This window comes from Natator depressus, chromosome 7, assembly GCF_965152275.1.
Source record: "Natator depressus isolate rNatDep1 chromosome 7, rNatDep2.hap1, whole genome shotgun sequence".
NCBI lineage: Eukaryota > Metazoa > Chordata > Testudines > Cheloniidae > Natator > Natator depressus.
In genome coordinates this window covers 67,069,987-67,310,152 of record NC_134240.1, presented here as the reverse complement: position 1 = coordinate 67,310,152, position 240,166 = coordinate 67,069,987, and the positions used below count along the sequence as shown (strand labels likewise).

Genomic DNA, 240,166 nt, shown 5'->3' with positions numbered 1-240,166 from the left:
TATTGCACCATAGAGAAATCCAGCGCATTGCAATGTGTGGGGTCTTGGTTGCACCGTTGGACAAACTGAAGAAAGAGAGTGACAGTTCATATTGCAACAGGTTGTTCTCTTGACCTGCACAGATCTTCACTGGGCTTCTGCGTGGCCACAGAGACCAGCCTCTAGGCTTTGAGATACCCATATCAAGTAGAGGTTTAAACATTGTTCTGATGTATTGCCAAAGCCCAGAGAAGTCAAAAATCATAAAGGAAGAACCCCAAAATCTCATAAATAATAATGCATATTGGTGTTTGGGCTGCCTATTGATTTTGAAACTTTAGTGGTGAATACAATAACGGAAGGCTGAAACCTGATGTGAAACCCAGAAAACAGCAGAGATGCTCTGCTAGAAGGGAGACCCCACTTTCTTGGTTATTGGCATACTTAATAAAGTGCTAAATAACCATAATTAAGTATGCCATCTAGCATTTAAAGCCATTCATTTATGGCTTGTCTGTCCAGGGTCTTTACCCACCAACCTAGTTCTATCACAAGGCTTTAGACTATATATTTAGTTTGTCCCTGTTCTCTGACTACTGGATAAGAGCCAAGAAGCTGAACTTGAATAAAAAACAACGAGGAGTCTGGTGGCACCTTAAAGACTAACAAATTTATTTGAGCCTAAGCAGAAGTGGGTTTTTTACCGATGAAAGCTTATGCCCAATAAATCTGTTAGTCTTTAAGGTGCCACTGGACTCCTTGTTGTTTTTGTGGATACAGACTAACATGGCTACCCCTCTGAAACTTGAATCAGTGCAACCAGCCTCAGCATACCTTAGCACAGATGACATATCCATCCACCCAATCACAATATACTTCTCCTAATGCTTGCAGGAAGCATGTGAAGCTTCCTGGTAATTATAACAGTAGACCCAAAACACCTGGAAAAGGCTGCATTGTTGAGGACTATGTAGCACTTTGTTTGCTCTATACTCTTTTGTATCGGCTCTATCCTCTGGACTGTAGAGGTATTAATTCAAGGCAGAGATTTATTATGCTTTGGCATAACGCACCTGTTCTATATGCCATACGCTCAGGGTGCTACATAACCAATAGCGATCACAGCCAGTGTATAAACCAGAAAAGGCCCAACTTCATCCAAGCACAAGTATGTTCTTTTGTTAAACATTAAATCAATAGCATTCTGATTTATCTGTTATGATCCGATAAATGTTATTTGCATTTCTATAAAAGCACTTATATATTGTTTCTAATCTTTTCTACATTTAGCGCTTGTTTTGTTTTGTTCAATATCTTCATAAATGATCTGGAGGATGGTGTGGATTGCACTCTCAGCAAATTTGCGGATGATACTAAACTGGGAGGAGTGGTAGATACGTTGGAGGGCAGAGATAGGATACAGAGGGACCTAGACAAATTGGAGGATTGGGCCAAAAGAAACCTGATGAGGTTCAATAAGGATAAGTGCAGGGTCCTGCACTTAGGACGGAAGAACCCAATGCACAGCTACAGACTAGGGACCGAATGGCTAGGCAGCAGTTCTGTGGAAAAGGACCTAGGGGTTACAGTGGACGAGAAGCTGGATATGAGTCAGCAGTGTGCCCTTGTTGCCAAGAAGGCCAATGGCATTTTGGGATGTATAAGTAGGGGCATAGCGAGCAGATCGAGGGACGTGATCGTTCCCCTCTATTCGACATTGGTGAGGCCTCATCTGGAGTACTGTGTCCAGTTTTGGGCCCCACACTACAAGAAGGATGTGGATAAATTGGAGAGAGTCCAGCGAAGGGCAACAAAAATGATTAGGGGTCTGGAACACATGACTTATGAGGAGAGGCTGAGGGAACTGGGATTGTTTAGTCTGCAGAAGAGGAGAATGAGGGGGGATTTGATAGCTGCTTTCAACTACCTGAGAGGTGGTTCCAAAGAGGATGGTTCCAGACTATTCTCAGTGGTAGAAGATGACAGGACAAGGAGTAATGGTCTCAAGTTGCAGTGGGGGAGGTTTAGGTTGGATATTAGGAAAAACTTTTTCACTAGGAGGGTGGTGAAACACTGGAATGCGTTACCTAGGGAGGTGGTAGAATCTCCTTCCTTAGAAGTTTTTAAGGTCAGGCTTGACAAAGCCCTGGCTGGGATGATTTAATTGGGGATTGGTCCTGCTTTGAGCAGGGGGTTGGACTAGATGACCTCCTGAGGTCCCTTCCAACCCTGATATTCTATGATTCTATGATTCTTGATCCAGGATGTGTTGTGGGCTCTCAACTCCCACTGACTTCAGTAGGAACTCAGGGATCTGGCCCACATAACAGCCCTACAGTTGCAAGCAATAGGCGCACTCCAACATGGAGCTCATTGAAGGATCAAGGCCACTGCATATAAAACGTTAAAGCACTACTCCCAGCATTTCCTCCCAATGCCACTTGGCAGATGGAGAGATTATAGAATTGTGCTGCTTTACTGCATTTATGACAATTTACAAATGTCAATTATTTCTGAACCTGTTCATCAAAAAGTGACAAAAATAACCAAGGCCCCAATCCTACAGACTTGCACACCTGCTTAACTTAACACGAGTAGTCCCATTGACTTCAGCATGTAATCAATATTGAAACAGGGCTTGTCATAAATATAAAGGGAAGGCTAACCACCTTTAAATGCCTCCTGGCCAGAGGAAAAAACCCTTTCACGTGTAAAGGGTTAAGAAGCTAGGATAACCTCACTGGCACCTGACCAAAATGACCAATGAGGAGACAAGATACTTTCAAAAGCTGGGAAGAGGGAGAACATCGAAGGGTCTGTGTCTGTCTGGGTGAGGCTTTTGCCGGGGACAGAACAGGAATGGAGTCTTAGAATTTAGTAAGTAATCTAGCTAGATATGTGTCAGATTATGATTTCTTTAAATGGCTGAGAAAATAAGTTGTGCTGAATAGAATGAATATTCCTGTCTGTGTGTTTTTTTGTAACCTAAGGTTTGCCTAGAGGGATTCTCTATGTTTTGAATCTATTTACCCTGTAAGGTATTTACCATCCTGATCTTACAGGGGTGATCCTTTTCTTTTTACTGTTTCTTCTATTAAAATGTTTCTTTTCAAGAACTGAATGCTTTTTTTCATTGTTCTAAGGTCCAAGGGCTTGGGTCTGTGGTCACCTATGCAAATTGGTGAGGATTTTTACCAAATCTTCCCCAAGAAGTAGGGTGAAAGGGTTGGGAGGATTTTTGGGGGGAAAGATGTTTCCAAACAATGCTTTCTCAAGAACCCAGAGAAATGTTTGGTGGTGGCAGTGGAAAACCAAGGGAAAAGGGTAAAATAGTTTGTACCTTGGGAAAGTTTTAACCTAAGCTGGTAAAAGTAAGCTTAGGAGGTTTTCATGCAGGTCCTCACATTTGTACCCTAGAGTTCAAAGTGGGGAAGGAACCTTTAGGCTATTGCTTCACACTTACTGCAGTGGGACTGCTCAGCCGCATAAAGCAAAGGATGCATGTAAGGCTTGTATAGACTACATAGTTTTGTCGACAAAAGTCAGCTTTCATCACTAAAACAGTGTAGGTATGCACACTGAAAAGCTCCTCCCACCCGTGTAACTGCCCTGCTATGCCAACATAATAAAACCACCTCAACGAGAGGCATAGGACATATGTCGGTATAGTTAGGGCAATGCAGAGTCTGTAGATACCGCATTCCTTACATCAGCTGTTGGCTGTCATTCTTGTCAATTTCACCAGCTCTGGTGTCCTGGGGCAAACTAACTCCTAACCACCACCACCACACAGTCTGAGATTGCTCTACAGGCAGCTTACCCCATTTTCCACCTTCAAGGGAACTCCTTCCTTAAATAAACTCCACACAGGAACTTTTCATCCAACACCACCCCACGGGTTTCCTTAGATCCTCATTTAGCCCCGGAACAAGTCACTCCTAGGCATTTTTTCTGCCTATCCTCTCACTCCCCAAGTTCTAGGGTTATGCACGGAAATCTTCTCATACCCAGCAGCTTCCATATTCCAGCCAACCTCTTTCTGCAGTGTCCTGCTACTTTTTATAGGGGAATCGGGTGTGTCTCCTTAATAACTGGGGTGGCCTCAGACCTCTAGCCCAGCAAGGGGCAATCTAGTCAGTTACAATCTCCATGTGTACTGATAACTCCTTCGCTTCTCCTTGTCTGTTTTAATCTTTGCTCTCCCTTCTAGTCTGCTGCTCTGTTCCATTAGCATCTGGTTAGCTAAAGATGAGAGGCAGCATGTAGGGAAAATATACAAGATGTAGGTTTTTCCTGCTCAAGGAGAAAGGCTTGACAGATAGGATTTAGGTAACTGAGATGGGTGCCCTTTTGACTTACAATGGTTTTTTCCTTGTGATGAGACTTAATCCTATCAAGTTAGAGAATTTCCTACCTACCCCGCCACCCCCACCCCACACACACACACACAATTACAATATACTAAGAGTAAACAAGTATATAGAGGAAAGAGCCATCTGCTTTCAGAGAAAGTATGTGTTTTTGATTTAGATTAAAGGCAGGTTTCTAAATGTTTTCTTTGGAAGACTCCCCTGAGACTTGGTAGGTGTAGGTACTACTTCCCTTGAAAATAATATATGATTTTTCTACGATATACGGTAAGAGGAGGAATGCCTTCTCCCCCCCCCCCCATGCTCTTTACTAGCATTCTGTTTGGCTCTCCACTTTAAGAGTACAGTACAAGTCTGTTCTCTGCAGTAATACATAGATAGGAGTTACTGTTGACCCACATGTGTGCTTTTATTTGTGTAAGTTCTCTAGATAGAACATTATATGTATGTGCAAGGCGGTACGGTGGTGGTAATAAGTGCTGCTGCACCAGAGTCATTGCCCATAACGAATGCAATGATGTAGCGCAGCAGCAGCAGTTCTCAACAGTCCACGCACGTGGATCTAGAGAGAGCTAGTTAGTCACACTGTGCTGTCTCGTTGTGTTACTTTCCACACAGAGGTTACACAAGTTCTTTTCTAGGGACGCTGTAGCTGCCACACAGAGGTTACACAATTCTGGATGTGTGAGGAAATGGTCGATGCAGTCACGACTGGCAGTAAAGATGGTCTTTGATACAGTGTCTCCATTAAGATGTGATCCACCCGAAACAAAAATTAAGATTCCCCCCTACTGTGAAAATATCCTTCTGGCTTCTACAGGATTTTGACTTGTTTTTCTTCTATCCTTTCTTATTAGGCAGACAAGCCACATTACTCTCTGTGTGTCTATTTCCTCCGTTTCTGTTTCTAAGGATACTCCCAATCTCTAAGGAGCTTTTCTCTCCAAATTGGGAGAAGGAGAAAAAGTTACTGATTCTTCAAAAAACAAGAGTTTATGTATCTTAGTCTTTACAACTGAGAGAAGAGCTGGTGTTTTGTTTAACCAATTTATTTGAGCATAAGCTTTCGTGAGTTACAGCTCACTTCATCGGATGCATACTGTGGAAAGTATAGAAGATCTTTTTATACACACAAAGCATGAAAAAATGGGTGTTTACCACTACAAAGGTTTTCTCTCCCCCCATCCCAGTCTCCTGCTGGTAAATAGCTTAAAGATAAGATAAAGATAAGCTATTACCAGCAGGAGAGTGGGGTGGGGGGAGAGAAAACCTTTTGTAGTGGTAAACACCCATTTTTTCATGCTTTGTGTGTATAAAAAGATCTTCTATACTTTCCACAGTATGCATCCGATGAAGTGAGCTGTAACTCACGAAAGCTTATGCTCAAATAAATTGGTTAGTCTCTAAGGTGCCACAAGTACTCCTTTTCTTTTTGCGAATACAGACTAACACGGCTGTTACTCTGAAACCGGTGTTTTGTTTGTAAAGACATAATGGAGTAAGAGATTCAGGAAACTTACTCATCTGGAGGTATAATTTATTTCATCCTGAACATTTTTCTTAAAGAGATAGTTGCACTCCTTCCAACATCTGAAAGCTATAAATCTGGTGAAGAAATAGGGACACACCTTTAAAATCCATTAAAAAAAATGGTGTAGAAGAGCTATTTTAGAGACAGGAAAAATAAGATATTTTGCTATAGGCATTTCTCTTCCTAACTCAGTACAGTTGTGGGACAGGATGTGGCCAGTGATGGCTGGAATCTAAAGAAAAGAAGAATTTCCCAGAACAGCATTAGCTGTGGCCTCTTTTTTTTTTTTTTTTTTTTTTGGTTGGTTTGGTTTTTTTGTTCAGCGCATGTGTGGGATGGTGGCAGTGAAGCAGTGGCTGAAGTGGGGAAAATAAAACTGACATAAAAGCAGGACTCAGGCCTGATAGAGTAATTTGAATTAGATCACAGAACAGAGAGGAAAAAGCAACCTTTCAGAACCCAAATATGTTTTTTTTTAGCCTCTCAGGCCAGGATAAAATAAAAGTGTGTGAAAAACAAAAATTATATCTGGTGAGGTTTATTTTTTTCTTAGCTTTCAAAAATGAAACTCACAAACAATAGTCAGTTTGTCTAGATAAGGGACTTTTTGTGAAGTGCTACAGTTGTCTAATGATGACATAATTCCAACGAGTCCATATAAAGCTGCCCTCCTTCCCAGTTTTTATGGTTATAAATTATTTATATTGGAGATATTGAACCACGCAACTAAGATACAGACAATTTTAAACAACCTAAAGGAAACTTTCCCACAACATTGTAGATTTCCTGCCCTCTATTTTTTTCCTTAAGTCCCTCATTTTGGCTTTTTATTCCACATTATATTGTATAACCCCTTTGTTACTGCTCCTGTTCCGATGTCTTGCTTGCATGGGCTATTAAATATTTCATTGAAATCTGCATATGAGGTCACAGGAATAGTAGTATGTTATAGTAGAATCCACATACATGTCTGGCCTATGGGAAAGCCTGAATTCTAGTTCTGACTCTGTGTGAGCTTTGACGAAGTCATGGAAAGGGTAACTTCACTTGTTCTCCATGTTGCTGTTTCCCCATCTGTAAACAGCAGGTAATAAATACTACTTATCTTCCTCAGGAGGCTATTGTGAAGATTCTTCATGCTTTAAAGCATTTTGTAGTATTGCAAACTTTATCTGACATCCATGGAGACTTCAGTCCTTTTTTTAACCACAAAACAGATACAGCGCAAGCAGCGGCTGTGTAAGATAGTCTGCGCCGCTCCATTGCTGTACCTAATCACACATGTTTTAAGCTTCCTACACTTAAAGGCAGATTAGATAATCACAGTGGTCCCTTCTGGCCCTGGTATCTATTAAATGTATCGTGCCCATCATTTTGCTTTTGTCCCACATTTGGATCGTGGCAGGTAGATAGCTATGCAAAAGCAGCAGCCTTTTTATTGGTCTCAAAAACTTTTGAAATATGAATCTGTTGTTAACGTAAGCTCTTCACGTCAGTGACTGTCTTTGTGTCCATTGTACAGGGCCATGCATAACTCTTGCTGCCAAACACATACATACATATTAATAGCCTGGTAAAATTAGCACACTATACTGGCAAATTATGCTTATTCCTTTGTACAGCATTTGGCAATTAAAAGAGCTACATACCTGCCAAGTATTATTATTTGGTCACTGCTCTTGAGCTTTCTTGATTTGGCTTGAGTGTGAAATTGAGAAATGTAAGGAAAAAGTAACGATTACCCGGTCCTTTTCACTTGTGTAGATCCCACCTTGTTAGAGCTCTCTGAGGCTGAGAGAATCTTCCTTTTTTTAAAGCGGCACAGCCCGTCATGAAAGAAGGTGGGATGAATATCAAAGAAAATTAACTTATCCTAGATGATAACAACTGTTTGTGAATGTTTGAGCAAGCTTCAGGGATGCAGCTGGGGAGGGTTGGTGGGGGGGAGAGGAAAGGTAAAGAGAAAAGCACAGCCATCTGCACAACTAGATGATGAAAGAGAAAAACACTTAGGGGAAAATGGAGGCATTGAGGGGAGGGGGAGGGGGAAGAAGAATTTTTTCCAATCTATTTTATCATTATTCTTTCATTAAGCCTACCTTTATGTTAAGAGCATGTAATGAGTCAAATTCATCCCAGCTGAAGTTTCATTAGAATTAGTGGACTTGTATTAGGGACGCCCTTGACTATACTGTGTGGGCTTGATTTTGATCTCACTGCTAGTTTGACATTGGTGTAGCATCCACAGACATTTAATGGAGTTACTCCTTATTTCTACTGACATAACAGAACAGAATCAATCCACGTGCCGTTAAAGGTCTGGTCTACACTACAGCCCTATACTGGTATAACTTCATTGCTCAGGGGGGTGAAAAATCCTGCTGACATAGCTATCACCTCTCGGGAAGGTGGATTAACTCCATGCACGGGAGAGCTCTATCCTGGCAATTTAGAGCATTTTCATTAAAGTCTTACAGTGGTGCAGCTGCACCGATGCAGCAGTTTAAGTGTAGATGTGCCCTTTAGGTAGAATGCCAACTCACTCTGCACTGCTATCATTCAAGCTTTATTGACTCCAACTGTTTTTTTAATTAGGGTGTGGTCAACTCTTTCAACACGATTTCACTGATTGACACAAAAACTAATTCCTGAAAGAGTAATAATCTATGGCAGGGTACATGTCTTCGGACTCTCAGAGTCCCATGTCTCTTGGGACTTTGAATACGTCGGCACAATTTTCTATGGTTCTGGTTGTCTAATTTTAGTTTATTGCCCGTATGAGAGGTGCAGTGTTACTTCGATGCTTTTCTGACTGCTTTTTGTGAACCCTATGCTTGGCATGCAGGACATTAGTAGAAGCATTCTTCCTTTTGTAACTGAACATAATACATTATAAGTACTGAATTAAATAGGTTTTTCACAATTTTTACTGTGGGTGGGGATGGATTCTCCCCATTTGCCAAAGCAATTTCTTCCTCTGCCCCTAATATTATTGCAGGGAATTGATAAATGTACTCACAGCCAGGGCATGGTCCTGGATGCCACTATCTCAGTGGGAGTAGAGTGTGAAACTCAGGAATCACTCAGGATCTTGCAAGATCTAGCATTTAGGGCTTTATTGCAAGTCCTGAGTAAAGGGCCACGCATACAGTTGTGCTAACCCAGGAGCAGAGCAGGGCCCTAATCAACACTTAGAGTCACAGCCTGGTCCTTGGCTTCCTCCCTTGCTTCAGAGGAAAGTAATTTGCTACTAGTTTGCACCAGTAGCAGATGACTTCTCCTGGCATGAGTTTATCTGTATTGGCCGGTGTAATGGGACACAGAGCCCTGGCTACTTCCCACTCATTCCCCATTTTGTATAACAGTCTGATAAGACAAACCATCAATCCTGTCCAGTTATTCAGTGCTAGAGTAGTACAGTGGCTTGTTTCTAAACTATTTCTAAGTCTAACTATTTCTTGTCACCTTACCCAGATGGACTAGGCACCTGTCACAACAGAGAGAAGGTACAATCCCTGCCATGAATATACAGATTAAGGGTTTAATTCTCCAAGGAGCTTCTTGTGAGAAGATCCTTGTACTGGGCGTTTACAAATTGAGTAAGGTATTAAGTAATATGAAAGACATAGTGAAAACTTCCTCAGCCTAAAAAGAGTCAGGGTAATCAAATCTCAGACTTCATACGAAATTCTGGTTAGCCTGAATACATCATTGCAGAAATGACTGAGTGCACTACTTTTCCTTTCTTTTAAAATACACTTTCTTATGAAGCAATATTAGCCACTTCTGGAGCGAGGCAGCATACCATGCTAGCTGGATTTGCTGATTTCATCCATTATGATGGATTCTACATAGGTCTCAAAACTTATCTTATAACAAAAAAATTAAGTACCAAACCTTAAGTATTTGGAGAAAAAATAAGCTTCTATACCATACACCCAGTAGCTCTAGCACAGGGGATACTACATGGTGTTTTAACCAAGTAGCTTTGTGGTTTAATACAAAACAACGGACATCAGCATTTAATAGATTTTATTGCATAATCAGCATTGTGCTCATTACATCTGCCCAACAGACACAGAAAAAATAGCTTTATGAAAAAAAAAACCTACAAAAATGTACAATATACAGGAGACCAGATCCAAGCTGATATAATTAACAGCTTGTACATGACATTGTTCCTTTTTTTATATATAATACAGATTTATTTATAAATGGGCAGGCACAAAGACAAAAAGCTTCTTAATCTGTTCACTGAAATGGAATAGTAAGGCCACACAATGATTTCTATGCTATTGAGTTTCTGAAAGTAAACATGTAATCCATGGCAATGTTGTTGGAACCGTTAACTGTGAGGCAGGGGGTTAAACTGCCCACAAAACTTCTGCAGTTTGACTCCAAACTTCAATTACTTCATTTACAAACTAAGTTTTGTGTCTGAGGAGTTCAAGTAATAAAAGAACAATGTTACCTATAGGCCAATTGTTAAAAAATATTATATGTTAAATACATTTAGTTTTAGTATTCTTCAGGTAACATTTCCATAATCTAATATCGTGGCATTGTTTTTATTACCAAGGATATTTGTGTTTTAAAATTAGTAGAGATGGGCCCAAATTGGAACACCAGAGCCAAATGTCCCTGCACTTTGGGGAAGTTTGGATCTGCATACCTGCAGCACAGGGCATGCTCTAATTATCGGTTTGCAGTCATTGTTTCAAAAAAGGCTTTTCTGATGAAGGGACAAAGAATAAAATATGGTCCATGATCTGAGCCCATGAATTTCTTGACTCCTTGCTTGTATGGTTAAAAAAGAATTTCCCAATCAGATTAGTCTAAAGCAAGACTTTACATTTCAAAAAATTAATTTGGGGCTAATCAGAAGATGTGGACCAGAAGTATAGAACTCTCAGCTTTGGAAGCATCTCAATTTCCTCCCCACCACATTCTATTTTTGGAGGTAAAATTACAGAGAGGCCAATGTGACAGCCTGTTAAGTAAAGTCAGGCCTTTCTGACTTCTGAAGTGTTCTGATAACAGGTTTTGGATGATTTTTAAATGACAATTTCTTGGTCCATGGCTGTGAAAAATCATTTTTCTTTCTTTATGCAGCGGAGACTTCAAGGCTACACCAGTTACCAGGAGATTGCTTGTTTCAGTAGTTAAAGTGCTGAGGACATAGCTGTATTGGCAGTGATAACAAGTCACATTTAAAACACGATGATGATGCAACTAACAAGGTTTTTCATTACAGGAAACTTCAAACTGATTTAGAATCTTGAAAGTACACTTCCTAAAAATAGCACTATGGTAAAGAGGATTATAGCTATGCAAAATATAAAGAGCTCAATAAGAACTCCTGCTTTAGGATGTACATTAAGCTGTTGCCCTATTGATATCCGGGAGATATTTGACCCCATATGGAGAACTGCACAATTGGCAAGGTGCACTAGAGGGTACTTTCCCCCTCTTTTCCTTTCTCTTGAAACATAAATTATTGACCACTGCCAGTGGCAGGTTACGGGCCTACATGAGCCATGTTCTGATCTTGTATGGCAATAGTTACATTCCTATAGTACTTTAAAAACATACTACAGCAATAAGATTTATCTGTAGCTATTCTTCTGAGTGGCACTTCAGAGTCAAAGGGCAGTAAAAATAACATTTTTAATGTTATATTCGTAATGTAAAAAAATTGTAATGGTAAAACACTCTACAAATAACTGTCCTAATTATACATTTAAAACAGACACATTTTTCTAAGTTTTCAAAGACAGAGGCAATTGTTTTGTAAAACTTAAAGCAAAGTCAGTTGAGCTAATCCAAATGATTTAATAAAAAATTTCATTTCAGTTAATTATCTGTTAATCAAATAATTAACTGCTGTAAAATTAATCCATGAAATTTTTGACAGCAAGAATGAATTTTTATAGGCTTGAAATGTAATTTATTACATACATATTTGTTTATAAGTGTGAAAAATGGTCTCTCTGTGTTATGAAAATGTGCTTAGTAGTGTTTGTACAAGACCTGCATTATCCTTATTTGCTCAAGATTTAACAAATTTGCCACAATTCAGTCTAACAAATGGTACTGGGAAGGCAGGTTTATATTTTTCATAGCAGAATTGGATGAGATTTTCAGGTCTCATACTTGATAACAATTGTAAGTATAAACTAATTTCAATTATCTTTGTCATCCGTGAATTAGGCCCCAGAATCTCTATTCAGGGAAGCATTTATGCAAGTGCTTAAGTGATTTCCTGAATCAAGATCCAAATCCCGAAAAATTACAGAGCAGAGCAGAATCTCTTCCTTGTGAAATTGTCGTTGGCACTGTTACTGAAAGGCCCCTCAAGACAGCATTGAAATATTTACTTGTGTCTTTTTGGTTGGTTCTCTGAATCCTTAAAATCTATTTAATTTTAAAACAAAACAATTATTTTAATTTCTTAGATATATTTCCAGTGTGTTTAAACTTCCTGCTTCTTATACCTCTCTCTCAGGGATTGATACAAAGCCCACTGGAGTCAATGGGGACTATTTCCACTGACTTTAGAGCATCCCTTTACTTACTCTTTGAAGGTTCACTATGATCCACCTTCAGTGGAGTCAGAATCCTTACTGGCGACAGACAGTCTGCCAGCAACATACACCAAATCATTTTGTACCTAATCCCACTGACTTCAAAGGGAATCTTTTCCCTGAACTTTGATGGCCCTAAGGCTTTTTGTGAGATCACTCCAAATCTCTTACCTCCTCCTATATTGCTAGTATACTGTATTAAAGTGTGTATGATTATTGGCAGTGAATTGATGAACACCTAGAGCCATATATTGAAATCTTACTGCCCTAAGTAATCTTTTCTTGAACCTGTAGTTTCACTGATTTCAATGAGTCCTTAGGTATGTAAGGATTTTACAATCAGACCCTTAATATTTATCTTTTAAAAAGGGGGGACAATTTTTCCCTTCCTCCCAAATAACTTTTTAAAAATTATTCCAAAGTTCAGGTGGAGCATCAAGATGTTCGGTAAAGCAAACAATTGTACGTAATTATTCAATCAGTTCTGTTTATCAGTTAAAAATATTTCAGGTGTAGTAAATTGTATGCAGTGAATGAGAAGAGAACTGTGAAACTGGCACTTGTTAAATATGACTGTTAGGAATAAAAAACATAGCAGTGCTAGCCCCATCCTCTTTCAGAGGAGGTGTAATGTCAAGGGGAAAGCCACATTTTTTCAATGTCTACATTAAAATCACTATAGTGGCACAGTTGCAGCACTGCAGCTATGCCACTGTAGCATAGCCACTTACGACAGTGACTTAGAGGATTTTTCTGTCAATGTAGTTAATCCACCTCTCCAAGAGGCAGTAGCTAGATTGATGGAAGAATTCTTCCATTGACCTACCTTCGTTACAGTGTGGGAGTTGGGAACCTAACTCTGTCACACGAGGCATGAAGTTTTTCACAGCCCTGAGTGATGAAGTGAGGTCAGCCTAAGTTTTAGGTGTAAACCAGGCCTGAAATGTAAATGTCTCCTTTATAGTGGCCCCAAAAACCACAGGTAGAATATAAAATCTTGCCAGACAGTGAAAAGAGGGAAGGACCAAAGAAGTGGTATTTGGATCTATAGTAGGTTTAGACTGGGATTAAATTTCATAGCCAAATCAGGGCTAAGATCATGGGCTTGAGTATGACAGTCCAAAGTTTCATAAGTTGTTCTAATGAGATCTCTACCAACCTGAGCCAAAATCTTTGAGAATACATATTCATCGCATCCAAATGCAAAACCGGGTCTCTTCTAGTTGCAGATCCAAGCCAGAATTACAACAACAGGTTCAGATCTGGGGAAGCTCTCCTAAAATTCAGAGGGTTTCTTTTGGTCTATCAAGAACGTTGCACAGGACCCAAGACAGCTGTGATTTTACAGAGGTCTATTTCATAAATTGAGATTGGTATGCAGTGAGGACCAAGTCCTATGATGAGCTAAGCGCTCTTAACTCATATTGAGATCACTGGGAGGGCACAATGATCTGCCACTTCACAGGAACAGGTCCTTGATGTACACAATATGTCAGCTGTTTACTTTGTAGAAACACTTTCGGGATGCGTAGAGCTGCTCATCTTATGCAAGTGTTTTGGGCCGTTGTCTCTGTGTAAGTGCGCATCTGATGGCCCCTTCCCTACCCCTAGTGTTCCATTCTGCTCTGCCTACTTGAGGCTCAGACAGCATTACCCCCTTGTTGCACATTAGGGGTGAAATCAGAACCTCAGACTTAAAGCAGTGCCCAGGCCTCATGCTTGCCCTCTGCATGGGGGTGAATTGTACCATGGGTGAAGAGGTCTCCCTATTTGGCTGGTGTGACTGCATTCACCCATATGGCTTAAAGGGTGCAGAAGGCCCTGCCTATGGCCTCCTTTAGTGGGTATATTTTACCCATAAGGCATTACTGAGTCAGGGCTCTATCGCAGTAGGAGTATCCTTCAGAATTGGGCCCGAAGGGCATCTACTGGCAATATGAGCAATTAAGCTTTCCTCTAGGGCCCTTACCACATGCTGCCAGAAAGCTCCTACTTAAAACTCCATCCTTATGATATCTTTATTTTGGGAAGGATTTTCAACAGCACTCAGCATTTCTACCCATCGAAGTCAATGATCAAACTTTCACTGATTTCAATGGGAGCAGAGTTAGGCCAACACTGAGGGCTTTTGAAAATACCATCCATATATTTCGGTCTTTTATATTTGGGAGCCAACAAACACCAGAGACAGATAGAGTTAGCATCATTATTTGTATTCAAAGTATGTACATCACTCACTCTCACTATTTGTTTAAGCTTCTACACATTTCCCAGTGAGGCAGAGTACTTTTGAAGACATTTTCCTGTAGTATAGAATAAGGAAATAATTTTAAAATATTTATTGTTTGATCCTTCTCTTAACACACTGATGTATGTTTCACCAATTATTTTGGAAAATCAGCTACTAGCTATGAATCCATTTCAGCGTGGACAGGGTCAAGCACTTAGTTTGATACAATAATTGTAACATTAGGTGATATCACTCCTTTTAAAGGTTTTTATGACTACTCGAGACACACATTTAATGGAAAAACTTTGAAAATTATTTTCCCAACATCAAAAATACACCTAAAGAATATTTTAAAATGTTCTTACCATTTGTGACTAGCACATCATTCAAACATGACAGCTGGTAAATCATACAAGCAGGCTGGATTTTTTTAAAGAAATGTGCTGTATTAGCCCACTAAGGAGTGAAGTACTTCAGGTAAATCTAAGGCAAACTTAATTGTCTTAACGCAGCTGATGGATGTGACTCTGCTTAATTGCAGAAGGTCATTAGTAAATGGAAATGCCACAGCTTGTGCCCACACACACATCTCTTAGTATGAAAAGGTGTTAAATTAGAAAAATCATGTCACTCTACAAAAATAAACAAAGGAATCATGGCCACTGTTAGAAAAATATTCTTTCAAAAACATATTTGCTGTTATTGAAAGTCATAGTTTGGACTTCCTTCCCACAAAATTAGTAAATAAGAAATATGCATAAGAAACAATTTATGTAATGGATACTGTATTTGTGAATGATCCAGCTTTACTCAAGCAGTTCTTGATAAACATTCCTTTCACTTTTGTACATGTACAGTACATTTATCTATGCTCTGTCTGTGTATGTCAACTGATAGGGATTTGTTTTGGGGGGGATAGCAAAATATTTTAGGGCTAGAGATACCTAGATCAAAGCTACTGTTTCATAAGTTACCTTTCCTAGCCATATTTTTCATACCCTTTCCAGGGGAATAAAACTCATTATTAGGGCCCGATCCTGCAAACATTATTCATGTATCTTTACTCACATGAGTAGTCCCATTGACTTCAATGAGACTGCTTGCATTAGGTAAAGCTATTCACATTGTATTGGCAGGATTGGGCCCTTAGGTTTATTTATTTGAGCACTGTTCTGTGCTTTTAAGTGAAAGTGAAGTTAAGGGGAGTTTTCTGGAAGGGAAGTTTATGATAAAACAGTCATTTTGTGCATCCACTACACATGGCACTTTGTTTTTGTGGAGTCTTGCCTGGTTTTTGAAGTATGGCTAAATGATTAATCCTCTAATTAATTGTGAAAACAGAGACAATTAATTTTAAAATGCACACACATGTATATGCACGCTGTGTGAAACTACACTGTTCAGGTTTTGATTTTTTGGATGAAAATGTTTACTAGTGGTAAGAAGCCTAAAACCTGGTGAATGTAAATAATGAACCTCCTACTAAGTTCATTTGAACTTTGAAAACGTGCTAATATGATAAGCATGTGTCTAATCTTTGCAGTTCCAGTTGTAAAGCAGAGTGAGAGATTAATAATTAGCAAAATACCATCCAATTTAGAACTCATGAGAACGGCCATACTGGATCAGACCAGTGGTCCATCCAGCCCAGTCTTCCAACAGTGACCAGTGCTAGATGCTTCAGAGAGTGAACAGAACAGGGCAATATATCTAGTGATCCATCCCGTCATCCATCCCCAGCTTCTAGACGTAAGAGGTTAATGGACACCCAGAACATGGGGTTGCATCCCTGACCATCTTGGCTAATAGCCATTGATGGACCTGTCCTCCATGAACTTATCTAGTTCTTTTTTTGAACCCGGTTGTACTTTTGGCCTTCTCTACACCACCTGGCAACAAGTTCCAAAGGTTGACTTTGTGAATAAGTACTTCCTTATTTTTGTTTTAAACCTGCTGATTATTAAGTTCATTGGGTGACCCCTGGTTCATATGTTATGTGAAGGGGTAGATAACACTTCCCTATGCACTTTCCACATACCATTCATGATTTTATTAATCACATCCGCCCCGCCATTCCTCTCTTTTCTAAGCAGACCAGTCCCAGTCTTTTAAATCTCCCCTCACATGGAATCTGTTCCATACCCTTAATCATTTTTGTTGCCCTTCTCTGTGCTTTTTCCAATTCTAATGTATTTTTCTGAGATGGAGCAACCAGAACTGCACACAGTATTCAAGATGTGGCTGTATCATGGATTTAATATAGTGGCATTATGATTATTTATTTATTATCTATCCCTTTCCTAATGCTTTCCAACATTCTGTTTGCTTTTTTGACTGCCATTGCACATTGAGCAGATGTTTTCAGAGAACTATCCACAATGACTCCAAGATCTCTTTCTTGAATGGGAACAGCTAATTTAGACCCCACTGTTTTGTATGGCTAGTTGGAATCACGTTTTCCAGTGTGCATTACTTTGCATTTATCAACACTGAATTTCATCTGCCATTTTGTTGCCCAGTTTGTGAGACCTCTTTTTGTAACTTTTCAGTTTGTTTTGGACTTAACGATCTTGAGTAATTTTCTATCATCTGCAAACTTTGCCACCTCACTGTTTGCCCCTTTTTCCTGATCATTTATGAATATGTTGAACAGCTCTGGTGCCAGTGCAGATCCTTGTGGATTAATTAATTTACCAATTCTCTTTTCTCAAAAAATATATACATTTTAAAATGTCTATAAACATTTTCATACATAGAAAACATCCTTACACATAAAATCTATTGTATTTTCATTAACACCTAATCTTTGCAGCATTTCTAACCTTACTGATACATTTTAGCCTCGCAAAATGATCATTAAAAGAGTACAACCAGTATTTGCAGATAAAAGTAACTTTACAGTGGGTTTTTTTTTTTTTTTTGCAATATCCCTATCTTTGCATTATGGAATATCACAAATACTATTGTAATTGTCAAGGCTTTTTATGGTGACTACTGTAATGGACTGTTGGCTGGATCTATCATGCAATGCTTACACAGACACAACCTCTTGACTAAATTCAGTAGGAGTTTGGCCTGAACAGAATCAGGACTAAACATTTGGAGAGTACAGAAGCTATGTATAAGACACCAGTTGTGTGTATGTGCTTATAATATCTGTATTTAAGTATATTTATACCCAGGCCCATTGTATATATGTACTCATTTTATATGATATATTGTATTTATCTCTATATAGGTATAAAATAATGTAGAAAGGATTATATAGAGAATATCACGTGCACACATATACATGCACACTTTCCTACACACTTATTTGGCTGGCAATATGGAAAACACAATTTAGGGTGGATTAAGGTCAGTCAGACTAGATTCACAACTATTTCATGCATCTCCAGTAGAATTTTGAAAAAAAAATTTCAGACAGGTACACTGTATTTTTTTTAAACAGATCAAACCTAGTATTATGTGACTGGCTAAGGCACCAGGAAGATGGTGATACTATATCAGGGCCTGCTTGCTGGTGTACAATTAGGAGTTTCATAGTGTTTTCATTATAAACCCTGTAATAGATTTAAGAATTGTGTGGGCTGTAATTTTGCATACAAGATTTTAGAATGTGGGATTTTTTTTAATGAAGAAGGCAAATTAGCTTGATCATTTTGAAATCATATACTTTTTTAAATAAAACAATGGTCTATTTTGGAATATTTGAGTGCTTGTATTATTCAAATGTGACTGATTTAAAATTTTAAATATAGTAAGCAATTAGTACAAAAATGGTCTTATTGTATGTACTTGAATACTATTTTTAAAAGGACAAACCCATAAGCTGTATGTATAGACTTTATATTTCCAATTTAATATTATTTTACCACATACAATGAATAAAACAGGATGCCCATCTTGGACCCTTCATGATTTAATGGTAAGAATGCATATTTGTAAAGTTGTCTAAAATATGTGACAGGCTGCAGTCTACTGTATCAGCTGCCATACATTTACATGAGGGATTTTGAGGATCACAGCTAAGAAAAACATTTGCACATAGAAAAGAAATGTACATTTAAATCATTTCCTGGTGTGTTTATAAAGAGAAAAATGCTTTTGGATTCACCCATTTCTACAGCTGGCCACATCTTACAGAACCCCAAGTGTACAATGTTTATGTGGTGTGGTTTTTGTTGACATGTTGGTAGAGCTGGAAGAATATTCTGTCACTATTCCCTCAAATATATAAATGAGTTCATGCTGGCTTTTCTCATGCTCCTTTTTCTGAGAGAAAGCAAGGAAATACAAGTTATTGGGCTCAGTACTGGGGGAACTGGGGGAAATTTCGTAGCCTGCTAGATCATGTATTCACACCTCTGTATAAGACCCCTTCTGGTCTTAAAAATAAAAATCTAAGAAGTTATGAAGTAATTGAGTTTTACTGTCCCGAACATTGGCGGGAACTAAAACTAGAATTTTCATGTGTGAGTATTCATTCCAGAAGTGCATCCGTTTTCATCCAATCAAAGAATTGAAATACCTTGTGACTTTAACCACAACTAACCAATACAGAACAAATATCAAATGCTCCACATGAACCATTCACAATGAACCTACAGTGTGGAAATAAGAAATGTTAAATAATGAAAGTATGCAAGGAAGTCACAAGCTGCTTCTTACAGGTATTCTGAGAACAATAAGGAAGGCTAAATTAGTTGGATTATAAATTGTTCATTGTGAATCATTCATTCAGCTCTGCTTGAGAAAGTGGGCCGGCATGTAATTATGGCATAAATGTAATTACTTTTTGCTGTTCTGTGTTCTATACAGCGCCTATATCAGATGTGTGCATAAGGAAATTAATGATAAATGTGACTGGGAACCCCAGTTTTCATAGGGGTGAACTGAACTAACCAGGGGATGATGCTCAGAGTTTGAAATATGATGATACTCAATGCTTTCTCCATCAGTTGGTTATTTCAATACCACTTGTCATCTCACTCACCTGTCTTAGAATGACACTGTTGTCACAGGTTCTGTCTGATTAGAAACTGGAGTAAAGTACCTCTGCCTGGGGGACTTTTGTTCTAGTTCAGGAATTTCTGTCACATGCTTCCGCTGATGAAAAAATCTCTCTGATGCTTCCGGATTGCTCATGACAAATGAAGAATTCGGATTTCTCACTGATGAACTGAAATAGTGGGAAAACAGTGTATGGCCAGACTTAATGAGTAACACTGAAAGCTACCACAGCAGCTGTCACTGATTGTAGACCTCCCTTATGTTGTTACGGCATTTATACTTAGTTTCTTTCTCTCAGTGACAGTGAAGAAAAAGCCCATTTAATGGGGGTTTAATTTTCCATTTCATTTATTTTATGCTTATTTGACGTGCATTGTTACAGTGTATTCAGGGCTGTGCCACACCTCCAGAATCATTTGAGAGGCCACTGTTGTATCACAACTAAACTCATTACATCTTCTCTTCCTATGCATGTCTGTATCTTTATGCTGTGCACAGAGTACCTAGTGCAGTAGTTAGCTTACACAAAGAAAAATTCACACTGCTACTGCTCGTCTGAAAACAAGTTATAATAAAATACAATATTCCTTTATAAAATAGTGTTTAAATACTAACACAGTGCTTTACATCTGTACTTCCGTTGTATGTATGAAGACCTGTGTTAAGTTTTTGGCAATCTGACTCATTTACTTCTGAAATCACAGACTTTAATGGAAACACATTGTGCTGACACACAAAACAAACACATGAAGACAGCTAAACTGGAATTTAAGAGACAGGAACAAGCTTTGGTAGAATTGGATTATTTAAGAATAGCCATTACACATGTAACAACATGTTAGTCTGGGTTTATGGTCCAACATTTTTAGAACACAAAAAATATTCTCTTCAACAATATTAAATTACAAATAAAAGACAGAAAAGTACTGCCAACCTATTTATCCCCTTCCATATAAGCTCTATAAGAGTCAGATCATTCTCCTAAATACCATGTCAATACTGTTGCACATCATTTGAATTAAATTTACCCTTAACAAAATCAGGTGATTTTTTTCTTGCTTGTACGGAATAATTAACTAACTAATGATAAAATCATCAGATAAGCTATGCTAAGTAAAAGAGTTGTTTACTTGTGACTTGCAAGACAGAAGATTTATTTGGAATGGTGTCAATGTGATATCCTATGTTAGCAGTGTATTGGACTGTAGAATCAGATTTTGAACTTAGAGGAAGACTCCAACTCATTGAACATGACTGCAAACAAAAATCTCTTTGCTTTAATTTAGTTCAAAATATCCTGTACAGTCTACACTGAACTCAAACAGAATTATGATTGTACAACAGACATTGTAACATGAGTAAAATGGATGTGATGGAAAATAAGTTGTGCCAGGTGAGCACTCTTGATTGACATCAGTCTATATAGCATATCTGGTATCAAATTTATCTCCATTGTGCTAAAGGTAAGAATAGTTTAAACATAATAAAACAAACTCTTTTCTCATTAAGACAAGACAAGACATTTTTACAGCTTTTCAAGACTTCAAATGTTGAATCTCAAGTTCCCTACTGAGCTACTTAATGTTTGCTTCGAAACCAAAATATAGGCTTCATTAGTGCCAACATCATGGTAACACTTTGGATTCTATAGTAAGCTCAGTTATTTTGAGCCAAATGTTTTTTCCCCCGACATATACTGTTTGTGCTTCATGCTTAGATCAAGTGGCCTTTTGTTAATAACCAGAAAAGTAGCAGTTCAAGTACAACAACATTTTCCCACCCAAGAAAGCTGTAATGCAAGACAGCTGACCTAAAAAATTGTAAGCATGAAGTGCACAGCCATTTGCAATAAACAGTTACCAAATTGGACTATGTGCAGAATGGTGGACTAAAAAAATAAGTACTGGAACCACAACTTTTATCCAGTTTGATATGTTTCCTGAAAGGGGAAATAATCAATTATAGTCTTGATCATGCGTAAAACCACTCGAGAAACTACCAAAAAAGAGTTTGCCATTTGAGAAATTAACGTTGGTTTAACCAGTTTTAATTGTACAAAGAACGAGCCAATGGACTTTCCATTCTTTGCATGTTTGCTCCCCTCATGGGTCCATTACCTTTCACAAAGAAATTTTTAACTATCAAACTTGTCCATAAATTTTGCCGCTGAGGGTGAAACCATCCAGTTAGCATATACACTATCATTTGCATATCTTGAAAACACAGAGTTAGTGCCATCGAATCTTGTGAGTGGAACGGGGCTCTCCTCAGGCCAGTTCGGGTATGACATGCCTAAAAATGAAAACAGATAATTTTTTCTGCACTGAAGAACCATAACTTCATGTGCAGACAGTAAGGCCCTTGGCAAAACTCCGTTCAATACTTTAAGCCAGACCACTGGTTTTTGTCCCCAATCAATTGATATAAACTGTGTTTCAAAGCCCCAAAGCACAAATTCTGCTGAAGGCAAACACCCTGAACAAATAAAGTGCTGTCTTGATAAAAAAAAGTGTGTATATCATATAATCCAATAAAAGTTGTTAATTTTTCTTCTGATAGCCTCCAACTTTTTGCAATTTTATAGTTTCATGACAACATAATTACAAATTGCTTTGCCAGAGAATTTATTGCAACTGGAAGTTCTTGCTGTACATACAATGCTCCAAGCAGTAATACGCCCATTTAAGGCAGGACCCAATGTCCATTCTAGTCAATGAAAGTATTTCCTTTGACATTAATGGGTGTCTTTCCATTGGCTTCAATAGGTTTAGGATGAGACTCATATCACCCATCATGATCTCCCAGTAGTACAATGGGCTGCAAGGTTCTGAGCACTCTGGCTCTGATCCAGCTATATATTTAAATACAGGTTTAAAGTTAAGCATATAAGTAGTCCTACTGACATCAGTGTGCTACTCATAAATGTAGAGTTAAGGTCATGCTTACATATTTTGCTGGACTGGGCCCAGAGTGCTCAGCATCTTGCAGATCCAGCACTACATGCAAAAACATACCAAGGCCAACATTTTCAAAAATAGAAGCCTAATTTTATTGCCTATTTTGGCACCTAAATAAGTGCCGAGATTTTCAAAAGCATTCAGCAATGGGAACTTCACTGGGAACTGTTGAATTGGAACCTTTTGAAAAGCTGACCACTTATTTAAAATCTCAAATATGTATTTAGGAACCTAACTTTGGGCACCTAGTTTTGAAAGTCATGTCCGGTGAGCAGAGGAAAAAAAGACCCAAAGGTATTTACTAATTACAAATACATAGAGTAATGGAAAAGCTTCAGGTTTTAAAAAAGTTTTACTGCTTGAAGAATGAAAAAAAAATTATCTTTGAAGTTAGTAAACAGCCAAAAACATGTAGAATATTTAATCAGGAAACAAAATATAGGAGTTTTGGCAAGAACCATTTTTACTGTCCATCTCACCACCACAATATGAAAGCACATGTTCCTTTTCAAAACACTTGCTACATCATTCAATCAGGGCTTAGTGCTGACATTTGCATGATAAACCAAAGGATGTGAAAACAGTTAAAAGTATTTTTACAGTGGCTATCACCAATTCAATTTCCAAAAGACTGTATAGATGCCCTCAGTCTCCCGTCTTCTGTAAATTGTAACCTGATCCCATCCCATGTCATGTTAAGCAGAAATTTCTGGCCAAGCAGCAGCTGACATTCAGAAATCCGTCTGGATAAACATAAAACTGTAACAAATTGGGCCTCACTATTCAACTGAGCCCCCCCCCCCCAAAATGTTTAGCAAATGTTTTTTTTAAATCTATTACTTAAATTAGAGATGTAGAATCTAACATATTTCCCAACTCCACCCCCCAACACAAAAGACTATTTTAATTGGATATTCGGTTCTTAGCCTTTTAAAATTTCCCCTGAGAGTACTTCCCTGATCTATTTATTTCTCTTTATCATATGATATATAGATATAGATATATATGGTGATTTTACTTATTTTCACATCCTTTTTTAATCTTTTTTTAAACACAGCTGCAAGACGCCTAAAGTATAATCCTGATGCAAAGTTTGACATTTACAAATAAAAAAAGCTTTCCAAGCAAATTTTGATTGGCTTCATTCACACAAGAAACACTCTAATGGGGTTACAGAGTCTGAAGATAGTGCAGAAGAAAAAATTCACTTTTTGTGTGTGTTGCTAGAATCTAGTAAATGCATGTGAAATTCTACCATAGAGTTTGTTTTCAATCCATGTGGAGGGAAGGGTTCGAGGGAGGGGAGCATTATTACAGTCCACGAGTGGTGTCTCCTCTTCTGAGAGCCCGTCATCATAAAGTAAGGAGTCAGCAGGTGTGGAAGCTGCAAGATCTAAGTAGTCCTACCAAATAAATAAATAAAAGGCTAGGTTACAATAAGCAACAAAGTCATTCCTCAGTTACAGTTGCTAACAAATTTCTGGGCTCCCTAAACTGGGCAACTGCAAACTCAAAGTGGGCCCTTCTATAGAGAATACCAGCTGCTTAATCTCCTGTTTTCTGCAAGAGTAGTGTCCTTGGCAATGCACTTGTTTGCAGAAACACTAGACATGGTTCAATAGAAACATGCTCAGTTAGTGCTTCTCCTGTTGAATGCTGCTTGCCAACGAGTCAACACAGCACTCAAAAATCTATATATGATAGATATGCTTTAACTTCAGCTTTCCTCTAAGCCTACGATTCAATGGGAGGACAGGGTGCTTAACAATGCCTGGAAGGTGTTCTCACCATTTTGCAGCATTTGGCCCACAGTTCTGTTCAGGATGCTGGTGGTTTTGTTTTTAACTATGATAACCATTTCAGACAACACTGCCCAGTTCAGTGTTACTGTCCAGTCACTAGATTATCCCAGATATTCTGTCTGTATGCGGCATACAAAGCAGACAACTTTTGGGGTTGGAAATCTACTTTTAGTTCAATATATTGCTCTTGTAATAGCCTTTTGGAACCTCAAAAAATAAAACTTTGCTCTTACTTTGCCTTTCACCACCATTGATTTAACTTTGATTTTTTAATTTTCCTATAGGCGCATAATGGCTCCCTTCTGTTCACTTCTTAATCTGTGCCCAGGAACACATGCCCAAGCGCAGAATGGGCTAGTTCATATGTTCTCCCTCTGCTGGATTTGTAACAGAGAACAACATTACCTAGAGAGTAACTATTGCTGGAGATTTCTAATGTTTTTGTAAAACAAGGATTTTATAAATATATAAGTACATACACACACTTATTTTTAGTCACCAGCCTCTACTTCTGTGTGCACATGTACTCTTATGTGTGCTCATTCAGCTACACATGCCCTCTTCCAGCACACATAGATCACCGGATTTTTCCATGAAAAACTTCCATTTGCACTGACAGAATTTGCATGCCTAAGCCGTATCAAATAAGTGCACGTACAAGTATGAATACTGGAAAATGTCCACTAAGGTGGACATATATTTGCAGTGTGTACTAGGGACTCGATCCTGCAAGGTACTGACGGAGATTCTCATGGGCTTTAAATTAAGCGCATGCATAGGTGTTCTCCTGGATCAGGACGACACTGCTCAGCAGTGTGCAAGACGAAGTCCTAGATGAGGATGTGTAAAGGCTCCACACTGACAATAAGGTCCTTTGAAATCCCAAGAAAATCTCTTATCAGATTATGCATTTTAAAGTAGACAGATTTGGAACCAAACCACTTTAATATTTTGTTGCTGTTATCACATCTTTAAGACATCCCAAGTCAGAAATGATACAATACATTGCAATATTTTAGTCATTTAATTTGAGGCTTCCTATTGCTTAATTATTGAGTAATGCAAATTAAAATTAACTCTGCAACAATACATTTGGAAACAATACTAAGGAAACTAAGTGGTAAAATAATCAAGCACACAACATTTCTAGGTCTGAAATCTTCAAAATCACCATACAAAAAAAAAAAAAGATGGAACTGCTTTTGGAAAGCTTTCTGCCATCTGGAGGAAATAAGGTTTTTGGATGCCTTTAATCCTGATCAAAATCAGAACTTTTCTTATCAGAAACTTATTTCCCTGTGCTACACCCAAGCTCTTTGGATTGTTAACATTCCCTACTAGTTTTCATTAACTGTGCAAAACTCAGCTTGCAGCAGACTTACCCTACTCTTCACCATCATTTTCTCCAGTTCTTTGCTGATGTCAGCAAAGGTTGGCCTCTTATCTGGTTCCTGTTTCCAGCATCGCAGCATCAAGTTATACCTATGAACCAAAGTAACACATAATAAGCTCCTGCATTCACAAATGGTTTGGTTTTCCTTTCTGCTCAAATAAATCTACATACAGTACAGTGATCTGGACACTTTTGTGAATGCCACTCAAAGAAATATCTCAATCTTTCCTTTTTCTTATTTATGTAGCTAAACAATTTCTCCATGGGACGAGGCCCTAATACTGCACTGAGAGTCACAGGAGTGAACCTTTACTCCCAGGAGATGCCGCGTGTAAATAAAGGCCCAGGCATGTGGATCTCTTTGCAAAATTGGTGTCAAAGAATAAGTCTACACTGCTGCTGGAAGGTGGGATTCCCAGCGTGGGTAGACTCTCGCCCTCGCTCAACTCGAGCTCTTGTTCTAAAAAAGGCAGTGTGAACTTTGTGGCACTGGTGGTGGCGTGGGCTAGCCCCTCAACCCCAAGCCTGCCCAGCTTCAGTGCCGCAACCTCCACACGGCTATTTTTAACACACTAGTTTGAGCTGAGGTATGGCGAGTGCCTACTTACGCTGGTAATCACACCTCCCTGCTGACACCCTTACACTTCTCCTATGACTTCTGTTTTCTCAGATGGTCACCTGGAAGAACAACAAAACAACCAGTACAGGGGGAGTTGATAGTGATACCAATGTTTAGGCTGCCTAACACTTCCCACCTACAAGATTCTTGCAACCTTTCCTTTGAGAAACTTTCACATCTCCATTGTTTGCCTTTGGTATTTGGCAGGGGAAAGTTCCTCTGGCTACAGAAGTACTTTTCTCTTTGTTGTATGAAATTCCATTCAGCTTTTGCTGAGATATAAGCTTTCAAAATAATTTCCTTTCTCCTGCTCTCCTTCCTCAGGAAAATGTTGGCAGCCTGCTAAAATAGTAACTGAACACATGAATATTCTAAGCCCAAGCTCCACTGCCACCAAATCAGCAGCATCACCACATTGTTCTGGGAATAGCTGGGAGCAGCCGTAGTTGCGGGGAGGAGAAAAACCTAGACTGGGCTTCCCTCCTCTTGATCCAGCACCTGGACCGAGTGGCCCATTCTTCCCTCTGCGGACACCAAATAGGGCAGAAGCTCCCCCAGCTCCCAGAAGGGAAGAGAAAGAAAGAATGAACTGGGCCAGGCTGAGTTCCCCCATGACCACTCTTTCTGGACTCAGCAGCCCACCCAGATAACGTAGTTAGATCTATAGCTTAAATGACTTCTGCTGCAGTGCTGATGGTTCAGGATTCAAACCCTGATCGTGCTCAGCTGTTCACAGAAGAAAGTGGTTTTACTTTTTTCCTTAAAAACAAAAACAAAAAAACCTTTTGAAATTATATTAAAGAACCCTAAATTATAAGAATGCTGTTTAGGTTGCAAATTCAAGCACTTGAAAGTTAAAAAATGCCAGATATATGATTGGCTGTACAACCTTAATTCACACCCTCCCCCTTGGGCATATGCATTATGATACTATGTGATCATGTCATTAAAGACTGTCTCAAAAACACATGTGCATAGGCTGGCTGAATTAAGGCTGCCCAGGAAACCATAAATCTGGCATTTCCTAACTTTTTAGCACTTGACTTTACAACCTAAATAAGATTCTTCTAATCTCACTTTTTTGGGAATTATTATATTAAAGATGGAGTGAACTGCGTCAGAAAAGTTTGCATACCTATATAAAAAAAAAAGGGTATGGTTATGCATCGCCCCCTCATTGCTAGACTGGATCATTTGGAGCAGGCATAGAAAAAAGGGTCTTAAGTGGTTCATCTTAATGCAGTCTTTAATGTCCTAGGATAAACGTCTACCCAGGTTGTCCATCTGAGAGCGACAACAGCAATAAAGCCATCAACCCTTCCTCCCCCGCAAACTTATGCAACGGGAGTAACTCAAAAAAGTATAAACAATGGAACATAATTGGGGGTGGGAAAGGGGACCTTAGAAGTGAATGCTTGAGGAAGGGAAGACAGGTGAAAATTTAAAATATTTAATTTTGCTGGGGCAAGTTTCCTTATTTTCAGGAAAGTGGGTTCCCAGTATTTGGATGTGCTTCAACACATCTTGAAGAGGTCAATCATCACTATGTTAGATGCATTTCCCCTCCCCAGCCACAAGTTCCGAATATTCAACTGACACTTTTTCATTAGCCTGATGAGTACTTTATCCAATTTTCAGCAGGTATTTTGGCAATAGCTGCAGGCACTTGGGGACTGCATTTCTTTTTGTGCATATTTAACACAGATTGTCACCACAGCTTTCTGCCACTTTATGATGTCAGAGTTCTTTACTTTTATTAGATTGTTCTCAGACTTCTCTAAAAGTCATGCTGGAGATGGCTGTTATTTACACTGTTTCCTCCCTTTGTTCAAGGATATTTCTATTAATCCAAACAAAGCAAGAAATACTTACATTTCTTCACTGCAGTTTTCAGGTCTCTCCATTCTATAGCCGGTTTTCAGGAGGTTAAAGAGTCTTTCAGGAGCAATTCCAGGATAAGGGTTACCTCCCAGGGTTACAATCTCCCACAGCAGAACTCCAAATGACCAGCTGAAAAAGGAAGGAAGGAAGGAAGGAAGGAAGGAAGGAAACATTCACTTGAATTGCTAGGATTTAAGAGCTTAACATGGCCCCTATCCAGCAAATAGTTCAGTAGCACTTAAAGGTTCCAAGATCAAGTTTCCATTATGCTAGGTGTTGTATGCACAAATAGTAAGACACAATCCCTGCCCCCATCTATTACATTCTAAATAGACAAGACAGACCAAGGCATCAACCACAAATCCATCCGTCTTTGCATGCAGGTGTCTAATTTTACCTAAATGACCCCCTTTATTTTAATAGGCTTATTTGTGCTCGTTTAATGAATCAGGGCCTTAATTTTGTTCTTGGCCGAATACAGAAAGCAGCACTGGTCAATTCTATTTGGAAATTTGAAATGCACAAAAAAAAAAATGGTGACATTTTGATTTTTTTTTTCAAAAGGGAAAAAAATTGAGTCAATTTTTCTATCCACTTTTGGACCAGCTCTAGTAGAAAGGCCTTGACTCAAAGGCCAAAAAAAAAAAAAGGTTCCTTTCTTGAGTGGAAGCCCTCTTTCAGAGAGAGAGGCTTGAGCAACCAAAATCTAATCCAGAACCCCATTTCAACCCCCCCAGGATTTCAGTGTTCACAATGCGGGGTGAAGGAAAGCAGGCAACAGTGCATTTTTCCACTCAGGTTTGATGGGATATCTCTGAGAATAGAGTTATGTACAAAGTGTAATAAACATTCACTTTTGCCGTCTGATTTTTATGCAAGAGCTCCACCTTTAAAAAGAGACCTAGAGGAATTAGGCCCCTAAAGTCCACTGAAAGTCAATGAAAGTGAGGTGCCTAATTCCCTGAGGTTCCCTTGAAAATCCCACCTCAAAATTTTAGTCACAGAAATTGCTCTCCTCCTGACTAGGCTTCGCTTGTCTCCTTGTAGTTCTTTAAATTATTTTTATTTTAAACAAGAGAAAAGGCATTCCCAGGCCAGGACATATTCAGCTCCAAAATGGCTGTGCACAGGGGAAAAAAAAAAAAAAAGAAAGCAACTGCTAGTCTCACACAGCCTTACATGAAACTTTCAAACAGCTTTTTCCTGCTGATATTCTGTAAGTTCATTTTTAACCAGTCTATATCTTCCTCAAAGCTAATGCATATTTATAACGTTCCATTGCTCTTGATTAAGTCTTTTATTCTTCCTCATGCCCTTTATTGAGCCAATCATTCCATGCAGCCCATTAGGTTATAATTTGACCTGTAAATAATCCAGAAAAAGTGTGTGGCATTGTGGGTTTTTATTTTTAAGATTCTTTAAGTGAATTTTTTGGGGGCTCTGTAAGAGGGTGTAGCGTGTTGGTAATTTCTCAATTAGCTGCAGCTGTTTGTCAGATTTGTATGTTAGGATATTGTACCTTAGTTTTGTAAACATAATGAAAATTAACTAAGTGTGTGTGTGTGGGGAGAATATTTTCCATTTTACGGTCTTTGTGGATGAATAAAAATGCCATCAGAGAGAGGGGGACAGGAAGACTGTGGGCTGGCACCGGGACAATGTGTGTCTAGGTTCCAACATAAAAAGCAAAGGTTTTCGCAGCAGGGTTGGAAAAAAGAAATTACAGAAGCTGGCAACTTATACGACTGCTAGATCACTGCCAACTACTGACTATATACAAGGGTCTTAAAAGGAAGCAGCTGGAAAAAAAGAGATATAGAATTTATGAGGAAAATCCAGCATTCTGGAATGGATTTTAAGTATAGTAATAGATGGTCACTAAAACCATAATTGCATCACCCCAAACAGCATTGAATATTTGTAGATTATATTTGTGAACATGTTAATTTTTAAAAATCAATTTTCCAATAAAGTAACCCTTTAATTCTTAAGTGTTACACTGTTGGAGTCATAGTCTGGAGCATGGGGGCTGTTTATAAGAGGCTGCAGGAGACTAAGCCTCCCCAAATAAGGCTGGCCCTGCAGGGGGTGCAAATGCTGCAGATGCAGTGCCGGTCACCTCCCTTTGGAGATGCGCCTTTCGAGCGCTGGAAGCGAAGCTCCCTAGAAGTAGGGAGGCCCACCAAGGCTCAGACCAGGGCACCACCCACACTCTACCCTGAGGCCCCACCCATGCTTTACCCTGAGGCCCTGCCCTTGCCCAGCCTATTCCCCCGAGGACTCCCTAGCCCGGCACTCGCTCCTCTCCTGCTGCTCTACCGGCCTGGATGAGGAAGGAAGTAGTCATGTGAGAAGGGAAGTGGAAAGCAAATCTGCCCATGCAATCACTCTCCAACAACCGGCACATGTATGTGCATCATGTGGCTGCAACTTGGTTGCTCATTAAGAGTCTGATCCTATTCCCATTGAAGTCATTTGGAGATTTGTCACCGGGAGGCGACAATGGGAGGCGACTCAGGCTCTAAATCCTTAGTCTTTTTGCTGGGTCTGCCAACAAGAGTGGGTTCTGTGGTGTGCACACTAAGAACGGGGCTGAGACCATCAAATCTCATTCCACACAGGCCACTGAAGGACAATCAGATTGGAACACCATACAGTCACTCATGATTTAGGTTTTAATTTAATGTAATGGGTCACCTACAATTTTAAAGTTCCATATTTATCCCACCATTACTAAGAGACCGAGTCATCTGGGGTCTCTGATTTTTGTTATCTTCCAACTTAAAAGCTGTGGCTGTTAAATATGTTACCATGTTCTTTGTTAAACTGTATACAACAGACATATAAATTGTAAGACACATCACAATTTAGACTTACACATCACTTTGTGTTGTATAGATATGATCAAATAGGGATTCGATTGCCATCCATTTAACAGGTATTCGACCCTAAGAGAAAAAACAGCAGCAAAATTACTAAGTTAAAAGGGTAAATTTAATGTTGGTGTGTTTGCTTTCACAATAAGATTATTTACACTGCACTGTGCCTCTCTGATACGCTTCAGTGGAATGACTGAAGTGACATTTCATCCAATAAAAGGGAACAGTATAGGTTAGGGGGCACAGCTATAACCTCTCTTTAATCACCACTGAACTTTACAATTCATTCTAACCTAACCCACTTAGGAGGACCCAGTTTTGAAAGGACCTGCACTCAATTAACGGTGATTTTCAGACATATTACATGGCAAACTCAGGCCATAGACCCCGCCTACCACACTAAACCTATACTTATCAACATGAATTGCTTGCCATCCATGAGATACACTTTCAGAGCCTAGTGGGGGTTGTGCAGGTGCAAAAGGAGATGGAGAATGAAGCTATAGGAGTAAGATCCATCCCAAATGAAAGATGTATGCTGATTCGCAACTTCAAAACTCAGGTTTAGGACAGCTTTGGCTTCTGAACTCAGGTTTCACTCAGGCAGTTACACTTGTTCAATGGCTGCTTAACAAGCTGTGCAAGCCGCTGCCTTCTGCATGCTGAAATTCACATGGTAAAATCTCAGATCTATACCAGCTATTCACAAAGATTGTGGCTGTGCAAAATGCCAATGTGATTTCCAGGATGCTTCACAACATCCACAGTGATTTGTATTTTCATAAATTTTCAGGCAATGCACATGTATTTGGAAAAAATTTCTGGATATATTCCATTCTTTCTCCCATTCTTTCCTCCTGCTCCCTCTCTACCCAAGTTATTTTTGATAGCAAACAATTGTTTCTGTTGGAAAATTGAATATGCACTCGGAGATACTATGGTGAGGAGGGCTATATCAGTATCTGTTAACTTTATGGGGGAAAATCTATATATTAGAATAAATTGTTCTCAAATACTTTTTGCAGAGAAATAGGTACAAAGAGCTAGCATTCCTTCAGTGTAAAGCATACATAATAGAACTGAGTGCATATTGCACAGTCTTTCCTAATATACTATCTAGTTATATTTTTAATTGTCTTTGTCCATGGTCACTTTTGTATTTGCCTCCAGAAAACATCATGCAATTGAGCATTATTGGCTGGAATTGTACTGGAAAACAAACATCAAAAAGTCACAGTATTTGTGGAAGCCAATATTTGAAATTCTCCATGTGCGTGAATTTGTGCTGACAGCACTTTCACACTAACCCCCACAGGGAACTGAAGCAGTAGCACAGAAGACTGAATGGTCAACATAAAATAGTATGACTGAAGTTCACAAACTGAGCTAGGATACTGGCCTCATTGACATGCAAAAGGCCCACTGATTTCAGTAAGAGTTGCATGCATACAGGCTGATGGCAGAATTCGGCTCAGTGCGTTATGACGATATCTGCTATGATAATAAATAATGACAAGTCTGAACTTGTTTCATAATCTTGAGTTATCATAATAGTTCTTTTTAGGGAAAGCCATGATATGGCTAAACAATGAGAGGAGTTCTCCTAATACCACAGGAGAGGCTTTCCATCAAATTTCCTTTGCACAATCCTACAGATTAAATGTAACCATATGCTGAGTTCTGCAATGAGCATTGTGAGCAGACAGAACTATTTCTAGACAGCTGATAATAATATACTGTAACAGGAAAATATAATTGCTTTAAAGAAAGGCATTCCAAACTGGCAGATGGGTATCTCTACTATCTATAGCAGAGATGGGCCCAAGCTCTGGCATTTGTATCTGGATTTTGAACCTTGTATATTTCAGAGCTGTTTGGAGCTGGGTTTTGGTTCAGATTATCATAGCTATAGTAGAAGCAGTCATGAAACTAGGATCTGGATTTAGATTCCAAGTATGAAGTTTTCAGACAGAACTAGTTCTGATTTAAATGATTGCCAGCTCTTTCTGCCTACTTTTTCTTCAATCCCTTCTTTTGTGAGCTTGGCAGTTATGAAAAGAGAGGGAGAGAGATATTAATGGCTTTTTTATATAAAGTAGCAAGATGAGGCCCTAGACTTTGTACCCTAAGTAACTTACATACTAACAGCTATAAAAAAAATTACGACCTGAAAAATACTTGAAAGGAAATAGGATTATATTTGAATATATTTGTCTTTATTATTGATAGAGCACCCATTATTTTTAAGGCCCCTGCCCATACGATAGCTATAACACAAACACAGGAGAAATCGTGGTTATAAGATGCATGGATACATGCTTTCCAAAAATAGTCCAGGGTTTTAACTTACTTACAAGGACACAGGTGGTCCTGCTGAATCTATATTGTCACCATGTCCTGTGACTGGGTTGTAGATGTTGTGTTGGTGGGTCATTAGAGTAAAATACAAAGATTATTGCACACAGGCAGAAGAAAGAGCGGACTGGAATTAATGTTTTCTGCTGATGATATACCGGTAAATAGTGTAATCTAGTGACTTATAGTGGCCCCAATGATGAAATTAATTGTTTTGTTTAATCTTTACTTTTTGTTCCCTATTTCCTTATCAGAATTAGCTGTTGTATTTATTTTCCTGTGTTCAAGTGCTTCAGTGTAAACCCATTCCCTTGATTAAGCAAGGATTCCAGCCCTGGTTTTAACATGCACTGTACCTTGCTTCTCTTGACATAGGAATCTTCTTCATAAACATCTCGGGACAAGCCAAAATCAGAAATCTTCATTTTGCGTCCTTCTGCCACCAATACGTTTCTGGCTGCTAAATCACGATGAACAAGCTTTTAAAATAAACCAACAATCATGGTTATTATTCTTATGGGTTAAGATGCATGGAGAAACCTCCAGATATATTTATGTCTATCAGAGAGATATGGTCAGTACACTGGTGTAGCACTGTACCTTCATTTCTGCCAGGTACTGCATCCCCCGAGATATCTGCCATGCAAATGAGATCAGATCTCCCATTGTTAAGGCTCTCTCATCTGGGTTGTCCAAGTAGCTTGAATTTCTGTTGGCATCACTGCCCACATAGCTAGGTCCTACTTTCCGACTTTCCCTGAGAAAACTGCGCAAGGAACCATACTTCGCATATTCCACAATTAAATACAAAGGTCCTGAGGAAAAGAAAGAAAAATACAAATCAGTCAGGTTGTTCTGCTCTACTTTGCAAAAAGATTTTTCTAGTTAACATCACGGACTGGTTTGTAACAATTACAGGCCCCAATCCTGTAAACATCCTTCCCTGGGCACTGCAACTTGATGTGGTAGAATGATGTGTGCTTTCAAATAACCCTAAGAGCTATGCTGGTGGGGATTTTAGCTCCCATCAGGGCCATCAAAGCCAGTCAGGGAACACATGAAAAGCAGTCCATTGGCCCCTTAGGTTGGCATTTGAGAGAGAGGCCAACAACCTATCCTTGTAAAAAAGTTAAATTATAGAAAAACAATAAGTAGCAATTCCGGCAAACAGTATTATAGACAAGGGTGGCAGAGCCTTCTTCATGCCCTAGCAACGTCTGATGGCATGGGAAGGATTCAGAATCTTGCAAACATGCACTTAAGTGGATGTCCTATGGGAATTCGCTCATGCTACAATCGCAGGATAATTGCTCAGAGCTATAAAGGGCACCTACCAAAGCTAAAGTTGCAAAACAGTTTCTATGCTAGCCTTGTGTTTTCATGTCAGAACCTTAAGGTGTGTACCCTGTAGGGCTCTCTACATACCCAAGCAGTGCCTGTTTTTAGGGAAACAATGAGAAAGTACTGGTCAGCATGGCAGGCAGTGGTCTCAGCCCACCAGATGCCTCTCTTTTGTAAGGTTGTTTTGTAGGCATCATGGCACAGAGCTTTAAACAGTGTCTTTGCTTGGATATGGGGAGCATGTTTACAAGGAAAAAGGTTTCATTGAACGAAAAATATTTGTGATATCTATATACAAAATTAGACTGAGCTAGTTTTTATTCTTTCTAGCCACACACTAAATTTTGGTGCCGGCAACAATTATTAAACAATAGATTGGAAAAAAAATTTAATCCAGTGCATGACGCATGCCATCTTAAATTTGTGGGGTGAAATCCTGGTCCCACTGAAGTCAATGGCAAAACTCAAATTCTCCATGATTTGCCTCATTTTGATTTGCCTCATTTTGTGTAGGTTTTGGAATACATATGGTATTTTTTATCATTAGCTGTAAATTCACGTGTATGGCTAGTGACAGGCTTATTTAATGCTCTTTTGGTTCTATTGATGGAGTCATGCACACACAATGTTATACCAAATACCAGGCCAGATCTTGCTTGCCTGACGCAGGTGAATAGTCTCATTGACTGCGAGAAGATAAAACCTTAATTAGGTCAGGAGGATTCAAGAAAGCAAATAGAATACAATCCATTCATGCAATAAGCAGCTGCACAAAGGTGTTGGATCAAAATCTGTTCTTCTCATTCATCTGAGTTTCAATTCAGAATAAATCCACTGAAGTCACTAGAATGACTCCAGGTTCACACTGATGAAGAAATACTGGCCTAATGAATAGAGCTCCTTAGCTTTCACTTTTTAATTTTCTTTTAAACCTAGCTGAAAATCAAGCCTGTATAAGGAATTGCTTAAGAAACTTGATTTTTAAAAAAAATCACAATTACTTTCTGGAGTGTATGACATTTAGCTCACAAAGCATCTTCTCCTTCCAGCACTTCATTTTCAAAGCACTCAAGTATAGGTTCTCAACAAAAATCCTAACACACTTCAATCCATTAGCAAGCTTCTCCTCCCCACCACCCACATGAATAATATCCACTCTGTGCTACAATGCTGAGTACATTTGTCAGCTGTATCAAAGCCTTCCCACACCTATGCATTAATGAATTACCTTCATATTTATGAGAAGCGTTCGACTCAGAAACAGTTCACAGCACAATGATTTTATCCCCTCCACAAGGTTCATAAAAAAAACACCCTGATTTTTTTTTTAAATCTCACTGCGTCTCCCAGATGCATAATCCTGAATTCTACGTGCCCCCAGAACGGACAGTTATATCATCAGGAGTTCTGGGGATGCAGGACTGAGCCTTAAGAATTTGTGGCCATGTAAATCACTCACACTCCGTAACAACTGAAAGTTCAACTTACAGCAGATATTTTATGGCAGAAGATGTTGCCATGCAACTCCATTTAACATTAATGGGAATTGTTTAGATAAATCCCCATGAACTGCACTGAAAGTTTGCCCCATTGGCTGTTTATAATACATCTTTTTGAAAATTATTTCCCCCATGTATTTGCAGCTAAGTACAGTGTACACTTCAGTGAAACCAATTTTTGACAAATGTAAGCATTCATGTAAGCACCACACAACAGAATCATGCTAGTGCAGAAAAACTCTGGGGCAGAAAAACTGAAAGCGAAACTAACTAGCAACCTAGTCAGGGGTTAGGTAGTGGCTTGTCCCTTAACTACTTGTTCACACAGCACCTGGCAAAATGGTGCCCCAATCCCTGACTTGGGCCTTTCGGTGCTACGAGAATACAAAATAATGATCATATGGAAAATCCAGTCGAGCCAAATTAGAAGAGGCTCACTGAGAACCAAGTTAGTGTTAAAAAATAGAAGCAGAAAAAGAAACTGGCCAGGAAATATTTTAAAATAGCTTTAGAATCAAAACATGTTTGTCTCTGACTATATAGGTGGTATCCATAAAATCTATGGCTAGTTTATCTGAAATTAGGATTTCTATTTCTCTCACTCATTCTTAACATCACCATTTTTAACCAACAGCAAATTTATAAAAGTGTTTTGCATTTTAAATAGTGCTCCAACCCCAGGCTAGATCCATTCTTTGTTTCTCTCTTACTAACTAGCTGCTGACACTTACCATCCTGACTGCATGCTCCATACAGTTTGATGACATGAGGGTGGTTGACCTGTTTCAAGAGGTTGAACTCTGAGAGTAGATCTCGCAGCTCACTCTGGGAAGCGTTTTCTATAGAAGGCATCAAAACCAGACATCTGGTTAATAAAACACTGCAAAAGGAATGCACCACCTATAGACTAAGCTGTAAATTAGCATACTGCTACCTATTTGAGGTATTAAGATGCACTGGCCAAGTGATTAAGGTGCTCAACTGCAATTCCAGAGGTCATGGATTCACTTCTCGCTCCATCTCATACTGAAGGCTAATTCACCCAGTAGCAAAATGGGCACCTGATCCATAGTGTTAGGGCTGTGAAAGGAAGTCAGCATGATGCTAGTCACATCACTCCCTTGTGTACTGTTGGCTATGGAAACTGACGTGCGTTAGCCTGATGAGCCATCTGTGGCTCGGGGCAGACTTTGACTTATTTTAGGTACTTGCAGGGGACTAATCACTGTAGTATAAAACAGGTACAATCTAAGAACAAGAATTTCAGAATGCTCTTGAAATGAGCATGGAGATGAAAAGCTTCAAGTGCTATCAGCTTTGTAACAGTTTTCAGAGAAGAGACAGGGCCTTAGTCTTCACTGATGTTCAGTCATTCACATCTTTGCCAAGTAGAGATGGGTGAAATTTTTCAGCTAGTGGTTTAACTCACTGAAAAATGCAGTTTTGGATGACCCCAAACTATTCAGGAATTTGACACATTTGCCTAATAGTTTTGGCCAAAAAAATATATTTTCAGGACTTAGATGGCATTCACAAAACAGCAGGAGGAACTGGAGGTCATCATGGGCCCTCTTTATAAATTTTAGTCCAGTGGTTAGCATTCCCATTCTCCATATCAGGCAGAGGGGTATTTGAATTTGGGTCTCCCACCTCTCAGCCCTAACCACCAGGCTATAGAGTCATTCTCACGCACACTCTTCTCTTTCCCAGTGACTATTCAAGTATTTCATCGAAAGTGGAATAGCTTCAATAGGAGATATTGAAAGATCCTCACACCAGAATATCCCATAGCCCAATGGCTAATGTGCTTTCCTGCCATGTGGGAGGACCACGTTCTCCACATTAGGCAGAGGGGGTATTGAACCAGTGTCTTGTGAGTGCTCTACTACTGGGCTAAAAGCTACAAAGGAGACAGGTGACATGACCCCCTCCCCCTATTTTGTAAATCTAGCCTTTTCAAAATATCCGAAACAGCATGTTTCAGGTCAGACAAAATGTTTTGTTCAATGCAAAATAATTTTTTTTCAATTCACTGAATTTTGTTTGCAAATTTTGGGAACTGCCGTTGAACCACAAAATCAGTTACTGTCCAACTCTAAAGCCAGGTGAGAGTACAGCACTGCCATCTAACTAGGTAGCATTTTATACCCACTCTGCACTGGTGTAATTGACTAGATAAGCTGCAAGGCACTGAAGAATCAAACCCAGAGCCTTTTGTGCCATATAACTGCATTGAAATTACTGCATCCCTTTTCCACGCTACATACAGTAGACAAGTTTTAGAGGGCTCAGCACCTGATACAGCAGGAGATCTCCAGTAGGCCTAAAGCTAATTTATGTGATGAACCCAATGAGGGTGGTCTGAGCTTTGGGAGGCTACATAAGCCAAGCACTTCTCTTGACCAGAGCTTCCCTTGTTCAAACCAAGCTTACAGAAACATCCATGGCTCGCCTCAACCCTCTTTCCCCCAAATATTTAATTAAAGCTAAAATGCCGTTCTACTCTTGTTAATCTTGCAGTACATATCCAGAATTCTAAACTTGGAGCTGGGTAGAGAGTTTGTATTGACATCAGTAGACGATACCTATCCAGACTTCTTTGCTGATGTTTGTGGGAAAACTGTGCGCATCCAGGATAGTATATGGCTTTTAGAGGCTCCGCCAGTCTTTTGTTTTTGCAGGGCCTCCTGTCTTCCTCTTTGAACACATTTGGGCTCCCCGGAGTTCTATGGCCCTAACACTAGATTTCAGCAAGAAAATTCTGTGTGCTGTCCATCCTGAATCTCCTTGACACAAAGGGCTTTGACAGTTGCTTTTACAGCCAATATTTTTATTAGGAGGCTGATAAATAAACAATCACTGTTACCAGAGGCTCATAGAAACCAAGTTCAAACTTTGGTCTCTGTGAATATTCATACTGCCGACCATTTGGTATTCCATTTGTTAGCAGATGAACCGAAGTGTCATGATCCTTTGTAGATGAACCAACATGTTTTGTACTCAGGCTAGATCTCGGTGTGTTGTCAAGTGATGGATTGCGTAAGACCTCTTGCTCTGACCCAATGACCCTTAGAAAATGTCCAGGAAATCAAAAAAGGGAGTATTTGTTATTAAAGATGTCTTCTGTGATTGGGAAGATAACAACTTGTTGCACAGATGTCTTTTGCTTATCAATTATGTAAGTTGGGATGCCATGAAGGGAACTCCAATGGTCAATAGGTCAAGAGAACAGAATTTTTTTGTCCCTTTTTTGTGAACACGTATCATATATAAAGGCATGAATTTCTGAATGATATTTGGAATGGATTGGGCTGCAGGACTGCTTGCCTGGATCGATAATGTATTTGCCTTTCTGTGTCAGGATGATTAATCTTTCACTAATAATCTTTGATTAATAAACTGATTGAGTCTTGGTTATCGGTCCTCTCATTAATAATCTACATTGAACCCTAACACATAATACATTTTTACATGGCATACTAAACCCAAAAGACAGTCTATACTATTTATTTTAGCACCCAATTAAAATATTTGTTTGCTAATAGTTTGCCCTGATAATAACATTTTAATATGGTATCATTGTTTCTTTGTACTCCCCCATCTGCCTGACTGTATCCACCTTAAATTGTATGCTTTTGGGGGCAAGGTCTATGTTATTGTTCTGTGTTTGTATAGAGCCAGGCACAATGGAGTCCTAGACCATGACTGGTTCTTCGAGGTGCTGCTGTGAGCTGGAGGCTTCTCTACACATCTGCTCTGCCAGTGTCCCAACCTGGAGATTAAAAGGCACAAACGGCCTTGTTCTTTGCACTAGGATGAATTTGACCCTGGATATGTTCTCATTTATATTGTGCCTAATCCAATATCCACAGAAGCCAACAGGAATCTTTCTAATGACTTTAAAGAGCAGAGGATGGGTACTGATTCAGTTATACTATCCCTTGGCTGTCTGCCTGCAGAAAACTTTTTAGAGAACATTCTGGGGTAGTGATTTTTTTGTTATGGTTTTATTTTCATTTCTATTTGTTAACAAAGTAAAAACAACAGCAACACACAAATGTTTACCCAAGTAATGGGCAAATGTTTTCCACCATCCAGGTCTCATGGAACATTTGGGGGAGCTATCTGAGAGAGAAATATGCATTGCAAAAGGAATTCATTAGAGTTTGTGCTATTACTATAAATGCCATATGAATTTATTAGAGCAGGGTGCTTAAAATAAAGGGTTACTCCTGCTGCTATCAATTCTGCTCCAGATAATAGCTAGGGAAAGTCAAATGGTAAGTCAACTGGAATTAAGAATGTCACTTTTTAACAGCATATTTCAGAATTTTAGCTCATATTATTGATGTAAAACCTGCTAAAAAGTCACAAGTACTTGTAAATGTATAAATAAAGTTGGCACGGTGTAAAAATTATGGATATTCCATTTATAATACCATGTAAAAGGTTATTTTAGTGTTACATGTAGAGCTATACTCATCTGTGTTTCTGCAAGACTAAGTTCCAGGGCTCCATCTGCATGCTCTGTCTTTGATTTCATCTCCATTGAACCCTCATTATAAGGAAGCCTTTTTATAAATGTAGACATGCATTTCATAACTCATTTATTTCATTGGTAAATTGATATAATATGCAATTTCCTTGCACTCAGTAAGAGGATGATGGACTTTTTTTTAAGCTTGCACATAATGAAAATGCTAATAAGAAGCCCATTATCCTATTATAATTGTGTTTTCTTATTCACAGCAGCAATTAACGACTAAGGTCATCCAGCCAGTGCTTGCTCCCCTCCAAAAGAAAGAAACTCTTCCACCCAGAAACATTTCTGAATACTTTTTTTGTGTCTTTCATATTCCTAGGGTGCTTATCTCCTTGGTATATAGGGACAACACACCATTATAAAGTAGTATCAAATTCTATCACAAAGCAGGGTTATTTCTCTCTGTTCTTTTCATTTCTACATCATCCTTCAGGACAATGCAGTTGAAATTACCTTCTGTCAAAACAATAGGGTTAGTCCTAGGTTCTGTGGGGCCTTATGTGATCTAAAGGCCTCCATTTGCCTTCTTTGACCTGTGACCAAGGCCTCCCATCTCACTGATATGGTCCAGATGATGTAGCCATTAGGTGCGAAAGGTTGCATAAACCAAAGCCTACCACTAACTTCACTTGGGGAATATGGTGGTACTTGATCTGGTCTACAGAAAGTGACAACTCATTATTTCATTACTTTGCTCTCCTTTTAAAGGTGGCAAATGTAGGAGAAAGGTAGGTATAGCTGGGTTTGAAAAGAAGGACATATGGGTCAGTTTCCTTAATGAAAGAAAATACAATAGGTAGAGATAGGTGGATACAGACGCATCCTTCTTATCAACCAGAGTTTGTCTAGTGTAGGTCTTCTTCCAACTCTGTAGCCTCAGTTTCTGTACGTTTAAAACTCAACTGGACAAAACAATAGTCTTAAATTTATAATTCTTAACACTTATGTAGGGCTTTTCAGGTGAGGTTTTCAAAAGTGCTCAGCATCAGCCTAGCTTTGCTTCCACTGACTTCAAATGAGAGTTTTTCCATGGACTTTAATAGTAGCATAATTAGAGCAAGGCTGAAAGCTTTCCAAAATCTCACCCTGTGCATACAAAGTGCTTGACAAACTGCCTATTTGCTTTTTCTATAGCCATATTAGCTGGGTAAGTATTATTACCCACTATTACACAGATTGGAAAATTTAAGTAGAGAGATGAAGTGAATTGATCATGGCCAGCCTACAATTAGAGCTGAAGGCTTCCTGGATTTCCTGCCCCTTGCCCAAAACCACTAGACCACACCTCTGTCGAGTAAATACATCAGATCAGTCTGACACGGGCAGGGAAGTAGATGGATAGCTTAATAGGTCTGTTCTGTCTCTAGACTCTATGTATCTAGCACAAATGGTCTACTTAAAAATATTTGAAGAAAAATTGAGATAGATTAATACAAAAAGCTGTGCAGAGTTTTAAAAAGCCCCTGTGATACCTCAATCATTGACAACTTAAATGAGATACATTTGCCACAGTAAATCACATTGCCCTTGCACAGCACAAGCTAGGGCCTTTGGAAATTACTTTGTTTGCATCAATGTGGCACTCTCCCTTTCGACAGGAATATGTCAGTACACAAATAGAATGCTAGAGGAAATGCTGCCAGGATGCTGGCAGGGCCTGCCCCCACATGGCCTCCTGCGTGCACACTAGACTCTTGTGAAATAGATTCAAAGGTTCCCAGATAGCTTTCAAATCATTTCAGGGAAATGTACCTTTTAGCATTTTCACTGCCACCGTGGTGTAGCCTGCTTTCCCCTTAAGTCTGAATGCTGTTGCCTTGACAACCTTTCCAAATTCTCCTTCTCCTAGTGTCTTGCCTAGAACCAGGTTCTTCCGGGGGAATTCCCATTTGGGGTCCTCCTGTATGAGGGGAAAAAAAGGAATCCTATCAGATAAAAATGAGATGGAAGGGGTTATCTTATGAGACAGAAGGGGCCAGCTGCTGACTGGTAGCTCAAATCACAAAGGTTTAATACAGTATTATATTTCAGGGAAGACGTTAGGCTCAGTTATCTGATTAATTTTTGTTTTTGTTCTGTTATCAGACAAAAGACCATGACTTTGCTCTTCTACAACACCCTCTAAAAGCTCTTTGCATGCATTTTTCAATTAGCTACTGGTTTCCTCTAGATAAAAAGGCACTATCAATATCGATGATGTTTACAGGCCTACCTGAGATTTTCTGTATAAATGAAACACTAACTGAATAAATGCTCACCTTCAAAATAAAGTATGCATTTTTGATCTTGCATTTCTGTTTAACTTGTGGGAGGAGGTTTTCCTTTAAGAATTCATCACAGACAACAATCCATCTGTTATGAAATGCTATTGAGCCTTACAGTTACAGAAGAGTGATAAAATGTATAAACCAACCAAGAAATAAAAGCAAATAGAGTACAAGCTACTATGAAGGCATCCATATCTAACATCCAAATGTATCAGACGCTGCCATATGGGTCAGACAAGAGAACAGTGTTTCACTGCACAGGACTTTTCCAGACACCATCCTATTTGGCCCAGGTAGAAAATAAATAAAAAATGCACAAACTGGCAGGCATCCTACATACAGTATAATCAAACAACAGAAACTGCATCAAAGGGCTGGTGGGAGGGCAGGGGGGAGAAGCCTTCCAAAGTATGCAGATAAACCCACCCTAAACTAAGCTTTATAAGTGAAATTAAGATAATCGGGTTTTAGTGTGGTGCTGTAGGTCGATGTCCAAGGAAAATCCTGTGTTGGAGATTAGCTGATACCAGATGTTATGGAGCTGTTAACCTCGGTTAATGTAATGTTAGTTGGATGAATTTTTTTAACCCATTGATTGTTTGCATTTTTACACAAGTTCTGGCCATCTACAATTAGCCCATGAAATAAAATACTGCCAGGATATTGACATTCCCCCCCTTAACTAGAATCCTACCATATAAATTAAAATTTAGTCAATGCACTAAAATGAAGTCCTGTGATCGAGCTCCACAGTGCAGCATGTGCAATCCAACTGAATACTGGAAGATATTACGAAAACAACGACATAATGTTTACAATGAAAGTGCAAATAGTACAGCTAGCTGCAAACGGGAGTAGCCAATAATGACAGTACTAGGGAACAAAAGTAATTAGCCGCAAACTTTCCAGGGAACTAGTTGAATTTGAATTCAATTGTTTGTTTTAGTCGACCACTATTTAGTTCCACACCCCAGGACAGTTAGCTCACAATCAAACTATTGCGCTACAAGAAGTGTTATACAAATGAATGGTACAATAATAGCCCATGCAAAGCTGATATCAGGCTACTGCTCAGTATTTGATAAATAATTAAATACTTTCCATTTGCAGTACATGACAATTTTCATCGAGAATTTTAAATCCTTCAGAAAGTTACCATTGTCTCTCAGATGGGGAAACTGACATAGAGTGATGATGTGACTTGCCCAAGAAAAGACTTCAAGTCAGTAGTTGAGTTAGCAATAGAGCTCAGGTCTTCTCACTCCCAGGTCTGTGCTTAAATCACTAGACAGTGTTACCTTACATTCAAGGGAGACAGTGTTTCCTAGTGGATAGCAATGGACTAAGATTCAAGAGACTTGAGTTCTATACCCCACTCTGCCAATGACCTCCTGTGTGACCCTGTGCACGTCACTTTGCCTCTCTGTGCCTCAGTTTCCCCACCTGTAAAATGAGGATAACGCTACTGGCCTCCTTTGAAAAAGTGATTTGAAATCTACCAGCAAAGAGTGTTTTGAGAGATAGATGCTACTATTATTTATCCTTACAATAGAGATATTGGTCAGCAAATAGATTTCAAACATTGACAAATCAGTTTAACCTCAGTTAGCTTAACCCTGTACTGAAGTCAATGGCAAAAGAAATAAGGGATTAGATTGTGCCTAGAGTGTTACATTTCTTTAGACACTAACAGTAAGAGAGAATGCAGTGGGCTTGCGCAGGAAGTTATGATCTGTTTAATTACCATGCATTCATTAGATATCTTTGTCTTATTCCCTCCATGTGGGTGATTTTTGTTTAAATTTCATTTGAATCTTAGACTGCAATCTCTTTGGAGAAAGGCCTCTCTCTTACTAATACTGAAATTCTAGGCCTGCTGAAGTGCATAGGGCCAGAATTTCACCTTAAATGTTTGTCCAGCACAATGCATCCTCAAATCAAAATGGGGGTTTGGGGCACTACCACAACATATTCAGTAGACGACACACAACTTTCCTTAGAAAGCCCAATTCGTGGCAAAACAAAAAAGCCAAGACAAATCAGTACACAATTTAAAAGCATAAAATATAAAAGCTTACAGGTATTTTAAAGGTGTCGACAGGCACCTGGTTCTCCATAGAGTCCAGAGATGGCCGACGGACATTTGTAGAAGAGTAACTGATGGGGTAGGACTGGGCTGGGCGCCGAAAGGTCATCTCTGCTGAGGCAATCGGTGGTTTCGGAGAATTCTTGTGGTAACGGTGGATGAAATAAGAAGAGAGCAGCACTGAGATAATGAAGGAGAGCAGAACTGCCCCTGCAATCACGGTCTTGCACACGTCATCACACAGCGGCTCTGTGGGCAGAGGGGGAATTGATTACAGTTCTGCTGGTTTCGTTTTCAATTTTTTCCCATGTCATCTCTTTCCACGCCCCCCCTTTGGTAGCTAGTTACCATTCACAACAGCATCTACTTCGAGGTTTTGAATTAAATTTACCTTATAACAGTAATTTCATAAGCGACACTAAAACCCTGGATCTAATTCTCAAAGAAAGGTAGAAGTGATGCATTTGCAAATATACCCAGTGCAGCTGCAAAATCCTACATTTCCCCCAAGTTCTGTGGGCAACTGCAAGCCTAAATGCCTGTTAAACTGTAACTAGATTTAGTTAGAGTCTTACAGCCCTTAGTAGTGCAGGTACTGACTTAATCTGAGACCTCTTCCTTGAGACTTATCCTATCACATAGTCACTTGCCAACACCACCGCAGACCCTAGGAACACAATCCCTTGATATCCTTGTCAGATCCACTTCCCTACCAACTAACATTTCCCCTAGAAGTGTATATTATTATAGAATCATAGAAATGTAGGGCTGGATTGGACTTCGAAAGGCCATCTAGTCTATCCTCTTGCACGGAGGCGGGACCATGTATAACTATGTTATGAGTATTCTCAAGTCTCCCTTTTTCCTGCATGGGAACCCCTCTCTAACTTCAGAAGGGTCGAGGTGGGGGGGGGTCCTTAGTTGTATTATTGCTTTCATTTTGTTTTTTGCTTTTCACTTAATAATATATTGTCCAGTGCTACAAGTCCTTCACGGAGAAGGCTTATTAGAAAACAAATCATTACTCCCCTTTTGCAAGTACTCCCATTCTGCCTTCCTTGGAAAACAGGGCAAGAGGTGGAGCTAGGTAGCAATCTACTCCCCGGAGAATGGATAAGGTGATTCCAGCACCTTCCACAACTGTCTTTTCTATCTCTGAGTTCTGTAGTTGAGATTTTTAACTCAAGTCCAGTGAAAAGCAATCCCCTAACCACCTTTGAAGATTTCAGACCACAAGTCCATGCTACCCTTCCACTGAAATGCAGCCACCTCTGGGGATTGTGGGGCAGCCAACCAGTGTATTGTGCAACATTGGATGGGAGGGGACACTATGCCAAAAACACAGGGACAAAATCCATGGGGAATCCTTCATGTCCAAATCCAGGAGCTCCCTTCTTAATGCTTTGTACACTGGCAGGCCATGAACGTGAACATTACCTATCACCATGTAAATGAGTTTAGATGGTTCTATATATCAAAGACAGGAGTATTGTATATAGTAGGAAAGGTTAGTGTCACAAGAGCAAGATAAATGTAAAACCAGCTAAATAATATTTAGACTTACCTTTAATATCATCTTGCTCACAGTAACAGTTTTGTCTTGGGAAGCAGTAACAAATCCCATGTCCTGATTTAATTCCATGAGCGCCTCTCTCATGACCACCAATGATGTTTCCATCTAATCAAATACAAACGCAAGCTCAGATTCTCACGCTGTAGTTAAAAGGCAAACCTCAACAGCTCATTCCACTAAAGGGTTTTTGTGGGCTTACTCTACTAAGTATTTGAAATTTGACAGTGCAGCTCAGATTAAGCAGTAAAAATGAAGATAGGTGAAAAAAATGGACAAAAGGTCTCTGGGGGTTAATGTAAAGAGATTAGGGAACTCAGACTACTTGAATACTAGGTCTGGGCTCACTGGTCTGATTAGCAATTACTGCTGTTATAGAAGATCCTGGTTTATAGACTTACAAATGATAGACAAGGTGGGTATAGAATACATAGAGTTTATTTTGGATTATGTCTTTACTTTGTATGTGTACAACGGGTGGATACCGCCTTTATTTAAAATGGCCTTTAAAACATTGAATATGTATATCTATTATTTAATGTTGATTCCCAACTCCCAACTCATCTGACATCTGACCTCTCTCTGCCTTGTCAGCTCTCCAAAATCTTCCCTCAAAATCTTCTCTTATTTAGTTTAATTTTTCTCTCCCACTGCTGCTCTGTGACTGTTGTGTGCCTTATATATGTAGGAGACAGCAGTCTAGTTGTTACAGCAGGCCAGGAACTGGTGGTCAAGAGACGGGTTTTATTCCTGGTTCTGACAGCCACTTGCTCTGATCTTGGACCAATCAGTTAAGCACTATGCACCTCAGTTTTCCCATCTTCAAATGGAGATGATGATGATGATACCTACTTTTGCAAAGTGTTTTGCAATATTCTGGCGAGAGGCACGATATGAAAGCACTAAAAACTCTGTAAATGAATGTTTTATTGTCTAGGATAATCTATTATTTAGCACAAGGACACACTGTATGTAACCACCCTATGTACAGAGCTAGCCTGATTTCCAATTGGCAAAGTTCCTGCAGAATCAGGCACTTTTGAAACCATCATATGAAAATCTGTAAAACATACTTCCATACAGAAACTATTAGTAGTAATAATTTTTTTTATCTACATAGTGCCTTACATCCCTAAGATTTAATAGGATGAAATCAACTGTGTTCTATAGAAATGTAATCAGGTTCTATAGAGATTACAGGTATTAAAATGGAGAAAGAGATCTTTTCTATAGTTATATTTTTAAACCATCCTATAGAATTCTATACCAGGGATATAACTTTTTATTAAATTTTGCAGGAGGATAAAAAAAATCCTCTAGAAAGGTTATGATTTTCTACTAAATCCTACATGGATTTTCCAAAAGGGAATGCAGCTGTCTCTGTGACAGAGGACGGGTGGATAAAGCAATGTGCTCCAAAATTGGGGAACAGGACATTTTGGCCAATGACATGAGAGCAACCCTCTAATTTGTGTGGGGAAAGTGCAATGGGAATTCAGCATCCTTGCAGAGTATATAGGACCTCAGTCTTAGAGATCTTTCCTCAGGGGTCCACACGTACTAAACTGCGTGCGATTTAAGGAGACTATGCTGGGTCAACCCCGTCAGAGCTAGGACCTGTTCCAGAAAACAGAGGTGTTTCCAGACCTGTCATTTGGTCCCCTATGGGACCTAAATTAATTCCCCTAATTATTCCTCTGTCTTGGAGAGGTGAGCACTGATTGCTTCCCGGCTTGCAAGCTCATGGCAGTGGGTGACGATAACGTCAGATAAGTACAACTGCTTCTACTCCAAAAGTTCTTTGTGAGAGCGGGGGAAGTGTCTCCTTGCATAGGACAGCAAGAGAAAAAACACTTCCACTCTGGATATAAATGGGGCTTCCCCCATTGGGTCCAATGGAGCTTACTCGAGTTAGAGCACAGTTACTAGGGAAACTCCAGCAGTTCTACAGATTACCAGTGGTGCTACAGATTACATTGTGTCTCTATGCCCATCCTTTCAGTCAATCAGCAGCTGTTTACACTGCCTGATGGAGGGCAGGGACTTTCTGCCCTACCTTCAGATCCTATAAACTGGGGCCCTTACCAAGAAACCCTCCCCAAAGCTGAAAGATATGGGAGTGACCATCTGGTGGCTCCAGAAGATCAGAAAACAAACACTGCAGTTTAGCTAGGAGCAGAGAATGCTGGATGGTCACACTACCACTGAACACTAAAGTAAACAAACAAAATTGAACCCAGCACCCATATTTTCTTTGAAGTTCAGGTTCTGTAGAACCTAATCTCACAGATGAACCTGCAATGGTTGGTCCAGTGAAAATCGTTCAAAACCTCTTAGCGGGGTTCACATGGCACAGCCAGCCCTGACCAAAAACCCACCACCATTTAGAATTCTCTCTACTATTATATTTAAAGTAATTACATATTATGCTGAGGCATCTACAGAAAGGATGTGGACAAATTGGAGAGCGTCCAGTGGTGGGCAATGAAAATGATTAGGGGGCTGGGGCACATGACTTACGAGGAGAGGCTGAGAGAACTGGGCTTATTTAGTCTGCAGAAGAGAAGAGTGAGGGAGGATTTGATAGCAGCCTTCAACTACCTGAAAGGGGGTTCCAAAGAGGATGGAGCTCAGCTGTTCTCAGTGGTGGCTGATGACAGAACAAGAAGCAATGGTCTCAAGTTGCAGTGGGGGAGATCTAGGTTGGATAACTGGAGGGTGGTGAAGCACTGGAATGGGTTACCCAGGGAGGTTGTGGAATCTCCATCCTTAGAGGTTTTTAAGGCCTGGCTTGACAAAGTCCTGGCTGAGATGATTTAGTTGGGGTTGGTCCTGCTTTGAGCAGGGGGCTGGACTAGATGGCCTCCTGAGGTCTCTTCCAACCCTAAGCTTCTATGATTCTATGACTTTATTTAGTACGTAAATAGGTTTCCTGTGCTTGATGGTGACAACAGTAGAACCAATTGTTTTAGCTTGTTTGTAGGGTCCCATTGCAAGTGGCATATGTAATATGTGCATATGGGTGTGCACGTATGTATAAAAGCTTATGCTCAAATAAATTGGTTAGTCTCTAAGGTGCCACAAGTACTCCTTTTCTTTTTGCGAATACAGACTAACACGGCTGTTACTCTGAAACCTGTATAATTCTGGGATTTAAGCACCAAGTGCCTATCCATCAAAATGATAGATGAATGATAAAAATAAATATTTTAGCAGCGATCTTATATAAACACAACATACTTGGCATTACAACATCCAGGATTTTATAATACGTTGTTTGCTTTTGCCAAAGAAATGCCTTCTGCCGATAAAAGCGGAGATAATGGTACTTGTCAGCACATTTGAACTCCTAAAATGCACTAATTTCTCCATCTGTGAACATATTGGCTATGACCACCAACCCCGTGTCCTGAACTGCTAAGTCAGAACAACATTCTCAATTTATGCATTAACAAGATAGCAAACATAACATCTAGAAAGCTTGTGTTACTTGCCTGTTTCTATTGTCTAATAAGATTCCATTTCTTTCAGTTTTCTGTCAAGCAAACCATCTGCCACTACATATGTTGAACATTACAGATTTTAGGGAGGCGGCCTCTAGCACATCATTTGCTGCTTGTAAAGTGACAGCTGATTCCTCTTATAACCAGTGAAGATTTTTTCAGATGATAGTAAAATATCTATGATCACTTTAAGCATTTCTACCACTTTAAAGTTTATGTTTTGTTCACAAGCAGAATTAGATTTACCAAAGTCTTTTCTACACTGTGACTTAGCCTGCATCAACTGGGGTGTAAATTCTAATATGCACCAGCATGTTGTGCACTAACTGGCCCATGTGGACCGTGCTGGCGTGCACTACAGTTCCCTAGTGAATGCCAGCAGGGTCCACATGCACCAGTTAGTGTGCAACATGAGGGTGCACATTAGAAGTTGCCCCCCAGCTGATGCAGGCAAAAGCACAGTGTAGACAAACACAATCTTGCTCTGAGTGAATTCAGTCAGAGTTTGGCTATTGACTCTAAAGGGCGGAAGACTGGGCTCATAACTCTGAACTTTGCACAACTCAAACATTAGCTATAAGACTGTAAATAGATATTTGTGTTTAATATATGCAAAGGATCTGGAAACAAGAGAGCAGAACTTGGACTAATATACACAGCTTTAACATATCAATTATTATTTTATATATTATATTTTATATTAACGTTAAAACACTCCATACTTGTGCAATCTTGGGGGCACACTGATGGATCTTTGCTCTCTATAACGTCACAGGTGCCATCTGGACAAGTCCTGATGCTTGGGGTGCAGGTAGAATAATTTGTGGTGATTCCTATGAACACACAAGCACACAACAGTCAAAATACCACAATGATTTGAAGAGAAGTTCATTGCACTCTCTTAGTCATGTTGACACACAGACTCAGGGGACGCTGTCAGTTTAAAAAAAAAAAATCACACTCTGTTTACAAATTCTTTACCTGCTGTTTTTACAACTAACATGCAAGATGATGATAACTGAAAGCGATCAAAAAGAGTGTGTTTTTCACTGAGCGCAAGCTTTCGTGAGCTAAGGTGCCACAAGTACTCCTTTTCTTTTTGTGAATACAGACTAACATGGCTGCTACTCTGAAACCTGTTTTTCACTGGGTTTTCAGTTTATCTACTTGGTGCATTTGACAGCCCTTTGTGCGCTGTCAGTTTCAGTTATGGTGATCTTCGGTGTTATTTGCAACAAAGGTAGGTGAAACATCCTGAGTACAAAATTTGCTTTTTAAAACTGATGATCGCTCTTTAAATGTATTTTCACAAGCCTGTGATTGAACAAAAGGTTTACAAATAGTTGGAGGGAAATTGTGATATTAATGGAAGGGCAAGAGTAAAACATCAAGTTTGCTATGGAATATTTAAGAATACCATAATTTGTCACATAAGCAATGTGTCGTAAGTGTTACAGAGCACACATTCTCTAGTTTTGGATAATGGTTTCAAACTGAGACCTCTGTTGTACAGCCAGTATCTGCTGGTGGGATTTTGTAGAATTTGAGCTGTTCCAAACTCAGGTCATGATTGCAAGGGGTTATGTTGCATCCAACAGGCCATATTCTTCTCTTCATTCCCAGTGATTGCTAATTTGATACCTGCAGGTGCTGTGATGGGTGGGCCCCAGGGATTGGATTAATGACGTCTTCCCCGTAACTCTGCTCTCCTCCCTCCTGCAGGTTTAATTTGTGTATTTATACCATAAGTTCTGGATGGTTTAATACCCTGGGGTATCTCTTCAGCTGGAACTGATGAGCACAGTTACACCATAGTCAATGGAGCTGTGCCAATTTAACATCAGCTGACAATCTGGCCAATTACGCAGCAGAAGTGTGTACCTTTTCCACTTCCCTGTCTCCACTCGCATTTTCCTGTTAGCACTCCTACACCACCACACTCTTCACATTCAGCACGGTGCTTATTAACAGCGCAAGATTCAGGACAGTCCTCTTCTTTCTTAATAACTGCATGGAACGGAAGCAAGACAACGTGAGGTGTCACTAGCTGGATCGATAGAGGTGAATACACATTCAAGGCAGCTGGGCTCTAAAAAGGAGAAATTCCTTTTTCTAGATTAAAAATGAGAGAACACAGTTAACTTTGAGGACCTATCCCTCAATACATTTAGAATAAAGACTGAAGGGACCAGGGCTGTGTATCTTCTTCCTATTTAGTATCAAAGGGGTGGTGGCAGTAGCATTGCCCTCTCTGATTGCTGGGCATAATGCTTGGAATTACAGAAAGGCAGCACGATGCACTAACATACCAATTATAATACAAACAATGGATTTAGAAAAAGACAGCTGATGAAGGCATGACCCTTGTTGTTTGGGCTGGTGTGACACTGGGCCAGCAAACAGCAGGTGGCACGGAGAAGTTCTGATTGCAACTAGCACAAAACTCTGGCGGGAGGAATAGCACGACTGATCCCCTGTGTCCATTTCCCCAATCTGCCCCAAAACTTAACATCTGAGGTCACGTTATTTACATAATTCAAAGGAATAGGAGCAATCAACTGCTGGGAGTTAACTGTTCTGCACGGACAATTCTCTTAGAGAGTACTTAATGGTTTGGTAGATTGAAGTATAGTCCCAATCTGTTCTTGTGATCCAGAGAGGTGTTATACGGTTTTACTTACACAGATCTTCCCTTTTCTGTGAAGTTTGAACCCTGACACTTTTGCTACATTGAACCAAGTGTGGTACCATATTAAGTACTAGGCAAAGGCTGGGTAAAATGACTAAACCAGCAAAAAATAGATACAATACAAATGGTTGTTGGTGGTAAACAAGCCCATTGGAATTCACACTGACATCTTTGTGCAGCAGAGTCATGGGTTACTTATTCGGAGGCTACCATAAGGACATATAAAATTAAATAAGTGGAAAGTACAGAAAAAGAAACAAATGGAAGAGAACTGACCCCTAATACAGACCACACGTGCTACCATGCTGTCTAGTCCCGTTTCTGTAATGTTCCCTTGCCTGTTTTTAAGCAGCCTGACAATGATTATAGTATGAACAACAAAATGAGAAGCATCTAACATAACTTCAGTGCCTCCCGTGCACATTTTCTAACATTTTGTTGTTTTAAACTTCAGTCCAGGAGAGTGAAGGACTGCAGTGTTTATTGCTACATATGCACTACACTGAATATTACGAGGCTGCTAAATGGCTAATTTACTGCCCTTTTCCAGAGCACGTGTTCAATTCTATGCACAAGCCTAAATTTTTATACCTCATGTTCTGCATGAGTATTAAGAGGAGGAACAAACAAGGAGAAAGGTGTGTGTGACAAGGAAGTGCTTTGCAATGACAAAACTGAAGCGGGATACATGTATATGAAACAAACACACACAAAAAGTAGATTCTTACAAAGCTAATCATGGTTTATAATATAAGGAATTGCATTTGATGAAACTCCTTTTATATCTAACACAATATCTATCTTCACATATCCTCTAGAAATGCGAATTTGAAAGGAGTCTGAACCAAAACACCTAATCCAAACACCCAAACTTCGGGATCTGATCTGAACTCGGTGGCTCAGGCTCATTTCTATTGTTAATTTCACCAGTGTATGAACTGCTCTAACAAGGCACTTGCCTAAAAATTAACACTGAAAGAGACAAGCCCAGCTAAAACAAGTTGTGACGCTCTCCTCAGGGAGCTCAGAACCATAAGCCACTGTGTTAACCTCAGTGAGAGAGAGCTTTGCTGGAGCTTACACTGTGTGACGGCTCCCTGCTACAGCAGTAAACTCCTTGCACTCTGCCAGTCTAAACCTTGTCTTGCCAGTAACAATGAGTGTACCCCAGTTCCCGAATTCCCCAGAGACGTCTCCCTTTGCAGTGTCCAGTTCCTCTGACTCCCAGAAATTACCAAATCTGCTGTCTCCAAAGAGACAGAACATACACCATCCTGTTGGATCAACTGAGGGAGCACACCTTTACTGTAGTATAACAGAGCAGAGGTGGCTTATAGGAAAAGTAAGCATAAGTTTATTAACACAAAACATAGATTTAAGTGATTCTAAGCAAGAGAAACAGAGACAAATCTGGTAACAAATAAAACACAAAGCACACGCTTTTTAGTGACCAAACTTAATTTAAGAAAGCTACAGCCTTTTACCTAAGTGGCTTCCTCACTTACATCAAGCTATCAGCATCCCCAGCCGCTCAGGCTGGAGGATCCACCACTCACAGAATCAGAGGGTGCTGGTCCCTTTATGTCCCACTACCCCCAAGTGATGGGTGCCCAAATAACTTTTTGCTTCTCTTTATATTTCCTAAAACTCATTGTTTTGTCCCCAGAGTCAAGAAGACCTCCTGGTTTTCTTCCCATCCTTTGCCTTCCCATCCTCCTGTTGATTGTATGTCAAGAGGCTTCCATTGTTTTGGTTCCACAATGCTTAATTGACAGTAGAGACAGGGAGATAGCTGCCTTCCCTCCTGTCTGGAAGAAAACCTGTTTCTTCCCTTGTTTGGTCACAGACTTTAAAGCGTAATATCAGTGAGTATCCATAATTCCTCATACAGTGTTAATATCAACATTTCCCAACCTTTCTCCCCCATCCATCTCAAGTACTTACCTGTTCCTTCCAGCGTAATAGTGAGCTGGGTTTTGGCATGCTTCTTACTCTGCTTGTCTGAGGCTACAATGGTGTATTGAATTTCTTTGCATTCGGGTCTGAGTAGCACAGAGGAGTCATTCACATAGAGGCTTCCATACTTGTCCTCTCGGCCCTGAAGTATCCCTACAGCATAGCAGCTGGCACTGGGAGACAGCAACCTGTAGGTGATGTTTACTCCACAGAACTTCATGCAGTTTTCGATGCAGATTTTACCTATCTAGGCTCAAACAACAACAAAGAGATCACGATACTTTGCGCTCACGACAAATCTTTCTCAGTGATTAAAGCTAGTTAAATACATGCAACATTCAGCATCTCTCTGTCTACTGTTCTTACATAGCCCCCATTACAATAGTATCTGAGAGTGTCAAAGCACCCCTGTGAGGTAGGGAAGTAGCATTATCCCAACTTTACAAACATGAAACTAACTGACCTGCCCAAGGCAGAGCAGGGATTTGAACCCAAGTCTCCCAAATCCAAGGCTAGTGGCCCATCCACCAGACCATCATTCTTCATCCTATCCAGTTCCATGCAGCCAAAATATGTTTCTTTCAAAGATCCTCTGCAAGGAATTCACTAGAAAATACTGGGATACTAGTTATAATGACGCTATCATAAATGTCACACATTTCATCTACACACAACTCCCATTGACAACAGCAGGACTTTTAAGTGGAAAACGATGGCAGCCTCAGGCCCCAATATCTATTTCTTTTCTGAGAACCAACAAAACCATGTTATTCAATTCAAAATAGGTACGTTATTTCTACAGATGAACAGAAGCATACTGCATGTGCTAGAGTTTTTGGACCAGGTCCTGCTCTCAGTTTTGCTGATGAAGTCAATGGGCACACTCAGAGCGAGCAAGAGGAGAATCAGGCCTGTCTGTGTTAGAAGCATGATGTGGAAACTAGAATTGATGAAATTTTTCTAATCTTGACATTTGAAAATTTTTGTAAAGTTTTCCCATTTTTTTTGCGCAAGCTATAGAGCCGGTAGAAATATTTCAGGTTCCAAAACTCTGACATTTTTATTTTCCTAACTTGGAAATAAACTAACAAAACACGTAATCAAAACTGTTTTTGAAAATATCAAAAACAATTCCCCTTTTCCTTCTCTTTATTGCCCAGCCCTAGTGGAAACTTCATGGAGACTTTTTTCATCACTCTACTAAACTGCGATGACTTTATGGATGACTTAAGAACTGAAAGTCTCTCTCTCTCTCACACACACACACACCCACACAATGAAGCAGAATCAGCATAATTATTATTATATTTTCCAGATGACTTAGTTTTGGTTTAAAAAATTGCAGTGTTGCCAAAAAGCAATTTTTTATTCCTTTTCTATTGGGCTTTTTAGAATGGAGCAAAATAAACCAATCAGAGCTCCCAGGAGATATAATGAAGTTGCTATTTCAAAGCTAGACTTGAAAAGTGTCCCTGCTGTATATCTGAGCAAATAAGTGCATGTGAAAACCCTACACCGGCATGAGGAAACTGTGTAATTTGGTGTAGTGTGCACAAATTGGAGACTCTTTCAAACAGGGCTGTGTGGTCCACTGGACGGGGTATTGGAATGGGACTCAAAAGACCTGGATTTATTCCCAACTCTGCCACTAACTTGCTGCATGACTAGAGTCAAGTCACTTCACTGCTCTGTTTCCCCTCCCACCTTTTGTCTGCCTATTGCAAGCTTTTTGTCTCAGGGGCTGTACGTGTTTGTAAGGATGCCTTAGAAGAAAGGAGCCCTGATCTCAGTAGGAGTCTCTAGGAACAACTTTAAATAAATAAATAATGAAGGTAGGAAGAAAGAGCTAAAAAAGCCACATTTCCTACCACTCAGGAGAAAGATTATACCGGAAATAAATTATCTGACCTCATGGCAATATATTCATTGGCAGAATTTTTTTTTGAAATTCTAAGAAAACACAAAAGTTTCCGAAAGTTGTATAACCTCAAACTCCATTCTCCAGAGGTTGAAACTTCAAATTAGACAGAGTAAAACATTTTTGTGCCATAAAGACAATGTAGTAATTAGTCCAAAAACTGAAGAGATGACATTCTTAATGAAGGAAGACAGAAAGTTAATGGAAAGCAATTACACAAGCACTATTCTAACGTTCTAATTATTCGCTGCTTAGATATGAGTGGCACAATATTATGGTCAGAAGTTTCTGGCCAACAGAAGCATCCAAAAGTCTCTAAAGAAAGAAGGACCTCATCTTTTTCAATTTGCTGGTGGCAGTTAAGCACTGTCATTTAAAATGAAACCAGGGAGAGGATTATTGCTGTAGGAGTTTCTGCCTGGAGTAGTATATACACTAGACCACGCTACATTCTGAAACTATTTATCTAAGCAGCACAGGAATGTAAATCCTTATATCCTGTCTAATTCATATAGTACCTGATCCAAAACCCATCTAAGTCTTTCCATTGATTTTAATGAGATTTGAATCAGGACCAATACAGCATTTGCTTTGTTTATGGGGAGAACTGTAATGGTAAGGGTGCAGGGAGATTTGTGGTGGGTCATTTTAAATTTAAAACACTTAAGATATGCTTTAAAGTTATGCCAGGTGGGCCTAGCACACACAGATAAATGCTGCTTCTAGCATTTTTAAAATAAATCTAAGTAAATCCATTTCCTGAAGTGAAACCGTCATTCTTGGATTCAGACTAATGAGAAATCTTATTATAGGAAGGTCCCATTTAACTGCTTTTACATTTCTTTATTTCCATTCCACTCAGGGCCATGTGTTTCTTTTTGGCAGAAGAATGCAGGGAGAGGAATAAAACATTCCAAAAGCTAGGCTGCTTATGATGTGGGCTGCCTTCTCTCTTCTGCGCCATGGAACTGGCAAGTAAACAAGCAGCGGGTGGAGGTAAAAAGAGTTAAGGCTGAGATTGCTCTCAAATCCCTGGCTGGACACAAGGTAGCTTTAGGTCCCTCCAGTCCCCTTCTAGAACCAAGTCTCTTGGCAATGACAGCACGGTAGATGTCGTATTGTACTGCCACTGACCAAGCTCTGCAATCCCTACCACAGTGGTTCCAGAACGCAGCAGGGGAAAATGAAGGCCGCTCCAAGCAGCATTAACCACAGTTATTATATGGACTCTAGCCTGTGTAGGAGGAGACACTGGGTGTTCCCTGTCTGTTCCTCTCCCATCAAGCCATTCTCACCTTCTCCACATAGCCTGTCAGCCATAGAGATTTCCTGTGAAGGGGATGGGAAAGGCTGCGCAGATCATTAGGGGATGGAGAAGCATCCTTCACAGCCAGGTTTCCCTCAGTGCAGCCCCACAACAGCTCTGCTCTCCTCTGTTCTATACAGAGGGGAAGCAACAGAGGGGATCCCGAGGTACTTTGTCAAAGAAAAGAAGCCGTTTCTATCTGGATGGTTCTTTCCCAGGCCTTACTGCCCCAGGATTACACGACTATAAGTCGTCGTCTAATGGAAACTTTGGTGACCTTAAACATACCGCAGTGCAGCCTCACTGGACTCAGGCAGAAACAGGCAGACAGCGCTTCCGACTTATTAAGAGGAATGCTGCTACCTCCTCAGAAAATACTTCAGTAATCAGCAGTAATGTGATCCAATATCAGGGCAGGATTCAGGCAAGGAGCAGGATGGTATTAAAAGAGAGGCCATCAGTGAAAACACAAATATCTTGGTTTTCAGAAATGATGGGAAGGGGGAAATTAATTTAGAGAGGTACAAGACAGGTAATCTTAGGAAGGTTTGGATAACGGATTATGGTGCCCCCTTCCATTGAATTTCAGTGGGATTTGGGTACCCAACTGCCAGAAGTAAATTGAAAATTTCGGCCTATATTTTTCATCAATGGTTGGAGTAAATAAGGACAGGGCTCTAAGTCCTTTGAAGAGCTAAATGAGTTGCACAGGGTTCTGTCAGGCCATGATCCTGTTACTCCATTCATTTGGCTGCTAAAACGGACAAATGGCATTGGCCGGAAGGTTAACTAATGCACACTCATGTTTTCCTTCGAGTGAGAGCTGTTTCAGCCTTCATATTCATTTGGCTCTATACTTTTCCTCACTGCACAGGCTAATTATAGTTAATTATGCATAATGCTTCGATGACATGGAATGCCATTCTCTAGGAACTAAGCTGCTAGCATCTTAGTTGGGCTGATTTCAGATCACACTGAACCTTCAAATCCACCTCTCAGAAGTGACTTCTGACTGAGAAAGCCATTCCCATTCTGGCTTTAATTCCGTGCCCCCCTAGTTAAACCTCAGAACAGAATCTCTTTGGTAATTTGAATTCAGCAAGCACAGACAGACACAGCTTCCACAGACACAGAGCTCTTTATCTCAGGAACATTTCCCTCTTACTACAGCCATCCAGTGAAATGAGACCGAGACCGTTACATGTCAGGAAATGAAGCTGCTGAGATTAGAAAGGGGAATTCCATTGAAAATGCAGAATGTTCAATGGTCCCAACACAATGAAAAGTCTGCGGCTTCCACACATTGCCTTTCTGTACTGATTTGTTATGCTTGGGAACAATGATTTTTAACGGAGATAAGCCCAAGCTAGAGCCACACAAAATAACGTTGCTGGATTTAGGAGTAGCTTGGATCAATATTCAGATACATATGGCTCAGGTTCATCTCTAAGTATTAAGGGCCCGATTGAGAACACCTTATTCACATGACTAAGCAGTTACTCCCCTGAATAATCCCATTGCTTTCAACGGAGCTGCTAGTGAGAGTAAATGCACACCATTGAGAGTAAGAGGTTCACAATCTGGCACTACAAAAGCCAATGTAACACTAAAAGGATTGTGCTTCTTTACAAAAAGCACCAGAAGGGCAACAGCATTTGCATGCAAGTTTCTCCCGGATCGGAGTCTGCAAGACTAAACAGGAAAACCCCAAGCACCAAACAAAAAGGAACAATCACCACAAATAAAGACAACTGCCATAGTCTGGACCCTGGTTGGCACTCTTTATAAAGAGCCCAGTGACTGAAGTAGCCTCTACTTGTTAAGGATGGTAACTGCAGACCCTGCCTTATGCCCATTGATTGGGAAGTCATCATTACTATTATCTGTGTGGAGCCTGTTCTGCAGTCTCAAAGGCTGCCAATCCAGCAGCACCTTCCGTGAGCATTAAATTGGTATCAAAATTAAATGTGAAGCCAGATAATCATAGGTCTTGAAGGGACCTTGAGAGGTCATCTAGTCCAGTCCCCTGCACTCACGGCAGGGCTTAGTATTATCTAGACCATAATATATCTTGCTTTCCTCTTTTATTCTTCTCCTTGACTAACCAGAAGCTTAAAGATAAGTAAGGCATCTGATTATTAAGTTTCCTTCACAATGGGGGGGGGGGGGGAAACAGGTTAGTCTCAACACTGCTCTGTGTTACAACTATACAGGACTTCTTACGTCTCTATTTGTCACAAGGTTTTAGAATACGGAAACATTTCATCTTTCCACAACATTCATTATATTCATTATAATGAGCTAGTTTAGTATTAACATGCATGTTCTGCAGGAATTTCACTGTAATTTACCACTGATTAATGTCAATCTGTTGGAAATGTTACTAGAAGGTATTATTAATGGCGATGATGGTGATTAAACTGAAATGAGGGTTAAATTAGGAAGCACATTAATTAATGAGTAGCCATTATCTAGGGAAAATCCATGAACATATTGCAGTAGGAGTATCTTCTCCACTTGATTTTTTTACCTTTTCCATTGTCATTCTTTCCTACAATTCACTTTAATTAGGGTCCAAAAGGCTTTGTCCAGTGAACAACCTAAGGAACTATTTGTTTGCTCTATTTATGTTAATATAGGGCCTTTAACAGAAGCGGAGTTGCTACGTAATAATCTATAATAATGTCACAAATACTGACATGTAACAATTTTATGAACACTGTATGTGACATTCCTGCATGAATGCACTGATCTAGCTTAATAGGGGACTCTGGGAACAACAAGCAGGGAAGCAACAAAATGGCTTCCCAGATAAAAACATACAGGCATAATCAAGAAATACAAAGGGTCTGTTTGCTAGCTTCAAACACCTTCTCTCCAGTTGTAAATCTTGCTTTGCCACTGCTAGGAGTTGCCAAAGGGTTATAATCAGTTTAAAAGTAAACTGATTCCTGTGAAGGGGGGTGAGTTGCTAGGGGGTGTCCAGTGAGCATCAGTGAGCTCTGACAGGCTCAGAAAGAGAGCGGCCCTGTGGAAGAGAGTCTATAGAGAACAATGCTCCTAGAATGCCCATGTGGAAGATGGTTAAACACCTGGTAAGCTAGAGTGGTGGGTTTAGTGGTTTTAAGATCTGTTTTCTCTTAAATGCTCTGATTCTAAATAAATAATTATTTGCTTTAAGGAGCTGTTTGGTCACTGGTTACTATTGTCATTGACCTGGAGGGAAGACAACTGCAGGATATGAGCCTAAATCAGCCCTGCTAGAAATTCATGAATAGTACCAGGGGACTGCATCCCAGGGTATGGGAGAATCGGGGGATTCCACCCTGAGCCAGGTGATGGCTAGAGACTGCAACCTGGAAGTGGGTGACCTCCACAAGACTAGGAGACATCAGAGATGTAGTTCACCTCGTAACTGTGACAAGGTCATATTTACTTTATGCATTACAATAGCTCACTTCTGTTTAATGTCTGACAAGGCTTCGGTTGGAGCTATGTGTATATTGGAAAACACATGCTGACATCTCTCTCTGACTTCTCAAGCCTCCCTTATCCCAGGTGCTAGGGCCATTCACCAAGGACAAGCGCTTGGCCTGTCAGCTGGAAATCTGTCCTATCAGAGCTAGGCAGACCAGGAGAAGCCCACCTAGAAGTGGGTGGCAATGTCCACCTGACGGGTAGAATCCACCTTTTTGTTTCTGTGCAAAGAAGTGGGAATGCTGACACTATCTTCTGCAAACTTTGGGAGGGAACACATGCAGTGAGGATGAACCCAAGCTTGGAAGCATTTTTTAAGACACTGCTCACTTTCAGAAGTACCATGCTTCATTTCAAAGACTCAGATTTGATGATCATATCAGAGTACAGCCATCTAAAAATTCTCTGCTTCCAGATTAGCTGGTGCTAGTTTCTAGAGCCACACAGACTGGATGTTGGCAAAGCAGTAATCACATATAAGTGTGATAGTGATCTGGAGGGTCACAATGCTTTGTTATTTAGATCATAACTCTTTGCGGCAGGGACTGTCCCTTATTATGTATTTGTACAGCACCTTGCAAAATGAGGCTCTGTAATACACACATCATTTTATACACGGGTGAAAATGAGGCAAAGAGAAGCAAAGTGACTTGCAGGCCAGTAGCAGAATCAATATGACAACTTAGGTTTCCTGAATCCCAGTCCAGGGTTCTAACTACTAGGTAACATTGCCTCAGGGTCAGAACAGATTTGCAATGTCATCTGGTATTTATGGACCTTTCTGAAATCCTGGAGGGTTGTTTTTTTGGTTTTTTTATGTACACATTTCCCTCCAAGCTGTCTCACTTTTACAAGGTTTATCTTCAACAATGCCAAAATCAAAAGCAATTAAGACAGTCCTTACCTGTGCAAAACGTTCAGCATTTCTGTTCACCGCGAACTGGTAAGTCACATTAGGGAACTGAATGCTGACGGGAAGAATGGAGACATTGAAGTGGAGCATCACAGATCTTTCAGGGCCATGAAACTCTGTGTCATTCACCAAAACATCCAACTGGAAGGAACGGTTCTCTGTGACTGAAATATTTTTATTCAGCATCAGTTCTGCAAAAGAGAAGATTGGCTTTTCACATGCCGATGCATTTTTAGGCAGCACAAAATCCCAACTATAAATATCAAATCTATTCTTCAAGCACAGGCTCATGGCATGTTACTAGTGTGACAGGGTCGGGCCAGATGGCTATAGGAGAGTAATAGAAGGCAGATATATTAGCCCCAGGCTAAGTAGGTCCCTTTTCCCTGGGTAGGGTAAGAGGGAAGGTTCCAGAACAATCAGGAACCTTCTGGAGACAATTAAGACAGGCTGATTAGAACACCTGCAGCCAATCAAGAAGCTGCTAGAATCAATTAAGGCAGGCTAATCAGGGCACCTGGGTTTTGAAAAGGAGCTCACTTCAGTTTGTGGTGTGCGTGTGAGGAGCTGGGAGCAAGAGGTGCTAGGAGCTGAGAGTGAGAACGTGTACTGTTGGAGGACTGAGGTGTACAAGCATTATCAGACACCAGGAGGAAGGTCCTATGGTGAGGATAAAGAAGGTGTTGGGAGAAGGCCATGGGGAAGTAGCCCAGGGAGTTGTAGCTGTCACACAGCTGTTCCAGGAGGCACTCTAGACAGCTGCATTCCACAGGGCCCTGGGCTGGAACCCGGAGTAGAGGGCGGGCCCGGGTTCCCCCCAAATCCTCCCAACTCCTGGTCAGACACAGGAGTCGTCGACCTGGACTGTGGGTTCAGAAAAACGGCCAAGCTGAGGGCTGCCGTGAAGCTCCAAGATGAGCAAATCTGCCAATAAGCGCAAGACCCACCAAGGTAGAGCAGGAACTTTGTCACACTAGGTAAAGGGAGAGGTTGAATTAAAACTAGAAATATAGATATTCTCCCATTCCATTCAACAAAAAGTGCCTAAAGATATGTCACAACTAGAGCTGGTTGGGAATGTTTTGATGAAACGGTGCTTAGTAGGAAAATGTGGATTCAACAAAATCAACATTTTTCACAGGAACGTTTCACATATCTTCTGGTCAATATGAGAGATACCCACCACAGAATAGCCAATAGCCTGGTGGTTAGGACTATCACCTGGGATGTGGCGATATGTTTACGCAGCAAAAAAAAAAAAAAAAGACCAGCAGCAGTGACTTTCAGAGCCCAGGTCAATGGGCTTGAGCTGAAGAGCTAAAAATAGTGTAGACTTTCAGGCTGAGGCTGGAGCCTGGGCTCTGAGACCCTCCAGCCTTCCTGGGTTTCCGCACCCTGGCTCCAGCCTGAGCCCGAACATCTACACTGCTATTTTAGCCCAGCAATGTGAGCCTGAGTCAGCTGACCCACTGTGTTGTGGGTTTTGGCTTTTTTTTTTGGCTGGGTAGATGTATACTGGGGGACCCAAGTGAGTGCCCTCCCCATCCGGCTATTAGCTATTTTGGAGCAAGCGGATGGGCCTCTCTCTGTTTTTTCATGATTTTTTTTCAAAATGTCTCCGTTTCTCCCCAATGTGAAACTGGAAAATCTTAAAAATCTCAAAAATGTGTGTGGTAGAGGAAAAATGTTTGCCATCCAGCTGTAGTCATTAGCTCAGAATCACATTCTGAAATGCAATACAATCAGAACTTCTCTTGGCTAGTCAACACATAATGCAACTGTCATATTCCTATACAGACACTGTGTTATATATAGGAGGAAAGACTGTAATATCAGAATCCCCTCTTTCAGTCCCAAATATCTGTTCTGATACTGGGATTTTCTGTCTCATTTTCCATCGGCTTGGTATTTTCCAGATGCATAGAAAAGTAAAATACAATTTTGGTCAATTATAAGCAAAGCAATTCCACTCTTTGTTAGAAGGAAGAGACCTTACTGTATTCATGCAGCGTTCCCCTCACTTGGCTGCCATTGGGGCTGAAATAGATCTCGTGGAAGATGTGATCCACCCGAAATGTTTCGCTAATCCACGGATCAGTTGTACTGATGGTGCCTGTGTACTTCTTTCTGCTGCTTTCAATGGGGAAAATGGGTGTGGTGTCTGCATCACACACAGTCAGTGTGGCTAGGACAGTTCCCTACAAGAAAATCATAGACAATATGGAGAAAAATCAATGACTGCCACACTATTTTTTTTCCAGATTTGCTTTCTGGTTTACTGTCTGAATAAGTGATACAATCTGGAGACCAAAGTCCTGTCCATATAAAGCTCCCTGACATTCTGTACAAATCCACTTCCATTCAAAGTCTTTGTAGGTCTTTAACAGAAAGGGCAAAGATTGATGATCCTACCGCTTACCACCTATTTGGAGACAGATGAGCACTGTAACAGCATTTCATAAAGCCAGTGAATTGCAAAATTACTGTAGCAACAGTCAGTTTTGAGATCTATGTAAAGACAGCATATCTGATTCCAGCAATCCCCAACTAGTGGTCTCAATGACCCCAGAGACTTTGTAGCTAGGATGATCTTTGGGGGAATTTTGCAACTCGCGTATATCACTGAATAAACATGAGGTGATGCACAGAATGACAAGCCAAGTGAAAAATATGGGACTGCCAATATTGGTTCAGGTCAGCAAGGTGAGGAGGAGCGGGGCGGGGGGAGTCCTCAGGGAACCAGTTACTGATCCTCATTCTCTGGCTGGCTCTGCACCAACTCAACCTCACAGAGTTTAGGGTGGCTTGAATTCTCAGCTGTGTCAATGGCAAGAAGGGTTGGAACACACAAGAGGATGTGTCCCATGTAGTGCAGTCTCCACTCCCTGAGACCTGTAGTTCACTCTCTGTTATGTGCTGTGGGATTTTTAAAAAATTTTAATCCCCAATTTACAGAGAATGGCTGGGATAGCAGAGATTTTTCTCCCTTAGCCCCCGGGAGAGACTAATTAAGCGGCTGTGCTCAAATGTAATACTGGACGTTTGAAGGCAGAAGTAACAGGATCATACCTTGCTTTCACTCATCAAAATAAAAAAATAATCCTCAATATTCTTGTTGCAGGTGAGCAACAAATCCACATTTAAAAGTCAGGGAAGAAGAAATAGAGGCCGCATGACATAACTAAGGCCCCACAGAGAATTAGTAACAGAAGGATGATCAGAAATCAGATGTTCTAGGCTCCCAGTCTTGTGCTCATTCCACTAGATTGCTCTTTATTGACTCTACACTAGATTTCTGATTACCTGGCAGTAGGCCTCAAACTCATTTTGTACAGTTATAATTCCATTGGCCACTGAGATTCCCATACAAATCCTTTCTCCTTTTAAGTTTGAATATACAAATTATCAGAGGTATTTTGGAAGTTTTCCAGCAACAGATTTTTCTGCTGGAAAACACTGAATTAATTAAATCAAAATGTTTCATGAGAATAAATGGATTTTGTCAAGGTTTGTTTCAACTATATTATACATCATATTAAAGTCAAAAATATTTCATTGCATGACAAATACTGAGATTTCTGCTTTTCATCCTGATTTGAGAAGAAACAAAATTTCAGAGTCAGAATTTTCCATGGGATGGGAATTCCATTTTTCAAGCAGCTCTACTAGTTATGCCCATCGGTGTGTGGCACTGATATGTCAAGCCTGTAGGTGGCAGCAAACATCCAAAATTGTATGCTCTCTTTCCAGAACAGATATGCAAAATCCAGTTTACTTCCAAGGGAAAGAAATACAGCTATTAGAGAAATATTATTACACAGAAATCCCTGGAGGGAAGTGACTGAGTACTTGCTGGAATTTTATGCATGGCTTATGATGAATGCACATCGAAATGGCTCAAGCATAACAACCATCTATTAAAGCTTTTATGAGTGTTTCTTCTCCCAGAGTAAGTCCCAGCAGAATGTTATTCTACTAGTTTTATAATATGTATCTTGGGTTTCACCTATAAAGCCATACGAGAAATGGGCTGTGCCTACTTTCAAGCTGGACTCTATTCACTGTAACAGGAGGGGTGCCATGGAGTACAGAGGGGGTGGAGGTGGTAAAGGGTTGTCAATGAGCAACCTTCAGCTACAGAACAAGATCCTACCCTTGGCCCTGAATACTCTGGCATTGTTGACTTTCAGTGGACACTGCAAGAACCATAATTTTGCCTAGATATCTGAGGAAGGTTTATGTAGGATGGGAGTGTTGGTGGGGAAAGTTGGTTAGCGTTTGAGGTGGAGTTTTCCAGGAAGTTGCTGCTGGTTTTGTTCTGTTTGTATTTGTTTTTTATAAGTAACACCAAAAGATGTCCAAGGCAGCAGACAGGTGCCTGTTTAAATCCCATTGTAAATAAATAAATAAAAGAAATATCAATTGATATTCACAAATATACATTATATAAGGAGCTGGTAGCAACCCCAATATTTAGATTCCCTAAGACCTTCCATAACAAAAGATTCCTGAAACCCTTTTATTGGAGAAGCTCTCACCTCTTCTTTGTTTGCAGCAGGCCTTTGACATGATGCCTCTTTGTGTGCATGCATTATGGTACAGTCTTTAATTACACACGCTATTGTTTTCCACAGAACCGAGGCCTCAGTCAGTGTACTTGCACAAAGAAGAATCATGGTTGCATGGACAGCTATAAATCTTGCATTTGTTAACTTCTCAGTGATTGACTTTCCCACCTAAATTATATTTTAACATAGCTTTTTGTATGTAATATAAAGGCGGATATACACACACAGGGAAATCTGTCAAATGACCACTCAGATAGTCACTCAGTGGAGGTGGTCATCACATTCCTCATATTACTACTATTATTAGGCAGTCAGAGCTCTCTGGACTGTAGCGTAAATTAGGGCATATGATGCTGGGAGCTAACATACAAGGTCTGAAGTTTCCATGTAGACATGCCTAACCCACAGCATTTCCACTGAACATCTCAGAGTCCAAGCAGAAGAGAACTCTACCTCTTTTCTGTTGAATTCCACAACTGCATCCGTCGTGCTAGTGCCATTGGGAAGGAAGGGGGCAGAGTCATCTTCATCTAACACATTGACCAGGAAGGGCACCTCGACCTGCATCTCCTTGGAGCCCTCTCTCACTGTACACTTGGCGATCAGCTCATACCTCTCTCTTTCTTCCCGATCCAAACGCTGCACAACACTCACGCCTGTGGTGTTCTCATTGTAGCGAAAAGGCAGCCCATCAACTGAAACAACACATGCAGAGCATAAACTGGAATAATCCTTTCCTATTAGTGGTGTGTGATTATTCTCCTCTTTAACATATTGGTGTGATCCCAATGAATCCATTTGGGTTGCATCCATGTAGAGGGAAGAATTTCACTCTGTATTATGAAAATCAGTCTAGGAAGAGATATGGAGGAAGGTGGAGGAGCTATATCAGGGGCACAGGAGGAAGTCTACAGGACTTGTGTGGAAGCAGAGTAGAATAACCAACAGAAGAGAGATCTGCTCTATTAAAAATCTCATTAATATGACCATGACTGAATGGTTTACCTCCAGTTTTACCTGCTAGTAATTTGTAGGAAATGCTGACATTCTGGCACAGGTGATGTATTGGGGGTAACTGAAGCTGATGAAATGTACCAGGTGGTTTATTCTCCTTGATGTGAAAGGAGAGATCCATTTCTGAGAAACAAAGCTCCCTTGATGTCAGAGCATTGCAAGCTGGTACAGTGGCATTGAGGATGGAGAGATGCACCAGGGCAGAAATGGGCGTCTCACATTCCTTCCCTTGGAAGGGCTGGGATGAAAGGTAGACATGAAATGTCACCTTTGGTAATGACACCCAATTTCTTCCAACTGCAAGAACAGAAACAAAGAAACAGTTGACAAAGAAACAAGCAAATATTCCTCTTAATATTTTCCTTCCATCAGCCATTATTCTACAGTGAACCAAGTAGTTCAGTGACAATACCTGATGTTTGGCACCTCTGAAAATAAGGCCCTACATGTTTGAAGTTGGGCCAAGCCACCCAAAATTACAGGCTAATGTGGAAAACATGGTTCTTACAGGTTCTCCTATTCCTTCAGCTTATCACACTACCCCACAGTGAAACCCTACTGATCTCTGAAACTGATCCAGAAGTAAAGGCCTTTTCAGCAGCCTTTACTTCTGGATCTTACTTTACACTACTTTCTCCTCCCTCATCTAATGCTACCTAATTTCCTCAGGGATCAAAACCACCAAGATATAGGTTCTGTCTATTGAATGCAAGAGGAGAATGGAAACAATTCATTTCTATGGTTCAATGGTATGCGGTTCTTACAAAAAAAACCTCACTTCAATCCCAAGCAATATAAATAGGCATCACTTAACCCCTTCAGCAGAGGTTCATTTACTACCCCATAAAAAAAGTGCTCCAGGTAGCGGGGTCTTTGTAATTAAAGGTTTTGCTTATATTAGAAAAGTTGCACCAATTTAACTAAAATCAGTCTATCTGAACTGATGCAGAAATAAAATTTTAACCAACACATAAATGGATATAACTTGTTGGTAAATTACTAAATAAGAATAAACTTGCAAGGATTAAAAATGGTTTAAGTGTGTCTTCTTTGGGGTCTAGTCTAGGTTCATTACATTGGTTTAGTTAAACTGGTGAAACTTTCCTGATGAAACTCCACCATTTGACAACTAATGCAATTTCTTCTTGGCCTTAGTGTTCATTTTGGCTTTAATACCATTGTGTCTATCTGAGGGTTCTTTTCAATCCCAAAATTCATTTAAAGTAAACAAACAGTTCTTCCAATCTGATCCCTAAGTATTGGTTTGCTATTCATATGCTGCTGGATAAATCCCATTAGATGTAAGTGTTTAGCTTCAACTCTGGACATTATCGCAACTGCAGCTACTCCTCTCAGACTTACACAGGATATCGAAGTCTCCTCTATCCAGACTCTTATTGAGGTAGAGAAGCCCTGTTTTTTCTTTGATTTGAAACCAATGATTTTCATAGGCTCCAACGCGATAGATAAAGAGATGCTGGCACAGCTGAAAGTGGGCCACCTCCCCATGTGAATCCCTCAAGGCACGGATGTGCAGTAGTGGCGTACCGGCTGGTTGATCAATGTAGACAGTCTCAGAATAATCTTTCCTAGGGAAGTAGAGACCAAAGGAAACTGCAAAGGAACACAAACAACAGGAGAACTGTTAAAGCTGAATGAACTCTGGGTAGACATTGTCGTAAGAGGTGCATTTCTAAAGAATTGGAAGCTCCATTTAGTAAGTGCATAGGAAGATATAACAGCAGACCCAGATCCTGAGCTGGTGTAAATTGGTATAGCTCTACTGAGTTCAATCGCACTACCTCAATGTTTATCAGTTGAGGATTTGACCCATAATTTATGTACAAGCTATGAGAATTCCCCCTAGAAGCCAAATTGCTTAGTTGTAAACAAGACCATAGCCACAGCAGAGAGCCTAATGGAGCATTTCTTGTCAAACTTCAGATAAATTCACATCAGCAATTCCCAGCTGCTTTTCCATTCTCACACAAATTGTTTTCTTCTCTGAATAATATCATTTATGGTGAAATCTTATTGAGGAAATAAATACAGTTAGATGAAAAAACATTAGGAGGTACTGCTGTAAAATGAATCTCACCCTTTCAAGTCACACAGTCCAAACACTCAATTTCTATCCAGAGGAAAAACGTGCAAGTACATCAGGGGCTTTCAAACTTTTCCCTAGTGTGGACTTCTTTTTAAGTAGTGATTTTTCTTGTGGACATCTCCCTTCCCATACAAACCAACCAACCCACCCTACACCTTTCCTAAAGTAAGTGGTACTCCACTCAACTAAATAAATCCATAGATTATCAGGCCAGAAGGTACCAGTCTGACTTTCCCACATAACACAGGTCATGGGATTTCCCTCAATTAACTCCTGTTTGAGCTGGAACATATCTTTTTAGAATAACATCCAATCTTGTTTTTAAAATGTTCAGTAATGGAAAAATCTACCCCAGCCTTTCATAAAATTCTTCCAGTGATTAATTACCCTCACTGTTGAAAATTTGCACCTTATTTCTAGGCTAAATTTATCTAGCTTCAACTTTCAACCATTGGATCTTGTTATACCTTTCGCCAGTAGATTGAAGAGCCCTCTATTATCAATGTTCTGTTCCCCATGGAGGTGCTTAAGTAATATTACAACTCATACAAAGATATAGGTCTCAGAGATATAAAAACTCAGGATTGATAACACCAAATAAGGTTAGAGAAATTTAATCTCTCTCTAATGCAATGGGTGCGACTGACGCATTGTGCCTCTGTACTGTTTATTTCCTCTCCCTGGTTGTAGACATTTACTTTAATTTGGATGCATTCACCCTGTGTGAATTCATTTGAGAGCGTAGTAATTGTCTGGTTTCAGCCCACATAGTTGCTATTAGGGCATTTAGTGCACTGGATGAGCTACAATACATGTTGTGATAGGCATGTGTAGGACCCCTAGATCTTGAAAGGTGTGTTGTGGTGGGAGGTGGGGGTGGGTGTTGATCATTGGTACAGCTTTGATTTGGCCTGTCCTGGTCTGTGGGGAGCTTGCTTCTGACTATGAGCTTGGGGAGGCTGGGGGGCTGTTTGCATGCCAGAAGAAGGGGCTCAGGAAAGATATCTTTCAGGATGGGGTTCTCACTGAGTATGGGTTGTAGTCAGGGGTAAAAGTAAGTCTAGGGACTTACGGGTACAGGGCTGGGCTGGGGGGGTCAGAGCCAGCCCCGGACCACCCTGTACCGGTAAGTGCCTCCTTCCCCCTCCCCTTCCTCCTCCCCCCGCCCAGGTAACAGCGGCAGCTGGGGGCTCTGGCAGCAGTTTAAACGGCCCAGGGCAGTAGCGGGGGCCAGAACCCTGGGCCCTTTAAATCATCCCCGGAGCCCCACCACCGCTTCTCCATGGCTCCGGCAGCAGGGCTCCAGGGACGGGACTCCGACCGCCACTACTGCCCTGGGCCCTTTAAATCATCCCCAGAGCCTGCCAGAGCCCTGGGGAAGTGGTGGCAGAGCTCTGGGGACGATTTAAAGGGCCCAGGGCTCAGCCACCGCTACCACCCCGGGCCTCTTAAATCACCGCCCCAGCCCTGCCGCCGCTACCCATGGCTCCGGCAGCAATTTAAAGGGCCGGGGGCTCCAGCCGCTTCTGGGAGCCGCAGACAGTTTAAATTGCGCCTGGGGAAGCTGATCCACCCCGGTACAGCGCACCAGGGCGTACCGGCTTACTTTCACCTCTGGTTGTAGTTGTTGGATACTAAGGGTTCCCTGTAGGGGCAGGTGACAACTAGGGGTGTGTGGTTAGAAGGGGTTTTATTTCTGTATTGAAGCAGGTTCTCTTGAGGTATTTCGGTGGGCCACGCCATGATGTGATGTGATCTATTTTTGTGGTGGAGTGTCCTTGTTTGGTGAAGGCAGTTTTGAGTGTGTTCAGGTGTATATCCTGGACTTTCTCCTCGCAGCATATTCTGTGGTATCTGAGTACCTGACAATCACTATGCTCTCAAATGAACTCACACAGGAAAATGATAAAAGACAAAAACACCACACCACCTGTGGGTGAACATTTTTCACAAAGCGATCACTCTATATCTGACCTATAAGTCCTCATAGGAAACCTACACAACACTTTCAAAAGACGAGCCTGGGAGCTTAAATTCATAACTTTTCTGGACACTAAAAATCATGGCCTGAACAGACACACTGAATTTATGGCTTATTACCACAATCTGTAACCCACTTACAACAGTTGCCCCCTAGCTGCTCCCCTCCCCTTCTTTTCCTCCCTGTGACTGGAGGGATGTTAACGGCCCTCTTGACCTTGAATGCTAAACAATCTGTTCCACCTTATATTTAGCTGTGACACTCTGAATTAGTTTCCTAGACTCGAAGAAGAGCTCAGCATAAGCTCAAAAAGCTTGTCTCTCTCACCAGCAGAAGTTGGGCCAATAAAAAGATATCACCCCATCCATTTTATTGGTGCAAAGCCCTTTTTGCTCAAAACTGGGCCCACTTTTACTGGACATTTTTCCATGATGACGCATTTCCGCCCCAGCAGAAATGGGAAGTAAGCTGCCAAAGCATCTCCAGAATAGCAATGGGCTAACATTTCCTCATTACTGAAGGATTACTGAAGGATCCATTTTAAAGAAAGAAAAGGAAGATGGCAAACCCACTGTGAATTAAAGGCCTATGATGGAACTTGGAAACACTACACAAGCCACAGTATTCTCTCTCGTGATTACATCAGCAGCATTGCTGCATGGAATTACATCCTCAGGTTTTACAGTTGGCTGTTATTTAGCTACATGTAGTTTGCATTAAATAAATTAATAAAGCAGGCAAAAACTTACCAAAATAATGTTGAATTAAGAAGGCAGCCAGCTGTAATCTTTTAAAAAGAGCATACAATAAATTTTTGGCAGCCGGTGGGTAGCGGGGAGCTAAAAACCAATGACTCCTGAGTTAAAGTCCCCCTCCAACTTCTTTTCTTTGAGAGGAAAATATTATTTTCCTTCTGCTATATTTCCTTTTAGCATGTATCTAGTTCATAAACTAGATTCATGAGCATTCTTCCTAAATTTTCCAAGCATCTCTTTCAGTCTCCTACTTTTGTAATTGCAAGAAACCTTTTCTAATTTTTTTTAAAAGAGCGTTTTCTGCAAAACAATTTCCATTTGATATTCAGCACTGAGATTTTGTCAGCAACATGCACTGTTTAATAAAGGTACCTTCAAAGATATACTTTTGGCCCATTCAATCTACTGTTGCTTCTAACTGAAGGCTATGCAAACATTGTGCCCACACATCATTGCAACTCAATATTTTCAGGAATACAAGCATTAAATATGTATAACATACCTTAGGAGAGATATACTTCTATCAGAAAGATGCAAAGAGGAGTGAAAAAAATTATTTAAGGTGGTACAAGATGTAACAAAATAGAGATAAATTAAGGAAGGTAAGACTATACAAACCAAAAAGGAGGCAAGGTCCCTGCCTGTGGTCTAAATTTAACCGGAATATTAGGGGAAACTCCTCTTGGTGAGATCCAAATAAATTATCCAGTAGTAGGAGGGAAGACTACATGAGCTAATAGAACTTTTCCATCACTAACTCCTATGATTCAATTCAAACACAGGTTTGCTTTATGTACCTTTTAATACTGTACTGAATTGATTATTGATTAAAAATTAAAACATTAAAATACACCACTGTGCATTTTCAATGGAGACACTATTCCTACTCATTTAGGCCAGTAAAGTTTGTAACAAACAACTGAGCCAAATCTCATTCACCTTACAAGGAGTCATCCAATCACAAGAAGAAAGCAAACCAGGCTTGTCAAAAAATGTTAGCAATTACGATTTCTGTGTTTCAGCATGAGAATTTTACTTAATTGGAACCCTGAGGTCTAGAACACTGAAGTGCTTTTCAGAACACCTCCATTCCATTTAAGTAATTGAGATCCTTGCAAAAACTAATGAACATGTTTAACTTTATGCATCTGAGCAGTTTCACTGTAAAGTGGCTACTCCGATGCTCGAATTTCATCATCAGCCAGACTTTCAAAAGAGCTCAGAATTTTGGGTGCTGAGCGCTTTTGAGGATCTGGTCCCTTGAAAATCTGGCTCCAAATTCTGCCCCTAAGTGTTTACAAGATCACAGCTTTAAATAGTACAGAGACTAGTAATTCATTGTATATTTAACCTTCCTCTTTTTAAAACAAACAAACCCAAATTGTCATGGATAGTAGCTCACAGTAGGAACTCACTTACTAGACAGGCCAGTCCTTGCTTACAGACAGCCCCCCAACCTGAAGCAAATACTCACCAGCAACCACACACCACACAACAAAAACACTAACCCAGGAACCTATCTTTGCAACAAAGCCTGTTGCCAACTCTGTCCACATATCTATTCAAGGTACGCCATTGTAGGACCTAATCACATCAGCCACACCATCAGGGGCTCATTCACCTGCACATCTACCAATATGATATATGCCATCATGTGCTAGCAATGCCCCTCTGCCACGTACATTGGCCAAACCGGACAGTCTCTACACAAAAGAATAAATAGACACAAATCAGACATCAAGAATTATAACATTCAAAAACCAGTCAGAGAACACTTCAACCTCCCTGGACACTCAATTTCAGATCTAAAAGTAGCAATTCTTCCATAAAAAAACTTCAAAAACAGACTCCAGCGAGAAACTGCAGAATTGGAATTAATTTGCAAACTGGACACCGTTAAATTAGGCTTGAATAAAGACTGGGAGTGCATGTGTCATTACACAAAGTAAAAACTATTTCCCCATGCTAATTTTCCCCCCTACTGTTACTCATACCTTCTTGTCAACTGTTTGAAATGGGCCATCCTGATGATCACAACAAAAATTTTTTTCCTCCTGCTGATAACAGCCCACCTTAATTGATTACTCTCATTAGAGTTGGTATGGCAACCCCCATTTTTTCATGTTCTCTGTATTTTATATATATATATCTATCTTCCTACTGTATTTTCCACTGCATGTATCTGATGCAGTGGGTTTAGCCCACGAAAGCTTATGCCCAAATAAATTTGTTAGTCTCCAAGGTGCCACAAGTACTCCTTGTTCTTTTTAGAAAAAGGCTGCAATCCAAAATTTCATCTGGCATGGGGTAATGTGGAAAATAAAGCTTAGAATTTTGAAAAGGATATTTAGGACTCAGATATAAAGCAGCATGATCAACTATTGTGAAATGTGTTAAATATATAAATTCACTTGTAAGCTGAACATGATACATTCTTGCTAGTAGGAAAGGGTGATTTTTCTTCCCCTCTTCAAAACTAAAAACCTTGGAATAGAATGTTGGCAGTGTAATTAGCAGCTTTATTGGGTCTTGGCTTTGATTGTGATTCAGGAACACATCCCTGTTCGGGACAGCATTTAAGAATATTCTGAACTTGAAATATATGCTTACCTCTCATTGGAACTTAAACATATGCGTCAGTGCTTTCCTCATTTGGGAACATAATTACATCACCTCAGCTGTGGCAAAGCTAGCTACCATTTAAAACAATAAAGCTTTTCTACACATTAAGGTCTCATGGAGATTAGAATGTTTGGAACATTACGGTACTTTATTTAGCTATTTTTCACAGTTATTTCTGAATTGTTGACCCAATACGACATTGAGACTTGTTAATGGTGCAGCTATCACAAAATTACACAATGCTGTTGCCATTAATTACTGAGATTGGAAGCCACCGTTTGTGTATTGCTTCTGCTTAATTTAACCCATTGAAAGAGTTGTAGCTGCAACAGGTAGTTCAGGTCACAACTATACTGTAATGATTATAAATACACACACACACACACACACACACACACACACACACACACCTCACCCTATATTTATATGCACAGTCCGTTATATAGAAGGAGAGCTTTCTTCTCATTTCTTCTGATAGGTTACGTTCATTCCTTAAATTCTGATAAATTCAAACCCAACTCAATAAACTATCCATCTGCCATCTATGCTGCAGGAGGAAGAGGCTTCTAACCCTGGCTAAAATTCCTCATCAAGATAATTTTTTGCTGTGTTCCAGTTCCAGCACCTTTATTACTAGCTATAATGAGCAAGAGCAGAATTTGACTTTCTGATCCCCAAGTTGAGTTGACAGTGTACCAGAAGAAACATCTTTTTTATTAATAAAGTGAGCAAATTTGGTAGGAAATCTCTGAGACAAATAAACAAGGAATCCCATACAACATTCACAGTCAACTTTCAGAGTATAACTGTTGTCCTTTGGCTTCAGAGTGGTAGCCATGTTAGTCTGTTTCAGCAAAAAAAACCAAGGAGTACTCGTGGCACCTTAGAGACTAACAAATTTATTTGGGCATAAACTTTCATGGGCTAAAACCCACTTCATCAGATACATGTAGTGGAAAATATAATAGGAAGATATATATATACACACACACATATATATATATACACACACACACACACACACACACACACACACACACACACACACAGAGAACATGAAAAAATGGGTGTTGCCATACCAACTGTAACGAGACCAAACCAATCAATTAAGGCGAGCTATTATCAGCAGGAGAAAAAAAACTTTTGTAGTGATAATCAGGATGGCCCATTTCAAACAGTTGATGTGAGTAACAGTAGGGGGAAAAATTAGCATGGGGAAATAGTTTTTACTTTGTGTAATGACCCATCCACTTCAACCTCCCTGGTCACTCAATTTCAGACCTAAAAGTCGCAATTCTCCAACAAAAAAATTTCAAAAACCAGACTCCAATGAGAAACTGCAGAATTGGAATTAATTTGCAAACTGGACACCATTAAATTAGGCTTGAATAAAGACTGGGAGTGGATGAGTCATTACACAAACTAAAAACTATTTTCCCATGCTATTTCCCCCTACTGTTACTCACACCTTCTTGTCAACTGTTTGAAATGGGCCATCCTGATTATCACTACAAACGTTTTTTTTCTCCTGCTGATAACAGCTCACCTTAATTGATTGGTTTGGTCTCGTTACAGTTGGTATGGCAACACCCATTTTTTCATGTTCTCTCTGTGTGTGTGTGTATATATATATATATATATATATATATATATATATATATATATCTTCCTACTGTATTTTCCACTGCATGCATCTGATGAAGTGGGTTTTAGCCCACAAAAGCTTATGCCCAAATAAATTTGTTAGTCTCTAAGGTGCCACAAGTACTCCTCATTTTTTTTGGTTGTCCTTTGAATAACAGTTAATTGGAAGAGATATGCTTGAAGATTAATTAACCAAGACAACTGATATCTAGACATGTTCAAAAATATTTGGCAAATCATCACCACCACTGAAAATTCAGGTACATTGCACCTGCTACTCTTCTTCCTTTGCCAATGGCATTGTGTCTTGCAAGTAGGGTTGGGAGAATCAGTTTCAACAAAGTTAGAAATCCACTTAAAACTTTGAAGTTCATTTCTAAAAAGGAATAAAACAAAACTTATCTAAGGTCTAATAATTCTGCTAGGCACTTCTAGGTTTTGGCCAGGAACAGAAGTGAGAATATTATACATTACCACCTATTTTTGTGTTTTTTCTGAGTCCTGACCTGAACAAGAAGCAGTTCAATCATCAAAAGAAAAAATGTAATCTCCAAGGAACCGGATTTTTAAAAACATGAGTTTTGCAGATTCAAATTGTTCAGGTCAGATTCAGCTAAGCATTCAAACATACAATGGCATATCTGAACCAAAGCCAAATTCCAACGTCTTCCTGCCCTACTCACAGGGTGCACAGGAACGCACTTCATACAGTTACTTATATAACATGTATTCAACATACTTGTTTTCTCATTTTGGTTGAAAAATCTGCAACTTGGAAAATTTCAACCAGTTCTATTTTCTCAGGTTCTGCCTTAGCTTGGAACGCTGTGTATTTGTTGTTTTCCATTTGTGACAAAGTTCCTCCTCTGCCTTGGTGAATCCTGCACTTTCTGGCAGATTTGCTCACCTCAGAGGTTCACGGCAGCCCTCAGTTTGGCTCCTTTTGTCAGTGGCACAAACCGTTCACTCAGCTAACTTCATCACTGGCCAGCATAGGGAAAGGGAGGAGAACAATCCCCTCGGTCTCTGCTGATCCACCAAGTGGGTCGGGGGACAGGCCAGAGACCTTCCCCTCTGGTGGGACTCACAGTCCAGGTCAACTCTTCCTGTATCCAATAGGGAGTTGCGGGGATGTGGGGAACCCAGGCCTGCCCTCTAATCCGGATTCCAGCCAAGGGCCCTGGGGATATCAGCTAGCTACAACATCTCCTGTAACAGTTGTGTGACAGCTACAACTCCCTGGGCTACTTCCCCATGGTCTCCCGCCAGCACCTTCTTTATCCTCACCACAGGACCTTCCTCCTGATTCCAGATAGCATTTGTACTCCTCAGTCCTCCAGCAGCATGCCCTCTCACTTCCCACTCCTTGCATGCCCCTCACTAACTGAAGTGATGTCCCTTTTAAACCAGGTGCCCTGATTAGTCTGCCTGTCTTAATTGATTTTAGCAAGTTCCTGATTGTTCTAGAACCGCCCCTGTTACTTTACCCAGGGGAAAGGGACCTGCTTAATCTGGGGTTAATATATCTACCGTCTAGTACTTTCCTGTAGCCATCTGGCCCGACCCTGTCACACATTATAATCAGAGCTAGCCAAAATATTTAGCATTTTAACTTTATTTTTAAACATACATTACATATTTTTCTTGAAAAAATTATCCATCTTCAGATGGATGATAAAATTTTCAAAAGCACTTAAGCAACTGAGGAGTTTATGCCCTCTTTTCAGTAGGGCACTTAGGAAATTAAGTCTCGTGGAAAGTTAGATTCCTAGTGCCTAAGTCACTTTTTGAAAATGGAACTTCGGTGCTTTTGACATTGTGAAAGCAATTCAAATTAGATTTGAATACAACCTTACACTTACAGCGGGGATTTCCATCAGAGAATTTCACATAACTATACAATTAATATTCAAAATTTCTCTGGAAGGTGCTATCAGCCCCATTTTATTGAAGGGGAAACTGAGGCACAGACTACATTCATTGATCCAAGTTACAAAACAAATCAGTCGTAGAGCTAGGAACAGAACCCAGATCTCCCGAGTCATGTTCCTGTGCATTATCCAAAAGACCATGCCAAAAAGAAGAAGAAGCCTCCTGCTTTTCTTCAGTACCATTACTTTATGTTTACATGTACATTTGATGCAATACTTTGACAGTTTCATCCAGTTACATCTGAGCTTTGATTTTCACTTATTCCACACTCAAGCTGTAGTACCAGAGGTGTGCAAATAGCAAAGTTACTAACCAATGAAGCTTCCCAGAATCCAAATGCTGCATTTGAATAAACCTAGAATATCTCACCTCCCTGATCAATGGGTATAACGTCCATTGGCATTTAAAGAAATTATGCGTACATATCCCCAGTAAAAAGAAATATGACATTAGGTAAAATATGGAGTAGAGTCAGAATCTGGTAGAACATTAGGTGTACCCATTTGCACAGATCTCTGTGATTGTGGAAGTTAGAAAATATTACAGAATCTAATTTTTATTTAAAACACTATTTTCACAGTTGTGTGTGTGTTTTTAATCCCTTAATTGTCACATGCCTCTTTATCTAAGTGCATTGTACTCAGATACCTAAGCACAGATGGTCTTCTTTTGCGGTTCTCAATTAATAGATTTTTAAAGCTTTAAAGGACCATTATGACCATATCATCTGATCCTGCATAACACAAACCAAAGAATAAATCTATGTAACCCAATAATTTCTGCTTCACACCCATAACTTCTCTTTGAGCTAAAGCATATAGTTTAGAAAGATGTCCAGTCTTCATTTAGAGAATTCAAGTGATGGAGAATCCCCACATCCCTAGGTAAGTTGATCCAGTGATTAATTACCCTCCCTGTTAAAAATGTGTGCCTTATTTCTTGTCTGAATTCATCTAGCTTCAACTTGCAACCACTGGCTCTGGTTAGCCTTATTCTGCTAGATGTATGGGTAATCTTACCCACCACATTTCATGTGCTGAAATATGAACTGCATTAACAGAGCTTTAATTGGTTTGTGAGTTAAAATAATAGGGAAAATGATTCTCAGCAGCAATATGGAAACTGGAACAAGAGTTGGTTTTCTTTCAACTAATAATATATACATATGTGACACAACCAATTTCCTCTAGCAAAATTTACTCAGGCCTTCTCCATATTGTTGAGGGATAGTGTTACAATTCATGAGAAACAAACCTTTCCCTGATGTGGAACAAAATCCATATTGAAGAATTTACTCTATGCCTTACTGAAATGGGTATATGATTACATTAATAACATGCCCCTCTCAAGTCAGGACATTTGTAGAGTAGAGGAGAAAATGATATTAGCTGACAAACATGGGAGTGTGCTGTTAATATTCCACCATTTGTGGCACAGCATCAGATTTCAACAATCAGTTAGATGTGGGGGGGTCAGCATTGTGTCCCTATTTTGACTACTGTTTATTGGCCATTATGCTCCATTATGAATATTCATCTACCTGATGTTTGACTCAGAGCATGTGGCAGGGATACACTGTCAGTATCTGCAATCTGCCACAAAATTCCTCCCTTCCCACTTAGTCTGCAATAAGCTGTGCTCTTCTGGACCTTGCAGAAGAGAAGAATCAAGAAATCTACTTATCGAAAAACCAACACTTCTTCATGACCAAAATCCAAGGAAACCTCTTGGCAAGACCACTATGTTGTCACATGCTGGGAATGTTTATACCTAGTTCCTGAAGAGTATACAGACAGTATGGAACAGAGTTCAACTCATATAGTTTAAAGGAGGGTCATGGGGAGTTAGGACCCTGCAAGAGTTATCTTTCCATGGGAAACTCTCTGAAAATACCTGCCAATCTTGTCCATTCCACAAGTATCAAACTGCCCTTCAGAAATACTTTTATGAGTCTTAGGGATATGTCATTTCTGACAGGATTGATTTAACAGTAGCCAGAGAGGGGACAAGCTGCACTTCATGCAGGGGAATCAATCCAGTGGCAGAATTATAAATGAGGGGCTTTTGAGAGAAGCCTTCATCACCTCACTGGTGTTCAGGGGGGGAAAAGAGCAATCTCAGGAATAGAAACCGTCTCAGAAATAGTCCTTGTTGAGAATTATTAGGAGATATGGAGTAAGACGGCAGAATGTTAATAGTGATCAAGAGCATATGTGCTATTGCATAGACCCTGTACTGTAATAATGCACTTTGAAGAGGCCACTAGAACATCTGTGAATGGATCAAATATACACAATTTGGTTAAATCATAACTGCTCCATTGGGATAGCTGATACTTACAGTACATATCACTGCAGAGAGATAAATGCTTCCCTTTTTCATTACAACAGTTGGGAAAAGGAAGTTTGTTGTTTATCTGTATTTATTTGAAAGCAAAGAAATTCTGAGCTAAAACTTGATCTACTGTAAGGTATTGCAGGGAAACTATGCCTACTGGATGCTTCAGTGTGCTGAGAGTTTGATTCGGCCTATAGTTATGCCATAATAAATCAGGGCAAAGGGCCTGCAGCAGAAGAAATTCTGCCCGGAGAGAGGTTGCAGCAGTGCATCTCCACTCCACCTGGACTCCCACAGCTGCAGCTCTATCCAGAAAGGGGCACGCCCAGCATAGTTTAAGGTGTCCTGTAGCCCCAGTGTCAGTTAAAGCTGTCCTCCCCCTGGACATCACGAGGGAGTCAATTCCCACCTTAGGCAAAGTAACTCCTCTTCTTGCACGTGAATCAAGCCCTGTACGTGGCTATGCCTTGAGCCTAGACAATGTCTTACAAAGTCTTAGCCAATACTCTTTGCTTTATGAGGACTGAAATCAGATTCTGCCATTACTTCACTGAGTGAAGTTTGTGCCGTTATTACATTAGCAGAGCATAGCACCAATGGCAGGACAGGCTCACGCTGCCATGGTTACGTTCTATTTTTAGCACACTAGCTTGATGCGAGCTAGCCAAGTATGTCTCCTCGAGCTGGGACTCACCCACAGCTCCACGTACAGACATAGCCTAAGTTTATATCTGAACTTTAGAGAGTTGAGTAGATTACTGGTAGCATTTCACCTGTAGTACACATGTAAAAATGACAGAAGGGATAGCGAATGCAACAACAGCAATATAAATGGAATACACAGGTTTCATGCAATGTGGTACTTACATTTTCTCAGGAATTTTGAGGAGATAATGGTAGGCAGAAGCAATCCTAAACTAAAATACATTCCAGATCAGTTTCTGGGATACTTTTGTTGAACTGGCCTGGTTTAATTTAGTCTATATGCATCTCTCTCTCTCTCTCTCTCTCTCGCATTATTATTCGATTCAGCAGCTCTCCATGTGCATTTTATTGAGAAAAACCTAGAGACTGTGGCTGGAAAAAAACCTCTGAGAAAAACAAATTCATGTTCACAGGGAAGGGTCAGATGGGAAGAATTTCCCATTTCAAAAAAAAATTTTGGAATAAGTTTCAAAATTGTCCAAGTGTCCCATTGTGACATTTTCTAAACAAAGAAGTTCAGTTTTTTCAGAGCAAAATGACTTTGTTTTGAAATGTATTTTAAAGTAAAGAACATGTAAAAAAATGCAAAAGGTCAAAATTGAAGTAAAACATTTCAAAATTACCAAACCCATACCTTTCAATTGACTTGACCCAAGCAATTTTTTTGGATTCTCAGTTTGCAAAAAATTTTGAGATTGATATTTTGTCCCATTTTGGGATGGGGATTTAAAAAAAAATCTCAAAAATTCTCACAGTACTGGAAAACTGTTTCCTGTCCAGCTCTCCTCCAGTCCCAACCTAATAAATATCAGTGAGGTGGGTGCCTAATTCCCATTTGTTCATTTGAAAAGTTCTCTCTACATTTTAAGTGAGTTAGAGCAATTCTGTGTATTTCTAATTCGTTTTAATTGCTATGATGATGGGAGGTGTCCTTCCTCTATTTTAAACTCCACCGAGAAGGCAAGGTTGGGATGCCTTGTTGCTGTGAAACATCACTTTAAAAAACAAATGCTAGTTAATCTTAAAATGTTTTTCTTAATTTATTTCTCCAGAGATTGAGCATATATTTAGAGGTATGCAGATTGACAGAAAGCAAATGACTATACTAAGTGCAATTTTAGCCAACATTGTTTGGATTTCTCATACCTCCATACCTCACATGATAATAGTCAATTAGAGAATATTACATATTATATGGATATCATGTGTGGGACACACGTGAAAGAGATGGAGAGAATAGCTATAGACTTCTGCAAGTTCTTCAGAAACCCAGATTCCTTCTCTCTTTTGGTACAGAACTATGTGAACCATGTATGCAGTGCTGTTGCAGCCATGCCGGTACTGGGGCATTAGAGAGACAACACGGCTGAGGTAATATCTTTTACAGGACCAACTTCTGTGGGTCAGAGAGACAAGCTTTCGAGCTTACACAGAGATTTGCAGGTTTGGGAAATGTATTCAGAATACTAAATACAAAGTGGAACAGATTGTTTAGCATAAGCAGTTAACACTGGAGACCATTCACAGTGACGTGGTCTCTTAATACCGCTGCAGTCTATGGGAACCATAACTTTTAAGGGTACCCTATTTTTAAAAGGTTAGGAATAATCAAATATAATTGAACTTTTCATTAGTAAAGGTCTGCAATATAGGAAAAGGGAACTGACTGCAGAATACACATCAGCACAAAAGTTACATCAATACAGCAGTTAATGGCATCAAGTCACATCTGGGTCAAATTTATAGCATATGCAAGGCAGCAAAAACTCAGGATGAAGACAAGTAAAAATGAATCATTATGTCCATTCCCACTGAGCTCTTTACAGACATAGTTTATTTTGTGCTGTGTAAGTCTGGATCGCCAGTGACCTGCATGTGTTTTGTTCTGGTGGCCAACCCTGAGCTTGAATGAGAGGAGAGAGACAGGAAAAGAAAAAAAGACTAGAATTCACTGCAGAAGGTCACATACCTCCACTCTTTGCTTTGATAACAACCATCACTGGTGCAAATCATCACTTCAATGAACTTAGCTGTAGATGGGAATGATGTGTATCCACTGCTGTCTTTTCAGCAAATTTGTAAAGGATTACGTTTGCACAATTATTGGACAATGAGATTTTTTTCTCAGCCTGTTAATACACTTGAAATCAAGAGGCGAAAGGTAACCTACATTTCTGTGCCTAACATAAAAAAACAACACTGGGAACCCCTCAGCTGACTGATCATCTGCAGGAGCACAAAGCCAGCGCCTGGAAAGAGCAATAGAAATCCTGGTTTACAAATCTATAGGCCAGACAATTATTTCTGGCACTACCTGCTCAGGAAGTACTATCTATATTAGCCATTAGATGCTATAGAGACAATAAAAACTAGAATTAATGATTGCATTAAATTGTATCCTCATGCATAAACCATGAGGACTCATCTAACATTCATCTGTAGGGTTAAACCTGGCAGCCTAGCGACAACTTCAAGCATTTTTATTTTTGTATGTAATAACACAAATAGCTATTTTATAATTGAATTGTACCTATTTTTAGCACTGCAAAGGATTTTAAAGATTTTAAAATTCTTTTGAAAATAGTTTTACTCACATAATACCTATTAAGAGGCAATGGGCACACATCTGGAGACATGGCCATACTGAAATTAAGTTTCAGAGACTGAGTGAGTTGCTTTGACAATGACACCTATCTTTGCCTATGGTATTTTTACTGACAGGTTTGACTGCATAGGTGACAGTGAGAGAGAAAAGTTTACCTGTAGGCACAAAAAGATTTATTTAGTTTTGAGTCAGTGTCTCGCTGAATTTCACTGGGAGGGATAGGACAGGAAGATTTCACTGAGAAAATGGATACAATCATCTTAGTGTGAATGCACAGCTCCAGTCATGGTATCACACAATTCTATTTACCTGGTTCAAGACTAAGGTGTACTTCTTGTAAATCTGAGCATTTTCACAGTGCCTGGAGCACTCTCTTCAAAATACACTGCAGAGGTCAAAATTTTCATATCTGGATTTAGGAGTTTAATTTTAGGCACTCACATATAAGTAGAACTGGCTGGATTTTCAGAGATGTTGAACACTCCAACTACCAGTGAGGCCAACCAGTATTGCTGGTGTCCCACACCTTCAGAAAAAGTAATTAGAGACCTTATTTCTGAGCCTAACCAAGGATGTAGGTGCCTAATGGTAGGCACTCAGGTTTGAAAGCTTTGGCCAGGCATGCTATAGACACTTCTTAAAAAATAATTTGTGCTTCTACTGCATATAATGTGGCGTCTTTTATCTGAGGATCTCAAAGCTCCACTGACTTTTAAAATATCCCTGTAAGATAGGAAGAGTATGTTATAAATCAGGGCAACAAACAATTCTTAAAAAGAAAAGGAGTACTTGTGGCACCATAGAGACTAACCAATTTATTTGAGCATAAGCTTTCGTGAGCTACAGCTAGCTCACGAAAGCTTATGATCAAATAAATTGGTTAGTCTGTAAGGTGGCACAAGTACTCCTTTTCTTTTTGCGAATACAGACTAGCACGGCTGTTACTCTGAAACAATTCTTAGCCAATCAGGAGCAGAGATCATAATTCATCACATATCTAGCCATTATCAGGTTGCAGTTTTCTGTACGTAACATGGAAAAAGGTAATCTTGAGGATTGACTTGAAGGAGGTTTAACTGATAATTTTAAGGATTTTGACTGGGGTGAGAGGTTCCAGATGAAAGGTGCTGTGTGGAAGAAAGCATAAGGTTGCTTGAGGCTCTAACTTATTTTATTCAAAAAGAGTATGAGCTTCCAGACAGAGTAAAATGTAATAATATGCAAGAGCAATCAAGCAAAGGCCAGCACTCAGGCATTTCAGCCACAACCATTAGTCTTTGGAGACCCTAAATGAAACTTGGTTAAAAAAGTGGCTGGCTAAGGGAGCAAAATATCAACAGCAGCAGTTTATGACAACTTTTTTAGCAAGTGACGGAGGTATGGGAGTGAAAAGGGAGGTTGGCCAGGGCAGCAGATTTACTTGAGCTGGCACTATCTCCCCAAATGCATCTCAGAACACCTCAAAAACTGTAAGCTATCTGGTGGAGAGGGAGTAGATACTGTGCTCTTCCTCCCTCCATCAATAAACCAAATTGAAATGAGTTACTCTTACCCTATGACAATCCTCATAATTAAGAATGTAATGCACACTACTATACTACTTTATCTGAACGATTCTTGACTCAGTATGCAGCGTTGCAGCCATGCTGGTCCCAGAATATTACAGAGACAAGGCGGGTGAGGTAATATTTTATCAGACAAACTTCTGTTAGTGAGAGAGACAAGCTTTCAAACTTACACAAAATTGAAGAAGAGTGCTGTGTCAGCTAAAAAACACTTCTCTCTCCGATCAACAGAAATAGGTCCAATACAAGATATTACAACCACCTTGTCTCTTGAAACAGTCTAGGGAAAACATTTCACTGTATCAGACAAACTGGCTATAAATCTAATCACCTTTCATCGGTTCTTCAAAATACTGCATGATATGTTCACTAATTCTCATAGATATTGGGGATTAAACAAGGTTTGTTTCCTTACTTGATTTTGCAGGGCTGGGTGAAAAGTAAGAGGCATGATTCTAAGTGGTTTGCGGTCAAGTCAAAATGAAACAATGAGAGCGCAAGCCTCTCTCCAGACACAAATATGTTTAATAATAGGAACTCGATAGGAGACAGAGAAAGTACTGATCCTAGGATGTGATTCCATATTCCCTGCAAAAACTTTTGGGAACATCTCCAAGTTGTCTCCAACATCATCGTAACACACACAACCAAGACAGAAGATCAAACCATGATTTTGGAAATTGTAACTTATTTCATTTAAGTTAACACACAAAAAGTGTTCTGCTCATTCCAAGGCCCAATCCACATAATATACTTAAACACACTTATTAGTCCAATGGCACTCCTCATAGTAACAAGTCCTATGACCAACCGTAAATTTTGTAAAATCAAAACTCATTTTTTAACCTTGTTAACATTTTTTACATTACATTAAAAATGTAATTTAGCCTAGGCAGGAACCTACATTAAAAAGAAGTCAAACAAGTTATAGGTGTTTTCCCTGCCAAGCCATGTTATCATTTGGTTTGATCACCAACCATACAGAACAAATTGCTAAATACAGCCATAAGCCACATGTAGACTAGACAATAAGACACAGGGATAAAGATCCAGTTCCCTAAGGGAAGCCTTATTGAAGCTAAAATGTTTTGAGCAATATGAAACACAACCAACTCTTTCAAATCAAAAAGAAGAGGAGAAAGCCGTCAGATTTCTCACCGTTTACTGGATACCTCGAGTTGCCATTATCAGATCAATCTCATAGCGAAATCTTTTGGTCTGAACAGTCTGAACTACACCCTTCACATATTGTGAAATCCAGAATTTGAACAGTACTCAAATTATTGGTTGGAAAAGTTAGGCCTTATGTACAACAACACAGTCACTGCATAGAACATTGTGATTCAAAAGTACATGATATGAACCTGAACAGCACTGAAAAAAACAACATAACACTACTGTCACCAACTGGAAGCGTAGTATTTATAGGTGTGTCCACCAGAAGCAAAACCAAAGCTACTCAGAGCATAGATATATTTTTAAAAGACACTGGCTGTATCCTAGTGGCCAAACAAAGCCTTCACAGTCCCAGAACTGGAAGCCATGGGATCCCTCTGTTTGATGGGATAGCTATAACTGTTCTACTACTGTTGTGAAAAGCAACTGAAACATCCTCTAATCGAATATGTGCCTGCATCTCTTTCAAATTAATGACAGCATTGTCAGTCAACATTAGACTGAATAGCAGATCACAAAACAGTACCTGTTGAGCAACCCACCTCTACAAGATTGAGGCAGTGGAAGGAAGGGGCTCACTTATGCTTATATTTTAACTGATCTTCTCTCTTCTACAACCATTTACAAGTATCATGGGTAACATGATTATCCAGAAAAAAGTTAATGCTGATACTTGCAATTAAATGCTGCAGTCATACTTTCTACTAAAATGTGTCCAAATCAGTTTTTGAAAGTTAGGTTTTACAAGAATGAAGGAACTTTTCCATTTTTAAGAAAATTTTATTCTCATCAACAGTGAGCAGCCCAGACTAATTAAACAAAGGGTGTACGCTATCTTTGTTTAATTAAGGGGACTACTATTTGTACCAATGAGATTATTCTAAAAAGAGTGAGCACAGAACATAATCCCAAATCTTCTCTCTCTCTTTTAGATACTATTTGGAATATATATTAAAGATGAATTGCAAAGCAAAAATCACATTTTTGCTGTGTGTACATGACATCTCAACTAACAGGTGTGAGGAGACTTTTAGTACAGGAATAAGTTTTCAACTTCTCTTTTTAAAGTAAAGGAGTACTTGTGGCACCTTAGAGACTAACCAATTTATTTGAGCATGAGCTTTCGTGAGCTACAGCTCACTTCATCGGATGCATACTGTAGAAATTGCAGAATACATTATTATATACACAGACACCATGAAACAATACCTCCTCCCACCCCACTCTCCTGCTGGTAATAGCTTATCTAAAGTGATCATCAAGATGGGCCATTTCCAGCACAAATCCAGGTTTTCTCACCCTCCGCCCCCCCATAGACAAACTCACTCTCTTGCTGGTAATAGCCCATCCAAAGTGACCACTCTCTTCACAATGTGTATGATAATCAAGTCAAGTCATTATGCAAGGTAGCCTATTTCCCCTTGTTTTTTCCTACCCCCCCCCCCCGGCCTTCTGGTTAAACTTGGATTTATGCTGGAAGTGGCCCACCTTGATTGTCATGCACATTGTGGGGAGAGTGGTCAGTTTGGATGAGCTATTGCCAGCAGGAGAGTGAGTTTGTGTGTGTGGGTTTGGGGGGGGGTGAGAAAACCTGGATTTGTGCTGGAAATGGCCCACCTTGATTTTCATGCACGTTGTAAGGAGAGTTTGTGTGTGTGGTTTTTGGAGGGGGGTGAGAGAACCTGGATTCCTGCAGGAAATGGCCCACCTTGATTATCATACACATTGTGAAGAGAGTGGTCACTTTGGATGGGCTATTACCAGCAAGAGAGTGAGTTTGTCTGTGGGGGGGCGGAGGGTGAGAAAACCTGAACCTGGATTTGTGCTGGAAATGGCCCATCTTGATGATCACTTTAGATAAGCTATTACCAGCAGGAGAGTGGGGTGGGAGGAGGTATTGTTTCATGGTGTCTGTGTATATAATAATGTATTCTGCAATTTCCACAGTATGCATCCGATGAAGTGAGCTGTAGCTCACGAAAGCTCATGCTCAAATAAATTGGTTAGTCTCTAAGGTGCCACAAGTACTCCTTTTCTTTTTGCGAATACAGACTAACACGGCTGTTACTCTGAAACCTTTTTAAAGTAGCTTTCCTCCAAAATCTTTCTGGTACTTCTTGATTCACTGGAGACATCTCAGAATGTATGCCACGCAGCAGTCTCACTGCAGTCAGTGCAGTGGCGGTCCACAGTGGTACATTCTGGACCAGGAGGATTTATACACCATTGTGACGGCCTTCAAGGAAGAATTAAGATAGCCAGAGTAGATTAAAATAATCAAAAACACTGAAGACTTATTTCATGTCAAGACATATTTCAAGACTTATTTCAGCCTAGACAGTGAATGTACAACAGACAGATCAGCATAACAATCTCTGCTTAGTCTTCTTCCACCTCTTCCTATTTCTTTTTATCATCTACTTCAATTGCACCACCAAAAAGTTTCTGAGTTCAGATCTGGTTTGGATTCTAATCTGAAATCATCAGTGCTATTAGATAGGCATTACTGGACTGGAAATACCATGAGAAACAAGGATTGTCTCATTTCATACTTCCTGCTTCTGGTTACACTTGTTAAAACATAACCCTGATATTTTGGTACTTGTATACGGATTGGAACTTTGAAATACAGGTGCATGTGAAAAATAATGAGAAAAACAGTACACCATTCATAGGCAGCTATGAACCTGAAAAAACAATATTAAGTTTGGATTCATATCAGAGGCGAAGAGGCATCTTTTCATTCATCCTTCATGTCAGTTCTCTCCATTTAGAAGTCTGCTGAACTTATTTGTACCAACTGTACAGGTCTGAAAATTTGATGTCTGAGAAGTCAACACACACAGATAGATTTGTCTTCTTCCTGGTCTGTTACAAAAAATTGCCAAACTAATTATAAGTCTGAAAAACAGAAGATAACTGCCATCTAGTTATGCCTACTCTGCAGCTCAACCTCCCCTTTTATATTGCAATGAGATACAAGCTCTCAACGCCTGTTGTACCTCAATTAGCTTTCTTACACATTTCCTCCAAAAAAAAAAAGATAGAATCTGGGTATACGTTATAGCAGCACAAGAAAACAATGGGTAAGTTTCATCAAATTACTGGAAACTGAGCAAGTTCAATTTATGCACAAAAACTGAAACCACAGGATTGTCTTATCGGTAGGAGTAATGCACACATTTTATGGGATGGACAGATCCCAGGACGTGAAAATTGCTGAGTGCAAATTATTTATTCCAGTCCTACTGAAGTCAATGGCAAAATTCATTCACTTCAACGGGACAAGAATTTGTGTCAATATGTCACTTAAAAAATAATAAGTTATTTCACTAACACAGTCATGATTCATAAAACAACATAATTGGGAGGAAAATATCACAACTGCATTTTTTTTTTATAGATTTATATGAAGATGTGTACCCACACACATCCCTGGCAAAGGGTTGCATTACTGTTATACATAATGGTTTCCCCCTGTTTTCCCCACACAATATAGTGGGACTGATCCAGCACCTTCAAACTGAATGGGAGTTTTCCAATTGATTTTAATGGGATTAGGATCAAGCATCGTGTCACTTTCTGATCAACTCAATGAGACTCTGGTCCAAATGATCGCAACCACTTCAGAGTAATTCCTGTTTCAACAGCAGTCCATCAGGGCTAACAAAGCTTAGGGTAGTTATAACAATATTTCTCATATGTAGCTTTCATTTCATGGTTTCTAGGAGCTTGAGCCATTTGCAACCCTGTAGCAAAATGGTAACATTCTATTTTCCAAATTACTACACAATGGCCAAGATTTTCAAAAGTGACTAGCAATTTGGGGTCCCTGACTTGAGGCAGCTTACAAAGGGTCTGATTTTTCACTTTCACAGGATGGTTCAGCACTTCTTGAAAATTAGGCTCCTTTTAGGTGTCTCAGACTGAGCATCCAAAAATCAGTAGCCATCTCTGAAAACCTTAGTCAAAATATTTAGTGCCTATGCACAGAGACCATGACCCTGTACTTTTATGCAGTGATATGGGAAATAACCCACACAACACTGTATTTTATTCCCACCAAGTCTCCCTAGCTCTTTCTGTTTTCTTTGATTTGTATAGTTCATGAAAGGCAGAGACAGCAGTATTATTACTTCCTTACAACAGGAGGCAATCAATGAAAACTTTCTCTGTTGATGGCTGAAAATTTGCCAGGCAAATGATAATTATATGAATGTGCACCGCTCATAGGAAACTGCTTTATTATTAAGAGATGCTATTCTCCTTCCAAACACTCAAGGGAGCTGTGAGACCACAGTTCATTTTTCAATGCAAGAAGTGGATACCATTGTAATAGTTTGCCCTTTTTTTTTTGTTTGTTTTTTTAAGTTGTGTGATTGTAAATCAAGAAAAGTCCCACTCTACGATATTAAATACCAGGTGATCTATGGGGTGAAACACTGGAAAGAAAGTTTGGGTAGCATTTATTTGTACGGGTACTATTCCCATTTTAACAACACAGATATAGATTGGAAATAAAAAGGTTTAAGATCACCTGAAGGAAAGTTTGTATAGATCTACATTTGCAACCATAATATCTCATTGTGGAAGATATACATTCTCTTAAGTGTACCAAAAACAATAGATCTGGGGCTCCTGTTACTATACAACAGAGAACCATTAAGCTGTATACCATGGTTATCTTAAACTGTAAATGCTATCAGTGAAGAAAGGAGAATATGTACTAACAAAGTTTGAAAAAAAAGGTGATATAATATTGACTAATAGCGTTGTGGCTCAGACCTTCCCTTTACAACTCAAACAAATTAAAGATCAGATTCTTTCCCCTTCCTTTCCACTTGCTTGACAGATTAGCAGGGACTGGTACCTAGTTAAATCAAACAAGCGAGCAGTTAAAACAAAAAAAACCTGCACCACCTGTCATAGTAACTTGGACAGGTACGTAATGGGGGCAAACTAGCCACTGCTCATGCTGCTACCGCTACACTTCATTGTTAGCACGCTCGCTCAATCAGAGCTCTCATGGAAATGTCTCTTCAAGCTGGGATTTACACTTCCAGCTCAAAGTGTAGACATGTCCTAAATAGAGATGGGGTTGGCAAACAAAGTTCACACATGGATACAAACTTTTCAAAAGTGTCAAGATCCAGTGGTTCAGGCTTCCCTCTCTGCTTATAAGCTCAATCACCTCATATAATATCTGTAAACACACAGGAGTAATCTAATCTTGTTTCAGCTAAATTCCCTAATATACTGTTTACTGGAGTAGTTTCTTTTCCAAATTCCTTCATGTTGGTCGTTCCTGAGTAATTTCATCTAGATATCTAATTCACATATCTAAGGAACACCTCATATTCCCTGCCATGATAGGGCAAAAGAGACAAGAACGTATCATGCTAGTAGGTGTCAATGGCATGATGGAAACCAACATATAAGCTCACAAATGTACCTTTAACCCCTCCTGTTCACAGACACATACACTGAAATGACATGAACACAGTGGCATAAACAAAATGTGCCATGGGTTTTATGCCACAGCTGAGACTCAAGCACATTGACTTTTCCATCAGTGCTTTCCAAGAAATATAGCTCCCTTGGGGTAAGAGTGAATGACTGGCTCGGTTGGTGCTTATTTCCATGATTAAACATGCAATCACTAACTCCTAACACAGCTTGCTTAAGATGTCATTAAATGGAAACATGCTCTGTTATTAATGGGGATGCCAAAAAAAAAAAAAAAAAAAGAACAGATCCAGCATACAAATATTTATGCCTTTCGGCTATCTTCCTGTGCTATGGCTTCTGATAAAATGTGTGTGTTAAGATGTACTCTCCCTTTCATACATCTTCTCTGCCAACTGGGACACGGTTTAAGATTAGAGTTGTAGTTTCCCTAAACTGGTACCGGGGGAGGGGGGGACTTGATTAATTAAACTCCTGGGATTTACATGCCACTGGGTTAAACACATGCTGGATTAGGAGTTTCAGGCAGAGGTTGCACCCAAAGTCACATCATCATATTTGGTCCATTCATTGTCACGAAGAAAAAAAAGAACCAAACCACTGGTCTCAGTGTTTAACCAGGTTTTGCACCATTAAATTTTCACACAACAGCAGGCTAAACCAGATAATTTAGCATTCCTGACTAACTGAATTTTGGGCTGCAAAATGAAGGATGTAGTAGATAAAGGAATCCATATGGATCAACACTGGAGGAAGCATCTGCACTCGCATTCAAACTCAACTCTGCGAGCATGAATGATGCTGCAGAAGGCTTTAGCCAACCACAGGAGGCAGTTTTCACCATATCAATATGCTTTCAGTCTGACAGTGAAACGCAGAGGACATATGCACCCGCCTTTCTAAGATGTCTGCAGCTTGATGATTGATGGCACAGTTATGAGGGTCAGTAAAACTGGATACAGCATTTTGTAATGGTAGAAATGTTTCATAGCTTTTGCACTGCTCTGTTCTGGAATAAACATTGTCTGACAGGTTCTAATAGCAGTCTGTGGGAGAGTCCACAAACTAGTTTATATGAATGTAGTAAGGCAAGACTGGGGAGGGGGGAACAAAAACCAAAAATCAGATAAAATCATTTTTATCCACTCCTTAAACACACTATCAATCTAGTCCATGTTGATTTCAAGTTACAGGACTGTATTCTGACTTCAAGTACAATATCTTCAGTGGCAATTCTCTGGATTTACACCAACGCAACAGAAAGGCTTGATCCCCCAACTTTTACCATACGCTGGAATAAACATGGTTCAGCTGACCCAGTCTGATTATGTGTCATGCGTGGTAATAAGAATATACAGCTCTTTACTTAGGCAATTGGTTTTCTGCACATTATAGCTGGCATTTTAGATTCTCATGGCTACAACTGACTTGGGGGCATATACTCAAAGTCAACTGTCATAGCACCACTGAAATCAATTGAGCTATGCCAATTCATGCCAGCTAAGGATCTGCCCCTAAGTCTTAAAGCACCTCTTTGCACACTGCCTTTTAAAACTAGAAGTAGGTTTGTGGACCTGGAGTATTCCACACTGACATTATGGCTTCATTGCGGCAGATGAGATAAACAAGTTCCATGTCAAAAAGTAATGCTCCCTTTCTTCAAGCAAGACATTTTATAAAAGCAATAAGGTACTGTGTGGCACGTGTTACCACTGTACTAAAGGTGCCAAGAGTATAGGAAGCACTCCGCCTTTGACCTCACGCCTCAACAACACCCCCCTCCCCCCGCCTTGCCTTTATGGGTTACATGGCCTTTCATCTATTATTGCGCCAATCCAGTGCTTTAAAAGGAGTAAACACAAATAGACATAACATGGACGTATTATGATTAAATGGATTATAGTTCAAGATGCATCAGCTACATAAATCTGGCTGTCTCCACATACAACAGTAAGCACATACCTATGAGGAGGCCAGATATTTGCCTACAAAACCACTGGCAAGGCCTAAGTCATTTTTAGTAGTTCTCAAGCAAAACTATCACACATTTTCTACTGGAAGAAAAGAACCTTTATAATTACAGCTCTATCAAATGACCAAGTTTCAAAGCAGAATCCAAATCTACAGAAGTCAAGAATCCCATCGACTTCAATGAGTTTGAAACTCAGGTCACATACAGATGTAAAAACAGCACTTTGCAAGTATTTATAATATTATCTCCATACAAATTTTGTCATTTCTGCCACCAAATATTGTGAGGGGTGGGAATGGGAGGGCACGAGAGCAGGGGTTGTTGGGTACTTTTGGCTGTAAAATTTTTGAAGTGTCATAAGCAAAAGCTGCCAATTTTAAAGTTATGACAGGGGAAAGGAATGTACCCCAAGTTGGCAGGAAAAAAGCTCCTCTCCCTTTCCCCCAGGTATTAAGTTTAACACTACTGACTACAGTAGGCACAAAATGGCGTTTAAAATCATATTAAGTACTAAACGTGTTAGCTAACAAATGGTAAACACACCTCATTTTCCTCATCTAAGATTCATCCTTTGAATGAAATGAAACTTCGCTATAAACTGAGTGAAGTTCCACTATAAGAAGAGTGAAAGTCAACTGAAATGCACTGATGCAATCTGGGACTTTCACTCCACTTTAAAAAGAAAAGGAGTACTTGTGGCACCTTAGAGACTAACCAAGGTGCCACAAGTACTCCTTTTCTTTTTGCGAATACAGACTAACACGGCTATTACTCCACTTTAAGAGGACTTTTATTATAGTTGGCTTCCACTACATATAACTGGCAGAGTCTTGACCATAATGGAAATTAATACTTCAATGAATGGCATGTTTAAGAAGTGGAGAACTGTACCAAGACATGGCTCCAAATAGGCTACAGTTACTTTTCTCTTTACAAATGTTTAATCAAAAGACACCTGTATGAGTCAATGTCTGGTTATTTAATTGTTAAGTACTGGTGTGGCCAGAGTCCCCTGGTGGAGCTGTGGCACACAATTTTATAATGTCTTTTTTCTCAGCATGCAGACATCATTCAGTTCTTGAAGAAATTGCCTGCATTGTTGGTTTTCTGAAGCAAATTGCTTTGGGAAGTTGTGGCAAGCAGCAAAAGAGTTTGCTCTCTGTCTTAATCTCTCTAATCAGAGTGGACTCTTGAGGCAAAGTTGCTCCCTGGGACTGGGGCATTGGAGTTTGAGCTGAGATTCCTGAAACAGATTATTGCCTCCATGCTGTTTGTGAGCGCCTCCATTCAAGGACCGGTACATATAGTGTAAAAAAACCAAATTCCATTAAGAATATCTGAAGACTTCATGTCACTGATTTTTCCTTTAATAGGACATTGACTTGGAAGGTCCTACCATCTGTTACCAGGCCGGCAACAATAATTAAGCACTTTGAGAGCAGAAAACAAGTTGTACATTTATTTACAAGTAACAATAAAAGGACTCCTGTACAAGAGATCTAGGGGTTTTACATTTACTTAATCCTGCAACAGCATAATGCACCCAGCAGGATTAAATACAAACATTCCAAAGGAACAAAATCAATGTAACTCACCTCAGCCACTGAACCATCAACAAAAGCTGTTTTCCACCGTCACTGTCTCTGGGAACAGGCCCTCAACCTTCCCCCAAATCCCTCTGGAGTAAGTGGCTTATGCAGAATGCCAGCATGATGACCAGATTTGGACTGTTTTAGATCAACATGGGAGGAGCAAGTTCCCGACAAAGTTTGAGATTAACACACAGCATCGAATGTCATTGGGTACAACACTAATCTTTTTAAACCATGTAATGGGTTTCTCTGAATTTCAGGTAAATAAAATAAAATAAAATAAAATAATCACAGTACAACAAATCAAGCATGTCTGGCCAGATGCCCTTTACATGTAATTTGAGCCATTTATCATATTAATTATCTTAATCTGCATTAAAATTGTCAAAAAGCCCCAATTCTGTATCTTTCAGGGAAACAATATTTTATAGAAAAAGTCCAAGAACAGCCAATCTACATACATCATTCAAAATGCCATTTTTATTATATGCTATAATGTTAAGCACTTTGAAGGTGGTGTGGTGAGGGATTTCTAAATCTCACCAACCTCGTGGCTCCCTGGTAGGTAGAATTTTGATAGAAGACTACCTTTCAGAAAGGCCACATGGCTTTGGCTCTTGATGACCACTCAGAAATATCTGCTTTACGGGACTGAATAGCTGCATATGCTCTCCATCTTTCATTGCTCTTTATACGCTGGATTGGAAAACTTTAGGAAGGGTTTATCATGGCAATGCAATGGTAATCTGCAATATAATTTTAAAATTAGAATTATTCATTGTAGGTTAATTTATTTTTTCTGAATAAAGCCAAATCAGTGACCAAAATATATGCCTCCTAGCCCGGGGGTAGGGAATGAACCCAGATAGCAGACCTCTACAGTCATTATTCTAGTCTATGGTCTGGAATATAGTGGCTTATGCACCTGTACGTTATTTGTGCAGGGCAACAGGACTCCACCTAAATATGGAACTTTTAGTCCTTTCTCCCAATACTGCCCTTCTTGCCAGCGTGCTGGAGGGCTGGGGTAGAAAACCCCTCTGCAGCGAATGTGTTCACCATAGTATTTTACAGTTAAAATTACTATTAAAATAACTGAATTGCTAGATAAAATCCACCCCACCACACACACTATCAAGTGTATGTAGAGGAAAAATAATGACCAGCTCACCAAGCATATTTAAAAGGGTTCTTCAGGCTTGTTTTCTAGGATTGGACACATTATTAATTATTTTCATGCTTGTAAGTTGTACTGACTGGTCATTTAGGTCCTATCCCAACACTCACTGAACTCAGGGGAAAGACACCCATTGATTTCAATGGGCTTTTGGATTGTGCTACATCTTTAAATCGCCTTGGAGACACTTAATATAGGCCAAGAAAGATTTTAAGGCTTGACTGGAAGCACGACTCCCATGATGCTCTGCTACCAAGACACCTGAACCTTCAGCATATTTTTTTTAAAGTTCTGTTACAGAATTTTTTTGCAATCTTAACCGCAAAACATGAAGACGGCTGTTACAGTTATTTTACCACATTAACTGCAAAATTTGTCAGGAAATAAGGAGAGATAAGGAAAAGTGCAAAAAAGGAGGAAACAGTTAAGGGTTAGAATGATAAACAAGGAGAACAACAAAGGGTACAATTACACTAAAAGATCACAAGGAAATGAGATCATCTGCAGGCTGGACACAGACTGTCAGAGAACTGCAGGGAAGATCTTCCACAGCTGTTGGTAACTGTAGGCCTCTCTATGTATGTGCTGTCTTTACTAACTGATAATCAGCAAATAAAATCAAACTGACTTAACCAAGGTTTATTATTAAACTTATCCAGACTTGAGAGAATCCCTCTCACTAAACATATAATCGCCTTTAACATTTCTATTAATGGTCAATCATCGATTAATTGGCTATGGATTGACAAATGATTACTTATTAATTATCAAAACATGATTAATACCAAAATTTTCAAATGTGGGTTACCTTTGTAACTGTAAACACCTTGAGCGTTCAGCATTTTTGATCCTTTGATCTCAACCTTTAGGGTCTTATTTTTGAGATATTTGTCCAAGGTTGACAAGATTAGTGAACACTTAAAATTTCAGCCTTTTATTTTTCAAATGCCATCTTAAATGTCAGAAGCAGAGGGCACTTGCCTGGAAAAGTTTCCTATTCATCACAGATATTTCAAGCGTGGCTTTTATCAAAGAGGCTGATATCTCTGATTGTAAATATAGTAGCATGGTAAAACCAAAATCCTTTCCGGGTTTGGACCACCAGGCTGTGTATTTGATTCTGGGATATTTTAACAATATTAAAACCAGGTATAGAACAGCTGCTGCACAGCAAATTTTAAAATCAATATTATTTTCTAGATTTTGCCTTTCATTCAACAAATGTTACCCTGGAGAGAAAAGTGACCTCACTAGAAATGTTCCACTATATGTAATCACCCATCTACCAAAGATTTAGCATCATGCTGAATAGGTTAAACATTGCATTTCTTTCATGAAGTTATAGATTTAGTACATATACACACAAATGCATCTATATAAATGAAATTCGTACCTACCCATATTTTAAAGACAGCGTATTCAATATTGCCTGATTACAAGAAACAAAGATTTATTAAACTGGTGCCTGAAGCTGTGGTCAGGTTTCATTTAAAGGGAGTTGGAGAATAGCTAAATCTTTTAAAATGTGTAGGACACAATGTTTTCTAACAACAACAATTAATTTACACTTCACAGTTGATAAATAAAACTGTCAACTGCTTTATAGATGATCAATCAATACCCAGCGCCATGCCTGATATACTAAGAAACAAAGGGCAAGACTAAAAATTAATATTTCTAGTATTGAAATTCAGTTTGAAACAATTTACATTACTATACTTAAATGTCATGTGTGGGATTATGCACATTCATAAGTGCAAACAGTTGTTCGAGAACATTAATTTATCTAGGAATTTCTACCCAAAGAAATACACTAGGAATATAAACAAACAGATTTTGATCTGTAATCTTTGTTAGATACAATTAAGAAATATTTAATGCAAGTGTTAATACATTACAATGTGTGACAAAGTATGTATTTTTATATATATAAACACAAATATAAAAATACATAATACATGATATAATACACTATTGTGTATGTGTAGATATTAGTATGGATTTTCTATATATACACTCGTAATACATAAATATAATATATAAAACAGTGGTGTTTAGAAATGGTGTATGACAGTCATATTCACCTAACAAACATTCTCTACACTTAAGCCAATAAACACCCCCCTCAAAACAAAACAAAACCCACAAACACAAGGGTAAAAATAATGCAGACAGAAGTCCAGCATCAGAGTAGGGCCTATCCAGTTCCCTGCCTTCTGGGAAAGTGTCAGAGGTGCAAAAAGGTCATGACCCTCAGAAACAGAGTACAGGTTCTTGAGATGATGGTGGCTGAACTGAAGGAGCTAAGGAAGATAGGGAGGTACACAGATGAGATTTCCTGAGACAAAGCAGAGCGGTCCCAATCCCCAGTCTGACAGCTGCTGTGCTACTTATGAGGATCAAAGGCGAAAGGGAATATCAAGCTGGAGCAGAGGGGAAAAAAACCCAACAGTTGGGACCCAAGTTCCAGATGATGTCATGGTATCCTCTCACACTGAGAATACTCCTCCAGGGGAGGGGACCCCTGTTATTAGGAAGAAAGATTATAGTCATGGGGGATTTGCTAATTAGAAAGAGATATTTGAGTTTGTGATAACTGAGAGAACTGGATGGTGAATTGCCTGCTGAGTGTCAAGACTGTGGATGGCTCAAGACATCTAAAGAGGCTTATGTACAAAGCTGGGGGCAGTGGTTGTGGTACATGTAGGTACTAATGACTTAGGGAAAAGGAGAAAGGTCCTGAAGGCCAAATTTATGCTGCTAGGTCAGAGTTTAAAGTCCAGGACCTCCACGGTTGCATTCTCTGAAACGGTTCCAGTTCCATGAACAGGGCCAGTTAGACAGGCAAAAATGCAGGGTCTCAATGCGTGGATGAGATACTGATGTTGGGAGGAGGAATTTAGGTTTATTAGGAATTGGGGAACTTTTTAGGAAAGGGGGAGCCTATACAAGAAGTGATGAGCTCCATCTAAACCAAAACAGAATCCAATTGCTGGCATGTCAAATTTAAAAAGTCGTAGAGGAGTTTTTAAGCCAAGGGCTGGGAGAAAGCCGACAGGTACAGAGGAGCACACGGTTCAGACAGACGGGGAGGATTTATTAAAGGGGATACTTATATCCCAGTAAAAAGAAGATGATAGAAAGTGATAAAGTACAGTTAGGAATTGAAGAGAAACAGTCAAATGAAAAAGAGATCCATTCAATTACATCTCATGAAGGCAGACAACTAAATATTGAAAATTTTTATAAGTGCTTTTATATACGTGCAAGCAGACTAAATACTAAGATGGGTGAACTTCAGGGCCTGGTATTAAATGGGGATATTGATATGATAGATATCACAGAAATTTGGTGGAATGACGATAATCATTGAGGCATGGTAATACAGAGTAGATTGCACTGGGAGGGAGGAAGCATTGTATGTGAAAGAAAGAAGAGTCAAATGTAGTAAAAATCTTAAATGAATCAAATGGAACCATAGAATCTCTATGGATAGAAATTCCATGGCTGAATAATAAGAGCATAGTAGTAGAAATATACTACCAACTACCTGACCAGGATGGTGACTGTGACTGTGAAATGGTCAGTAGATCAGAGAAGCTATAAAAAAGCAGAAAACCCAATAACGATGGGGGATTTCAACTATCCCCATATTGACTGGGAGCATGACACCTCAGGATGGGAGACAGAAATTAAATTTCTAGACACCACTAATGACTGCTTCTTGGTGCAGCTAGTCCTGTAACCCTACAAGGGGAGAGGTAATTTTTGATTTAGTCCTAACTGGCACACAGGATCTGGTTCAAGATGCAAATATAGCTGAACCACTCAGTAATAGCAACCATAATTTAATTAAATTTAACATCCTTGTAGGGGAGAAAACAACAAGAAAGCCACTCCACTAGTATTTAACTTCAAAAAGGGGAACTAGACAACAATGAGGAGGCTAATTAAATGGAAATTAAAAGCAACAGTCACGAGAGTGAAATGCCTGCAAGCTGCATGAAACTTTTTAAAAACACCAGAGCAGAAGCTCAAAAAAAAATAAAAAACCCACTAAGAGGACCAAAAAAAATGCCACCAGAGCTAAACAGGGTAAAAGAGGCGGTTAGAAACAAATATTTTAAAAATTGGAGGTCAAATCCTACTGAGGAAAAGAGCATAAACTCTGGCAAGTCAAAAGTAAAAGTATAATTAGGTAGGCCAGAAAAGAATTTGAAGAGTAACTAACAAAAGACACAAAAAACTAACAGCAATTTTTTTTTTATGTAGCTCAGAAGCAGGAAGCCTACCAAACAATCAGTGGGGCCACTGACAATTGAGGTGCTAAAGGAGCACTCAAGGAAGACAAGGCTGCTGTGGAGAAGCCAAATGAATTCTTTGCATTGGTCTTCACTGCAGAGGAGATTTTTCCACACCTGACCAATTCTTTTTAAGTGACAAATCTGAGGAACTGTTCCAGATGAAGACATCAGAAGAGGTTGTTTTGGAACAAATTGATCAATTAAACAGTAATAAGTCACCAGGACCTGGTGATATTCACCAAGGAGATCTAAAGGAACTCAAATATGACATTGCAGAACTACTAATTGAGGTATGTAACTTATTTAAATCAACCTCTGCTCCAGATGACTGGGGGATAGCTAATGTAACACTGATTTTTTTAAAAGACTCCAGAGGCAATCCTGGTAATTACAGGCTGGTAAGCCTAACTTCAGTACCAGGCAAACTGATTGAAACTATAGTAAAGAACAGAATTTTCAGATATACAGGTGAACATGATTTTCTGCAAGATCAACGAGGCTTTTGAAGGGAAATCATGCTTCATCAATCTATTAGAATTCTGGGGGGAGGAAGGAAGGGGTGTCAAACAAATGTGGACAACAGTAATCCAGTGGATATAATGTACTTGGACTTTCAGAAAGCCTTTGACGAGGTCCCTCACCAAAGGCTCTTAGAAGTAGTGAGAAGTCATGGGATAAGAGGGAAGGTCCTCTTATGAATCAGTAACTGGTTAAAAGATAGAAAACAAAGGGTAGGAATAAATGGTCAGTCTTCACATTGGGGAGAGAAATAGCAGGGTCCCCCAGGGATCTGTACTGGGACTTGCACAGTTCAACATATTCATAAATGATCTGGGAAAAAGGGTAAACTGTGAGGTGGCAAAGTTTTCAGATAACTACTTTGAGTAATTTTGCATTAAGTCCAAAGCTGACTGCTAAGAATTACAAATGGATCTCACAAAACTTGGTGATTAGGCAACAAAATGGCAGATAAAATTCAGTGTTGATAAATGCAAAGTACTGCACATTGGAAAACATAATCCCAACTAGACATATAAAATGATGGGTCTAAATTAACTGTTACCACTCAAGAAAGATATTGGAGTCATTGTGGATAGTTCTCTGAAAACATCTGCTCAGACTGCAATGGCAGTCAAAAAAGCTAACAATCCATTAGGAAAGGGATAGATAATAAGATAGAAAATATCATAATGACACTATATAAATCCATGATACACCCACACCTTGAATACTGCATGCAGTTCTGGATGCCGCATCTCAGAAAAGATATATTAGAATTGCAAAAAGGACAGAGAAAGTCAACAAAAATAATTAGGGGTATGGAACAACTTCCATATGAAGAGAGAGATTCAAAAGACTGGGACTGTTCAGCTTAGAAAGAAGGTGACTAAAGGAGGATATGACAGAGGTCTATAAAATCATGACTGGTATGGAGAAAATGAATAAGAAAGTGTTATTAACCCCTTCACACAACACAAGAACCAGGGATCACCCAATGAAATTAATAGGCAGCAGGTTGAAAAGAAACAAAAAGGAAGCACTTCTTTACATGAATACAGTCAACCTGTGGAACTTTCAGCCAGGTGATGTGAAGGCCAAAACTATAACTGGGTTCAAAAGAGAATGAGATACGTTCATGGAGGATAGGTCCATCAATGACTATTAATCAAGATGGTCAGGGATGCAACCCCATGTCCAGGTGTCCCTAAACCTCTGACTGCCAGAAATTGGGACTGGACGACAGATTGTCCTGTTCTGTTCATTCCCTCTGAAGCATCGGTCGCCAGCCACTGCCAGGAGACAGGATACTGGACTAGATCAGTGCTTCTTAACCAGGGGTCCGGGGCCCCTTGGGGGCCCGTGCACAGGTTTCAGGGGGTCCACCAAGCAGAGCCAGCATTAGACTTGCTGGGGCTCAGGGCAGAAAGCCCCACCGTACGGGGCTGAAGCCCGGGGCTCCGAGCCTCACCGTATGGGGCTGAAGCTTGAGCAACTTAGCTTTGCAGGGCCCTTGGAGGTATGGAGCCATGGGCAATTGCCCTGCTTGCTACCCACTAATGCTGGCCCTGACTTTTATATGCAGAAAAACAGTTATTGTAGCACAGGTGGACAGTGGAGTTTTTATAGCATGTTAGGTGCGGGGGAAAGGGGACGGGCTCAAAAAGAAAAAGGTTGAGAACCCCTGGGCTAGATAGACCATTGATCTGACCCAGTATGGATGGCCTTATATTTATATATTCTATCATGCACGCACGTGTACGTGAGACTACATCCAGCAGACTGGACAACATTTTACGCTGAAATTTTCCAATCCTAACCACACTCTTTAAAGGACACTTCATATTTTGTACAGGCTCTGCTCTAGTGTTGTAAATATTTTGCAAGATGTTCATTTCTAATATGATCAGGAACTATTTGTGAGGTTCTCAATGATTTTTTAGATAGAAGTATATATAATATGGGGTTTATTATAACTTTGAGCCTTTTTTTATTTTAAGAGCTGAATAAGATTTTTTTCTTCAAACATTAGGGCCAGCTCCATAACAGACATTCACTGTCTTTTACCAAAATGCTCATCAGTATATCGGAAATTAAGGTATTGAAACCTGCTGAGAGCAAAAGAAATAAAAGCAAGAGCATCTCAATTTCATATCAATTCATGTGGTTTTTTTAAAAAGTGTAGTGTCCAATTTACAGGCAAAAGAAAATAATTGCTAACAAAATTATACTAAGGTATTTACTGTCTGTTAAGTAAAAAGTGTGTATATGCATCACTCTTCTCTGATGGACAGAACAGAACTACTCAATTGTGTCATCTGCCCCATATTGCTAACAGATAAAGAAGAGTCTCCTCTAGTTCAAGTGGTAGGTATCTAGACTTTTGGAAAAGAAGAATGATTTCTCTGTCTACAGTTACCATAAAAGTGTGTGTGGTCCCAGGCTGTAGCACACTGACAACTGTGAAGTTCCTAGAAGGTCACAAATGTATTTATTTTATTTACATGCTGGTGCTAACACTGGAAGTTCAATTGAGGAACAGCAGAATTACAAAGTAGAAGAGAAAAGTACCAAATGAAAATGACAGCCTCTCCCCAGTATGCTTTTCCAAAGTCCAGGGACAGATCAGACCCATAGACTGTCTGAATCCCTAGGCACTTTATCAGCCTTTCTTCACAGTGAAATTACTGATGGCCATTCAATGAGTTATTTAAAAGCGAAAGTGAGAATACTGTAAATTCTTACTACAAGTACGTTGATAATGGCTGATAACATTTCTCTGGTTCATGTTTCTTTACTGTACAAGCCACATTACTATCAACATCCTCATATCGGCCTCAGGCACGATATACTGGATTGTATTACATGCATACTGTTCCTTTATAGTGAAGACATTTTTATATGGATATTCAAATAATCTTTGGAATGCATTACAAGGAGGAGGAGGAGCATGAGGAAAGGACAACCACACATCCTACAGCCTTCAGAATGCAGGGCAAAAGCCACATTAGCTTAGCTTTCCCAGAGCTGCAACAAAGAGCACGCAAGAAGGAGAGAACTAAAAAAATAAAAAAACAGTAGCCCTGACTGCTTCGGGGAAAGAGAAGGAAAAATGGGCTACTTGCTTATTAGGATTTGGGTTATTTAACACTTGGAAGCACTCAAGACACTAAGGTGATGGGTGCTATCTTATAAGCGTAACACCGACATAAGAATGAATGAAGGTTAGATAGGATAAGTGAGTGCTCAGTGCACTAGCTATTCTGGAAACATATCCACAGTTGGGAACAGAACCCAGATTGCCAATAAATGCAGAGAGCGATTTGGGTCAAAGGTTAAAGTTACATTAGCTTGAGCTGTAATTTGTATATTTACTGTAGTCCACAAATGTTATTTCAAATTAAGTTCAGAACCTGCCAACACAGCTTCCTCTTGGCTCACTCTCTTTCAGTATCATAGGGCACAACAATATCAAATACATTCTACCCCATGCCGTAGGTTTTACCCTCCTCCGTTGGAATAGTGATGTGGATTGTGACCCTCAGAAACACAGCCTTGGAAACTTAATTCTGGATGTTGGAACAGCCTCTTGTTACCAGCTGTGGAATACTGCATTAGGCCAGCTATGGCTGGCTCCTTCTCATGGTCCAGTTCATAGAATCTGCCTGCCTGGCCCAATGGCTATACAAATATATGGCAGCTGGCAACTTGGGATAAGTCTGTCCAGCCTTGGACATCCCAGAGTAGGCTGTGCTTTCTACTTGTTTCATATTCGGTTGACCAGGAGCAAATATTTAAAGAAGGCAGAGCCTGAAGACTTCAGGACCTCCCAGCTCTTCCAAAAAACAAACAAACAGCCAGACATGTCCAAGGTGTCAAGACACAGCCCCTAAAATCCAGGGAAATGGTAAAGAAGGACCCACCCCAAAGAGGGGTTTAGAAGGCTCTCCCTCCACTTTCACTAGAGTCTGCATGAAGGAATCAGTTGAAAGCCTAGGACTATAGGAGGACTCCAGTGAGTCCCCATATCAGGACATGAAGGGCACTCAAGAATTAAACATTACAGAGCTGCTGCAAGGCAGGAAGTTAATTTGCATCAAATCTTTCTTCTCTCTAGATCCCATGCAGCTTCGCTATCTCCTGAGCTTGCTTTCGATTGTCATGGGATCAGCATTCACAGCCTTCCACGGCTCATGTTAAGCAGAAAGCCTCATATTTCCTTCTGTATGAGGCTGCTGGTCATCAACTGACAAGAGTGAATGAATGAATGAAAATGGATTATTTCCTAGAATTATTTATGGTAGCTAAGACCTCAAGCCCGCACACATTTACACACACACTGTTTAAATGTAAGCACACAAGTAGTACCATTGACATCCATGCTCCAAGTTAAGCCTGCACCTAAGTATTTTACATATACTGTAAAGGCTTAACTTGGGCTTCCGGTGGCAAAGTGAAAGTGCACAAAAGTCCTGGCTGTCAGTCATTAAATAAACAGCAATATTATCATTTAAAAATTATTTATTATGCAGATAGAGTTATTTGTCCATGTATGCTGATAAACTAAATTGGTGCCTTCTAATAAGAGCTCTATAGGTAAATTCTGATATCTGCACATATTACAGGGGTGGCCAAACTTGCTGACCCTCTGAGCCACAAAGTACAATCTTCAGAAGTTTGAGACCTGGGACGTGCCTGCTCAGGCTTGGCGCTTCAGCCCTGCAGTGGAGAAAGAGGGCTAGGAGCTTCTGCCATGTGGGGTTGGGGAGGGTGCAGGGGTGAAAGTAATAATAAATTCTTACCAGTCCAGGGGCCAGCTCTGGTCCGCAGAAGGGGCGGGGCTTGGGGTCAGCCTTCCCCAGCCAGCCCATCCGCGCTGCCTGGCCCCCGCCGCCCGGGACTCTAGCAGCGATTTAAAAGGGCCCGGGGCTCTGGTCCCAAGCCAGCTGCCCTTTTGCCCCTCCCCGTCAGAGGCCCGGCTTTAAAGTTGTTGCCCCTTTTGCCCCCGCCAGCAGCAGCAGTGCTTTAATGTGGGCTGCGTACGGGCCAGTACCAGCTTCTTACCAGTACGCCGTACCGGCCCGTACCGCCTCACTTTCACCCCTGGGCGGGGTGTGTCTCAGGGCGTCAGCCCCAGCAGGTGCCTCCTGAGACCTGAGACCCCCTCCCCTCCTGGACAGAAGCCCCGAGCTCCCCTAAACAGTCTGGTATGCGGAGAATAGGGTGGTGGGGAAGGCTCCGAGAACCACACTTTAACTGTAAAAGAGTCACATGTAGCTCATGAGCTATGGTTTGGCCACCCGTGACATATTACTTTACCACATCTTGCATTCTCTGGGGAAAGGCAGGAAGTGACAGACTGTCAAGCACAAAACATGTCACTGGTATATCTTTAAACATTCCCTCGAATACTGGTAAAAGACACACAGCAAAAGCCCTGTGTAAAAAGTGATAGCTTCTGTTTTCTGAAGGTTTATGATGATTAACTTTCTTACAAATTTGATTTATGTAATTTGCTAACTGATTAATCACTTTACTTTCTAGCAGTTCCTTCCTGCTTATTTCCAAAGAAACAGTCAATTAGGACTGTAATTAATTCTCTCTCTCTCTCTCATGACAGAAAAATTTGGAAGGTTGTGACCTGCATGTATGTAGACAGCACTGATGGTTAATTTATAGCCCCCAGCCTGGTTCTTCTAATGCACAAAATTAATCCAAAACAAACCAAAACCACTATCTATGTTGCTAGGGTACATAAAAAAGTAATTCATAGAGGAGAAACAATGCTTAATCCAGGCAGCAACACTACAGAAGCCTCTGCTGTTCTCCAATCTCAATGAGAAGGTTAAGGGGTGATTTGATAACAGACTGTAAGTACCTACATGTGTAACAGACTTGCTAATAGAGGGTTTGTCAATCTAGCAGAAAAAGGTAAAAGAAGAAGCTGAAGCTAGAAAAATTCAGACTAGAAATGAACTGCAAATTTTCACCAGTGAGAGTAATTACGCATTAGAACAATTTACCAAGGGTTGTGGTGGATTCTCCATCACCGCAAATTTTTAAATCAAGATTGGATGTTTTTCTAGAAGTTGTGCTCTAAATCAACCACAGCTATTGGACGTGAAGGGGAATCCTATGACCTGCATTATGCAGAAGGTCAGAGTAGATAATCACAATGGTCCCTTCTGGTCTTAAAATATATGAATGTTCAGCAAATGTACTAAAATGTATGTTGCATTTCTACATATGTTTACTACAGTTCTATCTCATCAGCTCATCCCACTTGCATTACGGCAGCTTTTAGATCTAAGTGAATACAAATAAAGTACGAAGATTTCCCCATTATCAGCTCAGCACCAACCATTCAGAAAGTCCAGAGATCTGTTCCTCTAGGATGCTGTATCCTAGAGGTGCTTTAGGTATTTTTTAGCAGATATGTTATGAAAAATTCATTCAAGTTAACTAAAAGTTATGCTGACTGGTCAAACCTGTGAGGGGGGAGGAGGAAGGAGAGCAGAGAAGAAGAAAGAAGAGACTTGGATTCAGATTCCCATATTCAAACTCGCCATTTTAGTTCTGCATCAAATCAAAACTGGAACAATCAATTTCCTATTCAGATCATCAGAACAGTTGATTTCACTAGATTTCCACCATTCAGGATGAAGGATGTCATAAAAATCTGCTCTAGCCCAATTCAGCCTCAAAGCCGACTTTCAATCCTTAGTCTAAACCAAGTTTTAATTCTAGTTTGGATCTGTACATGACCTCTTCAGACCTTCCCCCAACTGAACTGATCATAAAAATCAACAAGATGTTCAACACTCTTTTTTTGTTGAATCTCAATGAGAAAGAAAAACCTGGTTAACGAAAAGGTTGACATTATCACAAACAAGTTCAATAACACACACAACCATTTACATGAAGGGATGTGTATTTAAAATTAGTTTAACATTCAGTCAAAATGTGGTAGTTAGAAAGGCAGTACTATTAAGTTACACACAAACACCAAGTGATACATTCAAAATCTCCAATTGAACAGTGAAAAGTAATTTTAAAAATTGCTTTAAGACATTACACAATAAGGGTTAGATTCATCATCCCGGTCATTCTCTAAACCCCGTGAAACATGGGAGCAGTGCAGTAAGGTGAATTATTCATACTACTTATTGCAGCATTTGATATATATTCAATTAAAAACCAAAATGTTAATTTCCAATCAATTTATTGATAAATATTTAAAATAACCACTTTGGGGAAATAACTAAAGTTACCTTCCCACTAGAATTTTTTTTTTCAAATAACCAAAGAGAGCTCCCACTGAAATTTGCCGTTATTCTTTCCAGGAGGAGAACAGCCTTGCTTTTTCCAATGACTTTAACAGAGTTTGTTCCAATGTCTGCTTTCCTGGACAACATTTTTGGAAAATATGGGAAACTGCTTCCTTGAACTAACCTCTTATGGGGAAAATACTACTAAATCCATGTTCTTTGATACTGGAATAACAAACCAGCCACCTACCTCCACCACTTAGTAATAAATCATTCTATTCTTTGTTAATCTTAAAACATTTACACTATTCAGCCTTACCAGGATTATATCTTGATATGTGTATCAAAGAAATGATAGTTATAGGTGTATATAGACAGATAAATATGTACTTACAGATATTGTCAAACCATCCATGTTAGCTGCCAAAATGAACAAATGAGCACCTAAAGTGTTAATTGCTACACAATGCAAAACTGCAATTTTCTGTCATTTAAGAAAGAAAATTTTCATCTCCACTGTAACCTGTATATCTTGGGGAAAATTATGGCGTGAATAGTGCTAAACCTTTCCCAATAGCTTTTAAGTTTGATTTCTGAATTAAGGTTGCAGTGAATGTAAATGCAATGTTTGGCAGTTTTCCAGATTAGTGTAACTACTATGCCTTTTCATTGCAGAAAAAAATTTCCAGCAAAGCTCAGATGTTAAGACTTTTTTGTTGTTGTTTTAAGGATATACTTTGGGTTACAGTATCCTTCAACTGAGTTGTTTGCTTGGATTTTATCAAGAAAGTGCCAGGTGCAGCGATAAATGTTCTTGTAACAACCTGAAGATCTTGAAAATCAAACCATCCCAGGAAAAACTCACATGTATGCAGGCTGGGAGCATACCAATGGGCTCCTGATTTTATCGGCACTTATTGCAATTAAGAAAGTCTATCTCCTGTCAGGAAAGCATTCAAATAAATTATCCACCACGTTGATCACTGTTCCACACCACTGATCTAACACACAATGCTTCAATAGCTAGGGAAATACAACATGGGCTAGAACTGCTGACAACTGCTTGAAAAACGTACCTTCTGGGGGAATCTTGGTCTTTTGGATCATATAACAGTCTAGCTTCACAACTTTAACAAACCTGGGAATTAAAGAGATTGCCAAGGAGCTGGAAATAAGACAAACATTGAGCCTCACAAACAATCTGAGACTCCCACGGAAGCATCCAACATGGAAAGATTACAATATGTTATTTCCTCCTGCAAAAGAAAGACTATTTAAAGATGGATTTAAAACTTATGAAAGAACAACAAATCTTATGACTTCAGGCTGGTCTCGCTGCACATTGCAGTGTAATAAATCATTAGAGCAACCTTGTTCTCATATCTTGTTCCACAAGGAACACAGACACAACTCAAAGAAATTATAAACATACCATAGCCCTACAATACATACAAGCATTGTGGAGGTCATGTAATCAATTTCTTAAGATGCAGACATAACAAACGTATGGCTGTGTCAGCACCAAAGTGCCCATGAAACCCCATCATATGATGTTTTCAGTTCAACCCCATTTCCTACTTCCAGACTTTCCGACATTACCATTATCTGCATGTAGATTGGGGACTCACTCCTAAATTTTGATAGCAGGAGAACAGTAAGATCAATCATGATTTGTCACATTTATTTAGGAACACATTTATGAATTTATATACTATATTTTGTACAAACAAAAAACACATGGCACATTTAGTCATTTTTCACTGGCATCTGTCATTTTCCCAAAATCCCCTTAAATATTCTTGGCCAGATCCTCACCTAGTGTAAATTGTCACAGCTCCATTGACTTGAGCAAAGCTGACAATTTATACAAGCTGAAGACCCTTTTTAACCTTTGTTTAAATAAAGGTTTTCTCCATTTTTTTTACTTAGAACAAAGTACAGCAGATGCAAAACTAGATCACTAAAAATTTCTATAGACAAATGTAGAGGATGTCTAAGTTACACTTCCCCAAAGAGTTTACAATCTAATTTGAAACATGAAGTTCACATTGAATAATGAACAGAAGATCATGAGGTTATACAAGATAGCTATTGCACAGCCTGATGATCTCAATACTGAAAAAAAAAATAGTTAAGGGTGGTTTGGAATCTATTTATCTTAGGTACTTTCATGGCCCCCATTACTATAGTACCTGTCTCTCAGTCGTTAACATATTTATCCTCATGACACCCCAGTGAGGTAGGTAAGTGCTATCATCCTAATTTTTAGAGTGGAGCAGTGGCGCACAGATAGACTAAGCGATTTGTCTAAGTTCACACAGGAAATCTGTAGTGGAGCAGGGAACTGAACCCAGGTCTCACAAGACACAGCCTAGTGCCTGTGCCACTGGACTATCTTTCCAAGATCCTTCTTGTGTCTTATAGAAAGGCTTTTAGAGAGATCTAAGTATGAAATTGATGGCTAGCTTTTCAAGCATTACTCAATATCAGTTATGTTATGTTTGAAGGACCAAGTGGTAAGCCACTGCAGCAGTAATAGGTCACCAAATGTGTACGTACACTAGAAAGTAACTTTTAGATATTTCAAGTATCCAGCCTACTTTGGAGTGACCCTATGGTCCAGTTCTTTAATTTGTTCAAATTTGGATGGTTTATTTCCTCATCCATACTAGGAAACACATCTGACCTCAGAAATTTCATTGGCTTCCTGTCCATTACAGAATGCTCTGTAACATCTAATCTCAAGATTTCCATCAATTTGTCATCCAGCTGTACTGACCTCATCTCTGCATAGTCTGTAACCCACTCCCTATACCTTTTAATATCGCACTTCCTTGTCTCTTCTCCCATAATACCTTCACCATTTACAGCTCACCTACTGCTTGAAGCTCCCTGATTATATATAAATGCCATCCCTTGTTTCTAGCCTCTGACTTCCAAAATAACAAAAAACAAACCACACACTTAGCACTTAATAAAGTACACAAGTTTGAAAAATTACAATTAACACACATTAAATGTATATTTTAGACATTTATGTGAGCGTCAGGGTTGAGACCAGCAGAGCAATATTTGGAAACACATTTATTGGTTAGATAGAGAGATCAGGAGTCCAGATCTGTTCCCAGCTCAGTCACTGAATTCTCAACTCCTGACTAAGTAATGCAACCTTTCCGTGCCTTAGTTTATCCACAAATTCTTGTATAACACTTAGCTACTCCACAGGGGCGGCTTTTCTAAAATGTAATGTTTGTAAATAGCATGTTTTGTCTCAGGAGCTCAGAATTATTAAATGTACAGAGAATCCACACATCGCCTTCACCTCAACCTCATGACAAAGAATTTCAGGGACAGAGTGAAAAAGGAAAGAAATCTTGGATTCCTAAAGTTGATGCATGTCAATGTTTTCTAAGCATCTCTATGGCCCTGACCCCAAAACCTATTGACATTAATAGAAATAAACCCATTGAATTCACAGGGCTTGGGGATCAGGTTCGTGGTGACCATGACTTCCAAGTCTTTAAATAACTATGGTAGTATTTATCCGCCAAAACAGCTAATAGAGCGATGCATATGTTATCAAATGGCCACCACAAATATCAGAAGTTGTTATCCACATACAAACAACTGATATGACATTTTTGCAGGAGACAGCTAGATAGATTGCCATCACTTCCATTATTAATATTGTGCATAATGTGCTGCAACCATCTCAGGACAAACTGTACTAAATTGTCATAATGTCTAGCTTGAACAGCCAAGGCCACTCTTAAAAAGACGGAAGGAAGCTCTCTAAAATCTGTTAATATATCTCTTGTCAACTTCCTACTCCTGGGAAGAGGATAGGTTTTGCTAACAACTTCTAAAGTCTGTAAGATGTGAACTCTGCCAAACAAGCTTCTATAGGAGCTCACAACTCTGACCCTTCGCGGTAAAGGTATAGTGAAGAGAGCCTCAAAAAAGTTTGTACAGCCAATTAGCTTAGCTCTCCACCACAAACTTAAAAAGAAAAAAGGCTGAAAAAAAAAAATGGTTCCCAGGTCTTCTGGGAGAAATAAACTGCTCAAGCAGGAGAGCTGGCAGAGTTGATGAAAACAAAATTAACGTTCAGAAAGAGAAACCGCAGATTCTTTTGTACACAGAGGCGTCATCAGAGAGAGGAGCATGAGGGGAACGTGCTCTAGGCCTGTCCCTAATTACTCCTAATGGGCCTACACATCACATAAACCAGGAGGAAAAAAACAGGAGAATCTATTAACGTATCTGACCCATCAGTTATAGCATGTAAACACCCACGCAATATAACACTTAAATAATCAAATACATTAACTTAGCACAATTTAACCTCTTATATTTAATAATACAGGACCAGAAACCATCAGTCTTGGCTCTGGCAAAACTCCCGAGTAACAAATGAATTCTACCTAAACAGGGCCTTCAGGATTTGGCGCACTGAACTTACAAGCAGTTTCCAAAGTTTAGTACAGGTTTTTAATGTGCTAATCATATTCATGTTTTACCAGTCAATAACATCTGACACCAATTCCTGTGGCATCAGAGACCTTGCAGTAAAATCAAGAGGTCTCCTAACTGTAGGTTTATCTGCCCACACAGATGAATTAAAATCCTAGAAGAAAGGACTTCCTTCTGTTTGGAACAACCAATACCCAGAGATTGTAATTCTAATTCACTTTAGTCAGATCACAGATGAAGAGAGCCTTGCGCGGATATAAATCAGTATCCACAGCACTGCAGGGCTCTCCCGGGAACTGCAGCAGCTAAAGGAGCAGAATGTAGGGCCGCCGCTCCCAGGAGCTGTACCGCCCCCAGCCCTGCCTACTGGGGCAGGCACCAAGCTCACCGGCAGCTGTCCCTGGTCACGCTTTTGCATTCCAGTGGCACACACGCCCCCAGACAGGAGACGCAGTCAGCTGCATGGAAGCTTTGGGGCGGGGTTAGGGGCGGTACAGCTGCGCCGGAGGAGCTGCCGGCTTGGGGCACTATCGGCCCCACGTTCTGCTCCTTTAGCTGCTGCAGTTCCCGGGAAAGCCCTGCAGTGCCGTGGATATTGATTTATATCTGCACAGAGCTCTACAGATAAGCAGGACTCATGAAATGTTCTCTCCTGAGAACATTAGAGGAATATACGGGGGCCCTATTTCCAACAGATAAAGGCCCTGCCAAGCCAGTAAGATCCAACAAATTGGGAGCTTGTAAAGCATTCTGCTACTATGGTGGTTCGAGTACTATTAAAAACCTGGAAGAATTAGCCCGAGATGGAGCTTAAATGTGAACACATGCAAAAATCTTCTTGTTTACAAAGGTCTGAGCTTGAGGCACATTTACTTAGATAGGCAGCTGAATCCACAGCAAAATTCCACATCTCCACAATATTGTTCAGAGCTCACCCCAAGACAGGAACTTCACAAAGCATTGCTGGTGAACCTCAGATGTGGACAAGATCAACATGGCACCTGGAAATCTTACATACCAGAATATTGGACTTTGCACAGGTGAAAATAATGCAAAACAGAGGCCGGATATTGTTTGATTCACTGATGGAGTATTTAAAAGCAACCAATGTACATCAATTATCTCCTGATATTCAATGGCACAAACTTAGAAAGCATCAATACCAAGACCCACCTAGGGGTGATGAAGACAAAATCTGATCTGAGCTTTTAATATGATATAACAGTGATACTCGGACCTCAGTGTTTCAGGAGCCAAATTAGCTATCATTATTACCCAAAAGAGCCACAGTTATGTGAATTCATTGTTTCATTACTATTTTTATATATATATATATATATATGAAAAATGACTGACCAAATATTATTTTCTCAACTACAATTGGTTAACAACATAGTAAAAACATCCTGATTAGTTAATAATTAAATCACACAGAGTTTTAATATGTGCTGCAAAGAGCCGCAGGAGACACATTAAAGAGCCACTTGTGGCTCGCAGTCTAAGTATCACTGCAATATAACATCAAACAAGTCAAAGCAATTTTCGGGATCGACGTGGAAAAGAATCACAGATAAGTGAATCTGCAATTCCTCTCTGCATCAGAATACACTGAGAAAACTGCTGTGTTATGAATGATTCAATCCTCAATCCTGCAATGTTATCAGCATATCATAATTCAGAAACAAGCAACAAAAACGGTGGAATCACACACCAGCTACAGTAACCAACTACAAATGTTTGAAGGCTGTAAAACAACAAGAGAGAAGAATTGTTACAAATGGACATGCAGCCAGCTGCAAAAGCATGGAAGAAAGCATAGGAAAATAGTTTTGTTTTTGTTTTTTTAAACCTTCCTTCTGGTGCAGTTTATTAGACTGTGGAGTAGCAACTCAAGGGAAGGAAGAGAAGCCGTCATAGCTTGGAACATTGAAAACCATACTGGCCAAAGCATTGGAAATGTACACTATGGAGCAACGTTTGCAATCAGATGGATCAAATGACCTAATAGGTCTTATCCATCACTAACTTTTATGCTACTACAAATAATAATTCTAGGCTGTTACCCAATTAGATGAAAATCTAAAATATGTTATATAGTTACTAATTTTTCATTCAAGACAAATGCAATCTTTTGTTATTGCAAAACTATTTGTAATGGATGAGCTACAGCAGCGCAAAGAAACAAGATAAAGGAGTCTTATGTCAGAGCTTTCTGAGTGCTTCAGTCTGAGCATTCAGCTCAACAACATGAAGATGGTTATGCTGGCTACAATAGGACTTCAAATGGCTCTGTCTACTAAAATTACTTTCAGGGAATATTACGCATGACATCATCCAACTGTGACTACATTAAGTCAGGGCAATTACTGCTAATCAACTTAGACTATATCTATGTAGTTATTTTTAGAGGCTTTATTGAGGTTTATCCAGAGAGCATACTGTAGCACTCCCTTTGGCAAAGATAGCATGATGTTCAAGTATTTCCTTATGCCTTTTAGTCTTTTCATTCATGCTTGGCTTTCCCAACCTGTTTTCCTCCTTCCTTCCACTTCCAAAGGTTGATTTCTTCTGCAGGCCGCTACCTATCCACTCACAATGAAAATGTATTAAGTGAGTGAAGGAATACCAATCGCCAGGTCCAATTGTCCTTCTGGTATGAAGTTCTCCCTTCTCCTCTCTCCACTCATTCAATTCTTGAGTAATTTACTCATCAAATTATGATTGTATACAAACTAGCAAAAACCATATTTTCAGGGTCTGCAGCTGTATGCAAGGTATACAGTATATTCACCAGTTACAGATAGATAGATAGATAGATAGATAGATACACACACACACGCGAGAGAGAGAGACCGACCGACCTTCTGGACACCAAGTAGCGAAGCCAGACAAAAGTTTACAGATCCTGCACTGCACAGGTGGGCCATAGTTGGCAAATCTCCTCCTGTTCTGGTCCCAGTGCCTGACTTGCAGCTGTAATCCCAAGCAACATGTAGTGCAGGTGTAACCCGCACACTTTCTGGGTGTGGTGTTGTGTCCCCTCTAGTAGCACCGAGACCACTGAGAAAGCGAGATAAAATGAGTCTGTTCTACAGCTTTAGCTAACAGCCAGTTGGCTTTCCCTGTGGTTAGGGCTGACCCTGCACACCACACAATTAATTTTAGCTTCTCCCAGCCATGCTGTTCCAATTACATTAGGATTTCAAGATGGGATTTTCAAAGAGGCCTTAAGGAATTAGGTGCCCATCTTCTATTGAATTTCACTGATGGAATGGAAGATGGGCACCTAACTCCCTTAGGTGCATTTGACAATCCCAGCCTACATCTTTTAGGCTGAATGGGGCTTTTGCATGCAACACAGTTGACTTTCTTGCAGCTGCAGGCACATGAAAGTAGAGAACCTGACCCTTGGACTTGTATCTAGAAACCAGATACACTGAGTTAAGAGTGAGGGGATGTTCTGAATTAACAGGCATCTGGGGGTCTTATCCAGACCATCTCAGAATCTCCCCACTGAAAGCTAGGTTGAGTATCCCACCAGTGCAGGCTTTTCTGAGAGATTTCCAATGCTTCAAGATTTTCAACCCACTCAAACCAAGAATAACTTTTGCCAAAATATATCCAGATTTCAGTTTCTGCCTACAGCTAGAATGCTCTGAGGCACACAACAATTTATTTAAAAAAGAGTTAACCCCCAAAATCTGGTAGTTTTGGTTCATGTTCAGTTTCAATTCATGATGGAACTTGATTCATCCAGACCACTTCTCTCACCCCTAAACAATACATATAGTGGTGCTAATAAGACGTTGTGAGCAATAACAACTCCACACAAAATCACATTAATAGTAGCAACACTGCTGCGTTATTTACTTCTGTGCTTATAACTGTTGTCACTACTGTGCTATGTATGTACTTCCATTAGTGTTTCACTACAATGATATGAAAAAGGCTTTCGTTAGCTTTTCTGTAAGTTTTCTCTGGCATCTCTCTCTCCTTATTTTAAAAACATCTTCTGTTTAGCTGTTCCACATGGGGCCTGATTTTCCTCTCACACCAGAGTAAGCCAGGAGTAACTTCATTGTTGAAAGTGGATTTAATCTAACATAAGTGGAGAGGAGAATATGGACATTAGAGTAGAGAGAAGTTAAAACTTCCAATCTCTACCTTCCATAAATAACTCCTTAGACTAGCTTTTGTTATTTGAGCTGTACTTATTTAGGAGTCTCTCTTGCTCTCTGTACACACATTTAACTCCCATTACTGTCAGTGGAAATTATGCCTGCACATCAGTAGCAGACCAGAACCCAGCACATTTAAATCTCTAAAGTCTCTTGTTTAAGGGGAAGAGCCAATGAATTTATTTGGATTTTTTCCCCTTTAAACAAATATAATGAACAGATACAGGTACTGGCTGATTGTCCAGAACAGGAGTAATACCCAAGAGAGAGCCCTAATATAATGGAACTAAACAGCAGGAATACAAGTTTTGTTTTCAGTTCCCACTATAAATTGCACAGACGCACCTGATAAGAGACTTAGGGTATGTCTACACTGCAATGTAAGCCCAAGATTAGTGGGACTCCAATCACCTGACCCATGTTAGGGAGCCCTGGGCTTTAGTGTCTACATTATATTTTAATCCTAGGTTATGAATTTTCTGACTCATGCTCAAACCTAGGGCTCTGGCATCCACACTGCAGTGTGCAGACCCAAGTCAAAGTAACCATATCCCAGAAGCTCCAGCCCCCTGAAATGTGGCCGCTTTTGCCCTAGGACTGTAGTGCACTGTGGAAAAACTTTACTGACCTCTCCTTGCACATTACCAGGACGCAGCTCTCTTTGCAAAATAATTGATCGGTTCGCTCTCCATTGCGAACCGATGAGGCTCTCTGATAGCATGCTTGCAGATCAGTGATCAGAACAGAATGGGATAACACTGACCTGAGATGCTGCCATTTGCCAAGGGAGGTGGGAGTGCTTCCATTTTCAATAGAGTTGATTGCAGATTGTTGGGATAGAGAGGACGAAGGAAGTTGTCCCATGGAATTGTGGAATACTTCCAGATGACTCCTGTGACCTGAGTCAACCAGGGCTGTGGCTACACTGCAAAGCAATAGGGCTCGGACCCTGGGTCCTGGCTTGACGTGAGCTTGGACTCTCCAGCCTTGCAGGGTCCTGGGATCCTGGGTCCAATTGCATAATTGGCACAATTGCACTGTAGACACAAGGATGGTAAGCCCTGAGGCCAGGCTCAAGCATGGGATTACACTGCAGTATAGATATACCATTAGAGGTTATAAAAAGGAAAAAACCAACAACAACTGATGACATTTGCCACTAGATTAGATATTTCAACCCACAAACCCACACCTTGAAGCTGACAAGTAGGTATTCCAACCATTTTTAAAAATCAACCACAAGAGGAGTACTCTACTTACATGCACTTTTTCCAGGTACAGAGCTTAAAGTGCTTTACAGAATTGGCTATTTAGCCCATTGTACAGAGGAAGAAACAGATGCAGAAAGGTGAAATGGCTTGGTTTAGGTCACATGTGGCAGAGTTGGGAATAGAAACCAGCTCTCCCAACTCTCAGTGCGATACCCTGTCTACTGGAGCACAATGTGTACAGCCTATTGACTAATCAGTTTAATGTGCCATCACAGTAACATGAATCCTATGACAACAAATGAGTCATTCACTTCCTTAGGGGGAAAACACATGCAAGTGGATGTCTGAAGCACTTATAGTCATTGTCAACCATTAAAAAGCTATCAACATGTGCACTATACTTGTAGTCTTGAATAATGGGAGCAAACCTTATGTTATCTCCTTACAAGGCTCTTGATCATTTTTCTCTCAAGATATTTTCCAGTACATGGTTCTCACCTGCGTCAATACTTCTACAGCTGCCAGTTATAGCTAAATATGGGGCAAATACATTAGAGGCTGCTCAACTATCATTGCACCTCCTATAACCATTGTAGTGAACTTTTGTGACAATCAAGTACTTTTCCACCCATCTGTCAGGTACCCCAGGTCTTGAACCCTGGTCCACAGGACTCTTAGGAGCTAATAAGCTCAAACCTGCCACGCAGTGACCTGTTAACAGTTGCTAGGGCAGAAGCCGAACCCTGACAGAGGACTCCAGTCCTGGACCCTGATTGGCAGAATGCTGGATGTCCTGATTGTCAATAGCTTCTGTATAAACCCAGCACAGGAAGTTGTCCATGTAACTGGGATCCACCCTGCTCTGGATTGGTGCTCCTGCTCCCCTGGCTTGACTTCCTGGCATACCAACCTGGCTTAACTCCTGACTTGTGGTTTTGATATCCAGCTTGTCTCCTACCTCTGAGCTCTTGGTATCCTAATCTGGCCTGACTGACTCCTGACCTCCACTTTGTTTCCTGCCTTTGACCCCCAGTAACCATACCTGGCCTGACTCTAGTTACTGATTCATGGTTCTGCTCTTAAGTTTGTCTTCTGCTTCTAATCTCCCAGTGTCCTGACCCAGCTGACTCTTGACTCCCATCCTGTGACTTTGGACCCTGGCTCCAACTACTAGGTCTGGCTACCCACGATCTGGCCTGAACCCTTCTTGTGAGTGTCAAATCCATTGTTTACACCTTTGCACTGCTATATCCTCTCTAAACCAGATTTCACTGTTCTTTTTACACATTGAGTCTAAATGCAGATGCCGGTCATAGAAAGCACCAATGTATCTTCCAGGCACATGCACAGATACCAGATAAAGACAAACCTGTCATGGTTTCTGAAACTCTGTATTTAATCGCACAAGCCAAGTGAAATGAATGGAAGTTTTGCCATTGACTTTAACGAGGCAAGAATTCACCCAAAGCGATTTAGCTTCTGTGTCTTTGGAGCTATTACAATGGGAAAATTCATAGTGTTAAACAAACTTCAAGCTCCCATTCAATTCTTGTTTGGCATGGCAGCCTAGTACTAGCAGTCAGTAACAAAGGAGATCCAGACACTGCCTCTACAATATCCATCTTTGATCCCCTCTGCTTCATATACACCTGCATGCACCAAGCTGATTGGGTTATCTGTTTACCCATACCATTTTCCATGGTAACTTGGATACTTCCCCAACTATGAGTCTCAGGCCTTAAAACTGTTGTCTAAATATCCAGTCCATCCGTTTAACTCATATCTTGGTGATTTATTGTGGAATATGAGTTGTTACTGTTTCAGATAGGAAATAAACTGCCACTCAAAAGACCACAGGAAATGACATGTGGCGGTATTAATGATCTGAACAATACAGTATGTTTTTAAGTATGCAAAAATACTACATGGAAAAGCAAGTAAATTTTCTCTAAATAAAATACATAACCCTTCTGCCAGGTTCAGCCAGCAGCAACAAGAGCCGGGTTCAGTATCTAGGGGTTCCTTTTCAACAATACAACACAAAACCGACTTGAGACCCCATCCAGTGACATGGGGCAATTACACATCATCCCCTGGGTGCATCTAAGAGGCAATACTTCCCCTCTCGCAAGCAGAGTCTGAGTGTAGCAAAAGCTTTTAATAAAAGGAGGGAATTAACTCAGCATTAATTTGGGAAAACACCATAACTAGGGTTCATAAACACAAACCATGAGCAAAATACCCACCCCCCCAAGTAAGGTGGACAGTGTCCTTTTCCCCTCAGGGTCTTATGTCCAGCAACCCAAAAGTCCCTTTAAACATGTCCATCCCTTCTCTCAACCCCACTCACAGTTGCTGTCTTTGGCCAGTGCAGCCCCAGAGTTCAGAGGTTCATCCGCAGAGTTCACCTCCCACCCTGTGTGGAAGGCAGGGTTGGGAGTAAAGGAGGCACCTTACACGCTGCACTGCTCGGGCACTCGCTTGTCGCCCCAATGGCCAACGGCTTGCCACTCCTCTCCACCACCCGCCCCGCTAGCCGCTTGCCATGCCTCTCCGCCAGCCACCCTGCTAGCTGCTTGCCATGCCTCTCCACCAGCTGCCCACTCACCAAGATGTCTTCAGAGCCCCCCGCACACACACTTAACAAAGCTCTCAGTGATTTCAGCTGTTAGTAGGGGAGCCTCACTGCTGGTGCACACTGGGCAGTCTCTTGGGCAGCGTCTCTATTGCAAAAGTAGGTCTAATACTTAGACCTAGTTACCAGTGATTTCAGCTCTGCAGTGTGTAACAAGACTCTCAGTTGAGTCTAAATTGGCTCTTTTATTATACCATGGAGACACAAAGGGTCAAATGGTGTCTAGAGCCCTTAAACAGGTCCCACACCACCAGATACAAGTAGCTGTCCCCACCCTCTCTCAACTCATTGGGCTGCAGAACCCATGTCCCTTGCCTAGCCAGTGCTGTTGAGGTGAGTCCCTCAATTGGGGTATGCCAGGTACAATTCTGCTGCCCTCGGTTCACATAACAAGGATAACAACGCTTTATTACTCCTGTCCCAATCACAAGGCGACTGGGGATCCAATACCAGCCCCAACTGAGCGTTTGGGCAAGCAGTCCCATCATGCTGAGCACCTAGGCAGGGTGGGTGTGTCCATGCAAATGAGATCAGCTCCTGGAAGTCCTCTTCCACAGCTCACCACTAGATGTCAGAGGACAGCTCATGCAGACTCTGCTTACAAATAAAATGATTTTATTAAATAGCTCTATGCTGAGCAAGTTGTTACTGCATTTTTTTACTTCTGGAATTTTGTGCAATTATAACAGATCCTTCCCTGAATCTTCCTAAAATACATGATGTATTAATGTGAAAAAGGGTCTTTTGAAAAAGAACATGAGAATATTACCACAGGGTCCCATCCAAAATCCATTGAAGTCAATGAGACTCTTTGATAGGCTTTGGATCAGGCCCTCAATCCTGGCTATTGAATTACTATTTTATTTCCTGTATCACCCTAAGAACTGCTTGATTCCCAAGTAACATTTTTGCTTCATAAAGGGCAAAAATAACACGAGGTAATTCAGTCAATAAGCTTATTTGTAATAAAATTAATTGTGTAAAGCCAGGTCTCTGTCCACCAGCCTTTCCTACCTTCAATGTAAAACAAATATCAGCTTGGAAAAGATATAGCAAAAAAATAAATACAGCCTTACTGGAACATCATATTGTTGGCTGTACTATCTTCTCCCAACACCGTACCTCTGTTGTGATAAGGTTTTCACCTCAGACTTGTCTATTTCATTAGCGTTTGCTAACCCATATTCAATAAATCTCTCTTGCATGTGGTAATAAAAAAGCAGAAACGCTTTAATTAAAAAGCTGCTCTATGCATTATTTGTACAGGGTTTTTTTTCTTGTAATGTTTGCTTTACCTGCTTGATAGAGGTGGGCTGAGGAAGTAGCCAGCACGTTAAAATGTGTACACACACACACATTAACACATTAAGTACACCTGTCGTCATACACAATGATCATTAACAGAGTTTTAGATATAAGGATCTAGCAGTTTGCGAATAAATCAGATGACCTGATGAAGAAAAAATGCCACAGGGTGCATTGTCCCCAGGAAATTAAAAACAGCCCGGAGTAGAATAGATGATGTATATCTATAGTTGTGAATAATTATAATCACTGCCTAGCAGAAACAATCTTAGGGTTTTCTCTAGCATTCATCACTGTCATATCTAAATGTTGCCTAAGTCAATTAGCTCTGCACAGCAAGAATCATACTAGACTTCATGGAAGAGTCTGTTCTTCACACCTCACCAATTCTCGGAAGCCCTGCTGGGTTTAGGTGCCGGTAACTTTAAATTTTTTAAAAATCCTGCATGGAGAGAAAAAGATTTAAAAGGGAGGGTTCTGCAGTTTGCTCTAAAAGCAGTTAGTCTTTGGCTGAGCCAAGTCTCCTCAGACAGGTCATTTCACAGTTAAGCCTTCTTAACAAAGAACATTTTTATCCCAAATTCTCATGTGCTTCACCCTGATTTTTGCAGGACGTCCTAAAAAGGAGAAGCTATCTTTGGAAGTCAAGAGATACGATGGCTGATATAGCTGGATCCTGTCTCACTGACAGTGTTGAAAAACAGAAGTAGAGCTGGTGAGCATGTTTTGTTTGAAAAACGTGTCAGTGAAACGTAGCCTTTTTCCCCAAAAACAAAAACTTTGTTGCAGGCATGTTTTTTGGTTTTTCGACAAAGCAGAATCACAGACCAACCTAGGATGATTCAGATTCTGGTGTGAATGTGACTGAACCCGAGAGAAGTGGATGGGAATGCCAGATGAATGGTTCTGATTCTGATCCATCTCTAAAACGATTCAGGAATACAGATTTTAAAATCTACTTCTATAGCTTGTTATTGTGTTAGATTTTCCTTGTTCTTGTCGACAGCTGGGTTTCAGAAAAAAAGCAAACAAAGGTATTTACTCAAGACTCAGTTCACCTGCTGTTCCACCTGGCCCTTCTGCCTCGGGAGCTGGGTCCAATCTCAGATCAGAGATTATTGTTCTGGCAGCAAGTGCACTTTCAATCAGACACGCTTTGGGGTCTCTGTTGCTGGAAACAAGGAAACTAGTTCCAGGTAACGCCATACAGACCTTTCGTATCACCCTATCGGTTACCAACCCTGTGTCCTCATTTAGGCAAACAGTGCTCTTTGAATTAATCCCCTAAATCCTTAAGGCTTCTGAATGCCATGCTGGAACAACATGCAATTTGCTCCCTAGTAATGAGGGTCAGCACAGTTCAAGGGCACTTGCATCATCCTGTCTCAGACAGAATTTATTGAGGCAGAAGAAGGGCGAGAGAGCTTTGAGAGTTCGTTCTGAAATACTGAATCATGAGTTTCAATGGGGCTGATGGATTTCCAGAGGCGGAGTGGAACAATCTGCTTTGAATTAGCCATTATCCTTTACGCTCCCCCATGTTTCCTGTCATCACACAAGATGATGAGTTACCCTTTAACTCACTATAGCATAATCTCCACTGCCAGGGAAAGGGGAGTTAAAAAACCCTGAACTATTGGCAAGGAGGGTTTGAAAGCACAGGCTACCCCAGAGCCCAGTTTGCTGTAAAAACCAGAAGAATCATTAAAGTCAGAACAGTTCATTCATCTTGTATATTGAACACAAGGATGGTTGGGGGGAGTGCCACAGCTACTAAATCTGGGGAGATGGGACAATATGATGAGAAACTGATTCCGCTTTTTCACTTATAAACCATACAAAGTTTTGATGGCACTGATAGGTGTATATCAGAGACAGAATTAGTCAGCGATCATTACTATTTCATGATTTGTATTGCGGTGCCAACTTCAGTGGCCAGGACATGGGCAGTCAGCCCAGTGGTCAGAGCAGGAGTTGGAACCCAGAATCAGAACTGCTGTTAGAGACCAGATTCCCTGCAGCAAGGCCAGGCAGGAGCAGGTATGGGTCCAAAGCAGAAACAAAGCAAGAGCAGGACTGGAACAAGGTATGACACAGAGGCCCATTGCTGGCAGCTGGCAAAGGGTTCAGTGTTTTGTGACAGTGACTCCAAACAAGCCTGACAAACTCATTACACCTAGCACGCTTCTTTCAGGACCGGCTCTAGGCACCAGCAAAGCAAGCAGGTGCTTGGGGTGGCACATTTCCAGGGGCGGCCTTCCGGCCATCCTTTTTTTTTTTTTTTTTTTTTTTTAAATCGGAAAAATCCACCAACGTACGAAAAAAAATACATGAAGATCAAAAAAATCTCCAATAGTGTGATAGGAGCGTGACGTGAAAAATATTGTCACGTAGTGACACGGTCAGTTATAATGTGAAAGGGGGTAAATGTGTAAACGTTAACGGTTATGATTAATTAAATCAGGAATCATGATTACTTGGGTGTACTGTGCCACCCTATCGGTGCCATTCAAGCCAATTTCCATGTCACATCAGTGCCAGTGGTTATAGTGCTAAAATGCCAGGACAAAAACAAAAACGACTTTCCGGTGCTGCCTACCGGCAACAAAGAGAAAAACAGCAAAAAGAATTAGAAAAACTATTTTGTACTTCAAATAAGTATTTTTAAAAAGTTGACAATCAAGGAGAAAGGTCTAAGCAATGCACATTGAAAGTGATTATTCATCAACTGATGAAGACCAAAGATTATCAACTGATAAAGAGGAACAACAATCCGACCAAAGATTATCTTCACTAACTAATAAAGACGAACAATCACAAACCATCCAAAGATTTACTTCTTCAGCTGAAGAGTCCAGAAACGAAGAACTGTTATCCAAATCTAAAACTGAAGAACAATTATGGGAAGGTGGAGAGACTGACATAGGATGAGATCCAAGTACCTGGCCGACAATAATTACTGATGCAATTCTAATGATTATTGTGAATAAAGGTCCTTCAAAACTAGATCCTACATTTGAATATCCATGTAATGAGTCGAATCGTTGATTTATGCCAACCAGTATGAAGAAAAAAAATGAAAAATGGGGAACAAACTAATAGATCGTGGTTAGTGTATTCACAGACCAAAGATGTAGTTTTTTGTTTTTGCTGCAAACTGTTCTGTAACTCGGACATTCTTCTGGCAACTGCAGGTTTTAATGACTGGCGAAATTTGCATCAGCATTTGAAAGATCAAAAAATCATTTATGCTCGTTGACAAATTGGATTGCGCTGTCAAACAGATTATGTTCTGGTACAACAATCGGTGCGGTACAGCAACGTCTACCAAATTCAGAAATTCTACGTTGGCAAGCTGTGTTGGAACGTTTACTGGAAATCATTCATTTCCTAGCCAAACAGTGCCTTGCATTCCGTGGATCCTCAGATATTTTAATATGAGAATAACAAAGGAAATTTCTTGAAATTGGTTGAGTTATTGGCAAAATTTGATAGTGTTATGGCTGAGCATGTACGAAGAGTGAAAGATGAAGAGATTCACACCCATTATTTGGGTAAAAATACACAAAATGAGATAATACAATTAATTTCTAATGGAGTGAGTAATGAAATTTTATCGGATTTGAAACATGTCACATATTACTCAATTATAGTTCTTTTAATTTATGAGAAACTGGGCTCACCAGAAGACACTAACGTTTTTCATTACAGTGTATAGTTGAATCCAAATTGTTTGTAATTGTGATTCTGTTAAAATTAAATGAGTACACTAGTAGGAAATTGTTTTATTTCACTAACTACAAATTCTCTGTTTTCTTTTTTTTTTAATTTTAAACAGTCAAAACAAAACAAAAACATTTCGAAGTGCAAACATGTGTAAAAGCCAAAAAGAAGGGCAGGGGGTGGGGAGGGGAACCCAAATGATTTTGCTTGGGGCAGCAAAAAAAGCTAGAGCTGGCCCTGGCTGCTTTCACTATATTGATCCATAAAGAATATCATGCAAGGTCTTCAATGAAAGCCAAGATCATACTGATCATTAATATCATTGTGAAATGTATGTATAAACACTAAGTAAAAAGTTGTGTATGTAAGATGAAAATACATTCCTAAATTCCTACTCAAGGCAGGGTTAACAAAGAGGTTTCTGCCAGACAAAGGATGGATATTTACCTCTCTGCTTCAGTAAACATGTAAATTAAGCATTGTAAGCCAACACACTGGATGTTCTGTTTGCATATAAAGGCACCATGAAGTCAACACACCAGGGAATAAAACTGAGGGTGTTATCCTGAGGCTATGTGTACACTGAAAACGCTGCAGCAGAACAACTGCAGTGCTGCAGGTGAGCTGTTGTAGCTCTTCAGTGTAGACTCTCGCTAGAGCAACAGGAGGGATTATCTCATCACTCCGAGAGGCAGTAGCTAGGTGGGTGGAAGAATTCTTCTGTCAGCCTAGCACTGTCTACACTGGGGGCTAGATCAGCTTAACTACGTCTCTCATTTTTCACACACCCCCAGAGACATAGCTATGCCAGTGTAGCTTTTCAGTGTAGATCAGCCCTGACTCTAGGGACAAAAAAATAAATAAATTTGGGGGGATACAAGGAGAAGGTAAAAGGACACCTATTTATCCTTCACCAAGGAAGCAAAAGAATAGTGCTTTTGCATCAATTAATGCGGTATCCCTTCCATGTTGGTTGGAAATGCTGGGAGATTGCTTTAAACAAGCCTATTACATCTGGACTTGAGGAAACATGTTACAATTTTGTTGTACAGGTTATGTTTCCGTTTCCGTTATCCTTACCATCTCAAACCTTAATCTTTGATGATAAACTTTGGATGGTTTTCACTATAAATACAGCTCAGTCCTGTTATGTTATATAAGAGCTGATTCACAGTTAAATCCAACAAGCCCCATGTCTACACTGTCCAGCACACCTGATATTTCTGTGAGTTGCCAGTGACAGGATATCTCAGGGGAACGCTTCAAAAGAGGCTTGGGGAACAGGGGGCATCTTTTGTTAACCAAGCAAAGAGAAGACTAGTATTGCCTGGAAGCGATTGTTTGGGTGGCTAAGAGGCTGGCGATGTCAGGGAGCCGACACTTAGCTAAGCACAGGAAAGTCTCTCTTTTGTTGGAGATGGGGGAGGAGGTAACAAGGTGATTCCCATTTCTGGACACTCTGACAAGCATCATGAAAGGCTGGGAACAAACAGGTACAGGGGCTATCACAGCCATGGAAAAATGCTTTAAGCAGTCCCTAAACTGCTACAGGGATTAAGAGCCAGTCTGCTGACTCTTCCAATCAATCAGATGGTGTAGGGAATCAGAGACCTACTACAGGACAGCTGCATTCATTTGGTTGCCTGGAGACTGGCGCTGCTGCAGGACCTGCTCCCCAGCAGTGCCTATGGGCCCCAGTCACAGACCAGGAACTGTGGTGCTAGGTGCTGTACAAACAGAACAGAAAGAGAATATAAGTAAACAGCTGTAAGGCAGACCTAACCACTCTTTACCGTTTGGAGGGAGACTCAATTTTGAATTAATTTTAAAGCCATTCAAAAGATTTTTTTTAATGAAGCATTTTCCATTTTCATTGAGATACTTAAGTCGTGTGGTGCGTTCCCCCATCCCCACCCCCTTTTTTTTTTTTTTTTTTTTTTTTTTTTACAATGATGCAATAGGCAACTACACTGCAGTCACTCTGCAACCTGGCTCTTACCAATCATAAGCAGGTTTGTTTGTGGGGGAGAGGAGAGAGTGGGTGAAGTGTTTTGCTTTTCAAATTTCCCAGGCTTTGTATGATTTGTATTTTTAAAGATATATATTTCAGGTTCTTTTTTGGGGGAGGTAAAAGAAAGCTGAAATTTTGAATAGAATGGAGAATTATTATTAAGCTGAAAAAGAGGTCAATCTAATAGCAGCAGTAAACCAACATTCATAATGCTTAGCAGCTTGGACGGTGCTGGGGAAAGAAGATGTAAACAAACGTAAAAATGTATTGTCAAGTACAATTCCCAATATCTTTGTTTTGGCCACAGAGGGCATGATCTAAAGCCTATTCAAGTCAATAGAATGACTCCCACTGACTTCTATGCGAGTATAATCCAAACCCAATTAAAGTACTGACAGATGGGTTTGCCATCATGCACTGAGAGAATTCATCATTAACAAGAGCTGTTGTCTTCTGCCAGCGTTGAAAGTGAAGGTTTTGGAAACTTACACACAATGGTCTGTGTACTCTACATTTTGCACCAAGGCCCCCAGGTTCCTGCTGTTCTGCAGCAGGCTGAATATGCTGCAGCAGAGTTGGGTGAAATAATAATGGGGGTTTTATTTAATTAGACATGAAAAACAATATGATCAGAGTAGTCTTTGTGGTAGGATTTAATTTTTAATGTATTCAGTTTATTTTAGGCTACCTCCCACTTTGCCAACAAGCTACAAACATATTATTGCCAATGCATAAAATATACCGTGGAAATTCTGGAAGTTTTGATAGCTGGGTAGGGGAAATGTGGGGTTGTGTTACCTAGGAATCAACTGAGGCTTCTGGGACTAAAGAGTTGAATACATATCCTCTTCCCCTCACCTTTTGGGCAGGATTGGAAGTAACTGGCTTTTGGGAGGGAGGGGGAAAGTCTTGAATTTATTCCACATCCCAATAATCTTGGGCAGCAATCATCTGTCCCACTCCTTCATTTTTCCATTGTATCCTTCATATTCTAATATGTAGGTGCTATATCTGAATTGTGCTGTTAAAATGACCAGCGTGAAACAGTTGGCAATGATGACATGAAAATAATCTTTAGACTTAAGAATTATGCCTCATTGAGATAAATGGGAGAGTCCATCTGAGTCACAGCTGTACTTCAACTCAACACTGCTTTGGTTTACATTGAGTTCCCATTTGGGAAGATTACTGTGGCAGAAGGGATGGATGAAGTTGTTAAAATACAGTTGCTTTTCAGCAAGTACAGCAGCAAATGTAATTTCATTTTAAAAGAGACCACTATTTAAAAAAGAAAAAAAATTACACATCTACTATTGTTACAGATTATCTAAAATCTGGAAGGGGCTAGAGTTTTTGTTTATTTACCTTGGAACAGACCGTAACCTTCTTAAACACATTAGCAAACACTTAGTGAATTTGACTATGTGCTAAGGGCCAGATTTCCATGTATTTTCCCAGCATAGTCAGTGACTTTTCTCGTGTTTATGTAGGTCTGACAGCAAAGAGAGCGAGACCCACAGACATGCAGTTTAAGAATAAAAAAAAATGTGATTGCAAACCCCCCAAACTGGTAAGGTGGACTCCAATTGGTTTAATATTGGAAACTAGTTTTTAACTCATTCTTTTTTTCTACTGACTAGATTTCCAAGTCCATAGCTTTAAACAGCTGTCGTGGAAAGTGGTAGAACTGTGGGCTTTTGGTCAACCTAAATTGGGAGTCCGTGTTTAAAAACCGGGTTGTGCGTGTACTCTGCATGCTAGATTTAAAAATCAATGGTGGGTTTATGTTCCACATTTTGTTTGTGTGCATGTGTGTGTCTGTGTAATACCCAGTGATAATTGGAAGCTGTTTAAGGATGGGTACATCTTTAGATGGGGAAAACGGTATTCTAAAGTGTTCCAAGTGAAATATGCATGAATAGCCCTAGTTCCCATCATCTTTTTAGCTAATTAAGACTCATGATAGCAACGCTTTTGTAAGGCTAGTAGTACCCATGAGCTACACAACTGTTAAATTTTAAAAAGCCTCTTTCCAGACAACAGCATGTGCCTAAAAATCAGATATTCTGGCATGTAATGGCATAGTCATGTAACGAGAGTGTCTGCACTGAGAAGTCGACATCTGACATTTAATCACACAGCACAGCCCATGTGCTTAAGCACTTTCAATGGCAGTTCCACATGTTTGTGGGTTTCTGTTGTTCTGCTGTAGGAAAGGGTGATGCAACAGCAGCTCAGCTTTAAATCAAAATAAAGTAGGATTCCAGTAAGTGCTTGGGAAGAAAAAACAAGAGCCTCTGTTTCTTTCTCAGTGGATTTATTAAATCTGTAGCATTTCCCATATGCTATTAGGAAGCAGCTGATGCTCAAATACTCCTTATACAGAGCACAGTGCATTTTAAATAAAATGCTTCCTTCTGGAGTGTCCTGGAATTAGAGGGGAAACTGTGTAATGATTAAGTGTATTAGCCTGTGAAACACTTCCCAAAAGGAAGCTGTAGAAGCTAGGGAAGTTTAAAACCAGCTGAGCACTGAAAATAAAAAAATATACAGGAACATCCTGTATTGGTAGGGAACAATCCTGCATTAGCAAGAGAATAAATTACATCAGGGTTTTCAAAATAGGGGGTCACAGAAAGGTGAGCAGAGGATGCCGTATGGAAAGGTTTGAAGACCATTGGCAGACAACCTAAAAGGCTTTTCCTATCCTTGATTTTTTTTATGATTTTCATGCTAACATGAAATTATCTAACATCCAATCAAATGACTAATCTCAGGATGTAGATCTAAATTCTAACTCTCTTGAGAAATCCCTTCCCCAAAGTCTCTGCCTGTGTGCACACAGGCACGGTATGGCAAGTAAAGGAAGATATTACCAATTAACTGCATTGTACCTTGTCTGTGCGCTGTTCTGGACAGCAAAGTTAAGGAAATATGTGGGTAATCTAGCCCATTTACAAGGATTAATGGTAAAGCCCTTCAGTGTTCCCTGCCCTAATGATAAGAACCCTGGGAGAGGTGTTGAGCTCCATCAATGCGAAGTTCCAACTCAATGGGTGTTGAGAGTGCTCGGTACATGACAAGAATTGCTCTCAAGAAAGGCATGGAAGACCATGAAACAAATGTAAAGTGCAAAGTCCAATGGTCATTCTGGAAGCTGGAAACTCCAGCAGCTTGGCTCAACATTAAAGGGATGGGGCTCCGGGCTACTCGGCTGTTGATGATTAATTATATGTATGTATCTATTTATTTGGATATATAGTTACAGAAACTGTGTCCATCTCAGGCTCTAGGTGTTTTATGATCTTTTAAAAAACACAGTTATAAAATACAAACCATTAACTTCAATGGGAACTCCACCCTCTATAGCAACACGATTTACCCAAGCTGGTCAAAGAAGTATTTCAACTTCCCTTAAAAATGCCTTCCCCTGGTCCTAGCAGGAACTCAACCCTCCCCCAAGAGCCTGCTGCAAGAGACAGACTTTGCAATGTGCCCTGAGGTCAACAAATTCAGGGTCTTTCAGACCAAGGTAGCAACATGACTTCCAAAGTTGAAGGGCCTCCACAGAAATGCCCTACCAGCTGCTCTCTCAGTTATAAATAATGGGGCTTCCAGCCCAAAGCCTTTGGTGATCACAATTGTGGCACGAATGCAAGAGAGAGGAGTGCAGTGTTAATAAGCGAAGTATTATAACAACTTGTGTCAAAGATCTCGTACTAACAGGGCATTTTATGAAAATGCAAGCCTCAACATCTTTTTACCTTGAATCACTATTATTCTATGGGTGAACTGCAGCATTGCCAACCCTGAGTATTCAAATATCATGAGTCAGGCCCCCAATAAGTCATGAGTCCAACTTAAAAATCATTCATTGTTGTATCTATCAGGCATCCATAGAGTTTGTATTTGGGGGGGATCTTTTATTAGCTTTCTGGTTTTCAGCCGTTAGGGTATACTTGGGCCATCTTTTCTGCATACCCATAAAGGCTAGAAACGATTATTTCCATAAAAAGGAAGCTGAGATTCTCACAATCACATGGCTCCAAAAGCCAAGGCATTATGAAAAAGCCCACCAAATACTGTGCAAGTTGTCAGCACTAGAAGAGAGGCACTGAGAGCCCATGGTGACCTGGTTGAGACAGAGAATAGAATCTAGGAGTCCTGACACCCAGTGACTTTCTTTAACCACTTATCACCCAGATGTAGAACACACCTCAAAACATAGCACTTTATTCCAGACCAAAATCTAATATATATAAAAAGCCTGTTCTCCCCCAGCATCATGTGTCTTGAAAACCCCTAGATGATGAACAAAGCCATTATATACGTGGATTTTTGTTCTTCTTGGGATTTTAAGATCCCCTAGCTTGATTCCCTTCAGGTCACCTCATTTGCTGTTGAGTTGGCAACACTTACATAGATTTTTCAGACTCCATATTATTAAAAAAAAAAAAAAAAAGGAGTATTTAAAAACTCTCTGGATGCCTGAAACAGACTTATAACTAAGCAATTTAGGACCAGTCCTGCCATCTTCACTAAGGCAAAAGTACAGCCAGGCAAGAAGAACTGTTTATGGTACTTTCTGGTTCAGAATGTGTCAGGGGTGTTAGATTAAAATCTGCAATAAAATTCCACACTAAAACCATATTGTTTTTTTCCCCATTACCTGAAAACCCAGGTGCTCAAAAGCAAAACTCAGGTATGGTCTACCATTGCTATTCCTTCTTCCAAACTGGATTGGCTGGCTACGTATACAGAAAATAAGCAGCAGCAGCTTTGTACTGTAGCAGCATCCAGAGGCTGCCCAAAGAGTTATCAGCTGACCCTGCCCAGAATAGGTCACAATCAATAAGAGACAATCACATGTTCTTGGTATTTGCATCCAATACTGTTTCCAGAGATATTCTGGGGATATAACACAGAATATGGTATGCACTATATAACTCACATACACCTAAGCAGCAACACAAATGATGTTAAATAATACAACGTTTGCTTTGCACCATAAATAATAATATCTCTAGTTCAAAAAAGAACCAGGAGGCTGATACAAAGACCTGGAACCAAATCCTGCCATGTCTTACCTAGAATGGTCAACTGGACTTGAGTAAAAACTACCTATTGGAATAGAAGGTGCAATATTAGGCCTATGAGTGAGACTACCTATCTTTGCTTATGCCTTGGAAATAACAATGGCTATAATTTTAAAGTTGGTCAAACTAGGTCCCGCTTAAAAAGGGCTGGATTTTTAGAGGTGAGTGCTCAGCACTTTGACCTTACCGCCCCTTTCATGTGTCTCAGATTGCACTCCCAAAAAAAACCACTAGTCACTTTTGAAGACCGTGGCCAATGGCATTATTTGCACACTTATTTTGTTGCTTAACTAAGATACATTCATGCTGAAGAGCCTGAAACATGCCACTATCCCCCTGACCCTCCAGGCCTTCGTGGAGTAAAAGACTGAAGCATGTTTTTAAAATTCTATGGTTTTCCCCATGCTGGAGGTACTAAACTTGTGTGCCATCTGCCATCCTGTGCCCACTGCGCTTTGTCAGCCTGATCCCAGAGAAATACAAAGTGCTGCTTCTGGAACTTCTGAATCTGTGACCAGTGGGCAGAGAAACTTTAGCAAAGGTAGTTTGAGCTGTTTAAATCTCACTCTTTTTCCACACAAGGAAAGAACATCCTTAAACACCTTCCTGAAATATGTTCTAAGAGTACCTATCACCAAAAAGTGAGGAAGGTTAATTAAAATACTTTACAAATATTGAGATTCAAATACAAGAGGAGCAACAGAAGTGCCATGTATTAGTATTATTAACAGAGTTAGAAGTTTCTTCTAAAAAGATTATTTTCCCTTTTAGTTGTCACAATGTGATCGCAGGTAGGTGCATCAGACAAGGAGCAGAGAGAACTCCCTTCGTCAACGTCTATTATTTCAGCATACTCCTTAAATTAAAAGTTTTTGAAATTAGCTTGTTCCTCTGCAAATAGTGACATTACATTCTGAATATGACCTATGCAATTTTATGAACTAAGAGGACTTTGCTTTATAAAGCGTTTTTCCACCCTCAGTTTTTGGACTTCAGGAACTGTGCCCTCCTGTCTTAAAATGCTGTAGACCACATAACAGAAATTTAATTTAGAAAATAGTTTCAACCAATTTGCCAGTGTCTGTTTTTATTCTTTGTAAAAGAAGCCTTGATTAGAGAGGCCTAGAGCACACATATTTCTAACCCGCTTCTCCACTGACTGTCATAATGTGTATATTAATCATTCTATATTGGATACTCCCTATCGAAACATACATAATTCATTTCAAATGGATCCTATTGTTTAAGGGCACAGATGGATGCCATGGACTACATTTGAGCACACTGTAGCTTCCCTTTCAAGCCAGAGTTTATGGAATACAATTGGACATTACATTCTGTTCAGCCAAACTCTGCTCTCAGTTACTTCTGGGCAGAGTCAATGTCTTGGTCCTGGATTTACATCAGTAGAACAAAAAGCATAATTTGGCCCGATGGCTGGCACTGAAAAGAGACGTAAGATTGTGTTAAAGCCATTTTCAATTACAGCTTTTGCCAACAGATCACTTCTTTGATTCTCATTTCCCTTTGCACTGAGATATTAATGCATTAGTATGTGGAAGAGCTGACCACTCTACCAGTAGAAGCTGGGCAAGAGAACTGGTATACGAGATAAAGAATATTATGTAGCTAGAGGGCTGCTCTCTCTCTTTAATATTTGGACACAGCTCCCTGAAGGAAAAAGGTGTCAAGAACAGCAGCACTCCCAAAACTTGTTGGGGCATATTCATCTCTGTACTAGCACCAACACAGAGACAGAATGGAGGTGCCTTGCACCACCTCTACTCAGGGGCTGCTGGGACAGGTTCAGCCCTTGGTACAGGACTGGATAGCTTCTGCTTCAGTGGCTCCTGTGGGCCATTGAAGGGATACAACCACTAGAGTGCAGGGCCACCTCAGCTGCACCTCTTGCTATGCTTGGAGCTGTGAAACAGAGTTTGGATAGGAGGTAAGAGGTCAAAGGGAGGTGCTCCATGACAATGGTGAGTCTGGTCCAAGAATAGTGCACTACAGAATATACTGGGTGAAAACCTGCCCTACTGAAGGTCAATGGGAGTTTTGCCATTGATATCGTATGGTCAGGATTTCACACATACAGAGGGCCTGATCCCGCTTCTACTGAAGGAAATGAAAAATCCCCACTGACTTTACTGAGAGCAGAATGGGAGGAGATCCATACTTATAGCAGCTAACTTTCTGGGAAAACCATGTAAACAAAGCATTAACTCAGTTCTGATGAACTGGGAACAAACCTACCAAACTTACTTTAATACTATTACCTCCTGACACGCGGATTTCTCTTTTAGACAAAATGGGCATTAAAAACACCCTTTAGAGCAACACAAGCACCTTTGTTATATCAGTCAAATATAATGCTGAATTAGTTTCCTAAATGCACAAGTTGAAAAGCCATTAGCTAACCATTAGAAGTACTGTACCCATTTTCTTTGTACAATTGGAGAGAAAGCTGATTTAGTTACTCAGATTCCTAAGGTAATTAGGTTGGACATTATTAAAAAGATGAACTCAGTAAACTTTTTAATTTCCTTTCTGTGTGTGACCACTGTAACTTCCCCTTAAGGCCTCTAATTAAGTTGACCACTTTTGTGTTCCATTGCAGACATTCTACTCAGCGCCTCTTCCAGATTAAAAGACTTTGAGCCAATTTACAGACCCATTTCAGGAGGAAACTTTTTTCCTTCCAGGAAAATAATATATAAGCACAATTCAACAACAAGTGTTTGTATTCCAGTAGAACCTACTGTCCCCAACTGAAACACCAGGATATCATGCACTGCACAGTCCCTGAGTTTACTTTCTCGACAAGATGGAGTATTTTTATTCCTGTTTTATACAAGTGAATCCGAGGCACAGTAACTCATCCAAAGTCACACAGCAAATCTGTGGCACAGTTGGGTAACTAAACTCAAATCTAGCCAGCCTCAGCCCTGCACAGGAACCACAAAACCATCTTTCTTATATTGCGGTTACTGTATTTATTCTCATAGATGCTGGAACGAGGAGTGGAGGGGGGAGGGTGCTGCTGCACCCATGGACTTGAAGTGGTTTCCATTATATACAAGGTTTATAGTTTGGTTCAATGGCTCTTACCACCCCCACTGTTGTTCCTGCACCCATGTTTATTCGTGTCATGCTTCTGGTGTTTGCTTTCAAAAATGAGGAGTTTAAAAAGAAGTCAGTGTGGAGAAACCAACTGGACAATAACTTGGTGGATTTTAATGCTCAGAAGCTGCCAAATCAAGAGATAGCAATGAGCAAGTACCAAGAAAATTAGAAAATTCCCCCACTCAGCATTGCTAACGTATCTTATTCTGAATATGCAAGAACCCTTGCTAATACAGACCTTGTTTACTTCAGACCTTGTTTACACTAACACAGCTATGTTGTGCAGCATTATCAACACAATTAAAAATAAACAACATCAGGCAGCGTAACGGTCACCCTGAAAACCAAAATCAAATGATTCAGACCAGTCACCAGAAAATGTTACTGTTGGCCATTCTAGTGCTGGAGAACTGAAGGTCAGGGCTTGACTACAGAAAGCCTGTATTACACACTGTGCGCATAGATAGGCTCCAAGTGAACTTTACACAGAAAAGCTCTATGGAGAATACTAGCCTCCTACATTATTGAATTTTCCTAACCCATGAGATACTTTATTTACTGCTTCAGTTCTAGGTGGAGAAGAGCAGCCAAGGACAAAAGTTTGGGGAGGGGAAGAGAGGGAGTATGAAGTCTTACCTTCAGATTATTTTCACAGTATCACATACTACCATTATATATATCTCACATACAAATAAAGTTAAAAGAACATGATTAAAGTTGGGGGGGAAATCAAGGAACTTACCACCCATCCACCTTCCCAGCAGCTGTTCATTGACTTTTGTGGGCCAATCTCAGGCCTTTTCAAAGCCTCCAGTCACAAGTGCAACCTGCCCTGTTGCCAATCTGAACAGAGGTGCCAACCATTTAGAGCGCATGGAGAATTAACGAATCTTCTTAACTCCTACAGGGGTCCCTCCAGAAAAAGGGTAAGATGAGGGGTGCACTTACACTGTTGCTACCAGAGATGTACCTATTCTTTGAGCGAGAGATCTTCAGACCAGCACCTTTAATGAAAGGTATGTTCACTTGAAAAAAAAAAAGGAAAATTATCTTCATTGTAATATGAGAGAGAGAAAATTGGAGCTGACACTATACAGTAATCTAGTATGCAGATACAAGATCAACATTGTCATATGAACTGACTGCTCATGTTTACGTTCCAAGCAGCCTTTCCACTGATCAAAATCCATTGAATGCAGTGTTTAAACATAAAGATGTTGTTTTATTTTAATTTTCCTATTAATTTCCTTCATGGGAACTTTGCAGTCATGACAAAACCCATCAATGAAAGCAATGTCATTGCACTGTCAAGCGGGCTCCAAACAGACTAATTGACAGTGCTCGTCAGACTGATAGGAAGACAATGTCCTTGCCCTGAAGAGTAGCACACGGAGTAGCAAATGTGTGTGTACGTGTCCATTTGGGGCAGGAAGCTAGAGAAGAATGGATAGCAAAGTGGATGAATTACAAAATTAAAGGTGCAACTTATTAGTCACCCTTTTTTTAAAATGTGCACACAATTTACAGTGAATTGGTGGAACAAGGAATGAGATGGAATTGGTAGGCTTCCTTGCAGAAGTTGATTTTCTTTGGGACTGGAAAAAGGAAAAAGTTGGGGCATGTGAGACCAGGGATGAATGGGGGGAGGGAAGGGGTCCAGCTAGATTGGATGGACATCAAGCCCTTTACCTGCTTCCCCCTGAAATTAATGGTAGTTTTGCTATTGATGTATGCCCTGATCCTGCAATGAGCTCTGTGCAAAATGGACCTCTAACATCAATAGGCCTCAAAGATCCATATGTGCAGAGGGCTCCATTGGAAGTAACACTGGACCCCTGTAGTCACATGGCTTGGGAAGAACCTGGAGGATGGGAGGGGGCATGAAAGAGAGTGAACAGTGAAGAGATAGGCAGGAGCCAGGCTGTCCCATTAGTGTTATTATTCCTGGCAATTAGGACCAAGGACATTTTGAACTTTCCTTTTTATTCTCATCTCCCTTTCAAAAAAAGAATGAATAAGATTTCTTGAAATGACTCTCTTTTGAGGGCCAAGTTCCATTTTCTCCTGCCCTATGGTCAGGGTTATAATCTAAACAAATTAGAATGGAAATCACATATTGCCTGAACATCGGACTGCCAAAAAAAAAAAGAGAGAGAGAGAGACACACACACACACACACACACAGCCAAATATGCATCAAGGTCCTTGAGCCACTTGATGACCTGCTCTGTAGTTTGATCTCATTAGCACTTCCTTGAATTGAAGAGGTTAATGTATACTGGGTCCTTTTAGAGGGAACTTACAGATATTCATCTACAGGGAAAGCCCATTTTTCCCCACCAAGAAATACAAATAATATAAGCCGAACAACTTGAAGTTTTGTTGAAAAATGTCACTTCTTTGAGCTGTTGGTTTATGAAGGTCTGTCCTCACTCTATAAGTATGTGCTGAGCAGAATGTACTGTAAATTGCAGCCAGTCAAAATAAAGCATTAACAATAAATCTAAGAGCATAAAACTGCACAGTAAGGATCAATTGAGTACAGCTCAGCCCCTAGCTGAATACCAAAACCATTAAATTCATCTTTAGTTTTATATCATAGTAATCTAAAAAACAAATTATATTTTAAATGGCTTGTACACAAGAGAACTTTCATTGTTTCCACCTGTTGTATTCCCATATTGGAGCATTTTTTCCTTCTAATATTATGAGGCATGTTTATAATGTAAGGCTTGCACAACTTAGTCTGTCTATTGGCAATTAAGTATCAAGATGCCCATTTCCTTCTAGAAATAAAACTATATTCCACACAACACAGAACCTGGAGTGGCTAATTATGGTATTAACCCAGAGTATCCTTAGTTGAAGAAGGTCCCATTTTCCCAATTAGTCACTTCAAGAGGAACTTTTAGAAACCAAACCAAAAATCCCACAGCAACTTGATCATGTAGCATGCATATGAACATTCTATAGCCTCAGAACAGCTGTGGACTTGTACAACTTTTGGAAAATATCTACAATGTACACATAAGGCAAAAGTAGGCATTTTTTCATCTGACACTGAAGAAAAACAAGTCTGAATGGGTGAAGAAACATCATCCCTATGCTACTTAACTCTAGGCCGTTAAATGTCAATATCAATGCCTGCAAGAGATTCACAAGTTGCCAGTTGTTTACCATGATGCAATTAATAGCAGCTATCCTATCTTTTCTGTTTCAGAACTGCTTTAAACTAGGAGTCTCCCATACTCTTCCGAACCTAGCAACACAGGGGAACCAATCCTAATCTTTTCTGCTAGCAGGATACTCACCAGACTAGTTAACCCAAGTCACTTGGAAAAACATTCTTATTCAAATTAGAGAAATCTTTGGGTTAACAATTCAAGTGTGTACCTGTGTTCACTAAACATCTACAAATTTAAGCTTTCAGACACTCACAGCTATGGATAAATCAAACATGCATTAAGAGGATCTGAGTGTAAGCTTATTTCTTTGTGTTACTAACCTTGAGTTTTTACACAGGTAATAGTATCTGTGGTTTCTTCACAACCCATAATAAAAATAAAACACTGTAGAATAGTGTCTGTGCTTCTCTTTTGCAACAGAATCTGAGACAAATTAACTAGTTTTCCGCTCCTGTCCCTCAGCACATGTAAAATTTACACAGCATCATGATAGGGGCATTTCAGCTTCTAAATGGGTTGAGGCTCCCTCTGTTACTTAGGAGAAATTTGATTATACATCCAAGACGTAACGGTTTTCCACTATGAACTCAGCTTAAAGTGACATAAATAGGAGCTGGTGTCACACTGCTGTACAATGTGAAACAGTGCTTTCTCTCCAGCCATAGACACCCATTTCACACTGCTAATATGCTAGACTTCTTGAAGTCACAATGAATATAATTACCCTAAATCGCACTGACAGTTTTTCTGAACAAGAGTCATCAAAACACATCAGTCACCCAAACTTTTCTGGGGTATTTATGAAGGAGCAAAGATCATCAGTCAAAACGGAGGGCAAAAACAAACGTTAATGTTTGCAAAAACAAACCTGACTAAGAGAAAGCTTAACATAGCTTAACATACAGGTGGTAACTAGCAGTCTATTTTATTCAAATATGCCAACATAAAAGAGTCAGATCACTTACACCCATGCTATAGATGAATCCAGAAATTAGTTATTTATGGATTTACTTTAAAAAAAAAACCACTGGTGATTTGATATTTAAAGAGGAAATGGTTTAAACACACATATTTGGAAAAAATTGAAGGCAAGAGTAAAATACATGAAGTCACAGAAATAGAAGTCAAATTGAGCGGCAATCTTACTGGACAGAAAAATTGGGGGGGGAAATTTTGTGTACAAAACTTCACAAACATTTGCTATACGTCATCATAGTTTGGTCCACCACCACATTAATGACAGCAAGTTTATTCATTCAACTAGGATAAGGATCAATAAAAAACACTTTCAAATGAATACCTGAACTATACACAATCTATTACCCAAAGCACGTACATGGGAAATACCATCAAGCCAAAGATGACACAGGTTAGAATATTACCAACTTTACCACAAGTGTAAAGAAAATTGATTAGCCAGGACTAAAAAAAGTTAAAAGAAAAAAGGTATCATAGATTTAAAATGCAGCTATGTCTGAAATCTTTTTTTACAGTACAATGATCTATGCGGTGCAAGCCATTGCAAAATTAAAAGTTACATGAGGTTTTGGACTCTCAGTGAACACATTCCACCCATTTTTTACCTCAGAGATCTTACTTTTTAGGTACTAGCAAAACTATTGGAAAAGTCTGAAGACATGTAGCTGTTTACAATAATGTAGGAAGATCAAAAGGGTAGGGAACAGGGTCAAGGGGTCTTTGTGTTAACAGAGATGCAGCCTTTAAAGTCTCTCTGAGAACAATTTAAGATGCTAAGAATGAATTTATCATAATTATTACATTTAGCTTGGCAGCAATAATGAGAAGGAACAAGTGATACATTTGATGGAAGTCACAACCACCAAAACATAACACCTCACTCTGTTCTCCTTTAAATCAACCAGTGATCTATTTTTTTTTTTAAAGGTGTTTTTTGGCGAATGTGTTCAACTGTGCCCTGGGCCCCTGAGAGCACTGAAGGAGTTCTTTACAAAACAACAACTTTGATTTAGTCAAGTAAACATCCGAAACACTTTGGCAAACACGACCATATGGATGGGAAAGAGCTATAATGGATTTTCTGTTTGCCTTAGAAACTTAACAGCTGTGAAAGCATCAGCTACATTATGAGCCAATAACTTTTCATCTTTCTCCTTTTCATTTATCAACCCAAACTCAATTTAATTTGATGATGTAGAAAACTTAGGGGGGGAACAGAATTAATAATCTTTCAGACCCTTAAAATAGAAACACTTGAATATTCATCTTTCACATCATAAAATTTAGAGAACAAGGAAACACACATCTGCTGTAACTTAGTTTTAGAGCCTAAAAACGCAGAGCAAAGATATATCAGAATTTATTTCTATCTTGTTTATATTTGGGGGCAGGTTTTTTTTATTCTAATCAGCCACCAGCAGCCCTGATGACCCATCACCACAAACTTCCTGGAGGGATTAGTTCAGAACTACTTACCTTCACAAAGGAGGAGAAAACCTACTATCCACCCAGTGAAAGGCATCTTTGCCCCTTCAATAATCCTATTTCCCCCCCCCCCCCCAGGGTCTAGATGCTGAGAGTACTCCTGGCCCGGCTATTGTCAATGATTACAATAAGCTTTCCAGTAAATTGAGAAAGTCTTTTTAGCACGTAATTCCTCAGTCGGGTTGAGCCATAGTCTGGGGCTTCTCAGCTCTGCGCTCACTCTCTCTGTTAAGAGCGGTGATATAATGATGCTGGGGAAAGGGAGGGGGAGAGAGATTGCAGTGAACCTGCTCAGATGGTGCCGGGCTGTTCTCTCTCAACCCCCCGGTGGTGGTAGCTCTGTTTAACCAGATGCTGGGCAGATTTTAAAGTCCTGCTGCCAGAGTTGCCTCTCCTCCCCTGACTGGGAGAATTGACAAACTCTGTCTCGTGGTGCCTTGGGCTGCGATGAAGACCTGGATCACTGACTCAAAGAGGGGGCAAGAACCAGGCTCTGATAAGTTTCCTTCCTCCAGGAGGACACGATGAGAAACGGCCACTGGCTGTGCTGACTCTGGATGTCCAGGCTATTGATCCTCTAGAGAGCCACGAAACTTTCAGCGGGAGGGTATGTCCTGCAGAACACGATGCTGAGCACTCTCGCCGGCTGCCGCGTCTTCACCAGTGGCAGGAGGTGGTTTGTCTTCTTAGCCAGAGCCCGGCTGGTTGGGATTTTATTGCGTGCCCATCAGCCTCATGTAGGCGAGTCGGTGCTGGGGGAGCTGCAGCCTGGGGTCGGCTGGGCTGGGGGAGCCGGGATTTCGCAGCTGGAAGTTGCAGAAAGGGTTTGCTTGGTCCTTGTGGTTGGTGGAGCTGCAGATTTCCTAATGAGGCTGCTGGTGCAGGCAGGGGTTCTTCCCCTGGCGGTAGAGCTGCGAATCACTCAGCCCCCAGCAGCAAATGGACTGCCTGCTCTTCCCCACTTAATGAATAAATTGCAGCCGGCGGGGAGGAGTGCGAAAGCGACACGGGGGGTTGGAGGGGAAGAGAGATCTCAAGGAGAGACTGTTTTATCAGATCCACCCACAGCATCCTCTGGGCAGAGGAGAGGGGACAGGGGCTCTGTCTTGCAAAAAACAAAACAAAACAAAACAAACAAAAAAGCCGGGGGCCTAACAGAGGGGGAATGTTCTCAGTGACAGAAGGAAAACGAAAAGGGATCGAAAGAGAGGAGCCGGTAGCTGGCCAGGTAAGTAAGGAGGGTTCAAAGGGGATCGCTCATGCACGGCGAGTGACAGTCAACCCGCCCCAGGGGGAGTTTGGGCGCCCCCTAAGCAGGGCGGCGGGGAGAGATGACAAAGGAAAGGAACTGCAGGGGATGACAGGGAAAGGGGAGGGGGAGAGGACAGGGCTCGCGAAGGAAGGTAAAGCAAACGAAACTAACCAGGTGTAGGGAGACACAAAGGAGGAACAATTCGCCCCAGCAACTCGAAGGTAATGAAAACGTAGTGAATTAAAAGAAGCCACCCCCCCCCCAATACATTAAAGGTGTTGAATAATTAATCCTTGGGCGAGGAGATATTTTTGCTTGATGACAGGGGGATGCTGTTAGAGGCGATCTCTACCTGGCAAGCGACCAAAGTAACCCAGAACGCGCTCATCCTGTTTATTAGTGAAAAGCCACTTTTCAAGCACAAGTGAAGAGCCTTTAACAACACATTAGCCTGCTCAGCTGGGCAGCTCGGCTACTGCAAACAAAACGCCGCATGGAACAGCTGAGCTCCCATTTACTGCCCGACAGCACAAGGGGCACCTCGCCCAAGCCCTCCTTACAGCGATTCCCGACCGGGGACAGACTGCCAGGAGTTTCCCGCTTCAGCCCCTCCGTAATCGAGACAGATTTGCGGGACAGCAAACGCAATCTGCTTAATTTAAAACAATCTTGCCCAGGAAAGGGGTCTCTGAAATCGATTTGCAAACAGCCGCACTCTTTCCGCCCTCAAAGCAAGGTTTCTGGTGGCAACAGTTTCAGTAAGTTCTGGTCTCAGTTCTGGGGACTGGGGCGGGGGAGAGATCGGTGCATACCCTTGTCCTTTTCATGCTCGGACACCTATGAAGCGTTATTCAAAGTCGATTACTTTAATAATGGGGCATTTCCAACATCAAGACTATCCCCAGGTGCCAGTCAGGGAGCGGGCATTACACTTCACCAAGCAGCTGAGACGTAAGGAGAAGAAACCCACATGTCTCTAACCAGAGTCTTACTCCTGGGGGTGGTGTAAATGCAGCATAATGCTATTAACTGTACTGTTATTAACCATCAGCATCCAGTGCCCTTCAGTCCACGGCTCGGAGATTCCCCCGCCCCTCCATTCTCTCTTGGGAAATTTACCTCGCCTGCTGCGTTCTCATGCACCGTACGGCTTGCCAAGAACAATGCCAAGCGACCCTGCTGCTGACTCAGTGGTGACGACGACAGAACTGTCTGTCCTACCAGCAAGCTAGCGTTTGCTCCAGTAATGCTTTAGCTAGCCAGGCTTCTGCAACAGTTGCCTCTTTCTCATAACCGGGTTATCAGTCAGTGATCTGATGTCTATTACCTGCTGCCTTTGCACACACGCACGATTCTTCATGAGAAACGTTGTGTTAATATCGCTCCGTTCATTCTGTCTGTACATCGGGGGCGAGGGGGGGGGATAACTAGAATATTACGTGATGGATGGACGTAGTTCCTTTTCAATAATAATGGTGTGAGGGGCCAACGATAACTGATTTAACCTGGAACTTTGCCCAGCCACACTTCAAACATCTTCATTTCCCATGACTAAACAGTCAGTAAGATTTCTTTCACACTCAAGAAAAGTTCACTTAACCTCCCCCCCCCACCACACACACACACACACACACACACACTCCAGAACCAACAAATTCATGATAGTCTACTCCAATACACACCTACATATAAACAATTACAATGAACTTAGAGATGGAATCCTGGTACACAATGGCAAAGAGTGCAGAACTATTACACATTGATCTCACTTGGCAAGGAGCAAATAGTGGCTACTTGTTTTAACATGACCAAGTTTCTTTCATCTGATCTGCCAGGCCTTTGCAATAATAATATTTCAGTGTGCCGGAAAAAAATATTCTGCCTTTCTCTCAAATATGGAGTTTTCCCTCCACAGCTGCATTGTTGTGAAGTGTAGGATGGGCAATAGTCAAACCTGGACCTGCAGCAAAATTAAACACCGGATACTTCACAACCCTGCAGAACCAGAAATGGGATCTTTGTATCACTGGAAAGGAAAGATTCCCTCTTTTCAGTGGGACCAAACACAGTGGTCTAGTATTTTGTCGTGCCATTTTTATGTTTAGCAAAACTATTTTAGATCAATTTAAAGATGGTCTAAACTGAAATTTATCTTCCCCTGATCCCTGCATATATAGATTCAAGGACTAGGGAACCTGACTTTATAGAAAAAACGATTCCAATAAAATTAGTGAAAGCACTTCTAGTCGTTTTTTAAAATATGTGGTACATGTAGAAAGTAGGACTTCTGCATTGGCATGTAAATCAGACTTGAGAGAAAAACCAGCACAAACCAAGGCTCAAAAATGGATAATAATGGAGTGGAGATCAACACTAGCCAGTTTGATAAATGAATTGAATTTGAAGTACAGAGAGAGGGCACTTGATGGACAGCATGAGACTATAAACCTAAGGGTCAATCTAGCAAAATTTAAGCTCTTGAGTAACTTAACTCACATGCATAAGTCTATGAAGAACTGAGTCCTTAGAGGAGCCTGACAGAAGGTAGGAAACAGTGTCAGGGAAGGATACTCATGATGTATTGAAAACAACAAACAGTTTAGTATTAAATCAATCCTTTGAGGAGAAATATTTTACCTTAAACTGAGCTTTACCTTAAATCATATTTTTAAAAGCTCACACTAACACAAATCAATTCTGATATCATCTAAAATAAGGCAATATCATCTGCACTGAAAAATATCAATTCCCATCCAGGACATAAAGTGACTTCCTGGAAGAATTTCAATGCCTTCAGATTTCTCTTGGCATCTCAACAACTGCAGCCAAATACGCATTCCTGTGCCAGATATGGACTCCATTTCAAAGCTGGCTGCATTACAACTAGTTGTGTAAATTGTCATGTCATTCACCCAAGAGGGAAGAGTTAAGGTTGCCATGAGAATCTTTTCTCTGATTTTTAAATGATTAAAATCTCATCCTGAACACTGACTCAACAGTCAAACCTGTTTTAACAAGGAATATGGGCTAAATGACTTAACAGGCTTTGCCCATCTCTAATTTCTGGTTTATGCCCCACCCTTTGCAATCTAAGATAGAAATACCATCAAGTCCTTTATGAGTAGGGTAAATCAATTCTGGTGCAGTTAAAACAGGAGACTGACCCATTTTTCTGTGTACCTGATACAATGTATTTAATGAAACAATGATATGTTCCAAAAACAATTATTTTCAAATGATGTTTATCACATGTAAATTTCATGAGTTTTTACTCTAAAAACATTGTTTTGCACTATTGTGTGATCAGAAGGACTTTCTGTGAAAGCCACATAGATGGTTTTATTACTCAGCATTGCAACACACCAACCAAAAAAGTTATCCCAAAACAAGAAGGATTAAGGCTCACCCTTGGTCCTCTGGGAATGGCAAACAAACCATCACATTTTACATTTTCCACAAGGTACAATTGTGAGTTTGATAAGTGAAAGATGTCAGTCTTTCAGAAACTGGCTAAAAACTCATCTCAACTCTAAACACTCACCACCTAACTCTGTTATTGGAAGGCAAGGGACCCTTTCTTAGTAATTTTCTGCATTCTTTTTTCCTCCAAACTCGCTGGGCTAAATTCTGCTCTCAGGTACTGCAGAGTAAGGGCACATCTATACTGTCAAAGTTACAGCACTGGCAGTTACAGCGCCGCTCAGAGACTGCCAAAGGAAAACCGCTGTTGTGAGTTCACACTGTCAGCTGCCTGCGCAATAGCGTGTTCACACTTACGGCGCTATTCGGAGCTGTGCACTCTGGGCAGCTGTCCCACAGAGCACCTCTTTCTCTTTTGCTGCTAAGACTTGTGGGAAAGCGGAAGGGGTCGTGGGGCATCCTGGGTCCTGTCCCAATGTCCCGTGATGCATTGCTTCGCATCCCAGCAATCCTTGTGCTTCCGTCCACATTTGGCGCCATCTTTCAATGGTTTGTGTATTGTGTATCCTGCCCTGCCTCTTTCTGGCTGCAGGAATGGATCCCGAGCTGTTGACCAGAATGCTGTTTGCACTGACCAACACGTCACAAGTGACAGTGGAGTTATTCCTTAAAACTACAAAGGCAAGAGGAGTGCGAAATTGATCTCGCCACGTGTAGTAGCTATGACACGAGATCTCTTGTGGCATTCATGGAGATGCTGGCCACTGTGGAACTCCGCTTTTGGGCTTGGAAAACAAGCACTGAGTGGTGGGATCACATCGTGATGCACGTCTGGGATGACAAGCAGTGGCCGCAGAACTTTCGCATGAGGAAAGACACATTCATGAGACTTTGTGATGAGCTCGCCCCAACCCTGCAGCGCAAGGACATGAGAATGAGAGCTGCCCTGCCGTTGGAGAAGTGTGTGGTGATGGAACTGTGGAAGCTGGCTACTCCAGACTGCTACAGATCAGTCACTAACCAGTTCGGAGTGGGAAAGTCGACCGTTGGACTCGTGTTGATGCAAGTGTGCAGGGCCATTAATCGCATCCTGCTCCGAAAGACTGTGACTCTGGGCAATGTGTTAGAGATTGTGGATGGCTAACTGTGGAGGGGCGATAGATGGCACGCACATTCCAGTTCTGGCACCAGACCACCTAGCCACCAAGTACATTAATCGCAAGGGATTTCTCTCTATGGTTCTCCAGGCACTTGTGGATCGCCATGGGTGTTCCATGGACATTAATGCAGGCTGGTCCAGAAAGGTGCATGACGCACTCATCTTTCGGAACATGAGCCTGTTCAAGAAGCTGCAAGCAGGGACTTTCTTCTCAGACCAGATCATCACTATGGGGGAAGTTGAAATGCCCACTGTGATACTGGGAGACCCAGCCTATCCCTTAATGCCATGGTTCATGAAGCCGTACATGGGTCAACTTGACACCAGCAAGGAGCGGTTCAACGGGCTGAGCAAGTGCAGAATGACTGTGGAGTGTGCATTCGGCTATTTAAAAGCCCACTGGCGATGCCTGTATGGGAAGCTGAACATGGCCGATGATAATATTCCTATTCTTATAGCTGTGTGCTCCATAACATTTGTGAAGGTATTCACTCAGGGGTAGACCACAGGGGCTCAGCACTTGGAGGCTGAGTTTGAACAGCCAGAGACCAGGGCTATTAGAAGGGCACAGTGCGGGGGCCATAAGGATTAGGGATGCTTTGAAGCAGCAATTTGAAGCTGAAAGCCACGAATATTTGTTGCTATGCTCAGGATTGCAGTGCTTGTAATGCTAGGTGGTGACTGGTGCCCGTGATGCAAGAAGAGGCCTTAACATAGCTCTATGTATTTTGCTTTGCAGTACTCATTTTGCTTTCACTTAATAGAATAAAGATAGAATTCTGTTTGTTTGAAAGCATTTATTGAAAGACAACAACCAGAGGAGAGAGTCAAAGGAAAAAATTCATCAGCAGGGAGGGGATGGGGGAATGGAAGGTCTCAAGAGGAGGAGAAGGAGGGGTCCCGGGACAGCTACAGACTTGTGTATGTCCAGGGATCATACCCAGCCTTCTCCTCTGGAGTACAATGCAGTGAGTGCTGTACTTCAGAAGGGCCAAACTGCAGATGGATGGGTGCTGAGTGCAGTGAGTATTGGGAGGCCACGCTGCTGGACTGTGAGGAGGGAGGAGTGGAAAGCTGTGGGTAGAGAGTTGTTTCAGGAGGTTGATAAGAGTGTGTTGGCAGTGTGTGTGGGGCGCATGGGAAAGAGTTTTGCAACAGCGGCTTCAGGGGAGGGCGGGCACGGAGCTACTCGGTTTGAAGAGCTAATATCACCTGAAGCATCTCCGCTTGGTGCTCCATAACTGTTAAGAGCCGCTCCGTGGCTTCTTTCTGCTGTGCCGCGTTCTCCTTTCATTCCCTCTTCTCGCTGTCCTGCCACTCCTTCAATTCCTTTTTCTCGTCGGCGGAGTGCATCAGAACCTCATGCATAAAGTCCTCCTTAGTTCTTGGCATCTTTCGAATTCTTCGCAACTGTTCTGTTGCAGATAAAGGAGGCTGGTCTCCCAGGGTCATCTCTGTAAAGTTTAAATGCAACATTTTACAGAAGTAGTATTGTTTGCAACACAGACAACACTGTTTCAGTGCTTTAAAACACAGCCAGTACTCACACACCTGACACTAACTGGCTGACCCCAGGCAAGCACACAAGCCACAAGACCCCCAAAATGGTGAGTAGCTGCAGGGGCAGGGTAAATCACTGTTCCCTGACTCTGCTGTACACTGGGCATGTGGCTTTTGGGCACTTGGGGAGAGCCAGCACTGTAGGGGGGCCTGATAATCATTCCTGTCCCCACATTTCCCACAGGAGGTGATCATTTTCGAAGATCTCTCACTGCTGAGGGTGAGCAGGGAATGAAGGGAGGGTCTTCTCCAAGCCTGCGGCTTCTGCCCTGACCCCTAGGTGGGGCTAGCCTGTGTGCAGCTATGGTCCTGTCCCCACACCGTGACTGCACAGTGGCGAGGGAAAGTTACTGTTAACGGGGCAACAAAGCAGCTCTGCTGAGGAACCTGTGGGGGCGGATTTCCAGTATCTCCACGAGAGTTTCCTGGAGATCTGAGGGAGATTCCCATGAAGTGAGGGAGTGTATCAACAGCCTGTTCCACCACTCAAACTAGGCGTGAGGTAGGAGACAAGCCTGCTTCCTGCAACTCTCCTACCCTCAACAATTTGCTTCAGCAATTTCCAAAATCAGATCCACTTACCAGGGGCCTCCTCTCCTGATTGCGCTTCACCAATATCCGCCTGCTGTGCCTGGCTAGGCTCCTCCAGGATAGAAAAGAGCTCCTGACTGCATGAATCTCTGGCCTCCAAGTCATCCTCTGCCTCTGGTTTCACCTCCCCCTATTCATCCAAGATTGCCTCCTCCTGGCTTGGCCCCCTCTTGTCTGGCAATGAAGCCAACAAAGTATCCACAGGGGACTTTGCAGTGATGGTGGGGTCACCACTGAGTATCACGTCCATCTCTTTATAGAACTGGCAGCTCGTGGGCATAGCACTGGAGCAGCAGTTTGCCTCCTGCGCCTTGTGGTGGGTGTTCTGCAGCTCCTTTGCTTTGACACTGCACTGCAATGTGTCCCGGTCATGGCCCTTTTCTGCCATGCATCTCAAAATCTGTCCATAGGTATCAAAATTCTGATGGCTGGAAGTGCAGCTGTGACTGCACTGCCTCCTCTCCCCAAATACCGATGAGGTCCAGCAGCTCGGCATTGCTCCAAATGGGGGGTCGCCTGGTGTGTGGAGCAGGCATGGCCACCTGGAAAGATGCGCTGAGACCACTGCATGCATCACCGAGCAAACAGGAAGGGGACTTTCAAATTTCCAAAGGAATTTATGGGGTGGGGCTGATGGTTGCTCACCTGAGGGCAGGGCAGTAGAGTTCAAACCGATGGCCAGAGAGGTGAGAACAGGCACTGTGGGAAACCTCCCGGAGGCTAATCGCAGCGCTGTAATCACCACGATGTCTACACTGGCACCGCAGCACTGTAGCCCCGGAGCAGAAAGCTCTACACCTCTCGTCGAGGTGGGTTTTTTTAGAGCACTGCATCTGCGCAGTTTCTGCACACTAAGCGGCTTGGCAGTGTGTACAGCTTGGGAGTTACAGCGCTCAAAGCTGCTTTACTGTGCCCAAACTTCCCAGTGTAAACAGGGCCTAAGGCACAGATCCAATTCCCATTAAAGTAAGCAGGAGTCTTTCTACGGATTTCAAAGGGCATAGAATTAGGCCAAAGGCTCACATTCAGCAAAGCACTTAAACACATGCTTAAGTTCTTCCCTATTCAGCAAAACAAAGGGTCTTAAGTACACGCTTAAGTGCTTTGCTGAAACAGTGCTTTGCTAAATGTGATCAATGGAGTTAAATTTCACACTTTGTGTTGAGGTGATTATTTATAAGGAACACATCGTCCCTACCATGGGAGATGGAGGCTGCTATATTGATTAGGAAACTCTACTGAATTACATCTAAAGAGAATGTTGCATTGCAGTTATTAATTTTATGCTAAACAATACTTGGGTAGGGGAAAGTATCCAACTTAACGTTCACATCCTAAGTTGAATTTGCAGGGCTAGCAGTTGGAACAACATTATTTTTTTGAGCAAATGGAATCGTAAAATATGATGAATATTGAGCCCTTTGGTACCAATGTTAGTTACTTTTCAGAACACAACCCCCCTGTTTTCAAAATGTCTGAAAGTATTTTCAAAAAGAAAAGGAAGACTTATGGCACCTTAGAGACTAACACATTTATTTGAGCATAAGCTTTCATGAGCTACAGCTCACTCTCACAAAAGCTTATGCTCAAATAAATGTGTTAGTCTCTAAGGTGCCACAAGTACTCCTTTTCTTTTTGTGGATACAGACTAACATGGCTGCTACTCTGAAACCTGAAAGTATTTTGTTTCTCATATACTCATAGACATCAAAAGAGGCAAAGGTGGAAGGGAGTATCCTGTATTTGGTTTAATTCTAGTATTTCCTTATGAATACCCCCCCCCCCAATACACTTACCAGGTTTAGAGCAGGACTCACACCAGTCTCAAAGTAGTGTTTGTTTTAAGAGGGGATGGCCGGCAATGGCTGAACTTACAGAGAAGGTGTCTTCTGCACAACAGCACCACCTCTGGCTCCATTTGACTGTTTGTCTTTTCTTGTAACAGCAAAACCAGAGATTGGTGGGAGGAATGGATGGAGTGGAGTCAAAAGCCTGACACAAAGGAGGAGTCTGGTAATAAGACCAAGAAAATGAAAGTAATCCCTAGAGGCCATTACTCAGATAGTCATTCAATTATGTCGTGAAAAAAGCTACAATGAACAAAGTAACCACTATAATTTTTGTCATCCTCAGAGGTTGAACCCTCAACCTCCAGATATATCAAAAAAAGCCTCTGCAGCTAAGGCTTGATGGTACAAAGATGTATGCATATGCTTTACTTTATGCACTATGAAGTCAATGGGACTATTCACAATGCGTAAGTTGTTGCATGATCAGAGTGAGGCTCAGTCTGCCAGCAGATGTTGCAGAGAGAAGGTGGGTGAGGTAATATCTTCTGTGGGTGAGAGAGACAAGCTTTCAAGCTACACAGAGCTCTTCTTCAGACCTGTGTTTTATCCTCCAATCTGCCTAATATTTGGTGCTCTGTGAATTCTCTCTCTCAGCCTTCCTCAGTGTTAATGTTAGAAAGTGACCTTAGAAGTGCAAAAGCTTTCTAAGTAAGCATCACTTAAACATTTTTGAAGGTGTCATAATAAAGTTATGCCCTTGAATTATTATTTGGGTCACAGTTGTGTCTAAGAAGCACCAAAGATATTAACACAAAATACCTACTGATAAATGTGTGAAGCCAAAGCAAATAGGTCTGTGTGTACCTTCCATTGAACTCCACTGTGGGCTCTACATTTAGGAACCACTAAATTAACCATGAAGGACCATTTGAGGCACACGTGTATTTTTAACCTTGTTTTGGCAAAATGTTGCAGCACAAATATTTGATCAGGCTAGGGACAAAACTAGTGTTATCTTAAAACTATAATTGATGTTCCAAAACTTCATGTTACAAGCAGCTTCTAGCATTCTAAATAAAACAGCACTTCAGCATCATCACATGAACGCCCTCAGTTTATTTCACTTCCTGAATCTTGGTCATTATTTGTTCATTTCAGAGTCAGCACTCATTGAAACCAGCACTGTGTCTCTGTTGTAAAAAATGGTTACTAACCTTTCTGGAACTGTTGTTCTTCAAGATGTGTTGCACATGCCCATTCTAATGTAGATGCATGTGCGTTCAGAGCACAGTTACCAGAAATTTTTCCCTGTGTGGTATCCGTTGCATCGGCTTGTGCGCCTTCTGGTGTCGTGCGTCAGTATATAGGGCACCGCCCACCTCACACCCCCTCAGTTCCTTCTTTCCAGCCAACTCTGATAAAAGAGTTTGGAGGGTGGCTGTTAGAATGGACATGTCCAGAAAAGTTAGTAACCGTTTTTTCTTCCAACGATTGCACGAGTCCATTCCAATGCAGGTGACTCCCAAGCAGTTGTACAGGTGGAGGGCTTGGATTTACTGACATGCTGACTGCAACATAGCTCAGCGAAATCCGACATCATCCCTAGCTTGCTGAGTGATGGCATAATGAGAAGCAAACGTGTGCCAATGACCAAGTTGCTACTCTACAAATGTCCTGAATAGGCACCTTTGCTAGAAATGCAGCTGAAGATGCATGTGCCCTTGTGGAATGAGCAGTTAGGACAGACTGTGTGGGAATACGCAGCAGCTTGTAACATGTGCGGATACACAATGTGATCCATGATTAAATTCTCTGAGATGAGGTGGGGAGATCTTTCATCCTATCTGCAAAGACTACGAACCATGAGCCGGAGCTATAAAGATGACCCATGCCTGATCCCGCTTGATCTTCAGCAGGACCTTGTTCATGAGCAGAACAGGAAGGAATGTAGTCCATGGAAGGAGGAAAGCGTCCGTGAGGGACCCGGGGCTGTGACCTGTATGGAAACAGAACTGATGACACTTCCTGTTGTACCGGGTCATGAACAGGTCTACCTGGGGAGTCCCCCAGCACTGGAAAATGAGCTTTGTGACATCTGGGTGAAGGGACCACTCGTGGTGATCAGAGAAGGATCTGCCAAGATGATCTACTAGTTTGGTTTGTGATCCTGGCAGTAGGAAGCCTGAAGGCAAACCGAGTGGGCTATGCAAAATACCCACAACAGAACTGCTGGGGCCTATAGTGCTTTCTCAAAGACGTAGGGGTACGTAAAAGCCCAGGGATTTCAGAGTAGCCCTGGAATCTTTGAGGCCATGGAGCTTGGCATCTGTTTGCTCCAAGAAGAGTGAAGTGTCCTCAAAGGGAAAGTCCTGGAGGGTCTGCTGAACTTCATGTGGGAGGCCTGAGGAGTGGAGCCAGGAACTTCTGCGCATAACCACTGCAGAGGCCATGGACCTGACCACTGAATCCACAGCATCCAGGGCTGCTTGTAGGGATGCCCTCCCTACTGACTTCACCAGGATGGTCCGTAGAGGAGCAGGTCGGGGAACATGCTCTCTCGGCTGACTTCTTCTGTTTTTAGTTTGGCACTAAATATGGTCAACAGTGCCGAAGTTCTCATATGGCACCAGGAGCACTCCTCACCAACATCAAGGTGCTCAGTCCTGAGTCTGAATGACTCAGCTCCAAGGGAGATCTGAGCCCTGCTTCCATGGAGACGGACTGCAGCCTAGCATTCCTCTCTTTTTTGGTACAGGGCTTGAAATTCCTGCAAATCTTGCAGTGCTCCTGAATGTGAGCTTCCCCCAAGCATTTAAGACAGCTGGAGTGCGGGTCACTCAGAGGCACACACTTGCTACAAGAGGCACAAGGCTTGAAGCCCAGCGACCGAGGCATGCCTCAGTACTGCGAGTGGAGGAAACTCCGCTAAAAACAAAGAAAACTAACAACGAGAAAAAGAAAATTTAATGGACTATGAACCAAACTGACAAAAACAAATAGAACAAAGTCCACTGAGGAAAACTTGCAAAAGCAATGATAGAGCAGTTTCAGCAACCATCATGGGTGGCAAGAAGGAACTGAGGGGGCATGGGGTTGGCTGTGCCCTATATACCAGAGCCAACCTGAAAGATATTACTGAGGGAAAAATTTCTGGTGACTGTGCTCGGGGTGCACACATACCTACGTTGGAATGGACATTTGCAATCACTCAAAGAACTATCTATACCTGAAAATATACAAAACCACAGACCAGTGTATACTTATGTAATGATTAGTGCATCTTTTTAGAAAGAAACCTTAAGAGAAAAGGAGGGAGGAAGGATCATAATCCAGATTATGCATCTGGCTCCTGACAATCTAAACCAAAACCCTGGCTCCTTCTAATTTAGTTCTTTTATTCGGTATTTTAGAGTTTCTCTAATTTTCTCCTGCTGTGGACTACATTTTAATAGAGAGTTTCATGGCTATCTACATTCCTACTCATGATCACAGAACGTCCCTGTGGCAAATGAACAATTATTTGCAAGAAATAAAGTCTTTGAGAAAGTATTTAAAATGCTTTTTCATGTAGGTTTGTAGCAAGAAATAAGGAGAAGCCAGTACTACATGATAACCAGCTCTCCTGTTTGACAATCTTTGGCTTATTCTGCACTCCAACACGGGTTAGGAACCCTTATGTGATTAACTACAGAATGAAGTTCTGAATGCTTTGCTCAGAAGCATGTGTCAGGTGTGCATTTAAAGAACAATTGCAAATAAAATGCCAAGAGAGGCATAATATAACTAGTTACAACTGGATTCCTTTCAGAGCGGTAGCCGTGTTAGTCTGTATCAGCCAAAAAAACCAAGGAGTCCTTGTGGCACCTTAGAGACTAACAAATTTATTTCGGCATAAGCTTTCGTGGGCTAAAACCCACTTCATCAGATGCGTGCAGTGGAAAATACAGTAGGAAGATATATAGACACATACAGAGAACATGAAAAAATGGATGTTGCCATACCAGCTGTAATGAGACCCATTAATTAAGGTGAGCTATTATCAGCAGGAGAAAAAAAAACCTTTTGTAGTGATAATCTGGATGGCCCATTTCAAACAATTGACAAGAAGGTGTGAGTAACACCTGTCTCACATTCTTCCTGAAAGGTAGATGAGGTAATATCTTTTATTGGACCAACTTCTGTTGGTGGAAGGGACAAGCTTTCGAGCTTCAGAGAGCTCTTCTTCAAAAGATATCCAGAGTGTCCAAGCTAACTACAAGGTAGCACAGATTGTGAAGTAGAAGAGATTCACACATGCTGTAGGAAACCACTTAAAGTGAACTGGTCAGTTAAGAATTAGCAGGCAGTAGCGTGTATTACAAATTGATGTATTGAGCCATAAAACCAGCGTCTATTAAGTCAATGGTTTTTAATGTCCAGCAGAGTTATGAATTTAAGTTCCCAGGCTTGTCTTTTGAAGGTGTTATGCAGATTTCCTTTGAGGATGAAGACAGAGAGATCAAATATGAAGTGATCACTTTGTGAAAATTGCCCACTTCATTTTACAGCACGTTAACCTCATATACTTAATTTGGCCTACCTCGCATTTAACTTGGATGCTCTGGTTACCTTCCCCAGACCTGAAGAAAAGCTCCGTGTAAGCTCAAAAGCTTGTGTGTCTCTCACAGACAGAAGTTGGTTTCATAAAAAAATATTACCTCATCCACCCACCCCCTCTCTCTCTCTCATATCCTGGGACCAACATAACTACAACAACACTGCATATGTAGGAGTCATATCCTCCGTGGAAAAAGGTAGCGTAGTTGCCATCTTGGAGGACACAAGGGTTGAACCAGTGACTTCCAACACTGAAAATAATAGCCTCCGCAGCCTGAGCTACAAAGCCAGACTCTGTAACGGAGACCTATAAAACTGATAAAACTTTAAAAAATTATATACATCTGTGGATCAGGCAAAGAGAGACATGTAAGACATGCAGCCCAATGGGCTACAGGCTTAAGGAGTGCTATGTAATACACACTGGACAGTTGTTTTGTAGAAGAGAAATATTTTGTCCTGGTGAGATCTGTCAGAAATGTAATGCAGGGACATCACTATACTCACACTACAAGCAACTTGAGAAATATGGCGTTTCTTCCATTGGTATATTCTGTCCACGGGGATCATAGAGCTGTGCTCCAGACAAACGATGGCCCTATTCCGATATAAATGGGCCCCTGAATAGGGAGAGTTGAATATTTTCAGCCTGGCTTTCAATGGAAAAATGGATTTTCTGCTAGACGCCTCATGCACCCATTCATCTCTATGAGCTGGGCTCTCCAGATGGACCTCATCTTCTATGATGCACTGCCTCCCCTCATCAAGAGTCATGATCATGGTGCAAGATGGGAGATGTTGTCCAAGCAGGGAATCCAGCCTACAAAGGAGAATGGGAGCCTGAGGCACCCAAACTACTCCCATGAGGCACCACAGCAGCATTTCAGAATCAAAATATTTCAGGTTTTGATTTTTTCTCCCCAAAAATTAGTCCTGGTGGTGCTGGAGGGGAAAGAGGAGAGGATTCAGACCAGCCCTAACTCTGTATCTATGTGGCATCTCACTGAAGTGGGGGGTGGGGGACTGCCATTGTGTTTATTACAACCCTAATCCCCTGACTTCCTTCTAGTAGATCATCTCTACCATGATGCACATGAAATGCAAAATACAATTTATGCGGTTTTTAATGTCCTTAAAACACTGAAGACCTTTTTAAAACTGATAAGAAAGTCAGTGCTATTAAATGCAGGGAAAACAGCTGTCCTTTATTTTCTCCACAAGCACATGCTCCGTAATGTTTCCCCATCACTCTCCCACCAAAAATAATTAGGATAAAACTGACACTTTCCTGCAGGCTGCTATGATTATTCAACTATAGCGTATTACCCATTTATTTCTGCTTTGCTTTGAGTCATTAGTTTGGCACTGCAGACTGAATTAAATTATTGTATCATTCTTTTGCAAAGGCACTCTGAGATGTCTTGATATGATAATGCCCTCTGTAAAGCTGAAGCTGGTGATAAGAGAACTCCTAGTTTATCAGAGATCTTATGCTGTGGTAGGTCAGCAGCAGGACAACGCATTCAGAGACTTTTAGTTGTCTCTGTTGTTTTAAGGGAACATTTACAAAATATATCCATCATTAGGAGACGTTTCCTTCTAGAAGTTGGAGATTGAAATCTGATTCTTGATCAGCTGAAGATTTTTAATTTTAATTATATCACACATACTGCTTTGTCATTGTAGGGTCACATGACTCTGCTGCTGCCATTTGTAATGTGCTTTGGGAGGAAAAATTATGTCTAAAAAATACAAAAACCGTGTATATAGGGCCAACTTTTGCTGTGTGTTTGGGTCAGTTTGTACAGTCTTACAAATCAGTTACATCAGTCTCACATGCAATTACATCGAGGGTTCCATCAGTGAAATGGAGAAGAATCTACCCCAAAGACTTGACAACAGATGCCAGTGGAAAGAAAGGCTGGTCAAATTTTGGTCCTAACCAGTGGTGATCCCATACATACAGACACCATGATCTCTAACTAAACCATTAACATACATTATAGAGAATACATTAGACCCAGTCTTCCTGCCACTCATGGCAAGATCACCACAAATTCATTGTTAGTGTGGCAGTCTGATACCTGACATCCAACAGAGGGCATGGACGTCATTGCCAGTATAATACACAACTTTGAAAATGTGTTTTCAGCTGCAACAATAAAATCCCGACTTCTGATCACAGGATTTCTCAGTTTCACTGAATCATAAAATAATGGCCAACAGTCAGCCTTGACGTTGATGCTATCACAAACCGTTCATAAAATAGCAGCTAATTTATTGCTTTATCTGACACTATTGCACCTACTTTGACTTCATTGCTGCAAGTTTATATAAGCAGCAAAGATGGCAATGTCATGCAATTTCAAAATAAACACATGGGCACAAGTTCTAACCCTTCACAACAGGGAGCCCTTTCCTACTCCTGTCTCACAAAGCAGCTGAAGTTCAATTACACCACTTTGGTCATGTTATGGGGCTCATCATCAGAGCGATCCCTTGTGCTAAGATGTGGTATTGCAAGGCTAGTTCTGACCTCTGCGTTGTGCTGCATGGAGTTACCTGGTCTCTATTCAGACAGGCATTCCCAGCCCTCTCTCCTGAAGTTATCCTTCAGGCTGTTAGTAATCCTTAAGACAGGTGTCCACCATAGCCCTCCTCTGGAGCTGGGGTTGTGGTTCGGGCCAGCTACAGGGCTTAGACAGTTTCTCCTTCAGCTGGGCTCTTTTTCCCAGTTAGTCCTCCAGCTTGGAGGGTTCCACAGACCAGCCTTCCCCAAAAGCGTCTCTCTCCTATGAGGGAGGAGGCAACATACATGCTAGTTCCCTTCCCAAAAATTCATGCCAATGGGCTGGGATAGAGAGGAGACTTGCCCCACCCACTCTGCGAGGCTCCTTGTCCCAAGCCCTCCAAAGAACAGTAACAGATTTCTCAACGCCGACTACTACTTACTCTTGGGACTGCTTCCTCTTCACCCGTGTCTCCTACTTCCCAGATCCTTTCCTACATAAGAGGCTGGGCAAGTCAAAAAGGGCCATGACTACAGAATGGAGTGAGCTGACAAGTAGGCCTTACTACCTGTAAGGGGCAACATAACCCCATCACAGGTCATTTTAGCTCTGGAAATTGGTATGGTAAAATATGTTCAATGTTTATATTATCCTAGTAAAAAGTTAGTCTTACATTCAGCATACTTGTTTCAATGAATCAGTTATAGAGCACAAACACAAAAGGCAAGTGTAGTGTGATTGTACCCCTAAGGACATGCTGACATTGTATTGCAATGTGCTGGGTGGTGTCTGTTTCAAAATCAAGTCTGGAACCTAGATCCGAATGTTGTGGCTTAGGTCTATTTGTGCACCTGTCTAGACTAAGGTTTTTAGCCACTGATGCAGTTATAACAATATAGCTGCAACATTGCAAAGCCCTAGTGTATATGAGGTTCAAAGCAGTGTAAGTTACACAGGTATAAGCTGCCATGGTCTACAATGGTGTGCAGGACATCTATAGTAGGGGGTTGACCCAGTGCAGATACCCTGGTGGCTAGAAACTCAGTGTGGGTAAGACCTGAGGAATCAATGGCAGGAATAGAGACCACATATGTTTCACTAAGCTCACATTTTCACAGTGGGCCTTTCTGCCTGGAACCATATTGCAAATAGTCCCAACAGCTCTAACCCAGAGCCACCGTGGCTTTGAGGTTCAGCATTTAGTCACTTATTTAGTCAGGGGATATTAGTTTCCCTGACATTAATAGGCAACGTCAACTACATTAAAATGATACTTCTCCCCACATCTGTAGTAGATCCCAGATATTAAAGTTCTTCCTACCTTTGACACCTCGATTTCTCCATCTTCTAATTAATCAATTACATAACTGCACTGGAACACAAAGAACATATTTTATTCTTATCTCCTAATGGGAGTTTGAATAGCTGAGGGGTGGGGAGTGTTTTTCTCCAGAAGTGACCGTACAATTGCTTAGAGAAATATGCTGAAGCAGGCAGCTGATACATTAAAACCAGCTGACAAAATATAAGGCATCTTAAGGGGATTTTTTTCCTTGTCCATTTCCAGGAGATAACATAGTAGTGTAAGATCCTAGTAATGAAAAAGTTACATTTTCTCTTTTTCCTCAGAATTTAGGGGATAGGTGCCGGTCTGACAGCCATGGAGTCCGACATCCTCTATTCAGTCACAGAGGAGCCATGACCATGCCAGGGCTAGCTCTCTCCCAACTCCCACACTGCCCCAACCAATGTGCCTCAATACTAAGATGGAGGAACCACCTTAGGTGGGTTGAGGAGGGGGTAGCAGAGGACAATTCAATTCAATGCACAGTCAAATCTGCCCAGACAGGCCCAACATCTTATGCAGACTGATGCCAGGAAGCAGCTTCCATGGAAGCAGGGAACGAAGGCTGGTGATGCTGTAGTTGGAGAAGTCTGTCCCTTCCATGCCCTCCCCACAACTCCCAGTCTACCAGATTTTTCATGCTCTCCACCTGTAGAGGCAAAGGGGGAACAATTTGGCCCTTTCTGACTCAATCAGCCTCATGTTTGACACCTGTCATGACCTCTCTAGTGCCAGTTCCATGATGGTGAATGTGACGGGTTCCCCTGAGGGATGCCACCTGGAACTAGGATACCACTGAGTCCCGCCTGACCCTCCAGCCTGGGCTCCCTTTACACTGTACTGCTGTGATCAGCATGCCAAACCCTCTGCCAAGCTCCAGCACACATATAGGTAGGGACACACCCAGCTGCAGTACATACAGACTGTGTGATCAGCTCTGCCTGGGGAGGCTACAGCTAAGGAAATGCCCAACTGCTCAAGTACACCTCCCCCCCAGAGTGTAAACCCCAAATTGTACTGTCTTGCACTGCACAGAGATCTGTACAGAGTAAGCTCATGAAATTCGCCCTCTCCCTCACTGTGGAGCTTTCCGCCCCAAGTTATTATTTCCACACACACACTGGTTTTAGATAAAGCAAAAACAAGTTTAACAACTATAAAAGACAGATTAAGTGATTATAAGGGATAGCAAACAAATCAAAGCAGATTACCTAGCAAATAAACAAAACATGCAAACTAAGCTTAGTATACTAAAGAGATTGGATATGAATAGCAAATTCTCACCATAAATGATGATTCAAGCAGGCCACAGAGATTCTTAATGGGCTAGCTGCACTGGTTTACAGCTTAAAAACCCCAGGTATTCCTTTCACAAGCTAAAAATCCCTTCAGCCTGGGTCCAGCACTTTTCCCCAGTTCAGTCCTTGTTCCTCAGGTGTTTCCAAGAGTCTCTTTGGGGCAGGGAGTCAGTGAAGAACCACAATGAAGAACCCCCACCTTAAAGATCTCTTTCACATGGCAGGAACCCTTTGTTTCAAAGTTTGGTTCCCACACCAGACAGGGGAAATACACTGGTATTCCAAGATGGAGTCCAGCACCAGGTGACCTGGTCACATGACCCTGAAGTGTCATAGCAGCCATGAGTCAGAGGCTGTTTACAGCATCCTAAGGCCTATTGTTTTCTCCTAATGGCTCATCAACCTGAATGGGTCCTTCCCAGCCAGCCATCTAGACTGAGTATCTTTTGCCTAGTGGGCATTCCCCAGGTGTAAACACATTTGTAATACAGATACATAGTCTATATTCCAAACTTCAGATACAAAAATGATACATGCATATAAATAGGATAATCATATTCAGTAAATCATAATCTTTTCAGTGGTATGTCCCATGACTTACCTTGCATAAAATACATCAGAATTATGCCATCATCCTATCATATATATACTATAATCTCTATGAAGAATATGGGGTGCAGTGTCACAGTGGACACCAGTCCACTAGAAACTGGGCTGAAAACCATTTCATGCTGTGCACAAACAGCCCTTGTTAACAGAGATTTTAACTCCTCCCTAGCCCATTACCAACCCCATCTAGTCCTCCAAAGTTCTTCCTTTTAGGAAGGGGCCTGACTAGTCTAACGTGTACACATATGGTAGTATTCCTATTTCCATGAAAGTCCTTCGTACTGCTTATAAAACACAATGCAGTACCTGCTAGTTGTTTTTAGTGCAATGAGAGGGGCAGATTCTTAGCTGGTATAAATTGTGATAGGTCCAAAATGGACCTACGACAATTTACACCAGCCATAGATTTGCCACAGAAGCTTGGGGGGGGGGGGGAGGGAAAGAGGAGAGGAGGAGAAATGGCCTGACAATCTTCCATGTCCTAATTATTGAGTGAAATCTGAGAAAGAAGAGCTGACACACTAATGACCATTATTCAGTCATGGACATATGGTAGGAAGACATATTAAAGTTAATAAAGGAAAGATCACATTCAGTAAAATAAAAATTAATTTGGTCACTATAGGAATTAGCATAAAAATATCAGATTCAGGACTTACAGGGCACTTCACCTATAAGTTAACCCGCATTGGGTTAAGTGATCTATGCAACCTGATTTACATTCAGCACCATACATTTCAAAATCCTAATCAATAGAATGGAATGGAAATATGATCCTGGCCTCATTTAAGAGATCTGCACCCAGACTAAAAATGTACCTTGAAATATATGGAGTCCGGATCATAAAAGCAAATACTTACGCAGTCAGGTCACACTTCTCCTTTGGCATTTTATATGTGAACATCCGAACTCTGGATTCTGTTGGTATAAGGCTGTGTGTATGTATAGCTGTGGGTTGGGCAAAATGTCATTGAAGCTGAAGGGTGTAATTGCCACCCTTCACTTAGGATAGCTGTAAAACAAACAAACAAACAAAAGCCAGATAAGCTCCTTTATAGCAACCCCACCTGAAAAGAGGGCATATTCAGGCCTGCACAGGGATTAGAACTAGGCAGGTGGAAGGCGTCACTCTGTATTGTTTTGGTAAGCGTGTGAGCACACACACATGTGGTGTGTCAGGCATTACGGCCTGCAGCAGAGCTAGTCTTCAGGCAACCAAAAGAGCATAGCTGGCCTGCAGCAGGCTTCCTGATTGGTTATGCCACCAGATCAGCTGGAAGGGCCAGCAGACAGGCTCTTAAACCAGCAGCAGCTCAGTGGCTACTCTATGCCCATGCCCAACACTATGACTGCTCCTGTGTTGCCTTGTGTGTGATGCCCCTGCCTTACCTCAGCTCTGTCCCTGCCTGAGACCCACCCTTGCCTTTTACCCTGCTTCATTCTTGTGATTCTAACTCTGACCCTTGACCCTAGTTACTACTCCAGCTTTGACTCTGGTACCAAGTTTCTGACCTCCATTTTGACCTGTGGATCTGGCCCTGACTACTGCGTCCGCCTCTGACCCTAGGCCCTGCTTCCTAATACCTGCTCCAACCATTAGACCTGATGTTTGTTATGACCACTAGGCTAGACCACCCACATTCCAGTCACCGGACAGGGTTGGGGGAACGGGACACAAAGGAGAAGACTCCGAGAGAGAGAAGGAACAGAAAGACACACAGGATGGACAAGCACACTGTGTGACCCTAAAAGAAGCCTAGAGAGAGCGAGAGAGAGAGAGCTTTTGGGCTAGGTGCTAGCTCAAAGATTTGGGACTGTGAACAAGGATATGGTCTCATGTTAGTTTGATTCCTCCCGTGTTCAGGGAAACAGGTCTTGGTTAATTCTTTGTAGATAAATAAGATTGCATCTAGTGGATCTACAATGAACAATTTCTCCTCCTAACTGGCACAACCTGAGAGCTCCCCAAATTTTTGACTAGCTGTTTAGGGCACACCCACATGGAATACCTAAATTTGAAAAACATTACATTTAGAAAGTCAAGCACTCAAAAATTAGGATTGCCTGAAGAAAGGATGCCCATGCAGCTACAATTCTGATACCTTCTGCATGTGCATCATGACAGAGTTTTGCCCACCATCACTTTGGAGGCCTATGGAAGTATCAGTAACAGAACTGTAATCCAGTCCACTCACAACTTGGCACCCCCTTGTGGCCAGGAGTGTCATCCCAGCTCTCTCACAAGGCTAGGGCCCCCTGCCAATGACTGCTCTGGTGCTGTGGTGGGTTCTTTGCCTAGTAACTCATCCTTGACTCAGCCCTCCGGCCAGGTCACAATCTTGAGTCCACCCTTCCACGGTCATAGTTATCTAAACTAGAAGTCCAAAACTGTGTAACAGAAACAAAAATCCTTCTACCTTCTCTGGGGCTTTTTCTCAGTTCACTCTGCTGCCCTTATTCTGGGCTTGACCACAATTGTATGTCCCCTCCTTGAGTTCTGGCCCAGGGCCCTATACTGCACAGCTTCTTTACTCCTATTGCAATTTTCCCTGGAGCAGTTCCTACCTCATCTATTTACTTCCCTCTTTGGGTCTCCCATGTTCTTCCCCATTGGATCAGGGTGCCTTCCTTACTAATTTTCTTCTCTGCAGCTTCTTTTCCTAGGCTGAATTTTTCCTTGCAGTCTCTACAGACACAGCTGCAGTCTCCTTTTATACAGGAATCACCTGATTCCTCTCAGGTAGGGCCCATCCCATAATCTGTGTGGTCCTATTCCCAGGCACTCCAACCAACCAGGCAAGACATCCTGTTACAAGAACCCAACTCTCCCTGGGTTCCAGTCCAGTGGCTTACCCACAAGATAACATCCTTGCTCTTCTTACAAATCTCTACTCTCCATTCTATACACTGAAGGCAGGTCCTATAAAATAGGTAGTATACGGTCTGTAATTAAGGATTATATCATGATGCAAACACAAAAGCGGTTGAATTAAGGTTGAACAGGTAAACTTATTTCTGTCATTTTTAAACTTTAGACTGCTTGACTTTGCAACCTTCATGTTATTTCAAAGTAGACTTTTTGCACATAATTTCCTCTTTTTTTAAAAATGAAACCTTTAAACAAAAATCCATAATGTGGAACCCTATTGATCCCTACCTGGGTTATCACCTGTAGATCCACAGTACAGACCTCTCCTTGAGCTAGAGAGGTAACTGATAGCAATACTAGGCTGTTATTCTCTATTTGGGGGACTGGGGCAGGGCAACTGTGACCCAGGGACTTCTTGATGCCAACTGGCAGAATGACTGCACAGAATTTTAACCTTGTCTCAGATATACACACAATCAGTGGTGAGCTGGAGCTGGTTCGCACCGGTTCATGTGAACCGGTTGTTAAATTTTGAAGCAGTTTTAGAACCAGTTGTTAACCCGCTTCCTTGCAGGGGGCGCTGAGGCTTTGATGTAATTCCTCCTCCTGCCACCGGGGGCGCTGCGCTGCAGGAGCCATGTGGGCTGCCGCCTGGCCCTGGGCATGAGTCCTGTTGCTGCTGCTGCTCCCCTGGCCCTGGAGCTCCTGATGTTGCCTGGTGGGTCCCCGGCTGCTATGCTGGGCCTGGGCTGCATCCTGCTGCTCTCCCCGTGAGTACCCACCACCCTGCCCGCAGCCAGCCCCTGCCTCCAGCCACCCCCGCACCCCCTGCCCTGCCCGCAGCCAGCCCCTGCCTCCAGCCACCCCCGCACCCGCTGCCCTGCCCGCAGCCAGCCCCTGCCTCCAGCCACCCCCGCACCCCCTGCCCTGCCCGCAGCCAGCCCCTGCAGCCAGCCCCTGCCGCACCCCCTGTCCTGCCTGCAGCCAGCCCCTGCCGCACCCCCTGTCCTGCCTGCAGCCAGCCCCTGCCGCACCCCCTGCATCCCCTGCTTGCAACCAGCCCGTCTCCAGCCACCTCTGCACACCCTGCCCGCAGCCAGCCCATCTCCAGCCACCTCTGCACCCCCTGCCTGCAACCAGCCCCTGCCGCACGCACCCCCTGCCCTGCCTGCAGCCAGCTCCTGCCCGCAGCCAGCCCCTGCCCCCTCCCCTGCCCTGCCCATAGCCAGCCCCGTCTCCAGCCAGCCCCTGTCTCCAGCCAGCCCTGCACCCCCCTGCCCTGCCTGCAGCCAGCCCCTACCTCCAGTCAGCTCCTGCCCTGTCTCCAGCCAGCCCCACACCCCCTTGCCTCCAGCCAACCCCGCACCCTCCTGTCTCCAGCCAGCTCCGCACCCCCTGCCCTGCCCACAGCCAGCCCTGCACCCCCTGCCTCCAGCTAGCCGTGCCCCACACCCTATCTGCAGCTGGCCCCACGTCCACTGGTGCCCTGCAGTTCCCAGGGCAGTAACCCTGCACACCTGCTTCAATGAGGGGGGCAGGGAGCAGCTGGGACCCACACATGTGCACACCCTAGGGTGACCAGACAGCAAGTGTGAAAAATCAGGACGGGGTTGGGGGGTAATAGGAGCCTATATAAGAAAAAAACCCCAAAATCGGGACTGTCCCGATAAAATCGGGACATCTGGTCACCCTAGCACACCCCCAGGGAAACGGAGCTCATCTCTAGTTCAGGCTCATCTTTTTAAAAAATAACTTTAGGCAGGGTTAACATACACCCGTATTTTCCCAGACAGGTCAGGCTTTTTGGTTCTTAAATCACCGTCCGGGAGGAATTTTTAAAATTTAAAATACAGGAAAATACAGACGTATGGTAACCCTGTTGGTACAAAAAATACATACTGGGGCACATCCCTTAAATCAGAACTTTTTATAGGGAACCGGTTAAGATTTTGGCAGCTCATCACTGCACACAATAATTTACTAAAGAATGGCATGTAAGATCTCTAGGGAAAGCCAGCAGCCTACCAGTCATCATTATCATGGTGAAACATAGGTATGGATATTTACATTATGTATCTATACTGGAAATTATGTTCTGTGACAAAGTTCCTCCTCTACCTTGGTGGGTCTTGTGCTTATTGGCGGATTTGCTCGCCTCAGAGCTTCACAGCAGCCCTCAGTTTGGCCGTTTTCATGAACCCACAGTCCAGGTCAATTCCTCCTGTGTCTGACCAGGAGTTGGGAGGTTTGGGGGGAACCTGGGCCCGCCCTCTACTCTGGGTTCCAGCCCAGGGCCCTGTGGAATGCAGCTGTCTAGAGTGCCTCCTGGAACAGCTGTGTGACAGCTACAACTCCCGGGGCTACTTCCCCATGGCTTCCTCCCAACACCTTCTTTATTCTCACCATAGGACCTTCCTCCTGGTGTTTGATAATGCTTGTACTCCTCAGTCCTCCAAAGGTACGCTGTCACGGAGTGTGGGGGAATCCAGGCCCTGCACCCCTCTTCCAGGGATTCACTGAGACTCTCAGCCAGCCAGTAAAACAGAAGGTTTATTGGACAACAGGAACACAGTCCAAAACAGAGCTTGTGGGGACACCCAGGACCCCTCAGTCAAGTGCTTCTGGGGGAGCAGGGAGCTTAGACCCCAGCCCTGGGGTTCCCTGTGTTCCTCCACCCAGCCCCGAACTGAAACTAAACCCACCCAGCAGGTTCCCTGCTGCAGCCTCCGTCCACATTCCTGGGCAGAGGTGTCACCTCCCCCTCCCCCTCCCCCTCCCCCTCCTGGCTCAGGTGACAGGCTCTCAGGTCTCCCATCCCCAGGGCACATTCCCAGGTCAACACTCCCCCCTCCCTGCTGCATCACATCATCACACCTCTCCCCCCTTCGAGACTGAACTGAGCGGGGTCACTGTGACCAGTGACCTGGGGAAGTTCGGGGCCCCATCTCTGGGACAGCGCATCCGCTATCAGGTTGGCACTTCCCTTCACGTGGACCACGTCCATGTTGTAATCCTGCAGGAGCAGGCTCCATCTCAGGAGCTTGGCGTTGGCTCCTTTCATCTGGTGCAGCCAGGTCAGGGGAGAGTGGTCGGTGTACACAGTGAAGTGTCGCCCGAAGAGATAGGGCTCTAGTTTCTTGAGGGCCCACACCATGGCCAGGCACTCCTTCTCGATGGCCGCGTAGTGTTGCTCCCGGGGTAGCAACTTCTTGCTCAGGTACACGATGGGGTGTCTCTCCCCCTTTTCATCCTCCTGCATTAACACCGCCCCCAGTCCCGTGTCTGAGGCATCGGTGAACACCACAAAGGGCTTGTCAAAGTCTGGGTTTGCCAGAACTGGGCCACTGACCAGAGCCTCCTTCAGCGCCCGGAAAGCCTCCTGGCACTGCTTGGTCCAGACCACCTTGTCTGGCTTCCCCTTCTTGCATAGCTCAGTGATGGGGGTGGCTATGGCGCTAAAGTGGGGCACAAATCTTCGGTAGTATCCTGCCATCCCAATAAAGGCTTGGACCTGCTTTTTGGTGTGGGGAGCGGGCCAGTCTCTGATCACCTCCACCTTGGCTGGTTCCGGCTTTAGGCGGCCGCTCCCCACCCGATGGCCCAGGTAAGATACTTCAGCCATCCCCACCTAGCACTACTCCGCTTTTACAGTCAGCCCAGCCCCCTGGAGTCGGTCCAGCACTTGTCTAACCTGGGACACGTGGTCCTCCCAGGTCTGGCTAAAGACACAGATGTCATCAATATATGCCACGGCAAAACTCTCCATCCCCCTCAGTAGCTGGTCCACTAGGCGCTGGAAGGTGGCCGGCGCTCCCTTGAGGCCGAAAGGCAGGGTCAGGAACTCATAGAGCCCCAGAGAGGTGATAAAGGCCGATTTCAGTCGGGCATCTGCATCCAGTGGCACTTGCCAGTAGCCCTTTGTAAGGTCCATGGTGGTAAGGTACCGAGCTCCTCCCAGCTTGTCTAGGAGCTCGTCCGGCCTGGGCATGGGGTAGGCATCAGATACAGTGATGGCATTGAGCTTCCGATAGTCCACACAGAACCGGACCGACCCGTCCTTTTTGGGGACCAGCACCACCGGCCAGGCCCAAGGGCTGGCCGATAGCTGGATCACCCCCAAAGCCAGCATGTCCCGGACCTCTCTTTCCAGGTCCTGAGCAGTTTTCCCTGTGACTAGGAAGGGGGAGCATCTTATCGGCGGGTGCGACCCTGTCTGCACCCGGTGGACAGTCAGATTAGTGCGTCCAGGCTGGTTGGAAAACAGCTGGCGGTATGGATGCAGCACCCCCCTGATCTCAGCAAGCTGGGCAGGGGTTAGCTGATCCGAGAGGGGAATTGTTTCCGGGGGGAACCAGCTCTGGTCCCAGGGAATAGATCTACTAAAGGGTCATCTCCCTGCTCCTCCCACTGTGCACACACGGCCAACACCACATTCCCCCTGGCATAATATGGCTTCATCACATTCACATGGTACACCCGGCGGTGGTGCGCCCGGTTTGACAGCTCCACCACATAGTTTATCTCATTGAGCTGCTTGACGACCTTGAAAGGGCCCTCCCAGGCGGCCTGTAGTTTGTTCTTTCTCACGGGGATGAGAACCATCACCTGATCCCCGGTGGCGTAGGCACGGGCCCGCGCCGTGCGGTCATACCAGACCTTCTGCTTCCTCTGGGCTCTGGCCAGATTCTCCCTGGCCAGGCCCATGAGTTCAGCCAGTCTCTCTCGGAAGATCAGGACATACTCCACCACTGACTCTCCATCGGGAGTGGCCTTCCCCTCCCACTCGTCTCTCATCAGGTCCAGGGGGCCCCTCACCCTCCTTCCATGTAACAGTTCGAAAGGCGAAAATCCGGTAGACTCCTGGGGCACCTCCCTGTACGCGAACAGCAGGTGAGGTAAGTACTTGTCCCAATCCTGCGGGTGCTGGTTCATAAAGGTTTTCAGCATCATCTTTAGCGTCCCATTGAACCTCTCCACCAGCCCATTGAACTGGGGGTGATACGCTGAGGCCCAGTCATGCCGGACCCCACATTTCTCCCACAAGCACCGGAGCAGGGCCGACATGAAGTTGGAGCCTTGGTCTGTCAAGACTTCCTTGGGGAACCCCACTCGGCTGAAAATGGTCAGGAGCGCATCTGCCATGGTGTCTGCTTCAATGGAAGCTAAGGGCACTGCCTCGGGGTAGCAGGTGGCAAAATCTACCACCACCAGAATGTATTTCTTCCCCGACGGGGTCGTCTTGCTGAGAGGCCCCACGATGTCCATGGCCACCTTCTGGAAAGGCTCCTCTATGATGGGCAAAGGTCTCAAAGGCGCTTTCCCCTTGTCCCGGGCCTTCCCCACCCTCTGACAGGGGTCACAGGATCGGCAATACTGCCGGACCGTGGTAAAGACCCCAGGCCAGTAAAAGTTCTGTAGCAACCTCTGCCGGGTGCGCCGGATTCCCTGGTGCCCTGCGAGGGGGATGTCATGGGCCAGGTACAGTAGCTTGCGGCGATACCTCTGGGGGACCACCAGCTGCCTCCTGATCCCACAGGACTCTACTTCCCTTGTGGGAGCCCATTCTCGGTACAGGAACCCCTTCTCCCACAGGAACCTCTCCTGGCAGCCTCTCCTCATGGTCCGTACCACACTGAGGTCGGCCAGGTCCCTGAGCTTCCGCAAGGAGGGATCTTTCCTCAACTCGGCCTGGAACTCAGCGGCTGGGGAAGGGATGGGGCCCGGTTCCCCCTCAGTGGGCAGGTCTGAGGCCTCCGCCTCTCTGAGCCGTGCCCCTCGGCGCTCCCTCCCCACCAGGGTAGGGTCCTGCGCCTCCGGTGTGGTACCCTCCCCAAGGTCATGGCGCAGTGCCCCTCACCGGCTCTGGCTACGGGTCACAACCAGGGCGGTCTGGGGGTTGCTTGGCCAGTCCTCTAGGTCTCCCCCCATCAAAACTTCAGTGGGCAAATGGTGGTGTACCCCCACGTCCTTGGGGCCCTCCTTGGCCCCCCATTTCAGGTGTACCCTTGCCAAGGGCACCTTAAATGGGGTCCCGCCCACCCCTGTCAGGGTCAGATAGGTGTTGGGCACCACCCGATCTGGGGCCACCACCTCGGGCCGGGCCAGCGTCACCTCCGCACCCGTATCCCAGTATCCATTGACCTTCCTCCCATCCACCTCCGGGGAACAAGGCACTCTCTCCGGAGGGACAGCCCCGCGCCCACCCTGTAAACCGAGCACCCTGAGTCCAGAGCCTCCAGCCCTCTGGCGGAGCTGGCCGGGGGTACTCTTCCCTCCTGCACAGGTGGTAAACTGGTAGCCCCCCTTTCCTGGGTCGTCTGCCCCTCGTCCAGCTGAGTCCCTACCCAGTTAACCCTGGGTAGGTTGGGTCTGCTCAGTTTGTCCCTGAGCCCGGGGCACTGGGTCCGTACGTGGCCTCTCTGGCCACAGTGATAGCAGCTCAGGTCACGTTGGTCCCCTCGAGCGGGTCGGAGGGGCCCAACGCCAGGCTTTCCCCTTTGGAGGGGGTTCTCCCTATTTCCCCGCTGGGAGGCCCCATGGTGACTCTCTCTCTGCATCGGGGGGGCCTGTTCTTTTGGGACTCCTCCCGGCTACCCCCTGACCGACTGTTCACAAACTCGTCGGCCAGCTGCCCTGAGTGCTGGGGGTTCTCGAGCTTTTTGTCCACCAACCACAGCCTCAGGTCGGAAGGGCACTGTTCATACAGTTGCTCCAGTACGATTAGGTCAAGCAGGTCCTCTTTAGCTTGAGCCCCAGCTGTCCACTTGCGGGCATATCCCTGCATCCGGTTGACCAGTTGTAGGTAGGTGACCTCAGGCGTTTTACGCTGACTCCGGAACCTTCTCCAGTACATCTCGGGGGTCAGCCCAAACTCACGGAGCAGGGCCTGTTTGAACAGTTCATAGTCCCCTGCCTCCGCCCCTGTCATTCGGCTGTACACCTCCACGGCTTTGGGGTCAAGTAAGGGGGTGAGGAACTGGAGCCTGTCGGCAGGGTCAACCCTGTGCATCTCGCAGGCATTCTCAAAGGCCGTCAGGAAGCTATCTATGTCCTCCCCCTCCTTCCGCTGGGCCAGGAAGCACTTATCAAAGCTCCTTGCAGTCTTGGGTCCCCCCGCACTCACTGCAGCCGGGGCCCCACTGCTCCTCAGCCTGGCCAGCTCCAGTTCATGCTGTCTTTGTTTCTCCTTCTCCTGACGTTCCCTCTCCTTCTCCTCCTGCTCATGTTGACGTTGTTTCTCCTTCTCCTCCTGCTCATGTTGACGTTGTTTCTCCTCATGTTGACGTTGTTTTTCATGATCCTCCAGCTCCCTCATTTTCATCTCCCTCTCCCATTCCAGCCGCATCCGCTCCAGGGATGGGGAGCTCTGCCGGGAGGATCCCCTGCTGGCTGCTGGGGTCAGGGTGCCCTCGGTATCCACTGGGCTTCCCCCAACCCCTCCCCCAGGCCTAGGTAGGAAGGGTCTCAGGATGTCCTCGGCAGCAGTCTGACCCCTCCCAGCCCGGTCAGGCCCCAGGGCCCACGCTGCGTCCACCGGGCGGCTTCCCTCAGGGACAGGGATCGGGTCGTCCAAGCGATCCCTCTCCTCCAACTGGGCAATCAGCTGTTCCTTGATGGACCTCCCAATGCGCAGCCCCCTCTGCCTGCACAGCTCCACCAGGTCACTCTTAAGGCGTTTAGCGTACATCTCCCTGCTGGCCACTCGCAGGCCAGGCAGCTTTCTACGGTTTCTAGGAAAAGCCCCTAGTGTGCCAGTCCTTCTTGAGGTCACCACCTCTTTGCCAGGGTCGAGCTGCAGACTCCTCCGCCCCTGGGACCGCTCGCTGCAATCCCCCGGGGGGACCCTGTTACTGCAGAAGTCCTTCTCTCTGGTCACACACTCCCAGGGGTTAACCGCCCCCTGAAACCGCCTCTGTCTGAATCTTCAGCACGCCTGGTCCCCGTCAATCCCCCTTCATTTTACTGTTCCCCAGTCACTTACTGCAGGAAGCGCCGTTCACGGGGTGCAGTACATCCCACCGCTGCCACCAGTTGTCACGGAGTGTGGGGGAGTCCAGGCCCTGCACCCCTCTTCCAGGGATTCACTGAGACTCTCAGCCAGCCAGTAAAACAGAAGGTTTATTGGACAACAGGAACACAGTCCAAAACAGAGCTTGTGGGGACACCCAGGACCCCTCAGTCAAGTGCTTCTGGGGGAGCAGGGAGCTTAGACCCCAGCCCTGGGGTTCCCTGTGTTCCTCCACCCAGCCCCGAACTGAAACTAAACCCACCCAGCAGGTTCCCTGCTGCAGCCTCCGTCCACATTCCTGGGCAGAGGTGTCACCTCCCCCTCCCCCTCCTGGCTCAGGTGACAGGCTCTCAGGTCTCCCATCCCCAGGGCACATTCCCAGGTCAACACTCCCCCCTCCCTTCTGCGTCACATCGTCACATACGCGTTCTCACTCTCAGCTCCTGGTGCCTCTTGCTCCCAGCTCCTCACACGTGCACCACAAACTGAAGAGAGCTCCTTTTTAAACCCAGGTGCCCTGATTAGCCTGCCTTAATTGATTCTAGCAGCTTCTTGATTGGCTGCAGGTGTTCTAATCAGCCTGTCTGTCTTAATTGTCTCCAGAAGGTTCCTGATTGTTCTGGAACCTTCCCTCTTACCTTACCTAGGGAAAAGGGACCTACTTAACCTGGGGCTAATATATCTGCCTTCTATCACTCTCCTGTAGCCATCTGGCCTGACCCTGTCACAGTTCTTAAAACCTTGAACTTAAGGTGACATGCTTCAGATAGGTTCCTTTCAGGCAGGGGATAATAGACACATCCCTGTCCATTCATTGTGTGTCTTAGTATGCAAATTGACTGGCATTGTAAGTCACCAGCTAATCAAGACTGCAAAAATCGACAAGAGATCACAACATCTACAGGAGAGAACAAACAGCAGGAGAGGGTCCTCTTTATGAATAAAGATCAAAGGATTGTTTTAATGTAACTGGGGCTGCCAGGAGACATCCAGGATCCTTTACCTAGGAGACCAACTAGCAGTATGTTTTGTCTCATTATAATAGGGCCTCCTTGGTCCTGCTTCTGTCTCGGTCTACAAACTATGCAAAGACTCTTGTGCTGGTCCAACATCTTGTGCAGTTTATTTACAAATAGACTCCCACCACTTTCAGAACATATACAGCTCCTGTAACAAGCAGGGGAAATCAATCGCTCTCCCATTACTGCCTGCTTCCCCCTCTTTCCACTTCCCTCCTGTGCCTATTTGTGGGCTCTGCCTAATGGCTTAATTAGCCTTACTGCCCTGCCCCACCCACAAATTAGGCACAGCTCTGCTTAGTCAGCTCCATTCTGCCTTGCTTGATTGGAGCTGCTGTGAACAGAGTGCTGACTTAGCCTTTCTTGCCTGACACTCTGTCACACTCGTGTAAAAAGGATCACAGCCAGGCCTGGCTGAAAAATGCTGGAAGGACTTTGGGGTGGGCTTTGCTCTATAAGACAGAAAGTATCTAGTTAAATATGTCTAGATTCTAGAAGGCATGTTATGATTTTATATGTAACCATTATTTTCCATGCTTCAACCTGCCATCATTTGAATCTCTACACTTTGTTAAATAAACCTGTACTTTTTACTATAAATGTATCTAAGTTCTGTGTGCTGGGCAGAATGGTGATCAGAGGTGGAACTGGTAAGCTGCGGTGTACGGTTACTTTGGGAGCAGCAAATCTGTGAATACTGGAAACGCACAGTGGACCACAGGCTGGACACTCCAGGGAGATGCTTGCAGGTTTTAGAGTGTGTCTATCACTAACCTGCAGAGAGAGAGAGCACCGATGGAGCCTTTGTGAGCCGAGAAGGGAGTGCTTGTGTTGCCTGTGGCTGGTGAAGCTGGGGAGCTGACCCACAGTCAAGCACAGATAAGGCTCCCTCATGCTAACGGAAGGTGGTAGCAAAGTGCATCACAATCCTCAGTATTCCCAGGAAGCATCACAGGGCCATGACATACTTTGCCAATGACTTACACAAATGTTTGCAAGACAGCAATGAATGACGAAAGTCAGAATTGTTGGGTTCTAGTCCTTCTTCTGAAGGGGAGTGGAGTCATAGAATCATAGAATATCAGGGTTGGAAGGGACCTCAGGAGGTCATCTAGTCCAACCCCCTGCTCAAAGCAGGACCAATCCCCAATTAAATCATCCCAGCCAGGGCTTTGTCAAGCCTGACCTTAAAAACTTCTAAGGAAGGAGATTCTACCACCTCCCTAGGTAACGCATTCCAGTGTTTCACCACCCTCCTAGTGAAAAAGTTTTTCCTAATATCCAACCTAAACCTCCCCCACTGCAACTTGAGACCATTACTCCTTGTCCTGTCATCTTCTACCACTGAGAATAGTCTGGAACCATCCTCTTTGGAACCACCTCTCAGGTAGTTGAAAGCAGCTGTCAAATCCCCCCTCATTCTCCTCTTCTGCAGACTAAACAATCCCAGTTCCCTCAGCCTCTCCTCATAAGTCATGTGTTCCAGACCCCTAATCATTTTTGTTGCCCTTCGCTGGACTCTCTCCAATTTATCCACATCCTTCTTGTAGTGTGGGGCCCAAAACTGGACACAGTACTCCAGATGAGGCCTCACCAATGTCGAATAGAGGGGAACGATCACGTCCCTCGATCTGCTTGCTATGCCCCTACTTATACATCCCAAAATGCCATTGGCCTTCTTGGCAACAAGGGCACACTGCTGACTCATATCCAGCTTCTCGTCCACTGTCACCCCTAGGTCCTTTTCCGCAGAACTGCTGCCTAGCCATTCGGTCCCTAGTCTGTAGCTGTGCATTGGGTTCTTCCGTCCTAAGTGCAGGACCCTGCACTTATCCTTATTGAACCTCATCAGGTTTCTTTTGGCCCCATCCTCCAATTTGTCTAGGTCCCTCTGTATCCTATCTCTGCCCTCCAACGTATCTACCACTCCTCCCAGTTTAGTATCATCCGCAAATTTGCTAAGAGTGCAATCCACACCATCCTCCAGATCATTTATGAAGATATTGAACAAAACCGGCCCCAGGACCGACCCCTGGGGCACTCAACTTGACACCGGCTGCCAACTAGACATGGAGCCATTGATCACTACCCGTTGAGCCCGACAATCTAGCCAACTTTCTATCCACCTTACAGTCCATTCATCCAGCCCATACTTCTTTAACTTGCTGGCAAGAATACTGTGGGAGACAGTGTCAAAAGCTTTGCTAAAGTCAAGAAACAATCCATCCACTGCTTTCCCTTCATCCACAGAATCAGTACTCTCATCATAGAAGGCGATTAGATTAGTCAGGCATGACCTTCCCTTGGTGAATCCATGCTGACTGTTCCTGATCACTTTCCTCTCGTGTAAGTGCTTCAGGATTGATTCCTTGAGGACCTGCTCCATGATTTTTCCGGGGACTGAGGTGAGGCTGACCGGCCTGTAGTTCCCAGGATCCTCCTTCTTCCCTTTTTTAAAGATTGGCACTACATTAGCCTTTTTCCAGTCATCTGGGACTTCCCCCGTTCGCCACGAGTTTTCAAAGATAATGGCCAATGGCTCTGCAATCACATCCGCCAATTCCTTTAGCACTCTCGGATGCAACTCGTCTGGCCCCATGGACTTGTGCACGTCCAGCTTTTCTAAATAGTCCCTAACCACCTCTTTCTCCACAGAGGGCTGGCCATCTACTCCCCATGTTGCGATGCCCAGCGCAGCAGTCTGGGAGCTGTCCTTGTTAGTGAAGACAGAGGCAAAAAAAGCATTGAGCACATTAGCTTTTTCCACATCCTCTGTCACTAGGTTGCCTCCCTCATTCAGTAAGGGGCCCACACTTTCCTTGGCTTTCTTCTTGTTGCCAACATACCTGAAGAAACCCTTCTTGTTACTCTTGACATCTCTTGCTAGCTGCAGCTCCAGGTGCGATTTGGCCCTCCTGATTTCATTCCTACATGCCCGAGCAATATTTTTATACTCTTCCCTGGTCATATGTCCAACCTTCCACTTCTTGTAAGCTTCTTTTTTATGTTTAAGATCCGCTAGGATTTCACCATTAAGCCAAGCTGGTCGCCTGCCATATTTACTATTCTTTCGACTCATCGGGATGGTTTGTCCCTGTAACCTCAACAGGGATTCCTTGAAATACAGCCAGCTCTCCTGGACTCCTTTCCCCTTCATGTTAGTCCCCCAGGGGATCTTACCCATCTGCTCCCTGAGGGAGTCAAAGTCTGCTTTCCTGAAGTCCAGGGTCCGTATCCTGCTGCTTACCTTTCTTCCCTGTGTCAGGATCCTGAACTTGACCATCTCATGGTCACTGCCTCCCAGATTCCCATCCACTTTTGCTTCCCCCACTAATTCTTCCCTGTTTGTGAGCAGGAGGTCAAGAAAAGCTCCCCCCCCCAGTTGGCTCGTCTAGCACTTGCACCAGGAAATTGTCCCCTACGCTTTCCAAAAACTTCCTGGATTGTCTATGCACCGCTGTATTGCTCTCCCAGCAAATATCAGGAAAATTAAAGTCACCCATGAGAACCAGGGCGTGCGATCTAGTAGCTTCTGCGAGTTGCCGGAAGAAAGCCTCATCCACCTCATCCCCCTGATCCGGTGGTCTATAGCAGACTCCCACCACTACATCACTCTTGTTGCTCACACTTCTAAACTTAATCCAGAGACACTCAGGTTTTTCTGCAGTTTCGTACCGGAGCTCTGAGCAGTCATACTGCTCCCTTACATACAGTGCTACTCTCCCACCTTTTCTGCCCTGCCTGTCCTTCCTGAACAGTTTATAACCATCCATGACAGTACTCCAGTCATGTGAGTTATCCCACCAAGTCTCTGTTATTCCAATCACGTCATAATTCCCTGACATCACCAGGACCTCCAGTTCTCCCTGCTTGTTTCCAAGGCTTTGTGCATTCGTATATAAGCACTTGAGAGAACCTGCTGATCGCCCCTCATTCTCAGTATGAGGCAGGAGCCCTCCCCTCACAGACGTTCCTGCCTGTGCTTCCTCCCGGTATCCCGTTTTCCCACTTACCTCAGGGCTTTGGTCTCCTTCCCCCGGTGAACCTAGTTTAAAGCCCTCCTTACTAGGTTAGCCAGCCTGCTCGTAAAGATGCTCTTCCCTCTCTTCGTAAGATGGAGCCCGTCTCTGCCCAGCACTCCTCCTTCATGGAACACCATCCCATGGTCAAAGAATCCAAAGCCTTCTCTCCGACACCACCTGCGTAGCCATTCGTTGACTTCCACGATTCGACGGTCCCTGCCCTGGCCTTTTCCTTCCACGGGGAGGATGGACGAGAACACCACTTGCGCCTCAAACTCCTTTATCCTTCTTCCCAGAGCCACGTAGTCCGCAGTGATCCGCTCAAGGTCATTCTTGGCAGTATCATTGGTGCCCACGTGGAGAAGCAGGAAGGGGTAGCGATCCGAGGGCTTGATGAGTCTCGGCAGTCTCTCCGTCACATTGCGAATCTTAGCCCCTGGCAAGCAGCAGACTTCTCGGTTTTCCCGGTCAGGGCGGCAGATAGATGACTCAGTCCCCCGGAGGAGAGAGTCCCCGACCACCACCACCCGCCTCCTTCTCTTGGGAGTGGTGGTCGTGGAACCCCCAACCTCAGGACATCGCATCTCATGCCTTCCAACCAGCAGAGTCTCCTTCTGCTTTCTCCCCCCAGACGTATCGTCTGGTCCGCTCTCCGCAATGGTACCTGTGGTACCATTCTAATGGTTACAGACAAGCACACAGATTTGGCACATTCTTTCTGAAAGGCAGTGTGGCTGTGGATGAGACATGAGTCAGCTATTTTATAAACCTGTGTTCTATTTCCAAAAGGGGGTGGTGGATGATACTTATCTGCCTTCTAATGAAGCAATATGATAATAAACACTCAATTATAAGAGCTGTTAAATGCCCAAAATTATTAGTTAAAAGGGATCTCACAAAGCTGCATGACTGGGGACAACAAAATGGCAGATGAAAGTCAATGTTGATAAGAAATGCCCACTGGAAAATGTAATCCCAACTAAACATACAAAATGATGGGTTATAAATTAGCTGTTGCTACTCAAGAAAGAGATCTTGGAATCATTGTGGATAGCTCTCTAAAAACATCTGCTCGATGTCCAGCAGCAGTCAAAAAAGCTAATAGAATGTTAGGAACTATTAGGAAAAGGATAGCTGTTAAGAAGACAGACAATATCATAATGCCACTATATAACTCCATGGCACGCCCACACCTTGAATACTACATGCACTCCTGTTTATCCCAGCTCACAAGAGATATATTAGAATTGGAAAAAGTACAGAGAAGGGCAAAAAAATTGATTAAGGGTACGAAAGAGCTTCCATATGAGGAGAGATTAAAAAGATGGGGACCGTTCAGCTTGGAAGAAACATGACTAAAGGGGAGGTGGGGATATGATAGAGGTCCATAAAATCCATGAATGGTGTGGAGAAAGTAAGTGTTAATTACCTTTTTGCAAAACACAAAAACTAGGAGTCATCCAAAGAAATTAATAGGCAACCGGTTTAAAACAAATATACGGAAGTACTTTGTCACAAAACGGGCAACCTTTGGAACTTATCAGGAGTTGTTGTGAAGGCCCCCCCCCAAAAAAAAAAAAATTTAAAAAGAATTAGGTAAGTTCATGGTGGATAGGTTGATCAATGGCTATTAGCTAAGATGGTCAGTGATGCAACCTCATGTTCCAGGTATCCCATAACCTCTGACTGACAGAACTGATCGACAGGGGATGGATAACTCACAGTTGCCCTATTCTGTTGATTCCCTTTGAAGCATCTAGCACTGGCCACTGTTGGAAGACAGGATAGTGGAGGAGATGGACCATTGGTCTGACCCAGTATGACCATTCTTATGTTCTAATTAATACTAATAAATAGACGGGTCTAGAAGTCAGGGCCTCATCCTAGTTCCCAGACAAGCACTCAGTTATCCCTGAGCCAAAAGCAAAGTTGTTGGAGCTCAAGCTCTGCAGAGCTGGGAGCACATTCGGTGCAGAGAGAACATTCAAGGATTTTTAGCAGCAAGCCAACAAAAATCTCTGGTAGTTTGCAAATGGCTAGTTTCAGAGGTTTATAACTTGCCCAAATGTGGGTGAATTTTCATGGAAACAGCAAAATCTACCTCTGTGACCCCAGCACTACCTCCCCACTCCTCTGCTAAGTTTCAAGTCCCTGCTCCAAACCCCAGAGCCATGGTGGTGCCTTAAAGAAATGGTTAGGGGAAAAAATTAACAGTAGCAAAACTACCTATTTACAATTCAATATGAAGCAATATTCATATTGTATCAGTTGCATATTTTGTGGGGCAAAGACTCTATGTTATGTTTGTACAGTATCTAGCAAAATGGCACTCTGATGCATTCCTGCAGCTCCTAGGTGCTACCGTAAAAAACAAACAGTAATAGGCAACTTCAATAGGCTCTGCCTACAATAATATATACATTAAAAACAAAGTAATATAGATTATTCATCATTTTGTTTTAGAGTTACAAAACTGAATTACATGGTGGGGGGCCATTTCCTAGTTTAAAACTTACTGTTCCTGCTTTCAAATAGATATGTTTTTCTGCAGTGAGATCCACTCATTCACCTCCCCTCCCCACCCCAAAATATAAAAAGGTTGGAGTACATTGCCTGCATTCCTTTGGGCTGTGACTTTCATGAACTTGAAGAATAGAGCAAGGACCCAAGAGAGAAAGACAAGGGGAACATTAAACGCCTACAGCAGATAACACAAAAGTAGGTTACAGCTGTATATTGCATCTTCATAGATTCTAACGTACATAGATAGCCATGTCTTCACCTCCCACCACTAATGGTTGATGGAAATATTTTATAAAAGTTAATGCATCATGCAGTTAAACTAACTATAGTCACTGAGTTCCCTGTATTGTAGCTTAGACAAACCTACCTTGCTTAGATTTTTATGTAGCATTCATACTGACAAAAAAAACTTCTTGTCTCTCAGTGGTGACTGTGTGACTGATCACCATATAACTCAGGGCACTTCTTTGCTTCAGTTTCTGTAGAATGAACAGTAAGGCTTAATTAAACCAAAAAAAAACAACAAACCTCAATAAACACATGAACAAATATGTCCACCCCCTGTGTGCCCCAAAACAGGTTTAGGAAGGGGAACAATGGTGGTTCAGGCATATTGCTCATTCTCAGCACTGACTGAGAATTTGACTATTGGTTGTTTTTTTTATAAGACATTGTGCTGTATAATTTATTTGATAAATGGGTGTTCACCACAATGTACAATGAGGTATGACCTGAAATAATTTTTCTGCCTTATGCTAACTATACTGGAATGTGACTCCTGAAGAAACTGGTTTGACTGTCCCAGGTAACCAAGGAGCCGGTAAATCACTACTCTGTCAACATACAATCAGCACTTTTACAGCACTAATATTTCTAAGTTAACCAGGCCTTTTCAGTCCTCCTATAATACCTCCCACGTAAACTCGACACAGCTGGTCTCTGCACTCATAAATCAGCTGCTGACAGAGTAACAAAATCTATACAGCAAAGTTAGGGAATAAAAAGTTGTGATTGAAAGGGAAAATGTGCAGTGAACCCAAGAAATCAATTTAGAGACTCTTGACAAGTTTTATCAACATTTACCTACAAAGTGCTCCCATGGGAAAGGTAGCTTTTGTCTTCATTTTTAATTCTGGTTCGTGAGGTGATGCCTTGCATAAGGCATCAATGAGCCAGAGACGTATATGGTTAATAAAAGCCCATGGCCTCTTAAAGTGAGCACAAGGACTGTAAAGATCTTAACTTTAGTATTGCAAGAGATCTTATCCATAGTAGGATGTTAACATCTTCTGTGGTCATTGCCATGACAGGCAACCAACCTGTCTGGCCTCACCCGCATCTCAGGGTGGTGGTGGGTTCTTGCTGGGGCAGCCTGCACAACACTGCACTGACTGTTAAAATTAGGTGGGCAATCTAAGTCAGGTAGGGTGATGGTGTGCAATGAAGGATTATGTAGCAATGGGGAACAGGCTGCATCTCTTAATTTTCAGTACTTTTTTAAAAAAGGGGTAGAATTTCTAATGAAATCTTGTTATTTTTTGGGGGACGGGGTGGGGTTAGCTTCATTCCACTGAACACACCTTTTAACCTCAACTCTTTTAGCCAAGTTTTTGTTTGTTTGTTTTGGAATGCTCCTGGTTTTTTTGAGCAAGTTCCAAACGTTTACATCAGGTAGCTGTTTCAGGTCCACAGGAGAGAACTCTTACTGTGGCAGATCTTATGAAGGCCATCAAAGCAGAGCACCTCCCCTGCAGGCATAAGCTCATCTTAAGAATATGTGGTCATGGCTACCCAGTTGGAAAATAATTTTAAGTGTTCGAAGCTTTTAACATAGATGAGTGACTGTCTTTCCCACTCACCTTTCAATTCCACTTCCACCATCTTGTGCGGTACCCTCCTTCCTCTCCCCATGCTCTACTATATACACTATATGGTCCCCTCCATCCCCTTCCAAACTGTCCTTTCTCCTAGTGCCATCTCCATATGCCTTGACTTCTGTCTTTCCACAATCCCTCTTCTCCCCAAGTATCCTGCCCCTTCTTTCATTCCTTGACCCACTGCATGTTTCCCACTATCTCCCAGCAGGTACAGTCACACCATCTCCTCTACATAGCTCTCCTGGGATCCTCAACCTCTTCTCATGTTCCCCTGGCACCACCCTCTTGCCTCACCTGACCCTGATCCTCATATATACACCTGAGCCCCCTATACCCCTGTTCATCCCTCTCCCCATGCCCTCATCACACCATGTATGCCATCCTCTTGTCTTTCCCAGAGCTCCCAGTTCCTCCACTGATACATTCAACTAATTCCATGTTTCACCTGCCCATTCTTCTTACCCCCTCCTGGGATCTGTCCTGCTGTCTTTCATGCCCGTCTTGCACCACCCAGGCTGTGATTTAGTTCAGAGGCTGCTCTAGCATCAAAGCGTTTGTGGGTGTGTATGTATGTAAACTGTCTCTTGATATCATTTTAAGCCTCACATCCAATTCCCCCCAAAATACCCAGGATGCATTTCTCCTCAGCAAGACCAGCAGATCTAATCACCTTTTACATGGTGCTTTCTTCAGTTTGTTTTTCACATCTACCCATTGTCTTTTGTCTCATACTTCAATTGTAAGCTGGGATCATAGTTTTCCTTGTGTGTTTGTACAGTTCCTAGCATGAAGGGGTTTTGGACCCTGACTAGGGCCCCTACGTGCTACATAATACAAATAATTAATAACTATAACACAATAGTTTTGGAGTTTTATGGGCCACTTTTACGCTAGAGGCCAGGCTTAGAATTCAGGGGCTTAAAGGGTAACCTAAAGCTACTTTTGTTGTCCACTCCTACTGTGTGCTGCACTTCCCAAGTGGCACCACTTAGAAGTAGGACTGCTTTAAATCTGCTGAGGGAGGGACACCTCTGCAGTGTGCCCTTATGGCCCAATGGAGCACTTCTCACCCTGTCATGGTATCTTGGGCAGTCGGCTAACACCCCATAGGGAGTCTGGGCTTTAGCTCTCCAGCTAGTACACTCTGGAGTCCACCTCCTTGTGGGATATTAAAATCCAAAGGAATGTTAAGAACTCAAAGCAGTTCAGTTGTCCTTCTGGAGATTTATTGCGCTTCAATTGTAGGCCGCCTCCCCAGTGGCACCGTGTCCCTTCAGCAAAACTTCAGTTCCCCAGGCCACTTCCCTGCAGCCCCAGGCCCAGCCCCAACCTTCACTAGTGCCTCACCCTTAGCTCAGGGCTCTTCTAAGTTTAGCCCAGCAGCCAGCCAGAAGCTCTTCCTCACTCCCCTGTTCCCAGAACTGAGCTGTCCATGGTGCTGCAGTTCTCTTTGGACAACCAGGAGCACAACCTGTACTCCTCTGACTCCCACAAGGATCTGACTGTCTCTGGCTCTGCAGCTCCTTTTTATATGGCCCTCCTGGGCCCTGATAGGCTGCTCCCTGCAGCCTTTCTGATTGGCTGCTTCCTGCACAGTCCCTTTAGGCCGCTCTATTGCTCCTTTCCTGGAATGGGTGTGGCAGGACCCTGAGGCCTCCAGCACAGGGCCTCTAGGCCTAGTCCTTTCCATACCTGACATCTGCTGCAGGAGAACCCAACTGGGACCATAGGCCCCAGTTATCCTGCTTCTTTCCTAGTGTTGGGACCGTATGCCCCATCATATCTGCCTTTGTTTCAAAAGGCTTTTGAAGCATAAATCCTTTGAACTGAATATTGAATTATGAAAATTATGTCTTTGTTTTAAGGACATGAATGAGAAATTAATGACACCCATATAGAGATGAGTAGCATTATTGATATCTAGAGAACTGCTTGCATAAGGGTTTGTAAAGTCAGGCTCTTTTGGGAGTACATGGTTTTCAGGGCTATGATGGCCTTCATTCTATACTGATTAATCAAGGGAACCTCCCATAAACTTCAGTGGTAATGAGTAACAGCATCAGACCCCATCTCTCCTGAGCTGAATACAACATTCATAAACAACCAGGAGCAACTCATAGAAACAGAGCTGATAGGGACCTTGAGAGATCATCTAGTCCATCCCCGTGCACTGAGGCAGGACCAAGTATATTCAGACCATCCCTCACAGGTTGTTCAACCCATTCTTAAAACCTTCAATGATGGAGATTCCACAACCTTCCTTGGAAGCCTATTCCAGTGCTTAACTATCCGTGTAGTTAGGAAAAACTTTCTGACACCTAACAAATTTCCGTTGCTGCAGATTAAGCCAATTACTTCTTGTCCTACCTTCAGTGGATATGGAGAAAAATTGATCATCATCCTCTTTATAACATATTTGAAAACTTATCCGTTCCCCCTTCAGTCTTCGCTTCTTAAGACTAATCACGCTCAGTTTTTTTAAAACCATTCCTCAAAGATCAGGTTTTCTAAACCTTTTTCAATTTTTGTTGCTCTCCCTCTGAATTCTCCCCAATTTGTCTACATCCTGCCTAAAAGTATGGCACACCGAACTGGACACAAATACTCCAGCTGAGGTTGCCCCAGTGCAGTAATACATTTTAATAATGGTCTAAACCAGGAAAGATTTCCTAGTTACTTTTCCTACTGGATGATCTTCAACCAAAAACAATCTTGATTCCAAGAGCAGAGCAAAGTAGGCAAAATGTACCTGCAGCAGCAAGACAAAGCCTTTTTGTCTGGGACATGGAACTGTTTCTAATTCAATATGAAGATGCAAACTTTTCTCGTATCACCAGAAAGTCCTCATTCTCTCGAAAACAAACACACACATAATACAATGGTGTAAATAGAATGGTCCTCATTCATTTCCAAATTCCTGCCAGCATTTTAAGAAGGAAGCCTCAAAATGAAAAGCAAGCTTAGTGCACAAATTGTACTTAGTGAACAAATGGGCCAGCTCCTCAGCTGGTGTAAATCAGTGTACTGTGGAGCTATGCTGATTTACACCAGCTGAGGATCTAGCCGATTGATTATATATTTAAGTTGCAATAAGTTAACAGGCTTTTGGGGGGGAGGTTAGCCATTATAAAAAATAAAAAAATATTCTAAGAGAGCTTCTTTATTACATAGGTGCTACCATAGATTTGAAGAGTTTGTCATCAGCTAAACAGTGGCCAGGGTGATGTGGGATTTGTCATTCATGATGTCGACTCCAGAATATGAACTAAAGCACCTGCTGAGTAGTGATTCACGATTTTAAAACATCAACTAAATTTTGAACAAAATTCTGCTTTGTGCTCTGCCTGGTGGATTGAGAGTTCAATATTCTGCTCTCCTTGAATGAATCTCCTCTTATCATTAGCTCGTAGGCTAATTTACTCCTCAGGAAATAGATGGAAAACAGAAGGATACAGTAAAGGAGCTTCTAATTATTATTAGAAACTTAGCATTGCTTGATAACGATAACTAAGAGCCTAGGAAGCCAATTACATCCTGGTGCAAAGTCCTGCACAAAGATGAATTATAAATGGCTATTTCATGGTCAATATGTGCACTGAAATTCACTCTCTTGACTTTATTCCCTTTTGACTTTGCATCCATCTCCCTGAACTTTCTAAAATGTTCTCATCTGATTGCCTGTCCCTTCTTGCATTTCTCCAGGTAATTTTCCTGTTCAGTTAACGGCCATCCAATCTCCTTTGCCACACTTGAGTGATTCATGTATACTATTGACTTGATTCCAGATCACATTTCAATTGACCAAAGTTAGAATAAGTAAATAGAATTTTAAAGAGGACTTAGCACCAGCCTTCTGCAGACTGGTCATGTGTGTGTGGTTCTTACCCTTCTGTATCATTATTCCACTGTTGGTGAGAATCAGTGCATCTATTATTACTAATTTCTAGTACAGTAGCAACTAGAGGCCCCAACTGAGACTGGTAGCTCATTGCACTAGGAACTGTGCTAACACACTGTACGAATCCTGTCCTGAAAAGCTGACAATCCAAATAGACAAACAGACAAAGAGTTCCACAAGGTACAGAGAGCTGAAATGACTTGCCCTAGGTGACACAGCAAGCCAGTTACAGACCTAGGAATAGTATCCAGGTCTTCCGAGTCCTAGTCCAGTGCCCTATCTACTAGGCCACGCTGCCTGCCTAGCAGTAGGAAGCGTAGAGCTGGATATTGAGTGAAGTTTTGTAGATCAGACTATTCAGGGGAGGAACGATGGGCTTGTGGTGAAGGCATCAGACATGGAGTCTGGAGATTTGTTTCACAGACGGTTTGCAACCTTGTACAAATCACTTAACCTCTCACAGTTACCCCCACTTTTCACACACCCACCTCACAGTGGTTGGGCAAGGTTAACCGAATGTATGGTGAGTGCTTTAGGACCATGGTGTGGAAGGTGCTGCAAGTTTAAAATATTATGATATTATTTGAAAGCAGTTCATTTATCAGCAGTCAGTGATAGGCAGATGACTTCCATACCTACAACTAATAATACCTGTTAGAACACAAGAGTTTAAAGGTCGAGGGCCATATTTAAAAGAGCAGCTTGGGCACTCAAACAATAATGGAATCCTTTGTAGTTATGCTGAGTATGGGACAAAAAGGTCAGTTCCTCTTCCTACCAAGAGGCTAAAAATGAGCACAAAAAAAATCTCAAGATGTCAAAATAACGTTTTGGTTTTGCTACTACTTTGAATGCTAGTTTATCATTCATCTTACTAGAATGTTGCTATGATTTTGTTCACTAATAATCCACATGTGCCCTGAATGGTTCTGGTGCATTATATGAGCATTATCACATTCCACCTTGCACTCAGATTTTTGAACTTACACTTATCACTTCCATAATATTTTTCATCCCTAAGTCACAAAGTGGTTTACAAGGTAGGCAAGGATCAGTTACCCAAACTACCGATGGAGACACAGAGGCACAGTGAAGTGAAGGGACTTGAGTCAGTGGTAATAGAACCCAGGTTGCATGATTCCTCCTCTATTGCCCTGTTCACTGGACCACAATTCACAAGGATTGCCTGGAAGTGGGAGGAGAAGGGTTCTCTCTCCATGAAATGATACTTCCAGCCAGACCTCAGAAATTAAAGTTTCCCTTTAATTCATCTTGTTCTTTCAGGGGCAACTCTCACTCCTATGCCCATATGTGATCAAGAGCCTCCAAAGATTGACACTACAGTATTGCTGTCCTGGCCCAATCCAATGGGCCTCTCAGGAATGAGCCTGCCACCGAAGCAGACAACCTGGGTCATTTCCAACAGGCAGTGTAGTTACTGATTGTCACAGGAACATAATAAAACAAAGGCCATCCCCAGTACAAAAGGAGCGCAGTCCCCTGATATTAAGAAAAACAAATAAAAACCCCATCCCTTGCTTGAGAGGGAAAATAGAGGAACCAACTTTGTCCCAGGATGACTTAGGTTGAGTTAGACTTTTTTCTAATTTAATTCCTGGTGAGCTCCCTTGCCAATCCTAGAGTTCAGAAACTAGCAGCCCAAGAGTCCCTCAAGTCCTATGTATACAGCACCTCAGGCTATTCCTTCTCTAAGACTTTGGACTTCAATAAACAAAAGTATGAATTGAAAGATATTTTATTTATTTATTCCTATTTCCTAATCGGCATAGCAGGATCCCTCATTTCAGCATTGGCAACGTGGATAGTCTCTGTGGGTGGGAAGTTGTTCCTCTTCCATTGCCCTCATGAAGTCTGTTAACCCTTTCCTTCCTGGCTGGGGTTGATGTATATTACAGCTGGACAAAACAGATGTTTCTGCTTGTTGGCAATTCCAGTAAAAAAAAAAATCCATTCAGATTTAACCAAACCAATCATTTTTTATATTTAAGTGGACTGAAAAGTTAAAAAAAAAAATATTTTAGGTAGAACAAAACATTTTGTTTGACAGAATAGAAAAAGTTTCATTTCGCTTTGAACATTTTAAAATATTTTTTTATTTTTGAAATAAAGTTAAAAGAAATTTTGAAATGAAAGTTCTTTCGAAGTGAAAAAAAATCAATATTTTTGTTTCAAAAGAGTCAAATTTTGCCCAGTTCTGGGGTTACCTTCTCAGAGATCCGTGCTGCTAGACCAGATTCCAATAAAATGAAATGGCTGTGTTGAGAATCAAGATTGTCTGGGTTTAATCAGTGCCATCACTGACTTATTTCCACTCACCTTTACAAGAAATTGATTCAAGTCCACGTAACTTCACATAAAAACAAATACACACGGGAATGCAGTTATTCAAAAGAGGTGAGACTGGATATACAGGTATAGCCGTGTCTGCTAATCAAGGTGCCATATAACCAAATAAACTGTCAGGTAAATGTCTCTTTCCAATTCAATAATCTCTCTAAAGCTCACTTTTCTTGCCACTTATTCTGTGCCTAGTTCTGTGGCACATGTCTGGAAGAAGTGCACCTAATCACTGTAGGGTTTGGATTTATTATTGAATACATATACCCACAATCAAAACACACAAAAGTTTAAGTGCTAGTTTTGGGTGTACGAGCTACTGAGGACACAAACAGTTTGTTTATTAGACTCAAAAAAAATGGGAGAAGCATGCATAAGACCACCACACATAAAGAAAAGTATCCATTAGTGGCAGATGACAATAGTATTTCAAAATCAATTCCTTTGTGCTTGCACATTATTTCATAGAGCCTCTAACATTTTATCATCAAGTTTATGCTGGTGAGGGGGTCTCTTAAATGTGCTGGAATCACACCCTTTAATAACTTTCTTCTTGACAGCAGTTTTGTTGAGTTCTGTACTCCCCTCCACCCTTACTGTCGCACTCTCTCTCTCTCAACATATAAACCTGCATTTCAGTAATAAAATATTCATTTTAAATGAAAAATTGCCTCATAATAAAGCAGGCGTTAGCCACATCAAAAAAATCAATTAGTCACTGGGGATTTTTATTAGTCAATCATGTATGTAATTAAAACCATTGATTGATAGCAGACAACACTACCACAAAGTTCTTTCACTCATGTCCTGGCAAAATGGTCTGCCTACACCACAGCATCAGAAAAACAGCAGGGGATAAACTGATGAACAGTTATTCTGGAACTGCTTTTTTATTCAGTTAATAGTGGATTTTCCCCAACACAGCAGTTTTGACAGATCTCTGCTCTGGGTCTGAGACATTTATGAACCACCTATGTTGGTCATAAATGCAAATCTATATTTTTACCCTTACTTCCCTCCCCTCACCCACCGTAGATCCAATGTATTCTGTGCACTCCTGGATTATCACTATTAACCTGTAAGAAATTCCAGTGAATGGATCCTGTGTAATAGAAAATGACCTCAAACAATTAATATTTTTGAAGTGGTTTTATCTGATTTTAGGCCAAGACACACAAATCATCATTCCAACTTTCCTCTTCCTGGCAGTGCACTTAGACATGTTGGGTCTTAAAATGACAACATCACCATCCCATGATCCTTTGTTTTAAGTAATTAAAGTAATAATGTGTCTTTCCTCATGCAGTAGCAGTCAAGCAGACTTGCTCATAAGCAGCCTCACTCAGGGAGAGTGCCTAGGGAGCAGAGGACACTATGGATTTTGATGCACCGTTGGTTTCAAGTGAATTTATTGCTTTTGAAAGGATACTGAATATTGACATGCATGGAGACTGAACTGTCTTATTAATCCATATAGATGTTGCATGATCAGCAGTATTGCTAGCTTCCCTGCCAAAATACGGTACCTACCTACATCCTGCCAAGGCAGGAGGAAGAGGATAGTTCAATCTCTGTGCCCATTTCACACTTTGGCTCTTCTGCTGAGAAAACCAGCAAGGGTGTCAAGCAGTGACAACTGTGATTTTGTGATGTGAATAACTACACTGGGAACTGGACTTGGAGCCCAGTCCATTCCACAAGGGCTATGAAGCCATCAGATGAGTGTTTTGATTCCCTATCAGACTGAACTTGATCTGAATCAATGATCTAGACAGTATATCCCAATAGTACAGCTTGTATCATATTTTGCAGATGCATAAAAGCAAGATTTGTAGCTAAAGTATTTTAAGAGCAAAAAATAATTAAGTGATATACAAGAACTAAATAGTAGATATTTTTCAGATAGGAGTATCTACTGCAGTATTATCAGATGAACAATATTTATCTATGGGGACAAAGGGTCATTTGGAATTAAAATGGTCATAATGAGAATTTTTAATGGCAGGTATTAATTACTAGATGCCTTTCATTGTTGATATCCAATGCCTACCTAATAAACGGAGTATTTTCATGGGTGGTTATATTTCCTGAATACATGGAGGAAAAGTTTTGCTCAAGAACATTCTACTATTGCTGTCCAACAACAGAGATTGAGTTATTTATCTTGTCCACATTATGCTTAAAAACCAAAACACACCTTTTCCAACATTTGCAATATTTCTGAATTAGACAAACAATTATTTTCCTTTGCCTTCATGGTGAGGTTAATGATCTGATTCTTGCATTTACCTAGTCCAGCGACCCAGATTATACACACATTATAAGAAAAGCCTAAATTTGGACAGAAGCCTCAGAGTGAGATCATGGCTATAGGAAGCACATGCATAGAGCATATTTAATATATATTTTCCTAATTATAATCCCAGTCCATTTTCTCTCTGTGTGTGAGGGACAGGAATAAAAAGACTGGGTTGATATTTCTTTGCTTCAACGTTCAGTTACAGATCTGGTTTATTTATTCAGACTCACTGACATTTCCATGGTCTTTTATTAAAGACCTGATTAACCTGCAGAAAGAGCATCATGTTTGTACAAAGCTTACGTGCTTCAAGCCCACTGCACACCCACATATTGCCTTCTGTTAAGGGAACATTGGTAAGGTCAGTATTCAGTATCATATAACAAAGCCTTCAGAGGATTGGCCCTGTCTGTACACAGTGTAATCTACAAAGTCAAGAAAACTGGATGTGACTAAAATCAGAAAATGTTCCTATGAGCCTTCAGTTGGCACTAGTATCACTGGTATGTTCTGAGCATGCATGGTTCTCCCTGATATACGAGAACTAGTAAGATTATGGAGCTCTCCTGACCATGTCCCACTACTAGTGCTCTGCCGGAGGGACAAGTTAAAAGCAGTGCTGCGGTGCTAGTGTGATGTAAAGCCACCATCCCTTTACACAGTAAGATCAAAAGCTCTGTTTTCCAACCTGTACACATGGTAAATTTAGCTTACAATTTTCCTACAGTTTTCAACATATCCACAACTTACCACGTTCTAAAAATCTCCCTCTTGAATCCATTGCCTGTTTGCCCAGGTTTACCACCTCATTGTCCTGTGTATGGTTTCATTGCACCTCGTGCAGTGCGGGGGCTGCTGTACTGGATTCCACGACAATGAATGCATCAAAGTCAATTACAGTTATGTCAGTAATGAAATGGGACTAGGTATCAACTTTGCACCAGAGCAAAGGCCTGGTTGAAATTCTGCCTGAGATCACAAGTAAAATGAAATTTGTTAGCCACATCTCATTCCTCATTTTCATCTCTATGTAACCACCAGAAAGCATGACACAATCAAAGTGATAAACAGCAACTTCTGCTCCAGTAAAAGCTGTGAGTGCAATAGCAAGGAAATCTTAGTTCAAGATGGAGGCATTATTTTACAATATTCCCAAGTTTAAAAGGCACCTTACAATGCAGATAAAACAACGTGATCACAATACAGAAGACATGACCCTACTACCAAAGTGTAATAAACTAATTTTAGCCATGACACAATGAAGGGCCAGAGAAGTACAGAAAAAAAGGTGGAAGGAGTTAAAATAGGGAAGCTGGGCCAACAAAATTATACAGTTACTCAGCCAAATACAGTAGCAAAACTGGACTGACGAAACTCTCTATATGACCCTTTTCTACATTTTGTATGGATTGAACCACCACTAATACTCATTACAAAATTTAAGGAACTATTTTGTAATCAGAGTATTATGTTTCTCAAAGTTTTTGGTGTGCATATCACTGTGTGGGGAAAAACATCTAAAACCTACATTTTTAAATTTCTTGAGGTTTTCAATTTTCTGTAAATGCAGAGGTGCAAATACAATCAGTCCCCAGGTAAAGCTCATATTTGCAAATACACAAAATACACACACACTTTACACATCTGTATCCATCTTTACATCTCCATTTATACATTTACAGGGTTAAATACTCACAATTTTAGTCATGCATGAAAGGTAAGCTTGGACTTGCATGTTTGAAAACGTGCACTAAAGTAGAGGCTAGAGATTAGATCCTGTATGTGCATCCTGTGCAAGCCTTTTTAGGATGTTACGGAAAGATCTGAGTTGGCTGATCAATAATACGTATATGGGTAATAGATAAAGGCACGTTGTATCGTAACTAAGAAGCATGACAAAGGTTCTACATGATAGAAACATGAAATAGAAAAAAATGTATCATGCCATTCCTGTGGTTCCCATGTGCATAACTGTAACATTTGAAACGTGTTCATATTACCACAATGTACACTATCAGATAGTCTGCTATCTTTCCTATTTACTCTGTGACCCAGCACCTCAGTTCATCCTCCGTCTGAATGAAGTGCTAACTGAGCCACAGAATGCAGAAGGAGACAGCAGTTTACAGAGGCCAAGATATATACTGACAACAGGAAAATGTTCCAAGCGTGAAGTTTATATGTATGGAAAATACTATGGCAAATGGAACAGGGTTTTCTTCCAGGGTCATTGGGCTAGCACCCTCTATTATCCCCCAACTGTTTAAGGATTGGTGAGTGCAGGAATGCTTAGATTTTAACAATATATAGTACCACAGAAGTTAGAGATGGAAATGATGTATTACCTCTTTCAGTACGTCCCCCTCCAAATGCAGGATCGAGGATGCATCAGATATTAAACTGATGCTAAACTTGATCTTAGCCAAAAGGGCACTTGCCTGGATTCAGTTTTGAATAATATCTACATCATATTTACACTCATAGCCCATACAATGACCTTTTTAGAATTCATTGTTAACATTAATGTAAGCAGGGGACAAGATGCAGTCTTCCAAGGAGCGCTTTGATATTGTGCACAAGGAAGCAGCATACGTGCAATTTCAGCCAAAACTGTTACCCATGTTAAAAATAGGGGGGTTAATCTTACTTCGATCATACAAACACTGTACAGTGAGAATCTGTTCTTCTCATATATATACACACCATCAGGACGAAGGTTGGAGATGTGTTAGGGCTTCATGGTATGCTGTACATTGGAGTGTCCAAAAAGTGATCTGATGCACAGGTTTGTCTGAAATGATCTGTTTGGGTAAACACAAAAGCCCACTCTGTTACTATTATAACCAGCACCCATACTGTTGTATTTGCTACTGGTGGCTAGACCTTGTAGTAACAGTAGTTGTTTATTTCCAAAATGGGATAGGGCAGTTCAGGGCATTATGGATGGTAGGTGTATTGTCTTTAAAGTCTTTTAATGATCACATATCCAAAATCCTACAGAACTTCAGCATTTTGGCAAACAACAAGGATTGAATCAATTTAATATTTGATCCATTCTTTCTCCAAGAACTATATCCTTTGTTGGTTCAGGAAAATGGATATTACCGTCTAATATGGCTTTTTCCATTTCTAAATTCTGTGAAGCATAGCTACAAAACCGCAATGTGTTCTACCAGCTCAATCAGCAAATGAGACCGAAAGATGTGCAGCACCGGATCTCCAGGTGGTGAATAATAAAAGCTACACCTACATTTTCGTCTGATGCACCTGTTAGGCTGTTGTATAAAAGGTACTGCAGTAAAACACTCAGTAGAATGGAAAAGTTCTCCTGAACATGCTCTCAGCGGTAGCTCCAGGGTACAGCAAACAACATAAAAAACATCTGTAGGTTTGTTATGCACTAATGCAGTTTTAGGAATCTAAGCTACTAGGACTAGCCCAGGTTTGGACTCTAAAAAAAAAAAAATAGGCTTATTATCTTCAAGTACCCATATTGGCTAAGGAAGTTTCCCCTTATCACTCCAGTGTCTGTATGGAATGACAACCACGCATCTTGAAAAGACAATGGTGTAAGTGACAAAGCAGTTCAGTTACTGTGTCTCATGCTGCAGCATCACAAGTGGCTAAAAAATCTAATTCTCAGGCAACAGTCCTTGCTCCCACTAATGCAGTCATAAAGCACAGAGCCAGAAGGTGAAGCGGGTGCACTACTAATGCTAGAGGCCTGCTGCACCATCATGTTGCTGAAATGCCTTATCCCATCTGATAGTTATCATTTGCACCAAATGCAACTGATTTATTATTTGTTTTAAGCTTTCATTAAATAACAGATTGTCATGTAATAATTAATTTAATAACTTCCAGCTGCACAGTCCCAGAGATCCAAATCTCAGCCCAGGGAGGGCTGGGAAAAGAAATATCAAGAAAAGAAGATTCCCCCTCCCCCAGCCCATTAAATCAAAGAAAGGAATTTTTATATTAATTGGCAGCAAGTCCATGTCTAGTCTGACTGCTGACACAGTTAGCCATAATAATAAAAAACACCTTTGCAGGAAGTGGAAATGCAGTTTGAATTTTAATAACTGCCTTCATTTTCTGTCCTCTGATGGATTAACCTGAACAAGATTCAAAGCAGTGATGTCCCTTTATCAACTATTTGTCAGCCAGGAAAACTGCAGGCACTAAGTAACATCAGAGTCATTCATATACCAATAGTTGCACAGAGCAGATCATTTTGGAAAAATGTAATGATGAATTAGGTGGAAAGTCATTACAGAACCAGTTTGAAATCATGAACCCTATAATAATTACATTTCCATTCTATAGGGCCTTCCTCCTTCCACCTATCCCCAAAGTCTCACAATACTCTGCAGTGGGGGCTCTATTACCCCATTTTAGAAATGGAGAAACCAAGGCACAGAGATTAAGTGGCTTGGACAAATTCACACAACATTCCAAGAATGTAGAAGCATTCAGTTCTATTTGTTTTTCCATGTAACCATAACCAACCCACATTCTCTCAAAATTTTGCTCACATTTGCCAAAAAGTTCATGAATCAACAATGGCGAACCAAGCCTGAGCTTTGGGTTTCTATTTGGATACGTAAATTTTGTGCTCCTCTTATCAATACTTACCAGTTATTTAGACTGAGATTTTCAAAGCAGTCTAGGGGCTTTGGACACGTATCTTTCATTATTAAAATGAATGTTTATAATTCGCTCCTTTGAAAACCTCAACCTGTGTCTTTTCTACATAATGTGAAATACATGGCTCTCCGGCTTTCTGAAGTTCAGAGTTAATTTTTCTTTCATGCATTTGTTGCAGACTATTAGGTCTCAGAGTTCTTGCTACTGTGGACTAAGAGACCTGGCTGATCTCATCTCACTAGTCATTAACTCTCCCTGTTTCATGAAATCACATGAATCATTGTTCCCAAATATATATGCATCTTAACAAGCATCATTCTCAGCACAGCCTAAGAGACAAAAACATCATTGTTCTGTTTTAAACAGTTATATGGTTCATGAAGAATTTCTTTTTATAGATGGGGTAAGCAAAGAAAACATCAAGAGATGTGCCCAGGAGGTCCTGAAAGAGATGATCAGCAACTAAAAGGAAGTAGCTGCCCAGGAGCGAGTGCCTGATTTAGACAAAGATAAAGTTGAACCCTGAATAATGCCATGAAAAGAAACCATTTCAAACTCCCCAAGGATTAGCATTATCTATAACAAATGCTACACATGTAAAAACCTTGTGCAGATCGAAAAGTGGAATCCAATCCTGAAAACAGAAGTCCGCTGGAGATGACGACGGGTGGTCATACCAAGAGGAAACTGATATACCTTTGTGTGTGGAGACTAATCTTCTAAGGTCAGTGGGACTCTGGAAGCATGACAAGGAGTGCTGGCTGTGAATTTTTTTTTCTTTTTTTGACAAAAAATGTTTTTTTCATCAGAAACTGCCAGTTTATTCAAACTGAAACTTTTACCAGGACAGGCTCAATTTTGACAAAACTTTCATTAGGAAGGCATTTAAGATCCAGGATGAAATTTCTGCTCAAAAACAGAGAGAGAGAGAGAGAGAGAGAGTATCAAGCAGACCGGGACTTGAACCTGCTTCTACATTTCCTCCCAAGTGAGTGCCATCACTGTTGGCTATTCTGGGTTTTTCCCCCTTCCCCACTTGTCACCCACCAAAAAAAAAAAAAAGAAAAGAAAAAAGGTTTCAGGTTTATCCTGATGTGGAATAGGAATATTTTAAATTTCAAAATTTTTTATGGGACAGGAAAATCATTTCCCACTCTAAAGACAAGCTCCAAAAAGGAAAACGGGGGATTAGGAGGAGACTAAAGGAGTACAAGAACCACTGCGTTGTATCATTTTCCTTGCCAATATCACCTGGGACATCAGAGACACAATATTATTCTGAGGACTGGGTGATGATAGCAAAAGGCTATAGACTCAGAGTCCTGAGTTATGACCTATTATAGACATAGCCCATTTGGCATTACAGCTTCATAAATTATTAACCAATATCCCCGAACAAACACATAATTAAGTAGAGTTTTTCCAAACGGCTCCAAAGGAGACTTAAGATTCAGCAAAATGTTGAGTGATTTATCCCTGACTTCCACTGGATACAGTCGCTCCATTTTCAAAGTGGTGTCAGTCGCTCATTTTAATAAGCACTTAAATGCATCACAGAACAGCCTTTCCATTCAGTTGGAATGGATCTTATGCAATTTTTAGACAAGCAATGGATGGTTTATCCACTATGCAGTTACTGGTTGGTAACCCAAACTGAGACTGTGCACAAACTCAGATTTCTCATCACCACGTCCCTCTTGCTGGTATTTCTCCTGCCACAGGATAGCGCTAACTTATTTCCAATTTCCTACCTGGAAAATTAAGGGCTGGGCACCACATCAGTTTTTCTCATCAACAACATAGAACATTAGTCCTAGCAGGATGAAGGAGAAACAGCTCAGCATAGTAATAATAAAAAGAGACCTAGCAAACACAGAAAACAGTCACACTGATCACCTAGGAAGTTAACTGTAAATGTTAAGAGCCTTGCTAACATTGCTGTACATCTTTTGTCCATAGGGCATGTGAAAAGTAATTACAGCGAATACAGTAATATAGCTAACCAATAATCAATACAGGTGTCAGAACTTCAAGTGGTATAACTCAGCATACTTCCATTCAATTCCATTCCATACAGCTACATTTAATGTTTATCTGCTGAGGTTCTGCTCCCAGATCTGAACATATCACACCTTTGGTGAATCCACATAAGATCAGGCCCACTGGTAGTTTTTAATCCTTCCTGATAGAACACCTTAGTCTGGTTCTACCCCAGCTATCAGTGTGAGGCAAACCTGAGTGCCAGAAAGCACCTAATGGAGGTGCTAAGTGCGTGGTGAAGACAGTGGGAGTTGTGTTTGCCATCTATTTTAGCTGCTTATCTGGCTCCTATCACTGTACAACTGCACAATCTTCAATGTATTTATCCTCAATACCTTTGTGAGGTAGGGAAGTACTAGTATTGCCATTTTACAGATGGGGAGCTGAGGCACAAGGAGATTGAGTCCTTAGGTCACACAGGATGTTTATGGCAGAGCAGGAATTGAACCCGTGTCTCAGAGCCCAGGACAACACTCTAGCCACTGAACAATTCTTCCTCTCAGCAAACGTTACCTATTCAGAATGTTGCAATAATGTTTAGACACCTTTTCGGTGTCTTTTCAGACTGTACCAAATCCTTCAGAGTTTGGCCATCCCTGCATTTTACAACCCTCTGAAAACAGAAAGGGTTTCTAAATGAAAATCCTGTGAGGCTGTGACACAGAGGCCCATTGGTGGCTCACTGTTCTGTGTTAGCAACTCGTCAGCCCTGACATACTCATACACTGAATGCACTGTTGTCATGATCTATACCCAAAAGGTGTAATGTAAGATATCACTGGAAAACTAGTAACTCACTGATCATTAATATTCTTGCGTGTATGTACAGGGTGTATATGAACGGTTATAACCATGTGTTAGAATCGTGTTCTTAAATGTATTTGGCAAGTAGTGCCTAAGCCATGACTAAGGAATGTGATTCCACCTGTTTGAATGGATCTCCAATGTAAATTAGGCAAGCTGTGACCAAAGACAAAGCTAAGCACATTTACATGCAAGGTAAACAAAGCCATCAGCACAGCAAGTGGAAAAAGATGAATACTTAATTTAGATGGGGGATGGCACCCCCAAAAAGCCTTCTTGCCTCTGGAAGCTGGGCCAAAGTAATTTGGGTAGACAGCATGGCTTCTACACCTCAGCGGGAGAGAGATGCTTGGTCTGGGCCTAGTTTTCAAAGAATAAACTGCAAAGGTATACTGGGCTATACAGACAGGGGGGTCTAACCTCAAATGAAAAGCAATTGAATCAACTGATTGTGTATAATATTACTGTGCCATAAAAGTAAATTGAATAAAGTGTTTTGTCAAAGCCTGCAACATACTGGTGATTAATATAATTTGTGAAATGTCTGTATTAACACTAGAAGAGGTATTACACTAACTGATGATATGCTTTAAAGTCTGTGACCAAACACGGGGAGAAACAGGTTTTCTCCTGGACTGGAGGGAAGGCAGCTATCTACCTGTCTCCAATGTAAATTAAGCATTATGAAATTAAAACAATGGAAGTTCTATTTACATACAAATTAGCAGTGGGATAGGAAGTCCACAGGAAGGAAAGAACAGCAGGAAGCTTTCCTGTCTCTTGTAACAAGGTCAATGAATTTTAGGGGAGAGAAGAAGAAACAGAAAGCCACTTTGGTGCCCACCACTTTAAGGATCCAAGGGGATAGAGCTCTTCAAATCACAGCATGTGATTCAGCCAAACGGATTGAAGTCTCTGAGTTTATGTGAGATACCAGCTTAGACAATGATTGTAACTTGCTGAAATAAAATTTTAGTCTTAGAAATGTATTTTTGCTTTTGTTTTCTTGTAATACTGTCTATCTTTATTTCTTATACTTGGTATCAATTAATCCTATGCCCTTCTGTTAAATTAACTTGTTTTACTATACACCAATTCAGTTAAATTAATGAGCTGTATTATCTTGTCTCTAAAGGAGCAACAAACGTAACTTACCTAAGTGTTCAGTGAGAGGGCTGGACACTGCAGAGGCAGATAGTATGGGGGAAATTCAGAACTAGGGTGTTGGGGTCACCCTGAAAAAATTAACTAGGCAGTGAAAGCCAGGCTGTGACCTGCATGCTTGTCTTGGCTGTTAGTGTCAGGTCTGCTGCATAGGATTTAAGGCACCCAAGGTTACAAGGCAAGTGGTGACACAACCTCTTACTGGTCTCGGTTGAACCCCAAAGTATCAGAGACTCTTAAAAACAGCAGTGCTCGGAAGGGCAGCTTTGACAGCCTGATCTTAATTTCCTTCAATGCCATACCAAAGATAGTACACTTGGATAAGTATTGCTTTGCCAGACAAAATCATTTTTCAGAAGACATCTTTGGAAATTGTAACTAGCAATTTTTGTACTTTGTCATAGAACAAAGCTGTCTCTCTTAAAACATGTATGGTATTATTCACACTGGAAGACATTTTGGGTCAGGGCTTGTTAAGGCACTGAAGGGTAGAAATTCACAGGAAACAGCTCATCTCCTCTGCAACTCCCAAGATGCATCAGAACAGGATTCCCTTCTAGGAACTGTACAAAGTACTGATTCATTAGCCTTCTCTAATCCTTTTACAATTTACAAGATCTGTAGGCACTGAGGCAAGGGTCTGTGTGGACCCTTGGCTCTGAAGTTGTGCACCTTACAAATGGGAAATAGCCCTCTTTTACTCTTGCATACCTTCCCTTTAATTTTCATTTTGGAACCAGTTTAGCCATGCCCACATGTTCAATGCAGCCTTCCTGAGCTACACACTTCAGAAGTTTATAGAAACTCCTGTGCAAATTGTACTATGGAACAGATTTTCAGAATAGATCATATATTTCAGCACGAAAATCAGGACCGGCTCTAGGCACCAGCAAAGCAAGCACGTGCTTGAGGCGGCACAATTCCAAGGGCGGCCTTCCGGCCCCCCCCCCTTTTTTTTTTTTTGCTTGGGCAGTTGCGCTCTCGGAGCTTGGGGTGGCAAAAAATCTACAGCCAGCCCTGACCAAAATAAGTGGTTAGATATTCAGACGACTCAGCAAATTGGACACTGAGTTCTTCTGTAGGTCTGGCTCTCAATGTCACAATGGGAATGGCTGGATGCTGAGCTGTTTTGAAAATCTGGTCTTAAACGTGCATGCTGAGAAGATGCTGAAGATCTAGTTCTGGGCGCTTTTGAAAATCTGACTCCACTTGACTTCAGCATGGGATATTCAAAGGGTCATACCTTGGTCAAATAAAAACAAATTTGCACAAGACAACTCAATCACTTCTCTCTAATGAGGCCTATTTGCATACTGAACATACAAGTTTCTGGCACAAACTATAGCGTTTTTCCTGGGGGGGGCAGGGGGGAAACATTTTTATGTTATTTTATTTTTTATAAAGGGGAGTGTGTTTTATTTTCCACCAACTGCCCCAATATCAATAATGGGCATGCTAATTTTGTTCAAACTTTCTGAAGATATTCATTTTGGGGCAAAGACCAAACCTGGAAAATTTCAGCTTGAAAGGTGAAATTTTTAGAAAGTTACAGTTGATTGAAAACAGGGTATTAGAATTCAAGCTGTTGTGAAACCTTAACTATCGTGGTTGCTATTGTTCACACTATAATCAAGTGCCATTTCTTCCATGCTGGTTTTCATTAAATAATGAAATTGAATTCAATTTTTCTATGACTAATTGTCACTATAACCATTTTTAAAATGAGGAAGTAGAGTAAAATATTCAGTCATTAAATATTTATAAATATAGAAATATTTACCTGTTCTGTTTATAATGAATCTAGCTCACAATCTGGAAAGTATATTTTCTCTCTTGGGATCAGTGATACTTTAGGGATCTTGAGCCAGCAGTCTGGATATTCTCCAAACCATTGTTGGATGTCATCTCATATGTTCATGCCTTTTGCTTTGTTTTATGTCCATAATTCACTCTCTCTTTTTCTTGGCTTTTGCAACAATCTGTTGGGAACTAGAATGATGAGGTGTTAAAAGCACTAGGATTTCCTGTGATGTAACTGAATTTGTGATGTTATTAGTGATGGCCAATTCTTTGTCTAATCTTGACAGTAGAATAGAACACTGTTATTTACTTACATGCTGTACAATGGCAAGAGAATTAGGAGTATGAGAAAATTCTGGTTATGGAGAGACAGTGAGGTTTCTGATTGCTGGATGTGCATCCTAAACCTCTTTTGTTTCTACTGACTGGGCGGGTTTTTAAAAATAAAATAAACCTATGAATAGATTCCACTCTATGCTAGCGATGGGAGTACCTTAAAGAAGAGACTTCCAGGGCTACTTCAAATAAAAACCTAAAAGTTTACCTACATTTCCAAACTTTCCAAATCCACCAGTTAGGCTGGATAGGATTTCTTGAGACATGTCCATGAGTCCCTTCTTCCCATTAGGCCAGAATTTCCATAGGAGCAGACTTCATTGTGGTATAAGGAAACACATGTCTGGTCCTTATCAGAACTTGGAAGAGTTTGTGGGCCATATTTTCATCCCTACTCCATTATCTTTGAACGGCGCAATGGAGAAGGAAACCTGGGGAAAGAGGCAACTGTATGGCTAGTTGATTTTTAGAGGAAAAAATATTAAAGCTATTTTGCTCAGAGCTTTGGAATGTGAAAAGTAGCCCTAGTGGAGATGGATTAGCCGGCAGAGTGCAGGTGAGGTCGTTAAAGGTGCAGTTTATTACACAGATATTACTACCACATGCATAGGGTATGTGTGTTCGTGGTTGCAGAGATGATGAGATACATTAATGCAATGGCATGTAGTGCCACAAAACTGAAATGCCATGAGTTTGGGATGGCCATAACACAAGTGGAGGGATTCAATCCCTGGTCCTGCAGGATCCCTTTGACTAGGAGAGGCCTTGGACATACTTACCATCTGGTCCCACCCCCCACGGGCATAGTGGGCATTCTGCAGGTGGGAAAGGGTGTGATAAGAGCATGAAGATATGAGTAAAGCTATTATAGTGATATTTAGAATTATTTTTAGGATTACTTTTTTCCCTTCTACGGCTTTGACTAATGGCCATTGATAAGTTTAACTCGTACTATGAAGCCAGAACCCTATAAGATGTTTCTAAAACAGCTTTCATGCACAGTATGTAGCATATTCAAAACACATAAAAGCTTACCTTTTCCAAACTGACTAGTAATTTTGGATGGCCACTCTGAGATGCCTCAAAGGGCCTGATTATCAGAGAATGATCAGCACTTTTGAATATCAGGCCCCTTTAAGTTGTCTCAAGTTGGGTGCAAAAAAACTGATGCACTCAAAAGGACAGATTATTTGGAATATTTAGGCCAAAATTTTTATACCTTACCACACTGTTCTTTACATATAGTTAGGATAACAAGCCCACAGGCTTGTTTACATTTGAAATACTACCGCAGCTGTGCTACTGGAATGCTTCAGAGTAGACACTACCTACGCTGATGGGAGGGTTTCTCCTGACGGTACAGGTAATCCACCTCCCTGATAGGCAGAAGCTAGGTCGACAGAAGAACTCTCCAGTCAAACTTTCATCGTCTACATAGGGACTTAGGTCACCTCAACTACGTTGCTCAGGGGTGTGGATTTTTACACCTGAGTGACGTAGCTGTGTCACTCTACTTTTCTAATGTAGATCAGCCCTAATTAACGGCTTCATTAATGCAGCTATCCCAAATGATTGCCAGTAAGGATCTTCATACCCCACACATACAATATATTGCTTATACAGAAAACATAAACACTTACACGGTTATACTTATAATAAACATAACATACTCATTCACAGAGCAGCTTTCCACATGCATATCTCATAGTTAACAAAAAGATCTCTTATCTTTTAAGTACACTTTAGAAATGAAAACACTTAAGCATTAGTTTTGTTTTGGCAGAGAGGATGTAAGTACATCATATATTTAGGGTCATGTCAGTTCCTGCGCACATTTCATTAAACCACTCACTGGAGCTAAGGATCTTGCATCCAATGCATGTGAACACTGCTAATGACTCCAGTGGTTTCTTGTCAGCACACATTAACACCCTTCCCTCTTTGCTTATTATAAGAGGAGTTCTCTTTTTTTCCTTCGGTACTTGTGCTAAGGCCCATTGTTCTACACATTGTAGCGATGTTACAGCACAAGTTCGGCCTTAGCAAGGCTGATCATCTGCACACTGCAATGCTCTAAGTAGTTGCTGATTGATTTCCGCTTCTCTTTTAAAATTGTCAAGTGCTTCTTCCAATATTACTTATAGGGACACAGTGCAAAGTACTGGAGATAATGGGCAGACTTGCTTGAAACCCTGCAAAGGTTCAAAACTCTCCATTAATAGGCATTACACTTCCTTATGCTTCATGGAGGACATGAAAGAAGTGCAGCATGTTTGGTGAATTCCCACTGAGTTAATTAGAAAAAAAAATCCAAAAGGACATTTGTGAGCTAAAATATCAAGTGCTAATCAATGTTTTATCAAAATACAAGTCAAAATCATCTCATGTTTAGGGGGGCTTTCATGAGAGTACAGTAGTTTCACTATAATTTTCATTTAACTGTCTTACAGGGAACAAGCTAACTCCTTCATTCAATTATGTGAAACATATGTAGTAGAATTTGTAGCAAGACCTTTCTAGCATGACAATTAAGATACATTACACACAGGTTCCCAGAGTCCTATCAGATATCTTAGATTGAGATGATTTCTATGAGGTCTTGTGTTCATTTTTCAGATCGTATTGAACTGTTTCAAAAGTGTCCAATTCCTGTAAGGGAAAAGCTATTCTGGCTTCCAGAGTGCTGTGATTTTATTAGAAAGTTGATCTTAAAAAATGGCAATGGGACTCTTAGCAGACAACAATCTCAGAGAATTACTTTTTTTTTTTGAATGCTGATCTCAGTTCTGATCAAAAAGACTTGGACATTTAGACAGATGTACTCCAGTCTTTATGGCTTTGGATAATTCTCTGGTGTTGGCATTTGTCCAGCACATATCAACCAAAAATCTTTTGGGGGGGCTTATTATCAACACCAGCTTTATTTCTGATTTTGCACATTCTTCTTGTTCTGAAAGATGGGATGTTTCTTTTTATGGTGAGAAGACTGAAGGGGCAGAGATGGGGAGATGTGAGCAGGAGACTCAGAAGCATGGGAGTTGGAGGATGGGGAGAGGCACAACAGTGAGAGAGGAGTAGATTGGCTAATTTTCACATTCATTTTCTAGATGGACCCAACATTTTGAAAAAGTTCTGAACTGGGTGGCTCTAGTTGCCACTAATTTGAATACAAAATGCTAGGGATGAGAGCCCTAGTGATTCAAAACAGAACCAAAGGTTGCACAAACCCCTGAAGACTGAAACTGCGAAGTATTTAATATTGAACAGCCACATTACAGCAACTGGCGTAACTTCTGTAGTTGACCAAAACATTTTTTATTGTATTCCCTAAAAAAAGCAAGTCACGTGCACATTTTAACAGGACTCCTTAGAAGCAAACTCTACTAGTTGGATTTGAAAGCACTTACTAGTATTTATTGACAGGAATGAATCCTTCATTTTATGTACACTTGGTTAAAATAGCCGAGATAATCCCCTTAGGGAGAGAAATCAGAGAATAGGTCAATAACAGGCAATAACATATCAAGCTCAGGAATCACAGAAAGGAAAAAAAGAAAAAGAAAAGGGTGGGGTGGGGGAAGGGACAGCTGTCCATGCCAAGCTCTAAGTGTTTCCATTGATTGGATAATCTAAAGATGCATTGCCTAACAAGAAGAGCAGCCTCTCTCTACAATAGCAGTTGTGAGCCGACTTTGATTTGCGAATGTGGTTCTTTTACATTATCAGATTTACTAAAACATGACTTTTCCAGAAATTTTATTAGCACAGGGTCAATGAACCACAGTGATGCATAAGGCAAAGCTAATGGAGTGATGGCATAGATTTGTACAGGGAGTAGTGGAGATCTGGCAAGGTTATGTACAAAGATAGATCTTTGATGCAATTTAATCTTAGCACATTATTCAATATCAGGGCTGGGATGCACTCACACTTCCCAGATCAGACCTTTGTAGGGTACCTGCACAGCATTTTCAAAAGGCCAGAATGACTTAGGAGACAATGTCCCATTGGCTTTAACTGACACTTAGGCTCCTATATGACTAAGTCACTTTTGAAAATCAGACAGTCTCCTGAGTTATCTGGGAGTGAACCTCCCAGCACAGGTAAACAGACTCACGAGGCTAGCGAGGTTTGAGTTAATGTGCTAAAAACAGAGTATGGATGATACAGCTCAGGCAGCAGCTCCAGCTTCAAAGTGCACCTGGTCCCCTGGGTGTGAGCTCGGGTGGCTAGCCTGAGTCTCTGTTGGAGCCACAACATACACACTAGCTTGGGCCCGACTAACACTCCCCACTGCAGAGTAGACATACTTTTAGGCCTCTTGAAAATTATAACCCATTTTTCCAGACCTCCAAATGATAGGTAATAATATGTTTTACAGGTAGATTATCTGACCTATATTAAGTCACCAGTATTCTTGTGAATTTGATTGTATGAATCTGCCGTTGGATTCTAGGTTCACAATCACAATTCTCGCACAGTGGAAGTGTAAATTTGTACATTACCATTTTTCAGAGTAGCAGCCGTGTTAGTCTGTATTCGCAAAAAGAAAAGGAGTACCTCAAGTACTCCTTTTCTTTTTACATTACCATTGTTTCCTGCATCTTGATTTTTATCTAGATTTATGCAATAAGAAGTAGTAACAACAATTTTCAGTAGTATGGTTTTCATCAGAGGAGCTCTAATCTCTATGCGTCAGGAGGGGTCATATTTTATGGTTAAACTATATTATCAGAAATTTAGGTCTCTTTTTTATAAATTAATATTATGTTTTAAATAAGTTCAATGTTTGGGGAAAATCAATAAAATATAAACTAGAAAAGAAAGCATTGTTTAGTAACATTAAACACAGTGAAAGGATTTCCACATATCTCTGTCTTTGCAAAGCACAACAGAACATTCAGGAGCACTGAAAACAAAACTAAAAGTTGCTTGGGGAGTGCCAGTGAGTAGTCTAACTATTCCTCTGTTATCTTATAACACGTACTTGACCCTCTCTCCAGCCACCCACTTTTTCTCTTGAGATATTCTGAAATAAGTGTGATGCTGGCAAACCAATTCAGGTTAGAATTAATAGGCCTCAGAGCAGCAGCCGTGTTAGTCTGTATTCGCAAAAAGAAAAGGAGTACTTGTGGCACCTAAGAGATTAAGCAATTTATTTGAGCATAAGCTTTCGTGAGCTACAGCTCACTTCATCGGATGCATTCAGTGGAAAATACAGTGAGGAGATTTTCTAATTAACAGGCCCGTTCACCTGCGTGTAATCTTTAAAAGCAGGTCAAGAGGAATTGCAATATAATCAGGCCAATTCAATTGTGAGAGTATCAAAGGGATGTTAAATGGGCTTGCAGACACCAGCTCCTTTACTTGTGCTGATAAGAAATCAAGGAAAATGTTGTTTGTATATTTACATCTGTCTATATCCTGTACTCAACTAGCCTTAAGATCAAAGATGTGTATACACTGCATGGAACTAATGAATATTTCCTGTATTGCCCTCACATATCTGTCCATGTTTTAATGAATGGCGAACAATTGCCTAATGTAAATCAGTGTAACTGAACTATTTCTGTATGCATGGGAGGTAGGCAGTTAACTTCAAAGTAAGGGTCCTTGGTTTAACAATGGAGACTCTCAAACTCTCTGTATTACCTATTCTTTGTCCGAGGAAAACCCATGCTATGCCAGTAACCCTCAACGAGCTGCGTTCAACTACAAATGCTGGACCATGGGAATGATCCTGCTATCTCTGATTCATATCTGGACTGCTTGAATTCTGGCAGGGGGAGTTCTAAGCATATGGATAGAGATCCCTGGAATTCATTTTTGGGAAGCCCTGAGAACTTATGAAAAGAGTAACACACTTTTTAAATCTATGCTATCATTTGGACTACAACCTGTAATTCACCTGTAATGTATATTATCTGCTTTAATCTCAACTCTCATTTCTTCTCTTAATCAAAAAATTTTCAGTTAGTTTATTAAGGATTGGCTAACAACTTTGTTTTTGGTGAAATCTTGAAGCATCCAGTGACCTGGGGTGTGTGACTGGATCTTTCGGACTGGAAGAACCTAATGTGCAGTGGTTTCGGTTTTAATAACCTTACATCATAAAGTCCAGTTTGCCTGGGTGATAAACGGGCTGGAATGCCATGGGGATTGTTTGTATTCCATGGTAAAACTAGTGTAGTGATTCAGGAATACTCTTTTATTACTGGCTTAGTGAATCTAATGATAGAATACACCACTAGTTTCGGGGTGTCTGCCCTATTTTCTGACAATCTGTGCTAAGTTTGGCATTCTCAGCTGTGACCCACTCTGGGCACCACAACAATAAGTTTTCCCCTTTAAGTGGTTTTTGCTTTTGCATCAGTATAAATTACCTGCCTGCAAGTGTCATAATTGAAGCTTGCTTAGTGCTGCACAAACATTCTATGACTATTAGCTTGATATGTTAAATTAATTCATTTAAGCTGTGTTTGCTAGCTTTTGGGGCTCTCTTTTGCTGAAGAAACTGAATTTTGAGCAAATGTTGCAGAACATTAGTGGAAAGCAGATACTAATTGTGACTGCCTCAGACTGTATTCTAAGAGTTACATTTATCTGCTCAGGGAGCAGAATCAAAGCATGTGACCTATCTGTCCAATCAAAACAGTTTACATTTGGAATGTTATGGAGACACTACTTCCTCCCCCCCCCCCTCCCCCCCTTTGCTGTCTAGTCTATTTAGTCAGTAAACTGTTCAGGACAGCAACTGTCTCTTACTATGTGCTGCTACAAGAATGGGTCATCAGTCTCAGGTGGGGCTACTAAGAAATAGTGCAGTACACGTACATTGTGCTAACACTAATGATAATTCCCATAAAATGGCAACCACATCTGAACTGTTACCAGAAAAATCTCTTTCTGTTTTTGATCCAACCTGGCACCAAACCACAAAATGAGTCTGCATTACTATTACTTATATTTCAATAGCAGCTAGAGACCTGACCTGTTGTGCCAGAGGCCGAACAGAAGAAAAGTCTCAGCTTCAGTTTAGAATATAATGCTCGGTCTACACTAGGCGTGCTTCAGTAGTAAGGGCTTGTCTACACTGGCAATTTACAGCGCTGCAACTTTCACACTTGGGGTGTGAAAAAACACACACACCGCCCCCCCCCCCCCCGAGCGCAGCAAGTTTCAGCGCTGTAATGCCCCAGTGTAGACCGTGCACCAGCGCTGGGGGCCACGCCCCTCGTGGAGGTGGTTTTGCTGCGCCGCGACCACACAAGCCACGTTAAAGTGCTGCCACTGCAGCGCTTTAGCATTGCCAGTGTGGACTAGCTCTAAAGGGTGGACACAGCTACATCAGTGAAGCGGCACGTTAGTAACTGCACTATTGTAAAACCACCCTCCGCAGCAGCAAAACAAATACCACCAGTAAAAGCACAGCTTTGCTGCTCTAGTTGCATCTACACAACAGACTTCTGCTGGCATAGGTATGTGAAGTAGGTATCCCACCTCTTCTCCCCCATGACTCACATAGGTATGCCAGCAGTAGTCTGCAGACATTGCTTAAGGTTACCTCGAAAGTAATCTTAGTTTACCGTCTAAATCAATGAGGGTCTGTACAGGTTCAGCCGTCTTTCTGCAGGCAACAAATTGCAGGATTGGAGCCTAAATAATCTGGGTGATTTAAATTTGAATAGACTCCCACTTCTGAATTCAGAGCTTAGACGTGAGGCTCTGGTTTTGGCCATCTCCACACATTGGGTGTGTTTATATCTCAGTAGCAGCTGAAGCTGTTGTGTCCCAGCTTTGTATTTCTTGCCATGCACCACACCAGATCATTTTTGGCAGTGAGAAGTAATACTGTGAGCTGCTGATCAATTGTCTATTACTAGCGTTATAATGAAGAAGCTAAACTAGCCAGTTCCGCTCAACAGCAGCATCGCTACTTCTAAACCTCGGCAGCTTTCGGTCCGATCATCCCATTACCACTCTGTCTCTTTGGCACCAGCTCAAGAAAGAATAAGGGAGGACACAGAGGATTCTTAAAATAAATCTTGGCTGGTGTGGTGGCTGAAGGAAACAATTTCACCACTTTATCACACACCCTTTGTACAATGTTAAACCTAAATTAATTAAATAAATCAGTTGATGAAATCACCCTATGAATGTGACAGCACACCATAATTCACTGCAGCTGCCAGAGCAGGGAGCAGATGGAAGACGCTGGATTTTCCCCTGTGCTACAAGTACCATTTTGTTGGTCTGATTCTGTTTCCTTTCAGATTAAGTCAAGGGCACACGTCGGGCCTCATTCTGCAGCTGCGCCTCGCAGAGCGCTCCCACAGTCAGGGGGCTTTCCCCAAGAGCAGGGCAGCTGTATGCAACATGAATGTGCAGAGACCAAATCCTACCCTGGGTTACACTGGTGTAACTGAGGGCAAATCTGGCTCTAGGCGCAATTGGCATGTGGAATGATCCTCTCCTTTTGTCCTCTCATCATGCACTCTACACTAAACAGAGTACTTTTAACAAGGGTAATTGCATCCTCCCTACCACACACAAAGTTCAAGCCTTAGTGTAAACAGGGGGATGCATTTGGTGGAGCACAGGCAGCATTTTGAACATGACAGTGACCTTCTGCACTCTGGCTGGGAATGAAAGTTATCAGTTGGCCTACACACAACACAAACACCCCGGGGAGGGGGGGAGGGGGAATACAAAGAGAAGGCATTTGTAGTGGCCGCTGCATCACAAATGAAAACAGATTAGTGAAAAATATTTAAGCAACTCATGACTGAATGCAGAAACTTCTTACACAGTGCAGAGATGATCTGCTGAGCTGAACAGTACAATGAAAAGTGCACTGTTCTAGGCATGGCAAATGAACACCAGTGCTGCACCCCGTTCTATAGGGAAAAGGGTATGGTGAGAGGCGGGGACTGAGTTTACTTGATGCCATGGTTCTGAGGCCTCCTACCTGCTGTGGGAACGACATGCTCAGCAGCCACTGACTTAGAAACCTGTTCCAGGGAGCAGGACTACAGGCAGTGCCATTCTGTCACTGGACGGCGAGTAGTGCCATACAGGATTAGCCACCATCACCCCAACTCTTCCACTGCACCTCCCTTAAGGTGAGCTGGACAAAAGCAGCAGCCAGCCAACTCCACTGAAACATTAAAATGCAAAAAGTCCTTAGAGTCCTTAATTATACATGGTTCAAACAACCCTCAGAGTGCCACAAATAAAATCTACAACTGTAACACAAAAGTTCACACTCAGCCCAGTTCTTCTGCCACACACAGAGCTCTTCCTCCATCCCAGGCTGCTGCACCCACAGCTGCCAGTCCCAGCCCTTTCTGGCTGGAGCTCAGCTCCCTGGTCACTGTCTTCCCTATCCTGCCGGCCACACCCTACAGCTTCCAAACCCCCAAGTACCAGGGTCTTCTTGCAAGATCCTCTCTTACTTCCTGCAGTTTCCTGAACTTCCCCCTTTGCTGCAGCCACCTGCTTCCCTTTACAGAGAATTACCTGATTAATCAGGGTTGGATAGCCCTCCTAGGTGCTCCAGCCCTTAAGGGCAAGCCTGTTGCACTCGGTGGTTTGAGCATTGGCCTACTAAACCCAGGGTTGTGAGTTCAATTCTTGAGGGGGCCATTTGGGATCTGGGGCAAAAATTAGGGATTGGTCCTGCTTTGAGCAGGGGGTTGGACAAGATGACCTCCTGAGGTCCCTTCCAACCCTGATATTCTGTGATTCTATGTACCAAATGCTGCACGTTTTACTTGGAATCCAATGATGAGCTGCCTTCTAGGATATGAGATATCTCTACTGTTCTCCACCCTTGGGTGAAATGACCCATCACTCACCCGTCACAAGGTGAGGATTGCTTAGGTCATGTTGGTGGAACAGCTTGACATTGCCAAATAAAATGAGGGATCAAATCAGGTTTATTTACAGTGATTAGAGTCCTGATCCAAAGGTTTTTCTGAAGTCAGTCTGACTCTTTATATTGACTTCAGCTGACTGGATTAGACCCTTGGTAACCCAGTCAGTAACCCTGCAGATCCCATTGGCCGGGAACTGCGGCCAATCTGAGGTGCAGGGGCAGTGCCTGCGAGCAGCCGCGCGGAGACCCCCTTTGGCCCCCCGCCTAGGAGCCCTGCCAGAGAGGTGTGCCAGTCACTTTTGGGAGCCCCCCGAGGTACCCCCCTCCTGCACCCCAACCCTCTGCCCCAGCCCAGAGTCTGACCACGCATCCAAAGTCCCTCCCAGAGCCCGCACCCCCTCCCACACCCAAACTCCCTCCCAGAGCCTGCATCCTTCACCCCCTTCCTGCTCCAGCCTGGTGAAAGTGAGAGAGGGTGGGGGCGAGAGAGTGACAGAGGGAGGAGGGATGGAGTGAGCAGGGGGCAGGGCCTCGGAGAAGGGGCAGGACAGGGGCGTGGTCTAGGGGAAGGGATGGAGTAGGGGGCAGGCCAAGGGTCTTTGGGTTTGCGCGATTAGACAGTTGGCAACCCTACCAGGTGGGCATGTGGATAAAATGAGGGATCAAATTGGGTTTATTTACAGTGACTAGAGTCCTGACCCAAAGGTTTTTCTGAAGTCAGTCTGACTCTTTATGTTGACTTCAGCTGACTGGATCAGACCCTTGGTAACCCAGTACTTTTTTTTGACAACTACCATTTTGTGCTGCAGAACTGAAACACTTTCATTACAAATGTCTCTAGCCCATATGTGTGGCAAAGATAAGATGCAAAATGTGAACCAAATGGGAAAAAAATGCCATGATATGCTTGAGTCTGCTGAGAGCCTGAAACAGTGGTTTTGAGAAGAATTTAGACTGCTCCTGTTCATCTCAGTGTGGTGCTAAATCTTCTCCCTCCCTCCCCTAAAACTAGCATGTTAAGGGGTGTTAATGCTGAGTTTCAATGGTGACAATTTGAACATCAGCAATGCGAACTATTTCACTGCTACCTACCACAGGCAAGAAAGAAGAGGTACAAATATATTAATGAAGATCTCCACAATCTACTGAAAATGGCATCGGATTCTAGTGTTGCACATGGGCAGAGTTGTGGGGATAGTCTGGGAGAGGGACAGCTATTCACTTTTTCCCCCCCAGTCTCACCTGCGGCAATAATTATACCTACTATTCATACAGCAGTTCACATTTCCAAAGCTCTGTACAAGAATTAATTAAAGAAGCTGCATAACATCCTCATTGGTTTACAGATGGAAAACCAGGCACAGAGATAAAGCGGCTTTTCCAACATCACAGTCAGTGTCAGAACGGGTTCCAAAAAGGTAGGAGATATTGGCTCCCAGTCCTATACTGTGCTCAGTTCATAATAACATGTTCCCTTTAGGAAGCCACTATAGCAGTGAAAAAGTATCGTGAGACTACTCTGCCTTTATATTTCATTTTTCCTACTATACACTTTAATTTGATTCAGTAAGTTTTAGGTGTGTCAACTGATGTTACATCTAGCACTCATTAGAACTTTGCTTTTTCCCGTTATTCCTTTATATGCTATGCAGTTTTCTTTGCGTGTCTAGATTTATGAGACAATCGTCTGCAAACACTAAAAGAGTCGAACTAAATGTTAATTGAGAGTAATACTGCATCCTCAGAACCACAAAGCAGAGGTCCGTTATGTTTACTTTTATATTGCTTTCCTGACCTGGGACAATTTACTGGACGAGGTTATTACAACAGGCTCACTAACCTTTTCATTCTGAAATTAAGAAAATTTATTTTCCTGTATTTCTGTTTAATCCTGGTAGGCAACAGCATATGTATCATGCTCAAGTTCAAACATTAGTACAAGCAAAAAGAAAATGGAGCTTCTTAACCATGCATCTGATATAAGTACATGGGCTCTATAGAATAGCTTAATGACTAGACCTCCAGGATAATTCCAAATATTTAATTTACACATGGAAAATGTTGTAAATATTTTGCCCCGCCTCTCCCCTCCCACCCCAATTTTTTTTATTTGTATCAACAGCATGGAAATGTCATAGGTTTGTAGTTAAAACTGCTGACACTGACTCGATGAAATGTTAAACTTCCATGTTCTATGAAAGGTTGCAAAGGTTTGAAATCAAACCAGGCGGTGGAGGGGAGAGGAAAGAGGACAGATGCCCTGTAATTAGAGATTGAACAGAAACAACTGTTCCTGACAACACTTCTCCATGTCAGCCAATAACCTGCAATAGAGAAAGCCATGTGAAAGTGAACTAGAAGATGACTAATTTTATAGCAGGTTTAAAATCAGAAATTAAAAAAAAGCCTTATAATTTTTAGTGTCTGTTAAACTATAATAATGTGTTGGGAAAGCCCCTTATAAATGTCTATTATCAGGGGAAATGCAAAGCAGATTCAAATAACCCACATATAGTATTCAATATAATGTGCTGTTAGCTTGCAGGTAAAATAGTAATTATAAACTAAGCATTTAAAATATAGGGCCATATTCTGTTCTTAGTTACAGCATTTTACGTCTGAAGCTACTCCATTAGTTTAAATGGAATTACTCCAGATTTACACCAGAGCAGAATTTGGTCCATGCTACTTTTATTCAGACTCTAACAACTGTAGTGTCCTGGGGACATAGCTCTTAGATTCTTGACCAGACCAAAGACTCTTTCCCAGGTGTTTAGGAAGTGCTGCGTATACATGCTTGCTAAAGCTCAAAGTTATGTATCTCTCGATCACGTCTCAATGCTTTGATTTTAAAAAAATCCCCAGTTAAGGTAACAGATTATAAATTATAAATATGAAAAAATCCACAAAAGTGATGAGTTTATATATTAGAGATGGGTCCAAGCTGCCAAATCTGGGTTCAAAACTAAATTTCAAAGTCTGCCCAAAGTGCAGGTGTTTGGGGATTTAGGTTTCTGGTTCATGCCTCTCTCTAGTTTACTTAGTTATTGGAGAACTGGGGAGTTAAATGTTACAACAAGCTTGTATTCTGAGTTCCTCGCTCTGGAGTTGTCACGAAAGAAATAGCTAACAAGCAGATTTAACTGTGGAACACAGGCACGCCGACGGGCGGGGAAGGAGCAAATGGGGCAATTGCCCAGGGGCCCGGGCGATTTAAAAAAGGGCCCAGCAGCCCCAGATGCCGCTGGCAGCACAGCAGGGCTAAGGCAGGCTTCCTGCCCACCCTCGCTCCACGCTGCTCCTGGAAGTGGCCTGCACATACCTGCAACTGCAGGGGGGCGAAAGGGGTCTCTGCGCGCTACCCCCACCCTGAGCACAAACCCTGCAGATCCCATTGGCCGGGAACTGCGGCCAATCTGAGGTGCACGGGCGGTGCCTGCGAGCAGTTGTGCGTGGAGACCCCGCCTTGGGCCCCCCCGCCTAGGAGCCCTGCCAGAGAGGAGTGCCAGTCACTTTTGGGAGCCCCCCCGAGGTAAATGCTGACCCCCTCCAGCACCCCAACCCCCTGCCCCAGCCCAGAGTCTGACCCCGCACCCAAAGTCCCTCCCAGAGCCCGCACCCCCTCTCGCACCCAAATAACCTGAGTAATTAGTAGCTAATATCCCATAGACTTTTAATGGGACTCTTGCCCTTAAGTTTTGCAATCCCACCCTGTAATTCTTCCTTCTCTCTGGGGTGGTTTTCTTTTATTTATAAATCTGAAAATGCCATTTAATATGATCGGTAACCGGGGTTTGGGTTCTTAACGGTTCCATGATCAAACCCTCAGTCAATTAAAGTGACTGGGGCTCGGGTCCATCTGTAGGGATTGAAGCTGTGACCATTGCATCTAAAACAATAAGCATTTTCTGTCTGAGCTAAAGGACCAGGGCCACTGGAATTTTTACTGGCAAAAATTAGTCCTCTCTCAGGAAAGGTGGCACTTCAAAAGCCTGGCATCACCTCACACCAAGCATTGTTTTAATACTGATATAGAAAAAATAGTGCCAACTACTCAATCCACCAACATTAGTTCCTTGGATATTCTCCCATTGATTTCTCTTACCTATGAAGTGACTTTTGCTTAGCTGGATATATCTGACAAAACTGGATTGCAATCTGTTTATGATTTCCAAAAGTACAGCAACTTACACAGGAAACAAAAATTCTAATTGTGCAAAATACGCACTGTTCAGTACAAAATCAAAGGGGCAGATTCTCCTAGATGCTTTGGCCGCTTTGTGCAGTGTCACAAAACAGACACAAAACAGTCACAACCAACCACAGCAGCTTTGTGTCACCAGAGCAGAGAAAACAACTGAAGCATACTGGTGAATCTGGCACATAGTTTTTTGAAATATTCGTTGTATTTCAGAGAAGTCCTTCCGTTACCATGTAGAAAAAGCTTGAAGTGTGCTTGTTCGCAGCCCATGAAGCTGAGGGTTTTTTTAAACACATAAACCAACATCTCGAAGCTAAACACCTGAAGAATACTGTATGCAATTTGGAGACTGACTTAACAGGATACTGAATTCTGTGCATCTCCGTCGGCCTATTTTAACATTAACTTTCAGCTTTATGCAATGCAGCTAGACTCCTCTGTCCCTTCTAACAGCCAGAGATGGTGACTATCTTATTATCACATGCATCTACCCATCATTATGGCAGAAAAACAATTGAATCATGTTTACACCAAAAGTCACAGCTGTCCCTTACAAAATGAAATTAGGTTTGATTTTGTGTCAATGTCATCACAGTGTTCATTAGTGACATCTATTTTAGGAGGGCATGATGGCAGGCCCATAACTGCAACAGCACAAAAGCAGTGCCTCAGTGAGGGACAGGATGCCTTCTCCATCTGACTTCTCACATATGAAGAGCAACTACTGCATGTGAATGGGATGCATAACTGGGTTAATTTGCTGTGCAGAATGTATATTGTCACTGGAGTCAGACTCATTCCGCCCTGTTCTTGAGATGTGAATGTAATAAAAGGCAGCACACCAATTAACAAAGAAAGGCTAGATGGGCTATAATGACCACCTGAATGATCGTAAATGCTATCCGGAGAGAAAATAAGGTACAAGCTAACAAAGGCCACAAAACCTGTAGGCAACAGCTCCATACTTCCCCAGATTTTTGCATACCAATTTATTGGAATTTGGAGATAACCCTCCTCTCATTAAAATCTAACTCTGAGTTGGTTCTCAGCAGTCCTTTTCCTCCCCCAAACTGAACTTGTGTTTATAAGTAAATGTAATACCACAACAGTTCTAAATGTTTTTCTTTAGAAGTCTAATTACAGCATTTTGAGAACATATATCCTACCTTAGGTGAAGTTACTTGGATTATAAAGCCTTTGAAGCAGGGACTATCTTCCTACATGTCTGTAAAGAACATGGCATCATTTTGGGAAGTACGTAAATAATAAAAATGAAATAGGACCTCTTTGTTTCTTTTACTTATGCTCAGGTTTGACACATTTGAAAAAAAAATAGGACAAAGCAACTTATCTACAAGAGGGTACTGCTACCAGAATAATTTGATTTATCAGCAGGGTAAGTCACACATTGTAGACCCTGATTTACACTGGGAATTGGCATCGGCGTAGCTAGAGCGAAAGAGAGAGGTATGAGGACAAAGCAAACACTAATAAGAACATTCAAGGACATTGGCCAGAGATGCATACAGCTAGATGGTCAGGTACATCTAAGAAAAAAAATTAATGATTCGAGCTAAACAAATAAGTAATTAAGATAAATATAGGAATCCTTGATGGCCACCTCCCTGGCTTTCTATTACCATCATGATACAAAAGGTCTTGTGGAGGGATATGGAGGTACAAAAATCCCTATTGGAGGCAGTAGAGCTGATTAAAAAAATAAAAATAAAAGGGAAGAAATTTCATGGACTATTTTTCCAATGTCTTTTCCCTTTTTGTGAACATTTGAAATTTCAAACTTAAAAAAAATAATAAATAATAATAATAATACTGACCAGCTCAATGACTGGTAGCAAAATTCAAAACCTTTTCTGAGAAAAGTCCTTGATACCTTTCATGGACCTTTTTTTAATTTTGAAATTTGTATTGTTTCAATGGCAACGCTGATATCTGAAGCCCTAAAGGGCTGATTTCTGCACCACTGAAGTCAACAAGCCCTGAATGGGTAACTACACATTCCAATAATTTTCTTGTCTTTTCTAGGCAATAGGCGAGCTCCTGTGAATAAGGAGTACTTGTCTGAATACAGGTTTATACGAGTACAACCATAAGCAGATAAAAGTAAAGACATGCATAAAATAAGGTTGAAAAGATAGCCTTCACTCTGCCCCCATGTGCAAATTCTTTAATTCTAGAATCATTCTATTTTTCAAATATTATAGACACACACACACACACATTTGTCAAAGGATGCAATTTCTTTCCAATATCAAATGATTCACTGAACTATCATAGTAATCTGGGAACACAATTTTTTTTTCTTACCACCTGAGGTACAAGTGCAGGATCTTGCAATAGTCTTTCGTTCTTGTATCGGTATACTAATGTCACTGCCGTACAGTAATGGTCTGATATATCTAAATGGACTTTTCACCGTCTGTCGACGTTTTTTTTCTCTTTAACATATAGTAGGTACTTTAATAATGATGTCAGTACCAATGCTTCGTACATTTAACAGCATACTTTTCTTTTCTTTTGAAGACGTCTCTCAACAGTAATTTATTGTTATAGCATTTAACAAGGTGGGTCTCAGAATCTGATACACCGCTGTGTAACTTCAGTTTTATGATGAGAAAGAGAAATTTTTGAGCTTAGTATACAAAAGGCTTTGGTTCAAGACAAGCACCAGTAAACAGTCAACAAGGATTTCACACAGCTGTGAAAAAAACGCACACATTAAAGTACAATCTCTGTTTGAACAGTCATCACTTCCTCCTGACCTCAGCTCAATCTGTGATGACATAGTCTCTGGATAGATAAAGGGCACCTCACATTTCGTACAAGAGAAACTTCATGCAGAAGGTAATAGAAACTGCTATTCCTCACTAGGAGTGGAAGGACTAAGAAGGAAGGTAACTATTTTGAAAAGACATGTCAGAAGCTACCGAATTTTCTCTCATATTCCATCCTGGCAAATGAGACTCAATATATTTTTTGAAAGAGTCTATTTCACAGGGGTATCATGACAGACTCATACAAAGTTTTAAGAGGTGCAGTTTTACCAGATAGAGTTCAGTTTGAGGCCACTACCAACACAGTCCAAAAGCCAGAGTGTGATTATAGGAGAGGAATGTATGGGAGTTAGGCGTCTTTGGGCCTGTTTTCCCATTTACACCAGTGCAAATCAGGCATAACTCCAATGAAGTCAGAGATACATGAGTGTAAAACCATAGTAAATGGGAAAAGAATAAGGCCTCTTATTTCTAAGCCTGATCTTGGAAAATCTCTTAAAATTTCTTTCTCCCCCTTTTCCCATCTTAAAACTAAGTATGCCAATACTTCCCAACCTTTATCAACCTTAAGCAGCCTTGGACGCAAAGTGCTATGCAAAGTACAACATCTCACCAAAGTAATACTATGAGTTTTGCATTTCTGATCTGAAATGCAAGCTTTGCTCTTTTGCAGCAACATGATAAAGACCCATTTACGGTTAAATGAAGAGGTATTGATGTATGAACTGTTGTATCATGGCTTAGAGATTAATAAAGATTGTCTTATGATTAGCACAGGTCGGAAAATCTGAGCTGTGTTCATTTTATTATTATTTATTATATTATATCCATATGAACAATCTATAATTGTAGGATAAGCACAAAAATTAATAAACCCTCAATCTTAATAAAATTTAGGAGGTAGAAAAGAGCTAAGCCAATTTCACAGACCTCTGTGAGGCTTATGGATAAGGACTAATAACAGGTCAATTAAACTGGCAGGTGCAAATACTATCTGACAGGTATGGGCAAGAAGTAGTTACTGAAACTAGAGGAACTGCAAGATGGAAAAGACTCCTATGTATAAAAAATGCATAGTTGGAGTTCTACTGCTTATAGGAAGATGGTGACAGCTGCTATATGTGACATAATTCCCCTCACAGGTCAGTGTTACTTGTTGAAGCAGTTCCATGCTTTCTACCACCATAAGGAGTGGTTGTGGTGTACACATAGGTAGCCAATGGCAGCATAACTCCTGAATGACCTAGAAGGCCCAGGAAGCAGCATGCAGTGGTGATTGGATCGCCAGATGAATATCACTTGTGTGCTGCATTTCCCATAAATCTCATGGTAGATTAGAAGACCATACCGCCCACCATTTCTGTGCACTCACAAACTGCTCCCCTGAGCAGGGACAGTGCCTTGGTGCTTGGAAATGTAACATAGGTATGATTCTGTGAGGTCGGGGAAGGTTTCATTCCAGAATTATAAAATGAACATTCTTTGTGCAAGCTTCCCCACCAATCAATCTCTCTCTCTACACACACACACACACACACAGAGCCACATATTATGAAAGAGGATTTGCCTTTCGAAACCCATCAACCAAAGCAAATGTCACAGGCATTTGTAAATCATTTCAAGGACAGGAGGGAAGTTTCCTGTTAAGCAAGGACTAAGTTTCTTTTGGAGACAGTTTAAAATGTATTGTTAACTTCCTCTGACAGGCTTCATTCAGGGTTTTGTGAAGCCTTGGATCAATGGCTCGGAAATTTTCCTGCTCACTGCAGTCAATTGTGCCTTCCAGGCTTGTTATACCATGGTTGGGCAAGCACCCAATTTCCAGCTTGTCACCTAGGAGAGTGCCCCCTTCCCTGTCAGTTGCCGTTTTGTGTTGATGGGCTTCTAAATAAAATTCTAGGTACAGAAGTAAAGCTGACTGGTCTGTAATTCCCTGGGTTGTCCTTCTTTCCCTTTTTATAGATTAGCACTATATTTGCCCTTTTCCAGTTTTCTGGAATCTCTCCCGCCTTCCATGAGTTTTCAGAGATAATGGCTTAGATATCTCCTCAGTCAGCTCCTTGAATATTCTAGGATGTATTTCATTAGGCCCTGGTGAATTGAAGACATCTAATTTGTCTAAGTAATTTTTAACTTGTTCTTTCCCTATTTTAGCCTCTTCTGATCCTACCTCATTTTCACTGGTATTCACTGTATTATTCGTCCAATCTCCACCCCTTCTTCATGAAAACTGAAAGAAAGAAGTCATTAAGGACCTCTGCCATTTCCATATTTTCTGTAATTATTTTCCCCCCCTCATTGAGTAATGGGCCTACCCTGTCCTTGGTCTTCCTCTTGCTTCTAATGTATTTGTAGAATGTTTTCTTGTTACCCTTTATGTCTCTAGCTAGTTTGATCTCATTTTGTGCTTCGGCCTTTCTAATTTTGTCCCTACATACTCGTGTTATTTTTTTATATTTATCCTTTGTAATTTGACCTAGTTGCTACTTTTTGTAGGACTCTTTTTTTATTTTTACATCATTGAAGTTCTCCTGGTTAAGCCAGTGTGGTATCTTGCCATACTTCCTAACTTTTCTAAGCAGTGGGATAGTTGCTCTTACACCCTTAATAATGTCTCTCTAAGGGGGAAGACAGTTGACAGTTTTTCAGACTTGCTTCCCATGGGATCTTACCTACCAACTCTCTGAGAACTCTACCATTTCATGATCACTTTCACGCAAGCTGTCTTCCACTTTCAAATTCTCAACCAGTTCCTCCCTATTTATCAAAATCAAATCTAGAACGGTCTTTCCCCTAGTAGCTTTCTCCACCTTCTGAAATAAAAAATTGTCTCCAATACATTCCAAGAACTTGTTGGATAATCTGTGCCCTGCTGTGTTATTTTTCCAACAGATATCTGGGTAGTTTAAAGTCCCCCATCTCCACTAAGTCCTGTCCTTTGGCTGATTTTGTTAGTTGTTTAAAAAAAAGCCTCAGCCACCTCTTCTTCCCGGTTAGGTTGTCTGTAGTAGACCCCTACCATGACATCACCCTTGTTTTTTTACCCTTTATCCTTACCCAGAGACTTTCAACAAATCTGTCTCTTATTTCCCATTTCAACCTCAGTCCAAGCATATACATTTTTAATATATAAGGTAACATTGCCTCCTTTTTTTCCCTGCCTGTCCTTCCTGAGCAAGCTGTACCCTTCTAGACCAATATTCCAGTCATGTGTATTATCCCACAAGGTCTCTGTGATGCCAACTATGTCATAGATGTGTTTATTTACTAGCATTTTGAGTTCTTCCTGCTTATTACCCATACTTCTCGCATTAGTACACAGACATCTAAGATACTGATTTGATTCCCCCCTCCCCCGTTCTGTCTTGTTTCTCCTTTATCCCTGCTGTAACAGCTCATCCTCCTCCCAAATTCCAAACCTTCCCCCAGGTCTCCATGTTCTTGACTTACCTGTGGGCTTTGGTCACCTGCCCCCTTTGAACCTAGTTTAAAGCCCCCCTCACTCGGTTAGCCAGTCTGTATCCAAATATGCTCTTCTCCTTCCTTGATAGGTGGACCCCATCTCTGCTTAGCAGTCCTCCTTCTTGGAACAGCATCCTGTGATCAGGGAAGCCGAAACCCTCCTGGCAACACCAGCTTTGCAGCCAGGCATTCACCTCCAGGATGTATCTGTCTCTGCCCCTACCCTTGACTGGAATGATCTAAGAGACCACCTGCACTCCTAACTCCTTCACCCTTACTCCCAGAGCCCTGTAGTCACTTCCAATCTGCTGAGGGTCATACCTTGCTGTATCATTAGTGCCCACATGAATGAGTAGCATGGGGTCGTAGTCAGAGGGCCAGATGATCCTCGACAATCCCTCTGTAATATCCCGGATAGGGGCCCTTGGCAGGCAGCATACCCGCCACCTACCCCCGGTCCTCCATCCCCCTCAGAAGACAGTCACCAACCACCACTACACCACATCTAGCTGTGCACATCTCTGGCCTATGTCACTGCATGTTCTTTTCAGCACTTGCTTTGGCTGCACTCCTCTTTTTCTTCAAATTGTTTGTTATGTTCATTGGTTGCATATCGTCATTGTTAGACTATAAGCTCTTCAAGGCAGGAGCCATCCTGTATGCTGTATTTGGCCCAAGGGGGCTGTGAACCTGAATGGGCCTCTAGCTCAGGTTTCATAACATGGGTTTGTGGCCTCAGACATCAACACTGCATGCTACCATTCCCCAATCCCTGGTGAATAAAAAAGTGAAAATTCAGAGGGGGAAAAAACAACTTTATAAGAACAAAAAATGTTAACTATACATTTCTGTTACGATTTTAACTGGGTACATAGGCCAAGCTGCATTTTTTCCTGTTCGCTCAATTGCTGTCACCATTAATCAGGCGCTTGCCTTTTACCCTGAAGGAAACAAGATTGTATTTAGAACTATGCCAGCTGATTATTTTTGTGATTAAACTTTCAAATGATGTTTTAAATTGATAAATCAATGGCTTGGGTCTCATCTGAATAAATGATGGGGGTGATCCTGCCCATCACTAGCCTATTAGGGACCCACCATCCACAATCGTGGATGATTCTAAATAATTCTAAAATAGATCAATATGTTAAAGCTTTTCAGGAGTTAGTCCTCTTTCCACTGGTGGAACAGCAGGTTTCTAAGTCGCGAAATGAGAAAATTATCCCCCACAGACTCTACAGCACCAAGAGCAAATATTTAACTGGAAATGCATAATTGATTGGATATATATTACAGGCATGGACTACATACTGATTAATAACTAGACTCCGTGGTTCCAAAGATGCATAGCCTTCATGTGATTCAAGAGCCCATATTCTCAAGCTGTTCTTCTCTGGTGCAGCTGTGGAACTAAGTGTGCTGCCTACTAATTCAATATACACGAATAGCAAGCAGGCTCTAAAAGATGTGAAGGTGACACACCAGAGCATGTGATAACCTAGATAATTCCCTTAGCAGATACAGTAAACACTGAAGGCTTTTTGCCATTTTCTATAAAGCTGAGGAAAATCCCATTCTTGCTAGCAAACTTTTAAACTCTATTTCAGCACGGGCCACTATTTTATCTACCAAACGGTGAAGACAGAAAAATCTAGAACTTAGCTGAGTTTCTTGTCTGGTGGTTGGACTCGTGCAGAGCCAGGCTTTGGGGTGGGCAGGCAGGGCGGTTGCCCAGGGCGGCCTGCTAAAGAAGGCGCCAGCCATGCACTGGCCCAGCCTGGCGCTCCACTTGTGCGCTGCGGCCAAGCAGCCGCATTGGTGGTTCCCCTCCCCCCAACTCCTCTCGGCTGGCGGGCCCCAGGCTGCCTTCTCCCGCTCCCCACCCAATTCCTCCTCTTGGCTGGCCACCAGCTGAGAGCTCCTGCCTATGACAGGCGTGGAGAGGAGCACTCAGCCACTGTGGCTCCACTTCGGCCCCACCTCCTCCCCCAAGAGGCTTGTACCAGTTGGTGGAAGGAGAGGGAGGGAGGGGAAGGCTCAGCAGCAGGCTCGGGGTTTTCTGGCTGCCGCGTGCTGCAGACAGCTGGGCTCCCCCGTGGTGCGGCCCCTGCCTCCTCCGTGGGCTCTCGGGGCCATGCTGGGCCTGGGCCAGCACTGGTGGGAAGGTTCTGCGCGCGGTGCTCCGCATCTGCCCCATGCACCCACCCTGACCCCGCCATTATTCGAATGCAGAGGCTGGGGAACTCCGTGGGGGTCCCACACCATGCTGGGCAGGAGGTGGCAATGGTACCCAGTGGACGGATACTCCGACCAGTGGGTGCTCCTTGCTCCAGGTAAGCCCTGTCGGTGTGGGCCCCGCAGACAACTGGTGTCCCTTTGCCCCCTCCCCCCACCAACGCCTTGGTCTAGGGAGGGATGTGGGTCGGGTCCAGGTTAGGAGGTTCGGTCTGGGGAGGGATGTGGGTCGGGTCCAATTTGGAGGGTTGGCCTGAAAGCAGAGCTGGTCCTGATCCTAGTCTCTGTGCCTCTCTGCATGGGGGCGAGGACTAGTATGAATAATGACACTGTAAATAAAATGGATTAAAGTTTTTCATATTTTTAAAACTTTTTAAACAGTTTTTAAATTCGCCCCAATGTCACTAGAAAAATTTAATTCAAGCCCTGGAAGTTCCTTTGAGAAATGTGAAGGATGAGATAGTGTGATGGTTCCCTTTCAGTGGGAGCACCACATGGCTGGTGTTTTGGCCAGCTTTGGCTTGTGCTAGCTGTTCTTACTCACACACTCCCTCACACATACAGTCTCCCTCAAACAGTCATAGATTCATAGATATTTAGGTCAGAAGGGACCATTATGATCATCTAGTCTGACCTCCTGCACAACGCAGGCCACAGAATTTCACCCACCACTCCTGCAAAAAACCTCACACCTATATCTGTGCTATTGAAGTCCTCAAATCGTAGTTTAAAGACTTCAAGGAGCAGAGAATCCTCCAGCAAGTGACCCGTGCCCCATGCCACAGAGGAAGGCGAAAAACCTCCAGGGCCTCTTCCAATCTGCCCTGGAGGAAAATTCCTTCCCGACCCCAAATATGGCGATCAGCTAAACCCTGAGCATATGGGCAAGATTCATCAGCCAGATACTACAGAAAATTCTTTCCTGGGTAACTCAGATCCCACCCCATCTAATATCCCATCACAGGCCATTGGGCCTATTTACCATGAATATTTAATTACCAAAACCATGTTATCCCATCATACCATCTCCTCCATAAACTTATCGAGTTTAATCTTAAAGCCAGATAGATCTTTTGCCCCCACTGCTTCCCTTGGAAGGCTATTCCAAAACTTCACTCCTCTGATGGTTAGAAACCTTCGTCTAATTTCTAGTCTAAATTTCCTGGTGGCCAGTTTATATCCATTTGTTCTTGTGTCCACGTTGGTACTGAGCTTAAATAATTCCTCTCCCTCTCCGGTATTTATCCCTCTGATATATTTATAGAGAGCAATCATATCTCCCCTCAACCTTCTTTTAGTTAGGCTAAACAAGCCAAGCTCCTTGAGTCTCCTTTCATAAGACAAGTTTTCCATTCCTCGGATCATCCTAGTAGCCCTTCTCTGTACCGGTTCCAGTTTGAATTCATCCTTCTTAAACATGGGAGACCAGAACCCCCATGCACCCCCCCCCCAACACACACACCTGGGCTCCCTGTATCCAGGTCACTTTCCCCACCTGTGCTGTGCTGAGAGGCATCAGGAGCTGCTGCTCTCGGGACCTCTCCTTAAGCAGCCCAGGCGTGGACAGTGACCTGGATGCAGGAAGCCCTGATGTCGCTCCTCTCTCCCACCCCCCTCACAGCCCCCTAGGGGTGTGCAGGGCAGAGGAGTGAGCAGCAATGCCAGCTGTTTCATGCATCCAGATCAGTTTCCCCACATGGGAGCAGAAGGGGGATGCAGGGGTTAGGAGTGATGGGGGTGCAGGGATTAAGGGTGCAGGAGGGGGAGCAGGCCTTTGGAGCAAAGGGAGGGTGAGGAGCCTGGGGAGTCTATGGGAGCCAGGGGCAATAAGGGGGCACCTTGCCCACGGGGGCCAGGGACACCAAAATGCAAGTTCACCCAGGGTGCCATTTTCCCTAAGTCCAGCCCTGGACTCGTGTCTATGTTCATACATCCTGCATATAACTGCAAAGTGCAAACGGGACCTATATAGTTCAAAACCAACATTTCTATGGGAATCTCTCTCCTTGGCTAAGCCACTGAATGTTCTGAGTTGGTCTGTGCGAGACACTTGTATAGAGTACTATTAAAGATGAAAGATAAAGATAGCAGCTGCTTGTAAAAATGTCACTGTTTTATATCAAGCAACTATACCAAAACAAAGATCTCTGCAGGAAACCTGTCCCTTTAAACCCCTTTTCTCTGTCCTGTTAAAGGTTTATCCTTCAGTCCTCATGGAAAAATCACATTAGGTTTTTGAAAACCCCTGATAACTACCAACTTGTTTTTTTATGGGGCTGCAGCTTTCATTTTCTCCTTGACAGACTAGTGGCTGAATATAAAATGCTAGCCTTGATTAAGTTTATAAAAATGGAGTCCCTCATCTACTAATCAATAATTTTTGTTGTACAGTGATACTATAAATTTTCTAGGCAATTTGCTTTCTTCAAATTGCCATAGGAACTAGCACTTCTCCCACTGTTAGCAGTTATGAATTTAACCCTTCCCTAGATTAGAATGATCTATTATCCAAATCCTTGGAGTGCTCTATTGTATAATAGATGCCTAACTACTGTACTTATATATACACAAATGCATATGAATGGATAAAAACACTGACATTCGTCTGAAGTTCATCCCACTGAAACGAAACAATCCTTAATCCTGCAAAGAATGTTGACCCTTTAATTAACCTGAAACTCAGATGGATGTGTAAAAGTCTATTTAAGTTTTTCTTCCAACATCAGGATACTCTCAAAGTCCCCTAAGCATCTCAGAAACTGAAAAACAGCACGAGCAATAGAATGTGCAAACATTCCCAGCTTCTAAACCACTGCATTTTCATTTGCATGGGTTTTCTTTCTATTCTATTAACGGTTTCCAGTAGTTTTTCCATGCAGAATGTAGAGGATAAATGCATTAAACTTGATGGTATTGCCTGTTTGTGCCACCACGGCATCATGTCACTGAGTTTTCATATGTACGATAGATGTGGACCCATGTGTTCATCTGACTGGGACTGATAACATGTCAGTGCTCACTGACTGCTATTGCTGAGCAGGTGGGGATGGAGGAGCGAGAGGACAATATGAGAGAGTAAACTGTGTGCCTGGTCTTCTTTACAGTGGAGTAAAACCAGTTCTAACACTGGTTCAGTTGATTTGGCATTAAAGACAGTGGGAACCTGTAAGAAAGGCTTCCAAGAATGAACCTATTTTTACCATTGTGTTAGATAAGCCTAAGGTGTCAGTGGACATGGGCTCTATTGCCAGATCTGCTACTGACTACTGACTGCAACTCACTTGACATCTCTTTGTCTCAGCTTTCTCCATCTGTGAAATGGGGAAAATTATATTTACTCTCTTTCATTAGTGATTTGAGATACTTGGATGAAAAGCAATGGAGAGTGGCTAAGTATTACAACTCTGGCTGTTAGATGATTGGGAATCAGGAGAAATTCAACTCAAAAGACCAACCAGATGAACTGGTTATGTCTGGTCTGGCTACAGTCACTGATAATTTTACTGCAGGTCAAGTACAGGGCCATCTCCAATTTTTATGACAAAATTAAGACTTCAATAATAAGACTTGTCCATTTTATACTTGCAAATGCTATCTAGTAGCTAAAGACATATCTAGCAAAGAACACTGCCTTTCACATTCTTAGATTCTTTAAGAATAACACAACTTGTGTTCATGTGGAATGTCTATGGTTAACAACATGCAAAGAAATCCCTGACTGATAAGCTAACAACAATGCAATGGAAAAAGCTGTCAAAACAAATATTTTCAGCAGTGGTATCATTTTCCTTCACTTTCACAGAGACAAGTTCTCATACCCAGCTTAGCGCTGCTGTTTAACAGCAGCTCAGGGGAATGACACAGAGAAGACATGAATGTTATGACAAACTCCAGAAACTCTATAGAACCCATCTGACATGAAAGTCATTTTACATCTCATTAGTTACATGAATGGAAGATGAAATGAGCAATAAAGAATCTGGATGCTAAGCTTATGGAACATACTTAAAGTCAGCATTAACACACAAATAATCAGAGACATGAAGGGCTGAAGTCCATGCGCCCTTTAATTGATCATGTGGGAAACACTCACCCAATCGTTGCTTAACTCCCAAGGTGAAAGTCCTCCAAGGACTTTATCAATATGGCCTTAGGGAAAAGTCCTAACTTCAAAGTCAGCGATCATTTCTAATTTGTACATGTGAACAAGGACAGCAAGAGTTAAGTGTCGAACCCCATTAATATCCTAAGATAGTATTGGTCCACTGGAAAGTTGTTCAAGCCCCATATCTTTACAAAAATATTCAGGTACATTGAGACATACCCTGACCTATCTACTTAGGCAAAATTCCAAAGGAACTTCGGAGGAGTATGGTCTAGGGGAAGGAACCTAGGATCAGGCCCATTATTACATTTGAATGGGTTTTCAAAGTGCTAAACATTGGCCTAACTCTGCTCTTATTTAAGTCAATAGTGATAATACGCATGCCTAGAATTTTTTTAATGTGACATTTCACTCAGTAAATATGTGCCCAAATTCAGCCTTCTGCACTCAACTTTTTTTGATACCTTTACCTCAGTCCTGGACTGTGTATCATAACCTAGCAAAGCTGTATGAAATGTACAATACAGTATACTGCATTTCTGAAAACATGCAAAATCAGAAACATTCACCTGATTTTGAGACAGAAATCATGATCAACTCATATTGGTGATATATGTTTAGTTTAGCACTTTTCTTTATTCAATACTTCATTTTCATAATGGAATATTGAGCACGAAGATTAATTCATACCCCAGTAATTATTTTCTGTGCCACAAAGTATATTAGTTTTGTCACCTCAGGAAATTCTATAACTCATATTCTAAACAGAAAGTGTGATTGCAAAATGTTATTCTTTGAAAAAAAATCCAAAGCCTAAATACTCAAAAAAAAGAAGAAATTAAATTAAACTTTTATCATAGCCCGTGAGCCTGATGCACATGAGTAGCAACACTGAAGTTGAGACCTAAAAGTGTATGTTGGCCTGTGAAGGGTTAATTCAGACACTGGACAGCAGGAGTTGCTACTGTAAGGAATTTTTTGAACTATCTAGGAAGGCACTGGATCTAACAACTTTATAAAACCCTAAATACGTTCAGCAGGAAAAAAGAAGAATCAGGAATATAAACCCTGGTCCCACATGCTTAACTTTTACATACGATGAGTGGTCCCATTGACTTCTAAGTTCCCAAAGTTCCTAGTGATGTTTTGGGATGAAAAACGTAAATATTTAGAGGACTGTATGGTCTAGGGGTCAGAGTAGATGACTGCAAGTCAGGACTTTTGGGTGCTATTTCCAGCTCTTCCACTTCCACTTCTTCCACTAAAGTGTTTTCATGGCTTTGGGCAAATCACTCAGGATGGGATTTTTAAAGGAAACTAAAGGAGTTAGGTGTGGAAATCCCACTGAAATTAAATGAGTTGGATACCTGACTCCCACAGGTTCCTTTGAAGATTGAGACAAATTAGTACGTAATCATGTAATTAAAGACTGTATCATAATGCATGTGCACAAGGGGGCTGAATCAAGGTAGCACGGATAAACTTAATTCTAGCATTTCTTAAACATCTGAGTGCTTAGCTTTGCTACCTAACATTCTTTTCATGTAGATTTTTTTAGGCAATATAAAACGGGATTCCCATTAAATTATTATCAAGCTTTCTTTCAAACTATACACACATATGTACAATATGAAAGAGAGCTTTATAATATTTTAATATGGTTACTTGCACTTACTTATAAACCCATTACAGTGCTGGTCAATTTAGCTTCATGCTCTTAAATGCTCTTACGTCCTTTCACGAGGGCACCACTCTGACAGTGTTATAAGTAATTGCAACGGACCTTGTGGTATATACAAGAGGGCATTATCTGAGTCAAGTGAAACAACAGACAAAGTGGTATTTCAACTTGAAAACACACAGACCGTACTTACAGTACATTAGTTAAGAGAGTATGCACAATTGTAGTCAAGAAACACCTGTAAATATTAGGGGAGGGAGAGGGAAAAGTAAAGAAAACATCTGCTAAGCTGCTAACGTTAGAGCCAAACTAGAACAGCCAGATACAGTGCTTTGCTAATGGAAATAATGCTTAGGTGAGAGATGGAAGTCACCTACATTTTGGTTCTCACAGGTTTCACCTCATCAAGAAACAAATTATATAGGCCCTTCTTTGCACAGATGCATGGTGGAAGGGATGGGCCCAAGGCGCTTTTCCCATTTGTGTGGTTCGCAGAAGGTTTATGTACAACTGTGTGCTCTGGACCACAGGGACTCAGCCTCATGTCCCCTGAGGGGTGTGCAGTGCTGGCCAAAGGAGCAGGTGGAGGCAAGACCAGACATGTTCCCTTTGAATTCTGGATATCTCTGGGAGGCCTTCAGTTTCCTGGTGAGCCTCTCAAGGCAGCACAGAGTCACAGGACTACCATAAATATTGAACTGAGTCCCATAAAACAACATCCATACTTGGGCTGAAGCCTGCAACCAATTAAATCAGTGGGAGCTTTGCATGAGAGTCCTAAATGATTCTTCACTGGAAGCAACTGGATGGAGGGGATGTTGCTGCTTGTGGCAGGCCTCAGCGGTAAGGAGGAGGGAATTCTTTTGTGTTCCGCAGTTGACAATGTTAAACATGTGGCCTGCACAGCTACAATTTTTCCCCAGCGATACACACAGAAAACTGCCTGCATTTTGGCAAAGATCTACCTGAGGCTAGAGCAGTTTGCAAAACAGTGCACATAACTTACTGGAGGAGCGTAAGACAGGGGATGTGAAGGTGAAACTTGCAGCTGTTTGGCCAAATGCTTAAATCTGCAGTGATCAGTAAAACATTTTGATACCCAGATATGATATATGATCAGACAGGGGAGGCATTAGAATTATTTTTAAATGAAAAGTTTTGATCCAGAGCCAAATTTGATTAAAACAAAATAGAAAGTGGAGTGTTTGGAAAGATACAGAACAGTCTGTACCCTTGCTGGGCTCATGCTTCAAAACTGACCTTAATACATATGCAGCAAAGTTATGCTTTTTCCAATAATATCCTTCATTTGTCGACCTCAGAAAGAAGCCATCCTATTTATACAGATAGAAATAACTTCAGTTGAGGTTGGAATTCTCTTGCTGTAGTAGAGCAGTACAGATTAGGAATATGTCCAGATCCGAACACTCCTGCATTATGGGAAAATTTGGAACTGGGTCCAAGTTTTGAAGCACAAGTTCATCCCTGGTATAGATATCTATCTCCCCAGTTAGAAACTTGTGTTGCATAATTAACTACTGGCTGGAGCCCTGCTGTATATCAGTGCTACCACTCCTAATCACAGAAGGCTTTACCTTTTTTTATTTATTACTGAGCTACTGTACGTGTATTAATATGAGTTAAGAGCAGGGCTGCAAGCATTAAGGAAGCTCTGGATCTTGCCAATGCCTGTATCTCTAGTGCCGAGGGGCCCTTAATAAAGCCCAGTTTAAAGTAGGTGAAGTTTTCATGATTTCCTAGAAGGTGAGGCCCCTGCCTGGATCTGTGCAGGCCTTGAAAGAGAGAGACTTACCAATTATGAGCTAAATTCTACTCTTGTTTTTATTGTTGCAAATGCAGAGTGCCTCATTGACTTCATTGGCAGAACTTTTGTAAGTGGGGGAAATGGGGATGAATGGAAGAAACAGACACCAGGTGACCAGAAGGGGAGAATAGTAGCAGCCCTCATGGCAGATGCAGATGAGGGAAGAGCAGCCACCAAAGGATGGGACATTTGTGCCACATGTCTTCCTCTAGGAAGAATTCATTTTGCAGGTGGTAAGAAGCACAGAAAGGGTGAATTCAAAAGGACTGGACTCAGCACTCTTCCTATTCCTCCACACAGCCTCTCTGTGCATGATTATCAGAACAGACAGATAAACAAGTAATTTGCTGGTTATTAGAGGCACATATCCCAGGTGAAAATAATGGTTAGATTGCTACCAGAACAAAACTCAAATCCAACATCAGCTCTAATTTGCAATACCTACCTCAGACACATCGCTTTACTTATTTCAAAAGAAATCTTGAGTAATAAAGCACAATGCATTGAACCTAATGCATACATCCATTTAACCTAAACTGCACTGGGTTGCTTCATTTTAAAACTGCATTTGATGGAGAGTAATCTGAAATATTGATTAAAATGAAACCAGCTAACTAGAAGAATGATAATAGGCTAATAATAATGAGTCGATCTGACTTTGATGAATGGACCAAAATGTGAGCTGCAAAAGGAAGGTAATTAGATTTTGAACTATCCACATTTCCTATCCTAGTTTTATTCTGGCCTTGCTGGGTGTGAGGACATTTGTTCAATTAGAATATTACACAAAAATCAGCACTGATAGTACATAACCCTCTGCAGGATTTCACAAACACTTGTATGCTTTGGATTATTGTAAACACATAGGGATTATTTTTCTTTACCAAATTACATGTAGTATGTGAGCAGCAGTCTGAGTAATTAAAAATAATGAGGCCTGCTAGCTCTGCTAATTGTATTATCTTTATAGCATCAGGCTTCGAGCAACTCACCAGCAAAACAGCCCAGATGAGAAATCTCTTTCCAACGCTCAGCGGTTGTTTATTGTACATTAGGATAATCTTTCCAGCCTAAAAATCAGAAAAACAAAATGAAAAGCAGACATTAATAGATGGGTCTCAGAAGAAGGCAAAGGTTGGTTGGTTGATAATCAACATAAAGCTGTTCTTCCCCCCTCCTCCCCCGGCCAGGGAAAGAAGGAACAACGAAGAAAAAGTTACACTCTTTATCACTCCTTTCTCTGCTAAAAGCCTTTGGTCCAGCATGGAGAAAGAGAGAGGAGCATTTAGAATACTTTGAATTCTTGTCTACTCTTTTAGGTCACGAAGTTGAAAGAGACATGGCACTGAACACCCTCAGCTACCATCAGCTTCAAATGGGAGTTGATGACACTCAAGGTAGGTCTACACCACAATCGGAGATGTGATTGCAACACATCACATGCAGACATACCTGTGCTAGTGAAGTTGCAGCTGTGGGGGCTAGCTGCCCAAGTACATACTCAGGGTCCTAGGCAGGCTTGTACAGCCCATGTTGAAGTCCATGATGTCGTTTTCTTCTGTATCAGACATGGACTGGCTACAGAGCTTGCTTATAAACACAAGATGTGTTCATCATAAGATCCTTTAATGCTCTGGCAAGTATGACTGAGATTAGCTAAAATAAGGCATTTTACACATGATGCCACTCATAGGTGAAAAGTATAATACAGTTTATCATTTCATTACATCTCCCCCTTTAAATTCTACATTCCTACCATTTACAGTATTTACACTATCACACTGATTGAAGTTCAGTATATATCAGTCTGTTGAGTGTCTCTGAACAATACTAGTTTTCGAATTACACAACCCAAACACAAAATAACTTGATTATCTGGCTGTCCATTAGTTGCCATGATTGGCTGTGGTTGGTCCAGAATCCTTGAGTCTTCCTCTTGCTCTGTATCCACCATCTGAAAAGTTTGCTCTGATTGTTCTCTCTGAAGAACAAACTGTATATGTCTACGGTTTCTGTTGAAAACTGTCCACTGTCAGTCTCATTCACATATAATCTGTGTGCTGAATTTTTTCTTTACAACAGCTGGAATTGTCCATGCTTTTTCTCCATCCAATTTGACATGAACACAGTCACCAGGTACTAGACCCAGCCATTCTCTGAGTGGCATCTGTTGTAAAAGTGTTTGTAGGCTCTTTTAGCCCTTTTATCTGATTTGGCGACTCTCTTCATGTCTGGTCACTTTCGCGATAGATTCTTTTCCAAAGTTGGAACAATAGTTCTGACATATCTTCTCATTAGGAGTTGTGCTGGACTATATCCAGCAGCTGCTATTGGTGTTGATCTGTAACTCAGAAGAGCAAGGAATGGATCTTCCTGCTGTAGGATTTTCTTGGCTGTCTGTACAGCTCTCTCATTCTCTCCATTCACTTGTGGTAATATGCTGCTAGTAATATGATCAAAATCATATTTCATTTGGAATGACAAATTCTGCTGCTGTGAATTGTGGTCCGTTGTTCTGGAATACCCAAGTGAGCAAAAGTGCACTTCAATTTCCCAACAACACTGACATGTTACTTCTTTTAATGCATTATTTCTATATAATATCTGGAAAAATAGTCCTCAATGACGAGGTAATGATGTCCTCTGAACTCACATAAATTTGCAGCTAGTTTCTTCCAAGGTCTCTCTGGCAGAGGTGCTGTTATTAAAGGTTCTTTGTATTGTGTTTGTCTGTTAGTTCTGCAAGGTTCACATGCAGAAACTTTATTCTTTATGTTGTTGCCAATTCATGACCACCACACTGACTGGTTGGCTATTCACGGCATTTAGTTAATCCTCAATGTCCTTCATGGATGAGGTTTAGGATTTCCCCTCTCATTTCATTTAGAATTATGATGCACTTGCCTTTAATCATTAGTCCATTTGACTTTGCTTAATTGTCCATATACCACAAAGTAGTCTCTTATCACTGTTAGTCCTTTAGATACGTGGGCCAGCCACCTCTAATGTAACTTAGAACTTCCTGAAGTTGCATGTCTGTTGAAGTTGCTTTTTCTAGCTAGTGTAGTCTCTTTTCTGACACTGGTCTGCATGTATCCACAGCACCCACATATGCCTTTACATCATCTTCGAGCTCACAGGTAGGTGAGTGGGATGCTGTGCTCCATGAAAAACTGTCTGCTACTTCCGAATTTTTCCCAGGAACATATCTAGCACTTGAGTTAAATCACTTTAACCCAGCAATAGATGATGGCATCTCGGTGGTGCTTGATCCAGATCTTTTCTGTTGATGAGGGTTACAAGCAGTTTATGGTCTGCTATCTGTGTAGTTTGGAATCAATTACTTGGATATCTGTAAAAGTTCTCACGTACCCATACGCTTGCCAGGCACTGTTTTTCAACCTGGGCATATCACTTTTCTGCTTCTGGGAGTGTGCAAGAGGAAAATGCAACTGGCTTCTGCTCAGAACCATGTTGCTGCAACAATACACCACTTAGCCCATAGCTGCTTATATCTGCATGGAGCATTGTGGGTTTGTTCACATCGTACTACATGAGAACGGGAGCTGTTGAGATCATTTCTTTTTACCTCTTGGAAAGTAATTTCTTGATTTGGCCCCATAGCCAAGATGTGATGGACTTAAACAGTTCATTCAATGGTTTGATCACTGTAGGAAGGTCTTTTAGGTATTGACCAAGATAATTTACCACCCCCAGTATGTGTCTCAGTTATTGTATATTAGCTGGTGTATTCAATTCTCAAATGGCTTCTACTTTCTCAGGACTAGGACTGGTTCCATCTTTGTTTATGGTCTGGCCCAAAAGCTTCAGTCCAGACTGACTGATTAGGTGTAGGACTTCGTTGAGGGTTTTGTTCTGTTCTTCCATTGAAGATTCATATATCAGAATATTCCCCATAAAAACTAAAATTCCATTTGTGTTTGTTAACAGTTCTGACAACTGTCTTTGGAAAATTTCAGGTGCACTGGAAAATCAGAGTAAGCTTCAAAAGCAAAATCTCCCAAAGGATGTGATAAATGTAATTAGTTTAGCACTTTCCTTGGCTAAAGGAATTTGCCAGTATCCTCTTGAGGCATCCACCTTGGAGAATACTGTAGCTCCTTTCCCTTTGGGGAGGAAGTCATCCAGCATTGGGAGGACACATTTTTCTCTCATAACTGCTTCATTAAGTCTTTAAAGGTCCACAATCATTCACATTTTTCCATTTTTATTTTTTTATAACGTACAACAGGGGCACACCAGAGATTTTTCTCGATTATACCAATTCGCTCCATTTTCTTTAACTCAGTTTCCACTTTTTGAAGTAATAGGACAGGAATCTTGGGAGGTGTATGTACACCATATGGCTCAGCATTGTCTCAAGGTTATTTGTACTGGATCTCCTTTCTAAAGTCCAGTTTTACCAAATATTCCACCAATTTCTTCCACCTTTCTCACTACGCCCATTCTTGCACTATGCTGCAGCTGAGAAGGATGTTGATCTGCGGTCCTGAGATCACACACAAAGTCAAAAGGTATGCATTCAGAGTGTAAGTTGTCTGTGATTAACTGGACCATGCAGTTCAGTATATCTCCAGGGCTAGTCACTGTGTCAGGTGACTTCAGCTCTGGCAGGGGTTGAAGGTGATTTTAAGTCCCTCCCGAGATGACTGTGACATCAGCTCCTGAGTCAATTTTAAAGTCAACAGGTTTGCCATGAATATTCAATTTCACTCTCCAGACAGGCTTTATGTCATCACAAATGATAGATCCCAGAAACAATGACTTTTGATTGTCTGCAGTATAAGTCAATTCTCTGACTGCTTTTTGGTGTGGCAAACAACTGCAAAATGTCCATATTTCATTCCTTTATTACACCACGTGCCTCTGGCTGGACATGCATCATCTCTTGGGAATATGACTTTTTCCATGCCTTGTGCATGGAGGCTGGAATTTGTCCCTCTTAGGCTGGGAGGAGTTCTCTCCTTGCCTCAGGGGTTTTATGGTAATGACTTTTAATACTCAAGTGTCTGTTTATAGCTTCTATGCTAGTTTCACGGTTTTCAAGTTTGTCAAGCTTCTCTAGGTTTTGCAGTTTCACCAGTTCAGAGTGTTTTGCTATTTGAATAGCTATGGCTAAGGTAAAATCTCTCTTCAGTTGTAGTTGCTGTGAAGGGTTTTTATCTGTTAACACAATAACCAGCCTGTCTCTGATATTTTCATGTTTTGAATTCCTGAAAATCACCATTTTCAGCCAATGTATGCACAGCTCTTATAAAACATTAAACATTTTCCCCTAGTTCTTGAATTCTATGATGAAAACATGCTGTTTTATAAACCACATTTCTTGGAGGTACAAAGTGTGCATCAAACATAGCTAGAACCCTTTCATAGTCATCTTTGTGATTGTCTTCAGAAAAGTCAAAGGATTTAAAGATAGGTTCTGCTTGCTTCCCCATAGAATAAATTAAAGACGATACCTGTATATCTGCAGTTTCTTTGTGCAGCTTGGTAGCAATTCAAAGTTTTGCAAAAATACTGTTTCCAGTCTGTCCATTGTGAAGGTTTGTCAAGGCTGAAGTTCTCTGGAGCATTAAAGAGTGTCATGTTGATGAGATCCTGAAACCTTAGTTGCTGTTCCTTCTGTCTAGTTCTCAGTTTACTCCTGACACCATGTCATGTTCCTCTGTACAACATGATCACGGGGCTTGCTTATACACACAGACATGATCATCATTAGATCATTTAATGCTCTGCCAAATATGGCTGAGGTTCATTAACTAAGGTATTTTACACACAGTGCCATCTACTGGCTGAACAGTATAATATAGTTTAGCATTCCATTACACATGCTGCCACTACTTCATTGCTATTGGTATCCATGCTAGTTAGATCAGGTATGTCTACACATGCTGCAATCACACATCCAATTGTATTGTAGGTATACCCCCCGGCACCTCACAGGATGGTCCAATGTGTTATTGTGAGCTAAAGTCTAAATTAAGCCTATCATACAATATATCTCCCACTTCACAAACTATAACAACACCCTTCACTTAATAACTTTACAGTACCAACAAACCTGTGGTGGACTTAGTGGGCCGCAGGCAATCTGTTGGGGTCAATAGTGCCCACTTCCCTATCATAGAATCATAGAATATCAGGGTTGGAAGGGACCTCAGGAGGTCATCTAGTCCAACCCCCTGCTCAAAGCAGGACCAGTCCCCAATTAAATCATCCCAGCCAGGGCTTTGTCAAGCCTGACCTTAAAAACTTCTAAGGAAGGAGATTCGACCACCTCCCTAGGTAACGCATTCCAGTGTTTCACCACCCTCCTAGTGAAAAGGTTTTTCCTAATATCCAACCTAAACCTCCCCCACTGCAACTTGAGACCATTACTCCTTGTTCTGTCATCAGCTACCACTGAGAACAGTCTAGATCCATCCTCTTTGGAACCTCCTTTCAGGTAGTTGAAAGCAGCTATCAAATCCCCCCTCATTCTTCTCTTCCACAGACTAAACAATCCCAGTTCCCTCAGCCTCTCCTCATAAGTCATGTGTTCCAGTCCCCTAATCATTTTTGTTACCCTCCGCTGGACATTTTCCAATTTTTCCACATCCTTCTTGTAGTGTGGGGCCCAAAACTGGACACAGTACTCCAGATGAGGCCTCACCAATGTCGAATAGAGGGGAACAATCACGTCCCTCGATCTGCTGGCAATGCCCCTACATATACATCCCAAAATGCCATTGGCCTTCTTGGCAACAAGGGCACACTGTTGACTCATATCCAGCTTCTCGTCCACCGTAACCCCTAGGTCCTTTTCTGCAGAACTGCTG

General features: G+C 41.7%; 1 protein-coding gene and 1 long non-coding RNA gene across 4 annotated transcripts; both read right to left on the bottom strand.

Moving 5' to 3' along the window:
• Positions 1–19,215: 19,215 nt before the first annotated feature.
• RET (ret proto-oncogene) lies at positions 19,216–143,406 on the bottom strand. Of its 3 annotated transcripts, XM_074958689.1 has the most exons (21): positions 141,213–141,276; positions 69,606–69,857; positions 68,247–68,540; positions 67,683–67,924; positions 64,658–64,859; positions 62,653–62,852; positions 55,036–55,294; positions 52,284–52,409; positions 51,125–51,235; positions 46,894–47,007; positions 45,322–45,578; positions 42,729–42,876; positions 37,165–37,272; positions 34,194–34,408; positions 33,950–34,072; positions 31,237–31,307; positions 28,351–28,488; positions 25,849–25,948; positions 23,920–24,067; positions 21,825–21,999; positions 19,216–19,876 (listed from the first exon to the last, which is right to left on the bottom strand). In XM_074958689.1, the coding sequence occupies exons 1-20, from the start codon at positions 141,259–141,261 to the stop codon at positions 21,842–21,844; spliced, it is 3,315 nt and encodes a 1,104-aa protein (XP_074814790.1). In that variant the 5' UTR covers positions 141,262–141,276; the 3' UTR covers positions 19,216–19,876; positions 21,825–21,841. The 3 variants fall into 3 exon arrangements, with proteins under 3 accessions (XP_074814790.1, XP_074814791.1, XP_074814789.1); XM_074958690.1 differs by lacking the exons at positions 19,216–19,876; positions 141,213–141,276 and adding an exon at positions 143,347–143,406 and having other exon boundaries at positions 20,172–21,999; XM_074958688.1 differs by lacking the exon at positions 19,216–19,876 and having other exon boundaries at positions 20,172–21,999.
• A 20,988-nt stretch (positions 143,407–164,394) lies between these two features.
• Positions 164,395–234,400, bottom strand: LOC141991599 (uncharacterized). The gene is made up of 3 exons (XR_012640397.1): positions 234,320–234,400; positions 182,294–182,405; positions 164,395–164,497 (listed from the first exon to the last, which is right to left on the bottom strand). It is a non-coding gene; the product is annotated as an uncharacterized LOC141991599 (long non-coding RNA).
• Positions 234,401–240,166: the final 5,766 nt, after the last annotated feature.

Bases quoted from the DNA above. Each gene is read 5' to 3' on its own strand.
- RET (XM_074958689.1), bottom strand. From the start codon at position 141,261: ATGGGTTGTGAAGAAACCACAGATACTATTACCTGTGTAAAAACTCAA. The intron at 64,860-67,682 runs GTAGAGTTCTCT...ATTTTCTTGTAG, and splicing joins TGGAATTCAACAGAAAAGAG to GGAACTGTCCTAGCCACACT. The intron at 31,308-33,949 runs GTACAGTGCATG...TTTTTCTCTTAG, and splicing joins CCTATGTCAAGAGAAGCAAG to GGTCGAATACCTGTTAAATG.